The sequence below is a fragment of the Carcharodon carcharias genome, chromosome 5, assembly GCF_017639515.1.
Source record: "Carcharodon carcharias isolate sCarCar2 chromosome 5, sCarCar2.pri, whole genome shotgun sequence".
Taxonomy (NCBI): Eukaryota; Metazoa; Chordata; class Chondrichthyes; order Lamniformes; family Lamnidae; genus Carcharodon; species Carcharodon carcharias.
The window spans coordinates 119,285,853-119,518,691 of record NC_054471.1 but is presented as its reverse complement, the minus strand read 5'-3'; the positions used below and the strand labels follow the sequence as shown (position 1 = coordinate 119,518,691).

At 44.0% G+C, this 232,839-nt stretch overlaps 1 protein-coding gene across 2 annotated transcripts; it reads left to right on the top strand.

Moving 5' to 3' along the window:
- Nucleotides 1-13,803: 13,803 nt before the first annotated feature.
- LOC121277844 (venom phosphodiesterase 2-like) lies at nt 13,804-191,664 on the top strand. 2 transcript variants are annotated; one of them, XM_041187534.1, is made up of 25 exons: nt 13,804-14,159; nt 59,101-59,173; nt 81,539-81,664; nt 82,479-82,539; nt 87,138-87,235; nt 93,478-93,557; nt 98,138-98,257; nt 107,405-107,514; nt 109,804-109,869; nt 120,260-120,332; nt 128,435-128,543; nt 134,905-135,036; nt 137,613-137,690; nt 139,208-139,239; nt 139,700-139,827; nt 144,971-145,037; nt 145,191-145,278; nt 152,152-152,330; nt 152,430-152,481; nt 160,104-160,258; nt 173,631-173,763; nt 178,970-179,044; nt 184,814-184,946; nt 190,899-191,055; nt 191,451-191,664. In XM_041187534.1, exons 1-25 carry the CDS (start codon nt 14,016-14,018, stop codon nt 191,619-191,621), a joined length of 2,640 nt encoding a protein of 879 aa, XP_041043468.1. In that variant the 5' UTR covers nt 13,804-14,015; the 3' UTR covers nt 191,622-191,664. The 2 variants fall into 2 exon arrangements, with proteins under 2 accessions (XP_041043468.1, XP_041043469.1); XM_041187535.1 differs by lacking the exon at nt 137,613-137,690 and having other exon boundaries at nt 13,805-14,159.
- The last annotated feature ends 41,175 nt before the right edge of the window (nt 191,665-232,839 follow it).

Genomic DNA, 232,839 nt, shown 5'->3' with positions numbered 1-232,839 from the left:
ACAGGACAGCAGAGTCAGCAGGCTGGCTCTGATGCCACTCCCAGTGATGGGGCATCACCAAGGCATAGCACCCATAAGAGAAAGCATAAGGCACCTTAAGCACACCACCGGTTTTTCACTGGTTCTTTTGCGTTGGCCTAAGATGAGGCCCTTATGATTTTATATGATTTGTAATACTCTTGTCTTTTTTTCATAATAAGCTGCTTTGTTTCACACATTAAATTCAGATATGTCCCCATGGCAGAGGGTGCCTCTTTCTTCTGCATGTGTATGGTTTCCAAAACTAATGAGTGCTTTGTTGGACATTCAGCTTTATTAACTTAGTTACTATTGCTGACCTGGCAGATTTTGCACTTTGGTGTCGAGTGTTGAGCTGACAGCTCAGGCTTGTCCTGGTGATCCATCTGTGGTGTGCTAGCTGAAGGTTTGTTGGATTAAAGCCTCCCAGGTGTCCCTGCCTCCCTGGAGTATGCGTGGGTCACAAGTGTGGACAACTGATTGGAAGACACCGCAAAGATCACCCATTGACCCCTGGAAGGAGCTAGAGGCATAGAAGTTGAGGGCAGCTGTGACCTTCAGAGCCACTGGCATGGGGTGTCCACCCACACAGTTCACGGAGATCTCAGGCTCATTCATCTGACAGATAGTTGACTGTTTCCCTTGAGAGATGGAGCCTCCTTTGGCACTGCACCTCAGACATATTGAGGTAGCTCCTTCGCTGCCTGTATACCCTGGCAGCAAGATAGTGGTATCTTCTGTAACCCCTTCCGCATTGGACTTCCTGTTGACCCTGCGCCCCTTGTGCCTGCACCCAAAGGTGGCTCGCCTGGAGGCTGAACATGCACTCCTGGCCTCCTCTCCCTTCTAACCCTCCCTTCCTCCTCAAAGAAGCTGCCTCCAGGGGACAGTTCAGCTATCATTCCCAGGCTAAGGGAAGGCTTCCTGAAATCTGCAGGTCCAGAAAAGATTCATCACGGCAGAGTGCTGACCTGAAGGTTAGAAGTTCAGAAAAAGCAGCTGGGATGCGTTCTGAAGTACCGGAGATCACACAGGCAACTTTGTAAAACTTTCAAAAATAAATACTTGACAGTGCACATTCACAACCTCACTGAGACCTCTGATCCCACCCATGGATGAGGCTTATACAAATGTGTCCTACCTGCCTGCCTGTTGCACCCACACGCCAACCCAAAGATTGCAAGGGCCCCGAAAAATCTGGGTCAATTGAACACTTAAGGGCCTTAAATGGCCTGTTAATTAATGGCCGGTGCGCATTGGACATCATTGCGCACCCGCCCAGCAAAATATCGTTATTTTACGCGTGGATGTGCAGGGCCCATCCCCACACGACAACAAGAAAATTCTGGCCAAGGTTGCTGTTGCTTTTCTTCCTCCAACTGTTCATCCATTCAATCAAATGAAGCAAAAACAGCAGCCATGATAAACAGTGAGTGCTCAGTGAGGGTAGAAAAGGGGAAACAAATAAGAGCGACGCCAATTGGAAGCACAGGTCTGGTTTCACTACTCACAATAGCACACAGATCTGAGTGACCTGGATAGCTGCAGCTGAATGCTCCTTTAAACTCAGCTTCCAGGCATGTTAATCAGCTTATGAAGTTAATGTGGCTGTTTTTTTTCCAGCAGGTTTGCCACTGGGCAGGACATGTATTGTGCCCTCCCAACGCCACCCCAACCCCCAATTAAAATCACTTTGCTGTTCAAATGTGTAATTGGACTGGTATTTGAACCTTTTCATGAGGCTCTCATATTTCTGTTGATGTGTACATTCGTGATCCAAGTTGGCTCCAGTGTTAAAATTGCAATTGTTGGCCTGCTGGTGGCAATGGGACATTAAGTTAATTTTCATAACTTTAACTGTTTACCTGTACTCACTAGGAGTGTTAAAATTGGTGCCTCCATGCTCATACAGGATTATTGGTGTGGGACAAGGAAGGAAATTACACACTTCGCAGTGATGGTAGTTGAGGGCTGAAGCATATTGTTGAGCAGGGTAGACACACCCTTACTTTGCAACTTGCTGCATTATGGGCCGTAACTTTCGACGAGTGTCAGAAAGTGCTGGCCCAGGAATTACAAGAAATAAATACCTGTTGACCTGGTCTTGAAAATTATGCTGACACTTCTGTTCGCTGGAGCTGCTTGGGGCTGCATTGAAAGACTCCTCACAGGCCCCAGAGAAGTGTAGCTTCAGAGGATTCAAGGAGGCCATGCTCCCTTTTTTACAGCACTTGCTGCTGTAAAGCAGCTAAATTTAAAGGGCGAGGGATATTGACAGGCCAGGGAGAAGGTAAGTGTCTCAGGTAAGTGGATAGGATTTGGTGGGTTGGGGATGTCCAGGAGTGGTCCAGGGGGGTTGGTCGGAGGTCCAGGGTGTGTGAGGGTGGGTCGGAGGTCGAGGGTGTGTGAGGATGGGTCGGAAGTCCAGCGGTGTGTGAGGGTGGGTCGGAGGTCCTGGGGTGTGTGAGGGTGGGTCGGAGGTCCAGGGGTGTGTGGGCTTGGGTCAAAGATCCAGGGGGGTGGGGAGCTCAGTTGGAGGTCTGGGGTGTGGGGGAGTCAGTCAGAGGTACGGTGGTGCGGTGGGGGGTGGGGGGCGGGATCGGAAGTCTGTGGGGATGGGATCCAAGGTATGTGGGGTGGGGTGGGGTTCTGAGGCTGGGGCCAGAGGTTGGGAGGATAGTGGGGTGTTGGAGGTTGGGGTGCAGGGGAGTCCCTTGGGGTCGGACTGGGTCTTTACAATAGTTACTTAGAAGTTAGAAGAGGTTTCAATTCTTCTAACTTTTTCTAAGTAACTATTGGTATAACCCAAGTGGAACCATCTGAAGTTTGCAATTTAACCCGCATTTTAGAATGGTTCCCAGTGCAGCGCAGTTGTCCAGACGAAGTTAGCACTCTGGACAATTGCCCTGCAAAGCCTCATCTGGGAATTTCCCAAAGGGATTCCCCAGCGCATCTTTGGAGTGCCCCCCAACTCCGACAGTGGGTATCTCAGAAGTTACGGGCCTATATTTCTGGTGCGAGTGCTGATTCCCTGAAATGGGAAAAGCACTATCCCTTAGCTGTTCGCTTGGTGAGCACAGTACCAAAACAGGAAAATAGCCTAAATAGTGTAAATGTACTTGAAAACAGAATTATGTTGTTACTCACTCCAGGCATATCAAATTATAATATGTTGTATGTTTTACAGAAAGGAGGGTTCAAACGGCAAAAAGCTGAAGTTTGGCCATTAACTTAGGTTTGCATTTAGATGATTTTCTTGTTTAGATGTTGAGCACACTAAGTGAGGAGCTGAGGAATAGTGCTCTTCCTATTTTAGGAAACTAACACTCCCAGCAGAAGTTCTCCTTAGGTATTGTTCCTCTATCCTTTAAATCCGCCATGATCACCCCCTCCTCAAAACAACATGACCCCATCATGCTTGCAAACTACTGCCCCATCTCCAACCTCCCTTTCCCCTCCAAAGTGCTTGAATATATTTTTCCTCCCAAATCCATGTACATCTTTCCTGGAACTCCATGTTAGAATCTTTCGAAACAGGTTTCTGCCTCTGCCACAGTACCCAAACAGCTCTCATCAAAGTGACAAATGATATCCTATATGACTGTGACAAAAGTAAACTATCCCTCTCATCCTTCACAACCTTCTGCAGCCTTTGATATGGTTGACCACAGTGCCTGAGACTGAGATTGCAACCTTGGTGTTACACTTGATTCCGAATTGAGCTTCAGATCTCATACCCGCTCCATTAGTAAGACTTCCTATTGTCACCTCTGCACCATCACCAAACTTCACTCGACTTGACTATTCTAATGCATTTTTCAGTAGAATGCCCTTCCCCATTCTACTGAAGTATTTGCAATCAGCTTCAGTCAGAAGTGCCAGTGGATGATCCATCTTGGCCTCTTCCCAAGGTCTCCAGCATCATAGATGCCAGTCTTCAGCCAATTCTATTCACTCCGCATGAAATTAGGAAACAGCTGAAATCATTGGATACAGAAGAGGCTAGGAGCCTTGATAAAATCCCAGCTTAGTATGAAAGACTTGTGCTCAAGAACTAGCCAAGCCCCAAGCCAAACTGTTCCAGTACGGCTACAGCACTGGTATCTACCCAACAATGTGGAAAATTTCCCAGGTATGTCCTATTCACAAAAAGCAGGACAAATCCAATCCTGCCAATTACCACCCCATCAGTCTATTCTTAATCACCAGCAAAGTGATAGGAGCTATTGGAGAGACCAAACGCAGACTGGGTGACCGCTTTGCGGAATACCTTTGGCCTGTCTGCAAGCATGACCCAGACCTCCCTGTCCCTTGCCATTTCAACACACCACCGTGCTCTCAAGTTCACATGTCTGCCCTTGGCCTGCTGCAATGTTCCAGTGAAGCGCAACGCAAATTGGAGGAACAGCATCTCATGTTCCAATTAGGCACTTTTATTCTTCGTCTTATCCGACGCCGTAACAAGAAACTTTGTCTCTTTCTTTCAGATGCAAAGGAATGCAAGCTCCAACAACTCATCAACACCAACGCCCATCCAGGACCCTCCACCCCTGCCCGTCTCTCTGTCCCCATCCCGTCTTCCAATCCCAGTCCCAGACGTGTATTCACCATACACCCTGACCTTCCCCTCTCTGATGCTGAACATTCAGTGCTCAGCAAAGGACTTAGTTTCATACCCTTACGCCCTCATCTCAATGAATTTTGGGCTCACACGATGCTGAACTCTTCTTCCACCGCCTTCGTCTCCGTGCTCATTTCTTTGGGCAGGAGTCCTCCCCCGGTTCAACAGATCCTTTTACCCACCTCCAATATTCTCCCTCCACCTGGACCCCATCCTCTGGATTTTTACCTGCTCTTGATCTTTTCATTGAGAACTGTCGGCGTGACATCAGTCGTCTCAATTTCTCTGCTCCACTCACCCACTCTAACCTGTCTCTTTCTGAACTTGCCACACTCCGTTCTCTCAGGTCCAATCCTGACTTTGTCATCAAACCTGCTGACAAGGGTGGTGCTGTTGTTGTCTGGTGCACTGACCTCTACCTCGCAGAGGCTGAGCACCTGCTCGCAGACACTTCCTCTGACCTCCCCCTGGACCATGACCCCACCACTGAACATCAAGCCATTGTTTCCAGGATTGTCACTGACCTCATCTCCTCTGGAGATCTTCCCTCCACAGCTTCCAACCTCATAGTCTCCCAACCTCAGATGGCCCGCTTCTACCTCCTACCCAAAATCCACAAACAGGACTGTCCCGGCAGACCGATCGTGTCAGCCTGTTCCTGCCCCACGGAACTCATTTCTTGCTAGCTTGACTCCATTCTCTCTCCCCTTGTCCCGTGTCTTCTCAGCTACATCCACAATTCCTCTGACGCCCTACATCATATCAACAATTTCCAGTTCCCTGGCCCCAACTGCCTCCTCTTCACCATGGACGTCCAATCCCTCTATAACTCCATCCCCCATCGGGATGGTCTGAGGGCTCTCCGCTTCTTCCTTGAACAGAGGCCCGAACAATCCCCATCCACCACCACTCTCCTCCGTGTGGCTGCACTTGTTCTCTCACTGAACAATTTCTCCTTAAACTCCAAATGAAAGGTGTGGCTATGGGTACCCGCATGGGCCCCAGCTATGCCTGTCTCTTTATAGGTTATGTGGAACATTCCTTGTTCCAGTCTTAGTCAGGCCCCTTCCCACAACTCTTTCTCAGGTACATCGATGACTGCTTCAGTGCTGCTTCATGCTCTCACCTGGACCTGGAAAAATGTATTAATTTTGCTTCCAATTTCCACCCCTCCATCATTTTCACATGCTTCATCTCTGACACTTCCCTTCCCTTCCTCGACCTCTCTATCTCAATTTCTGGTGACAGACTTATCCACCAATATTCATTACAAGCCCATCGACTCCCACAGCTATCTCGACTACAGCTCCTCACACCCTGACTCCATCCCATTCTCTCAGTTCCTTTGCTTCTGTCACATCTGCACATCTGTTCTGATGGTGCCACTTTCCAAAACAGTTTACCTGACATGTCCTCCTTCTTCCTTAACCGAGGTTTTCCACCCATGGTGGTTGACAGGGCCCTCAACTGTGTCTGGCCTATCTCTTGCGCATCTGCCCTCACACCTTCCTCTCCCTCCCAGAACCATGATAGGGTCCCCCTTGTCCTCACTTATCACCCCACCAGCCTCCGCATTCAAAGGATCATCCTCTGCCATTTCTGCCAACTCCAGCATGATGCCACCACCAAACACATCTTCCCTTCACCCCTCCTGTCAGCATTCCATAGGGACCGCTCCCTCCAGGACACCCAGGTTCACTCCTCCATCACCCCCTACATCTCAACCCCCTCCCATAGCACCTTCCCATGAAAGAAAAATGAAACCTCCACACACATGAGGTCATTAAAAACTCTGCTGGACCTGTCATAACTCAGTACAAGTCCCTTTCACTTATTACCCTTGTGCTTGATGACCCATATTGGCTTCTGGTCAAACAAAGCTTTGATTTTAAGATTCTTGTCATTGTTTTCAAATCCCTCCATAGCCTCGTCCCTCCTTATCTCTGTAATCTCCTTCAACCCCATAACCCTCTGAGATATCCCCAGTCATCTAATTCCTGTCTTTTGACCATCCCCAATTTGAATTGTTCCACCATAGGTAGCTGTGCCTTCCATTACCTTACCGCTAACCTTTGGAATTCCCTCCCTAGATCTCTCCACCTCTCTATCTTTCTTTATTCGTTTAAGACACTCCTTAAAATCTATGTCTTTGATCAAACTTTTGGCCATCAACCCTAATATTGCCTCGTTTGGCTTATTTTCTAACTTTGCTCTACAATGCTTCTGTGAAGTGCCATTGGATGTTTTATTAAGTTCATGATACTATCTGAATATAAGTTGTTGTTATTGTAATTTACTATGTGCTAAGACACATGTTCAGGGGCTTCATTAATTCATCTTTGGTCAACAATTACCATTGAGAAGACAGCTCAAGCATACCTATTATCTTCACTTGAAACTGAATTGGCAATGTCTGACATCTCAGGGAATACCTGTTGATGAGTAAGCTCTAATATTTACACCACTGCACAGGAGTAGCTTTTTATTGCAGTTTTTCAATGTGCCCTTATCAAAGGCTTGATGTATATAGGCAATAAGATTTTGAACATGTTGATTACAGGTTCTGTGAATTTCAATCTCGGACACACTTTTCTGTTAAAGTTTTTGGTAATGTAATTAATGTAATGTAATACATACCATAAATGTAGAAGAATTTTTGAGAACTGGCAGGAATTCTGTAGGTGTAGGAAAAAAGCAAGTTGCATATGATGCAAAGATGAAGACTTAATTGGACAGCAATTATTTCTATATGATGGCTTCTACCCCATACAAGCAGTAATTTTTCTGTGGGTGCATGTACAGGTAAAACAACAGCAATATAGAGAGTAGGGGCATTGGCACTTCAGATAGTCCCTTAAAAGAGAATTTTGATATCATCTTTAGACTTGCACCCCGTAATGATGATGGTACAGAGATTGACCGAAGTTAAGTTTCTCCTTCCCTCATGCAGAATCGGAGCATCACATGATATGCCAGCACCATAATAACAGGGGCATCAAGACCGTCTATCACCCCGAGCTTACTGATCTGCATTGGCTCCGGGTCCAGCAATGCATTAATTTTAAAACGATCATCCTTATTTTCAAAACCCTCCATGGCCCCTCCCTTCCTTATCTCCATAAGAGCTCTTAAGAAGAGTCATGCGGACTCAAAACATTAACTCTGTTTCTCTCTCTACGGATGATGTCAGACCTGCTGAGCTTTTCTGGCATTTTCTGTTTTTATTTCTCTTTCAACTCCACTGACTTCCTCCAAATAAAAGGTTTTGCAATGAGTACCTGCATGGGTCCCAGTTATGCCTGCTTTTTTGTGGGAGATGTGGAACATTCATTATTCCAGACCTATTCAGGCCCTCTCCCTCATTTCTTTTTCTAGTACATTGATGACAATATTGGTGCCGTGTCCTACTCACACCCGAAACTAGAAAATTTCATTAACTTTTTTTCCAATTTCCACCCTTCCCTTACCTTCACCTTGCCCATTTGACTCTTCTCTTCCCTCCTTGACTTCTCTGTCTCCATTTCTGGAGATAGGCTATCTACTAATCTTCACTGCAAACCCAGGGACTCCCACAGCTACCTTGGCGACACTTCATCATACTTTCCTTCCTATAAGGACTCCATTCTATTCTCACAGTTTTTCCATCTCCATTGCATATGTTCCGAAGATGCAACCTTCCACTCCAGTGCTGTTTCTTCCTTTTTCCTCAACCTAGGATTTCCATGTAGCATGGTTGACAGGGTCCTCCATCATGTCCAATCCATTTCACGCCCTTCTGCTCTCATCTCTCCCCCTCCCTTCAGGAACGATGATAGGGTTCCCATGTTCTTATCTTTCACCCCACTAGCTTCTGTATTCAACCAATCATCCTTCACCATTTCCACCACTGCCAGCATGATGAACCATGAAAAATGTCCTCCCCTTTCAGCGTTCCAAAGGGACCATCCTCTCTACGTCACCCTAGTCTACTCCTCAATCACCCTTAACATCCTATCCCTTCACCTCCTCCCTTCTCACTGTCCAAGGTTCCAAACACTCTTTCCAAGTGAAATAGCAATTTGCTTGAACTTAATTTAATTTGCTGCTCATAATGTGGCCTCAAATACACTGGGGAGACCAAACGGAGACTGGGTACCTGCTTTGCAGGACAGCCCCACTCAGTCTGCAAGCACAACCCTGAACTTCTGGTTGTTTGTCCACCTTCCCATACTGACCTTTCTGTCCATGGCCTGCTATAGTGTTCCAGTGAAGCTCAACGTACGCCCAGGAGGGAAAAAACAGTTCGGCCCAGCTCAAGCCTGAACTGACACAAACTGGTGTGGAACAGGTCTCAGTTGGATTTTACTGGAAGTGACTGATGAACTGGACTCATCAGAACTCCAGTAGGGGCTCCCAGTTTCTGAGTAGGCACCAATACTTCTCAGTCCACTTGAGTCAGAACCATATAGCACCTGCTGTCAATTTTATTTAACCAAACATCAGTGAATGCATCTTTCTCATCCCTCTCTGATTATGTTATGATCTCAATCACTGACTTGGTTATTCATTTTAATTCCATTAATCTTCAGCTCTGGGCTTACCCTTGTGCACGCCAGTTGAATTTCCCTGGAGTTGCATGCAGCCATGCCAAACAGATGCAATGATTTCTCTGCTCCCCCATGCACAAATTGGAAACTAACCACAAACCCCCCCACCCAACAATGTAGCAACTGGCACTGTTTCTCCCTCTCTGTCACCTAGCTCCAGCTGTCTCTCCCCAACCTGCCCTCTCCCCACCCCCACTATGTCTCTCTCCCTCAGTTTCCCCCCTCCTCAGCTTTCACCCTCTCCACTCCCGTGACCCCAAGCTGTCTCTTGATTGGCATGCTGTCTTAATGAAGTTCCATCAGAGGGAAATGTTGTTTGCCCCTTTTTTTATTTTCGTTGCAGAAGGAAAATTGCAAAAAAGTACATAAGTGCCAATTTCAATGGAGGTTTTTGTGTGTGGAAATATATTTGTACATTCATACCTTGTACATTTATATGCAGACTTGGTACTTATGTGAAGTGATGTATTACTGTTTTATTGGCATGATTCTATGACAAAGACAATAACAGATTACTTCATGATATCAATCACAGCCTTTGTTTTTGTTCCACTAAAAATCCTTGGGATTGCAATCACCCTTGCACCCACCAGGTGTTTTGAGAATTTGGGGTTATATAACTTGGCCGTCCTAATTAACACATTTCTCTCCCGTGATTATAAATGTGAAATGCTGGCCCACCAATGGCAGAACAATGATGTCACAGTTCCAAGATGCTGAAATGAACAGAGGTCTGGTTAAGAGCCATGTAATTTGAAAAATATGCAATGTTGCATATATCACTGAATTCCATTTTAAGACAGGTGGCTACTGCTTCTTCAGCTGGCACAGCTTGGCTGTCAGGAGAAATGCCTGTGCAGATCCTCAGATGTGCAATGTATCCTGTTTCCGGATCCTGGAATGGGCCAGTGGATCAATTATCTTTGATAATCATAAAGCAATGGCCTTGAAGTGGCAAGATGATTTGTAGCTGTCCAGTTTGTTGGTTGCCAAATAAAACAAGAGAGTTATTTATTTGCATAGTTTCAACTCTGTACTGTGGTGTACAAAAGAACATCCCATCCTTATGCATTCTATGACATCCATGAGCCATTTCATCACCAGCAATGGTATAGCCCCTTCCAGATAAAGTTGTTACTTCTTGAGGATTGAAGGCCTGCATATTACCTTTGCCAAAAAGTCTACCCCTCTGAGGGTTTCATGGGCACTGTCTGCTTGCTCCTTTGAGGTTAGCATTGTACAACAGAATTTTCTAATCATGAGAGGCAGATTTTGCTTAAGGAGAAACTTAAGCACCACTTGTGAGATAACTCCCCTATACCCTTTGAACTGTTGCTTCACTTGCCAATTGCATGCTTCGAATGGGAAGCATGAATGAGTCTACAATGGGCCCCACAACTCTACAATTTTTGAAAGATATTATTTTTGTTCTTTCATGGGACATGGGCATCACTGGCTAGACCAGTATTTTTAATGCCTATTACTAATTTCCCTTAAGAAGGTGGTGGTGAACTGCCTTCTTCAACTGCTGCAGTCCATATAGGTACACCCACAGTGCTGTTAGGGAGGGAGTTCCAGGATTTTGACCCAGCGACACTGAAGGAATGGCAATATATTTCCAAAACAGGATGGTGAGTGGCTTGGAGGGGAACTTCCAGGTGGTGGTGTTCCCATTCATCTTCTGCCCTTGTCCTTCTAGATGGTAGTCATGTGTTTGGAAGGTGTTGTCGAAGGAGCCTTGGTGAGTTCCTGCAGTGCATCTGATAGATGGCACACACTGCTGCTACTGTGCGTTAGTGGTGCAGGGAGAGGATGTTGGTGAATGTGGTTAGGTTGCCAATGAAGCAGGCTGCTTTGTCCTGGATGCTATCAAGGTTCTTGAGTGTTTTTGGAGCTGCACTCATCCAGGCAATGGAAGAGTATTCCATCACACTCCTGACTTGTGTCTTGTCGATTGGTGGATAGGCTTTGGAGAGTCAGGAAGTGAGTTACTCATTGCAGAATTCCCAACCTCTCACCTGCTCTTGTAGCCACAGTATTTATGTGGCTAATCCAGTGCAGTTTCTGGTCAGTGGCAACACCCAGGATGTTGATAGCGGGGGATTCAGCAATGGTAGTGCCATTGAATGTCAAGGGGAGATCTCTTGTTGGAGATGGTCATTACCTGGCATCAACCACGCAGAATTTGCACTCTAACGATAAATGCTTAAATAGATACATTACATTTGCTAACCGCGTTGGGGGAAGTTGAATTTTGTAACAGGAGGAAAGCAACCTGCATGAGCACAACCCAGTGATTGAAATAATTTTTTAAGCATCCCACTTAAACATGGAAAGTTGTAGAACAATAGCCACATGTGCCATTTGGAGGCCTTCTAGTATTTCCTTCCAGCTAATGGTCTTGGGGACCTTACCACAAAACTTGGGGGACTAATGGAATGCAGTCCCTCGCCCAGCATGGTTATACTTTGGGGAGACCCAATGTAAAATTCCTCATTTGCTGGACAACTCTTGGTAAGCAAGGGGGTGATAGGTTATTGGGGGTAGGTGGGATGCAGATTTGAGGTTACTATCAGGTCAGCCATGATCTTATTAAATGGCCGAGCAGGCTCGAGGGGCCGAATGGCCCACTCCTGCTCCTTGTTCATATGTTAGAAGGCAGCGCATGAAGTCGGGGGGAAATCTCCAGGATAATTCAATATGTGGCAAGTTCACAAATGCACTAGGTCCCTTAACAACTCTAACTGTCTTTCCCTCTTCCAGTGCCTTGACACGTCGTAAAGTATTTCATTATCCATCCTGTCCTCAGACGCACAGATGTCTGTTGGGTATTTCACAATCCGGTCTACTGCCTTACCTGGATGGTAGCACAAGCCACATCCATAACATCTATTAAACTTGACTGTATTCTGCATTGCAGTACATGCAGGAGAATCCACACAGCAGCAAAATGGAAACAATCCGCTGGTTACCACCTCTCCCCCTCAATTCCATTCAACCCCTTCTTCCAACAGTCTCCTAGCTTCATTGACAACTTTATCCAGGAATAATTCCATTCTGGGCTCGCATTTTCCAAACCATAACACAGCTAAAATTAGATAAGTAGTTCTGAGTTTTGGAGCTTGCTAATCATTAAATACATAGGCCATAATGAGCCTTTGGAAGAGCTAAATATTGGAAGCCCATCCAAATTGATTATGTATGAGAAGTTATTTCTATCACAAAGTGGTTGGCCTTCCTCAGACATGTTTCTCTAATACACCCCACCATATATATCTGCAATATTTCCTTCTATCAGATTTCTACTGTTTTCTCTATATTTCAGATTCTTCCTTATTTCATCCCCTCCAGAAGACTGTCTGCACTTGGGGCTTGAAATCTGAAGTGACAAAAAAGTTGTCACTAGTTAGATTTTTAACAACACATGGCTGTTCAAAATTAGGACATGGTACTTCTTCTTCCAGAGCTCTGAAAGAGCCAACATAACTATAACAATACAGGCAATAGAAGTGGAATTGTGGGCTGACTGCATTGCTGGAAAAGGTACATTTGAGAATTAACTTTGTGGACATCAATATTAACCTCCCACATAATGTATTTACAAGTTCCAGGAGATGAATCATCACAGCCAACAGTGTCTCATGGTGAGTGTTAAAACCAACAGTCATTGCTTCTGCTTTTGTACATTGACATTCCTGGAAAGAACAGTTTGTTAAATGAATGCCCTGCTGGTCTCTGACCGTCCTTACCTTATTGGCTCTCTCGTGCACATTCAGCATCTTAAAGAACAGCTCTTGATGTGTCACTTCACAGCCTTCTGGACTCAACATTGAGTTCAATAACTTTAGATCATAACCCCTGCACCCAACTGGTTCAATGTGTTTTTTTTCTCCTGTTCTGTTTTGCTGATCTTGTCTTGTTTCTTTCTTTCCTTTCACGTTGCATTCAAGTGCTTTTTATGTAATCATTCACACCTCACTTGGACACAACCTTTGTTTCTTTACTTTTTCCATTACTACTCTTTTGGCTGTTCTGCCATGAAATCTTATGTCATTTAATCTCTCCTGCCCTCAACCCTATCAAGGACTTTCCCTCTTGTTCTTCCTGTCCTTTACCCCCTTTCACTGGTTTAAAAACGCGAACATTTTCACCTTTCTTCAGTTCTGATGAAAGGGTTTTCTCCACAGATGCTGAGTATTTATAGCATTTTTTTGTTATTATGGACAATTTATTGCAGTCGTTTTTAGGATTTTCTGAAAACGTATTATAAGAAACTAAAATAACTCTTTCTAAGCGTGATTTTTTAAAAAAAAAATCAACGCTATATCATTTCAGATCTTGACATTTCCAATTATTAAACCCTAACACTGCACATGCCCATTAGACAGGAAGGCTCAATTTAGTTGCAGTTATTTTTATATCACTTTCCATAAGTGTTTGAAATTCTTTCATTAAAAAAAAGTTGGGCAATTGCAGCCCAACAAAAGTAGAGCAAACTGTCGCAAACAACACCTTTGCAACAGTTTATCTTTGGCTCCTGGGTGTACAGTGGGACTGCGTGTTTCTCCTTGAACTGCTTGCCGGGAGCTGTGTGCTGCCCTAGTCTGGGGGGCAGCTTTGAGCCTGTCCCCTCCCTGAAGCAACCCTTCTGAGGGATTGGTTCATTCACAGCGAAGGGGGCGTGCTGACAGTAACTTTCACTCATTCACCCTAGCCTTCTGCCTCTTGTATTCTTATATTAGTGTGCAGTTGTTGCGTTTTGTGTTTACAAAGAGATAAAGGCGAGCGAGATGGATCTGGAGGAAGGCAGACAGGGGTACGAAGCGCATTACTCTAACAAGGAGCAGCGGGCGTCCATGCTGCCTCCAATCTCGGAGCCGCCAGTGAGGAACCGGACACAGCAGCGCTGCACCAAGTCCCGAACGATCATTGTGGTAAGCAGGGCGAGGGAGCGCTAGAGGATCAACCAGCAGAGAGCGAGAGAAGACAGTGGATCACTGGGGTGACGGTCACTCAGCATAAAGAGAGAGAAAGCCAAAGGCAAAATACTGCAGATGCTGGAAATCTGAAACAAAAACAAAGAATGCTGGAAAAACTCAACAGGCCTGACAGCATATGTGGAGAGAAAGACAGAGTTAACGTTTTGAGTCCGCATGACTTTCGTTAACTCTGTCTTTCTCTCCACAGACGTTGTCAGACCTGTTGAGTTTTCCCAGCACTTCTTGTTTGTGTTCGAGAGAGAGAGACACAGTGGATCACTAGGCTGAGGGTCACCCAGCATAGAGAGAGAGAGAGAGAATGGATCAATGGGGTGAGGGTCACCCAGCAAAGAGAGTGACAGAGAGAAACAGTGGATCACTGGAGTGAGGGTCACCCAGCATAGAGTGAGAGAGACAGTAGATCACTGGGGTGAGGGTCACCCAGCATAGAGAGACAGTGGATCACTGGGATGAGGGTCACCCAGCATAGAGTGGATCGTTGGGGTGAGTGTTCCTCACCCCAGTGATCCTTTGTCACCCTCTATCTCTCTATGCTGGGTGACCCTCACCTCAGTAATCCATTGTCTCATTTTCTCAATGCTGGTCCACCGTCATCCCAGGGATCCACTGCATATCGTGAAAGGGAGAGTGGATCACTGGGGTGTGGGTCGCCCAGCATAGAGAGAGAAACAGCGCATCGCTGGAGTGAGGGTCTCCCAGCATAGAGAGAGGGAGACAAAGGATCACTGGGGTGAGGGTCACCCAGCATAGAGAAAGAGACAGTGGATCACGAGAGAGAGGGGAGAGTGGATCACTGGGGTGAAGGTCACCTAGCAGAGAGAGAGGCAATGGATTACTGGGATGAGGGTCGCCGGTCATATAGCGTGAGAGTATGGATCACTGGGGTGAGAGTCTCCCAGCACAGAGAGAGACAGTGGATCCCTGGGATGAGGGTAGACCAACATTGAGAGAGGGAGAGACAGTGGATCACTGGGGTGAGGGTCACCCAGTGTAGAGATGAGAGAGATAGTGGATCACTGTGGTGGGGCCACCCAGCATATAGAGAGATGTGCAGTGGATCCCTGGAGTGAGGGTCATCCAGCATAGAGAGAGCAAGACAGTGGATCACTGGGGTGAGGGTCATCCAGCATGAACAGAGAGAGAGAGAGTGGATCATTGGGGTGAGTGTCCCTCACCCCAATGATCCTTTGTCACCCTCTCTCTCTATGCTGGGTGACCCTCCCCTCAATGATCCACTGTCTCTCTTTCTCAATGCTGGTCTACCCTCACCCCAGGGATCCATTGTCTCCCTCTGTGCTGGGTGACCCTCCACCCCATTGATCCACACTCTCTCAATGCTGGTCTACCGTCATCCCAGGGATCCACTGCATATTGTGAAAGGGAGAGTGGATCACTGGGGTGTGGGTCGCCCAGCATAGAGAGAGAAACAGAGCATCGCTGGAGTGAGGGTCACCCAGCATAGAGAGAGGGAGACAAAGGATCACTGGGGTGAGGGTCGCCGAGCATAAAGAGAGAGAGGGAGAGAGAGACAGTATAACACTTGGGATGATGGTCACCCAGCATGGAGAGACAGTGGATCACTGTGGTGAAGGCTGCCCTGCATAGAGAGAGAGAGACAATGGAACATTGGGGTGAGTGTTATCCAGCATAGTGAGAGAGACAGTGGATCACTGGGGTGAGGATCGCCCAGCATAGATAGAGACAGTGGATCACTGGGGTGAGGATCACCCAGCATAGAGAGAGAGAGAGAGAGAGTGGATCACTGGAGTGATGGTAACCCGGCATAGAGAGAGAGTGAGACAGTGGATCACTGGAGTGAGGATCACCCAGGATAGAGGGAGAGTGGATCACTGGAGTGAGGGTAACCCGGCATAGAGATGAGAGAGAGACAGTGGATCACTGGGGTGAGGGGTGAGGGTTGCCCAACATAGAGAGTGAGACTGTGGATCACTGGGGTGACAGTCACTCAGCATAGAGAGAGAATGGATCATTGCGGTGAGTGTCCCTCACCCCAGTGATCCACTGTCTCCCTCCCTCTCTCTTTGCTGGGTGACCCTCACCCCAGTGATCCATTGTCTCTATCTCTCAATGCTGGTCTACCCTCACCCCAGGGCTCCACTGTCTCTCTCTGTGCTGGCTGACCCCCAGCCCCCACCCCAGTGATCCACTCTCTCTCTCAATGCTGGTCTACCGTCATCCCAGGGATCCACTGCATATCGTGAAAGGGAGAGTGGATCACTGGGGTGTGGGTCGCCCAGCATAGAGAGAGAAACAGCGCATCGCTGGAGTGAGGGTCTCCCAGCATAGAGCGAGGGAGACAAAGGATCACTGGGGTGAGGGTCACCCAGCATAGAGAAAGAGACAGTGGATCACGAGAGAGAGGGGAGAGTGGATCACTGGGGTGAAGGTCACCTAGCAGAGAGAGAGGCAATGGATTACTGGGATGAGGGTCGCCGGTCATATAGCGAGAGAGTATGGATCACTGGGGTGAGAGTCTCCCAGCACAGAGAGAGACAGTGGATCCCTGGGATGAGGGTAGACCAACATTGAGAGAGGGAGAGACAGTGGATCACTGGGGTGAGGGTCACCCAGTGTAGAGATGAGAGAGAGAGACAATGGATCATTGGGGTGAGGGTCACCCAGCATAGATAGAGATAGTGGATCACTGTGGTGGGGCCACCCAGCATATAGAGAGATGTGCAGTGGATCCCTGGAGTGAGGGTCATCCAGCATAGAGAGAGCAAGACAGTGGATCACTGGGGTGAGGGTCATCCAGCATGAACAGAGAGAGAGAGAGTGGATCACTGGGGTGAGTGTCCCTCACCCCAATGATCCTTTGTCACCCTCTCTCTCTATGCTGGGTGACCCTCCCCTCAATGATCCACTGTCTCTCTTTCTCAATGCTGGTCTATCCTCACCCCAGGGATCCATTGTCTCCCTCTGTGCTGGGTGACCCTCCACCCCATTGATCCACACTCTCTCAATGCTGGTCTACCGTCATCCCAGGGATCCACTGCATATTGTGAAAGGGAGAGTGGATCACTGGGGTGTGGGTCGCCCAGCATAGAGAGAGAAACAGAGCATCGCTGGAGTGAGGGTCACCCAGCATAGAGAGAGGGAGACAAAGGATCACTGGGGTGAGGGTCGCCGAGCATAAAGAGAGAGAGGGAGAGAGAGACAGTATAACACTTGGGATGATGGTCACCCAGCATGGAGAGACAGTGGATCACTGTGGTGAAGGCTGCCCTGCATAGAGAGAGAGAGAGAGAGAGAGAGAGAGTGGATCACTGGAGTGAGTGTTATCCAGCATAGTGAGAGAGACAGTGGATCACTGGGGTGAGGATCGCCCAGCATAGATAGAGACAGTGGATCACTGGGGTGAGGATCACCCAGCATAGAGAGAGAGAGAGAGAGAGAGAGAGAGAGTGGATCACTGGAGTGATGGTAACCCGGCATAGAGAGAGAGTGAGACAGTGGATCACTGGAGTGAGGATCACCCAGGATAGAGGGAGAGTGGATCACTGGAGTGAGGGTAACCCGGCATAGAGATGAGAGAGAGACAGTGGATCACTGGGGTGAGGGGTGAGGGTTGCCCAACATAGAGAGTGAGACTGTGGATCACTGGGGTGACAGTCACTCAGCATAGAGAGAGAATGGATCATTGCGGTGAGTGTCCCTCACCCCAGTGATCCACTGTCTCCCTCCCTCTCTCTTTGCTGGGTGACCCTCACCCCAGTGATCCATTGTCTCTATCTCTCAATGCTGGTCTACCCTCACCCCAGGGCTCCACTGTCTCTCTCTGTGCTGGCTGACCCCCAGCCCCCACCCCAGTGATCCACTCTCTCTCTCAATGCTGGTTTACCTTCACCCTAAGGATCCACTGCATATAGCAAGAGGGAGTGGATCACTGGGTTGTGGGTCGCCCAACACAGAGAGAGAGACACAATGCATTGCTGGAGTGAGGGTCACCAGCATAGAGAAAGAGAGAGTGGATCACTCGGGTGAGGGTCACCCAGCATAGAGAGAGGGAGGGAGACAGTAGTGAGTGGGATGAGGGGCACTCAGCATAGAGAGAGAGGGAGAGAGACAGTATAACACTTGGGATGAGGGTCGCCCAGCATGGAGAGAGACAGTGGATCACTGCGATGAAGGCCAACCTGCATAGAGAGAGACAATGGATCACTGGGGTGAGTGTCATCCAGCATAGAGAGAGACAGTGAATCACTGGGGTGAGGATCGCCCAGTTTAGATAGAGAGACAGACAGTGGATCACTGGGCAAAAACAAAAACAGAATTACCTGGAAAAACTCAGCAGGTCTGGCAGCATCGGCGGAGAAGAAAAGCGTTGACGTTTCGAGTCCTCATGACCCTTCGACAGAACTTGAGTTCGAGTCCAAGAAAGAGTTGAAATATAAGCTGGTTTAAGGTGTGTGTGTGGGGGGCGGAGAGAGAGAGAGAGAGAGAGGTGGAGTGGGGGTGTGGTTGTAGGGACAAACAAGCAGTGAAAGAAGCAGATCATCAAAAGATGTCAACAACAATAATACAAAAGAACACATAGGTGTTAAAGTTAAAGTTGGTGATATTATCTAAACGAATGTGCTAATTAAGAATGGATGGTAGGGCACTGAAGGTATAGCTCTAGTGGGGGTGGGGAGAGCATAAAAGATGTAAAAAAAAATAAATATTTTTTTTTTCTTTTTCTCTTTTTATAATGGAAATAGGTGGGAAAAGGAAAGTCTATATAATTTATTGGAAAAAAAAGAAAAGGAAGGGGGAAACAGAAAGGGGGTGGGGATGGGGGAGGGAGCTCACGACCTAAAGTTGTTGAATTCAATATTCAGTCCGGATGGCTGTAAAGTGCCTAGTTGGAAGATGAGGTGTTGTTCCTCCAGTTTGCGTTGGGCTTCACTGGAACAATGCAGCAAGCCAAGGACAGACATGTGGGCAAGAGAGCAGGGTGGAGTGTTAAAATGGCAAGCGACAGGGAGGTTTGGGTCATTCTTGCGGACAGACCGCAGGTGTTCTGCAAAGCGGTCGCCCAGTTTACGTTTGGCCTCTCCAATGTAGAGGAGACCACATTGGGAGCAACGAATGCAGTAGACTAAGTGGGGTCAGGGTAACCCAGCATAGAGAGAGAGACAGTAGTTTCAGAGCCCACAGCAAACTCTCCATTGCATCCAACTCCTAACACAATGAGTGAAACCAAGTCTATCTTAACAGCAGTTAGCATGTGGTGAAAATGTTGAATTGCTACAGTGTATTTCTTAAGAAGCTTGCTTATCGATTCGTAATCAATACAATTAATTCAAATTAAGATTTGTTAGTGGATATTTATTTTACAACATATTTGTTTTTAATTATAATATTGTGTGAATGAGCGATACACATCCTCTCGTTTTCTCCGCATTCGCAGCAAAAACGCTGCAAGCTGGTTACAAGCCGATTGTGGTTTAAACAATGGAAGAAAAAACAGTGGTTTAAACAATTGCTGATTTATGAGCGAGAGTGAATTAGGCACGTGACTGCAATACAGCCAGGTCGCCTCGATCGTTATATCCTTTATAAAAACAAAAAAACTGCGGATGCTGGAAATCCAAAACAAAAACAGAATTACCTGGAAAAACTCAGCAGGTCTGGCAGCATCGGCGGAGAAGAAAAGAGTTGACGTTTCGAGTCCTCATGACCCTTCGACAGAAGACCTGCTGAGTTTTTCCAGGTAATTCTGTTTTTGTTTTGTGTTATCCTTTATGATCGGTACATCAAATCCTCTGGCCGAGTGAATGTACAGTTCAAAAAAGTCCCCGATCCAGAGACAAGTATTCTCCAGTTGTGCTTGTTCTTTGCGGCTCTCAATATTACGACCCGATTTTCAGGCACAACAGGAAAGTAAGTCATGTTTCGGGTATCTTACATTTTTGAGCATTTTTGTAAAAGTTACTTTTACTGGTACCTGCTCTGTAATTTCTGTTTTATGTTAATAGGTTTTTATGATCTAAGTTGCCACATTTGAAAGAATTTCCTGATTGAAGTCTCTTAACGTGCCAAGTGATGTACAGATATGCTTATATCAGCTGAATTTTAGACCTTGAAATTTATTAAAGAAATAGTGGATGGGTTCAGTGTTTCTTTGGGATCTGATTGCACTGATTTATGTCCATTTTAAATAAGGGTCTATTCTAATGAGATTAGCAAGATATTTAGGTTTAATTTGATATGGACTAAAAGGGTGCAGCTTTGGGCAAGATTCTGGGTGCAAGTTCTGAGTTGCTTTGGTCATTTGTCCAAGTAGCTCCTGTATGATGTCAAATTTTGTCTGATAACACTCCTGTAAATCACTTTGGGATATTTTACTGTGTTAAAGGTGCTACTTAAATGCAAGTTGCTGTTGTACCCCTTAACATCTTTTTCTGAAGTGTTTCTCTCTTCCCTTGCACCTTTCCTCTTGCAGGGATAAAGAGCAAGAAATTCTGATCCGTAGCGCAGCTGGAGACGGTGTTATGGAAGATTATTGCTCTCCTGGAGGGCACATGTTGCACTGCCAGCTGCTTCAGTGTGATCCATGCAGCACACACTTGCATGAAGAGTGCTTGTGTGGCCGTCCTTATCATGAGGTCACACAACCCACTGATCTGCTTATTTTCCAAATTTAACTGTGCAGGTCCATATCACAAATTCCTATGTCACTCTCTACAGATCAAGTGTTCAATTGCATGATGGGCTTGCACAATTATTATTTAAAGGGCCAGTACCCAACTTACAAGTAATGTGGTTTTAAAGAACTTCTGCTGTTGTAAAGTGTTGGAGAGTGTTCCTGGAGTGCTTTTGGACATGTGGTGAGTCCCTGGATTTGACAGGGAGTATTGCTGCATCCTCATGGGGAGGGCAGAGGTGGAGGTGACCTGTCCATACTGTTTCAAAAATATATAATTTCATGCTTCATATGTTTTAGGTGTGTAACAGTTAGTTTGGGAATTGACTTTTTAAATGTAAGATAAATGGAGGAAAAAAGGCTGAATTTGAAAAACTGGTAAACACTCCTAAGATAATGACAATTCAAAGGATAGTCCATGTTCACTTAAAGGAGTTAAGTGAGTTATAGATGCAAAACAATAGACCACAGGTGGTCCTCTTTTAGCTTAGGAATGGAGCCAGTAAATCTGGTAAGATTGCAGTTGTTCCCATTAGAGATATAAATTATTTGTGTTATTTCCCAGAGAAAGGTTGGAAAGCCACTGGTAAGTAAAGAATGGGTTTGCGAATTGTGCGTGATTAGTTTGCATTGCTGTCTGGGATGTCCCAGTTGTGCCACTTTGTCCCGGTAATAGATCGCAGAGAGATTTTTGTTTGGTTGGGTTTTATGTGTGTGTTTTCTCACAGAGACAAGCAGTTTATATCTGGAGTTGAAACTGCTTGGAAATAGGCAGAGAGAGAAAGCTGCCTGGAGCTGTAGACCATGAAGCAAGAAGACAGTGAACTCCCTGCTTGAGCTGAGACGTCCACACTTGTGAGGCTTTCAAAGAGAATTGAAGGGTTGCCTGGCCCCAACAATTCTCCTATCATGGAGAATAGCAGGAACACAGGAGAATTAAAGTAAATTCCTGTGAGCTGTGGCGCACCTTGGTTTGGTTCTTGGCGAAGTGAAGGAACCCTCAAGATCCTGGAAAGTATAGAAGAACTCTTAGGTGGAAATAAAAATAGAATGGGGAGTGACTCATTCAGATTTTTAGGCTTAAGGAATGTGTTTACAAAATATAAAGCGGGATTTTCCATTCCCACTGGGGGCAGGCAGGACCAGAAAATTTGGAGTGCAGCCAAAAGTCATGATGTGAAAATGGTTTGCAAATTTCCGCTCCCGAGTTTCAAGGTGGGTTGGGCTGCTCACCGTGCCATGTTGGGAATCACATTTGCATGCCTTTGCATCTCCTAGATGCTCATTTAAATCGTGCTCACTGGAATCACGCCCCTTCTCCAAATCAAATGGCCATGCCAACGGATAATTAGACCATCGTGAATCATAACTGGATGTAACAGGTGTGCACCTGGTGAACTGCACTACACTCGTAACTTAGCAATTTGAGTGCACAGCGGTCGCCTACCTTTCTCTGCCCTGCGCTTACAGCTGCTCCGACTCGGTGCCAAGGCGGCTCAGGCAAGACCAGTGTGAAGGCAAGGGAGAGTGGGGTTTGTAAGGCATATGCTTGACTGGGTGAAGAGTGGGGAGTTGAGTGAGACTACATTGAGATACAGAGGCAAAAAAAAGGGTCTGGAAGGCACACGCTTGACTTGGGGGTGTGATAAGACAACTCAGAGGCAAGGGAAAGGGTGGACAGAGACACATGACTGGGGGTGGTGGGGTGGGAGGTTGGGTATTAGGAAGATGGGGCATAACTCTAGGCAGCCCTGGGCTGTGTGCATCATATAGTCAGGGCCAGAAAGCAGAGAATTCAGGGGCTGTGTGCACCATGCTACAAGGCTGTTCCTGCCATGCATATTCTGGTCCCAGTTCAGGGAGGGTGAGGGCCTGCCTGTGCTGTGCTGCTCGTGCACAACATTGTGTGCAGGGAGTCGTCAGTCCCTCACATATCTCGATTCTGGGAGTTGGTGGCTTGGTATTGGGCCACAGATGGCACATTCACAGTCAGGAGAGGCATCTGCAGCCTCTAACTGGGGAACTGGTAACCCTAAGAAGGGGGAACTCGATGGTCTCATGGGGGTAAGGGGGTGGGGGGGGGGTCTTGGTAGGTCACTGTGCATAGGGCCAAAAATGGGGAGGGGTCAAGTCAACATGGGGCATTGAGACTTCCACAAAAAACGGTTCAGAGGGGAAGGAAGGGTATCCGTAACAATCGAGATGAGCTGCAGGATTAGAGTGGGAGGCAGGAGAGTGATCGAAGAGAGGGAAACTCGCACATCATGCTCTTCCAGGACGATAGGAGGGTCTCACAATAGAACTGGAGCAGCAGCATTTCACCAGCTGATGGAATAATGCATTGAAAAATAACCTAGGGAAAAATCACCAGTGGAGGGGCCTGGGGGGCTTGTGGGAGGAGTTGACAACTGCACTTTAGGGCGGATTGAAGGGGAACCCAAATAATTTCCGCTTCAGGACACGGAGAGCAAGGCTCAGCTGAGACATGTTAGTCAGACTCAAATGGATTTGGGCATCTTAACTCATGGTGCATATTCGTGTGAGAATCTATTAGGGCTTGAGGCCAAAGGTTGATTGGGTTTGAATGACCATTTGTCCCTCTCATAGGAATGTGCAAAGGTTGCAAGGACTCAACTGAACAGGGGCAATGGCTAAAGTGCACATGTAAAAAGCTCCGAAGACCTCTATACATCACAGACTTTACACATCTAAAGGATTACAGTCATTACATTAATGCAAGTTTGGGCTGTAGTCTACTCCAAAGGAGGCAGCAGCTTCCAGTGATCCTTAAGGCTGAGCGACAGCTGCAAGGGAGGATCTGGGAATGGAATGCCTGGAATGAGCACATCCCATGGGCTTCACAATGAGTCCCGAGCTTGGCGATGAAAGGTGATCATTGCAGGGCGACGACCAACCCTGTCTCTGTTCGCTTTTCCTGCAGGGACGAGGAGGAGTGCGTAATGGAGACAGCAGGCAATGCTGCCTTTCTCATGGCTCTTATAGAATTGAGGAGGAGAAGAAGGGCCCGTTGCAGTCAGGCAGGGTAAAGGGAAGAGCCTGACCCTGAGGAACATGGCCCCATGAAGACCCAGAAGCCGAGATGGAGAGATCAATTCCACGGAGGCATTTGGTGTGACCCAGGGTGTAGCGAAAACGCCTCTCATATTTGGATATGAGCGAGAGAGAGTGCTGTAAGATGCTTTCACTTGTGGAGGGATGTGGTGACTCACAACTGCCACATTCTTCAAGAGGATCTGATGCCACACGGCCTTGGGGGAGTGGCATCCATGGGTGGCCACCGCACTCAACCTTTTTGCTAGTGGCTCATTCCAGCGCTCCACTGGGGATCTCTGTGGAATATTGCAATCCTCCACTCATAAATGCATTTGGGAGGTTACCGACTCCCTATTCAACAAGGCTCATAATTATGCCCAGCTGTCCCTGAATGAAGCTAGCCGGGCTGCCAGAGCAGTAGGATTTGCAGCGAGCTCCACCTTCCCAGTGGGGCAAGGTGCCATTGACTGCACACATGTGGCTTTAAGAGCTCGCTGGCAGCAGCAGACACTATGGTTCATCAATAGAAAAGGCTTCCACTCTCTCAATGTACAGCTGATCTGTGATCAACAAAAACGGATTATGCAGCTCTGAACAAGGTACCCTGGGAGCTCACAGGACTCTTACATCTTGAGCCACTCATTGGCACCACAGATCTTCAGGGGCCCTCAGCACATCCAGACTTGGCTCATTGGTGACAAAGGCTACCCCCCAAATGACGTGGCTAACGACATCCGTTCGACGGCCACCGAGAGCTCCAGAGGCGAGGTACATTGCTGCTTATTCCACGATATGCTTCTTGATTGGCCAGACCATTGGCATCCTGAAGATGTATTTCAGGTGGCGCTGGACCGGTCAGGTGGCGCTCTCCAGTATTCTCCCCAGAGGATGCCCCACACATGGTGGGGTTCGCTACACTCTACACAACCTGGTGCTCCAAAGGGGGGATGAGTTGCCAGTTGGAAAGATGGAGGAGCTGCATGTCTCTTCCAATAAGAAGGATGTCTAGAGGGATGAGCTGGATGAGGGTGAGGATGTTGAGACCCCAGAAAGAGAGGCAGCAGCAGAGGCCAGATGTGACAGATGTGACCGTGACATCCTTTATAGTGACAAGGTTCCAGGACGATGAAGACGAACAGCTCACTTGAGCCTCTTTCACCTGTGTCCTCCATGCAGGCTTGATATTAACACCTTCTATGCCATCCTCATTATCTCAATGAGGGACATCAACCTCAGAATCACCAGTCACAATGTTCTGTGACGACGGCCTTATCCTTGGAAGGCCAGGCAGCCTCTGGAGCATGTGGCCATTCTGCTGTGGGATAAAAACTCCACCAGTGTGCACTGTGAAGAAGTTAGACATGATGCAATCTTCTGAAATATCATGGCAACATTTCACTGCCTATGGCAGCCTTCAAGAGGCAGGAGCAGCACTGCAAACCTCACTGCACTCATGGTAGTATGCCTAGAGCATTGCAAGCTGCCTCAAAGGGGGCAATCATCTACTGCTGGTTCTTGCATGAACGTCAGGTCTGATCTGAACCCAGACTGAGGCATGTCTCCATGGGCTATCCCTCATGCAAGAGTAATGTTCTGGCCTCATCCTCATAATGAGTCCCCAGCATGAGTTTGTCCTTTAGGACACTGTGATCTGTCACTCTCAGTCATGGATGTGAGTCTGAGAGTCTGGTTACCTTTGTGTGCACAGAGAGAGCTTCAGCAGCACTATCATCTAATCATTGACAAGTGCTTATGACCCAGCCTTCAAACGGAGCTTCCCAGGTTCCTGTCCAGGATTGCCTTGGTATTTGTGGCCAAGAAAATGTTGACACTGCATTTAGGCATCACTTAATAACTTCATTGATAACAAAGAGCATCCATCAGATGTAGTGGAGCTTCGCTATTGTCCCATTGGAGCTTCACAATGGTCCCATTTGAGGCCTCAACATTTTCATTCTGGCAGTTTCGGATAAACACACAAAGAAGCCTGGGACACGGACATTATTGTGATCAGGTAACCATGTCAATCGCCCATCGGAGAGCTGGCTCAGGGATTATGTCAAGCCATGCCAGCCAGACCTGCAAGTCTGGAGCAGCATCCTGTCATTTAACAGTCCAGCATCGGGGGCCAAGTCACTGACCTCTGATCTCACATAGTCATTGCCATCTGGCTGACATTTCAGAAGTCACCGAGTGCTAGCTAGGCGCGTAGGTCTGCATTATGCAGGTGGTGAATGGGAACTGATAGGGCTGATGTGTGGCTGTACACACGGTCATGACGTCATGCTACAGGCTGCTGTGAACGCCTAAGATCCCCGACTATTACTTGAAAATTTAATCCACACCCAAGCCTGGTTGACATTACATGACAATGGGGAGGCGATGGCATAAGGGAGAATTTTCTCCCCGTTAGGGGGGCTGAAGGGGAGTGGGCACGGGCGGGCACACAACGGATCACCGCCCGCAATCGGCTGCGTGCCGCTATTTTACGTGGGTGGGCCAATTAAGGCCCACCCAGCGTGACATGCACCCGGAAGCGCTGAGCACTCCCTGTGCGAGCGGGGGAGGGGGAGGCTGAGTCAGGGCACAGAGCTGCCTCAGGGAGATCAGTTTATCAAAAAGTGAATAAAATGTTTTTAAAAATTATTTGGACATGTCCCCTCACATGAGCTGGGACATGTCTATGAATTTTACTGAAAATTTTTATTAAATTTTAAAACACTTCATGAAACCTCATCCCACCCATGGATGAGGTTCCATGAAAAATGTGAAGGCCGCCTGGGCTCTTCGCTTGCCCGCCAACCTTAAGGTTGATCAGGCAGCCCTGTTAATTGTTTTAATTCCTATTTAAATGGCCTTAATAGGCCTTTGACAGTTTGGTGGGTGTGCAGCCGATTCCGGTGCGTGCCTGCCAAACTGTAAATTGGAATGGTGCACGATGATGTCAGGATGCACACCCAACGTCATCCTGTGTCATTTTACGCGTTGGCGATCAGGGCCCGCCCCCGCATGCTGACCAGAAACTTCAGGCCATAGTGGTATTGTCACTGGACTATTATTCCAGAGACCCAGGGTAATGCTCTGGGGACCCGGGTTCGAATCCCACCACAGCAGATGGTGAAATTTGAATTCTAATGATGACCACAAAACCATTGCTGATTGTCACTAAAGACCTGTTTCACTCACTAATGTCCTTTAGGGAAGGAAACCTGCTGTCCTTATCTGGCCTGGCCTAAATCTGACTCCACAACCATAGCCATATGATTGACTCTTAAAAGTCCTCTAAACACAGCAATAAGGGATGGGCAATAAATGCTGGCCTAGCCAGCGATGCTCACCCCCCCTTGAACGAATAAAAAAAAGAGGCCAATGAGAGATGCACTGAGTTAGAATGACTCCAATGCGGCTTGACATTAAAACCTGTAAGTTCCACATGGACTAGCCTTTGGTGCAGCAGCATCAGGAGAAGAAACCAAACTGCAAAATCTGTACTCGTGAGGCCACATGATATGATCCTCTAACGTAAGTCTACCAACCACCATGTTGATGGGGCAAGAAGCTTTGCTTGTTGCTGCTGTGGACAGAAAGGCAACTCACTGCGCTGGGTGTGAAACACCATAGACCTGAGGCACAAGCTGGGAGAGAAGTGAGGAGGTGGGTGTGGGGGTGGGGGGCACATGTTACACTTGTCTGGCCTCGGAGCATTGCATCAGATTGAACAGGTGAGTGGCTGAAGATTACTGGATCACTGCCTTGTTGGGAGATGCTAATCTCTCCTTTGGCAGGGCCGGTCCTTGTCCTCACCAGCCAGCCACCTGCTCCTCAAAGGAGATGGGTGGTCTGAGCTCTGGCACCCCCCTCCCTCTTGGGATCTCTCCCTATTGTTGTGGGGCGATCTTTTGCTGCATTATGTCAGATAGACAAACTATGAGCAGGATGGATGGCAAAGCAGGCAATAAGCTTACTGGGCTTTTATGTTTTGCTGGCTGGACCTACGTAATGGCTAAAGATGCGACTTGTGCAGGATGGTTTTTTTTATTATTCATTTACAGGATTTGGGCATCGCCGGCTAGGCCAGGATTTATTGCCAATCTCTAATTGCCCTTGAGGTGGTGGTGGTGGTGGTAAGCTGCCTTCTTGAACTGTTGCAGTCCATGTGGTGTGGGTACACCTACAGTGCTGTTAGAAAGGGAGTTTCAGGATTTTGACCCAGCGACAGTAAAGGAACAGCGATATATTTCCAAGTCAGGATAGTGAAAGGCTTCAATCATTCTTCTAAACTCTAGTGAATACAGGCCTAGTCGAACCAATCTCTCCTCGTATGACAATCCTGCCATACCTGGTATTAGCCTAGTGAACCTTCGCTGCTTCGCTTAGTGTTCCATCGCACTCCTGACTTGTACCTTTTAGATAGTGGAGTCTTTGGGGAATCAGGAGGTGAGTTACTCAATGCAGGATTCCTAGCACCTGACCTGCTCTTGTAGCCGCAGTACTTATATGGCTAGTCCAGTTCAGTTTCTGGTCAATGATAACACCCAGGATGTTTATAGTGGTGAATTCAGGAATGGTAATGTCATTGTATGTCAAGGGGCGATGGTTAGATTCTCTCTTGCTTGAGATGGTTGTTGCCTGGCACTTATGTGGCGCAAATGCTATTTGCCACTTGGTCAGCCCAAGCCTGGATATTGTCCAGGTCTTGCTGCATTTGGACATGGACTGCTTCAACATTTGAGGAGCCATGAATGTTGCTGAACATTGTGCACTCATCAGAGAACATCCCCACTTCATTGATGAAGCAGCTGAAGATGGTTGGGCCTAGGATACTACCTTGAGGAACTCCTGCAGTAATGTACTGGAACTGAGATGGTTGGCCCCCAACAATCACAAGCTTTGTTCTAGATATGACTTCAGCCAGTGGAGAGCTTTCCCCCTGATTCCCATTGACTCCAGTTTTGCTAGGGCTCCTTGATGCCACACTCGGTCAAATGCTGTCTTGATGTCAAGGGCAGTCACTCTCACCTCACCTCTGGAGTTCAGCTCTTACGTCCATGTTTTAATCAAGGCTGTAATGAGGTCAGGAGCTAAGTGGCCCAGGCTGAACCCAAACTGAGCGTCAATGAGCAGGTTATTGCTGAGCAAGTGCCGCTTGATAGCACTGTTGATGACCTCTTCCATTACTTTACTGATGATCGATAGTGGGCTGATGGGGTGGTAATTGGCCAGGTTCAATTTGTCCTGCTTTTTGTGTACAGGACGTATCTGGGCTATTTTCCACATTGCTGGGTAGATGCCTGTGTTGTAGCTGTGCTGGAACAGCTTGGCTAGGGACGTAGTAAGTCCTAGAGCACAAGTCTTCAGCTCTTATACCGGAATATTGTCAGGGCCCATAGTCTTTGCAGTACCCAGTGCCTTCAGCCGTTTCTTGACATCATGTGGAGTGACTCAAATTGGCTGAAAACTGGCATCTGTGATGCTGTGGACCTCTGGAGGAGGCCAAGATGGACCATGCACTTGGTACTTCTGACTGGAGATTGTTGCAAATGCTTCAGCCTTATCTTTTGCACTGATTTGCTGGGCTCCCCCATCATTGAGGATGGGGATGTTTGTGGAGCCTCCTCCTCCAGTGGGTTGTTTAATTGTCCACCACCATTCACAACTGGATGTGGCAGGACTGCAGAGCATAGATCTGATCCATTGGTTGTGCAATTACTTAGCTCTGTCTATCGCTTGCTGCTTATGCTGTTTGGCATGCAAGTAGTCCTGTGTTGTAACTTCACCAGGTTGACACCTAATTTTTAGGTATGCCTGGTGCTGCTCCTGGAATGCCCTTCTGTAACCTTCATTGAACCAGGGTGGATCTGCTGGCTTGATGGTAATGGTAGAGTGGGGGCTATGCCGGGCCATGAGGTTACAGATTGTGGTTGAGTACAGTGCTGCTGCTGATGGCCCACAGCACCTCATGGTTGGCCAGTCTTGAGTAGCTAGATCTGTTCGAAATCTATCCCATTTAGCATGGTGGTGGTGCCACTGATGGCGGGTACCCTCAATGTGAAGGCGGTACTTCACCTCCGCAATGACTGCAGCAGTCACTCCTATTGACACTGTCATGGACAAATGCAATTGCAGCAGGCAGGTTGGTGAGGATGAGGTCAAGTATGTTTTGCCCCTTTGGATCCCTCACCACTTGTTGCATACCCAGTCTAGCAGCTGTGTGTTTTAGGACTCGGCCAGCTCGGTCTGTAGTGGGCTACAGAGCCATTATTGGTGATGGACATTGAAGTCCCCCACCCAGAATGCATCAGGATGCAAGACCCATGTAACTCTCATTGCCATGGAGATGTGCTATGAGAGCGGGAGAGTCCTTTGGAAACTATTAGGATTAGGTTGCAGGCTTTCCTATAATACCACTGAATCTCACAGACTAGTCAGCCTGCTGGGATCTGGGGGAGGCTGAAAGTCTCTCTGCTTCACTGGTGCAGGAATTGGATTCACACTCGGATTGGAAAGACCAAATTTGTGAGGATTTAAAATGAGGCTGAAGTATTCAACTCACTTGTGCCAGAGGGAGAATCTCCAGGAAAAACCATCACCATGAAAAATCATTCTTGGGTTAAAGGGGAAAGGAAAAGAACAGAAGTAAACTCTGAGGAGTTAAGAATCACTTTGGACTGGTTCTGGGAGAATTGTATATCTGCCCAAGGGCCAGTGTAAAGTCTTAACTGTGAAATGGGATTTTTGATTACGTTAAAAGTAAAAGGGAAACGTTCTGTTCAGTAGCTTAAAGTATAAGTTGCTTACACAAGTAGTGTTTCGTCAACTGGTAACCCAATTTGCTTGTTACAGTAAAAAACTTAAAATGTGAAATCTGGAAGCAAAGTAGGTGTGGAGCCAACCCATCCCACTCCAGACTGCCCCTGCACAGAATGTGTTTCAGGCAGGCTGGACAATCTGTTTGGCCGGCTGCTCCATTAGTCCTGGCAGTGCCAAGAGTGCTTGGGTGCTGTTGGGACTGCAAGAGGAGGAGGAAGAAGGCTCATTGATCCCAAGAAACAAGTAAGTTAGGGGTTTTGGGCAGGGAGGGCTTGGGCAGTTCATATGGGTGGGTGAGGGTTTGGGTGAGGGTTTGGGTTTAAGGCTGCAGGCGAGAAGGCAGAATGCTGGTGGGGGGGTTGCGGTCGTTGGGGTGAGTGGGTGCCCCCGATTGACAAAGTGCAGCCCCTGAAGATAGGCTGCCCACTCCTGTTTGATTGCCAACGTCAAGCGTTTTATGGTGTAGGCAGCGTATTATCAAGGTGAATTGACTTGGTGACATACCTAATTGATCCTGCCAATTTTGCCCCCCCCCTCCTTATTATGGGGGTGAGGTTGGTGGTGGGTAGGAAAGCAGTGGGCACCCACCCTGATTTACGTGCCCTCCACCAAAAACATGCCTGGCAGGAGCACGTAAAATGCAGCACCTGTCTCCGCTATCAACCGGAAGTTTGAATTTCTTCTTAAAGTTACTGAACTCTACTTGGGTTGCAACGTACTTCATTGAGTGTAAAATGCTTTGGATTGTCCAAACAACCACTATGTTCCTTTTGCTTGTTCTACGACAGCTGGAGACTCAGCTCATTAATTCTCTGTTGCGTGATGCACATCTGGAATGCTTATTATCTCAAAAAGTGCTGGAAGAAAATGTTTAAATAAACGTTTCAGCATTTAAAAATGTGGTTTTAATATTTCAACAATTGAAAATGTTGGACCAAATTACTGTGCAAGCAATAATGGTCCTCAGCCACAGCCAATCAGAGACTCTAGGCTTTTAATTATTAAATAGTGTCCAGTCTCAAAATGAATTGTCCAGTACCAGAATTCCATGAGATAGTAGTGTTTAATTATATTTCAGCTTTTTAAAATCTTATTTGCCCAGTTATGCAAATATATTTTTCTCTTTCCCCCAATACCCTCTGTAATACTTATTGCATCTACTAATTTGAGACTTGCATAAAGTGGGCATGTTTGTACTGATGGCAGTATAACAAAGCCAGGTTAGTCCCAGGCTACTATACCAGTGCTTAAGCATGGCAATATAAGTTAATTTGCTGTATGTTGATTCAATTGTAAAATTAGATGCTGCTGCAATGTGGTCAAGCTGCTGGGTGACCCAGTAAGGTGTAAATCAGACAAAATTTGACACCCAAGTATAATGAAATATTAGGGCAGGGGACCCGAAGCTTGGCCAAAAAGGTAGGTGTTAAGGAGCTTCTTAAATGAAGCATGGGCATGGAGCTTGGAGACTGAGCTGGGGGAATAACGGTTAGGATGGATTGTGCACAGTGTGGAAACTGAGAATTTGGTGATAGTAGGAATTAAGTAGAGAGAAGGATGGCTGATTCTCAAGCCCAACTCAAAAGAAGGAGTGGAACTGCAAAAGCTGAGGATTCTAGGATCTAGGTTAAGAACCTGGGTATCTAATATTTAGGTTATTTTTGTTTAGTGAGCTTAATGATTCTTGTTAAACTTGAGTAAATAATTGCCTTGGGTTGGTTTGCTTTGAGGAGCGAATGGAAAAACAGGGGTGTAATCTAATACATTAAAATACTTTAGACCTAGTTAACAGCAATTAAACAAATCACCTTATAGCTAAGGAGTTTTCAAGTTTCTAATTAGAATGGAGGTTCAGCCTTAACCTGTAGCTGGCAAGCCATTGGTGCTCTGGGAACGTCAGGACATTCCATGTGTCCGGGAGGCCTGTGTTGGCAGGATGTGTCACCAGCTTTTTAAAACACTTGCTGAGGATGTCTGAGTTTGAGGGGTGGCTCAAAGCACACAGGTGGCTGAATGTTTTGTGGATCGTAGGCTTCAGGGGATGGTCATCCCACAGCCAGCCAGAATTCAGAATTACAGAAGGGTAGGAAGAGGCAGACAATGCAGAAGTCCTCTGGGATTGTGGTGTACTTGAACCAATATTCAGCGTTGAATTCCAGTGAGGATGATGACCTATTGAAAGAGCGCAGTCCTGAGCCTGGCACAATGAGGCAAAGGATGGCACGGGGGAAATAGCAAAATGTTGGAACATTGTTCTAACTGGGGATTTGATGGTCAGGGGAGGTAGTTCCATTACCATTGATGTGAGACCTATATGGTTTGTTGCCTCAAGGAAAGCAAAATACTGCAGATGCTGAAAATCTGAAATATAAACAAAAAATGCTGGAAAAACTCAGCAGGTCTGGTAATGTCTGTGGAGAGAGAAACAGAGTTAACGTTTCAAGTCTGTATGATTCTTCTTCAGAGCCTCCCTGTTTGTTGCCTCCCTGGTGTCAGGGTAAGGGACATTATGGAGAGAGTGTAGATTAAGTTGGGGGAAGGGTGGGTGAGGTGAACAGGAAGGGCCAGGAGTTGTGGCCTAGGTCAGAATCAACAACATGGAGGAAGAGAGTTGAGCTCCTGTAGACAGATGAAAGGAACTAGGGAGGGAGTTTAAAAAAACAGGACCTCAAATCTAATCATCTCTGAATTATTCCCAGTGCCACAGGTTAATGTGTGGCTTGAGGCATGTTACGCGGGGTGGTGGGGGAGGGGGGTGGGTGGGTGGATGAGGGTGGAAGGCTTCAGAATCCTGGGATATTGAGACAAGTTCTGTTGCAGATGGGACCTGCTCAACATAGAATAGTTTCACCTTATAGCTTATCAAAGCTGGGACCAATATCTTCATTGGCAGGTTAACTCAGACAAAATGTTTTTTTTGTTGTTATTTTTGGATGGTTGTTGCTGATAATTCTGCTTTTCCCATTTACATTTCTACAGGGTAGAAATTGTAGAGGTGTTGGCTCCAATCTTCCAATCTTTCTGATATACAGGAGTGGTGCCAAAGGACTGGAGAATGACAAATGCTCCACCCTTCCTCAAAAATATGAGAATGATAAACCCAGCAACTACAGGCCAGTCAGTTAAAGGATTGAAAGATAACCAGGAAAGACTGATAAAATGAGGTCAGTGCAATGTCAAGTCAGGTACAGAAAGGAACTTGGAGGTGAAAATAAAGATTGGATTAAGTGGTGGAAAAGATATAGAAACGAAAAGTAAGAAAGGAATGTTTAAAATCTACCATTTGACATTTTAAAATCTCCTGAAACAATTTTCAACAAAGAATGAAACTTCACCTTTTTATAATTGTTTATTTTCTGGATAAGTGAGTTATGATCAGCAGTCATTAGCAATTAAAGGTGTGGGTTAAATGGATACATATAATTTATTACTGCACTTTCAGAGCTGAGTTCAATGGGCAAATGCAACAACTTCATGAAACTGATAGGAACTTTTAAACATGAAATTCTGTTTTTATGAAACCTAGGGTGGAGCAGCATAAATCGACTGGTAACTTTTAGGGCAGAATTATCTGCCTGTCGGGCGTGGGCATGGGCGGGCGCGGATCCAATTGCTGCCTGTGATCTGCTGCGTGCCACCATTTTACGTGGATGAGCCAATTAAGGTAGTAACGCTACCTGTGCAGGCGGAGCGGAGGGAGAGTCGGGGCCTGTGCTGTTTTGCGCATGCATACGAAAGAGCGCAGAAATCTCCCTGAGGCACGGAGCTGCCTCATGGAGATTAAGTTCATATTGAAATATTTAAATAAAGATAAAAATTATTTAGACATGACTCCTGATGTGACAATGTCACATGAGCTGGGACATGTTTATGAATTGTGAAAAAAAATTTATTCATTTAATAAAACCTTTAGGAAACCTCATCCCACCTGTGGATGAGATTTCCTGAAAAACGCGAAGGCCGTTTGGGCTCTTCACCTGCGCGCCAACCTTAAGGTCGGACCGGCAGTGTTGATAATTACTTTAATTTTTTTTCTAATGGCCTTAACAGGCTTTTGACAGTTCGGCGAGTGCACAGCCGCCTCTGGTTGCATCCCCCGAGTGAAAGATCTGAATGACGCGCGGTAATGTCGGGACGCACGCCTGAAGTCACCGTGCGTCATTTTACGTGTGCTGGGCCCGCCCTGCATGCCAACGTGAAAATTCTGGCCTTGGTGTTTTGCAATTCACATGGTATCTCTTCCTTGACACAAGTTACTGTCCATTGTGTATTGGGGTGTTCAGGGGTGAAAATGTTAATGTGTGGGCCTGGAGAAATAGTACTGCCACATGATGATGTAAGAGAGTCACATTACTAGGAGTCTATCAGGAGAAAGCTCATGACTTAGACTGAGTGTAAACTGTAGTCTTGTATATCTGTAAATAGTTAGGTTCATAAACAACCAGTTATGGTTAATTCCTGTCTCACCATACAAAGATTCTGCAATGAATCCACCAGGGCCACATGGACATCACTAAATGCAGAGCATGAGCCCAGTCTGCAGTGTTGTGGTTCGGAATATCAAGAGCGATTGTAGAGATTATTTCATTAGTGCCAGCCAGATGTGTGTGATGCACAAACCAGACCAAAGAGAGCCACTTATCCCCTCTCAGTTCCCTATCAGACTGTGGGAACAGCTGGGAATGGATCTATTTATGATCGACGGGAAATCCTTTCTCATCATTGCTGAATACTTCTCCAGGTGGATCAAAGTGAAATGTTTACACACTATGACCACCAAGTCGGTCATTGAAAGAAGTCTTTGTAATACATGGCGTTCCGGAACAGGTGGTGTCCGACAACAGCCCACAATTTACTAATGATTCCTTCACCCATTTCACCGAGAACTACGCATTTCTAAACCTTACCAGTTCCCCGAGTTATCCACAATCTAATGGCAAGGCAGAAAGGGGTGCCTGCACTATTAAAAACCCTTTGGGGAAGAACGACAGTTTTCCAATGGCACTCCTAAGGTATACTCCACTGCAATGTGCACTGTGTGAACTGCTGATGGACAGGAATGTAGTATTTAGTTTCCCATGCTGCCCAAGAAATTCATCCCAGGATTAACAGTCTGGAACTATCGGAAGGTTCAGGACCGAGAACAGTCCTGTAGAAAACAACAAGCTTCTGCTTACAACAGGAGGTACCTGTGGTGATTGTTGCTTTAAGACCAACCTTAACGAGGAAGGGTAACCTGGTCAGAACAGCCAATCAAAACTGAGCACGGGGAATCTTCTGAAGGGTGGAGTTTTCCTAGTCTAGAGGATGTATTGTAGCCTTACTAGAGGCATGTTGCTAATCCAGCAGCTCTGTACATAAAGATTGTTGTTCAATTAAGGATGCGTCTTGGTAAGACATCTCTATATCTGGCGATGAGGATAAATGATCCTAGCACTACCTCTCACCCTACAACTGGGAGTATCTCATTTTAAAGAAGGAAAGAAAAGAAAAAAAAATGCTCACCAGAATGCCTCTTTCTGTGCAGATCGACCCGTTTGACTTCGAGCGCCTCAGGTTTTATTTCCAGGCTATCAAAATAAGGGAGGAGGCAAAGCGCAAAGCAATTCTCTTGAGCATCTGTGGGAGTTAAATCTACAACCTTATTTGCAGTCTTAGAGCCCCAAGCGACTCCAAATCGTTCAGTGAGCTTGTGGATTTAGTGAAAGGCCATTTTCAGCTCAAACTATAAGTCATTCTGCAAATATTCAAATTTAATACGAGAGTGAAGGCCCCAGGCGAATCAATCATGACTTATATTGCTAAGTTGAAGCAATTGTGAAAGCATTGTGATTTCCGAGCGACCTTGAACGACCTGCTACATGATCGGTTAGTTTATGGCTTGCGCACTGATGCCGTTCAGTATCGATTTCTGGCAGAAATTGATATAAATTTTAAACTAGCAATGGAGCTAGTGCTGGCCATAGAAAGTGCTGAAAAAGATTTGCAGCAGCTACAGAGCTTGCAAAATGGCACCGTTTACCAGCTAGGGTAGGAACCTGTAGTCAGGCACGACGCCAAAATCGCAGAAGCAGCTGCAAAGCGGGAATCATTCCCAATCACCCAGAAATCAAGAAAATGTACCAGAGGCAATCAGACAGTGATCCTGAAATTGAAATGTTACCGATATGGGAGTATCCACACTCCTGAAACATGTAGATTTAAGGAGGCCGAGTGCTATTACTGTCGCAAAAGACGACATTTGATAAAGCAGTGCAGAGCTAAATCCAGACTGCCAAGTAACCAGCCAGCAAAGATGTTAGAAGTGCATAATATGAAAGAGCCTGAAGTAACTGATTCTGACATTCACTCTCTTTTAGATATTAAAGCAGTCAAGGCAAACCCTATTACTGTCACGCTCCACGTGAATGCGAAGCCTCTAGTTATGGAGGTGGACACAGGGACTTCAACCACAGTGCTGGGTGAGCGCATATTTCAGTATCTGAGAGAAGGTTCCCAACCCTTAAGCCTGGAGAGAACTTCTGCCCAGTTGAAGACTTACATGGGAGAAGCCATGAAAGTAAAAGGCATCGCCATGGTACCTGTCAGCTATGGGCAGCAGTCAGCCCAAATCCCAGTAATAATAGTGACTGGGGAAGGACCAAACCTTCTGGGCCGTGACTGGCTGAGAGAAATCAAGTTACATTGGTCTGAGATTTTTCAATTGCTGGCTGGAAGACTGCTGGAATTGTTAAAAAAAGGACAGCATCTTTCACAACAAATTAAGAAAATCAAAGGCTTGCAAGCCAAGATTTATGTTGATCCAGAGGCAACTTGCCAGTTTTTTAAGGCAGGACCAGTACCATATGCCTTAAGAGAAAACGTGGATACTGAGTTAAACAGGTTGGGGGAACTAGGCGCCATGGAACCGTTCCATTTTTGGAATAGGCAGTACCTATCATCCCCGTACTGAATCCGGATAAGACTGCCTGCATTTGCGACGATTATAAGCCAACTGTTAATCGGGCTGCCAAGTTGGATAGATGTCCAATTCCAAGAATTGAAGACTTGCATACAAAGCTGGCAGGAGGTCAATCCTACACTAAGTTGGATATGAACCACGCATCCCAGCAACTTGAGTTAGCTAACATATCCCAGGGTATGTCACAATAAATACACACAAAGTTTTATTCTAGTATATGTGCTCCCCTGTTGATGTGTCCTCGGCTTGTGCAATATTTCAAAGGACGATGGAGAGTCTGCTACAGGGCCTACCATGGGTTGTGTTTTACCTTGATGATGTCCTCATAACTGGATCGACAGAGGCTGAGCGTTTAGCAAATTTAGAGGACGTATTAAAAAGATTTCTGGAAGCTGGAGCCTGCCTAAAAAAGGAGAAATGCACTTTCCAAGCCATCGAGGTTACCTATCTGAGGCACAGTGTAGACGCACAAGGATTACACCCCGTGGAAGAAAAGGTGATGGCGATAAGGAGGCACCTTACCCCACAAATATCACCGAACTCAAATCATTTTTAGGGATGGTAAACTACTATGGGCAATTTTTACCCAAATAATCGACTGTACTGTCTCCCTTGCACATACTGCTGAAGAAACACCATCATTGGTCCTGGAAGGCTCCACAGGAGGCAGCCTTCAAAAGAGTTAAACAACTGAAGCAATCCTCAACCTTAGTTAGTGCATTTCAACCCATCTAAAAGAATTGATATTGACCTGCAACACCTCTCCGTATGGCGTTGGTGCAGTGTTGTCCCGTGAAATGGACGACGGCTCTGAGAGACCAATAGGTTATGTATGAAGAGCCCTCTCAATGGCCGAGAAAGGTTATTCACAGATTGAGAAGGAAGGACTGTCAATCATCTTTGGAGTTAAAAGATTCCACCAGTACTTACATGACAGGCACTTCACTGTCATCTCCAATCATAAAACGCTTTTGGGCCTTTTCAATGAAGACAAGGCTATCCCGCCGATAGCCTCCAGCAAGAATTCAGCGATGAGCATTCATTCTGTCTGCCTATGAATACACTTTCAAGCACTGACCCGGGATACACATAGCAAACACAGATGCTCTTAGCCGCCTACCCTTGCGAGAAAGCATCTCATGGACTCATGTATCCCAAGAAATCATCCATGCATTGAATTTTTTTAGACACTTTGCCCGTTTGCACGAAGCAGATCAGGAACTGGACTAATCGAGATCTACTTCTGTCCAAAGTGAGAGACCAGATACTTACAGGATGGTTAATTGAACCAGTCTCTGAGGAAATGAAATCATTTTTTTTTTACCTGCAAATATGAATTGAGTTGTCAGGATGGCATCACATCTGGCCACCTGCTGCCCATTTCTGTGACCTCTCCCAATGAAACCTTCAGCTACTTATCACCCTGGACCTGCCACCCTACTGTAACCCACTCTCCTGCTCATTGTGACTGTTCTCTCCACTGCCGAGCACCCTCAGTTTAAGCCCCAGGGCCCCACCATAGACAACACGGACCCCGCCCTCTAGGACCATCTCTCTCCCACCACCCCTGCCCGAAAGCACTCTCCTCACCTAACTACACGACCCCCAGACCCAACAATCAAGGCTATTTCCTGCATCCCACATCCCTTTGCTGCTTCCCTCCCTACCCCGGACAATCCGTCTTTCTTCCCCAGACAGCCTCCCTCCCTCCCATCCTTAGCGTGCTTCCTGTTTCCAGCCTCTGCTCCACTCTTCCACGCTTTGCCTACATCCTGTTTCCAGCCTCTGCCCCACCCTTCCACCCTTCACCTGCCTCCTGTGTCCAGCCTTTTTGCAGCTAGGCCTATCGGCACCTAAGCTGAGTCAAGAGGCTGAGACTTATGAGTGGCATCCATGAAGGCTAATGCAGCATCTACTCACTTCAAAGTCCAGGAAGAAGAAAACCTTGCCAGGCCACTTGTATACAGTTGTAAATGTGAACATTCTGATTTCTGGCTGGCAGGGAGCTTGATTTGGAGAGAGAACTTAATTCTGGTGAGGTGGTGTTTTGATGAGCATGCACACAGACCCCTTAAATCCTATGCTCAAATCCCTCTTGCAGTCAAGGCTATTATGCCCTTTGCCTCCTTACTTGCAGCCGGTTAGCTCACAATGACAAATCAACAAGGCCAGTAACAATTGGACATGCTGACCACAGCTTCCTCCAGACATGTAGAGAAGCCTCTGGTTTTCTCTTGTTAAGAAGACAGTGTGGAGCTTCAGTCGTACAGCCCTGAAACCGCACCCACAGTGTTCCTTGCCACTCACATAGCCTGTTTAACACCCCCTGAGTATTCCTTACATCCACTCACATCTCGCATCAGGGAACAGCAGCAGAAGATGCTATGACCTTGTTGAACGCATTTTCAGAGCTCAGAACATGATGATCTGCAAGGAAAGACTTGCATGATGCGTGGCCTGGCAGCACACTCACAGCTGATGGCCAGTTCTTAACCCTGCACATGTGGGATTGAGTAATTACCATGTAGATAATGTGAAAGAACTGAACCATAAGAGTTCATTATTGGACTCTGATGGGGGCCCAAATTCCATACTCTTTCAATGCCCATGAGCATTGAAGCAACCAGCAGCAAGATGGAATCCAGGACACTTCCAAATGGTGCAAGTGAACATGTGTTTACAAGTATCAAAAGTATATACAATAGTTGTACACCTGTAGCACCTGTGTGCTTTAAAAACATATTTATTTTTCTTTTTCTATTATTACGCCTAGGTGCAGCTCTGACATGCACAGCCGAAGCGGAGGCAGCCTGTGGATTGCAATACAAAAACAGAATTACCTGGAAAAACTCAGCAGGTCTGGCAGCATTGGCGGAGAAGAAAAGAGTTGACGTTTTGAGTCCTCATGACCCTTCGACAGAACAATGCCTTGTGGACAGTGATGACCTTGGCGGGCGTCTACCGGTCGCCTGAGGCCTAGTCAGTCCTGACCTGCTAAGGGTCCCTTGCTTGGTTCATCTTCCTCGCCTGCTGGAGACAATGAGGTTACTGGCAGAGGGGAGGTGGAATGACAGGGCAACCTTGGAGTGTCCTGGTCTGGAGCCCCCAGGGTGCCTGGCTGGTGCTCCTCCTTGTGGGTGCCCAATGGCACCTCCCTGATTCTTTGAGGAGAAGGGGCACATGGAGGGAGGTCAGGAAGGTCCTTTCTTGCCTAGCCACTGCTACCCTGCACCCATGGCTAGAACGACAGAGTGCAGGTCTGAGTGCATATCCAGTAGCCACTGTGTGTTCTGCTGGAACTGGGTATCCAAGGCGGCTGCCACCCTTTCCATTGAGGCCGCCAAGTGCTCGCATATTGGAGGCATGACAGCAGACAGATGGACTCCTCCAGTCTTCGATCCAGTCTGCGCATGGCCTCTGGCAACTCTGCCTGATGTTCTCCTGCTGTCTCTGCATCTCCAACATGTCTTTTAGGGCTTAATCCAAAGGCTCGTCATCATCTGCATGGGGTTGAGCATGGGCCTGGTCTGCAGCGGTCCTCCGAGTGTCAGAGACCTCGACTGTCAGTTTGTTTGCCAGTTGAAGACCCATGTCTGTGATGTGCTGACCAGATTGTGACTTGGAGCCTACTCTAGGAGGTAAATGTATCTGCGCTGGCGGCGGGTGCAGGCATCCTCTTTTAGGCATCCTTCTAGGAGGTGGGGTTGGAGATGGAGCTGTGGCTGGTCTCTATTGTGGGCCTCCCCCTATTCTTGCTGGTATCTGGAATGGAGAATGAGATTTGGTGGATGCCTAAGCAGGCTCCTTAATTGAAGCACTGTGTTATTCTGACAACTGAGGGAGTCCTATCTTGCCTACAGAACAGGCACGATCCTGCTCCTCAAAATGGGTGAGGGCTTGAATGTCCGGAATGTTGCTTCCGGTCTTGGTCTGCTCCCTCTTATTGTGGGCGTTTTTGTCCTGCAGGCAGACAAAAGGATTGATTGTCATCCCAATGGGTGCAGAAGCAGTTTAGGAGCGTGCACACCTATGGCAGCTCCTGAGCTCTCCCCAATAAGTCATTAACAAGCAGGATGTCCTACAACTGATAGATTGAGAATATGAAGTGGCTGGCACACATTCAGTGCACATGTCCCATCTCTGCTGAATCCTGCAACCCAAACTTCTGTCTGACATTCTTGTGTACTCTTCTTCAGGGGACTGACTGTAGTGACCACTGCTCCTGATGGTCCTTCTAAGACAGGGCTTCTGGCCATTTGAATGTCTGGCAATCTTTAGAGGTGGGACTTTCTCTCAGAAGGGGCAGAAGTTCCAACTCAAGTCAATCAAAGACCTGATAGCTGTTAAATGGCTATAGGTTGAGCTGGCTAAGTGCAAATGGGCTCACCCACAACTTCCATCCCTGCCCCCCATGTAAAATTCAGCACATGTTGTGTAAGCCAGTCAAAAAAATGATATTATGTGTACGCAAGATGCAGACACAGTCCTTGCAATCACTAACAGTAGACTATTTTCGAAAAATGCAATTGCTTCCATTGCAAACTTTATTGTCAGCTGAGTATTTATCTTTGGTTTGTTTAACATGTGCTTCTTGTATGAATCTGACAAATCTGGTGCTTAAGGTGGCCAAATGTTCTAGTAGTAAAAGCATTGAGGTATATTTTGGAAATAAAATCATGTCCAATAAATGGAAAGATACACATGACAATAAAACCTTAAGAACATCACATGAAAATGAACTAAAGGAGCTTTCTTTATAAACAGTAGGTATCCTCCATGATAACAGTTAAGACCTGCATTCAGATATATTGTATGAATTTATGTTCTGCCTTGTTTATTTTTCACATTGAAAATTTACTTATTGCTACATGGATGATATTGCCTAGATCTATTTATAATGTATTAGTGGATTAATTTCAGGTATGATATTGTAAAAACCCATCTGGTTCACTAGTGTCCTTTAGGGAAGGAAATCTGCCATCCTTCCCTGGTTTGGCCTACATGTGACTCCAGACCCACAGCAATGTGGTTGACTCTTTAATGCCCTTTGAAATGGCCTAGCAAGCCACTTAGTTGTATCATATTGCTACAAAATCACAAAGAAGAATGAAACTGGACAGATCAGCCGGCATTAAAATTGGCACTGGAAACGACAACTGCAAACCAAAGCCTGTCAACCCTGCAAAGTCCTACTTACTAACACCTAGGGTCTAGTGCCAAAATTGGGAGACCTGACTCACAGACTAGTCAAGCAACAGCCTGACATAGTCATCCTCACAGAATTATACATTACAGAAGTTGTCTTGGACATCATCATCACCATCCCTGGGTATGTCCAGTCCCACCAGTGGACAGGCCTAGCAGAGGTGGTGGCACAGTGGTATACAGTTGGGAGGGAGTTGCCCTGGGAGTTTTCAACATTGATCCTGGGCCCCATGAAGTCTCATGGCATTAGATCAAACATGGGCAAGGAAACCTTCTGATGGTGACCACCTACCACCACCCCACCCCACTCCCCCACTCCTCAGCTGATGAATCATTATTTCATATTGAACATCACTTGGAAAAGCACTGAGGAGGACAATGACACAGAATGTACTCTGGGTGGGGCCTTCAATGTCCAACACCAAGAGCGGCTTGGAAGCACCACTGCTGACCAAGCTGGCCAAGTCCTAAAGGACATAGCTGCTAAACTGGGTCTGTGGCAGGTGATGAGGGAAGCAACAAGAGGGAAAATGCTACTTGACCTTATCCTCACCAGTCTACCTGTGGTAGATGCATCTGTCCATGACAGTATCGGTAGGGGTAGTCACCTCACAGTCCTTGTGTGGACCAAGTCCCGCCTTCACCCTCTCTCAAGTTGTGTGGCACTACCACTGTGCTATTTGGGCTAGATTTCAAACAGATTTAGCAACTCAAAACTGGGCAACCATGGGGCACCGTGGACCATCAGCAACATCAGAGTTGTATTCAACCACATTCTGCAATGTCATGGCCAGGCATATCCCCACTCTACCATTAACATCAAGCCAGGTTCAATGAAGGCATGTCAGGAGCATCACTGGGCATACTTAAAAATGAGGTCTCAACCTAGTGAAGGTTCAACACAGGACTACTTGCGTGCCAAACAGCGGAAGCAGCATGTGATAGATAAAACTAAGCAATTCCATAACCAATGGATCAGACCTAAGCTCTGCAGTCCTGCCACATCCAGAATGGTGGCAGATAATAAAGCAACTAATTGGAGGAGGAGGCTCCACAAATATCCCCATCCTCAGTGATGGGGGTGCCCAGCACATCTGTGCAAAAGATAAGACAGAAGCATTTGCAACAGTCTTCAGCCAGAAGTGCTGAGTGGATGATCCATCTCAGCCTCCTCTGACTGCTCTTGACTGAATATGGCATTAAGGATCTCTAGCTAAAATGAAGGCAATGGGAATTGGGGGAAATCTCTCCACTGGTACTAGCACAGAGGAAGATGGGCATGGTTGTTGGAGGTCAATCGCCTCAGTCCCAGGACATCACTGCAGGAGTTCCTCAGGCTAGTATCCCCGGCCCACCCATCCTCAGCTGCTTCATCAACAACCTTACCTCCATCCTGATGTCAGAAATGGGGATGTTCGCTTATGATTGCACAGTGTTCAGCATTTTGCGACTCCTCAGATACTGAAGCAGCCTATGCCCATATTCAGGCATGGGCTAATAAGTGACAAGTAACAAGTATGCCACACAAGTGCCAGGCAATGATCATCTCCAACAAGAGAGAATTTACCCATTTCTCCTTGATATTCAATGGCATTACTATTGCTGAATCCCCCACTATCATCATCCTGGGGGTTACCATTGACCAGAAATTGAACCGGACCAGCCATATGAATATTGTGGCTATAAGAGCAGATCAGAGGCTTAGAATCCTTTGGTGAGTAATTCGCCTCCTGACTCCCCAGAGCCTGTCCACCATCTACAAGGCACAAATCAGGAGCGTGATGGAATAATCTCCACTTGCCTGGATCAGTGCAGTTTCAAGAAGCTCAGCATCATCCTGGACAAAGCCCACTTGATTGGCATCCTATCCACCACTTTCAACATTCACTCGCTCCACCACCTACACACATTGGCAGCAGTGTGTACCATCTACAAGATGCACTGCAGCCACTTGGCAAGGCTCCTTCAACAATGCCTTCCAAACCCATGACCTCTACCACCTAGAAGACAAGGGCAGCAGATGCATGGGAATACCACCACCTGGAAGTTACCCCTGCAAGCCACGCACCATCCTGACTTGGAAATATATCACCGTTCCTTTACTGTCGGTGGGTGAAAATCCTGCACCTCCCTCCTGAACAGCACTATGGGTGTATCTATACCACATGGACTGCAGCAGTTCAAGAAGGTGGCTCATCACCACCATCTCAAGGGCAATGAGTGCTTGTCTAGCCAGAGAGACACCTGCCTTGTGTGAAAGAATGAAAAAAAATCAATTATGACCTTTTCAGATGTAAATATATTCAAAGAAAAAGTGCTGTGATAGAACAATGATTGTCATCAACAACTTGTATTTATATTGCACCTTTAATCTAGTAAACCATCTCAAGATGTTTCACAGCAGTGTTATCAAACTAAATTTGACATCAAGATACAAAAGGAGATATAAGGGCAGATGACCAAGAGCTTGCTGAAAAATTTAGGTTATAAAGAACATCATAAAGGAGGAAAGAAAGGCAGAGAGGTCAGGAGGCTGAGGGAGGGAAGCTAAATTAATTTAAGCGACATGATATGAAGTAACCCAGATTTATAAAATGAGGAAATGCCTATCATATATTTCGTGCCATACTGTTTAATAAGAACTCGGGAAATTGGAGCAGCATTAGGCCATTTGGCCCATTGAGCCTGCTCAGCCATTTTATAATTCATAGCTGATCTGATTATGGCTTTAATTCCATTTCTCTAGGCTCCCTTGTCAATGAAAAATCTGACTCGATTTAATTCAACGACCCAATCTCCATTGCTCTCTGGAGTAATGCATTCCAAATGCTAATGACTCTGAGAGAAGACATTCCTCCTCACCTCTATCTGGGGGTCCTTGCACATGACTCACATAAAGTCAGCATAAAGTCAGGAACACCAAGTAACTTGGAAGGCACATGGAATGCTGGCCTATATTGCAAGTGGGATGGGGTATAAAAGTAGGGAATTCTTGCTGCAAATGTACAGGACATTGGTGAAACTTTAAATAATGAGGTACACACTTGATTTGAGAAGTAGTTCAGAGAAGGTTCACTAGGCTGATTTCTGGGATGAGTTGATCATCTTATGAGGAAAAGTTCAGCAGATTGGGCCTTTACTTACTGAAGTTCAGAAGAATGAGAGCTTATTGAAACATATCAGATTCTGAGGGGTCTTGACAGAGTAGATGCTGAGAGGGCGGCTCCCATTTTGGGGAGTCTAGAACTCAGGGACATGGTTTCAATATAAGGGGTCGCCATGATAGAGGTGAGGAGGAATTTCTTCTCTCAGCGTTAGGACATTTGGCCCATTGAGCCTGCTCAACCATTTTATACTTCAGAGTCATTAGTGTTTGGAATGCATTACTCCAGAGAACAGTGGAGGCTGGGTCGTTGAATTAAATCTCTCTTCAAATAATATTTTGTTTTTCTATTCATGCCAAAATAGACAGCCTCATATTTTCCCACATCGAACTCCATCTGCCAGATTTTCTCGACTCAGTTAACCCATCTGTATGCCTTTGTAGACTCTGTGTTCTCCTGACAACTTGTTTTCTAACCTATCTGTGTATTGCCAGCAAATATGGCTAAAATACTGTCAGCCCTGTTATCTAAGTCATTAATATAGAATGTAAATATCAGAGGCCCCAGCACTGATCCCTGTGGCACTTCACTAGTTACTGTTTACCAGCCTGAAAATAATCCATTTATCCTGTCTGCCCTCTATCCAGGCTAATACATCACTCCAGCTCCATAGCTCGTGTCTTGTGTAGTGGTACCTTTAATGTGGCATCTTAATGCCATTTGGAAATCTAAATGCATTACATCTACTGGTTCCCCATTATCTGCCCTGCCTGTTACATCCTCAAAGAATCGTAATAAATTTGATAAACACATTTTCCCTTTCACCAACCCATGTTGACTCGACCTGATAACATGGGGCAGAAATTTTCATTCGGCGGGCAGGCGCGTGCCTGACCCGCTCGAGTGTGAAATGATGTGCGTTGACATTGGCCAAGCGCACAGTCGTGCGATAGTATGGTCGGTGGGCCGGAGCCGGCGGTGCACCTGCCGACAATTAAAAGGCATGTTAAGGCCATTAAATTATCAATTAAATTGAAATTTTCAATGCTTGGTGGGCAGGCAAAAAGGCCGAGTGGCCTTTGCATTTTTTTGGGAACCTCATCCACGGGCAGGGATCATCCAAAAGCAAATAAAAACTTTAATTTTTCATCAATAACATGTCTGCTCATGTGACATGTTTCATTACATTTTAATTTTTTTATATATCTCTGTACCTCAGAGAGATTATGAAGTACTCGTGTTCAGGCGAGAAGTTCGTGCTCAGCTCGTTCGCACTCCCTCCCCCCACTCACACAGGCAGTGCTCAGCACTGCCACTCCTGTTTTACACTGGGCAGGCCTTATTTGGCCCGCTAACATGACATTGCAGTGCAGTGCTGGTCACAGGCAGTGGTTGCCTTCCCAACCGTCCCGCCAAGCCCGCCTGCCAAGGGAAAAATTCTGCCCATGATGATTTTCTAAATCTCATGCTACTACCTCTTTAAAAATGGATTCTAGTGTTTTCCCAGTGACAGACATTGGGCTACCTTGCCTTTAGTTGCCAGCTTTCTGTTTCCCTCCTTTCTTGAATAGAGGTGTTACATTTATAGTTTTCCAACCTGCTGAGACCTTCCCAGAATCTAGGGAATATTGAAAGATTACAACCAATTATCTCTGCAGCCACTTCTTTTAAGACCCTTGGATGCAGGCCAACAAGTCCCAGGCATTTGTCAGCCTTTAGTCCCATTAGTTTTCCCATTATTTTTTCTCTAGTGATAATGATTGTTTTGAGTTCCTCCCTCCCTTTTGTCTCTTGATTTTCTGTGACATTCTGTGTCTTCTAGTCTGAAGACAGATGTAAAATACTTGTTCAAAACCTCTGCCAATTCTTTGTTTCCCATTGTTAATTCCCCAGTCTCATCCTCTAAGGGACTAATGCACACTTTAGCTAATCTTTTCCTTTTTATATGCTTGTAGAATCTTTTACTGTCTGTTTTTATGTTTCTTGCTAGTTTTCTCTCATACTCCAATTACTCCTATTTTTTTAAATTCATCCTTTTCTGGATGAAACCAAATTCAAAGTACTTGTAGCCTAAAGGGTGTGAGTGCCTCCTGGAACATAATGTCCAGGTAACTGTCTGTCTTCCTGATGCATTGTAGTGTCCATAACCCAGGCACAAGCTTGTCAGCCAAAGTTCCTCAAACTGCAGACCTTACTACAGATATGGTTACTGTGGATCACACAAGTGTCCACCTGCACCCATGTGGTACAGTTTTTAAAAAAATAATTAATGGGATGTGGGCATTGCTGGCTGGACCAACATTTATTGCCTATCCCTAATTGCCCTTGAAGAGGTACCTTCTTGAACAGCTGCAGTCCATGCGGTGTAGGTACACCTGCAGTGATGTTAGGAAGGGAGTTCCAGGATTTTGATCCCAGCGACAATGAAGGAACGGTGATATATTTCCAAGTCAGGATAGTGAGTGACTTGGGGGGGAACTTCCAGGTGGTGGTGTTCCCATCTATCTGCTGTCCTTGTCCTTCTAGATGATTGTGGTCGTGGGTTTGGGAGGTACTGTTGAAGGGGCCATGGTGAATTCCTGCAGCGCATCTTGTAGGTGGTACACACTGTTGCTACTGTGCGGTGATGGTGGAGGGAATGAATGTTTGTAGGTGTGGTGCCTATCAAGCTGGCTACTTTGTCCAGGATGGTGTCAAACTTATTAAGTGTTGTTGGAGCTGCACTCATCCAGGCAAGTGGGGAGTACTCCATCACACTCCTGACTTTTGCCTTGTAGATGGTGGACAGGCTTTGGGGAATCAGGAGGTGAGTTACTCGTCGCAAGATTCCTAGTCTCTGACCTGCTCTTGTAGCCACAGTATTTATATGGCTAGTCCAGTTCAGTTCCTGGTCAATGGTAACCCCCAGGATATTGATAGTGGGGGATTCAGTGATGGTAATGCCATTGAACATCAAGGGGTGATAGTTGGATTCTTTCTTGTTGGAGATGATCATTGCCTGACATTTGTGTGGCACAAATGTTACATGCCAAGCCTGGATATTGTCCAGGCCTTGCTGCATTTGGACATGGACCTCTTCAGTATCTGAGGAGTCGTGAATGGTGCTGAACATTGTGCAACCATCAGCGAGCATCCCCACTTCTGACCTCATAATGGAAGGAAGGCCATTGATGAAGCAGCTGAAGATGGTTGGGCCTAGGACACAACCCTGAGCAACTCTTGCAGTGATGTCCTCGAGCTGAGATGACTGACCTCCAACAACCACAGCCATCTTCATTTGTGCTAGTTATGACTCCAACCAGCGGAGAGTTTCCCCCCTGAATCCCATTGACTCCAGTTTTACTAGTGCTGCCTTGATGTCAAGGGCAGTGACTCTCACCTCATCTCCGGAGTTCAGCTCTTTTGTCCATGTTTGAATCAAGGTTGTAATGAGATCAGGAACTGAATGGCCCTGGTAGAACCCAAACTGGGTGTCAGCGAGCAGGTTATTGCTGCCTGATTGCACTGTTACTTTACTGATGGAGAGTAGACTTCATGGGGCAGTAATTGGCCAGGTTCAATTTGTCCTGCTTTTTGTGTATAGGACATACCTGGGCAATTTTCCACATAGTCGGGTAGATGCCAATGTTGTAGCTGTACTAGAACAGCTTGGTTAGGGGTGCGGCAAGTTCTGGAGCACAAGTCTTCAGTACTACTGCAGGAATGTTGTCAGGACCCATAGCCTTTGCATTATCCAGTGCCTTCAGCTGTTCCTTGATATCACATGGAGTGAATTAAATTGGCTGAAAACTGGCGTCTGTGATCCTCTGGAAGAGGCCGAGATGGATCATCCATTCAGCACTGAAGATTGTGGCAAATGCTTCGGCCTTATCTTCTTTCTATGCCAATCTCTTATCCTCTACACAATGAGCTTTTACCTGCAATAACCTTTGATGTGGCACTTTATCAAAAGCCTTCTGGAAATCTAAGTACAGTACATCCACTGGTTCCCCTCTACCCACAGCACATGTGACTCCTTCAAAAAACTCCAATAAATTGGTTACACATGATTTCCCATATCGAATCTGCCTGATTGCCTTAAACTTTTCTAAGTGCACTGCTGTAACATCTTTAATAGTAGCTTCTAATATTTTCCCTATGACAGATGTTAAGCTAACTGGCATGTCATTTCCTGCTTTCTGTCTCCCTCCCGTTTTGAATAAAGGAGTTTCATTTGCTATTTTTTCAATCTAACGGAGCTTTCCCTGCATCTAGTGAATCTTGGAAAATTAAAACCAATGCATCAACTATCTCACTTAGCCATTTCTTTCAAGACCTTCGGATGAAGTCTATCAGACCCCGGGGATTTGTCAGCCCTAAGCTCCAACAATTTGCTCAACAACACTTCTCTGGTGATTGTAATTTTCCTGAATTCCTCCCTCCCTTCTATTTCTTGATTTACAGCTCTTTCTGGGATGTTGCTTGTATCCTCTATCGTGAAAACTGAGGCAAAATACCTGTTCAATTCATCTCTCTCTTTTCCATTATTAATTCCCCAGCCTCACTTTCTACAGGACCAACACTTACTTTGTTAACTATTATGTAAATATCTATAGAAACTCTTACTATGCATCTTTATATTTCCAGCTAGCTTTCTCTCGTGTTCTAATATTTCCCTCCTTATTAATCTTTTTGTCATCCATTGCACTTCTTTATCTTCTATCTAATTTTCTGACCTGCCACCAATCTTTGCACAAACATATGCTTTTTACGTTTGATACTGTCTTCAACCTTTTTTGGTTAACCATGGACGATGGATTCTCCCCTTGGAATTTTCCTTGGAATGTATCTATTCTGCGTATGTATTCTGAAATATCTCTTTAAAAGTCTGCCACTGTATCCCTACGGACCTATCCTTTAACCTCATTTGCCAGTTCACTCTAGCTAGCTCTGCTTTTGTGCCCTCATAATTGCCCTTCTTTAAGTTTAAGTTTAAATATTAGTCCTGGACCCAGTCTTCTTGTTTGGTGAGTTTAGCAGAACTGTGCCATCTCAATATAGTTTCTTTGGTCTTCTATGTTCCTGACAACAATCAGAATTAAATCCTTGAGAATGTTTATTTAAAACAAAAATAATTCAAAATGACTAATGACTTGCCTTGTATAGACAGGCAACCCTAATCTGGTGTCTCATGCATTTTGACAATGAATTAAACTGCTCAAAAGTTAACTGTGCATATCTTTAGTGCAACAATTTTATATAAAAGAGACTAGCGATCAGATCTTCGGGGAGTGCTTTTTGTGACTTCATAGATAAGTTAATTATCTAGTAACAGCACATGTTGGAAACTTCCAGATAAAGAGACACTCAGTCTGGTACATACAGGTGGACCTCATTACATGGTTCCAGAAGAAATAAAAACTAAATTGTATTTTTTTAAAAAAAGCACTGAAGCTGAATATAAGAAAAAAAAACAAATGAAATACATGCTCCTAATGGAAAGCCCAGCATGGAACATTAAGGAAAGAAAATAAATGTTGGTACTTTATATGTTAGCTGTCACTCAAAGTTTCAACGCTCCTTATTTTGAGAATGAAACTTTCAACGTACAACACATTTACACAGAATACAGCAAGTGCTGAAAATGTAGCAAGTTACATTTTGAAAACTTCTGCCAACTAAAGAAGAATACTGCAACTGAAGCTATATATTTACTTTTAAAAGAATATTGAAGAGTCAATTGTTTGTTGTTTATGGACTGTCAGATACTTGAGGCTTGCGGTAAACTAAAGAGCCATTGATTTGTGATGGAGCGAACTCCGTGAATAAATTACTTGGTGGAAAACCTAAAGAAACAGAATCCTAAGCATTCAACAGATATGTTGCAAATATAGGGCAGAATTTTGCCCTTGGCGGGCTGGCTTCGCGGGGATGGGTGGGGGTGGGCGGCGGACAGCGGACGGCTTCCTGCCTGCAATCAGTACCGCACCGTGATTTCACGCTGGCAGGTCAATTAAGGCCCGTCCAGCGTGAAACACGAGCAGCAGCGCTGAGCATTGCCTGTGCAGGAGGGTGGGGAGAGTGGAGCTGGCCGAGTGCGAACTTGGCGCATGCACGTGAGTGAGCTCTGCGTAACCTCCTTGAGGCACAGAGCTGCCTCAGAGAGATGAAGAGAGATAATAAAGCTAAGAAAATAAAAAATGTAATAAAACATGTCCCCCAATGTGACTCTGTCACATGAGCAGGGACATGTTATTAATGAAAAGTTAAAGTTTTAATTTTATTTTTATTTGCTTTTGGAAACCTCATCCCGCATATTGTCTGCTCACGTCATCTAACACACCTAAAGCAAGCGGGCACAGATGATTTCGCCCTCAGAATAATTCCTATGTATACTATAATTTATTGTTCTTATTAAATGCTAGTAACACTTACAACTATATTATATATTTCTAAGTAAGTAACGTAAGCATGGTCAGAAGATCATGCCTGAGTGGGACAGAGACCAAGTGAGTAGCAAATTAGATTCACATAGGAATTTGGTGTATGGTGGAAAGAGGTGCTTTAAGTAAGGTTTATTGCAACTCATAAAGTGTGTTAAGTATTGGTTGGATTTATCAATACTGGTAAGGTTTATCAATAGTTGTAAGGTTTATTAAGTTAAGTCCAAGTAAAGTAAAGTTAAAATAAGTAAACCAAAGTAAAATAAAGTTAATGTAAGTGAAGTAAAGTTAAGACATGGCAGGGCAGCTCACTTGAGGTCCAGTTTCTGAGCTGGAGAAGTGGCTGGAGTCACATTGGCGAATCCGTGAGGTTGAGAGCTTCATGGATAGTGTGTTCAGAGAGGTGGTGTCACTGCACGCTAGGAGCATGCAGGCAGAAAGGGAATGGGTGACCGCCAGGCAGTCCAAGAGAGCCAGGCAGGTGGAGTCTCCTGAGGTTCAGCTCGTCAACTGGTTTGCCATTTTGGATGTTGGTGAGGGCATTCATTCCTCGAAGGAGTGCAGTCAGAGCCAAATTCATGGCACCACGGGAGACTCAGCTGTACAGGAGAGGAGGAAGAAGAGGGAAGAGCAGTAGTGATAAGGGATTCAGTAGCTAGCGGAACAGACAGAAATTGCTTTGGCTGTAGACATGACTCCAGAATGGCATGTTGCCTCCCTGGTGCGAGAGTCAAGGATGTCATGGAGCGGCTTCAGGGCATTCTTCTGTGGGACAGGGAACAGCCAGAAGTCATGATATCGGTACCAATAACTGAGGTAGGAAGGGGGATGAGGTCCTGAAAGCATACTTCAGGGAGCTAGGAACGAGATTGAAAAGTAGGACCTCTAAAGCAGTAATCTGAGGATTACTCCCAGTCTCACATGCTAGTGAGCATAGAAATAGGAGGATTGGGTGATTGAATACGTGGCTGGAGAACTGTTGTAGGAGTGAGGATATCAGATTTCTGAGGGATTGGGTCCAGTTCTGGGCAAATTGGACCTGTACAAGATGGACTGGCTGTATCGTAGGACCAGGACTAACATTCTTACAGGGAAATTTGCTAGTGCTGTTGGGGATGGTTTAAACTAGATTGGTTGGGGGGGAGGTGGGGGGGTTACTGGGGTTGGGAACTTAAGAGGGAGCTCAGATTTGAGGGAAGAAAAACTGGTAAAAGGAAGTAGAGAACTAGAAAGCAAAAATAGAAGATAGAGCATCGGCAAGCATCAAATAGAATCAGTATTTGAGTATTGAGGAATGATCAGAGTAGACAATAATGTTAAAAAAGAAGAATTAAAGGCACTCTATCTGAATACAGATAGCATTCGCCAAAAAGTTGATGATTTGAATGTGCAAATTAAGGTAAATGGCTATGATTTAATTGTCATTACAGAGACGTGGCTACAGGGTGACCAAATTGGGAACTAAATATCCAAAGGTATTTGGCATTTAGACGGTAAAAGCAAAAAACTGCGGATGCTGGAAATCCAAAACAAAAACAGAAATAGAAATACCTGGAAAACTCAGCAGGTCTGCCAGCATCGGCGGAGAACAGCACAGTTGATGTTTCGTGTCCTCATGACCCTTCAACAGAAACGTCAACTGTGCTCTTCTCCGCCGATGCTGCCAGACCTGCTGAGTTTTTCCAGGTATTTCTGTTTCTGTTTTTGTTTTGGCATTTAGGTGGGATAGCCGAAAAGGAGCAGGAAGTGAGGGAGCACTCTTAATAAAGGTTGAGATCAGTACATAGGCAAGAGAGGATCTTAGAGTGCAGCAGCAAGAAGTAGCATCAGTTCAAGTGGAGCTAAGACACAGCAAGGGGCAACAAACTAGATTGGCGGGAGAGTAGGAATTGTATATAGGCCAGCAAACTAGTGGTAAGGTTGGGCGCGTGGGTATAACCTAGGAAATTAGGGAGGCATGTAACATGGGTAATACAGTAATAACGGGCGACTTCAGTTCACACATTGACTGGGTTAACCAAATCAGCGCTAATGCTTGCAAGGCAGAATAATGTACAAGATGGGTTTCTGGAGCAGTATGTTGAGGAGCCAATTAGGGATCGGGCTATTTTGGATTTAGTGTTGCGTAATGAGAAAGGGCTAATTATTAACTTTGTTGTAAAGGAGCCTTTGGGAAACAGTGGCCATAATATGGTAGAATTTTGCATTAAGTTTGAATGCGATATAGTTCATTCTGAAACTAGGGTCTTAAATCTGAAGAAAGGAAATTATGAAGGTATGAGACTCAAGTTGGCTATGGTGAAGTGGGAAAATACACTAAAAAGTTTGACAGTAAACAGGTAATGGTTAGTATTTAAAGAAACACTACACAGTCTACATTCATGTATACAGATATACATTCCTCCAAGGCAGAAACACTCAAAGGGAAAGATAAATCAACCATGGTTAACAAAAGAAGTTAAAGATTGAATTACATTAAAGGAAATAGATTATAAGGATGCCAGAAAAAGTGGTAAGTCTGAGGATCCGGAGCAGTTTAGAACCCAGCAAAAGAGGAGCAAGAAACTGATTAAGAAAGGGAAAATAGAATAAGAATGTAAACTAGCATAACACCAGGAACATAAAGGCAGACTGTAAAAGCTTCTTTAGGTACGTGAAAAGGAAAAGATTAGCTTGGACAAGTGTGGGCCCATTACAGATGGGGGCAGGAGAATTTATAGTGGAGAACAGAGAAATGGGAGAGAACATGTTACAGTTACAGAGAACAGTTACTTTGTGTCTGTCTTCATGGAAAAAGATATAGAAAATCTTCCCGAAACGCTCAGCAACCAAGGGACTTGTGAAACTGAGGAATTAAAAGAAATCAGTGTTAGTAAAGAGGTAGTACCAGAAAAGTAAATTGGATTGAAGGTTGATCAATCCCCTGGACTAGATGAGCTTCATCCCAGAGTGAAGGAGGTGGCGAGAGAGATGGTAGATGCATCAGTAGCTATCTTCCAAATTCTATAGATTCTGGAAATGTTCCTGCGGACTAGAAAGTAGCAAATGTAACCTCATTGTTTAAGAAGGGAGTAAGAGAACTACAGATTTGTTAGTTTGACATCAGTAGTAGGGAAAATGTTAGAATCTATTATTAAGGATGTGATAATTGGACATTTAGAAAGGGATGATAAAATTGGCAGAGTCAACACGGATTTATGAAAGGGGAATCATGTTTGACAAACTTGTTGGAGTTTTTGAGGATGTTACTTGTAGCATAGATAAAGGAGAACTAATAAGGGTGGTGAATTTGGATTTTCAGAAGCTTTTGACAGGAGGTTAGTAAATAAAATTAGAGTGCATGGGATTGGGGGAATATACTAGTATGGATTGAGAATTGGTTAACAGACAGAAAGCAGAGAGTAGGGATAAACTAGTGGCATATTGGCCTTCATCGTGAGGGGTTTTGAGCACAGGAGTAAGGAAGTCTTGCTGCAGTTATACGGAGCTTTGGTGAGACCTCGCCTGGAGTATTGTGCACAGTTTTGGTTCTCTTATCTAAGGAAGGATATACATGTCATAGAAGGAGTACAACAGAGGTTCACCAGATTAATTCTTGGGATGGCAGGATTGTCTTATGAGGAGAGATGGAGGAAACTGGCTCTGTATTCTCTAGAGTTTCGAAGAATGAGGGGTGACCTCATTGAAATTTACAAAATTCTCACAGGGTGTGACAGAGTGGATGCAGATAAGAGTTACCCCTGGCCGATGGGTCTAAAACCAGGGGACATAATCTTAGGATAAGAGTTAAGCCATTTAAGACTGAGATGAGGAGGTATTTCTTCACACAGAGGGTGGTGAATTTTTGGCATTCTCTACTGTAGAGGGCTGTAGAAGCTTGATCATTGAGCATGTTCAAAACAGAAATTGATAGATTTCTAGAGACCAATGACATCGAGGGATATGGCGATAACGTGGGAAAGTGTAGTTGAGGTAGGTGATCAGCCATGAACTAATTGAATAGCGGAGAAGGTTCGACAGGCTGAATAGTGTACTCCTGCTCCTGTATTCTTATTTGTACAGGTCTGTGTTTTAGGTATTTATTTTAATTATTTTATTATTTACTATATTTTAAATTTTTAGTTCTTTTTTATTTGTAAATCTACCTTAATTCTGGTGTTCTAAGCTAGCTATTAAAACACTGTCCCTTACACCAAGCACTTTTATACATATGTAAAAAGCAAGATGGTAGCCAGGGAAAGGGTAGGCCCACTCAGGGACAGAGGTGGAAATCTGTGTGGAGCCAGAAGAAATGGGAGAGATACTAAAAGAATACTTCTCATCAGTATTCACCAAAGAGAAGGACTTAGCGGTCGATTCGTCTAGGGAAGAGTGTGTAGATAGCCTGGATCATGTTGAGATCAAAAAAGAGGAGGTGTTAGGCGTCTTGAAGAATATTAAGGTGGATAAGTCCCCAGGGCCAGATGGGATCTACCCCAGAGTACTGAGGGAGGCAAGGGAGGAGATTGCTGGGGCCTTGACAGAAATCTTTGTATCCTCACTGGCTACGGGTGAGGTCCCAGAGGACTGGAGAATGGCCAATGTTGTTCCATTGTTTAAGAAGGGTAGCAGGGATAATCCAGGACATTACAGGCCGGTGAGCCTTACATCAGTGGTACAGAAATTATTGGAGAAGATCCTTTGTGATAGGATTTACTACCATTTGGAAGCAAATGGGCGTATTAGTGAGAGGCAGCATGGTTTTGTGAAGGGGAGGTCATGTCTCACTAACTTGATCAAGTTTTTTGAGGAAGTGACAAAGATGATCGACGATGGAAGGGCAGTGGATGTTATATACATGGATTTTAGTAAGGCCTTTGACAAGGTCCCTCATGGCAGACTGGTACAGAAGGTAAAGTCGCACGGGATCAGAGGTGGGCTGGCAAGATGGATACAGAATTGGCTTGGTCATAGAAGACAGAGGGTAGCAGTGGAAGGGTGCTTTTCTGAATAGAGAGCTGTGACTAGTGGTGTTCTGCATGGATCAGTGCTAGGACCTTTGCTGTTTGTAGTATACATAAATGATTTGGAGGAAAATGTAACTGGGCTAATTAGTAAGTTTGCAGATACACTAAGGTTGGAGGAGTTGCAGATAGTGAAGAGGATTGTCAAAGGATACAACAGGATATAGATCAGTTGGAGACTTGGGCAGAGAAATGGCAGGTGGAGTTTAATCCAGACAAATGCGAGGAAATGCATTTTGGAAGGTCTAATACAGGTAGGAATTATACAATAAATGGCAGAACCCTTAAGTGCATTGATGGGCAGAGGGATCTGGGTGTACAGGTCCACAGGTCACTGAAAGTGGCAATGCAGGTGGATAAGGTAGTCAGGAAGGTATATGGCATGCTTGCCTTCATTGACAGGGGTATTGAGTATAAAAGCTGGGAAGTCTTGCTGCAGCTGTATAGAACCTTGATTAGGCCACACTTGGAATATTGTGTGTAATTCTGGTCACCACAATACCAGAAGGATATGAAGGCGTTGGAGAGGGTGCAGAGGAGGTTTACCAGGATGCTGCCTGGTCTGGAGGTTATTAGCTATGAAGAGAGTTTGGAGAAACTCGGATTGTTCTCACTAGAGTGACGAAGATTGAGGGGCGACTTGTTAGAAGTTTACAAAATTATGAGTGGCATGGACAGAGTAGATAGTCAGTAGCTTTTTCCCAGGGTGGAAGAGTCAATTACTAGGGGACATAGATTTAAGGTGAGAGGAGAAAACTATAGAGGAGATGTGTGGGGCAAGTTTTTTTACACGGAGGGTAGTGAGTGTCTGGAATTCGCTGCCAGAGGAGGTGGTGGAAGCAAGTATGATAGTGGTGTTTAAGAGGCAGCTTGATAAATCCATGAATAGGATGGGAATAGAGGGATATGGACCCCAGAAGTGCAAAATGTTTTAGCTAACTGGCAATATGATCAGCACAGGCTTGGAGGGCCGAAGGGCCTGTTCCTATGCTGTACTTTTCTTTGTTCTTTATTCACTTACCAGCCAATCATCTTAGTAGTTTTCTGTGATGTCACAGTTGTATTTTCACCCAGCAGTTGAAATAATGCACTCTTGACTCCCGACTGTCTCTGCACAGCTCCGATTCTACTCCCATGTAAGTAAGGCCATGCTCTGATCCCCGGGCCATTTTTAAGATGCTTCTGACTCCCGACTGTCTCCACTCCTCTCCAACTTCATTCCCAGGTAGGTAAGGCCACTCTCTGATACCCAAGCTGTATTTAAGGCGCTCCCAACTCCGCTCCGATTCCAGTCTCAGGCAGATTATGGACATCGCAGCCAATTCACCTAGTGGAACTATGAGCTGCGTATTCTTCTTGGAGTATAAAAATATTGTAGGAAATTCTGATGATCTCTTACCTTCAAAAAAGTAAAGTTAAGCAAATATTGGGTATAATATTCATCTTCAGTGATTGGGCAGTGAATTAGCTGGGGCAATTTCCCACACAATATAGAACCTGACACATTTTCATCCTATTGAAGTACTGAAGGTGAAATTTATCCCCACTGTATATTGGGTCATGATCCATACAGTGAACAAGTGGTTCTCTATAATAAAGTATTATAAAAATAAAATGACAGCATATGGATATGTGCAAGCTTATGACATCTATTTTCTTCTGCATAGGTGCTGCTTTTGTCTTTGTTAATTTTACTTCTTGGACTAGGACTTGGCCTAAGATCATGTAGAAGTGTAGTAGGTACGTGATACAACTTTTTCAACATTAAAGTTAGCAAAAATGTTATTTTTCCATTATTGATAACGTTCTATTTATTTTTTAAATTGTGATTTCCTTTGGAACTTATGATAAAAGATAGTGACTTGTGCTATATTTATAACTTAATTACCTTTGAAATTAATTTTTATATTCTTTATAGACTTAAAGATTAAGGTTTTCTTTACATGTATGGAAGTATTGATTCTGTTCTAAAATGATCTCTATCACATTTATATAAGTTTCTCTTACCCCAAAACTAATTCAGCAAAACTCCTGCGTCAAGAGTTTCTGCTTTGGGCAGAATTGGAGATACAGGTCCAAATTCCTCTTGGTTTAAGAAGAGTTTTTGTTTGCTCAAGTTTCTGCTCAAGCTCATTTGCATATCACAAACTAAAATCTTCTATGAACCAGTGCAATTGGGCAGCATGCAAGAACATAGTAGCGCTTACTAGTTACATTGGTGTACCGTAGTCAGTTTCTTAGTCAATTAAAAAGATATGTATTTAAAAGATTTAAAAGTATGCATATTAATGTCTTTGTGCCTAAATCACATTAACAGTTTAATTTAAGGAGCCTCCTGCAACCAGGGTTAATTATTGGAAACTCACTCACAATGGTGGTTATTCAATTTGGGCATGTAGTTAGTATTTGTGGGCATTGCAGCCACTAGTGTGTTTTGCTCTTAAGCTAGTGCAAAAGATCACAGAAACTGGATTTGTGATGGAGTGGAATTTGTGCTTGAAATTCCCCCATGTTTTGTGGTAGTTTGACTGATTTGGGATGAATCGGGCTGTAGGACCAGTGAACACCATATCCTGGGTATCTGCTGATCATTACAGAGCTGTCACTGATTCCTGAAAATGTTTCAGTGATCAAAGCAACTCCGGCAATATCTTCTTCCAAAGATCATGTGATCTCTTTATATTTAGGATTACATATGAAGGCCAAGCTCTTTTTTGAGAGAATTAACGCAACATTAACTTTTTAGGAGCTGCCTTCAAGTACTGTAAGTGTAGGGGAAAACAGAAAAGAGGGTGTCAAGAAGATATAATAATGTCTATAATGTTATTGGAAATTATTTTATAATAGTTCTAGTAGCATCTGTGTCCATTGGCAGAATTTTATGTCTGTCAGGTCAGGAGTGAGTGTGGGCGGGCGCGGAGCCAATTGCCGCCCGCGAGCGGCTGAGTAATGTCATTTTACGTAGGCAGGCCAATTAAGGCCCACCCAGCATGATGCATGTCCGATAGCGCTCAGTGCCACTTGTGCGGGTGGGGAGGAGGGTCAGTCGGGGCCTGCACTCTTGTGCACACGTGCGCGAAAGAGCGCAGAAATCTCCCTGAGGCACGGAGCTGCCGTAGGGAGATTAAGTTCATACTGAGAATTTTTAATAAAGAAAGTTAAAAATCATTTACACATGTCCCCTCATGTGACAGTGTCACATGAGCTGGGACATGCTTATGAAATGAGTAAAATTTATTTATTTATTTAATAAACCCTTCATGAAAATTCATCCCGCCCGTGGATGAGGTTTCATGAAAAATGTGAAGGCCGCTTGGGCTCTTCGCCAATGTTAGGGTTGGACGGGCAGCGTTGAGAATTAGTTTAGTTGGTTTATTAATGGCCTTAACAGGCCTTTGACAGTTAGGCGGGTGCACAGCCGCCTCTGGTGTGTGCTCGCTGAACGGAAGATCTGAATGACGCACGGTGACGTCGGGACGCACGCCTGACATCAACGCACATCAATTTATGTATCGGCATGTGGGGCCTGCCCCTGCACGCAGATGTGAAAATTCTCTCCTACGTGTATTTATGTGTGTCTTAATTGGATTAAAGCCAGCTGGTCTAGAGGCTGTTATGTATGGAAGAGAAGTAGGTTTAAAATGTTAATTAGGTAAACATAGGGAAGTTACAAGGTAAAGTGTAAAGGGGGGAGTTTGCATTTTTAAATAAACCATTCAAAAGAATGGGTGAAATATTACACCTAGCCAGAAGAAGCCAGACAATGCGTTGATTTTCTTTCAAAGCTTACTAATAAAATTGGTGCTATTAAAGGGTTTTATTGTTAGAAGAGGTAAAGTTTAAAAAAACCTAGCAATACAATGAGAATTTGTATTCAAAGAGGAAAAAATGTATAAGGAAGAGAAACTGGTGGTGAAAAAGGGGGGATTCTAAGATCCAAAGCCTCCAGCCTCAAGGCCTCAAGCTACTGTCTGCAAGGATCCAGTGCTGAAAGAAACTCATTTTGAATGTGATTGTCCAGAGTGTGCTTTGCCAGAGGTCTATTTAATACTATGGCCAGGATTTTCCAGTCGGCGAGTGGGGACTGGGGCCTGTTCGCCAACGTGTAAAATGACGCGGGATGTCGGGCAGAACTCCCGACGTCATCCCGCCCCATTTAAATTTTTAGTTAGGCGGGAGCTTAGCAGAATCAGCTGTGCGCTCACCGACCAGTCAATGGCCAATTGAGGCCATTGACAGAGTCATTAAACTAATTAATGGACTTGCCCGTCCAACCTTAATGTTGGTGGGCAGGCCAGGAGCCCTAGCAGGCATTAGAAAAAGCATGAAACCTCATTCGCGGGTGGGATGAGGTTTCATGTAGGTTTTAAAAAAAATAATTAAAGCTTATTTAAAAGTTATGGACATGTCCCAACTCATGTGACAGTGTCACACGAGGGGACATGTCAGAGAATTTTTTTTTCTATTTTTCTGACTGTTTAATGTACAGCCGATCTCCCTGAGGTGCATGAAAGAGCACACTCTCGGCTCAGAGAGTCCCCCCCGCCTGCACAAGGAGCGCATAGCACTTCTGTGCGCACGTAATGCTGGATGGGCCTTAATTGGCCCGCCCACGTAAAATGGCAGCATGCCCCCAATCGGGGGCGCTGATTGGAGACACACCTCCACGCGCCCACTCTGCAAACCCCCCCCCCCCCCCCCACCCCCGATGGGGGAAAATTCTGCCCTATGTGTTTTACTATTGCCTTAACGGAGGTGTAACTGGGAGTCAGATTAATTAGGGAATTTTTAGAAGTTATTGTAGTCGTAACTTATAGACATATGTATGTGCTTACAACCTTTTAATTAACAAATGTTTAATATTAGTGTTACAAAAACCACTTGAGACTCAGTGGTCTTATTATAGCTGAATTCAAAGCCTGCGTCTTGAAACATACAAATTGCAAAATTGGTTATGACAGTTGTTTCAAGTTTTCCGCTGGGATTTGAACAGCTCAGCATTTACCATCAGTTGTGTCATAATAAGGGAAATCCTTAATTTCTGAACTTCCTATGATTGTAAGTAGGGTGACAAATGAAAGCAAACTAGCAATAAAGGGGCAGGAAAATTGATAGGAAAGTTGCCTCAGCTCTTTATGTGCACCAATTTGTGATAAATTACAAAACAGCATTGGCAGAAGCCTGGAAATGTGGGATTTAGCTGCCCTTTCCATGAAGGAATACTGAAGATGGGAGACTTAAAAGAACTCTGCAAGTTACTTGCAGTAGTCTTTGTCATTTATAATGTTACATTGAGCACTCAGTTGAAATGGGTCATTTGGCCCAATGTCATGAAGGGATATTAATGTATCTAAAGTTATTGGAAATTATTTAAAAAATGGAATTGTAATAGGGTCTGTGTCTATGTGTGTGGCTTAATTGAATTTAAGCCAGCTAGTCTGGGTGCTTTGATGTATAGTAGTTTTGAGATGTTAATTAGATAAATGTAAAGAGTTAGAAAGTAAAGAGCACATTTGCATTTATTGAATAAACTATTCAAAAGAATGGGTAAAATCTTGCACCTAGCTAGGAGATGCCAAGCAATGTGTTTATATTACTAACAAAATTGGTGGAATGAAATGATTATCGTTAAGAGAGGTAAAATTAAAAAACTTAGTAATCAATGGAAAATTCACATTCAAAGGAGAGCTAGGTATAAAGCGAAAGGAGTTTGTGTTTGTGGGGCAGAGGCATTTAAGATCTAACCAGCCTGTAAGCCTACAACTGTGTCTGTGAAGGAACCTCATTTTGAATTTGTAAGGTCAAATGTGCTTTGCCTGGTGTCTGTTTAAAGTCTATGGGTTATTGTTGCCTTGGTGAAGATTTACCTGGGAGTGATTAATTTGGGGATTTGTTTAAAAGTTAATATGGTAGTAATTTTTAGGCATGTATATGTGTTTAATTCATTGTTAAATTAATAAATGTTTAACTTAGCTTTATATAAAAATCCTCTTAAGGCTTGGTGGTTTTACTCCTGAATTCAGGGCTCATGTCAAACATGTTAAACTAATTGACAACATAGATTATGACAGTTGTTCAAGTTTCCCTCTGGAGTTAAATAACTCAGCCTTTACCAGCTGCTGTGTCACAACATCCAACTAGCCTGTGCTTTATTTTTTATTCATTGATGGGATGTGGGGATCGCTGGCTATGCATTTATTGCCCATTACTTATTGCCCTTGAGAACATGTGGTGATCTACCTTCTTAAACTACTGCAGTCCATGTGGTATAGGCACACCCACAGTGATGTTAGGGAGGGAGTTCCAGGATTTTGAACAGTGACGGTGAAGGAATGGGCGATACATTTCCAAGTCAGCATGGTGAGTGGCTTGGAGCTGGTGGTGTCCTATGTGTCTGCTGCACTTGCCCTCCTAGATGGTATTGGCCGTGGGCTTGGAAGGCGCTGTCCAAGGAGGCTTGGTGAGTTCCTACAGTGCATTTGTAGATGGTACACACCAATGGTTCTGTGTGTTGGCACTGGAGGGAGTGAGTGTTTGTGGATGGGGTGCCAATCAAGTGGATTGCTTTGTCCTGGATGGTGTCAAGCTTCTTGAGTGTTATTGGAGCTGCACTCATCCAGGCAAGTGGGGAGAATTCCATCAAGCTCCTGATTGGTGCCTTGTAGATGGTGGACAGGCTTTGGGGAGTCAGGAGGTGAGTTATTCCTAGCCTCTGACCTGCTCTTGCAGCCACAGTATTTATATGTTAGTCCAGTTCAGTTTCTGGTCAATGGTAACCCCCAGGATGTTCATAATGGGGGATGGTAATGCCATTGAGTGTCATTAGATGGTTAGATTCTTTCTTGTTGGAGATGGTCATTGCCTGGCACTTGTGAAGTGCAAATATTACTTGCCACTTGTCAGCCCAAGCCTGGATATTGTCCAGGTCTCGCTGCATTGGACATGACTACTCAGATATGGAAGCAGTCCATGAATGGTGCTGACCATTATGCAATCATCAGTGAATATCCTCACTTCTGACCTAATGATAGAGGGAAGGTCATCGATGAAGCCACTTAAGGACACTACCCTGAGGAACTCCTGCAGTGATGTCCTGGAACTGAGTTGATTGAGCTCCAACAGCCACAACCATCTTCCTTTGTGCTAGGTATGATTATGACCAGTGGAGAGTTTTCCCCCTGATTCCCATTGACTCCAGTTTTGCTAGGCTCCTTGATGCCACACTTGGTCAAATGCTGCCTCAAGTGCAGTCACTCTCACCTCACCTCGGGATTTCAGCTCTTTTGTCCATGTTTGAACCAAGGCTGTGATTAGGTCAGGAGCTGAGTGGCCCTGATGGAACCCACAGTGGGCGTTAGTGAGCAGGTTATTGCTAAGCAAGTGCTACTTGATAGCACTTTTGATGACCCCTTCCATCACATTGCTGATGATAGAGTGTAGATTGATGGGGTGGTAATTGGCCCAGTTGGATTTGTGCTGCTTTTTGTGTACAGGACATACCTGGGCAATTTCCCACATAGCCAGGTAGATGCCAGTGTTGTAGCTTGGCTAGGGGCGCAGCAAGTCTTCAGCACTATTGCCGGTATATTGTCAAGGCCCATAGCCTTTGCAGTGTCCAGTGCCTTCAGCTGTTTCTTGATAACACGTGGAATGAATTGAATTGGCTGGAGACTGGCAGCTGTGATGCTGCAGACCTCCAGGAGGAGGCCGAGATGGATCATCCACTCGGCACTTCTGGCTGAAGATTGTTGTAAATGCTTCAGCCTTATCTTTTGCATTGATGTGCTGGGCTCCCCCATCATTGAGGATGGGGATGTTTGTGGAGCCTCTTCCTCCAGTAAGTTGTTGAATTGTCCACCACCATTCAAGACTGGATGTGGCAGGACTTCAGAGCTTAGATCTGATCCGTTGGTTGTGGAATTGTTTAGCCCTGTTTATCACTTGCTGCTTATGCTAGTAGTCCTGTGTTGTCGCTTCACCAGGTTGACACCTCATTTTTAGGTGTGCCTGGTGCTGCTCCTGGAATGCCTCCTGCACTCTTCATTGAACCAAGGCTGATCCCCTGGCTTGATGGTAATGGTAGGGTGGGAGATATGCTGGACCATGAGGCTACAGATTATGTTTGAATACAATTATGCTGCTGACGGCCCACGGCGCCTCATGGTTGCCCAGACTTGCATTGCTAGATTTGTTTGAAATTTCTCCCTTTTAGCATGGTGGTAGTGCCATATAACATGTGGCATACAAAATGCTGGTGTTTATGCGCCACATAAGCCTTTTCCTGACCTACTTTATCTAACCCTACTGCCATACCCTTCTGCTCCTTTCTTCTTCATTTTCCTATTTTGCTTCCTTTTAAATGCATCCATGCTGTTTGCCTCAACTACTACTTGTGATAGTGAGTTACACGTTTTAATCGCTCTCTGGGTAAAGAAGTTTCTCCTGAGTTCCCTATTAAATTGATTCATGCCTTTCTTCTATTTCTGACCTCTAGTTTTGGACTGCCCCACAAGTGACACATTTTCTTTGCATTTACCCTTTCATTAACATAAAAACCCCTATCAGGTTACCCCTCAGCCTTCTCTTTTCCAGAAAAAAGATCCAGGTGTTCAACTTCTGTTGCAAAGCATATCTTCTCATTTTGGTATTGCAAGTTGGAGGAAAAAAAATTGTCTTCAGAGAATAATTTTGATAGCAATTTTAAAAAATGTTGCTTTTTATTTATGCCGGGACAGATCTGTGATTTACCAGAGAGAATCTTGAAGTCAGCGTACGTGCAATTTCATTTTGGCCTAAGAAATGCTCTTGAATTACTTGGTACTGGGAAATCAGACCACTAGCTGGAAATACAGTCACACTTTTTAAACCCTTGAATTTGACCATCAAAGTTTGATTGCCTTATCAATGCTTATAAGATGTGAGTGAAAACTTCATTTCGTTGTGAACTGCTTCAGTCTAAACTCTGAAGCCCACTTTAGATTTTTGATTCTTGGATATCATCCTGGCCATATGTTCTAAAAGTTTTTTTAAGAACAGACTGTCAGAGCAAAGGGATTTGAATTATACTTGAGGAAATCCAGACTGTTGAGTATGCAAAATAAAAGCAAGATAGTGCAAATGCTGGTAAACTGAAATAAAAATAAACTGTTGGAAATACACAGGTCTGGCAGCATCAGTGGTGAGACAAGACATTTGAAGAAGTCATATTTGACTTGAAATGTCAGTTCTGTTTATCTTTCCACAGATGCTGCCAGATCTGCTGAGCATTTCCAGCATTTTGTTTTTATTTCTGTTTATATATGTTGCTAGAGAACTTAACAAGGCTTCCACGGTGCAGTCACATTTTTTGGGATCTCTTTAGATTACAGTTGGGCAAATTGCCCTATTCAAACACTTCTCTGCAGTACCTCCCATCGGCTGTACACACTACAGCCTCATTATGCTGTATGTTTTAAGTACATTGTATAAGGGATCAGTGAATATCAGTGAAATCAGAGTGGTCCAATTAGCATTATGGTTTGATAATCAGAGAGATTCTAGTGCCTCCTGTGTCACTGCTGAAACACAGAAGGAAGCACAATTACATACTCATTTTTGCAAATAGTACAAAGCAAATATTATTGTAACATTTATACCGTTGAATCAGCCTTGACTAGTGGTCGTGTTTCAGCCTTTGAGTCACGGGGTGTGGACTTGAGGCCATCTCCATAGATTTGAACATACAATCCAGACTGGCATTTCAGCAGGAGTGCTGCTGCTGTATTTTGGATGAGATGTGGCGGAAAAGGTCCCATGGCACAATTAAAAGAAGAGCAAGAGAATCTCTCAGTTTCCTAGAAAATGTATACCCCTCAACAACATCATGAACAAAGACTATTTTGCTATTTCATTGCCATTTATGGGAAATTTTGTACCCTGTGGTGTGAATGAGTTTGGGATATTGATACTCAGATAGAAATATGAGAAATATAAGGATTGTGCCCAATTAGAATGAAGGGTATTTGCATTGATTAGGTGCAATTAGCAAGTTGCCCTTTGGTGACACAGTACAGAAACACACATCAATTTCCACGCCTACACTGATAACATGCAGCAACATTATCACTACATCTCTTGATCCCTCCACCGTCTGTAAATCATCAGACATCTTGTCTGACATCCACAATTAGATGATTAGAAATACCCTTCATCTAAATATTGGGAAGATCAAATCTATCGGGCAGAATTTAATTCCGCCCCCTCCCCACCACCACCAGCCCTGCGCCACCATTGCCCCCCCCCCCTCCAAAGCAGGGAGGGGCCATTTGATTGGGTGGGAACTCGCTGCCTTCCCGCCTCCCACTAATTAAGTCTGGGGCAGGGAGGCTTGCAGGGAGCCTTCCTGCCTGGAGGCCAATTGAGACTCTTAAGTAGCCTACTCCCACCACTGCTGTTATTCAACCAATGGCAGGTGGGAGATTTGCCATCCAGGGAGGTCGCCCAGCAAGCTCTGTCATGTTGCCGGCAGCCTCCCAGGAGTCTAACTCAATCACGGGCGCACTATGCCTGATCTACTGACCCAGCACCGGGAAGGGGGCCCTTACAGGAAGCCAATGCATGCCCTTGCTGCAACTCCCTGTGACCCCCATCCCACCCACTCTCATCATTATCTGGGGATCTGCGGCTGACCCCTCCTGCAGGCCTGATTGTAATATTGGCAGTAGCTGCTGGTACGGGGGATTCGCCATCAGTCAGAGTGCTCCCTGAGGCAAAGTCCTGTCTCAGGGAGTTTAGCGAAAGGTAGGTAAAGTCAATAAATAGAGACATTTTAAAATTACTAACATGTCCCCCTCATGTGACAATGTCAGATGAGATGGGACATGTTGATAACGAGCTCTTAAAATTTATTACATTTTTACAAAATGGTAATGAAACTTCATCCCACCAGTGGATAAAGTTTCATTAAAAATCTACAGGCCACTGGGGCTCTTGGCTTGCCCACCAACCTTAAGATTGGCCGGGCAGGGCATTTAACTATCTTAATCAGCCTGTCAATGGCCTTAATTGGCCAATGACAGGTCCGCCGGGGGACAGCTGATTTTGCTGTCCGCCCACCTTCCTTAAGATTTAAGTGGCCCGGGATGACGTCGGGAATTCCTCCCGATGTCATCCCATGTCATTTTCCCCTCGGCGAGTGGGCCCCACCCCCAAATCGCCGAGGGGAAAACCCTGGCCCATATCTCTCTATGTGGTTCAGCATCAGGTTTTGTTTTCTAATGCTCTTGTGAAGCACCTTAGGGTATTTTACTATGCTAATGATGCTATACAAATACAAGTTATTGTTATCACAGCTCTCAAAAACATTCCTAAAGCACTTCACCTACATTGAATTATGAAGGAAATTGTGACTGCTGTTTCGCAAACAGCATCAATAGTAATGAGAGAAATAACAAGTTTAATTCTTCTTTAATGTTGGTTAAGTGGAGAATGATTGTCTGGGCAGCACAAGCACCCCCCTGCTTGTTCACAGGATGTTTCATATCAACCAGAACAACCAAAAGTGGCCTTTGTTTTAAGAACTAATGCAAGAGGTAGCACATCCGATGTCACCTTCAAATGCCAACCACGTTATGAACTCAACCTCTGAAATGGGCTTGAAGCCATCAACGTATATTTGGTGAAAGCTAACTTGTTCAAGGTAGATTTCAGGCACTTTCTTAAGCATAAAATAGCTGCTCAAAAAGGCCATGTCTGCCTTACAGCCACTGGTGTGACATTTTAGATTAATGAATCGGTTAGGGAGTTTGTCAATATGTATTACAATTCTTTGGAGGGTTAAGCCAAATAAGATGCCAGATGATGTGTATGTATACCCGCAGCAGCATTGCCTTGGATCCTTATCAGGGCACTGTAGTCTCATCTTGGAGAAATATTAATTGATTTATGCTATCTTGTGTTAAACTTCCAAAGAAATTAATGGTTTAAAGCAATATGATCTTTCTTTTGTGTTTTAAGCTTTCTTTCTAAAGGACATGTAGCCTGAACAGTTCTGTGAATGGAGTTTCAAATAACAAGTCTTTTATCCACATATTCTTTAAGCAACAGAATCGAGTTTTTTCTAGAGTCTAGTTGTAACTGATCTACTTGTGATTATTGATAAAATTCTGCATCTTGTAATTATGCTGTTTACTCAGTTTCAAATGCACCTACATGAGCTGAGGAATTAATTGCATTTGTTCTCCATCTTAAACTTTGCAACCTCCAGGATTCCTACTGATCTTCCTTTGAAGTGAGGAGCTCTTGAAGAAATGACCAGTGTACCTCCCTAGTTGTAATAAACCACTTCTCCCAATTTCCAGTATTGAAATAACCAAATTGATAGCCAGAGCAACAAAAGTAATTCTAGAGATATTGGTTAGACAACAGATCTGCATTTCACAACTCAGGATCCTAGTAGCTTGCAGAACACTGTTTAGATCTTGCCAACTTTGAATTGCCGCACAAGGGCACAGAATGCATTCTGGGTGAAGGACTCACCAAGACTAGCTCGGTATCACCACAACTAACCGAGCTGGCCATGTCTTGAATAACATAAATGTCAGACTGGGCCTGCGGCAGGTGGTGAAGGAACCAGCAAGAGGGAAACTTGATCTCGCCTTCACCAGTCTACCTATCACAGATGTATCTGACCATGACATTACCGAAAGGAGTGACCACAGCACAGTTCTTGTGGAGATGAAGTCGCATCTTCACACTGAAGACACCAATCGCCATGTTGTGTGTCACTTTCACCATGCTAAATAGGATAGATTTTGAACTGATTGAGCAACTCAAACTTGGGCATGCATGAGGTGGTGTGGACCATCAGTAGCAGCACAATTGTATTCAACCACCATATGTAATTTCCTGGCCCAGCGTTTTCCTTCACTCTATCATTACCATCAAGCCATGGGATCAACCCTGGTTTAATGAGGAGTGCAGGGGAGCATGTCATGAGCAACAATAGGCATACCTAAAAATGAGCGCCAACCTGGTGAAGTTACAATACAGGACTACTTGCGTGTCAAGCAGCAGAAAGAGCACATGATAGAGCTAAGCGATCCCACAACCAAAACTTCTGAAGATGTGTGCCTCAGAATTAGCCCTACCCCTAGCCACATTGTTCCAGTACAGCTACAAAACTGACAACGTAGAAAATTGCCCAGGGATGTCGCATATACAAAAAGCAGGCCAAATCCAATCCGACTAATATTGCCCTATCAATCAGCTCTTGATCATCAGCAATGTGATGGAAGTTGTCATTGACAGTGTTATTAAGTGGTACTTACACAGCAATAACCCGCTCACTGATGCTCAATTTGGGTTCTGGAAGGCTTCTAACCTCATTACAACCTTGGCCCAAACGTAGCAAAAGAGCTGAATTCCAGAGCTGATGTGAGAATGATTTACCTTGACATCAAGGAAGCATTTGAGGGGGGAATCTTCCACTGGTTGGAGTCATTGCTAGCACAGAGAAAGATGGCTGTGGATGTTGGTGACCAATCATCTCAGTCCCAAGACATCTTTCTTCAAGATAGTGTCCTTGGCCCAACTATCTTCAGCTGCTTCATCATTGACTTTCCTTCTGTATAGGTCTGAAATGGGGATGTTTGCTGATGATTGCACAATGTTCAGCACCATTCATAACTCAGATACTGAAGCAGTCTGTTTCCACATACAGCAAGACTGGGTCAATATTCAGGTTTGAATTGAGTAGTAGCAACATAACATCTGTGGCAGACAAGTACCAAGCAATGACCATCTCCAACAGGTCAGAATCTAAACATTGCCCCATCAACCCCCCCCCCACCCCATGTTCAATGGCATTACCATTGCTGAATCTCCAATTATCAACATCCTGGTGGCTGCCATTGACCAGAAATTGAACTGGACCAGCCATATTAATACTGTGGCTACAAGAGCAGGTCAGAGGCTGGGATTCTGCAGGGAGTAACTCAACTCCTCACTCCCTGATCACTGTCCAACATTTACAAGGCACAAGTTAGGAATATTAGGGTATGCTTTCCGCTTCCGGGATGAATGCAGCCCCAACAACAATAGAAGCCCGATACCATTCAGGAACAAGCAGCCTGCTTGCTTCTACCAAAGCGCGCTCAACATGAAAGACTACTGATTCATCAGCTGAAGGAAGTCAGGGTTACTGGGAGAAGGTGGAGGAGTGGCACTAGGTGAATTGCTCAATCAGAGAACCAGTGCAGATACAACAGGCCAAATGGCCTCCTCCAGTGCTGTAACAATTCTGTCACTAGGTGATCATCAGCAGAAGTTTTCCTTGCCTGTGGTTGACCTGATGGCATGAGACTTCAGGATCAAGGGCCATCTCTCCGCAATCTATAGCTGGGATTTTCCAGCCTGCCCGCGGCCAGGATTTCCTGGTGCTGCCAAAAGTTAATGGCCTTTTGGCTGGCTCTCCAAATTTTCTGTTCTCGCCTGCGACAAGTCTTGCCTGGAAAATCCCAGACTACGCCTTTGCGCAGTCATGTCTGTGTGTCTTTCTTGCCAGTGGGGCATGACATACCCAGGGCTGGTTGAGAAGAGTCTGGGTCCTAGGCTGGTAGTCATACTTATAGGACCACACGTATATAAGGTTGTTGCTTAGAGTAGCTCACACAACTTCAGTACATACAAAACAAAAACAGAATTACCTGGAAAAACTCAGCAGGTCTGGCAGCATCGGCGGAGAAGAAAAGAGTTGACGTTTCAAGTCCTCATGACCCTTCGACAGAACTTGAGTTTGAGTCCAAGAAAGAGTTGAAATATAAGCTGGTTTAAGGTGTGGCGGGGGGGGGGGTGGGGGGGGGGCCGGAGAGAGAGAGAGAGAAGTGGAGTGGGGGTGTGGTTGTAGGGACAACCACAGTGATAGAAGCAGATCATCAAAAGATGTCAACAACAATAGAACAAAAGAACACATAGGTGTTAAAGTTGGTGATATTATCTAAACGAATGTGCTAATTAAGAATGGATGATAGGGCACTCAAGGTATAGCTCTAGTGGGGGTGGGGAGAGCATAAAAGATTTTAAGATATTTAAAAATAATGGAAATAGGTGGGAAAAGAAAAATCTATATAATTTATTGGAAAAAAAAGGAAGGGGGAAACAGAAAGAGAGTGGGGATGGGGGAGGGAGCTCATGACCTAAAGTTGTTGAATTCAATATTCAGTCAGGAAGGCTGTAAAGTGCCCAGTCGGAAGATGAGGTGTTGTTCCTCCAGTTTGCGTTGGGCTTCACTGGAACAATGCAGCAAGCCAAGGACAGAAATGTGGGCAAGAGAGCAGGGTGGAGTGTTAAAATGGCAAGCGACAGGGAGGTTTGGGTCATTCTTGTGGACAGACCGCAGGTGTTCTGCAAAGCGGTCGCCCAGTTTACGTTTGGCCTCTCCAATGTAGAGGAGACCACATTGGGAGCAACGAATGCAGTAGACTAAGTTGGGGGAAATGCAAGTGAAATGCTGCTTCACTTGAAAGGAGTGTTTGGGCCCTTGGACGGTGAGGAGAGAGGAAGTGAAGGGGCAGGTGTTGCATCTTTTGCGTGGGCATGGGGTGGTGCCATAGGAGGGGGTTGAGGAGTAGGGGGTGATGGAGGAGTGGACCAGGGTGTCCCGGAGGGAGCGATCCCTATGGGATGCCGATAGGGGGGGTGAAGGGAAGATGTGTTTGGTGGTGGCATCATGCTGGAGTTGGCGGAAATGGCGGAGGATGATCCTTTGAATGCGGAGGCTGGTGGGGTGATAAGTGAGGACAAGGGGAACACTATCATGTTTCCGGGAGGGAGGAGAAGGCGTGAGGGCGGATGCGTGGGAGATGGGCCGGACACGGTTGAGGGCCCTGTCAATGACGGTGGGTGGAAAACCTCGGTTAAGGAAGAAGGAGGACATGTCAGAGGAACTGTTTTTGAAGGTGGCATCATCGGAACAGATGCGACGGAGGCGAAGGAACTGAGAGAATGGGATGGAGTCCTTACAGGAAGCGGGGTGTGAGGAGCTGTAGTCGAGGTAGCTGTGGGAGTTGGTGGGTTTGTAATGGATATTGGTGGACAGTCTATCACCAGAGATTGAGACAGAGAGGTCAAGGAAGGGAAGGGAAGTGTCAGAGATGGACCACGTGAAAATGATGGAGGGGTGGAGATTGGAAGCAAAATTAATAAATTTTTCCAAGTCCCGACGAGAGCATGAAGCGGCACCGAAGTAATCATCGATGTACCGGAGAAAGAGTTGTGGAAGGGGGCTGGAGTAGGACTGCAACAAGGAATGTTCCACATACCCCATAAAGAGACAGGCATAGCTGGGGCCCATGCGGGTACCCATAGCCACATCTTTTATTTGGAGGAAGTGAGAGGAGTTGACGGAGAAATTGTTCAGCGTGAGAACAAGTTCAGCCAGACGGAGGAGAGTAGTGGTGGATGGGGATTGTTTGGGCCTCTGTTCGAGGAAGAAGCTAAGGACCCTCAGACCATCCTGGTGGGGGATGGAGGTGTAGAGGGATTGGACTTCCATGGCGAAGAGGAAGTGGTTGGGGCCAGGGAACTGGAAATTGTTGATGTGACGTAAGGTGTCAGAGGAATCACGGATGTAGGTGGGAAGGGACTGGACAAGGGGAGAAAGAAGGGAGTCAAGATAACGAGAAATGAGTTCTGTGGGGCAGGAGCAAGCTGAGACGATCGGTCTACTGGGGCAGTTCTGTTTGTGGATTTTGGGTAGGAGATAGAAGCGGGCCATCCGAGGTTGGGCGACTATCAGGTTGGAAGCTGTGGGAGGGAGATCCCCAGAGGAGATGAGGTCAATGACAGTCCTGGAAACAACGGCTTGGTGTTCAGTGGTGGGGTCATGGTCCAGGGAGAGGTAGGAGGAAGTGTCTGCGAGTTGACGCTCAGCCTCCGTGAGGTCAGTACATCCAATTTCAGCACAAGCGCCCAGATATTAGGGGCCCAGTGCAAAGTCGACCAGCCTGGGAGCGCCTTTGTCATTATCAGAAACCAGTGCCCAGGTTGAAGCCAAGTGGTCTGTCGGTTTTTTATTATTCTTTTTCATAGTAGTTTGGTATGACTGAGGGGCTTTCTAGGGCATTTCAAAGGGCAGCTAAGAGTCAACTACTGTGCTGTGGGCTTGGAGCACATAATGTGTGGAGCACATTAGGCCAGACTGGGGAACAACACGTTTCTTTTCCCAGTGAACCAGTTGGGTTTTGATGATAATTATGATAGCTTCATAGCCTCCATTACTGATATCTTCTTAATTCCAAATTTATTCAACTTTTTAAAATTGAATTCAAATTTACAAGTTATCATGGTGAACTTTCAGCTTGCATCTCTGGGTTACTCGCTAAGTAAAATCACTACTACTTCATATTAGTTGAGCTGAAGACTAGAAACTGGTGGCCCCAAAGAGACACTCATTTCTCCAGATCTCGCAGTCATCCTAAATGTTTATGTTGCTACATTTTAACCTTTTATTTGAGTAATGGAAGAGAACATTTGTACAGATAAATATTATGAAATTAAACCATGCTGCCTGTCACTGTGACAATCTTTGTGGCAGTTGTTGAAACTTTTTATAGCCAGATCTTACATGTCTAATTATACAGCAACATCTTTAAGATATAGTTGAATTGCCAATGGTTCATTCAACATCCACTAATAAAGGGAAAGCAATCTTTTTACAAAGAATAATTTACAAAGAAGAATAACTTCGATGGGATTTGCAGGTTGAACATGCATGTTATTGTTGCGGTACTCATATATGGGGCAGGATTTTCCCCCCGTCGGGGGCGAAGTTGAAGTGCGGACATGCGGAGGCGCACCTCTGATCAGTGCCCCCAGATTGGGGGCATTACATCATTTTACGTGAGCAGGCCAATTAAGGCCCACCCAGCGTGACGTCCGCGTGGAAGCGCTTCCTGTGCGGGGCGGGGGGGGGGGATCCCTAAACCCAAGAGAATCCCTAAACACGAAAGAGCGCACTCATCTCCCTGAGGCTAAGTGCTGCCTCAGGAAGATCAGCTGTACATTAAACAATCAGAAAAATAGAAAAAACAAATTCCCTGACATGTCCATATTTTTTTAAACAACTTTAATTAAGTTTTTTAAAGCCTACGTGAAACCTCATCCCGCCCGTAGATGAGGTTTCATGCTTTTTCAAATTCCTGCCAGGACTCCTGGCCTGCTCGCCAGCCTGAATTAGTTTAATGACTCTGTCAATGGCCTCAATTGGCCATTGACAGGTCGGCGGGCACACAGCTGATTTTCCTGAGCCCCTGCTTACCTGAAAATTTAAATGGAGCGGGGTGATGTCGGGTGTTCCGCCCAACGTCATTGTGCGTCATTTTATGCATCGATGAGCGGGGGGGGTCTGCTCGCCGACGGGAAAATCCTGCCCATGGTTTTCTTTTTCTTTACAACCCATATTTTTGTTGTACAATACTGGGTGACTGTGGCACTGCGCTATAGAATGCTAAAATGTGGGCTATGACTATAGTTGCCCATATAACGGCTGGTTCAGAACCGTGGCCGCAACCTTCTCTGGAAGGCAAGGGAAGCTGGAAGAAGATTTACTTTGGGTCAGTCTGCCATATAGGCCACAGCCTGTTTGTGGTAATGGAGAGCCGTTGGAAAAAATCTGGGAACCGCTCAACTGCCTGTCCTTTTCTAGAAATGAAAGGGAATGGAGAGAAAAAATAAGAATGGTTTAAAAAAAAATTTGTATGTGTTCAGGCGGTGACACTTAAAACTGCCTCTAGTCATTAAAACTGGTTTGTTATGTTTGAAGCCCATAGTCCTAAACTGGGGTAAGTTGCATCACTGCAATTGTGATTGGGCTGCTTTTTGGTTCCAGAGGATGCAAAATTCTGAAACTTGTTTCCTGCTATTCAGAGTGGGGACCTTGGAATGTCTTATCTGCTGAGAGGGCTGTGTTGGTATAATGCCAGATAGTATCATAACACATGCAATTAGTATGCTATATGAAACAAGAATCGAGTGTTGGAATAAATTAATTTGGACTTGAACTAGGTTTGTTTTGTCATTTCTAAGTATTGCCACCATGTTACAATCTGCCATTGCCCAAGTTCTCTGTATGTTTGTAGTCTCTCATGAAATTATATACTGTTCTCTCATAAGTTAACTCGTTGCTTACAGTTTTTGTCTGGGTCGAACTAACCATTTGTCTACATGCTAAGCTCTGGACTTCCCTCCCAAAACTTCTCTGCACCGCCTTCCTCCTTCAAAGACACTCCTTAAAGCACACCTCTTTTTAGTAAGTCTTTAGCCACCTGTTCTTTGTCCCAGTATCAGTTTGTTTTCTTATTATACTGCCATGATGCACCTTGGGCCATTGTTCTGTTAAAGACACTATACAAATGCAAGTTGTTATTGTATTGGTGTTCAGTCCTTTATAGAGTTCTGAATGCTAAAGGGAAAACCATAGGCTGAAACTTAAAACTAAAATTAGGAACATTGTAATAGAATACCTTTAATTTGGTAAAAAGGCAAATATTCTGAAACCTTCAGCCACATCCTTGTTTGAATACCACAGAAAATCTTCCGCAAAATGCAGTCTTTTAGCTGTGTATAAAAATAAGTCTTGTGGTTTCAAGATAAATAAGAAATAGAACTGTATATTCTCTTATGCAAGTACAAATCCAGTTTTGGAAAGTAGATTCTGTGGAAAAGAAATTTCCTGTTTTGTGGACTTAATTGACTTTTAGAAAACTGAAAAACAATCTGGCTTGAATCGTTTTTGCCTTGTGGAAGCTGTTAGTTAATTTTATAGTGAATTTGCTATAGCAATAATTTGAAACCTATAATGTTGATGGTAGGAGTATTTACTTGAGTGCTACCACAAATTAAAAATATGCCTAACCCATAGCTGTTTCTAGCCAGTTGCAAATCAGAGGCAGTTTGAGCCGGTTTATTCTGCACTAGTCAAATAAAAGCAGAGTAAGTGGGAATATAGTTCACAGAGGCCATATTACATGTGGGGAAACTAGGGCCAGGATTTCCTGGTCGGTGAGTGGGGGGCGGGGCTCGCTCACCGACGCGTAAAATGATGCAGGATGATGTCAGGCGTAACTCCCGATGTCACCCTGCTCCATTTAAATTTTCAGGTAGGCGGGGGCTCAGCAAACCTGTCAATGGCCAATTGAGGCCATTGACAGAGTCATTAAAGTAATTAATAGACCTGCTCGCCCAACCTTAAAGTTAGCGGGCAGGCCGGGAGCCCTGGTGGGCATTAGAAAAAGCATGAAAACTCATCCACGGATGGGATGAGGTTTCATGTAAGTTTTAAAAAATGTAATTAAACCGTATTTGAAAGTATAGGCCGAATGGCCTGATTTCTGTTCCTATGTCTTATGGTCTTATCTTGATTGGTAAGGGGATCAAAGTTTACGAGAAGAAGGCGGGAGAATGGGGTTGAGAAACTTATCAGCCATGATTGAATGGCGGAGCAGACTCAATGGGCCGAATGGCCTAATTTCTGCTCCTATGTCTTATGGTCTTATATGGACATGTCCCAACTCATATGACAGTGTCACATGAGGGGAGATGTCAGGGAATTTTTTTTTTCTATTTTTCACATTTTTTACTGTAGAGCCGATCTCCCTGAGGCAGCATTAGTACTCGGTGGCCCTGCCTCTGCTGCTCTCTGGGGAGGAGAGTTCCACAGACTGGTGACCCTCTGAGAGAGGAAAGGTTCTCCTCTTCTCCGGCTTGAAGGAGAGACCTCTTTTATGCTTACACTTTGTCCTCTGGCTCTGGTGTCCCCCGCGGGGGGAATCATTCTCCCGATATCGGCCCTGTCGGACCCCCTCAGTGTCTTGAGTGTTTCAGTGGGATCGCTCCTCATTCTTAGCCTCAGGGAGATTGCGTGTGCTCTTTTGTATGCTTGCGTGAAAGAACGCACTCTTGGCTCAGGGAATCCACCCCTCCCCTTTTGCATAGGGAGCGCATAGTGCTTCCATGCAGATATCACACTGGACGGGCCTTAACTGCTTAACTGACCTGCCCACTTAAAATGGCGGCATGCCATTGATTGGGGTGCTGATCGGAAGCGCACTTCTGCGTGCCAACCCTTAAACTTTCCCCCCAGATGGGGGGGGGGGGGCTATTCTGCCTTTGGAAAAGTATACTGAATATAGCGATCAACGAGCAATTTCATAGTTCCCAGCTCATAACAGGTATTTTACCAAGTGTCCATCTGTGGCTTTAAGAATCTTCAAGTAGGCAATTTAAAATTAAGCATGGTCTGCTGGGGAATCAGGGGTAAGGGGGCTAAGGGCAGAGAGCAATCTGTAAAAAGTAGAAAACGGCAAGGGTTGAGATATGGCATGAATGGATATTCTGGATTTCTGTTTGCTTACATCTGATGATCTGGGAATATGTGTCAGTGTGGCTCAGTTGGTAGCGCACTCACCTCTGACTCATCAGGTTCCGTGTTCAAATCTTAGTCCAGGGATTGAGCACAAACATCCTGTGCAAAATTGAGAGAGTTATAGGTGCCGTCATTCAGGTGAAATGTTAAAACCCATCTGCCTGCTTAGGTGAATGTAAATGATCACATGACACTATTTTGAAGGAGAGCAAGGGAGTTATCCCAGGTGTCCTAGTGAATATTTATCCCTCAATTATCATTTCATTGCAGTTTGTAAAAGTTTGCTGTGCACAAATTGGCTGTTGCGTTCTAAAATAACAGTGACTATACTTCAAAATTCTTAATTGGTTATGAAAAGTGCTATATAACTGTAAGTTATTATATGGACAATATTCCTAAATGAAATTAAATGATTGCATGTAGTATCTTGTGCTGTCATGATTTTACAATTAGAAAAAAAGGCTCATGTGCTGTCAAAAATTATATGCATTCTTAAAATGGATGGAAACCTTGTAATTGTGGTGCTATTTTTCAAAGTATTAATGTTCTCCATCCCATTTATTCTGAAGAATATCACTTTTCTGACCAATGTACTGCACATTCCCCCTTAATTGGAGTGCTGATCTCTATGAAGAGAGGATTGATTTGGATTAATAACAAGGAGAAATGAGGGAAGTAGAAAACAGCCCTGTGCACGTCACATTTTAATCTAGATTTTCCTGCAATGTCTGAGAATCCCACAGTTATATCATTGTTCATTTGGTTCAACTGATTGATTGATTGTATTGTTGGAAGACTTTCCGCCCCTCCCCACCACCCAACCCATGAAGGAGCCTTGGTGCGTTTCTGCAGTGCATCTTGTAGACGGTACACACTGCTGCCACTGTGCACCAGTGGTGGAGGGAATGAATGTTTAAGGTTGGGGTGCAGATCAAGAAGATTGCTTTGTTCTGGGTGGCGTTGAGCTTCTTGAATGTTGTTGGAGCTGCACTCATCCTGGCAAGTGCAGAGTGTCCCCATTGTGTACAGATATCATGGGGGATGGGGGCAGGATGGGGTTATCTCGCTAGAGGTGATGAAGGCAATAGTGAGGGAGAGCACCTTTATTGCAAGCAGTGAGTGCATATATTGTTTCAGGCAAAACAATAGGTGTTCAGTGCCAGCACCTGAAATGGGCACAATAGGTCCTTTGTGCACGCAAATAAGGGATTTAGTACCTTTTTGAGGTCTGCTCTTCAGTATTGCATTCCCCTGAGGCAGCAAATGCCTACTAAATGCAGGAAAGCTGAGGCTACATGCGGCCTAACTGACAGTTCTTGAAGGAACCAACTACCACAGGCGCCAACAAAGCAGTAAAGTTTGTAAAATTGGAGTCATGGGGAGGTCATTCTCCTTGGTCCCCTTAAAGACATACCTGGGGGCCATTGCTGGTAAATGCTGTGGCCCAGTTTTTGAGGCTTCTTCTCTGGTGATCTGCCTGGGGCCATCTAATGAAGTATCTTCAACTCACCTCCTTGTTGATAATGAGGTCTGAGACCCAATACTGAATGTGTTTCTGTCTTATTCGCGGGATTACTCCTTGCATGCCTGTTTTTAGATACAGATGAATTTTCCTCCTCCAGTGTCTATATGAAGAATGACCAAAACAAAAACAGAATTACCTGGAAAAACTCAGCAGGTCTGGCAGCTTGACCTAAACAGGTATAGCATTGAAAGGCGTGGATGAAATCTCTCTCTACTATAACATTAGAACACAACAATCCCTACTCTACCAATACAAATGATTCTATTTCCTTTAGCACTCATCCTGTGGCCTCTGTAAAAGCACCAATTTTTTTTGTATCCTCTGGCACTTGGGTTGTATAAATGCATTTAGGTGTAGGAGCCTTAGTGTTCAGTGTGATATTTATCCTGCTACTCCCAACTTATTCTGTCCTCTGCCAAAGCCCACACATATTTACTTTTTACTTTTTTTTCAGCAGCAGTCATTGGATGTTTATACAGCTCACTTCAATAAGCAGAAAAAATCACTGGTTGTATTGGGTAAACCTTATTTGCCTCTTCTTTCGAGGCACAGAGGCAAATTACAGTGGCATCCACAATCCTCTTCCACATCTGAGCATGACTCTTCCTGGCCTCAGGGAGCTGGGCAAAGACTGCCAAAAGAGGAGAATTTCTTCCATCAATCTGGCTGGATTCAAATCCATTCACCTGGGCTAAAATGTCATCATTGTTTTCAAATCCCTCAATGACCTCGCCCCGCCTCACTACTTCTTTTAATTCTTCCAAACCCACGACTCTCTGTGCTCCTCTAATTCAGGCCTCTTGTTCCATTCCCAATGTTTCCACTATTGGTGGCTGTGCCTTCAGTTGTCTAGACCCCAAGCTCTGGAATTCCCTCCCAACACTTTTCTGCCTCTCTACCTTGCTTTCCTTCTTGATGATACATCTTAAAACCACCTTTTTGACCAAGCTTTCAGTCATCTGACCTAATATCTCCTTGTGTGGCTCAGTGTCATACTGTGAAGAGCCTTGTGACATTTCATTATGTTTAAAGGTGCTATATAAGTATAGGCTGTCGTTGTGTCACAACTCGCTCCATCACGAGAACTTTCGTCCATGAATTGTACTGACCAAAATTTGATTAAGTTGTGGAGTAGGCTCAGATTAAATTATGTTCTAAATTTGTTGACGATTTGTTTTAGATGAGTCCTGGGCATGCAGTAAATTGCGTTGTGGTGAGAAGCGCTTGACAGGAAACCATTGTTCATGTTCTGATGACTGCATTCAGAATAAAGATTGCTGCACCAATTACAACAGTATCTGTCAAGGTAACGTCCTTGCTCATATCATAACTTTAGAAAGAAAGTAAAACTAAATTAAAGGAAATGAAGTCAACTCACCCTTGCAATTTCAACTCATGTTATTGTGGAGTGTCTACTTGCTGTGTTTAAGATTCTCAAATATTAAACTTATTGTTTGAGCTGTACCTTCCTCAAGAAATTACTGGTCACATATCAGTCCTTATTGAAATATATTGCAATTTTGAATGATTCTAATCAAATTCACTACATTTTAAGACATTGTGGTCATATCTGAAATTATAAAGTGTTTTCAGAACTCCATCTTAAGTAGTTCCATGGAATAATTATTTCCGAAAGTTTGCACAGAAATTATTGTGTCTTGTAAATATGCTGATGCTATCATCCTCTTTAAAACAGTGTTACAGTGTCCTTCCTGCTTCAGCAGTAGTAGGGAATTAATCAACAGTGGATTAGATGAGAAGGAGAGAGGTCAGATATAACTGGTATCAGTGCTCTGGATGGAAGGATGTGTTGTGATATTTGATGGCAGGAGTAAAACATTTTACAAATTTAGAGTGTTCTTTCTAATCTTAATCTGAAACATCGTGCCATGTATTGGTGGTTACATATACTTTAATTTTTATCAGAATGATTGAATTTAAGTGATTCTATTTCAATAATGAACAGGAATTGTTTAGTGCAGATCGGGCTGACCTTAATGGACAGATATATGATTGTCTGCTAGTAATCTAGTAATCAGAAATGTATTTATGGCAATTGTATTTTTCCAAATTGTTTACTATTAAAATAATGCCAGTAAAGTTGACATATTTTTCCATAGATGAGAAAAGCTGGCTGCAGGATGACTGTGAAGATGTTGACATACCCCAGTGTCCAGAAGGGTAGGACTGCTATAGCTCTTTCAGGTTAAATATTGTAGGTCACTTTACGGGGAGCTCATGAAGCTTGGTTATGAGCAATCTGATGAACAAAACTGTATAATGCTTGGTTATCCCTTCCTTTTATGGCAGTATGTGCACATTTTGATGACCTGTTTCATAGGCTTAGATGCTGAGCTCAAGATCTTGGCTCAGCCATTAGGGAAGGCACTGTGGAGAAATTAACTGCTTTTATATGGAGAGAGGGGGATAAGAAGATCAATGGTTCTTGGGCTGCTCTTATTGTGACCTTTGACTGCTGAACTGGACAGAATTTTAAGGTCCCCTGCTGGTGGGTTTGCATGTGCCAAAGGGCCTGTAAAATTCTGTTGCTTCCTTTCTCGCCACCTACCTGACTGTGATTTAATGGGCAGCACACAAAAGCTCAGGTGGCCTGCCTGTCCTTGTGCCAATTGAGGCTCACAATGGCCACTTAAGGCCCACCCCCTGCCTGGCTGCAATTTTTCAGCTAGCAGGATAGGTTGGCGATGGGTGAAAAGACTGACAGGTAAGCCTGCTTTGGCCTTGGGCAGGAAAGGAGGAGTGCATGCTTCATGGGCCTCCTTTTCCGATTGAAGGTCTGCCCCTAACCTCTCCCCCGCGCCCACCCCTGGGCCTCCTATCCTGGCCCTGCTGAGAACGCCCCCAACTTATCTGTCCTGTGGCTCCTGGTTCTTCTTTGGGGACTGGATGCAGCCCCTGAAGTGGCCACAGTTCCTGCTGGCACTGCTGGGACCAGAGAGCCAACTGCTGATTAGATTGACTGGCTGCACTCAGAGGCAGGACCTTCTCCCCAGATGGGAGCAGAAGGCCTATCTCAAGTCAATTAATGCTTCTCAGTGTTGAATAGCTGGGGGGTCAACTGCCAGAGTGGGGACAAGTTTTTTGGCAACTTTTTTGGTGGGACAGGAAAGTCCGCCATCCATAGAATCAGAAGAAGAGTCATACGGACTCGAAACGTTAACTCTGTCTTTCTCTCCACAGATGCTGTCAGACCTGCTGAGTTTTTCCAGCAATTTTTGTTTTTGTTTCAGATTTCCAGCATCTGCAGTATTTTGCTTTTACCCTTAGAATCCTGCCCTGTGGATCACCCAGAAATAATTGAAAGGGAAGAGGAAATTGTTCAAAGCCTAGGTCATAACTCTCAGGTCACAGTTTGGATAGAAGATTTTCATTTTGCCTCAATGTTGCTTGGTTAGTGAAAGGAAACATCACCCAGGACCCCCATTACTGATGGAGGTTGGGAGGACTGTTTGGGAGGTCTATTAGAAGGGTTTTTTGAGGAGTGTTAGTTGAACCCCTTGAAGCATCTTTTGAAGGGTTTTTTGCACTGAGGCTTTCCACTGATAGCTGAACTTTTTCTTTTTCCTGTTCTCTATGGAGCTCCTTGTAGCAGTTGACTGTACTGTTAATATTTCTGTTTACTCTTGAACTATTCCCTATCAGAGTTTTCTTCAGCAAAGATGGCCATTGTAGCTTCAAGCTTTTTTAAGGCATCAGCAAGTGATTTTGAGCTAAATGTCTTGGCTGGTTGTTCTTCTTGCTCATCATCCCACCCCTCTACAGCCCTCTATTATTCCATTTGTTTCAGTTCCTCGGTAGGCATGCCTCTGCATCAGAGACAAAAAACTCTGCAATATCCTCAGTGTTTAGCTCATCCAGTCCAATTTGCTTGCCTATTTGTACAATCGTCTCTTGGATTTTTCTCAATAAGCTCCATGTAGCCTTTGGTTTTAAGACATTCTGGCCACAACTTCCTCCACGCACCGTTCATATTGGATGAGGTAACCTCGTTGCATGCCACACAGATGTTTTCAATGGCTTTAAAGATGTTATAATTCTTCCAAAATTCCTATAGGGTAGGGGCATTGTCACCTTCCATTTCCCTGATGGCCTTCAAAAAGTTCTTCTTTGGCAATAGTCCTTGATGCTTGCAATCACCCCTTCATCCATGGGTTGAAAAATGTTGACCCTGCTTATTATGCATTACCTCCTCTATAATGGATGCTAACATTTTCCCAATGATGAAAGTTAAGCTAACTGCCCTGTAGTTATCTGTTTTTGTCTCCCTTTTTTAATAAGGCAGTTGCAAAAACATTGCAAAACATTGGCAGTTTTCCAATCAAAGGATTCTTGGAAGATTACTACCAATGCATCCACTATCTCTGTAGCTACTTCCTTTAATATTCTAGGATGCGACCTATCAGGTTCAGGGGGCTTATCGTCCTTTAGCTCCATTAGTTTCCCTAGCATGTTTTCTCTAGTGATAGTTTTTGTATTTATTCCCTCCCTCCTTTTGCCCCTTGATTATTTAGTTTTGGAATGCTATTAGTGTCTTCTACTGAAGACTGAGGCAAAATATTTATTCAACTCCTCTGCCTTTTCCTGGTTCCCTATTATTATCTCCCCGCCCTCGTTCTCTAAGGGGCCTATGTTCACGTTGGCCTCTCTCTTCCTTTTTATATATTTAAAGAAGCTCTTACTGAATGTTTTTATATTACTTGCTAGTTTACTCTCAAAGTTTATTTTCTCTTTTTTTTCGGTCATCTTCTGTTTGTTTTTCAAACTTGCCCAACACTCTGGCTTACCACTAATTTTGCCACATTGTATGTTTTTTTTCAATCTGATACTATCCTTAATTTCTTAGGTTAACCATGGATGGTTTATCCCCTTCCTTGAATCCTTCTCCCTCATTGGGATATATCTTTGTAGTGAGTCATGAACTATTTTCTTAAACGTCTGCCATTGTTCATCAACCGTCTTTTCTGCAAAACTCCTTTCCCAGTCCACTCCAGCCAACTCTGCCCTCATTCATCTGTGATTACCCTTATTTAAGTTTAGCACAGTTGTTTCCTACCCAAGTTTCTCACTCTCAAACTGAATGATAAATTCCACCTTATTCTGTCACTGTTTTCTAGGGAATCTTTTACTTTGAGGTCATTTATTAAACCTGCCTCATTTCGCATTACCAGATCCAACGTAGCCTGACCCTTGTTGGATCCACAACATTTTGTTCTAGGAAACTGTCTAAATACACTCTATGAATTCTTGCTTGTGGTTACCTCTGCCAGTTTGATTTTCCATGATTAATGTATTGCCTTTTTTACATGCCCTCATTATGTCCTGATTTATTCTCTGTCCCATAGCATATCTACTGTTAAGGCCTATAGACTCCTCCCACCAGTATCTTCTTCCCCTTGTTATTCCTTATCTCCACTCATCTGGACTCTACATCCTCCGATCCAAGATCATTTTTTGCTATCGTACTTATTCCATCTTGTACTAACGAGGCTGCCCCACCACCCTTTCCTTCCTGCCTGTCCTATCAAAAAGTCACACACCCCTGAATATTTAGTTCCCAACTTTGATCTCCTTGTAACCATGGGCAGGATCATTAGGTTGGCGAGCAGGAGGCGAGGCCTGCTCACCGACGCGTAAAATGACGTGGGATGACATCGTGCGGAACTCCCGACGTCACCCCGCATCATTTCCATTTTCAGGTTGGCAGGAGCACAGCCAAGTTAGCTGTGCGCTCGCTGACCCTGGCCAATTGAAGCCATTAATAAACTAATTTAAGTAATTGACAGGGTTGTCCGTTCAACCTTTAGGGCTGGTGGGCAAGTCGGGAGCCCCGCAGGCTTAAGAAAAAGCATGAAATCTTATCCACGGGCGGGATGAGGTTTCATGAGGGCTTTTAAATACTTAATAAAGGTTTGAGTTAAAGTAATGGGCATGTCCCAATTTATGTGACAGTGTTACATGAGGGTACATGTCAGGGAAATTTTTTAAACATTTACCTTAAAAGTTTTAATTTGAGCTAATCTCCCTGAGGCAGCACTTAGCTTCAGGGAGAGCAGTGTGCTCATTCGCGCACTCCCGGCTGAGGGAATTCCCCCCACCCCCCCACTGCCCGCACAGAGAACGAATAACGCTTCCTGGCGGTCGTCACACTGGGCGGCCCTTAATTGGCCTGCCTATTTAAAATGGCAGCGCACCCCCAATTGGGGATGTGTGTGCCCGTGCCTACTCCTGCACTCTCCCCCCCATCCTATGTCTCCACAATGGTTATAAGATCATACTCATTATCCTCTATTTGTTGCGTTTATTCATTTATTTTGTTCCGAATACGATGTACATTTAAGTAAAGAGCCTTTAATTTTGCCTTTTTTTTCATTTTTTCCCCCCTTTAACCCTATTTGCTGCTGTTTATATTTTGCTTTTATGTTTGGACACTCTGTCTCTTCCTGTCATGCTCTGGGTATCATTGCCTAGATAACAGCCCTGGTTATTTGATTCGCCAGAACACTGGTCCCAGCATGGTTCAAGTGAAGCTCATCCCACCGGAACAGCTCTCTTCTACCCCAGTATTGATGCCAGTGCCCCGGGATGATGTTAAGCAAGGAATTCCTGAATGAGATATGAAAATGTTGGTTATTTCATACATAAATAAAAACATCAGAGAAAAATGTATTTGAATTTCTGAATTCATTTAGTATTTGTTTTTCTGAAAATATTGTAAAACTTTAAATCTGAATTTCAATCCAATATTCTCATTTTTACAGGTATTCTCGGCCTCCTGTCATCTTGTTTTCATTAGATGGATTCAGATTTGATTATTTGCAGAAGTGGAAGAGTTCTGTGCCTGTCATAGACAAACTGAGTAAGTAGCAATAAAAGGGAGAAGAACAAATATATTCTATTCTCTTGTTTATGTAAATGTATTTTGATAATTATTGCTTAAACTCCTTCTCCCTTCCCACAAATCCACTTCAATTTGTTCTCATGATGCAAGTCTCTTGCATCGTGCAAGATGTTCAAAGCCATTCCACGTATCGGCTATTTTATTGGTCATGCATTAGACCATAGATTTTCCTGGCAGCCTACAAGTTATGTCTTAAAAATTAATTGTGATGGTGATGATGTTTCATTTTAATCTTTAAGTTGATGGATGTTGTGTATCAGAGCCAATTGGAATAGGAACAAATATGGATTATTTAAAAGAAAAATGTCCTTACAAAATGTTCAGAATGTTCCAAAGGTTGGTGTGGCTCAAACTTCCAACTTGACCAGCAGTGTTTACAATGAAGCCAAATAATGGCCAAGAAAATTGAATCATTTATCTTGTATACACATATATATAAATCTATTAGAGAGGAGGATAAAATCTTGGATATTATAATGTTTATAGACCTCAGCTGCTCTTTTCTCCTAATTTACAATGTTACTTGAATAGCTTGAGAACTAAGCTTATAAATAAGAGACATAACAAAAGTAAGGGAGTTATGGTTTGGCCACAACTGGAGTTTTGTATTTAATTCTGGGCACCACACTATAGGAGGATGTGAATACATTGGAGAGGGTGCAGAAAAGATTTACAAGTGTGGCTCTGAGAATGAGAAACTTCAGTTATAGAGATAGATTGGCGAAGTTGGGGTTGTTCTCCTTAGAGAAGAGAGGTTAAGAGGAGATTTGACAGAGATGTTCAAAATCATGAAGCATCTGGGAAGAGTGGGTAGAGAGAAACTATTCTCATTGGTGGAAGGGTTCAGAATCAGAGGACACTGATTTAAGGTGATTGGCAAAAGGACCAGATGTTAGCTGAGGAAAAACTTATTTATACACTGAGTGGTTAGATCTGGAATACACTGTCTGAGAGCGTAGGCAGATTCCTTTGCAATTTTTGAAAGTGAATTGGATAAGTAGCCAAGAGAAACAGTTTGCAGAGCTACAGAGAAAGGGTGGGGAGTGGGACTAGCTGAGTAGTTATTAAAGAGAGTCGGCATGGATACAACAGAGCAAATGTCCTCCTCTTGTGGTGTAACTTTGCTATGATTTTAAATCTATTAATGTTTCATGTTTAACCATCAAATCTTGAGCCTGTGACTCATACATTTCCACAGTTTATCTAAGTAAATTTTCAGTGGAGTAAATGTTGTGGTTGCATTCACAAATGTGTGAACAGAATTGGCCATAAGTTTCGTGTTGGAAAGAATGGACTTGAAGTGCTGCTCAAAATACTGTGCCGAGTTGGTGTTGGACTCATCCATTTTCGTTGCCATTTAATGCACGCTTTCTAACAGGTTTGCCAAAACAGTGAGCATTTAATTGTGTACGCCCACTAGCTTTCTTCTGTAGCCTGTCTCATTGAAGTCCTCATCTGAGTCCTCTGCAGCAGAACTCATTGCGAATGTACCCTCTGGTGACCTGGCGACTGCAATATTTTTGCCCCTTGCCTTGGCTACAGGCCATTCATGCCCAGTCTCTCACCTTGCACAGATCCTGCCTTTATTCCAATCCTCTAATTCTGCTGGTGGTACCTGTGAGTGTGAAATCAAATGACAATGTGTCTATATCACTCTTGCTATTCCTCTATTGCCTGGCCAGGTTGCAGCTCTTGAGTATCTAGAAGGAGAAAGGAACAAGGGTAAGGTTATGGTGAAGGCGGAAGGTGGGTGGGGGTTGGTGGAAGTAAGAGATGTATGCTTCCTACATCATTTGCAGCTACCGAGTTGGAAGAGATTGTGGGCTGAGGAGGGAGTTGGATGCGAGAAGGAGTTATTAAGTATGATGTTATCATCATTTTCTGTGGTTTTAGCTCCACTGCTGGCCATGGCCTTAGCAATAATTACCAACACCGTTTTCTCCATGGGCATGCCAAGGTGCCTGTCCCTCTTTGGTTAGATCCTGCTGCCATTGGTCGTGCTCCACATTGTCCTGCAAGTGAGAGGGAATGTGTCATTGAGTGTGGTCCAATATATTCGGGGAATGTGCCATTCATGGTTGAATTGCTGACAGTATACATCAGCTGTGAGATGCGGGTGTGAGACTTGCAGCAGTGTTGTGTGTGAATGTGCGGTGGAGCATATAAATGTAATGTCTGAGTCCTGAGTGAGGTTTGTTAGTGGGTGAGTGATGAGTGTGTGATGCATTGAGCAGTGTGTAAAGCTAATGGTGTAGCTGATGGGATATGACATTTGAAGATGTGTTCACTGACCTTCGTCACTCATGCGAGGTTGTTGTGCTGCATCCAGGTCCTCAGGGCTAGACTCTTGACATTGACTTCCATGGTTATCTGTTTCCACTGCTTATGGGCTATGTGTCAGGAGGGTCCCCTGGTTCCCTATGGTACCTCCTTCCCACCTCCACCAAGACCTTCAGTGCAGCATTGGAAGCCCTTCTCTTCCATGTTAATTTTCACTGTTTTCTAGGTGAGAATCACTTCCTGCATGACTCCCAGCACCAAACATACTGCAGCTTTCCTTTAAGAGGTGTGGGCTAACTGTAAGCAATGCAGGCTAGCTTTAAGAAATGCTAAACTGTTACAATTTTGAGGCCCCGTGCCGAGGTGTGCAACAATGAAGTGCATAGCTAATGCTGGCTGCATGCTGAGATGATTTTAATAAGCAGGCAGCACGAAGCTGGCATGCTGCCTGCATTTCAACCAATGGGGGTGGGATAATCATGCATCACGATCCCCATACCGGTCTTTGGGGCTGTTCAATTTAGCCCTCAGAGTTTCTTGATTTTCAGAACTTCCTCGAATACTTGAAAAAAAAATTGTCATCTCTTATACAAAGATGTCATTGTAGTGATTGGAATACCGAAGATAAAATGTCTAACTAAAGTGCTTTTAATTTTAAAAACTTAAATTTAAATGGCTTACATTTCAAATCTGTTCCTTCTTCAATTTTTCTTTTCATGGTGTCCCTATTTGTAATTGGGTTACTGTCGATCAATGCTTTGTCCCCCTAACTGTTTTTGCTGTGATCGACTGGAGCAGGCAATGACTGGTGGATCACAACACATTTAGGAAAAAAAATATACAGACTTTCATGTAATCAGGCACATTCAAATAAAACATGAGCTATTTACGTGGGACATTCAGCAAGTCAACCAACTTTCTGTTTTACATTCAGAGTAGCCTTATTCCATATGATTTTCTTAGAATTAAATGAATTCACACTGTACCATTTGTTATATTGGCCCCGTTCTTCAGAGGAGCGGCAATCATCATCGGATTGCTGCTCTGCTCCAACTTTGCTGTGCCTAAGGAATGCTCCACATTTCTGGCCGGGTCTTCCGAGCCTGGCTCCTCCAGAAATGATGAGTGTGCAATCCTTTGAAGAGCTGGAGTGTCGGGGAAAGACCCCTTTATATGGCACTAGCTGTGGTATTGTGGTAAGTGTGTAAATGTTCTCAGTGTGTCAGTGAATAAGTGGGTAAATATGTATAAATGTGTAAGTGGGCAGGTAGATGACGTAAGGTAGCAGGTGGGTTGGGGTTTACTCGGGTCGGGTTGGGAAAGGCTGTCAGGTTGGGGCTAGTCAGGTTTGGTTTGTTGGGGGTGGGGGCGGTTGTTGGGGGTCAGGGGTGAAATCGGGTGTTGGGGGCTGGGTCAAGGAGTTAGTGGGGGTGGGGTGTCAGGGTGCGAGGGTTGTTAGGATTGGGAGAGGGCCGCAATCAAGGGGTGACAGTTGCATAGTTCCTCAGGAGTTAGACGAGGGGCTGAATCATCCCAGATTTCTGCTAAGTGCGGTAGCGGGTGGAGAAAAAAGACGTTTTACCCGCTGGCCGCAATGCCGGCTTTTCATATCATATCATCCCAATCCTGCCTCATTAATCATGCATTCCTGGGAAACACGCCATTTTGATGCCAGGTGGGCTCTCATTCGTCCGCCATGCCATCACCTCACCACTTCATCACACTGGGCGCCATATTTGAAGTGCTGTGTGCACACCTCTGACTGCTTCCAGCCCAGCACCACATCAAAGGAGACGTGGCCCCAAAAGGCAAGAAGACTACAGACTCTGGTTTAATGATGCGTCCCTTGAGCGCCCTTGGATGCTGTGGAGGCCTGCTGTGATGTCCTCCACCCCTGTTCTGCCAGCACGAGGGGGAGCAACATCACTAATCCAGCTTAGGAGGCTGTGATAGCTGTGGCCAGCGCCAGTACCCTATAAAAGAGGGCAGCCACCAAGTGCTGAAAAAGGACAAGCCTCTGTTCTCAGTCATACCTCAGTTGTTGGAGCTGCAAAGGCAAGCTCAGGAACATCAGGAACAGATGTCCGCCGCAATCCTCAGATTGCAAGTCACATCTGAATTCCCTCTTCCTGTGACTCCAGCAGCTCCAGCTCCACAGGCCACACAGCAGTACCCCGAAAGTAGGCCGGTGCTCTCCAGGTCCTAGCTCTCCAGAGGACGCCAAGATGCAGCAGTAGCGTTAGGAAGGCTAAGAAGATGTAGTTGCACAGCCTGGGCACGGTGTTAATCACTTGTATATAATATTCACTATTGTAAATAAACTCCCAAGAATGCCTCTTTGCCTATGGTCCTTGTTCTGATGAGCAGGGCTTGTGTCACAAGATAAAGACAGGTGTCTCAGTCCAGGGCCTCTTCCCTTTCCTTTGTGCATCCTTCAGATCAAAGCGATGGTCCAGCCTCACACCCCCTGGAAACGTTATTGATGTCTGCACCTCGATGGTGCTTGGCATTGCTACCAGAATGTAGTGGGCAGGCATCACAGAGTTCCATCATTCTCTCTGTGTGCTCTCAGCATCTTTAAGGTGGGGCTGGCCCCCATCACACCAGCATCTGTGACCAGTGACACTCTGCTCCTGAAGGGTTCAGGTGCTGAAGGTCGACAAAGGATCAGGTGCATTTAAAGTTTCACAGCTGCGTCTCCATGATATGAGCCTGATCACGGAGCACAAGCCAGCTGCCCTCGGCCAGACAGGAGTCAGAAATTCTCAAGTGTCTATGTGAAGATCTATGGAATGTCCTCACTGCATATTGTCATCACCCTGGAATCAATTGACTATTAGGGCCTCCATAGCAGGAGCCTTTTCATAGAGGGTATGCATGCTGCTATCAGCCAGACTGGAGTCAAACGTTCACAGATGCAATGTAAGGATCTATGGTGTCTCCTCCACAAATTTAGCAGCTATGAGGGCCTCCAGAGCTCATGCCCTATCTGGCCAGTGCAATGGCCTCATCACCCATCATCCTCACCTTCAGGGACGTCCTCACGCTCATCCCCGTTGATGTTGTCTTCATTGGAGGAGGCGTAGAGCTCCTCCATCTCTTCCTCAGTCAGCTGCTCTCCCTGTTGCAGTGCCAAGTTGTAAAGTCTGCAGCAGGCGACAATGATGCTTGACACCCTCTGTGGACTATATTGCAGGGCTTCACCAGACAGGTTCAGGCACCGGAACCTCATTTTCAGCATCCCAATGGTTTCCTCCACCAAGTTGCAAATTGCAGCATGAGCCTCGTTATACTTTCGCTCTGCTGCAGTCTGAGGCCACCGCACGGGTGTCATCAGCCACATCCTCTGCATGTAGCCCATTTCCCCGAGGAGCCATCCCTGCAGCTTCTGTGGACCCTGGAATAAGTTAGGGATCTGAGACCGACTGAGAACGCAGGAGTTGTACACTCCCTGGGGACTGTGCGTAGACCTGCAGGATGCGTTTGTAGTGGTCGCACACCAGCTGAACAGGTTACTAAAACCAGATAAATGAATTACTAAGATAGGTTACCTTTTTTTGCAAGTAAAGAAGCAAAATTGCTGTACTTTACAAATTATTTTCCTAACTTTAAAAGTGATTTCACCTTCCACATCAGTTTGTAAAAATTATAAACAATAGCAATCCCAACACCGAGCTTTGTGTTGCAGCACTGACAGCAGGATATCTCCGCACACGCTCAAACACAATGTTGTCCAGCAACTGGCTAATTGCTGATCCAATCTAGTACACCAGTATCTATTCCATCAACCCAAGTCTTGCATGAGAGTGTTAAATGCCTTTCCAAACTCCAGGTTTATGTTGACAAATGAACTTACTTGCAGTGAAATATAAAAGACGGAATAAAAAAATGTTTATTCTGTTTATCATGATTCTTGGCAGATACCTGTGGCGTGCATGCTCCATATATGATACCAGTGTACCCGACCAAAACCTTCCCTAACCACTACACGATTGTCACAGTAAGTAAGCTTGTGCTGTTTCATGATATTGGATGTATGCTAATGAAGCTGTTTTTGAAGTTGACAGATCTTCGTGGTACATTATATCTCAACCGCAAGAGGTTTCATTTAGTTTAAAGAGTTGTCATTGGCATTGTTATTCTAAGTAATCTAAATATAAAGTGTAATTACATTTATCTTGTTTCACTTACATTTTTACACAAGAGAATCACAATTTTAAAATTCAAGAATAATTCATACTGAATTATGAATTCACCTCATCCATCATACTTAATTGAGACACAAACCTGAAAAAGGTTTGCATTTCAAGTGACGTGGTCAACCCAATAAGGTGCCACCTGTCTTGTATAGAAGGAAATCCTTTAGCCCATTGAACTGTGAGAGTTTATTCTCATTTCCCTGCCCAATAGTTAGTTGCTTTAAATTCTGCTTGTGTCACTGTTTCTGTTAGCTTATTCCATAGTCCTAATGAACTTTGTGCATAGTTGCAAAGAGCCAAATACATTTAAAAAATCCATTTAGGCACAGAACATCCATTTTTTTTTTGTTGATCTTCTTGAGGTCCTGCTGAATGAGATGAGATTTAGAATTAGATGAGATTTAGGAGGTGCAGACTACTTGTAGTCAGGGGAAAAGGTTGCTGAAAAATGCCACCTCGACTCCTTGGGTAATTACTCATACCACATATTGATAAAGACTGGTAAGAAAAGTTAATGCACTTTGTATCACTTATAATGAACTTATCCTACTGTGCTCAATGGTTTTCAACAAGTGACTATTAAGGTGCAGATTCTAACCAAAAGACGAACGGTTATCATAGTGTTTCTTTGAATGTAGTGAGTTTTTGAGCTGAATGGATTATGTGTTCCTAGGGCTTAAGTAGCTAGGAGATGATCTGCTCTTCTATTTATATGACATTGTTGTAGAGATGCCCAGTGCCCACACATGTCAGACTTTGCTTAAGGAGCACACTCTGCCCTGTACTTCTATTCCACAACCACCTGTACTCCACTTCTGGGGCTATCTATGTTTCACTTTCAGGCTTGATTTTACTTTTATTTAATTTTCTTTCTTTAGCAAACCAGTCTAGTACAGCCCCGCTACCTGCATCGCTAACCCTAGTCCTTATTCTCCCTTTAAGCTTTACCACTGATCTTCACATTCCACCTGTGCCTAGTTCCAAAGAATTGTTCCTACCAAACAGGTACCATGATCATCTCCTTAGCCGACAAACAACATAATGTGCGATTGGCAAACATATTGTCTTTTTGGAAAAAAGGCATCAAATAGTTTGGGCAAAATAGAAGTTTCAATAAAATAATTAAACAATCCTTTTAAAACCTACATAAGTTCTCCAATATACTCAGCTTATTTATAGCTGAGAGTTATTCTGCTCGCTGCATGCCTCCAGGCTTAATGGGACAAAATTTCAACCAGCATAAAAATTTAGCTCATACTAGCCACAAATATATAGAGCAAGATTTTCTTTCATTAGAGGTTCTCATTCCCTCAGTGAAGTTTAGTTTAGTGTGCAGTATCGGTATAGGAGAGCAACAGTTTCCTCAGTGTCAACGTGGAAGTCCAGTACAGCACGAGTGGGTTTGTTCCAGTCAATGATAAACTTGCATGCTCTCCACACTGATAATAAATGTTTTGTTCCTTCAAATGCCGCATTCAAGTATTAGTCACTGAACTGCTGAAAGTCAGTTCTCTCAAGTTGTTATGAAAATTGCTCAGAATTTATTCAGTATTTTCTTTTATCTAAAAAACGTGGTTTTACACAAGTTCCAGTATTTCCCAAACAACTGTGTGTACAAAGTAATGCCATGTTTCTAAGTCAGAGTGTGAACAGTGTGCCAGGAAAGCAGACGTGTGAGAAATAAGCAGATACATTAAATTTCCAGCGCTCTGGACAGAAGACCTACCAGTCATTCATTATCTTTTAAAACTTGTTTTTAATTTTCTGATCTCTTTCAAGCATTCACTGCACTTCATGTGTAATTAATTGTATATGAAGCACTTGGAAATGTATAAGAAATATTTGTGGTTATAGAAATGCCAGTCCATTCTTTGCTCTTTTTCCATGTCATAGCCATTTGTAGCACTGGTGTTTTTATTTTCAATTGCTGGTTTATTTGAGTAGTTCTGTGATTGCAGTGCTGTCTGCCCCTGTGGAATTGATGTAGCTCTATGTAATGCTGCTTCTATGCTTTTCATGAGCAGAAAATGTCATCATAACTGGTGTTCACAGGAAAAACTAAAAGAGCAGCAGTGAGGAACAGGATTTGTGTGAAAGAGGAAACCATGAAGTAGGTAGAAAGAGAATATGATTCAAAAAAATGGTATCTGTAGTGGACTTCACTTTGGACTCAATGGCTGCATAAAGAATGTCGATGTCTGCACGAACAAATTTCTCTCCTGTGTGTTGACACACAGCTATTGATTAATATGGATAGAGCATATAAAAACCATTGTACCTCAACATAGGTGGCGCTGCTAGCTTGTTTGAAATCTTTTATTTAAGAAAACATTTAAAATAAAATATTTTATGAAATTCATCAGTTTAAGAAATTGAAAATATTTTTAAATGCTAAAATAAGGGAAAATCAATATTGTGCCTCAACTTAGCATTACGGTATTACACAGGAGTCCAACTGACTTGAACATTTTTTGTGCACCCACTGTATGAAATCTTAACTTTAGAAATAATGGAGGGGTGGGACTAATTCCAGGTCCTTACCCAGCCAATGGGATCCTTTTGGCCGTCTCTGGGAGTGGTCTCCAATTAAGGATGGCGGGTAGTTTTCCTGAGGCTGCAGGCCCAATCAGAGCATCTGCAAACTTGGAAGAATGTCACTGGCACCAGGTGAAGTGGGCAGTGCCACTTCAGGAGGGGAACTTTGAAGGCACTTCCATTTTGATACACCCTCTGAAGAGGCCTCAATTTAAAAAAAAAACTGTGGCAACAGCTGCCAGGCCACCCTGGTGGTGGTGAAACTCATCCAGAGGAAGGTCTGTGGCCTGCTGACCCCTGCCGCACTGGTGTGGGGAGGAGATTGAGTGTCAGAGGCTTTGCGGTCCCACTGGCTGACCACCAATAAGCTTCCTCCAGGTACCTGCTGGTCTTTGCCCTCAGTGGGGGTGGGGGAGGTCCATCCCCAATCTGCCAACAAATGGGTACTTAATTACTCTGCTCCTAGGTGAGTACGTGTCGCTGGTGACAACTTGTCTTTGGCAACTTTGGCTGGCGTTGGGAATATGTTGGTACACTGGCCTGCTGACCTCATATCAAAATTTTCTTCAGACCTGCCCCAGTGGGATGGGTAGATTCTGCCCACTGAGTACAAAGTGAAAACCAATCTTTTACATGATATTCCCTTCCTACCTACTTCACTGTTTGCTCTTCCACTTACATCTTATTCTTCAGTGCTGAAGAATAGTTTTTTAGTTTTTCCTGTAAACACCAGTTATAGTGTATAGACTGACCTTTTCTATTCTTGTAATGCTAATTAGGATGTTAATATTTTTATTGTAAAAGCTATCTGTATTGTGGTGCCTTTGTCAATTTTGTTACTTAAGAAGTATCTGCAGTCTTTAGGATTGTAGTATTCTGCTGCCACAGTATTTATAACTTAACTGAGTTCCACTTGAAATTGCCAAGAATTGTGAGTGATATATAACAATAACGTGATCTATAATGTCACCTTATCAGCAATGCATCCATTTTATAGCAATTAGACACCTTGTTCTGGAAATTGAATTGTGCTTGAATTGGGATGTGATATCGTGCTGTGTATGTTGCATTTGCCTGAAGGGGCGAGTACATGGGATATTAGTCTGCTGGCCCAATTTGTTAGCTGTAGGCAATTGAGGCAACTCACTGGCCTAAGAAGTCATCAAGATGGTTGAGGTCATAATGGGAGTCTAGGAAGGGAATTGGGGCAGTGGGAGTTGTTGAGGGGAAAAATGAGTTGTAGCTGGCAGAAATCTGCCAATTTCCTCCTCCTAGCTATGGGAAGAAAAATAACTTTTTACCAGGCTGTGGTCAGTCGCAAAAGAATTTTGGATAGAGGACCACAAACAAGCAAAGAGATTGATGTCAGTTCAGGACTGGGCTGTGAATGCCTATGCAGCTGTTTTCCCAGTATGGCAAGTGGAACACTTGTGGTGAAGAAAGAATGTGTTCATGGCACTCACCATAACCCTTGGGATCCTGTAAAGTGAGCAAAGTGCACGCCAATTTCTTGTCTGATTGTTATGTTAATTGTAACTATCCACATGTGCTCTTTCAAAGAGCAGTCCAGTTGGTCTAATTTCCCAATACCCTTGCAATTTTTTTCAACCTGCAATTCAAAACCTAACCACTTGTTTAACTACTATGTTTTTAAAAAAGTTTTGTCTCATATTGCTCCTGGTCTTTTTGCCAACCATTTTAACTTTATATCCTCTGGTCATCAACCTATCGGCCACTGAAAACAATTTCTCTTAATTTACTCTAAATTTGATTTGAACCAGTTCTCTTGAACCCCATTTGCAAATACAAATGCAGAATAGTCATATGCCATTAATTTCAATTTCAGGGTCTATATCCAGAATCTCATGGTGTGGTTGGAAATCGCATGTATGATGTGGACATGGATGCCTCTTTCAGCCTTCGAAATGAGGAAAAATTCAATTCCCTCTGGTACAAAGGACAACCTGTGAGTATTGGAATTAATAACATTTGAGTGTTAGAACAGGAACACTGTTTTAGAGTATCTAGGTGGATTTAATTCTCTCACTTGCAGCAAGTTTGGTGGTGAGGGAGCATTTAATCAGGTTTTTTTTATTTGTTCATGGGATGTGGGTGTTGCTGGCTAGGCCAACCCCTAATTGAGGGTATTTAAGAGTCAGCCACATTGCTGTTGGTCTGGAGCCACATGTAAGCTAGAGCAGGTAAGGGCAGTAGATTTCCTTCTGTAAAGGATATTAGTGAACCAGAGGGGTTTTTACAATTGGCAATGGTTTCTTGGTCATCATCAGAGTTTTAATTCCAGATTTTTATTGAATTCAAAATTGGGATTCGAACCCAGGTCCCCAGAGCATTACCCTGGGTTGCTGGAATACCAACCCATTGATAATACCACTATACCACCCCAAAGAGTGCTATCACAGAGAATGGTTTAAACCAAAGATATAGATGTGTTTACCAGAAAATCAGTCAAGCATATGAGGAAAAAAGGAATAGTGGTTTACAATGGTAGATTTAGATGAGGAATGATGGGAGGTGACTTGAGTGGAGCATAAATGCTGGTATGGACTATTTGGTCTGAATGGCTTATTTTTGTGCTGTATATCCTATATAATTTGATCTAAAGAAGAATTGAACATTCAGTTTACATCTAGCATGGAATTGAATGTTCGAGGCTGGCACAGGTCCACTGGCTGGAACCCAGTGTCGAATATTTTCCGGATACTCAACAGAACCTTGTAAGGACCTGGGTGGGGTTGTGCCTCCTGTTGAATTACAATTGGTGCAGAGCAGAAATTCTGCTCCCGAGAGCTGCCGGCAAGTCAGAGACCAGCAGCTCTCCACTGGGAGTGGTAGCTGCTGCCAGTCTAGCACTTGGCCTTTCATCAAGGATCGCCCATGGGTCCCTAGAGAGAGCTAAGTGTGGTTGGATGGGGGTATGAGGGAGTGGGGTGCGGTTCGACAGCAAAGGCAGAGTAGGGGATACCTTCCTATAGGGCCCCCCTTCCTGATGCTGGGTCCCTCAATTGGGCACAGTGTGCCTGTATATGAGGCTCTCACTCCTAGTATGCCACAGACAAACTTGACAGATTTTGATGTGCGGTGGTCTTACATGGCAATTACTGGCCAGTGTAGAATTCCACCAGAGGTGGCAGGATGAGACCCTTAAGTGGCTACTTAAGGGCCTCAGCTGGCCTTGGGGCCAGAAGTCTGGCCTCCACCCTACCCACCCAGAGCAGTGGAGTCTCCAACCCCCACCATGATCACTTCCCTCTGTGGGGGGGCATAACATTCTGTCCCTAACATCAGGGACAATTCATTTGTTTCTGTAGGATTAAGAGAATTATTGTATTTGAATCCAAACCTTTCAAATGTTATTAATTGCTCTATATTACTGCTGGAAATTTTACTTTGCCCCATATCAAAATATTTCACCTTTTTTCTAGTCAATTGCTTATCTTAATGTACAGTGGTACAGTGTGGATTCAGAGTTAAATTTTGTTACTACTTGTTCTAAGAATATTCATACCACATTCTTTTACTTCCCACACCCATAAGCTCTGCATCTGCTCCAGATAAGTGGGAAGGTAAACGTAGCCTAGATTTCTTGGTATCTGCTAATACGAGTATAATTATGTGCATAAGTGACCAAACAGAGTGGTCTTCTGTCTGTAAGGATCCCTGCTTTTTTTTTGTGTGGGTAAGATCCATCTAAGTTAAAAACAGAAACATTGACAATAGTGGTGCTTTAGGAAATTGTTTCTTATTCAAATTCAAGATAATTGTCTCATGGCTCCTGAATCTAAGATGATTCTGTGCTAGCTCACACTGTACTGGCCTGGTTAATTGCTGGGGACACACAGAATGGATTCACTTCAGTTTACTTGCATAGCAATAAAGCTGCACCCAGAATGAGAAATCCAGCCCTGTAGTTCTTTGTTAACCATCACAATAGTTCCATTGTTGCCATGCTTCAAGCATTTTCAGTGATGGCGGATTCAAAAACTGTGTTACAGGAAAAGTATTTGCTTTTCTAACAAGAGATCAGTTGGTCAAACTGAGAATTATCCAAATATTTCATGCTTACACTTACAAGTCAACTGATGGGGAGGTGGAGGCAGTGGCATAGTGGTAATGTCACTGGACTAGCAATCAAGAAGTCTATGCTAAAGCTCTGGGGTCATGGGTTCAAATCCCACAGTGGAATTTAAATTCAATCATATTTTAAAAAAAGTCTGGAATTAAAATCTAGTCTTGATAATAAAAACCCATCTGGTTCACTAATTCCCTTTAGGAAAGGAAATCTGCTGTTCTAGCAGCAATGTGGTTGACTGTTAAATGGCCTAGCAAGTCACTAAGAGTTGTATCAAACTGGTACAAAGTCTAGAATGAATGAAACCAGATGGACCACTCAGTGTCAACCTAGACATCGGAAATGATAATGGTAAACTCAGCCCTGTCAACACTGCAAATTCCTCCTACTAACATCTGGGGGATTGTTCCAAAATTGGGAGAGCTGTCTCACAGACTATTCAAGCAACAGCCTGACATAGTCATACTCGTGGAATCATACCTTAAGATAATGTCCTCGACACCACCATCACCACCCCAGAGGTGGCAACACAGTGGTATAATGTCAGGAGGGAGTTGCCCTGGGAGTCCTCAACATCAACTCTGGACCCCAGGAAGTCTTATGGAATCAGGCCATATATGGACTAGGGAAGTTCCTGCAGGTTACTGCCTATTCCCCCCTCTCTCCCACCCCTCAACTGATGAATCAGTACTCTTCCATGTTGAACACCACTTGAAGAAATACTGAGGGTGGCAAGGGCACAGAATGTACTTGGGTGGAGGACTTTAATGTCCATCACCAAGACTGGCTCGGTAGTACCACTACTGACTGAGCTGGCCGAGTCCTAAAGGACATAGCTGTTAGACTGGGTCTGCGTCAGGTGGTGAACGAATCAACAAGAGAGAAAAACCTACTTGACCTCGTCCTCACTAACTTACCTGTCATCGATGCATCTGTCCATGACAGTATCGGTAGGAGTGACCACCGCACAGTCCTTGTGGAGACCAAGTCACATCTTTACATTGAGGATACCCTCCATCATGTTGTGTGGTACGACCACCATGCTAAGTGGGATTTCAAACAGATTTAGTGACTCACAACTGGGTATCCATGAGGCACTGTGGGCCATCAGCAGCAGCAGAATTGCATACAGCCACAATCTTTAACCTCATGGACTGGCATATCCCCCGCTCTAACATTACCATCAAGCCAGGGGATCAACCCTGGTTCAAAGGAGCAGAACCAGGCATATCAAAAAAACAGATGTCAACCTGGTGAAGCTACACCACAAGGACCATTTGCAGTCCAAACATATAAGCAGCATACAATAGACAGAGATAAGTGATCCCACAACCAACAGAATAGATCTAAGCTCTGCAGTCCTGGCACATCCAGTCATGAATGGTGGTGGACAATTAAACAGCTGTCTGGAGGAGCAGGCTCCACAAGTATCCCCAACCTCAAAGATGGTGGAGTCTAGCACATCAGTACTGAAAACAAGGCTGAAGCGTTTGCACCATCTTCAGCCAGAAGTACCAAGAGGATTATCCATCTCGGCCTCCTCCTGAGGCCCCCAGTCTTCAGCCAATTCGATTCACTCCACATAATATCAAGAAATGGCTGTGTCACTGGATACTGCAAAGGCTATGGACCTTACAGCATTCTAGCAATAGGACTGAGGACTTTCCTAGCCAAGCTGTTCTACTACTGCTACAATGTGGAATCTACTCGACAATGTGGAAAATTGCCCAGGTATGTCCGTTTCACAAAAAACAGGACAGATCTAGCTCTGGCTCATCAATCTACCCTTGATCACCAAGTGGTGGATGACGTCGTTGACAGTGCTTTCAAGGGGCACTTGCTCAGCAATAACCTGCTCACTGATGCTCAATTTGGGTTCCTCCAGGGCCACTCAGCTCCTGACCTCATTACAGCTTTGGTCCAAACAAGGACAAAAAGGCTGAACTCCAGAGGTGGGATGACAGTGACTGCCCTTGACATCAAAGCAGCATTTGACTGAGTGTGGCATCAAGGAGCCCGAGCAAAACTGGAGTCAATGGGAATCAGGAGGAAAACTCTCCACTGGTTGGAGTCATACCCAGCACAAATAAGATGGTTGTGGTTGTTATAGGTCAATCATGTCAGTCCCCTTATCTAAGGAGGGATATACTTACCATAAAGGGAGTGCAACAGCGGTTCACGAGATTAATCCCTGGGATGGCAGGATTGTATTATGAGGAGAGATTGGAGAGGACTGGTTCTATATTTCCTTGAGTTTTGAAGAATGAGGGGGTGACCTCATTGAAACATACAGAATTCTTACAGGGCGTGGCAGGTGGATGTAGATAAGATGTTTCTCCTGGTTGGTGTGTCTAATCTCTGGATAAGGGGTAGGCCATTTAAGACAGAAATGAGGAGGAATTTCATCATTCAGAGAGTGGTGAATCTTTGGAATTTTCTATCCCAAAGGGCTGTGGAAGTTCAATCATTGACCACGTTCATCTAATGACATCAAGGGATATGGAGATGGTACAGGAAAGTGTTGTTGAGATAGATGGTCAGCCACAATCTAATTGAATGGAGGAGCAGGCTCAACAGGCTGATTGGCACACTCCTGTTCCTATGTTCTTATTCCTGGGACATTGGTGCCTGGAATTCTTCAGGGTACTGCTCTAGGCCCAATCATCTTCAGTTGCTTCCTCAATGACCTTCCTTCCATCATAAGGTCAGTAGTGGGGGTGTTCACTGATGATTGCATAATGTTCAGCACCATTCACGACTCCTCAGATACTGAAGCAGTTCATGCCCAAATGCACAAAGACTTGGAGAACATTCGGGCTTGGGCTGATAAGTGGCAAGCAACGTTCATGCCACACAAGTGCCAGGTAATGGCCATGTCCAACAAGAGAGAATCCAGCCATTTCCCTTTAACATTCAATGGCATTACCATTTCTGAATCCCTCACTATCAACATCCTGGTGGTTACCATTGACCAGAAACTGAACTGGACTAGCCATTTAAATACAGTAGCTACAAGAGCAGGTCAGAGACTAGGAATTCTGCAATGAGTAACTCACCTCCTGACTCCCCAAAGCCTGTCCACCATCTACACGGATAAGTCAGGAGTGTGATGGAATTCTCTCCATTTGCCTGGATGAATGCAGCTCCAACAATACTCAAGAAGCTCGACACCATTCAGGACAAAGCAGCCCACTTGATTGGCACCCCATCCACCATCTGAAACATTCACTCCCTCCACCACTGACATACAGTGGCAGCAGTGTGTACCATATACAAGGTGCACTGCAGCAACTCAGCAAGTCTCTTTTGATAGCACCTTCCAAACCCATGAACACTATCATTTAGTAGGACAAGGGCAGAAAATGCATGACAATACCACCACCTTCAAGTTCCCCTCCAAGCCACTCACCATCCTAATTTGCAACTATATTGCCATTCCTTCACTTTTGCTGGGTCAAACTCCTGGAACTCCCTCCCTAACAATACTGTGGATGTACCTACACCACATGGTCGGCAGCAGTTCAAGAAGGCAGATCACCACCGCCTTCTCAATGGCAATTAAGGATGGGCAATAAATGCCTAGCCAGTGATGTCCATATCCTGTGCAATGATTTTTAAAAAGTCAGACCTTATTTAACCTGAGAATTAAAAGTTATTTATACTAAATGTGTTCCAGAAATGTAAAATATTGCACTGCAACAATCATTCTATAATACACTTTCCTTGTAAATTATTTATTCTGGTAGAATAGTTAATCATCTCAATTCATGAAAATGCTGGAAAACATTTGTCTCCTTTTTACTGGACAATGTGTTTTCTAATTGAAATAAAAATAGGGCATACTGGAAATGCACAACTTGTTGCCAACATCTGCAAAGAGAAAATCCAACTTAATGGCCCGTTACTTCTGAGCTCCCACAGGGACAGATTTGGGGAGGCACCCCAAAGATGCGCTAGGAAATCCCTCTGGGAAGTTCCCAGGTAAGGGTTTACATGATAATTGCCCAGAAGTGCACACTTCCTCTGGACAATTGCACTGCGCTGGGAACCATCCGAAAATGTAGTTTAAATCACTAAATTCAGATGACTCTGCAGGGGTTATAACAATAATTACTTAAAAAGAATTAGAAGAACTAAAACCTCTTCTAACTTCTGAGTAACTATTGTAAAAACCTAGACCCCACGGGAATCCCGCAACCCGCCCCCCATCAAATACCCCTCTCAACCTCTGATACATCCTCGACCTCCAACAACTCCCACCCCTGACCTCCGACAACCCCCACCCCCCGACCTCCGACAACCCCCACCCCCAACCTCCAACACCCTGCACCCCTCCCCAGACCTCCAACTCCCCCCAGCCCTCCATTGTTTGATGCACTCATTGAAACATATACAATTCTGACAGGGCTTGACAGGCTGGATGCAGGGATGATGTTTCCTCTGGCTGGGGATCTGTAACAAGGGGTCACAATCTCAGCATATGGGGTAGGCCATTTAGAACTGAGATGAGGAGAAACTTCTTCACTCAGAGGGTGTTGAACCTGTGGAATTCTCTACCACAAAAGGCTGTGGAGGCCAAGTCACTGAATATATTTAAGAAGGGAATAAATAGATTTCTGGACTCTAAAGGCATCAAAGGGTAGGGGGACAGAGCGGGAGTATGGTGTTAAAGTAGTGGATCAGCCATGATCATTTTGATTGGCAGAGCAGGCTTGAAGGGCCGAATGCCTTACTCCTATTCCTATTTTTCTATGTTCTACGTCTCTATGTGAGATGCTTTAAAAATTTTAATAAGCTAAAGATGCTGGATCAAAGCATCTTTTTATCGCTTTGGAACTGTTCATGGAATCACAGGATGATACAATGCAGAAGGTAGCCATTTGGTAGAACTATCCAATTAATCCCATTCTTCCCTTTTTCCTAAGGCCCTGCAATTACTTTTCTTTCAAAAATGTATCCAATTCTGTTTTGAATGTTACTATTAAATCTGCTTCCAACAGCTTTTCAAGCAGTGCATTGCAGAACATAGCAACACAACGCATATGGAAAATAAATATTTCCTCATTTTGCCAAACTTTTTGAAACTACTGAAAGCCATTTCTTCTAATTTACTCTATCAAAACCATTCATGATTCTGAATACTGCTATCAAATCTCCCCTTAATTTTTCCAGCTCCAAGAAGAACAACTCTGGTTTCTCTGTTCCCTCCATGTAACTAAAATCCCTCATCCCAAGTACAGTCTCTTCTCCCCACTCTCTAAGGCCTTGACATCCATTCTAAAGTGTGGTGCCCAGAATTGAATACAGTATTCTAGTTCAGGCCTATGCAATGTTTACAAAGCTTTAGTACAACTTCCTTGCTTTTGTAGTCTATTCCTCTATTAATAAAGCCAAGAATTTCATATACTTTTTAACACTCTGCCACCTTCAAGAATTTGTGTGGAGTCTCCTGGAGTCTCTGTTCCGGCATCCTCTTTAAAATTGTCCCATTTAGTTCATATTGTCTCTCCTCATTCTTACTGTGAAAATCTATCAGTTCACATTTTCCTCTGTGTTCAATGGTCATCTGCCTTGTGTCTGCCCATTTCACCAAATGATCTCTATCCTCCTGAAGTTTGTTACTGTCCTCCTCACTGTCTACTACATTTCAACATGTTGTGTCATCTGGAAACTTTTAAGATCATGCTCCATGTATCCAAGTCCCAGCTATTGATATATATCAAAAATATATATATTAAGGGCAGTTGTTCTAATACTTATCCCTGGGGAGCACCACTATATGCGTCCTTCCAGTCTGAGGAACCACTATTCACTACTTGTTCCTTGAGGGACCTTTAATTGTCAGTGAAGCAAGAACAGACCTGAGTGGGAGACTTCTGTGTGGTGAGAAAATCAAGACTGTAAATTACAATGGCTCTTGTAATCTAGAAGAATTTTAAACCTTTTTTTTAATCTCCTTGTTATTTCCTTTTTGAATGCATTACGTCCTTAATTATGCATTAAGGATAGGCTCTATGGTGCTGTTCTTTTCTTGTGAATTTTATTCTTCTCTGAACTTGGATAATTTATTTGTTTGCTGGGATTAGGAGCATCATGAATGAATTTAGCCCTTTCCTCATCTGATGTGCACAGATTTGAGTTCCAGTGGAATAGAAATAATAAGTGGGAATCTTGTCTGATTTCTCACCCCCACCCCCACCCACTCACTCCCGCTCCCATCCCCGCCCCCCACCTTGCTCTAGTATGTTACATTGCCCCTTTGCTCGGGTTGAATTCCCCATTGTCCCAAGATATACCTTCGATACCATTTTTTTCCAGTGATGTACCATGCTGATTCACTGAGCTGTACCTCAACACGATGTGCACACACACACAACAATCTTTCAAACCGCTCAAATGTCCTCAAAGTCAACTTTAGGAGTTCCAAAGATGTGTCACAATGTTCTTCAGTCCTTATTTTCTCAAATTAAATCTAAAAAGGAGTTCCATCCCACCCCTGTCTTCATCTTTCTGTTGTGTACTGCACTGAGAAAAGACAATGTGCATTCAGTGTAAGCAGTCATTCTCCAACTAAATTTATTTACACTTCCCCAACAGAGTGGGTAGCAGAGAGGTAGCTGTAATATACTACACCCACAGCCAGTGATGCTGAGGCTAAATGAAGTGCTTTTTGTTGCCTGGGGTACCAGAGACCTTGCTTGTCCGTGCTCACTGGATACCCTTACTGAGCTACCATGGGAACCATTCAAACATTGGCTTTCAATGGTATGTATTTTGACACGATGGCATGGGCTGGTTTTATGCTACTTTTATGATTTATAATCACTTCTGTTAATATTTGTAACCTGACACAATGCTGTGTGTCTTGCTGCTGTAGTGCAATCATCATTTGATAATAGTATTCCACAAGCAATGGCAAATAATAGGGTTTTCTTTCAAGGTACACAGGAAAAGTTTGGTGAAATCTGTCAAAGAGTGTTCAGAGGTTTGATTAGTTAATAACTTTCTTTGTTCATCTTACAGGTGTGGCTGACAGCAATGTATCAGGGTCTGAAGACAGGTACCTTTTTCTGGCCTGGATCTGAAGTCAAGATAAATGGAACATATCCAAACATTTACAAAATATATGACCAGTAGGTGGAACAATGGCTGGTATATTTTCTTAGTTAAACAGAAATTGAGGTGATATTTTGATTAGTTAATGGAATCATTGGTATATCCTCTGGGAAATAATTCAGGCATGGCAAGGTGCTGATGGGAGGGCACGTATGTCCTAATGTCCAGAGAGAGTAGCTTTACGTGTCTATTCCTGTTGTGTCACTAATACTGACTAAATCTTCAAATGACCAAATGGCATCAACATGGAACACTTGAGCCACTGGAGATAGTTGGTGGCAACCCGATCCCAAATGTTTTCAGATCAGAAGAAGCACCCTGTCCGGTCAGATGCCACAGGCCTCCAGAAGAACCACAGATGACTCTTAGGCACCTATTGTCAGAGCCTCTGCTGCAGATATTTATGGAGTCACCACATGTGTTTGCAAAGCCATCAGAGTACATGTGATAGTAGAGTCTCCATTTGACCTGTTATCTGCAGCCCACTCTGTCCCCAGAGCCTGCACATATTTTTGATGCCTTGCAAATATCCTTTTAAAAGAAGCTTAGGAAATCAGGATCCCTTGGCTGTTCAGCCAAGGAGCAATGTCTCTTCAACCTTTGATCAGCTATGTTTTCCTTCTCATTTTGCACCCTACCTGTTCTTAATTACTCATGCCTGATGTTTAACCCAATTCCTTACACTAATTTCTTGTGTGTGTCTCTGAACTGAAGCACCAGAGGAATAGAGTGAGTGATAATCTGCATTATGAGGTGCTGGAAAGGCAGGATGCAGTGGGGACTCCCTAGCCCTCTGATAAGTGAGTAGTTGGGAGATGTCTTTCATTGTCACTGTGTCCTCCTGAACTTTATTTTGATCACCTTTGTAGTCAGAAAGCAATTTCCCATTTTCTTCTCTCTCACTGGATTTCCCTAGGTTTTCTCTAAATCTGTGTTTTTGATTTTCTCAGGTGATTATGTAGCTGTCAGTAGATGGGGGCAACGATAACATGATGCTTAATTACAACATTACTATATGGGACAAGTTTGATATTCACATCTTTTCCCTTTTTTGACTGTCATGTATTCATAACCTGTATTGACCCTTGAGTTACATTACTTCCATACTTCATCCAAATTGAGCAGCACCCATTAACTCTAGCTCTTTGTTTTTTGCCTGTCCATTGTAGTATCAGGGTAGTTTGCGTATAGCATAGGTTAATGCAGGACTGGCAAACAGCACTGTCCACAGTGTGATGTAAGTAGGCACATGACTTGAGACTAAGGTCAGTTGTGGACTGGACAGAGACCTGTGTAGAAGCAAGCCTGGAGTTAGCTCATAACTTGGGCTATACCCTTTATTTATGTACATGGTTATGTGTAATCAATAAACAATTAATGTTCAACGATACAAGACCCAGGACCTCTTTGTGAGATCTACTGAACATGTAACATACAACATCTACCAACTTTTTATTTGAGTTGCAACAATTTTTCTCCAGTACTATGGTAAATTTTTGTAAAAGGTTTCCTGTGAAACACTTCAGATGCCTTATGAAAATCTACATACACTACATCTACAGCTATTATCCAGTGAGTTGAGTTACAGAAACATTGTCAAACATGAATTACATTTAACAGGTTGCAGTGAAGTCCACCCTAAGGGTGAGTAAATAGTTAAGAACTTGAGAAGCCTGGGAAATCCAAGAAAATGGAGAATACTCTGATTTAGTATGAAATTAACAATAGATTTGGAAATGAAGGTAATAGCTAAAGTTTCAAGGTACTAAAATCAATGTTTATACTCAAAATGTTGCAGTGTAACTAGGCCAAAATTTGCAGTCAAGCTTGCGTGGGTCTTTCTTAGAATAGAGCACAAGACCAATGGAGAAGCAAAAGAACAGAGCATGGAGTCTTTAAAGGATGTTTCAGCCTACTTCGTGACTCTGTAGGTTTGTGATTGTCAGTGAAGGGCAGATCACCATGGAAATGAAAATTGGGGGTTCTGAAAATATGTAGACAGTAAATTCCTTGGCTTATCACCCAGGCGGTGAAAATAAAAATGACCTCTCACCTATTTGGGAATCTTAGGAATTGCAGAATAGCTCATAGCTTTGTGGCCATGTACAAAAGCCAGGATTTTACAGCCTCTCCCTCCCGGTGGAATATTACGGTCCCGCTGAACTGAATGGAGATTTAAATGGCTCGCCGCATCCACTGGGACAGTAAAATCCTGGCCATTGTCTTCTCTCTTTTAGTACTTAAACTGAAACCTGTGAATAATTAAAGTTTTTCAAACTTGTGTATTTTTTTCTCTTTCTTTCAAGCTCCATTTCGTATGAAGAAAGAGTTTTCACTATTCTTAAGTGGCTTGATTTGCCAAAGGAACACAGGTAATCATTTATATTTATAAATTACACGGACAGAATGATTAAGCAGGATGTACTAACTAAACCATTAACATTGCTGTTTAGTCCATTAAAACCTGTCAAAGATTTATGTGGTTAAATTTATGTAAACCTTTCTGGGTCTTCTGCAATAACTTTGGCAGTCAATTCCTGAAAACCCCAGAGAAAACATTTAAATGACTTTTCATATGTGAGTTTGCAGAGAGAGTGTCAGCAGCTTTTCTGAGACAAGACACAGTTGTCCCCAGTCTTGTTCCCACTCATGGATCATGCTTACATGCAGGAACCTGTGGATGCTGATGGGTTGAGAAACTTCACTTGTATCCTCAGCTTGAGCTAACTCAGCAGAGACCAGCATGCAAAACTGGAACCTGCCTCGTCTCCTATCTTTCAGTACCATATGAGACAGTGGCCGGGATTTTTTTGTGCCCGTCGGCATCGGATGTGTTCAGTGGCATGAGCGGACGATATAGCGCCATTAGTTTCATGATGATGTGAAACCAGTTTGCGATCATCTGCTCAGCCCGCCGGTGGTAGGCCGTGTTTCCCACCATCGGACATCGGAAACATCATTGTAATACATTTGCATATTGTTATTTGGCCAGCCTGCCGGAATCGTCCTCCCCCGCCCCAATGGATCGTCCACGAACGTTGGCAGGAAAGCAGGCTGACATGTTTCACAACAGCATTAAAAAGCGTGTACTTGACAGGCTGCACTTTGTGGGGAACTCAGAGGTGAGTGCACAGCAACGTTGTGCAGTGCTCGCCAGGGTCGCCTGTTGGACTTCAAGCTTGAGACGTGTCGGGCAGGAAGGGGGGGGCAAGGGCAGCTCTGTGGTTGAGGTGACTTGGGTTGGGGGTGGGGGGGGTGTGATGGTGGTGGCTAGGGCTGCCCTGAGATTGAATGTAGTGCACAAGCATTCCGGTTGGGGGTAGGGTGGGCGAGGGAAGTGATTATACATTAGGGTCGCTTTATTTAAAGTGACCATTCCTTTGCAACTGAGACAGTTCAGGAGCAGCCACATTGACATGTTTGGAGTCAGGCCTCTAGCTTAACTGCCCACTAAAGCAATGCAGAGGCATCAAAGTGCCACCAAGTGCTCCAGAGCTTTTCATCCCTCGGGCACAGACTACAAAGTTATGATCATTTTAGTGGACTGTAGAACAGCTGCATGATTGGGCAAGTTGTACTATCTCCTTGTTAAAGCTAGCCATGGAGCAGTCACTGGTGGAGGCGCTCACAGCCCCTTGCAATGTCAACATCCTGGGTTTGGGCCAGTCTCTCCCATGGTTCAAGCTAACACACAGCCTTGCAGTGCGGGTTAGGAAAATGCCTGAGCCTGAGCTGAGAGCACAGCATGTAGTCCAATGGGCAAAGCTGCTGCCAATCGGTCAGGTGGGGTGGAGCGGAGGTAGGTGGGGTTTCGGACAGCCATGCAGCGCACTAATCTCTGGCCACACAAGTGATAGCCAGCGCTCTCTGCGATGTGTTAAGGGGCCTACACACTTAATGAGGCCAGGCTCTTAGTACACCCATGCTAACTATGTGTCTCTCTCTTTCATCCTGCAGGAGGAATACATCAGGATCATGAAGCCTGGTAAACCAGCTGTATGCCTCGTGGCTTACAGAGAGAAAAAACAACAGAGAAACGAGCGACTGAAGCATCTGGCTGCAGAGGGAGGAGCAGCACCCTCAGGAAGAAAGGGCAGCTCCCACACACGTCGCCAAAGATCCACAGTGAGCCATTGCTGGTCGGCGCTTAGCGACACCCAGGGTCTATATACGCTGCCTTTCGTTCCTGCAGATGAGCAATAACCAGTGTTGTCGAAGACTGCGCATATCTAGGGAATAGGTTGGTCACATCTCAATTGGTCACAGATCCCTGATGTGTTCCAGGGTCCACAGAAGCTGCAGGGTTGGCTCCTTGGGGACAAGGGCTACCTACAGAGGATGTGGCTGATGACACCTGTGCGGCAGCCTCAGACTGTAGCAGAGCGATGCTATAATGAGCCTCATGTGGCTACTCGCAACTTGGTGGAGCAGACCATCGGGATGCTGAAAATGAGGTTCCGGTGCCTGGACCGGTCTGGTGGAGCCCTGCATTATAGAGGATATCACGCATCGTCGTCATCTGCTGCGCCCTTTACAACTTGGCACTGTATAGGGGAGAGGAGCTGGCTGAGCAGGAGATGGAGGAGCTGGAGGTCTCCTTGGATGAGGAGGATGCCAATGGGGATGAGGGTGAAGAGGTCATCAAAGGTGGCAATGATAGGGATGAGGCCCCCGCACTGGCCAGATGACGCAAGCGTGCTTGGGAGGCCCCCATAGCTGCTAGATTTGTGGAAGATGATGACGGCATGCGGTGAGGTGACCCCATCGATCCCCACATTGAATCTGTGAACATTTGACTCCAGTCTGGCTTATGGCTGCGTGCATACACCTTGTGATAATGCTCCTGTTGTGGAGATGCAGTGGAGGCTCTAATAATCACTTGATCGCAGGAGGATGATGACAACATGCAGGGAGGAGACTCCATAGGTCTTCACATAGTCTCTGAGAATGTCTGACACCTGTCTGGCCGAGGGCAGCTTTCTTGCGCTCTGTGATCAGGGTCATGTCATAGAAATGCAGCCGTGAAACTTTAAAAAGATCTGATCCTTTGTCCGCCTTCAACACCTGAGCCCTTCAGGAGCACAGCATTACCGGTCACAGATACTGAAGAGATGTGGGCCAGCCCCACCTTAAAGGTGCTGAGAAAACTCAGAGAGAATGAAGGAACTCTGTGATGCCTGCCCACAACATTCTACAGCAATAACCAGCATCGAGGAGGTGCAGGCATCAGTAATGTGTCCAGGGAGTGTGAAGCTGGACCATCATTTTGGTCTGAAAGCTGCACAAAGGACAGGGATGACTGTATTTTGCGCAGGAAGGTTGCGCATCTGAATGATACGAACACTGCTCATCAGAACAAGGAGCCACAGGCAGGGAGACATACTCAGGAATTTATTGACAATTGTAAACAGTATGTTCAAGTGATTAACATCTGTGCCCAGGCGTGCAACTACATCTTAACTTTCCTAACTCTGCTTGGTGGTCCCCGAACATCCACAAAAGAGTTGGAGGCAGCCTGCTGACTGTGATGCCCTGCCCGTCATGACCTTGGTGGGCATCCTCTGGAGGGACGAAAGTTGGAGGGCCCCAGCCTGTTTTCAGGGTCCTGCTGTGTGGCAGTGGCACCCTCCTCTGCCTGCGGAGCTGTAGTTGCTGAGGTCACAGGGAGAGGGGATTTGGATGGGCCGAGCACTCCCAGAGTAACCTGGATGGATGGCCCCAGGGAGAGGGGAAGGGGAGGGGGTGTAACCTGCTGATCCTCCTCCCTGTGGGGGTGCGAGACCCCTGGCTGACTATTTGAAGAGAAGGTGTAGCTGGAGTGAGATTGAGATGTCTGGCACCTCTCTCTGGTACATGCTGTTGGAGGCCAACTGTGACATCAGCAATGGAGTTGAGCATGCGCAGCAGTGCAGGAGCGACACTCCATGGTGGCCGCCACCCTACCAGTGTTGACCTTGATGCATTGCGATGCCTGTGCTATCACCTCAGCCTGAAGACCGATGGACTCTTCTATCGTACCTTGCAACCTGAGGAGTGCAGCGGACATCCCTTCCCGATGTTCTCAAACTTGCAGCTCCAACAACTGTAACTTGACCAAGTTCGGATGTTCGTCATCTGACTCAGACTCAGCAAATTTCTGGCCTCCAGCCAGAGCCTTGGGAAGTCCATGTCTCCAGAAATACCTGGAAAAACTCAGCAGGTCTGGCAACATCGGTGGAGAAGAGCAAAGTCGACCTTGGTTCTGTTGAAGGGTCATGAGGACTCGAAACGTTGACTTTGTTCTTCTCTGCCAATGCTGCCAGACGTGCTGAGTTTTTCCAGGTATTTCTGTTATTGTTTTGGATTTCCAGCATCCACAGTTTTTTGTTTTTATTTAAGTCCCTGTCTCCGCCTGCTGTAGATCAGACAGTGCAATGTGCTCACCAGATTGTGATCCCGAGGCTACTCTAAAGCTAGGTCCCACCGAGGTGTGTGTCTCTGCGCTGGTGGAGAGTGTGAATGAGCGCTGTGACCGGACTTCAGGGAGGGTCTCTTCAGATTTCTCTGCAGAGGTTTCTTCGGGGACTGATTGGAGGCTCTGGGTTGTGGACTCCATCGTCTGTTTCTCAGATCTGCCAGTGAAAGCAAGGGGAGATCATTAGTGCATGGCAGTGGCCTGTGAAAGAGGAAATATCACTCACAGTATGGCTGTCTGATGGATGTTGCACTGCTGGATCTTCACTTGGTGGAGCAGTGCTGACCTCACCATCAGCACAGGACCGGTCCAGATCCTTGCCGACCAGCTGGATGGCTCTGTTTACAAAGTTTGTGAGGAGCTTGATTTGAGGCATTCCTCCACCAGTCAGCGACTTTTCCCTCTTGTGAGACAGCTTGTCCTGCATGAATAGAGATGGAGAGAGTGTAAGCAGGATGCCTGCCAGGCTAGATGATAAGTATGTCTGGCATGTGTGGGTGGTGAGTGGTCCCATGGACGGGTTGAGGACAATGAAGGTGTGTGTGAGAGAGTGAATGGTGATATGCCTTGCACTGGCAGTGAGTGAGGGCCCTGTGGATGTGTGATGGGTTTGCGAATTGAGTGTGTGAGAAGAGTGATTTACTCTGGTAGAATGGAGAAGATCATTCATCCTCTTGTGGCACTGGATGGCTGTGCTCTTTTGAAGGGCATTGGCCCGGACCGCAGTTGCCATCACCACCCAAGCCTGGTTGGTCACGCCGCTCTCCATCCTGTGGCCAGGGCGGGGAGTAGATGACATCGTGGTGGGTCTCCAGGGCTTCCAAAAGGCGTTCCAGCAATATGTTGCTAAAACTGGGGGCTGCAGTCTTTTTGCCTTACATAGGCATATTCGCTGCAGCTTGAAGCACTGAGAAGTGTGCACGTGACTGGACTTTAAATTTGGCACCCGGCCTGAAGTGGCGAGGTGATGGCATGGTGGGCGAATAAGAGCCCGCCCGCCATGGTTATGGCATGTTTCCTGGGAATGTATAATTAATGCGGCGGGCTTGGAATGATACGGCGTGAAAACATCGTTTTACCCATCCACCACCACATTTAGTACAAATCTGGGACAATTCCACCCAATTTTTTTATATGTTGATCGAATTGTAATTAACCCCTTCTTCTCCTTTTAAAATTCTGAAAACAGAATACTTCAAGTCAAAGATCTGAGCATATTGATGAACTGAGGCTGGTTTAATGACTGTGTGTAGCCCTGTGTTTATTCAGCTACCTTGCACTGTAAATGTATCCTCATTCCCCTTGACACCTGTTTGAACAGAAATAAACTTCCACATTCTTGCCTCTAGAGTGCCATTTAGCAGTTTACAGTTTCATATTTAAAATTATATTTGGGGATTCAGTTGGAGATGGCTCTCCCTAAAGAGAACGAAACAGTGAAAGTAATCTATTGTTATTTTTAAATGGGCAGCTTCCTTCTGAAGAGCGAGAGAAAAATTGCTGTACCTCCTCCCCCATATTGTACTTCTTGCCCCACCCAAAATAATAGCCACTTTGTTGAATAATGGGGAAAAAAAATTGAAAAACAATGGAGGCATTTTAATTTTCAATTATTTGTCCAATTTCCTACTTGCATGATGTTGTAAGTGTAGTTCATGCTCCTACTATTTCCCAATGGTATTGAATCACTAAGATAAAAGCAAAAACACTGCAGATGCTGGAAATCTGGAACAAAAACAAAAATAGCTGGAAAAACTCAGCAGGTCTGACAGCATCTGCGGAGAGAAAGACAGTTAGCGTTTCGAGTCCGTATGACTCTCTGATGAAGAGTTTTTCCAGCTATTTTTGTTTTTGTATTGAATCACATGTTTGTATCCAGGGGTAAATTCAGCAGTAACACCATTGCAATAGCACCTTATATTTAAAATGCTTTCTGTGGTGAATTGTTTTGGTGTTCAGTGCCTGGTGCACATGAAGCATCACTGCACAATAAGATCCAAAAGACATGAGTTGCTAAATCCATGCTTACTGAGCATGGAAATTTGCAATACTAAAAAGGCCGAGAACAGATCATGGAGTGTGTGAGCATTCTAGCAGAAAGAAACGTGCTTCAGGATTTATTCAGTGATGTCTCGGATCTACGTTCCTCTCATTTCTGGAAGTAAGTTCCATTCATCCTGAATGGCAAAGGCCCAGAGAGGAATCTCCCAAACATGTCACATCTGATCATCAACTCTGAAATGGCACCTGGCCATCAAATGATTTCCAACCTGTAATAGTTTAGGCTTTAGATGTAGTGCCAATTTCACATTGTTATGGGAGAGTCCTGAGTGCACATTAATATACAAAGTAGCTGACTGTGTTACTCAGCTGTCAACATGCTAAAATCATGGGCAGATTGACATTGGCCGAGTGTGTCGACGTCAACACACAGTCGTGCAATAGTTTGGTCGGCAGTGCGCCTGTCAACAATTAAAAGGCTTATTAAAACCATTAAGTTATCAATTAACGTAATTTTTTTCCCTGCCTGCCCAACCTATTGGTTGACGGGCAGGCGGAAAGGCCAAGCGGCCTTTGCATTTTTTTGGAAACCTCATCCATGGGTGAGGTCAGGTTTCCAAAAGCGAATAAAATAAAAACTTTAGTTTTTCACTAATAATATGTGTACATGACAGAGTCACAGGAAGAGACATGTTTTATTACATTTTTATTTTCTTTATTTTTTTTAATATCTCTTATAGCTCACTTGCGTGCATGTGTGAAGTTCACACTCAGCTGCCTCGCACTTCCACCTCCCCCCTCAAATGCCCTCGCATTTCATGCTGGGTGGGCCTTAATTAGCCCACCAGCGTGAAATCGCAGTGCGGTCCCGATAGCGGGCAGCTTCCCGACTGTTTTTGCCCACTCCCACTGAGCCTGCCTGCCAAGGGAAAAATTCTGCCCCATGTTAAGACGAAACGTTTGTACACTTGTGCTCTTCTGGACATTGCAAACTAACTGTTGGGGGAGTTAAGCTCTTCCCATGATTGTCAGCAGGTATTGTTCTCAGATTAATATTTCCTGCCAAACAGCGAACACATTGAACAATCTTTTTTCTAAGAGATTTCATCAGGCCCTTCCTTTCAATTCATCTTTAAGCTCTTAGCTGCCTGTAAACATAGACATACATACATTATGTCATATGAGCATACGAATTAGAAACAGGAGTAGGCCACTCGGCTCCTCAAGCCTGCTCTGCCATTCAATAAGATCATGGCGGATCTGAACTAGAGTACTAAGGGAGGCAAGGGAGGAGATTGCTGGGGCCTTGACAGAAATCTTTGTATCCTCACTCACTACGGGTGAGATCCCAGAGGACTGGAGAATGGCCAATCTTGTTCCATTGTTTAAGAAGGGTAGCAGGAATAATCCAGGACATTACAGGCCGGTGAGCCTTACATCAGTGGTACAGAAATTATTGGAGAAGATCCTTTGTGATAGGAGTTACTACCATTTGGAAGCAAATGGGCGTATTAGTGAGAGGCAGCATGGTTTTGTGAAGGGGAGGTCATGTCTCACTAACTTGATCAAGTTTTTTGAGGAAGTGACAAAGATGATCGACGATGGAAGGGCAGTGGATGTTATATACATGGATTTTAGTAAGGCCTTTGACAAGGTCCCTCATGGCAGACTGGTACAGAAGGTAAAGTCGCACGGGATCAGAGGTGGGCTGGCAAGATGGATACAGAATTGGCTTGGTCATAGAAGACAGAGGGTAGCAGTGGAAGGGTGCTTTTCTGAATAGAGAGCTGTGACTAGTGGTGTTCTGCATGGATCAGTGCTAGGACCTTTGCTGTTTGTAGTATACATAAATGATTTGGAGGAAAATGTAACTGGGCTAATTAGTAAGTTTGCAGATACACTAAGGTTGGAGGAGTTGCAGATAGTGAAGAGGATTGTCAAAGGATACAACAGGATATAGATCAGTTGGAGACTTGGGCAGAGAAATGGCAGGTGGAGTTTAATCCAGACAAATGCGAGGAAATGCATTTTGGAAGGTCTAATACAGGTAGGAATTATACAATAAATGGCAGAACCCTTAAGTGCATTGATGGGCAGAGGGATCTGGGTGTACAGGTTCACAGGTCACTGAAAGTGGCAATGCAGGTGGATAAGGTAGTCAGGAAAGCATATGGCATACTTGCCTTCATTGGCAGGGATATTGAGTATAAAAGCTGGGAAGTCTTGCTGCAGCTGTATAGAACCTTGGTTAGGCCACACTTGGAATATTTCATGCAATTCTGGTTGCCACATTACCAGAAGGATATGGAGGCATTGGAGAGGGTGCAGAGGAGGTTTACCAGGATGCTGCCTGAACTGGAGGTTATTAGCTATGAAGAGAGTTGGAGAAACTCGGATTGTTCTCACTAAAGCGATGGAGATTGAGGGGCGACTTGTTAGAAGTTTACAAAATTATGAGTGGCATGGTCAGAGTAGATAGTCAGAAGCTTTTTCCCAGGGTGGAAGAATCAATTACTAGGGGACATAGATTTAAGGTGAAAGGAGAAAACTTTAGAGGAGATGTGCAAGGCAAGTTTTTTTATGCAGAGAGTAGTGAGTGTCAGGAATTCACTGCCAGTGGAGGTGGTGGAAGCAGGTATGATAGTGGTGTTTAAGAGGCAGCTTGACAAATACATGAATAGGATGGGAATAGAGGGATACGGACCCCAGAAGTACAAAATGTTTTAGTTTGACAGGCAATATGATCACCGCAGTCTTGGAGGGCCAAAGGGCCTGTTCCTGTGCTGTACTTTTCTTTGTTCTTTGTAACTCAACTACACATTTCCTCCTACCCCCGATAACCTTTCACCCCCTTGTTAATCAAGTTAATCTGTCTACCTCTGCCTTAAAAATATTCAAAGACTCTGCTGTTTGAGGAAGAGAATTGCAAAATCTCACTATCTGATCTCTGTCTTAAATGGGCGACCCCTTATATTTAAACTGTGACCCCTAGCTCTAGATTCCCCCACAAGAGGAAACATTCTCTCCACATCCATCCTTTCAAGACCCCTCAGGATCTTATATGTTTCAATCAAGTCACCTCTTACTCTTCTACACTCCAGCGGACACAAGCCCAGCCTGTCCATCACCAATGCCCTGTATAACCTCCCTACTTTTTCATTCAAGTTTATTTTGTATTGTGTATTTTGAATTGGAGGTTTCTACTTTTCCCTGAATCCTTTAAAATCTTATTCAAAAATTGATACATTTGCTGCCTTCTAAGTGATATTATTGAAAGAATATTTTATCATTTCATGTACCTGATATGGAGCTTCACTCACTAGCAGCACATTTGGGAAATTTAGGGACAGAGAATAGAGACCCCAAATATCTTTTCTGTCCATAAAATGATTGCACTGTTTCTGCCTCAATTGTCACTTGTTGAAAAGCATTTCACTTTTGAATAAACCATGGTATGAAAGCATTTCTACTAACCTTCTCCCTTATTCTTCTAGTGATAATATGGAACCTCTGTCCTCTTGTAATCAATTGACCAACCCATGGAAACAGTTGTTCACTATTTACCTTCATAAAGCCTATTACAATTTTGTAAATCTCTGATCGAGTCTTTCAGACTGCTCCAATGCAGTGGGTGTGGTGGAGGGTTGGGGGATGGGTGGGGGAATGGGGAGAGGTGATGGGGGTACTTTTTTGCACATCCTCCTTCACATTTGTAACTTTATATTCCTGGTGTAATTCTAGTGCATCTCTGAAAACTTTCCCTAGCATGAAAATCCTGCTAAAATATGGTGCACAGATCTGCACATAATACCACACAAGTACATTTGTCTTCTTTTCATTCCTTGCCCCAGTGTATATGAAAACCAGAATCTGATTTGTCCTTTTTGTTGTCTTTGCAATCTACACGCCTGCTTTTAAAGACATTTGTTATCTAGGTCAAAAATGAAGCTATCAATTTGTTATATGCAAGCTCTGAGGCTTCATCCAAGTATCAGAATGGTTAGCTGTTATGTACCCTGTACTTGCAAGCTTTCTGCAATGTTTTTGATTCATCAAATTGTGATGGGAACTGTTAAGAGCACAGATGATGCCTTAACCATACATTTGTATTCAATAGATGTTGATTTTCATTTTGTGAGCAGTCAGCAATGGAGAGATCTGTGAACAACTGTCCGTAACACTCCATTGACCAGTACTTGCGATTGCACATGCTTTCCAGTGTCAATATATTATAATATTATTCATTATAAGTGTAAGAATTAGTGTATATGTGTTCTTACAAAATAGATTTGTTGCTGTTGTTTTAGGCCTGATTTCTACAGCCTGTATTTGGATGAACCGGATAAATCAGGGCATGAATATGGGCCTAATAGCAATAAAGTAAGTTAATTTTGGTTCTGCCTTTAAAAAGATTGTAGGTTAATTTATTAATGTTATAACATATAATAGTGCCCAGATGCTTCTAGCGCATCAAAATGAGATTGTGATTACTGTTAACGCCCAATGTACTTGTTATGGGAATATTATGCACAGTTCCCTCAGGTAAGCTGAACGACTTGATTTCTTCCAGATCGGCAGTGAATGCTACTGTGTTCCTGGGTTAGGGAAGGGAATTAAAAACCCAGTCCAGGTTGCCACTTACTGCTATCCATTGACCTCAGAGAAAGTACATTTGTGTAAATGTTAGGTAATGGCAGGATTGGGCTTGGTTAATACGCAGCCTCAAAACACATGAATGTGCACACATACAACACACATGCACATGCACATACACACTCAACACATGCATAATGCGCACGCAGACATAATGCTTATGCACCCACACAACGCGCACACAGACAAACTTGTACGCACACAAATGCACGCAAGCACACTAAAGCACGTGCAAAAGCACGCAAGCAGAAGGTAAAAAGTCACTTGAGGGAATAGTTTATAGGTCCCCTAGCAGTAACTACACTGCAGGACAGAGTATATGGGAAGGAATAAGGGGAGCTTGTAAGAAAGTACTGCAATAGTCATGGGTGATTTTAATCTACTTATAGATTGGATGAATCAGATTGGCAAAGGTAGCATGGAAGATGAGTTAATAGAGTGTTTTCAGGACAGTTTCTTAGAGCAGCATGTTCTAGAGCCAAACAAAGAGCAGGTTATTCTAGACCTGGGGATGTGCAATGAGGCAGAATTAATTAATGACCTCATAATGGAGGAGCCTCAAAGCAGCAATGATCATAATATGATCAAAATTTGCATTCAGTTTGAGGGTGAGAAGAGAGTCTAACAATAGTGTTTTAAACTTAAATAAAGGCAATTATAAGGGTGTGAAGATAGTTGGCTAAAGTGCACTGGGGAATTAGGTTAAAGGGTAGGACCGTAGAGATGCAGTGGCAGACATTTAAGGAGATACTTCATAATGGAATATATCTTTGCTGAGTGTTATGAAAGTAAGACTCTGAGAAGAATGCATCATCCGTGGCTAACTAAAGAAGTTAAAGATAGTATCAAATTGAAAGAATAAGTGCACAATTCTGCTAAGATTAGTGGTAGGTCAGAAGATTAGACAGAATACAAAAAAGCAAAGAATGACTGAAAACAAATGAGGGAGTAATTAAAGCATGAGAGAAAGTTAGCTGGAAATCTAAAAAAACATAGTAAGAGATTTTACAAGTATTTAAAAAGTATAAGAGTAATTAAAGTGAGCTCTAGGGAGTGAGAATAGAGAGTTGATAATGGGAAGTAAGGAAATGGTGGGTGCCCTTAGCACTAGCGACCTGTACAGCCTACTGCCACAGACAGATATCATGTATTTTAGAATCATAGAAAAGTTGCAGCGCAGAAAGAGGCCATTCAGCCCACTGTGGCTGTGTCAGCCAAAAAAAAGAGAAAAAAAGAAACTAGCCGCTCATTTTTAATCCCACTTTCCAGCACCTGGTCCGTAGCCTTGCAGGTTACAGCACTTCAAGTGCAGATCCAGTTACCTTTTAAATGAGTTGATCATTTCAGCCTCAACCACCAGTTTATGTGGTGAATTCCAGACACCCGCCACCCTCTGGGTGAAAATGTTTTTCCTCATGTCCCCTCTAATCCTTCCACCAAACACTTTAAGTCTATGCCACCTGGTAATTGACCACTCAACTAGTGGAAACAGATCTTTTCTATTTACCCTATCTAGGCCCCTCATAATTTTGTATACCTCAATTAGATCATCCCGCACCCTCCTCTGTCCTAGCCTATCCAATCTTTCTTCATAGCTGCAATTTTCAAGCCCTGGCAACATTCTTGTAAACCTCCTCTGTACTCTCTCCAGAGCAATTATGTCCTTCTTGTAACATGGCAACCAGAACTGTACACAAAATTCCATTCGTGGCCTAACCAGCTTTTTATACATTTCATTAAATCTCTCTGACACCCTACATCATAACAATTTCCAGTTCCCTGGCCCCAACCGCCTCCTCTTCACCATGGACTTCCAATCCCCCTACATCTCCATCCCCCACCGGGATGGTTTGAGGGCTCTCAGCTTCTTCCTCAAACAGAGGCCTGAACAATCCCCATCCACCTCTACTCTCCTCCGTCTGGCTGATCATGTTCTCTCACTGAACAATTTCTCCTTAAACTCCTCTCAGTTCCTCCAAATAAAAGATGTGGCTATGGGTACCCGCATGGGCCCGTTATGCCTGTCTCTTTATGGGGTATGTGGAATATTCCTTGTTCTAGTTCTACTCTGGCCCCCTCCCACAACTCTTTCTTTGGTACATCGATGATTGCTTCGGTGCTGCTTCATGCTCTCGTCTGAACCTGGAAAAATTTATTAATTTTGCTTCCAATTTCCACCCCTCCATCTTTTTCACATGGTCCATCTCTGACACTTCCCTTCCTTGACCTCTCTGTCTTAATTTCTGATGACAGACTGTCCACCAATATTCATTACAAGCCTACCGACTCCCATAGCTACCTTGACCATAGCTCCTCACACCCTGCTTCCTGTAAGGACTCCATCCCATTCTCTCAGTTCCTTCGCCTCCGTTGCATCTGTTCTGATGATGCCACTTTCAAAAACAGTTCCTCTGACATGTTTTCCTTCTTCTTTAATCGAGGTTTTCCACCCACAGTGGTTGACAGGGCTCTCAACCGTGTCCGGCCAATCTCCCGCTCATCCGCCCTCACACCTTTCTCTCCCTCCCAGAACCATGATAGGGTCCCCCTTGTCCTCCACATTCAAAGGATCATTATCCGCCATTTCTGCCAACTCCAGCATGATGCCACCACCAAACACATCTTCCCTTCACCCCCCCCTTGGCAGCATTCCGCAGGGATGGTTCCCTCCAGGACACCCTGGTCCACTCCTCCATCACCCCCTACACCTCAACCCCCTCCCACGGCACCTTCCCATGCAACCGCAGAAGGTGCAATACCTGCCCCTTTACTTCCCTTCTCCTCTCCTCACCGTCCAAGGGCCCAAACACTCCTTTCAAGTGAAGCAGCACTTCACTTGCACTTCCCTCAATTTAGTCTATGCATTTGTTGCTCCCAATGCGGTTCCCTCTACACTGGAGAGACCAAACACAGACTGGGTGACCGCTTTGCAGAACACCTTCAGTCTGTCCGCAAGCATGACCCAGACCTCCCTGTTGCTTACCATTTCAATACTCCACCCTGCTCTAATGCCCACATGTCCGTCCTTGGCCTGCTGCATTGTTCCAGTGAAGCTCAATGCAAACTGGAGGAACAGCACCTCATCTTCCAACTAGGTACTTTACGGCCCTCCGGACTGAATATTGAGTTCAACAATTTTAGATCATGAACTCTCTCCACCATCCCCACCCTCTTTCCGATCCCCCTTTTTTCCAATAATTTATATAGATTTTTCTTTTCCCACCTATTTCCATTATTTTTAAATGTGTTTCCATGCATTGTTTTATCTCTACCTTTTAGCCTATTTCGATCCCTTTCCCCCACTCCATCCCCACCAGGGCTATCTGTACCTTGCTCATCCTGCTTTCTACCCTTAATGTCACCTATTAGCACATTTCTTAGATAATATTACCACCGTCAACATCTCTTTGTCCTTTTGTCTATGACATCTTTTGGGAATCTCCACCTATCACTGGCCCTCTATCCAGCTCTACTTGTCCCACCCCCCCTTAAACCAGCTTATATTTCACTTCTATTTTTCCATAGTTCTGTTGAAAAGTCATACGGTGTCGAAACGTTAACTGTGTTCCTTTCTGCAGATGCTGTCAGACCTGCTGAGTTTTTCCAGGTATTTTTATTTTTGTTTTTGTCATTAAATCCCTGCTTTTATATTCTGTATCTCATCCAGTAAAGAAAAACATTCCATATGCTTTCTTTACCACCTTATCTACCTGTCCTGCCACCTTTAGGGACCTATGAACATGCACACTAAGGTCTCTCACTTCCTTAACCTCTCTCAATATCCTGCAATTGATTGAGCATTCCCTTGCTTTGTTTGCCCTCCCCAAATGCAGTACCTCACACTTCTCTGGATTGAATTCCATTTGGCAATTTACTGCCCATTCAACCAAACCATTGATATCTTTCTGAAGACAACAGCTACACCCTTCACTATCAACTACACTGCCAATTTTTGTGTCATCTGCAAATTTCCCAGTCATTTCCCAATCCCATCACATTTAAATCTAAATCATTAATGTATACAACAAATAGCAAGGGCCCCAACACTGAGCCTTGTGAAATGCCACTGGAAACTGCTTTCCATTTGCAAAAACATCCATCGACCATTACCCTTTGATCCCTTTGTTTCCTGTCGCTGAGCCAATTTTGGATCTAACTCACCACTTTCCCCTGTATCCCACAGGAACTCAATTTTCTGACAGCCTGCCATGTGAGATCTTGTCAAATGCCCTAAAATCCATGTAGACAAGGCTACCCTCAACAATCCTCCTTGTTAATTTCCTCAAAAAATTCTAAGTTAGTAAGATATGATCTTCCCCTAACAAAACCAAGTTGACCATCCTTGATCAATCCTTGCCTTTCTAAATGACAGTTTGTCCTGTCTCAGAATTGGTTCCTATAATTTGCCCACCACCGAAGTCAGACTGACCAACCTATAATGTTCTGGCCTATCCATTGCACCCTTTTTAAGTATTGGTACAATGTGCCCAGACCGCCAATTCTCTGGTACCTGGCCTGTATCCAGTGAGGATTGGAAAATGATCCTCAGAGCATCCATTATTTCCTAAACAAAAACAGAATTACCTGGAAAAACTCAGCAGGTCTGGCAGCATCGGCGGAGAAGAAAAGAGTTGACGTTTCGAGTCCTCATGACCCTTCGACAGAACTTGAGTTCGAGTCCAGGAAAGAGCTGAAATATAAGCTGGTTTAAGGTGTGTGTGTGGGGGGCGGAGAGATAGAGAGACAGAGAGGTGGAGGGGGGGGGGGTGTGGTTGTAGGGACAAACAAGCAGTGATAGAAGCAGATCATCAAAAGATGTCAACGACAATAGTACAATAGAACACATAGGTGTTAAAGTTAAAGTTGGTGATATTATCTAAACGAATGTGCTAATTAAGAATGGATGGTAGGGCACTCAAGGTATAGCTCTAGTGGGGTTTTTTTTTAATAATGGAAATAGGTGGGAAAAGGAAAATAACCAGCTTATATCTACCTGTCCTGCCACCTTTAGGGACCTATGAACATGCACACTAAGGTCTCTCACTTCCTTAACCTCTCTCAATATCCTGCAATTGATTGAGCATTCCCTTGCTTTGTTTGCCCTCCCCAAATGCAGTACCTCACACTTCTCTGGATTGAATTCCATTTGGCAATTTACTGCCCATTCAACCAAACCATTGATATCTTTCTGAAGACAACAGCTACACCCTTCACTATCAACTACACTGCCAATTTTTGTGTCATCTGCAAATTTCCCAGTCATTTCCCAATCCCATCACATTTAAATCTAAATCATTAATGTATATAACAAATAGCAAGGGCCCCAACACTGAGCCCTGTGAAATGCCACTGGAAACTGCTTTCCATTTGCAAAAACATCCATCGACCATTACCCTTTGATCCACCAGCTTATATTTCAGCTCTTTCCTGGACTCGAACTCAAGTTCTGTCGAAGGGTCATGAGGACTCGAAACGTCAACTCTTTTCTTCTCCGCCGATGCTGCCAGACCTGCTGAGTTTTTCCAGGTAATTCTGTTTTTGTTTTGGATTTCCAGCATCCGCAGTTTTTTTGTTTTTATCCATTATTTCCTCCCTGGCTTCCATTAACAACCTGGGATACAATCCATCCGGCCCTTCATGGATGCCAGTCCCTCCATTACTTCCTCTCTCACTATGCTTATTGTATCCAATATTTCACACTCCTCCTCCTTAACTCAAATGTCTGCATAATCCCTCGCCTTGGTGATGACAGAGATAAAGGGCTCATTGAGAACATTGCTCACACCTTCAGCATCAATGCGCAAGTTACCATGTACATTTCTGATAGGTCCTACCCTTTCCTTAGTTATTCTCTTGCTCTTAATGTACTGGTAAAACATCTTTGGGTTTTCTTTGATTTTACCTGTCAATATTTTTTGTACCCTCTCTTTGCTTTCCTAATTTCCTTTTTTACTTCACCCCTGTGCTTTCTATGCACCTCTAGGCTTTCTTCAGTATTAAGCTTTTTGTGACTGTCATAGGCTTTCTTTTATTGCTTTATCTTAGCTGTATGCTTCTGGATAACCAGGAGGCTGTAGATAACCAGGGGGCTGTAGATTTGGTAATACCACCCTTTGTCTTTGTGGGGACATGTCTGCACTGTGCCTTTAGAATCTTGCTTTTGAATGCCTCCCACTGATTTGACACTTCTAGTAGCTGTTTTCCCTTCTAGTAGCTGTATCCAGTCCACTTCACCTCCCAGCTTCATAAAATTTGTCTTCCCCCAATTTAGAATTTTTACTCCTGTTCTATCTTTGTCCTTTTCCATAATGATGCTAAATCTAACTGTATTATGGTCACTATCTCCAAAATGGACCACGGCTACTTCATCCACTTGCCCAGCTTCACCTCCTAAGACTAAATCTAGAATTGCATCCCTCTTATTGGACTTGTTACGTCTGGCTAAAAAAATTCTCTTGAACACAGTTCAAGAATTTTGTACCTTCTGTGCCCTTCACTGTTTGTATCCTGCTTGATATTAGGGCAGTTGAAGTCTCCAACAACCCTATTGTTTTTGCACTCAGTAATCTGTCTACATATTTGCCCTTCTAACTGCTTTCCATTATTTGAGGGTCTGTAATACACTCTTAGCAACGTGGTTGCCCCTTTTTTTATTTCTGAGGTCAACCCATATGGCCTAATTTGACCTCTGTTCCTATACCATTGTCCCCTCACCAATTAAACTGCTGCCTTGGCCAAAATTGGGATCATTCCCAGGTTCCCATTGGGGGCCGATTTCATGACCCAGAAATGAACCTGCCTCCCATTCCTGCCTCCCCCACAAAAATCCAGCCCTAAGGTATCTGTTACAAGCCATTTTTGAAGTTCTGCAATACCAAGCATGGTTACAAATTTCAATAAAATATACAACATATGCAAGCATCTCAGACACATTGGCCAGAAATTCCCCTCCCCCCTGTTGAGGGGGTTGTGCGGGGGCAGGCGGGGGCGGGCGCAAGCCTGAACCTGATCAGTGGCCCCAATCGGGGGAAGTGGCTAATTAAGGCCCGCCCAGCGTGACGTCTGCCTGGAAGCGCTGAGTGCTCCCTGTGTGGGCAGGGTGGGGGGGGGCGGTGGTGGGTTCCCTGAGTCGGGGCCTGCGCTCCTTTGCGCATGCATGGGAAAGAGCACAGAAATCTCCTTGAGGCACAGAGGTGCCTCAGGGAGATTAGTTTAAATTTAAAACCTTGAAATTAAGGAATTTGAAACTTTTAAAACCTGTCCCCTCATGTGACAGTGTCACATGAGCTGGGACATGTCACTGAATTTTTATTAAAACTTTTATTGAATTTTTAAGAATGTTCATGAAACTTCATCCCATCCATGAATGAGGTTCCATGAAATATGCGAAGGCCACCTGGGCTCTTCACCTGCCCGCCAACCTTAAGGTTGGACGGGTAGCTCAACTAATTGCGTTATTGGCTTTTTAAATGGCCTTAATAGGCCTTTGACAGTTCAGTGGGTGCGCAGCCGACTCGGCTGTGCGCCCGCCAAGCTGAAAATCTAAATGATGCTTGGTGACGTTGGGACGCCCGCCCTACGTCACTGCGCGTCATTTTACATGTCGGTGAGCAGGCCCCACTCCCGCTTGCCGAAGGGAGAATGCTGCCCATTAGCTCATTCATGATTCCTTATTATTGTGGCGTTAATTGACTGTTGTTTGCTTAGCTAAAATAAAGATCATCCTGGGGCCTAGAAATTAAGATTGTAATAAAATGCTATAGTGAAAGCCATTTTGGCTTTGTTATGTATCATGCACTCCAGACTCTATTTTTCCTCTTAATATATAGGTGAAAGAAGCACTAGAGAGAGTGGACATGATAGTGGGAATGTTGATGGATGGGCTCAAGCAAAGAAACCTGCAGCAATGTGTCAACCTGATACTGGTATCTGACCATGGTATGATACTAGAGTTGCACACACAACTCCTCCAGTCCTTCACATTGCTTCTCAAAATTACTGCATTTTCATAAGCAACTTTCAATATATTTCCTCAGTTCCTACGTGAAGAGCTATAGTAAATATGAGCAGTCCAAATGAAGGCTTGTGTGCAAAGCTTTTTTATTATGTCTCTCAACTTGGTTACTATTACTACCCTTTTTACTTCTCACTTTTTCTTTCTTCTTTCCAGCCAGATCTCTGTCCATGTAGTAACCATTACAATTTGTCCTAAGATTCTTCTGTGGTACCTTAACAGATGCTGTTGAAAGCCCATGTAAATCATATCCACTGCATTTCCTTTATAAGTTCCTTTTTTCTGCAAAGGATTCCATAAAGTCAGTCACATACATTTTGCTTTGAAGTGGATTATAATCCTAGCCCTCTTTTGAACTATCCTGGATCAGGTGTACTACTCGGATGATCACTCTCACTTAAGGTTGAGAAAGACCGACCTCACAGACACTTAAATGGGTCTGAAGAACTGGTCCAACTCTTTCTGAAGCAAAGGAATCACCAGAGAATATTACCATCCCCTGATAGCCTTTTTAGCCAGATTATAACAACCCACATATTATAAGGGCCTGGGCACCTCTCCAATGAAGAGTGTACCGAGATGGGTTCTCAATTTTGTATACAGAAGACTATATGAAGCAATACATTTTCTAAATTATATGGAAGTTTATTAAAGAGCCAAATATGCAATTCATAATTAATGGCAAGTCAAAATTGATAGCTCTAGGGAAAGAAAGTACAATCTTGTTTCTACTAGAGAATCCAGATTTAAATAATGTTACAGAGAAACATGTAAACTATCCATCAACATTTAAAGTAGTATTTACCTTAAATCCCCAAGTAGAAGGTTACAGAATTAGCGAGATACCTCTCTCCCAATTAAGGAAAGAACTAGCGTTGCTACATTGCAGTAGCTAAACCTTGACCATAAGAGACATGTTATATTAGAGTTTATCAATGCCTTGCTGAGGTGATGTAGAGGTCAGTTCCTGATTTTCAGGAACCACTTTGTGTTAGAGGGTATAACATATCTTGTGCCATAGGATATTAGTGTCTTTGAGAACACAATTATACCACAGGTATGTTTATGAGCTTCTGAACTGAATCCTTGTCCAGCAGATGAACTCAGCTTTTAATTTTTAACTCCTACTTTATAGGAGAATCACTCTTTTTCATCTTATAACTCTCCATTTATAGCCGAATTCCTTTCATACCTTGTTGACTACTACTGGCTAACTCCTATTTCACCAATTCCTTAGCAACTTAATCCTGTGTTATAGACTCAAAGGCCCTGCAAATGTATGGGCTTCTGGCAAAATTCTACAGAACTTAAGTGAAAGATCCAGAAAATGTTAATCCTTGTACTTGGCTCCTCAGTCTTGGCCTCGGGAGTCATTGAGACAAAATTCGTCTCCTTCCCAAACATGATTTCTGCCTCAGCTGGGGGGCAAGGCTGGAGGCAAGAATTGCAATCCTGAGTTCTTGATTCCCCTGGCTTCCTCAGGCCCGGTGATTACTTGCATTAATATAGTATCTCTCCCTATCTTTTTCTATGTTAATCAGGAACTTGCTCCCCTGAAAAGCTGTTGAGGCTAAATTAATTGAAGATGTCAAAACTGGGATTTCAAATTATTGATTTTTTTTTTAATTAAGGGATATGGAATGAGAGTGGTTAAATGACCTTAGGATACAGATCAGCCATGATCTAGCTGAATGGCAGCACAGGCTTGAGGGATTGAATGTTCTACTCCGGCTTCTAAAATCATTCCAAGGTGAGATGTATGAGCCTCCAAGAATCGAAGTGACCCTCATGGTTTGTCCAGGCTAGGAAAGCAGCCTGCATCTCTGAAGATAAGAGCATTAAAAAATGCAGATATGTTATCAGCCCCTTTTGTAAAAGGGCAGCAAGTTAATTTTCCAGTTCTTTGCCGCCCTCCACACCCCCGGCTGGATGGCACCAGGATGTCGAAGCTGGCAAGTGCCCTAAATGTGCCTTTAGTGCTGCTGGTACCTCTGGATCTATGCAAATGAGTTGCTCTCCCCTAGCCTGCTCTGCTGGGGCCAGCACTAAAGGCGTGAAAGAAGAAACACTACTTGTCGTGGTTCTGGGCAATGAGTGGAGCAAGGCCTTAGAACACTTGACGGTAAATCCAAGGATTTTGATGTCAACCTGTAGGTGAATTGTTGCCAGTGGAGGTCAGTGAGAACAGATATTGGGATGAGAAACAGGTTGCAGATTGATTTGGGGCAGAAATTTCTGCTCAGCGGGTGGGTGTGCACCTGACCCACTCGAGCGTGAAATGACACGTGTTGATGTCGGCTGAGTGTGCCGGCATCATTGTGCAGTCGCACAATAGTTCGGTCGATGGGCGCATGCTGGAGCTGGCAGCACGCCCACCGACAGCTAAAAGGCCTGTTAAGGCCATTAAGTAATCAATTAACATAGGTTGGACAGGCAGCAAAAAACTTATCGGTTGATGGGCAGACGAAAAGGCCAAGCGGCCTTTGCATTTTTTTTGGAAAACCTCATCCACGGGCAGATTGAGGATTCCAAAAGCAAATAAAAATAAAATAAAAACTAATTTTTCATTAATAACATGTCCCTGCTCATGGGCAGGGTTTTTCAGATGGCGGACGGGCTCAGCCGGGAGCAGGTGGGGGCGGTCGCAGAGCCACCTGATATTGGCTCCACTTCGTCATTTTGCACAGATGGGCCAATTAAGGACTGCTCCGCGTAATATGTGGCTGGTGGCACTCAGCGCTACCTATGTGGGCAGCGGGAGGAGGGAGGGTTGGGGCATGCGCGAAAGAGCACAGCAATCTCCCTGAGACATGAAGCTGCCTCAGGGAGACTGCATCGATGTTCAAAAAGTTAAATAAAAGGTTTATAATTTAGTTTAAACATGTCTCCTCATGTGACTGTGTCACATGGAGATGCGACATGTTTTTACATTTATGAACATTTTTATTTACTTAATAAACGCTTTAGGAAACCTTGTCCTGCTCGCGAAGGCCGCTTGGCCTTTTCGCCTGCCCGCCAGCCTTAATGTTGGACAGGCAGCGTTTAGAATAACCTTAATGGCCTTAACAAGCTATTTACATATCGGCGGGCATGCAGTCGGCTCTGGCGTGTGCCCGCCGAATGAAACCGCTACTCAGCGTGATGATGTTGGGACACCGCTCGACATCATCGCGCGTCATTTTACACGTTGGATTGTTGGGCCTGCTCCCGCATGCCGACCGAAAAATTCAGCCCTGTGTGACAGAGGGGACATGTTTTATTACATTTTTATTTTCTTTTTTTATATCTCTTCATCTCCCTGAGGCAGTTCCATGCCTCGGAGATTATGCAATGCTCACTCACATGCACATGTGAAGTTTGTGCTAGGCTCGGTCACACTTCCACTGTCCCCAACCCCCACACAGGCAGCGGTGAGCGCTGCTGCTTGCGTTTCACGCTAGGCAGGCCTTAGTTTGCCTGCTAGTGTGAAATCATGATGCGGTGCCGATCGCAGGCAGCAGTCGGCTTCCCAAATGAGCTGAGTGCGTCCGCCAAGGGCCAAATTTTGCCCTTGGATTTGTGTAGGGTGGAGTGAGGAACTTTAAAGAAAAGTTCAATAAATTGTCTTAAAATGATGAAAGCACAGATGAGGATTTTAGTGGCTCTGGGGGCTGAAGGGTATAAAAGAGTTATATTCTAGAGCTGTAGGATATGAGATAAACCAGATTGACATTTCAAACTCAACTTGGGATTGAACAGAAAAACAAGGTCGTGCATTTGGCACTGGATTTTCACATTGGAGATGCAGAAAAAGGATTCAGGTCTGGTTTTGCGTCAGGAGCCCTTCGCGAGTGGTAACCTGATTGAGTTTCAGATTTGGTTGAGGGTGAGCCCTTCATTGACATGGAGACAGGTTTCCTGTCCAATTAAAGATAGTGGGGGCAGGAATAGAGACAGATTTTAGATACCCACAGCAGAAATCACTGAGGCTGCTGCTTGCCCTAAGGGAGGGAGTTTGTACCAAATCCTGCCACTGAACCACAGGACCTGAGATGACACAGTAGGGGTCGGAGGGAGGTACTCATCCTAGAGGGTGGCTGGAGGAGGTGCTTAGTCGGGGCAGCTGTCTGTTCAATGCCATCTCCCTCTGCCTGAGAGTATTTCAGGGCACCACCTGACTGCTCCAGGCACTGGACCCAGTGCCCGCTGAGTCCATGATGCCCCATCAGTTGTGATTCTGATTCTGATGTATTGACCAGTTCGGTGAAAAAAGCATCCAGTACCCGGGTGATGCACCAGCGTGCAGCTGCCTGTCGTTGCCTCAGAGGTCTGGATTGACATGGGCACAGATCTTTGTGACCAGCTGCCTAGAGAGCTGCAGTCTCCTTTACCACTGAACCTCAGTTAGCCACAGGTCTCTGCCTGTGCGTCCTGTGCTCAGGGTAGTGTCTTCTTCTCTCTTGTGCCTCTCATTCCTCTCCTCTAGCTTCCCGATACCTGGTGCAGTGCCCTTTCCTGTGCAGGCTGCTGCTCATCTCCAATGAGCTTGATTTCCAAATGTGCAGTATCCATTTCCAGCTGCTGCCTTCCTGGTGCTTCGGTGGAGTCCAAGCTGCTGTTCTGATGCCAGGCAACGCTAGGAGGGTGATGACCCCATGAACTGGTGAAGTTCTTAATTCTGGCTACTCCCCCCCACCCCCCCAACACACACACAAATCCTCCACCCCTCACCCTTTACTGGAGCTTTAACTAGAAAGGGGTAAGCCCTTTAAACTTTAAATATCATCTTTACTTATTTTTTAAAACTCCTCTTGCCTCCAAGGCATGCCCTCGCCTCTATGCAGCTGGTCTGACTCCAGACAACTGCTGAGTTTTGGCCACCTCTCTGAAAATGGGAATGCTTGCTGGAGAATGGCTTTTTAACAGCCCACAATGGCTTTAATTAGCTCCTTTGTAGGAGTGGATAGGTTCCAAGGCCTCCTCCCTCCGCTGCCCTCAGGCACATGGTGAAGGGTGGAAATGGAGCGGGACTTTGGCCCAGGCAACATTGTGGCCATTTTTTGTTTTACTGCTCACCTCTGTTCCTGCACAATTGTGGTCAGGAAAATCCAGCCCTTGGATTTATCCTGACATCAAACAGAAATATGATTAGATTTGGCTCTGATGCCTCTTACGGTCAAATATCCTGCCATATTCAGCATTGTTACTTCACACATAAAGGATGGCATCATAGGGCAGGTACTGGAAATCTGCTCATGTCTGTCCAGCTGTACCCTGGTATGAGTCACTGTCTTCAGAAGAAAAATATATCAAAGCAAAAGAAAAGTGAGGAACAAAAAAAGTCGTTGAGCCATTGAAGTTCATCTTTGTACTATTTTGCACCATTCTTTTGCCTCTAGTATCTTGCCTGGCAGACTATTGCAAACATTTATCACCTGTAAGAATTGTTCCTGAAATATCTGTTTTAATTTTATTTTTCACTAATTTCAATTCATGTCTTCTGATCAATTGGCCCTGGTTTATTTTAAAGCAATATTTTTAAAGCAATCCACTTGATTGGCACCCCTTACACCACCTTAAGCATTCACTCACTCCATCACTGACACACAGTAGCAGCTGTGTGTACCATCTACAAGATGCAATAACAACTCACCAAAACTCTTTGACAGCACCTTCCAAACCCACCACCTCTACCATCTAGAAGGACAAGAGCAGCAGATGCATGAGAACACCATCTTCCCCGCTCCTTCACTGTCGCTGAGTCAAAATCCTGGAACTCCCTTCCTAACAGCACTGTGGGTGTACCTACAAATTAGAGCACCTTCTCAAAGGGAGTTAGGAATAGGCAACCAATGCTGGCCTTGCCAACAATGCTCACATCCTAAGGATAAACAAAAACATTAAATAATTTAAGTTTACCCATTTGACCAAGTGCCATCTAATATTTCATGTATTTAAAGTCTGCTGTCTTTCCTTTTCACTGCTGAAACCTTTCCAGTGTTTTACTGGTAGTTTTCCATGGAATGCTTTAATGTTTGCCTCTGTACCCTTTCCAAAGCATTAATATCTATTTTAACTACTCTGAAGTATGGTCCAAACAACAGAGCTGTGGAGTATAATGGGAGGAAAATAGAGAACTTGGTCATAAAAAATTCAAAACTTTTACTGCCTGTTCAAAGAAATGGCCTATTTTAGTTGCTTGCATGAAGAGAACGCTAGCCAGTTTATACTAAAGCTTAATCTTTTAGAGAAATGTTATAGTCACTGAAAATTTGTTGACTTTCCTTGACTTTTAATATCTTGCAGGAATGGAAGAAGTTAACTGTAAAAAGGTTGCCTATCTGAATAGGTATTTAGATAATATCCAGAACATCTACATGCGTTATGGACCAGCTGGTCGGATAAGAGCTAAAGATGTCCCTAAGGAGTTTTTCACATGTAGGTAATCAGGTATTATTGGAGCAGCCAATTCATAAGCAATGTTTACATTTTTCTTTTATGAAGCTATGTAGGCTGCCTAACATTTTGAGAGGAAGAGAAATACAAGTGTGAACTTTGTGCTGTTGCCTTCCCACAATCTCAAAAGTATTGTAACTACTGCAGCAGCATTCCATCAGCAAAAAAAAAATGACAGGTGATGTTGATACAACTAAGGGGAACATAGAGCAGGTGCTGAGAATATTTGAAGTGCAGCCATTTATTTTTCTGACAACCACTATCACGATCGAAGTGATCCTGAGGCTGCTGGTGATGTTGAAGACTATTACCTAGTGCTTGTGCGGAGATTCTTAAGACTCTCGCTCTGTTCTCAGGCCACACCTTGTATATACAATTAATGAGGATTGGTTGCGTAAATGTGGCTTGTATTTCCTTGAGTATAGAATATTGAGAGGTGACCCAAATGAGCTACTTAAAATGTCATAAGGAATCGATAGGGTAGATAAAAAGAAACTATTTCCTTTGGTGGGGGAATCAAGAGCAAGGGGTTCTATTTTAAAACTATAGCTGGGCAATTTAGGAGCAAAACCAGAAACTGCGTGTGTAAACAAGCTAACAGAAATCTTGAAATCTCTCCTCAGGATGCTGTGGATGCCTGCAGGGCCACTTGGGGCTTTCGAGATTGAGATTAACATTATTAGGTTAAGGCATCAAGGAATATGGAGCAAAGGTGGAGATACACAGTTGAGCTACAGATCAGCTGAACCGATTGAATGGTGAAACAGATTTGAGGGGCTGAATGGCCTACTCCTGCTCTTATATCCAATTATTCCCCCGCCAGGTGACCATAACCATAACATTACCATCCTACAGGGCTCTGCCCCAGGGTCGGTCCTTTATTCATTGCTCTTTCTTGTTTCAAATTCCAATAGATCAATGGCAAAGTTGGTGGACATGTTCATGCAATAAGATACTGTAATGAGGTCTTTCATATGGAATGGGTACACACTCTGCAGATACCAGATGTTTATAAGGAAAATACAAAGGCAGATATAAGGAGGTAGCATTTTGAAATGGAAACTGCATTTTTTAAGTTAACTGCAGGATTTAAAAAACAGTCTATTGTGGGATATGAACATCGCTGGCAAGGCCAGCATTTATTACCCATTCCTTTGAGAAGATATTGAGCTGCATTCTTGAACTGCTGTAGCCAATCCAGTGTACGCATGCCCACAGTGCTTTTGGAAAGGGAGTTCCAGGTTTATGACCCAATGACGTTGAAGGAACAGCAATATAGATCCAAGTCAGGATGGTGTGTGACTTGGAGGGAACTTACAGGTTGTGATGTTCCCATACATTTTCTTCCCTTGTCCTTCTAGGTAGTAGAGGTTGTAGGTTTGGAAAGTGCTGTCGAAGGATCCTTGGTCAGTTGTTGCAATGCATTATGATACACATTGCTGCCATTGTCTGTCGATGGTGGAGAGAGTGAATGTTTAAGGTGATGGATGCGGTGCCAATCAAGCAGGCTTCTTTGTGCTGGGTTATGTTGAGCTTCTTGAGTGTTGGAGCTGCACTCACCAAGTCAAGTGGGGAGTATTCCATTGCACTCCTGGCTTGATCCTTGTAGATGGTGAATAGGCCTTGGGGAGTCAGGAGGCAACTTACTTGCCACAGAATTCCCAGCCTCTGACTAGCAGCTGCAGGCTCCCTATTGCTTCTGCAGCCTGCTTTGAAGTGCTGCTCACCCAACTGAAGCCAAGACTGTCAATCAGGCTGGCTTCTGGGCAAGGATTCAGAGAAATACACATGTTTGCTTTACAGTATCTCATGTGGTGCCTGACTGAAACTGTGTGCCCACCCCCCTTCCCCAACCCCACAGGGTTTCAAAATCTTGCCCTTTTAGTATTGGGCCCTGAATTATTTCCTCCCATTTTGCGCAGCCTATGGTTTTTATTTAAATTCTAGCAGATCTCCCTTAATATTTCACATCGAGTCAGAGAGTTTGCTGTTTGATAACCAAATGGGTATCTTTGCCATGTAGGCGATAATGTATAGGGCTCTGATTTACAATGATTAAATGATATTCTGCGAGTTGTCCTGGTGCTTTGGGGATTGAATTCCAAAATCCTGTCCAATATTCTGTGAAGTCTGCAGCTGTGCTCTTCATTTCAGTCATCTATTCATTTAACTGTTGCTGGTTCTAAATCCTGGAACTCCCTTCCTAACAGCACAGTGGATGTTTCGAGTCATTATGAATCTTCTTCAGAGGAGGAGTCATACGGACTTGAAACGTTAACTCTGTTTCTGTCTCCACAGATGCTGCCAGACCTGCTGAGTTTTTCCAGTGGTTTTTGTTTTCATTTCAGATTTCCAGCATCTGCAGTATTTTGCTTTCAGCACAGTGGATGTACCTACAACATATGGACTGCAGCGGTTCAACAAGATGGTTCACCACTACTTTCTCAAGGGCAATGAAGATTGGGCAGTAAATGCTGGCCTAGCCAGAGATGCCCACACTTCATGAAGGAATGTATTTATAAATGCATATTAATACTTACCCCTTATTGTTTTTAAAGCTGAGAATACACATCAAAATGAAGTATTAGTTAGAGGTAGATACCTGGCTAGGAGGAACGCATTTGTCTGCACTCGAGGTACTTGAGCACTACTGATGTAAGTGACTGGTAGTTTGTTAGCGTAAGATGGGCATCCTTTAACCCGACACTATTGTGTAAGGGGAACCTGAGGTTTGATAAAATTGAGGGTGAACGGAGACGGTGGTGTGGGTTACAGGGGGTGGATGAGGGATTGGAATGCATAATTTAGCTCACTAATGGATTCCTGGGGCTGAGTTTAATGGTCACAGTGCTGAGCCCATCCACCAGCTAGAGAGCCAGTGGCTAACCCACTGAGGTCACTGCTGGGAGCCCTAAAATGATTTTAATCAAATTAGGTTCACTACTTGGTTCACTAATGTCCTTTAGGGAAGGAAATCTCCTGTCCTTACCTGGTCTGGCCTACATGTGACTCCAGACCCACAGCAATGTGGTTGACTCTTAAATGCCCTCTGAACTAGGGCAACTCAGGATGGGTAATAAATACTGGCCTGGCCAGTGATGCCCACATCCCATGAACAAATAAAAAAGAAGGCACTTGCTAACTTGCTGCTGGGACTCCAGGAAGGATATCCCACCTCCAGGAGCTGCTGGCCAATCAGAAGGCCGGCGGATCTTCAGTACCAGCAATGCTAAAGGGAGAAGTGGCCACTGCTGGGACTGCACGAGACCCAGGAGGAGATACAGTGCTGGAGGTCGCAGAACATAAGTAAGTCGTGGGTTGGGCCTTGATGCGGCAGTTCGGCAAGCTCCGGCAAGGGAAGTTGGGGATGTAGGGTTCAGACTGAAAGGCAAGGAGGCTCTTCCTGTAGGGGGTAGCCCTTGCCTCTGGCAGGTGCCCCTGTTGGGGACAGGGTGCCCAAGCAGGAGGCTACCCCAACCCCACCTCCCCCAGGAGCTGCAGGCATGCTCACCAGGACATACCTAGCAGCCTGGCAATGTGGCATGGCAGTTCCTGCATCGCCCATGGCAGCAGACTGAGGCCTTTAAATGGCCATTAATTGACTGCTTAAGGACTTCGACTGGCCAAGGGGTGGGAAGGATGACCTTGACCTTCCCTGCCCCAGACTTAGTTGGAGCTCTTCCTGGTGTGCCTGCCTGTCCCATTACACAGCACCACATGCCTCCCAACCTACTGCAGAGGGAGGTGGGTGGAATGTTAAATTTCACCTTGGTGTCTATCAGCAAAAAATGTGGGAATAATAAAATGTGAACTTGCCGAGTTAAATTTCCACTCAACTCTATTGTCACTTTCTCGAGGGAGTTAGAGATGGCATTAAATGCTGGCTTAGCCAGTGATGCTCCCATCATCTAAATGGTGATAGATGCTTATCATGGTAGAGGAAGGAAAGAAAAGTGAAGAAATCAGCTCTTGTCTTCTCCTAGCTGTCTATAGTGCATCATTGACAGAGGTTGTTAAGACTTTGGCTGACATCTGGGACCTGAGTTTGTCCTTAAAGATGGGTAGGTGTGAGGTGCTGGAGGGCATCAGAAAGCGAAAAGTATTATTTTAACCAACATTCCCATGCGACTAATTCTATTGTTTTTTTTTCCAGTTGATTCAGAAGGCCTTGTAAAAAATCTTACTGTAAGTACTTTTCACAACCTTCTCAAGAGTGATGCATTTCATATTTTCCTTGAATAACCACTATTTTAATTGAATAATGTAAAGTGGTAGTTATGTTCTAAGGGAGGTCTTGTGGCACAGCTTCTGGGACGACAGGACTTGACGGCCACAGAAGATGCATCCGTAATCAACCTGTGTGACTATGTTATCAACTTGCAAATCCTTCCAATACACAAATAAGAGTGGGAGAGTCTCCTGGTCAGCCATGCTTAATGTGAAGTGGTTTCCTTCAAGTGGGAACCTCTGGCTTCAGACTAGAGACCTGTTCAAAAATAAATTAGCTACGGAAAACAGACATAAGCATGTGCTTAATTGTCTGCCTCGTGTCTCCAGACACAGGAAGTCTTCTAAGTTAAGCTCCAATACAGTAATTTTGAAATATAATACAAGCAGTAAATATGTAATTGTTTTGTTGCATTAGTGCAGATCACCAAATCAACACTTCAAGCCCTATCTGAAACGTTTCTTGCCAAAACGTTTCCACTTTGCCAGCAGTAGAAGAATTGAAGATGTTCACTTGTATATGGACCCACAATGGCAGACTGCGCTGTAAGTTAAACAGAAGGCAAATGCTACAAATGCTGGAAATATGAAAAAAATAGAAAACACTGGAAACACTCAGCAAACTAGGCAGCACTATTGAGATACTGCAAGCTGACATGACGGACATTGAACTCTTCCGCAGAACTGGAGCAAGGGTTTTACCTACAATAACAATCTGTTTGGTTTCCACAAATTCTGCCTGACTATCTGACTATAGGCCAATGTTTTCTGTTTTTCATCTGGAAGTTAGTTTTAGTTGTTAATCCTGAATTATTTACAGATGGATAATTGTAATTCTTTATAAATAGACATTTCTAATAGGCACAAAAGCATTAAAAAGCTTCAAAGTTGATTGCTCCTATAACAACCTAATTACAACCCTCTGTTCGGTGAGGGGTTCTGTATGATCATCAGATTACCTTTTAGAGGAATCATTGGATGAGGTTACATTTCACAAATCACTAATTGGTTTGGTGCATTTCCAGCATTTATTGTCCATCCCGTTGCCCTTGAGGTGGTGGTGAGCTGTCTTCTTGAACCGCTGCTGTCCATATGATGTAGATACACCCACAGTGCTGTTAGGGAGGGAGTTTCAGGAATTGACCCAGCGACAGTGAAGGAAAGGCAATATATTTCCAATTCAGTTGATGAGTGACTTGGAGGAGAACTTCCAGGTGATGGTGTTTCCATGCGTCTGCTGCCCTTGTCCTTCTAGGTGGTAGTGATCATGGGTTTGGAAGGTGTTGTCTAAGGAGCCTTGGTGAATTCCTGCAATGCATCATGTAGATGGTACATATTGCTGCTACTACGCATCAGTGGTGGAGGGAGTGAATGTATGTGGATGTGGTGCCAATCAAGTGGGCTGCTTTGTCCAGGACGGTGTCAAGCTTCTTGAGTGCTGTTAGAGCTGCACTCATCCAGGCAAGTGGGGAGTATTCCATCACACTCCTGACTTTTGCCTTGTAGATTGTGGATAGGCTTTGGGGAGTCAGGAGGTGAGTTACTTGTCGCACGATTCCTAGCCTCTGACCTGCTCTTGTAGCCATAGTATTTACATAGCAAATCCAGTTCAGTTTCTGGTCAATGGTAACCCCAAGGATGTTGATAGTGGGGGATTCAGCGATGGTAATGCCATTCAATGTCAAGGGGCTATGGTTGGATTCTCTCTTGTTGGTGATGGTCATTGCCTGACACTTGTGTGGCATGAATGTTACTTGCCACTTATCAGCCCAAGCCTTGATATTGTCCAGGTCTTGCTGCTTTTGGACATGGACTGCGTCAGTATCTGAAGAGTTGTGAATGGTGCTGAACATTGTGCAATCATCAGCGAACATCCCCATTTCTGACCTTATGATGGAAGGAAGGTTATTGATGAAGCAGTGAAGATGGTTGGGCCTAGGACACTATCCTGAGGAACTCCTGCACTGATGTCCTGGAGTTGAGATGACTGACCTCCACAACCTTCTTCCTTTGTGCTAGGAATGACTCCAACCAGTGAAGAATTTTCCCCCTGATTCCTACTGACCCCAGTTTTGCTAGGGCTCCTTGATGCTATACTAGGTCAAATGCGGCCTTGATGTCATGGGCAGTCACTCTCACCTCACCTATGAATCTAATATCTCTTAGAGAGTTTGGTGTTGCTTTTTTAAAGGACAGCTCCTCCTGTTTCCCTTTCCTTTATCGGTAAACTCAAGGCAATAAATACTGTGTATATTCGTGTCAAAGTCGATCTTATGTAAAAATTGACCCCATGACTTCTGGCCTAAAGGAAACGTAATTTTTCATATATCCCATGTAAATGTTGGGCCCTTGTTTTTCAGGGTTCTAACAATGTTGTGATTTTTAATTAGTTACAGGTATTTGTTCATTGACTTAAAGGCATGCACAGGAACCTTTAAATTTTCCCTCTGTCAATTCTAGCTGCAATCTCCCAGCCAATCAACAAGATTAATGTGTACCTCATGATCTATCCTGATGCCTTCACAAAAGGAAAGCAAGCACGTTTCTCAATTTAAACTGCAGACTCAATGGTCCTAATGGGCTACTTCTGCTCCTACATCTTCAGGTCTTACAGACAAAAAAGTGGCAGAATAGGCTAACAAGCATCGGCATAATGGCTATATTATCACCCATAGAGCCATCCGTCTCTATGCTCTCAGAGAAGCGAAGAAAGATGATATTTCAGAATTCAATGCCAGTGCCAAATGGTGCACAAGATTCCTGAAAAGGCGTGATATTGTTTTCTGTCAGAAAGCAAAAATTTCACAGCGCCTGCCAGCTGCTCTCAACAACAAAATTATTAAATTCTATCGTTTTGTCCTCTAACATCGAGAGAAGAATGTGGGTTAATTGGCCTGCATTAGAAATATGGATGAAACACCGATGAGCTTTGACATGACAGCAAACAAGACTGTCACCAAATTGATGTAAAAAACATCCTCGTAAAGACAATTGGCCATGAAACAATGCAGTTCACGATGGCTCTGTCTTGTATGGTGGGTGGCACAAAATTAAAACCATTGATGATATTCAAGTGGAAAGCTCTCCCGAAAGAGAAATTTCAAAAAAGGGTTGTCATTCATGTTCACAAGAAAGGCTGGACGGATGAAAGCAGTTGCAAGAAATGGATGGAATTTGAGTGTAGAACTTGAGACAAGGAAGACTATGTAAAGAAAATTGTTTACACATCTGGGACATGTTCAATCACACTTCATCAACAATGTAGCCCTTGATGTGAAATCAATCAACACACACATGGCAGTTATTTCTAGCAGTCTTGAGTGTTGTGCAGCCCTTGGATGTGTATATAAATAAACCTTTCAAGGACAGTATCTAAAAAAAAATGTGGAACAATTGGATATTGGAATGTGAAGAAATATGTGAGTACCTTCACTACCAACATTGTTTCAGTGGGTCATAGATGCATGGTATTAACTTGATCCCGATATTCTCAAAAAAATCACGCAAATCCATGTCCAAATGCAGCAAGACCTGGACAATATCCAGGCTTGGGCTGACAAGTGGTAAGTAACATTCATGCCACACAAGTGCCAGGCAATGACCATCTCCAACAAGAGAGAATCTAACCGTCTCCCCATGTCATTCAATGGCATTACCATCACTGAATCCCCCACTATCAACATCCTGGGGGTTAACATTGACCAGAAGCTGAACTGGACTAGCCACATAAATACTGTGGCTACAGGAGCAGGTCAGATGCTCGGAATTCTGCGGCGGGTAACTCACCTCCTCACTCCCCAAAGCCTGTCCACCATCTACAAGGCACAAGTCGGGAGTGTGATGGAATACTCTCCACTTGCCTGGATGAGTGCAGCTCCTACAACACCCAAGAAGCTTGACACCATTCAGGGCAAAGCAGCCCATTTGATCGGCACCACATCCACAAACATTCACTCCCTTCACCACCGACGCACAGTAGCAGCAGTGTGTACCATCTACAAGATGCACTGCAGGAACTCACCAAGGGTCCTTAGACAGCACCTTCCAAACCCACTATTACTACCATCTAGAAGGACAAGGACAGCAGACACATGGAAACACTACCACCTGGAGGTTCCCCTCTAATGGTTGCCACATTATAGGAAGGATGTGATTGCACAGGAGGGGGTGCAGAGGAGATTCACCAGGATGTTGCCTGGGATGAAACACTTAAGTTATGAAGAGATGTTGGATAGACTTGGGATTTTTCGTTGGAGCAGAGAAGCCTGAGGGGCGACCTGATCGAGTTGTACAAGATTATGAGGGGCATGGACAGGGTGGATAGGGAGGAGCTGTTCCCCTTAGTTGAAGGGTCAGTCACGAGGAGACATAAGCTCAAGGTGAGGGGCAGGAGGTTTGCGGGCGATATGAGGAAAAACCTTTTTACCCAGAGGGTGGTGACGGTCTGGAATGCGCTGCCTGGGAGGGTGGTGGAGGGGAGTTGCCTCACATCCTTTAAAAAGTACCTGGATGAGCACTTGGCACGTCATAACATTCAAGGCTATGGGCCAACTGCTGATAAATGGGATTAGGTAGGTAGGTCAGGTGTTTCTCACGTGCCGGTGCAGACTGATGGGCCGAAGGGCCTCTTCTGCACTTGGTGATTCTGTGCTTCTGTGATTCTGTGAAGTCACTTGCTACCCTGACTTGGAAATATATCGCTGTTCTTCCACTGTTGCTGGGTCAAAGTCCTGGAACTTCCTAACAGCATTGTGGGTGTACCTACACCATATGGACTGCTGCATTTCAAGAAGGCAGCTCACCACCACCTTCTCAAGGGCAATTAGAGATGGACAATAAATTCTGGCCTAGCAGCAATCATAAATGAATAAAAAAGGTAATGGTTATATTAGTTTCCTATTCCACCCAGTGTTTCTTCCCAATAATGAAGACTTTGGATAACAAAGGCATCACAACAGCTTTGTCTACATTAAGATAATAAGAAATAGGAGAAGGGGTGGGCTGTTCAGCCCACTGAGCCTGCACTGCCATTCGATAAGATCATGGCTAATTTGATTGTGACCTTAACTCCACTTTCCTGCCTTTACCTAGCATTATGGCTTGATTGCCTTGTAGATCAAAACTCTGTTTTACTCACCCTCCACTGTTCACTGGGGAAGAGAATTCCAAAGACTAATGACCCTCTGAGAGAAGAAATTCCTCCTCATCTCCGTCTTAAATGGAAGACCCCTCATTTTTAAACTTCAACCCAGTATTCTAGATTCCCCATGAGGGGACCCATTCTTTCAGCATCTACTCTGTCAAGCCCACTCCGAATCTTATACTTTTCAATAAGATCAACTCTCGTTCCTTTACACTCAACGAGTACAGGCCCTACCTGCTCAACCATTCCTCCATTCGCTCCATGTACCTCTGCAACTGACAGACCCTTGCTATCTAAAGAAAGCTCTGTGTCTCTTACAGATGATTCTTTCTTCCCATAGGACAAGTGATGAAGGTGTGCACACTTTCACTTCATTGCATTCTACCCCATTGTGGTCACTCCATGTTGTCTTTGACAGGATTTGTTCACTTGTTTTCAGGAATGCATTTTGGTTTTACTAACTCTTGCACAAAATGAATGCAGAATTTGATGTACTTGACATTTTGATGAGAGCTTACATGTCAGTCATTTGTACTCCTTTCTCAGGAAGCCACCAATGAAATATTGCACAGGGGGATTTCATGGCTCTGATAATCAGTACAAGAGCATGCAGGTGAGGTGCAGATGTTAACTGGAGGATTTGAATCCTACTGTGTCTTGCATTACACTCACTAGCCTAGAAAACAATTTAAATATTGAAGTATTTTTTGCAACACAGCTTATTACTAAGAAAAGGAATTGCATTTCTATTTTCTTTCAATGGCAGGCCATCTTTCTAGGCCATGGACCTGGTTTTAAAACCAGGACTGAGGTTCAACCCTTTTCAAATATTGAAGTCTACAATCTGATATGCGGTAAGAACATTAAGATTTTTATGGCGGCATTTGCTCAATTATGTAAGGATTTTTAGGTTTTTTTTATCATCGGATGCTTTACAGCCAACACAAACCCCAAACTCAGCAATGATTATCAGATCATTGAAATGGCCGTTAGTGCAATACACAGAATAAATGCATAGGAAAAAAAATTGATGGTAATTTCATGAAATTAGGCAACATTTTTGTACTTAAGTTAAAAATGCCATGGAAACCAGTGGTAGAATGCAACCTGTAATTGAAGTTATATTCCATCGAGTCCATGTAGTGGGTATTTTATTGGCCAGATCTAAAATGAGTACACTTATCTGATGCGATAAAAGACTGTTTACTGCAGAATTACATGAAATGGTGCTGAATATACTGACTGATAACCCTTTGAAATGTACTGTTGTCTACTTGTGATGTTGTACAAATTTATAAGAAAATGTGAATTTTTTTATTTGTTCTTGGGATTTTGGTGTCACTGGCTATACCAACATTTGCTGCCCATCCGTAACCACCCTTGAGAAGATGGCTGTGGCAGATTTTTCTCCATGATGATCTTGAGATTTCAGGAGTTGAAACTGATGTATAACTGCAGTTGCCAGGGAGAATTTCTTTTTAATCCACAATTCATCTCTTCCAGTAGTCGATGAGTTTTGCACCTGAGGTTTCTCTTGATGGAAAATTCACTATTTCTGTGCTGGATTTTTAAACTGTAGGAGATTGGATCTTAACTTGGGAGATAAAAGAAGAGAGTTCCTTTCTGCTTTATTGGCAGTTTTTCAAGATGTTTGAAAACTGTTTGCAGCTTGCATGCTGTATTAAAGAGATTTCAAAATGGTTACTCCAGTCACAAGGCCTCTCTCTTCCCATAATGATTTCAGAAGGGGCTTGTTTATCTGATGTCTGAACTGACAGTTGCTTTTGTTTTGTGGCCAGGGTTGGGAGGAGGTGAGTGGATTCTGTAATCTGTCAGCCATTAACCCCCTGAATGAGCCATTATCCATCTTGATGAGATAGGAAAACATCTTTCATCTAACTATTGCTCTAGCAGACTTTCTAACTCTGCTGGAGAGGTAATGTTAGAGAAATATAAATGCCGTGCCCAGTACATTTCAGTAGATCCCTTTAAGTGGTTCTTTTCATCCTTAGGTATGATATTCCAGAGAAGGATGTCATGGCATGTCTGAATTGTATTCCACATTGGAACTTTCCAGAAACTGGTCACTGGCAATACCAGACATCAGGTTGCAGCCATCTTTAGTCAGTGTTCTTTCTTGTCTTTAAAAACAGTCCAGTTCAGTTTCTGCCCAATGGTAACCATCAGGATGTTGATAGTGGGGGATTTGGTGATGGGAATGCCATTGGATGTCAAGAAGCAATGGTTAGATTATCTCTTGTTGGAGATGGTCATTGACTGGCACTTGTGTGGTGTGAATGTTACTTGCTACTTGTCAGCCAAGCCTGGATATTGTTCACATCTAGATGCATTTGGACATGGACTGCAGTATGTGAGGGTCACAAATGGTGCTGAACATTGTGCAATCTTCAGCGAACATCCCACTTCTGACTTTATGATGGAAGGAAGGTCATTGTTGAAGCAGCTGAAGATGGCTGGCTCTAGGACACCCAAAACACCCAAATTAAAACTCTCATCAGTCTCCTACGTTCCAAAGAAAACAATGCTAGCCTACCCATTCCTTCCTCACAACTAAAATTCTCAGCCCTGGCAGCATCCTCCTAAACATTTTCTGTATCTTCTTTAGTGCGCTCATAAGCTTCTTACAAAACCAAACCGTATGCAGTATTCTGGCTGTGGCCTAACTAATGTTTGTACAGTTTTAGCCTTCTCATATACTCTCTGCCTCAGCCAATATAGGCAAGTATCCCCTATGATGCCTTAACCACCTTTATCTATCTCTTCTGATACCTTCAATAATCTATGGACATGCACTTCAAGGTCCCTCTGTGCCATAACACTTCTCAGTACCCTGTCATTAATTGTGTATTCCCATCCTTTGTTTGCCCTTCCCAAATGCACTATCTTATTTCCGTACTTCAGATTGAATTTTATTTATCACTTTTCTGCCCACCTGACCCATCCCATCAGTATATTGCTGCAGTCTACTGCTTTCTTTTTCACTATCAACAACATGGCCAATTTTTATGTCCTCCACAAACCTATTATCCATTCCACCTACATTTAAATCTAAATTATTGATATATACTACAAACAGCAAGTCACTCAATACTGAGGCCTACAGAACCCCAAGTGGAGCAACCTTTTAATCATAAAAGCATCCATTGACCATTATCCTTTTCTTCCTGCCTTTGAGCCAATTCTGGATCCAACATGTTACTTTTCCCAGGATCCCAGGAGCTTTTACTTTTCTGGCCAGTCTGCCATGTTGAAGCTTGTCAAAAGCCTTGCTAAAATCCTTATATATTATCTCAAACACACTACCCTCATTTAACTTGCTTGTTAGTTTCTCAAAAAATTAAATCAAGTTCATTAGACATACAAACAAGTAGCAGGAGCAGGCCATTCGGCCCCTCAAGCCGGCTCCACAGTTTAATAAGATCTTGACTGATCTGATAGTAACCTCATGTCTACATCCCGCCGACTCCCGATAACCTTTCACCCCCTTGCTTAGCAAGAATCTATCTACCTCTGCCTTAAAAATATTCAAAGACTCTGCTTCCACCACCTTTTCAGGAGGAGAGTTCCAAAGACTCACGACCCTTTGAGAGAAAGACTTTTGTCACATCTCTGTTTTAAATAGGCGACCCCTTATTTTTAAATAGTGACCCCTGATTCTAGATTGTCCCACAGGAGAAAGCATCCTCTCCACATCCAAGCTGTCAAGTCCCCTCAGGATCTTATATGTTTCGATCAAGTCACCTGTTATTCTTCTAAACTCTAGCGGATATACAAGCCTAGTGTGTCCAACCTTTCCTCATATGACAACCTGCCCATTCAAGCTATTAGTCTGTTAACCTTCTCTGAACTGCTTCCAATGCATTTACTTAAATAAGGTCCTTCCTTAAATAAGGTGACCAATACTGTACACAATACTCCAGACGTGGTCTCACTAGTGCTCTGTATAACTGAAGCATAACCTCCCTACTTTTGTATTCAATTCCCCTCGCCATAAATGATAGTATTCTATTAGCTTTCCTAATTACTTGCTGTTCCTGCATACGAGCCTTTTAAGACTTGGAGCAGAAGTAGGCCATTCGGCCCATCGAGTCTGCTCTGCCATTCAGTGAGACCATGGCTGATCTGATAATCCTCAACTCCACTTTCCTGCCGTTTCCCCATAACACTTGATTCCCTTACTGATTAAAAATCCGTCTATCTCAGCCTTGAATATACTTAATGACCCAGCCTCTAGAGCCCTCTGTGGTAAAGAATTCCACTGATTCACTACCCCCCGAGAGAAGAAATTCCTCCACATCTCTGTCTTAAATGGGCGACCCCTTACTTTGAGATTATGCCCTCTGGTCCTAGACTATCCCACAAGCAGTAACACCCTCGCAGCACCTACCCTGTCAAGCCTCCTAAAAATCTTATATGTTTCAATAAGATTGCCTCTCATTCTTCTAAACTCCAATGAGTACAGGCCCAACCTACTCAACCTCTTCTTATAAGAAAATCCCTCCATACCCGGGATCAACCCAGCGAACCTTCTCTGGACTGCCTCCAATGCCACTATATCTTTCCTTAGGATAAGGGACCTAAAACTGTTCACAGTATTTGAGGTGTGGTCTGACTAATGCCTTGTATAGTTTTAGCAAGACTTCCCTATTTTTATACTCCATTCCCCTTGAAATGAAGTCCAAGATTCTATTTGACTTCCCTATTACCTGCTGAACATGTATGTTAGATTTTTGTGATTCATGCACGAGGACCCCCAAATCCCTCTGTGCTGCAGCTTTCTGCAGTATTTCTCCATTTAAATAATATTTAGCTTCTCTATTCTTCCTGCCAAAGTGCATAAGCTCACATTTTCCAACATTATATTCCATCTGCCAAGTTTGTGCCCACTCACTTAACCTGTCTATATCACTCTGTAGATTCTTTGTATCACCCTCACCACTTGCCTTCCCACGTAATTTTGTGTCATCCGCAAACTTGGTGATCGTACATTCACTTCCCTCATCCAAGTCATTAATATATATTGTAAATAATTGTGGCCCCAGCACTGATCCCTATGGCAATCCACTAGTTACAGGTTGCCATGATGAAAATGCCCCCCCTTATCCCAACTCTCTGACTTCTATTAGTTAGCCAAACCTCTGTCCATGCTAATATACTACTCCCAACACCGTGGGCTCTTACCTTATTAATAGCCTTATGTGTGGTACCTTATCAACAGCATTTTGAAAATCCAAATATATTATATCTACTGGTTCCCCTTTATTTATCCTGCTTGTTACCTCCTCAAAGAATTCTAATAAATTTGTCGGATATCATTTACCCTTCATTAAGCCATGCTTGATTATATTATGCATTTCTAAATGCCCTGCTATTACACACTTTATAATACTCTAACATTTTCCCAGTGACTGATGTTAAGCTAACTGGCCTATAGTTACCTGTTTTTAGTCTCCTCCCTTTTTGAATACAGGTGTTACATTGGCAGACATCCAGATCGCTCTGCATCTCAGCGCTCTGCAATCTCTCACCTTTTAGATAATATGCTTCTTTTTTATTCTTCCTGCCAAAATGGACAATTTCACATTTTCCCATACTATACTCCATTTGCCGGATGTCTTTAACTAGTCCATGCCGACTGCTCCGTAATTACACGGGTTATCCTTCCGCCATTTTTAAACAATGGTACAATGTTAGCAGTGCTTGGGCACTGCGATTATAACCAGATAGAATTCAAACACGATGGTCAGAACCTCTGCTATTTCTTCCCTTGTCTCTTTCAGCAGCCTGAGTCACATTTCATCTGGACCTGGTGATTTATCTACTTTCAAGGATGCTTAAACTCTTTCTGTTTCTGATCTTAACTATGTTTACCCCATCAAATAGTTTACACTCCTTCTTAACTATAGTGCCTGCATTGTTCCCCTTTTTTGTGCAGAAAGAGGCAAAGAATTGATTAAGAACCATTCCCAAGTCTTCCCTTCCAGGTTACCTTTTTGGTCTCTAATTGGCTCTACTCTTCTTCTTTATCTTCTTAATCTTTATATATTTATTAAACATTTTTGGGTTTTCATTAATTTTACTTACTGATATTTTTTCATGCCCTCGCTTTGCTTTCCTGATTCCCTTTTTAATTTCATCCCTGTACTTTCTATGTTCCTATAGGCTTTTTGCACTATTGAGCTCTAGGCATCTGACATAATCTTCCCTTTTTGCCCTGGATTGCTCTGTATGCTCTTTAATATCCAGATGGATCTAGTTTTGGGAATCCCACCCTTTTTTTGTGGAAACATATTTTTCTGAACTCTCTTGATCTCCTCCTTGAATGCCTCTCTCTCCTTTGATTTGTCTTCAAATAAACTGTTCCAAATCACATCTCAGCTTCATAAATTTGGCCTTTCCCCAATTTAAAACTTTCATTCTTGGCCCATCTTTGTCCTTTTCCATTACTACAACAAGAGCACAAAATAATATCCAGGATTGGGCTGGAAAAGCCAGCTAATGAGCATCTCAAGCAAGGAAAAGGACAGCCATCTCCTGTAGCCTACCATCAACATCTTGTAGTCACCCTTGACCAGAAGATTAACTGGATCAGCTGTGGTTACAAGGGCTGGATAGAGGCTGGGTGCTCTGTGCCAAGTAGCTCACCTCCTGACCCCTCCAAGCCATCTACAATATTCAAGCAAGGAGTGAGGTGTCATAATCACCACTTTAAGATTGATTCAGTGGCAACAACACACAAGCTTTAACATCATCAAGGGAGAACCAATTTGTTTGATTGGCCCTGTTCCACTGGATTCAATATCCATCTCCACCATCACCATCCATAATTATGTAACAATGCATTATGGGAAATGCATAATTAGAAACAACTAGCTGAGTGGTTTTGGCTAATCTGCTGCTGTGGCTAACAGTTATGATTGGCATTTTCTGGTAGTGAGGTCTGAATCCTGCTAAACTATGGTAATGAAACAGCTCAAGCCAGCCTACAGCAGACACTTGACAACGTTCAGGCTTGGGCTGATGAGGTCCAGCTAAAGACCAGCTTAAGCAAGAGAAAAGCCAGGGGATGAGTGTGCTTCAAAAAAAGGAGAGAGCACTCCATCTACAGATATATTTTCCAACAATAATAAAAACTGGCATTTCTATTAGTATCCTCCAGTGTAGAAAGATGTGAAATAAAGCAACTGCTGGGAATTTAACTGGTTGAAAAGCTTACATATGGCTAAAGTTGTCTCCCATTGGACTGTTGATTAGTTCTTCAATTATACATAAAGATTATTTTATGTCTGTATGCTAATTTCTATCCTGTAGTATCATCTTCCAAATTAAGGAGCCCTGTTAGCTTAAATGTTCCACTTTTATCTGGCATTATTGCCTGTTCAATTATCCTTATTTGGTACAATCCTTTATTAACACACAAAGAAATCCAGCTATTAATGTATCTCTGATTTCATGATTGCCTGTAATGATGTACAGTTGTAAGCCATATGCATCTTTTATCACACATTGAAAATCAAGAAAATTGCAGGTAAAGATATTCTAAAAACTGTAAAACTGAAATAACAGCACATGTTGGAAGTACACAGCAGGTGTCCCAGCATTTTAAAAGAGAATATGACAGATTAATATTTCAGTAAAAGACCCTTCATTAGAATTGGTTTCTTTATCGTTTTTTTAAAAAAAGCTTAATTAATTCCTCACTTTAGATTTGTTGCAGATCACGCCTGCACCCAACAATGGAACTCATGGAAGTCTAAATCATCTTTTAAAGAAACCTGTCTACACCCCTACCCATTTCAAGGAGCTATCTTCAACATCATCTTGCTCTTCGACAAAAATTAGACCAACAATTGTTCCTCAAACAGAATGTTTATGCAGTTCTCTGGTAATTATGACAATATTTAATAGCAATTATTTTAGAATTGACTAGCTACTTTCAAAGTCTCTTGTGTTAGTTTCTTACCCAAATATTTTAATATTTTAGGAATCATTGCCAGAAAATGCATGCAAGGAATTAAACTTCTCCTTAACGGAAGGTAGGAACTACCAGACATGAGATAACTGTATAATAGTTATCAAATGTTGCTTATTTGGACTTAAGAGAACTGGGATAGATTTTCATCTTCACTGCCTGGGTGGTGTTGGGCATATCAGCTCACTTGTCCTTTACAAAAGCCAGTTGCTTTTTATTCAAAAATCAGTTGGGTTCTACAAGAAGTGTGAGATTCACCCTGTCAAATTACTGCCAAACAGTGAAGGTGAACATCTGTCTTCTATGTTCAAATAGGTTTTGTGGTTTTAATTGTAATATGAACTTTTCTTTGCCTTGTCCACTTGTTATGTTTCCACCAAGAAAATAATCAAGACACTTTTAAGTGATTTCAAACTCAAGCTACAGATTCTTTTTCTGTACGACTTAGAGGAAGCATTGAGGGTTGCAAGGGCATAGAATGTACTTTGGGTGGGAGGACTTCAATGTCCACCACCAAGAGTGGCTCAATAGCACCATAACAGATCAAGCTGGCCAGGTCCTAATGAACATAGCTGCTAGACAGGGTCTGCAGCAGGTTGTGAGGGAACCAACAAGAAGGAAAAACATAACTGACCTCATCCTCACCAATCTGACTGCCACAGATGCATTTGTCCATGACAGTATTGGTAAGAGTGACCACCACATAGTCCTTGTGGAGACTAAGTCCCACCTTCACATTGAGGATACCCTCCATCCTGCTGTTGTATGACACTATCACCATGCTAAATGGGATACATTTCAAACAGGTCTAGCAACTCAAGACTGGGCATCCAAGACATGCTATGGGCTATCAGCAGCAGCAGAATTTTACTTAATTGCAATCTGTAAACTCATGGCCCGCCATATCCCCCACTCCACAATTACCACCAACCCACGGGATCAACACTGGTTCAATGAAGAGTGCAGGAGGGCATGCCAGAAGCAATACCAGGCATGCCTAAAATGAGTTGTCAACCTGGTGAAGTGACAACACAGGACTACTTGCATGCCAAACAGCAAGTGATAGACAGAGCTAAGTGATTCCACAACAGTGGATCAGATCTAAGCTCTGCAGTCCTGCCGCATCCAGTCGTGAATGGTGGTGGACAATCAAACAGCTGACTGGAGGAGGAGGCTCCACAAATATCCCCATCCTCAATGATGGGGGAGCCCAGCACATCAGTGTGAAAGGTAAGGCATTTACTACAACCTTCAGCCAAAAGCTCCGAGTGGATGATCCATCTCGGCCTCCTCCGGAGGTCCCCAGCATCACGGATGCCTGTCTTCAGCCAATTCGGTTAACTCCACATGATATCAAGAAATGGCTGAAGGCACTGGATACTGCAGAGGCTATGGGTATTGACAATATTAGGGCAATAATGCTGAACACTTATGCTCCAGAATTTGCTGCACCCCTAGCCAAGCTGGTCCAGTACAGCTAAAACATTGGCAAATACCCGGCTATGTGGAAAATTGCCCAGGTATGTCCTGTACACAAAAAGCAGGACAAATCCAACCCGGCCAATTACCGCCCCATCAATCTATTCTTGATTATCAGTAAAGTGAGGGAAGGTGTCAACAACAGTGCTATCATGCGGCACTTGCTTAGCAATAACCTGCTCACTGACTCCCAGTTTGGGTTCTGCCAGAGCCATTCTGCTCCTGACCTCATTACAGCCTTGGTTCAAACATGGACAAAAGAATTGAGCTCCAGAGGTGAGGTGAGAGTGACTGCCCTTGACATAAAGACAGCATTTACCTAGTGTGGTATCAACGAGCCATTGAAACCCTGGAGTCAGTGGGAATCAGGGAAAACTCTCCACTGGTTGGAATCATACCTAGCACAAAGGAAGATGGTTGTGGTTGTTGGAGGTCCATCGTCTCAGCTCCCTGACATCACTGCAGGCATTCCTCAGGATAGTGTCCTAGACCCAACCATCTTCAGCTGCTTCATCAATGACCTTCCATCATAAGTTCAGAAGTGGGGATGTTCGCTGATGATTGGATAATGTTCAACACTATTCACGACTCCTCAGATGCTGAAGCAGTCCATGTCCAAATGCAGCAAGATCTGGACAATACCCAATATATACTTGGGCTGACAAGTAACATTTGTGCCACACAAGTGCCAGGTAATGACCATTGCCCCCAGACATTCAATGGCATTACCATCACTGAATCCCCCACTATCAACATCCTGGGGAGGTTACCATTGATCAGAAACTGAACTGGACTAGTCACATAAATACTGTGGCTACAAGAGCAGGTCAGAGGCTAGGAATCCTGCAGCGAGTAACTCACCTCCTGACTCCCCAAAGCCTGTCCACCATCTACTCCCCCCTCCATCCCCACCCCCTTTCCGTTTCTTCCCCCTCCTTTTTGTTTTTTCCAATAATTTATATAGATTTTTCTTTTCCCACCTATTTCCATTATTTTTAAATGGATTTCCACCCATTGTTTATCTCTACCTTTTAGCCTTTGTAGTATTCCTTCACCCCACCCCACCCCCACTAGAGCTATCTGTACCTTGTTTGTCCTGCTGTTTACCCTTAATTAGCACATTCCTTTAGATAATATCACCACCTTCAACACCTTTGTCCTTTTGTCTGTGACATATTTTGGTTATCTCCACCTATTAGTAGCTTCTTGTCCCAACAACACCAGCACCGCCCCCCCCGCCGCCAAAACCAGCTTATATTTCACCCCTTTCCTATTTTTACTTAGTTCTGTTGAAGGGTCATGAGGACTTGAAACGTCAACTGTGCTCTTCTCCGCCGATGCCGCCAGACCTGCTGAGTTTTTCCAGGTATTTCTGTTCCTGTCCACCATCTACAAGGCACAAGTCAGGAGTGTGATGGAATACTCTTCACTTGTCTGGATGAGCGCAGTTCCAACAACACTCAAGAAGCTTGACACCATCCAGGACAAAATCCCGCTTGATTGGCACCACATCCACAAACATGCGCTCCCTGCACCACCGATGCACAATGGCACCCATGTGTACCATGTACTAGATGCCCTGCAGGAACTCACTAAGGCTCCTTAGGCAGCACCTTCCAAACCCACAACCGCTACCATCTAGAAGGACTTGCTGTTCCTTCACTGTCGCTGGGTTAAAATCCTGGAACTCCTTCCCTAGCAGCACTGTGGATGTACCTACATCGCAGGGATTGCTGCATTTGAAGAAGGCAGCTCACCACCACCTTCTCAAGCACAATTAGGTATGAACAATAAATGCTGGCCTAGCCAGCGATGGCCACATTCCATGAGCGAATAAAACAAATACTTAAGGGGCTCTTTCTCCTCTCATCCCCAACCCCAAGAGCCACCTTTAATAACTTCTCTTCCAACATGGAGGTGGCAGTCCTGTTTTTTCACCATTCAGAAAAATTCAGGAGTATGATGTCATCAAATGAGATGACACTCCTGCTGTTTGAAGTTTTTACAAACGTGCGGTGGAGATGCATTTTTCTTCAGCATTATTTTCCATCAATAGCCCCTATTTAATGGAAGCTTCCTTTGTCAACGTGTTATGCTGTATTTACACCCTCCCCACAGTTGAGGCACTGCAGGGCTATTACTGGCAGGAGGGTGTAATAACAATGTCATACATTTGCATAGGCAGATTCCATTATAAATTGGATGTATGAATTTATTATGAAATATAAAAGTAACGACAGTATGACTTTAAAAGGGGAGTTCTGCTCATCCAGGTTTAAATGTTGTCTATCCTCTACCACTACTTTGTCTGAGGACTATAGTTGGTCTTGATTCCCACAGGAACCATAAGATCAAGACGTGAGAGCAGAAGTAGGCCATTTGGCCCATCGAGTCTGCCCTACCATTCAATGAAATCATGTCTGATCTGAAAATCCTTAACCTCACTTTCCTGCCTTCTCCTTATAACCCTTGATTCCCTGACTGATCAAAAATATGTCTATCTCAGCCTTGAATATGCTTAACGACTCAGCCTTTACAGCCTTGTGTGGCAAAGAATTCCACAGATTCACCACCCTGTGCGAGAAGAAATTCCTTCTCATCTCTGACTTAAGTGGGTGACCCCTTACTCTGAGATCATGCCCTCTGGTCCTAGACTCTCCCACAAGGGGAAACAGCCTCTCAGCATCTACTCTGTCAAGCCCCCTAAGAATCTTTTATGTTATGATAAGGCCACCTCTCATTCTTCTAAACTCCAATGAATACAGGCCCCACCTACTCAACCTGTGCTCATTAGGAAATCCCTCCATACCCAGGATCAACCGAGTGAACCTTCTCTGGACTGCCTCCAATGCTAGTATATCTTTTCTTAGATAAGGGGACCAAAACTGTTAATAGGAAATCAGTTAGAGTATTGAAAAATAGAAAGAAAGCCAAATATTTCATCATTGAAATTTGCCATTAACTTAATGACCTCCAACTGACTTGAGGAATTTACAAGCCTGACACAATGTATATTTCTTAGTGAATAATTGAGTGAATAATTGAGCAGTGCCTTTGAAGGCAGAAGCCGAGCATCACAACTATGTTCCAGACCCCAGACAACCCATATACCAATACTGTTTGTGTGGTGGTGCGCTTCAGGTTGCTTCTGCTTGTGGATGGGATGGTGATGCTGACATGATGGGCTGGATTTTCAATGTATGATTGGGAAACTGACATCCTGAAAGAATCCAGGCCCCAACCCCACATCTGAGCTCTGTCACTCTCTCATGACATGATTTTTAAATAAAAAGAGCTGAACTGGGCAGGAGGCAAGCTCAGTGTCTAATTAGAGGTGCCAAACGCCTGCAGGAGGTGGGAACTGCTTGATTGGCATCAGTGGCAAAGACAGATGGCCACCATGATGGAGGTTGAGGGAGTTCCTTCGAGGGATGGCAGCTTTTACGCAATACACAAGGCGAGATTAGAGTCCAGCACTGGAATTGGCACGAGGATATGGAGAGAAATTTTCTGATGGCCCCATGCCCCGGACTGTTCAGGTTCATTGAATTGAGCATTCAAAATTCTAATCCTGAGCTCCCGTAAAATTCAGCCCACTAAATGATATGCACTGCAGCTTTATAAAACTGCTAACCTACCAAGCACACCCCGATGAATGGGGAATCATTAGAAACGCATTTTCTAATTTGTGGTTTCAGGAAGAGAGCTTCAGAAACCAAGCACCATATCAAACCTCTTACACTAGCAGGGCCTCACCTCTGTATTTCATAAGCTCATGTAATCTAATTTGACTGAATACAGTGACCTGGGGCAGGATTTTTAAATCGCCGGGAGAGTGCAGTCAGCAGGCCCAGGAACAGCTGGGGGATGGACCGCTGCCCACAATTGGCCCCTGAACGCGATTTCACGCTGGCTGGCCAATTAACAGCCAGCCAGTGTGAAGTGCGCGCTGAAATACTCAGCGCTACCAGGTTGGGGGCTGGCGCTGACTTAAGTGCGGTCGTGGGTGAGAGCTGAATGAAAGCTCCCTGAAGGCAGAGGGCTGTCTCAGGGAACTGAAGTATTTAAAACCAATAAGTAAAGATTTTAAAATCCAGAAAAAAATGTCCAAGCATCAGAAGCAGTCATCTGAACATATCAGGACATGACGAAAATCCTGTCCATAAATTTTAATTTTTAAAAATTTAATAACAGAAACCTCATCCCACCCTTAGATGAGGTTTCATCAAAATGCAAAGCTCGCCTGGTCGATTCGCCCGCCCGCCAACCGTAAGGTTGGATGGACCACAAAAAATCAGAGACAATTACAACTTTAATGGGCTTAAATGCTCTCTTAATTGTCAGCGGGCGCGCTTCCGACTTTTGCATGCACCTGCCGATCGAAATATTGTGCGAGCACAGGATGTCGTCAGGGCACTTGCCTGATGTCATCATGCGCTATTTTATGCACGAGCAGGTCTGGTGCGCGCCCACACTCCAACCTAAAATTTCTGCCCCTGGAGTCGATAAGCTATTGCTGTTTCCGGCCTCAGTTGAAGGAGTTTGCATTAGCAATAAGTAGAATTACAAGAGTGCACTGGGCTTCATTGTTTCTCTAAATTATTTCTTGGATAAGTAACTTGTCCTTGATCCTTTGATTAAAAAGCAAATAAGATCTGGACTGCTTCATTATTAATGCCTCCAAAAATGAAAGGAGTTGAAAAATATTAGTTTGATGAGATGGTCGGAAATGTTTGAAAAGAACCTGTGTAATATTATTTTGGTTAGATTTGTCACCTTACTCCTGTTACGTAGGTCATTTGTTTTTCATTTGCATTTGGGCATAAATAATTACCAGTGTGAAGTACATAGAGGAACTTTGAGTGAGCGTGCTATAGACATGTGATCCTCTTTGCCCGACTTTCCTTCTAGACAATTATTTACCCCCAAGCACCAATGGGAAAAATTTCCCCTGTGAAGTGTAAGGCTGGATTTTCATCCCAGATAAGGGTAGCGTGAGTAGGGAAATTTCCTGGCTTGATGTACCTGTCTCGGAAGAAAGTGCTGCAAGAGCAGGGTTTTAGGGAGATGGTGGGTACTAACTGGAGTTGAGCCCGCTGCTGTGGAAAGAGTTTGGAGGAGCTGCTGAATGTTGAGGCAGGCTGGTTAAAAAGCTTGCCTCAGTGCTCTGGGACCTTGTCCCAGTTGTTTTGTTTAATATTAGGCCCTCTAGCCCTTACAGCCACTCAACCCCCACACACTCCCCATGCCTCATCCATGCCAACTCATGCACCTTCACCCACCCCCAATGACACCTCATACCCTCTATGCAAATCTCTCCATGCCAACCTATGGCACTTCCATGCCCACTTATCCAATATACACTGTGTACGGAACCAATTAACATTATAGTAACTGTGTATACTGGGTGAATGGGCATGGGAGTGCTGTAGGTTGGCAAGGAGGGTATGGGGGGCCATTGGGGGTAGATGGAGGGACACAGGTTGGCATTGGGGGGCATGGGTAAGACCTTATGAACTGGCCTTTCAAAAGTTTCCCTCATCCAGACTATTGTTCATGACACCTCAGAGGGGCCGCGAACCATGAGTTCTCAAAAAACTGGCCCGACTCCATGAAAGTTGCGGGGAGGCTACGAGATGCCTATCTTGGCAATGGAGCTGGCTAGGTTAGGAGTACAGCATGTGCTCTCACGACACACACCAACCCACATCTCTATCTGTCTCCCTGGCTCCATGAAAATCCCGTCCTTTATCTTTTTTTTTTAAAATGAAAATCACTATACCTAAAGGCAAATTGTCTCACTTGACCATTTTTGGTGGGTTTAGAACATCAATAAGAGAGACATTTCTGCAGTTTGAAACTTTTAAATGTGAATATTAATGTTAGCTCTTACAGTTTACAACATGTTCTGTTTTTTGATAAAGTTCTTTAAATGCCCCCCACCCCTCAAGGATATCCCTCAAGGAGATGGTCCTTGCATATTGCAGGCAATTTGAATAACAATTATAAGCTAGTGTTTATGGTCCATTTGCCACCATTTTATGCCTAGATAAATGCAATCCTATTTATCTAGATGGTATGGCATGTCTTGGTAGACTATAAAAAGTGGCTATTTTATAGGTCAGTGGTTTCTGGATTTGTGACTGCATTGTAAGTGGTAGAAAGTATGAATCAAATGTTGCTGACCTTGTATGTTATATTTTGTAGCTAAAAATGCTGATGCTCTTAACTTGCCATATGGACGACCGAGAGTTGTGCAGGAGAACAGCAAGTGGTGTCTCCTGCATCAGCATTGGTATGTAAGTGGCTACAGCCATGACATTCTAATGCCATTGTGGAGTGCATATACTGTCAACAAAACTGTAAGTTTCCAATTCATATTACTTTTGTATTATTTAAATATATCATGCTTGTTTATCAGGTATTAGCTTTTTGAAAATCCAGATACATTGCATTTACTGCACTAACGCTATGTACTCTCTCTGTTATTGCCTTAAAAAAATTAATTAAGTAAGATATTCCCTTTTGAAATCCATGCTGGCTATTCATTATTATATTTCTTATTTCTAATGTTCTTCCATTCTCTCCTTTTGCAAGGATTCCATTATTTTTTTTCCTCCTGATGTTAAGCTGTTGCCTGGTCTATAATTCCCTGGATATGCTCTAACCCCTTCTTAAAATAGGGGTTACATTAGCTATCTTTCAGTCCTCATCAGAAGATGTAGAATTCGTATGGGTGGATGTAAGAAATAACAAGAGGAAGAAGATACTGTTGGGAGTATTCTATAGGCCCCCTAGCAGTAGCTATATTGTAGGACAGAGAATAAATCAGGAGGTAATGAGGGCATGTAAAAAAGGCAGTATATTCATCATGGGTGACTTTAATCTTCAAGTAGATTGGGAAAATCAAATTTGCAGAGGTAGCCACGAGCAAGAGTTCATAGAGTGTATTTGGGGCAGTTTCCTAGAACAATATGTTGTAAATCCAATCAGGTATCAGGCTGTTTTGGATCTGGTAATGTGTAATGAGGCAGGTTTAATAAATGATTTCAGAGTAAAAGATCCCCTAGGAAACAGTGACCATAACATGGTAGAATTTAGCATTCAGTTTGAGAGTGAGAAACTTGGGTCAGAAACAACTGTGCTAAACTTAAAATAAGGGCAATTACAGAGGAATGAGGGCAGAGTTGGCTGGAGTGGACTGGGAAAGGAGCTTAGCAGAAAAGATGGTTGATGAGCAATGGGAGACGTTTAAGAAAATAGTTCATGACTCACAAAAGAGATATATCCCAATGAGGAAGAAGGATTCTAGGAAGGGGTAAACAAAAATAAAAATATCTGGAAAAACTCAGCAGGTCTGACAGCATCTGCGGAGAGGAATACAGTTAACGTGTCGAATCCGTATGACTCTTCAACAGAACTAAGGAAAAATAGAAGAGAGGTGAAATATAAGCTGGTTTAAGGGGTGGGGGGGGGGAGGGTGGGCAGGATGAGGGGGTGGGACAGGTAGAGCTGGATAAAGGGCCAGTGATAGGTGGAGATTGCCAAAAGATGTCATAAACAAAAGGACAAAGAGGTATTGACGGTGTGATATTAGCTAAGAAATGTGCTAATAGGTGACATTAAGGGTGGAAAGCAGGACGAGAAAGGTACAGATAGCCCTAGTTGGGGTGGGGGGAAGGGATCGAAATAGGCTAAACAATGGATGGAAATACATTTAAAAAGAATGGAAACAGGTGGGAAAAGAAAAATATATATAAGTTATTGGAAAAAAGGTGGATCGGAAAGGGGGTGGGGATGGAGGAGAGAATTCATGATCTAAAATTGTTGAACTCAATATTCAGTCCGGAAGGCTGTAAAGTGCCTAGTCGGAAGATGAGGTGCTGTTCCTCCTGTTAAACCAACCATGGTTAACTAAGGAAGTTAATGAGTGTATCAAATTGAAAGAAAAAATATGCAATGTGGCAAAGATTAGTGGTAAGCCAGAGGATTGGGAAAGTTTTAAAAACCAACAAAAGATGACCAAAACAATAATAAAGAGGGAGAAAATAAACTTTGAAGGTAAACTAGCAATTAATATAAAAATGGACAGTAAGAGCTTCTTTAAATATATAAAAAGGAAGAGAGAGGCCAAAGTGAACATAGACCCCTAGGAGAATGAGGCTGGGGAAATAAAAGCCGAGTATGACTTAAATGGAGAACGGCTGCATAATTCTGAGGTGCAAAGGTGTTGTGGAGAATTTTAAACCAACTCAACACAGGGTCATTTGTTCAAATGTCAAGCAGCCTTTATTTTTTACACCGGTGGGATGACAATCTCTACTTTTAAACCAGGAGACTCCTCAAACGATACAGAGTTTCAAGCAGTTTGTGTACTGTTCTAATTGTGTTACAATCTCAGTGCCGCCTACAACAGAAACTGATACCATTAAGAAGGAAAGAGTTGACGTTTCGAGTCCTCATGACCCTTCGACAGAAGGGTCATGAGGACTCGAAACGTCAACTCTTTTCTTCTCCGCCGATGCTGCCAGACCTGCTGAGTTTTTCCAGGTAATTCTGTTTTTGTTTTGGATTTCCAGCATCCGCAGTCTTTTTGTTTTTTTTTTTACCATTAAGAAGGACTGGAATTTAGGCTATCACAGCAATGGCGCAGGATAACCGCCATCATGTAATCTAATTAAGAAATGAAGAAGGCAATTGTCACAACCAAATGGCCCCAGGCAACATCCATTCATCCCTGTCATGGAAGGCGAGAAATCTTTTACATAAAGATCAATTTTGGAGCCAGAGACAGCTCATCTTGGTAGGATCCATTGTTTTCAGTTGTAGAAATAACATCAGCTCTGAGCAGGCCGGTCCAGAACAGACTTGCATGATCAAAGTGGGTGCTAAGCACCAATCATCCAGCATGATGTTCTCAGGGGATGTGGTTGAGATATTGTTTACTGAAACAAACTGTGTGACTTACACGTCTGCAATAAAGTTGCTTTTTGTTGCTTTTGCACCTAATAAGCTTAGCATTCAAGAATCATTTTAACCCCATAATTGCTGTTCTTCAGAGGGATCTAGGTGTTCTACGACATGAGTCACAAAAGGTTAGTATGCAGGTACAGCAAGTAATTAAGAAGTCTAATGGAATGCTATCCTTTAGGCACTAATAGCAATCCAAAAATACGAAATAATCAAGGGGCAAAAGGAGGGTAGGAAATAAATACAATAACTATCACCAGCAAAAAAGTACTAGGGAAACTAATGGAGCTAGAGGCTGTTAAGTCTGCTGGATCTTTTAGGTTGCATTCTAGGATGTTAAAGGAAATAACTACAGAGATAGATGGTGGATGCACTGGTAGTAATCTTCCAATAATCCTTAGATTCTAGAAAAGCCTCAGATGATTGGAAAATTGCCAATGTAACACTCTTATTCAAAAAGGGGGAGAGACAAAAAAAACAGGCAACAATAGGCCAGTTAGCTTAATCACAGAGTGCAGAAGAGGTCCTCCATCGAGTCTGCACCTAAACGTGAGAAACGCCTGACCTACCTACCTAATCCCATTTACCAGCACTTGGCCCATAGCCTTGAATGTTATGATGTGCCAAGTGCTCATCCAGGTACATTTTAAAGAATGTGAGGCAACCCGCCTCCACCACCCTCCCAGGCAGCGCATTCTAGACTGTCACCACCCTCTGGGTAAAAAAGTTTTTCCTCACATCCCCCTAAACCTCATGCCCCTCACCTAGAACTTGTGCCCCTCGTGACCGACCCTTCAAGTAAGGGAACAGCTGTTCCCTATCCACCCTGTCCAAGCCCCTCTTAATCTTGTACACCTCGATCAGGTCACCCCTCAGTCTTCTCTGCTCCAACAAAAACAACACAAGTCTATCCAACCTCTCTTCGTAAGTTAACAGGCAACATCCTGGTGAATCTCCTCTGCACCCCCTCCAGTGCAATCACATCCTTCCTATAATATGGCGATGAGAACTGCACACAGTACTCCAGCTGTGGCCTCACCAAGGTTCTATACAACTCCAACATGACCGCCCTACTTTTGTAATCTATGCCTCGATTGATAAAGGCAAGTATCCAATATGCCTTTTTCACCACCCCACTAACATGCCCCTCCGCCTTCAGAGATCTATGGACACACACGCCAAGTCCCTTTGTTGCTCAGAACTTCCTAGTGTCATGCTGTTCATTGAATACTTCCTTGTCAAATTACTCCTTCCAAAGTGTATCACCTCACACTTTTCAGGGTTAAATTCCATCTGCCACTTATCTGCCCATTTGACCATCCCGTCTATATCTTCCTGTAGCCCAAGACACTCAACCTCACTGTTAACCACCGGACCAATCTTTGTGTCATCTGCAAATTTACTTATCCTACTCCCCACATAGTCATCTATGTCATTTATATAAATGACTAATAATAGGGGACCCAGCACAGATCCCTGTGGTACGCCACTGGGCACTGGATTCCAGTCACTAAAGCATCCTTCTATCATCACCCTCTGTCGCTTACAACTAAGCCAATTTTGAATCCACCTTATCAAATTACCCTGTATCCCATGTGCATTTGCCTTCTTTATAAGTCTCCCATGTGGGACTTTGTCAAAGGCTTTGCTGAAATCCATATAAACTACATAAACTACACTACCCTCATCTACACACCTGGTCACCTCCTCAAAAAATTCAAATTTGTTAGGCATGACCTCCCTCTGACAAAGCCATGCTGACTATCCCTGATCAACCCTTGCCTCTCCAAGTGGAGATAGATTCTCTCCTTCAGAATTTTCTCCAATAGTTTTCCTACTACTGACATGAGACTCACTGGCCTGTAGTTCCCTGGCTTATCTCTACAACCCTTCTTAAATAGCAGAACCACATTAGCTGTTGTCCAGTTCTCTGGCACCTCCCCTGTGGCCAGAGAGGAATTAAAAATTTGGGTCAGAGTCCCTGCAATCTCCTCCCTTGCCTCCCTCATCAATCTGGAACAGAAATCACCCAGACCTGGAGATTTGTCCACTTTTAAGCCTGCCAACACCTCCAATACCTTCTCACTCCCTACATCAATTTGCTCAAGAACCTCACAGTCTCTCTGCCCGAGTTCGATACCTTCACCCTCATTCTCTTGGGTGAAGATGGATGTGAAGTATCTGTTCAACACTCTACCGATGTCCTCTGGCTCCACCCATAGATTGCCCTCTTGGTCCCTAATGGGCCCTATACTTTCTCTGGTTATCCTCTTCCCATTGATATACTTATAGAATATCTTGGGATTTTCCGTACTTTTACCAGCCAGAGCTTTCTCATATCCCTTCTTTGCTCTCCTGATTGCTATCTTAAGCTCCACCCTGCTCTTTCTGTACTCCACTAATGCCTCCGCTGATTTGTTCCCCTTGTACCTGCTAAAAGCCTCTCTTTTCCTTCTCATCATATCCTGAATATCTCTGGTGATCCATGGTTCTCCGGACTTGTTACTTCTTCCTATCACCCTAGAGGGAACGCATTGAGCCTGTACGCTCCCCGTTTCCTTTTTGAATGCCTGCCACTACTCCTCTGTAGATTTCCCCACAAGTAGCTGTTCCCAGTCTACCTTAGCCAGATCCTGCCCTATTTTACTAAAATCCGCTCTCCCCCAATCCAAAACATTTTTTTTTGCAACTTGTCTATTTCTTTGTCCATAACAACTTTAATTATAACATGTTGTGGTCACTATCACTAAAATGCTCCCCCACCACCTGTCCAGCTTCATTCCCCAGAATTAGGTCCAGCACTGCACAGTCCCTTGTTGGACCTTCTACATATTGACCTAAAAGGTTCTCCTGTACACAGTTCAAGAAATCCACTCCATCCAAGCCCTTAGCATTATGTCTATCCCAGTTAATGTTGGAAAAGTTGAAATCACCTAATATAATTACCTTATTCTTGTTTTTACACACTTCTGCAAATTGTGCACATATTTGCACCTTAATTTCCCGCTGACTATCTGGGGGTCTATAATAAACACCTAACAATGTGGCTGCCCCTTTTTTATTCCTAAGCTCTACCCACAAAGCTTCATTTGATGCCCCCTCCAAGATATCATCTCTCCTTACTGCAGTAACTGACTACTTAACTAATAATGCAATGCTTCCTCCTCTTTTATCCCCTCCTGTTTCGCCTGAAGATCCAATATCCCGGAATGTTGAGCTGCCAATCCTGCCCCTCCCTTAACCACATCTCAGTGATGACTACTATATCACAATTCCATGTGCCAATCCTCACCATTAACTCATCCGTTTTACGTGTAATACTCCTGGCATTAAAGTAGAGGCCATTCAGCCTTGCCTTACTCCCTTGAAACTTAATGCCGCTGTACTCTCTCTGACTTGATTTTTTTACTGTATTGTGATGTGTCCCTATTCTGCTAACATTTTGTGTCCCCTCCCCCTGCCAACATCTGTCATTGGAAAAATGTTAGAGTCTATTATTAAAGGATGTAAAAGCAGAGCATTTAGAAATGCATAATATAATCAAACAGAGTCAGCATGGCTTCATGAAGGGGAAATCATGCCTGGCAAATTTATTAGAATCCTTTGAGGAGGTAACAAGCAGGATAGATAATGGGGATCCAGTAGATGTAACATATTTGGATTTCCAAAAGGCGTTCGATAAGGTACCGCACATAAGGTATTTAGTAAGATAGGAGCTCTTGTGCTGGGGGTAGTATATTAGCATGGATAGAGGATTGGATAACTAATAAAAGACAGAGTTGGGATAAGGGGGGCATTTTCAGGATGGCTACCTGTAACTAGTGAATTGCCACAGGGATCAGTGCTGGGGCCACAATTATTTATAATATATGTTAATGATTTGGATGAGGGAAGTGAACGTACAATCACCAGGTTTGTGGATGACACAAAATTACGTGGGAAGGCAAGTGGTGAGGGTGATACAAAGAACCTACAGAAAGATATAGACAGGTTAAGTGAGTGGGCACAAACTTGGCAGATGGAATATAATGTTGGAAAATGTGAGGTTATGCACTTTGGCAGGAAGAATAGAGAAGCTAAATATTATTTAAATGGAGAAATACTGCAGAAAGCTGCAGCACAGAGGGATTTGGGGGTCCTCGTGCATGAATCACAAAAATCTAACATACATGTTCAGCAGGTAATAGGGAAGGCAAATAGAATCTTGGCCTTCATTTCAAAGGAAATGGAGTACAAAAATAGGGAAGTCTTGCTAAAACTATACAAGGCATTAGTCAGACCACACCTCAAATACTGTGAACAGTTTTAGTTCCCTTATCCTAAGGAAAGATATAGTAGCATTGGAGGCAGTCCAGAGAAGGTTCACTGGGTTGATCCCGGGTATGGAGGGATTTTCTTATAAGAAGAGGTTGATTAGGTTGGGCCTGTACTCATTGGAGTTTAGAAGATTGAGAGGCGATCTTATTGAAACATATAAGATTTTTAGGAGGCTTGACAGGGTAGATGCTGAGAGGGTGTTACCGCTTGTGGGACAGTCTAGGACCAGAGGGCATAATCTCAGAGTAAGGGGTCGCCCATTTAAGACAGAGATGTGGAGGAATTTCTTCTCTCGGGGGGTAGTGAATCAGTGGAATTCTTTACCACAGAGGGCTCTAGAGGCTGGGTCATTAATATATTCAAGGCTGAGATAGACCGATTTTTAATCAGTAAAGGAATCAAGCGTTATGGGGAAACGGCAGGAAAGTGGAGTTGAGGATTATCAGATCAGCCATGGTCTCATTGAATGGCAGAGCAGACTTCTGCTCCAAGTCTTATGGTCTTAAAATGCAGGTACAGCAAGTAATTAGGAAAGCTAATAGAATGCTATCATTTATGGCGAGGGGAATTGAATACAAAAGTAGGGAGGTTATGCTTCAATTATACAGAGCACTAGTGAGACCACGTCTGGAGTATTGTGTACAGTATTGGTCACCTTATTTAAGGAAGGACGTAAATGCATTGGAAGCAGTTCAAAGAAGGTTTAACAGACTAATAGCTTGAATGGGCAGGTTGTCATAAGAGGAAAGGTTGGACACACTAGGCTTGTATCCGCTAGAGTTTAGAAGAGTAAGAGGTGACTTGATCTAATGCAAAAATAAAAATACCTGGAAAAACTCAGCAGGTGTGACAGCATCTGCGGAGAGGAACACAGTTAATGTTTCGAGCCCATATGACTCTTCAACAGAACTAAGAAAAAATAGAAAAGAGGTGAACTATAAGCTGGTTTGTGGAGGGGGGATAGGTAGAGCTGGATAGAGGGCCAGTGATAGGTGGAGATAACCAAAAGATGTCACAGACAAAAGGACAAAGAGGTGTTGAGGGTGGTGATATTATCTAAGGGATTTGATAATAGGTGACATTAAGGGTAGAAAGCAGGACAGGCAAGGTACAGATAGCCCTAGTGGAGGTGGGGTGGGGGAAGGGTTTGAAATAGGCTAAAAGGTAAAGATAAAACAATGGATGGAAATACATTTAAAAATAATGGAAATAGGTGGGAAAAGAAAAATATATATAAATTATTGGAAAAAAGGGGGATTGGAAAGGGGGTGGGGGATGGAGGAAAGAATTCATAATCTAAAATTGTTGAACTCAACATTCAGTCTGGAAGGCTGTAAAGTGCCTAGTCGGAAGATGAGGTGCTGATCCTCCAGTTTGCATTGAGCTTCACTGGAACATTGCAGCAGACCAAGGACGGGCATGTGGGCATGAGGGCAGTGTGGAGTGTTGAAATGGCAAGCGACAGGGAGGTCTGGGTCATGCTTGCAGACAAACCAAAGGTGTTCCACAAAGTGGTCACCCAGTCTGCGTTTGATCTCTCCAATGTAGAGGAAACCGCATTGGGAGCAGCCAATGCAATAGACTAAATTGACGGAAGTGCAAGTGAAATGCCGCTGCACTTGAAAGGAGTGTTTAGGCCCTTGGACGGTGAGGAGAGGGGAAGTAAAGGGGCAGATGTTGCACTTTCTGTGGTTGCATGGGAAGGTGCCGTGGGAGGGGTTGAGCTGTAGGGAGTGATGGAGGAGTGGACGAGGGTGTCCCGGAGGGAACAATCCCTGCGGAATGCTGCCAAGCGGGGGTGAAGGGAATATATGTTTGGTGGTGTCATCATGCTGGAGTTGGCGGAAATGGCGGAGGATGATCCTTTGAATGCGGAGGCTAGTGGGGTGGTAAGTGAGGACGAGGGGGACCATATCATGTTTCTGGGAGGGAGAGGAAGGTGTGAGGGCGGATGCGCGGGAGATAGGCCGGACATGGTTGAGGACCCTGTCAACGACCGTGGGTGGAAAATGTCGGTTAAGGAAGAAGGAAGACATGTCAGAGAAACTGTTTTTGAAAGTGGCATCATCAGAACAGAACAGCGACGGAGGCGAAGGAACTGAGAGAATGGGATAGAGTCCTTACAGGAAGCGGGGTGTGAGGAGCTGTGGTTGAGGTAGCTGTGTGAGTCGATAGGCTTTTAATGAATATTGTTGGACAGTCTATCACCAGAAATTGAGACAGAGAGGTCAAGGAAGGGAAGGGAAGTGTCAAAGATGGACCATGTGAAAATGATGGAGGGGTGGAAATTGGAAGCAAAATTAATAAATTTTTCCAGGTCCAGACGAGAGCATGAAGCAGCACTGAAGCAATCATCGATGTACTGGAGAAAGAGTTGTGGGAGGGGGTCAGAGTAGTACTGGAACAAGGAATGTTCCACATACCCCATAAAGAGACAGGCATAACTGGGACCCATGCAGGTACCCATAGCCAGACCTTTTATTTGAAGGAAATGAGAGGAGTTTAAGGAGAAATTTTTCAGTGAGAGAACAAGTTCAGCCAGACGGAGGAGAGTAGTGGTGGATGAGAACAAGAACAAGAGCAAAGAACAAAGATAAGTACAGCACAGGAACAGGCCCTTCAGCCCTCCAAGCCTGCGCCGATCATTATGCCCATGAACTAAAACATTTTGCACTTCCAGAGTCTGTATCCCTCTATTCCCATCCTATTCATATATTTGTCAAGCTGCTTCTTAAACAGCACTATCGTACCTGCTTCCACCACCTCCTCTGGCAGCGAATTCCAGACACTCACTACCCTCTGTGTGAAACACTTGCCCCGCACATCTCCTCTATAGTTTTCTCCTCTCACTTTAAATCTATGTCCCCTAGTAATTGACTCTTCCATCCTGGGAAAAAGCTTCTGACTATCTACTCTGCCCATGTCACTCGTAATTTTGTAAACTTCTGTCAAATCGCCCCTCAATCTCCATCACTCTAGTGAGAACAATCCGAGTTTCTCCAACCTCTCTTCATAGCTAATAACCTCCAGACCAGGCAGCATCCTGGTAAACCTCCTCTGCACCCTCTCCAACACCTCCATATCCTTCTGGTAATGTGGCGACCAGAATTGCATGAAATATTCCAAGTGCGGCCTAACCAAGGTCCTATACAGCTGCAGCATGACTTCCCAACTTTTATACTCAATACCCCCTGCCAATGAAGGCAAGCATACCATATGCCTTCCTGACTACCTTATCTACCTGCATTGCCACTTTCAGTGACCTGTGGACCTGTACACCCAGAACCCTCTGCCCATCGTTGCACTTAAGGGTTCTGCCATTTATTGTATAATTCCTACCTGTATTAGACCTTCCAAAATGCATTTCCTCGCATTTGTCTGGATTAAACTCCATCTGCCATTTCTCTGCCCAAATCTCCAACCGAGCTATATCCCGATGTATCCTTTGACAATCCTCTTCACTATCTGCAACTCCTCCAACCTTAGTGTCATCTGCAAACTTACTAATTAGCCCAGTTACATTTTCCTCCAAATCATTTATGTATACTACAAACAGCAAAGGTCCCAGCACTGATCCCTGCGGAACTCCACTAGTCACAGCCCTCCATTCAGAAAAGCACCCTTCCACTGCTACCCTCTGTCTTCTATGACCAAGCCAATTCTGTATGCATCTTGCCAGCTCACCTCATGTGACTTTACCTTCTGTACCAGTCTGCCATGATGGACCTTATCAAAGGTCTTACTGAAATCCATGTAGAAAGCATCCACTGCCCTTCCATCGTCGATCATCTTTGTCACTGGTTCCCAGTCATTTATTTCACCAGCTGACCTGCTCTGGTTCCCACCCCCTTGCCATACTAGTTTAAACTGTCCCGAGTGACACTAGCAAACCTTGCAGCCAGAATATTGGTGCCCCTCCAGTTTAGATGCAACCCGTCCTTCTTGTACAGTTCCCACCTGTCCCAGAAGAGATCCCACTGATCCAGATATCAGAAACCCTCTTTCCTACACCATCTGTTCAGCCACGTGTTCAGCTGCACTATCTTCCTATTTCTAGCCTCATTGGCACGTGGCACAGGGAGTAATCCTGAGATTACAACCCTCGAGGTCCTGTTTTTTAACTTTCTGCCTAACTCCTTGAACTCCCACTGCAGGACCTCATCACTTCCTGCCTATGTCGTTAGTGCCAATGTGTACCACGACCTCTGGCTGTTTTCCCTCCCCCTTCAGAATGACCCATACCCAATCAGAGACATCCTGGACCCTGGCACCAGGGAGGCAACATACCATCCTGTTGTCTCTTTCACCATCACAGAAGCACCTATCTGAGCTCCTGACCATAGAGTCCCCTATGACAATTGCTCTTCTGTGCTTTGACCCCCCTGCTGAACAACAGAGACAGCTGTGGTGCCACTGCTCTGGCTGCTGCTGTTGTTTTCCCCGATAGGATGGGGATTGTTCGGGCCTCTGTTTGAGGAAGAAGTGGAGAGCCATCAGACCATCCCGGGGATGGAGGTGTAGAGGGATTGGACGTCCATGGTGAAGAGGAGGCGGTTGGGGCCAGGGAACTGGAAATTGTTGATATGATGTAGGGTGTCAGAGGAATCATGGATGTAGGTGGGAAGGGACTGGACAAGGGGAGAGAGAATGGAGTCAAGATAGCAAGAAATGAGTTCCGTGGGGCAGGAACAGGCTGACACGATCGGTTTGCCGGGACAGCGGATCTAATGTCTCCTCAAAGACAAAAACAAATACTGTGAATGCTTGAGGTGTGAAATAAGATAAAATTACCTGATGGATCAGTCAGCCAATTGTAACTTCTCTCACATGCTGTTACCACCTGGAAGGGTGGGTGTTAAAAATCAAATCATATTATGAAATTCCTGTTTCAAAGTATTTTTTTTGTTCTGGTAAATTCACATCTGAACGTAGCTATATGACAGCCCTTTCAATCTTGGCGACATTTGCTAAGGCGGCAGGATGCCTTTTAAGACTCTTAAATGGCTATCAAAAGTGGTTTTTCCTTTTTTTGAAAAGTTATCCTTTAAAGGGCTGGAAACAATTAAGTTTCACTTGCACACTAGTTTGAATCTATAAATAAATAAGAATAAACTGTTTCCAGTGGCAGTTGTTTGATAACCAGAAGAAGCAGATTTAAGGTGATCGGCAAAAGAACCAGAGGCAACATGAGGAAACGTTTTTCCCACACAGCAAGTTGTTATTATCTAGAATGCACAGCTTGAAAGGGTGATGGAAGCAAATACAATAGGAACTTTCGGAAGGGAATTGGATAAATACTTGAAAGAAAAATAATTTGCAGGGCTAGGGGAAGGGCAGGGGAGTGAAACTAATTGGATAGCTCAACAAAGAACCAGCACACACACAATGGGCTGAATGGCTGTCTCCTGTGCCATTCTATGGTTCCATGCCACCACTGCTTTTGTATAAAAACAGGAAAGTGAAAATAACAAACTTAATTGCTTCTTGTAATGCTTGTCAACAGCCTTGCAAAAATGTTGCTGATAAAAGCAAAATGCTGCAAACGCTCAGCGGGTTGGTGGAGAGAAAAGCAGAATTTAATGTTTCAGGTCAATGACCTTGAATCAGAAGTTCTGAAGGGCTCGATCATGATGGCTTCACAGGCAGGCTCCAGGACTCAGGCGGGAGGTATAAAGGCAGTCACCACCTGAATCTGCTATGTCCTTGCCTTGATGAAGCTCCCAATGCTCGGGAAACCCAGTTGACTACAATTAAAGTTGAAAAATAGTGGTAAGAAGCCTGATATCCTCATTATCATATGTAAAGTTCCAACTCTCCTCCCTGGACTGGGTTGTTTGCCTGCTGATATTGTGGTCTCAGTTAAAACTGAAAATGTGTGGGTTGGAGGAAGTTTGGTTTGGGAAATGTGTTTTGAGGCGTTTCCAATGTTGCAATGTGAGAATGGTGAAACTTCTTCCTTGTACAGCTGCAAACTGTATTTTAAAATTATTTTTATACTAGAATAGGCTATCAACGAGCTTACACTTGTGATCAAAGAGCTGTTTATTGCTATTGTTATTTAGTCAAATATAAATTGGTGTCTTTTTAATTTACTGCCACACCCCAATATGGATCTTCTAACAGTCAGCTGTATTTCCCAATTTTCTGATATGGCTGAAAAATGAAAAACATGGTTATACCAGACATCAGCCAGAATTATAAAGGTGTTGGGTGATTCTTCTGCGCATCTCATTTTTAAAATAGAATATAAAATGAATAATTTTTGGTAACTATTTTAAAATGCATTTGCCCATGTCACCAATAGAAAAGTACAGAGCAAGAGCTAAAAGAGTTTGTCCCTCTATGGCATATTTGCTAATGTTGACCTGTTGAATACTAACCAGTTTATGATTGATTGAGAGCCTTATTGCAGAAACTTCATTGCATACTCTTTTGTTTTGTTAACAGGAAAATCTGGTTGCTCCTCTGCCAAACATTTCAGATTGTGTATTTGTTGATGTTCGAATTCCTTTTACTGTAAACCCAATTTCATACAATAATGAAGATAAGGACATAACTTACAGGTTCCTTTATCCACCTAGTAAGTATAGCACCAACTTGTATCCAAACTACACTGAACGCCTTAATTACCTCAGATTTTCAGTAATATCTACCGAGCGGTTCATTGCAACTCTGATACTTGTACAAGCTGTTGTTTCACTTTCTATAACAAGATGAGCCGTAAGCATTGAGAAGAACTGCCATTGTCACTTCCTAGCTGAAGTATGTGGATGGATTGCTGTTGTTTACATTTATTGTTGTTATAATTTTGGCTGTCTTAATTTGAGACTTGAGATCATGGGCAGAATTTTATGTCGGCGGGCAAGCACACTCCGGACCCGATCAGGAGTGAAATAGTGCGCGATGATGTCAGACTGGTGTCCCAACGTCATCACGCACTTGCGCAATATTTCGCTTGGTGGACGCGCACGTGTGCCGGGGCGGCTCCCGCCATTAATTAAGCGGCCACTTAAGCTCTTAAGAATCCAATTGAATGTGCAATTTTTCCTTGCCTGTGCGATTTCCAGTGCGTCGCACCGACAAAATGGGCAAGCGGCCAGCTGACATTTTCACAAACCTCATCCAAGGGCAGGATAAAAAGGGTCAGCAGCATTGCCAGCGTGAGTAGTGAGCAGTTTTGGAGATAGTTGATTGCTTATTGGTATTGGCAGCTTCATATCTGTTCGGGGCTTCATTCTTAGCATTTTCGGGACTCATTGCTGTCTGCCAGGACTTGGAGGATTCAGACCGTGTGGATCCTTCTAAGTTTCAGACAGTGCCCCCCTTAACCTGGGAATGGGGATTGTGGTCTCCGCTGGAGACACCTCCTCTGAAGAGGGAGAGAGGGGCAGAAGGGAGAGGAGGCCACGTGTCCCAATGCAGCTTCTAGGGGAGTGACCTGTAGGAGAAGAGGCGCAGGCACAAAAGGCACAGGGCCAGCAGGAAGTCCCAAGGCGTAAGGGGCCACAGAAGACACAAATATCCCGCTGCCAGGGTTTAAGGCGGCAATGCAGCTACCTCAATATGTCCGAGGTGCAATGCTGAAGGAGGCTCCGCCACTCAAGGGAGAGCATGACCTCCATTTGCCAGATGATCGGACCTGAGATCAGCTCCAACTGTGTGGGTGGACACCCCATGCCAGTGGCTCTGAAGGCCACAGTGGCTCCCAACTTCTATACCTCCGGCTCTTTCCAGGGGTCAGTGGGGGATCTGTGTGGAGTGTCCCAATCAGCTGTCCACAGCTGGTGACAGAAGCTCTATTCAGGTGGGTACTGACCTTTATTCTTTACCATATGGACAGCCAGGCTGAGCGAGTCAGAGGGTTTGCAGTGATTGCTGGGCTCCCCCAGGTCCAAGGTGCCATCGACTGCACACATGTGGCCATCAAGGTGGCAGCGGGTCAGCCAGGTGCCTTTGTCAACAGGAAGGGATTCCACTCCATGAATGTCCAGATAGTTTATGACTACAGGATGCAGATTCTGCAAGTCTGTGCAAGGTACCCTGGCAACTCTGAAGATGCATACATCCTGAGACACTCCCAGGTGTTGAGGCTTTTCAGTGCTCCAACCCGACTGGATGGATGGCTGCTGGTTAATAAGGGCTATCCCTTGAAGGGGTGGCTCATGACTTTTCTCCACCACCCAAGAACAGAGGCAGAGCAGCGTTACAATAGGAGTCATGCCTCCACAAGGGCGGTGGTAAAGAGGACCATAGGTCTTCTCAAGATGTGCTTCCGATGACGGGACCGTTCAGGGGGCGCACTACAATAGCCCCCAGAGTGGGTGTCACTGATCATGGTTGCATGCTGCGCACTCCACAATCTGGCACAGGCAAGGGGGACCCACTGGAGGAAGAGGATCTTGGCACAGCTCCACAGGCCACAGAGGATGTGTCCAGTAGTGAATCAGAAGAGGAGCACAGTGAGGAGAAGGCTGAGGGTGTGAAGCCAGACCTCTGTAACCTCCAGGGAGGCAGGAACACCAGGGACACCTTGATCCAACGCTCCTTCAGCTGGGCTACCAAAGATCAGCTTCAACTGCATGCAGGGCTGCCACCTCCATCCTGGATGTCTGAAATGACCCTTTCATTTGAACACAAAGAACACTCAGTGCCTGTGCAATATAGTTCAGAGCCACTAACATCCAGCATTATATACTGGCATATCTTGCACCAATTAAATAAAATGATGAAGCATACTCAGGCCAAGACGACAAAAACACAATTTATCTCATTTTTACAATTCCAAACTATTTACATAAACTTTTCTGATCTTCATTCCCAGACCAGTGTAGATAAAGTAAACATAAAATCACCCGTGTCCTGTCCCTCTCGTGCTCATAGTGCCTTTAACTCATGTTTACAAGTGCTACATCTAGGTGATTCCCTCTCGCTGGCATCGGCATTGGAGACAGCCTGCTGACTCTGCTGTCTTGGCCTTGATGACCTTGGCAGTCCTCTGGCCATTGGAGCCTGTGCTGGCCCCGCCTGGGAGGGAGTGGCCAGTGCCACGCCTGGCATCTCCCCAGTCATCGCAGCCTCAACGGATGTCACAGCGGCAAAGGAGCAGAGGAGCTGCAGCCATCATCCAGAGCGTCCTGAAAGGAGCCCGCAGAGACGACAAGTAGCTCCTGTGCCAACATGAGGTCACTCTGGATCTCCCCGCTCAGCATTGATGGACGGGCACCTAGCTGGGATACTGGGTGCTTCATCCATCTCCCACACTGACGCTGACCAACTACGTTAGATCCTGTGAGGGTTTGCAGGTCCAAGCACAACCCCAGGCACCCCTATATATATAATAACAAAAAAATGCGGATGCTGGAAGTCCAAAACAAAAACTATTTCACCCCTTTCCTAATTTTACTTAGTTCTGTTGAAGGGTCATGAGGACTCGAAATGTTACCTGTACTTTTCTCCGCTGATGCTGCCAGACCTGCTGAGTTTTTTCAGGTATTTCTGTTTCTGTTTTTGCCCAGGAACCCCTAATTCTGTTCCTGGAAATGCCTCTCCATGAGAGCCGCCACACTCTCAATGGAGGAGGCAGTGCACTCGGCCATGAGGGTCAACGCAGTGCTCATGATCCGCATGGACTCCTCCACAACAGAGACCATGGTACACAGACCCTCATGGATCTCCGCCAGTTCCTCCCGCACATCTCACTGGACATCCAGCATCTGCTGCCTTATGGACGACTCCAAGGCTCATCATCTGCTTTCGACTGAGCATCGTCCTGGTCTCTAGCAGTTCCCTGACTGCTGGTGCCCTGGGCACTCTCTGCCTCTGCCTGCACCTCAAATAAGTGTGAAGTGCCCTCACCAATGTGCACCGAGATCCTAGCTGTCAAACTAATGCCCACTGAGATGCTGGTATCTGTACTGGTGCCTGCTTCAGAGAGCGGATGTGGCACAGGTGCAACAGAAGCTCGGTGGTCCTCTGGCATCAGGGGTGGCCCTTTGGGGTCCACAGAGCGAACACCTGCTGACGAATGTAAAAGGAAGAAGGACATGTCATTAGTTAAGGTCATCACACTGTCACTGTGTATGCCAGGTATCTTGGTGAGACAGTGGAAATCATGGTGCCAATGTCTTTCAATGATCAATGGGGAATCCAGGTTCGAGGCTCACATCAATGAAGAGGCTACACTTGAATGGTTGGACAAGCTGGAAGCGTCACCTCTGTGCACTGCACTTTTACCTTCATCTGGCACCCCCCACCTCTCCACGCCCGGTTGCACATGGATTGTGCCAGCTCTCGAGCTTTAGGGCAACTTGCTTGAACCTGCTGAGCAGCAGCAGATTGGGTGGGCCTCCGCCTGTACATGCCCTCTCTGCTTTTTTATGACTCACCTTCTCCTGAAAGAACAGAGGAGCATTGATTAGTCGGCTCTCTACCTGCAGCGCCATTGCAGCCTGGCCAACCCCAGCTGAGGAGCACCTCACAGGGCACATCCAAGTCGTTGCCCTCGAGCTGCAAGGCACTCAGTCCAAGCACCCAGGGCTCATCCCCTGGGCCAGCTCCAGTGTCATTGACAGTTGGAACTCAGACTCTAGCACCCCTGAGGTCCACGGAGAGCGGGGATGCCCAGACCTTAAAACTTCTGCACATTGACCCATGGCAACATGGTACTCACCCTTTCTGAGTGCAGCAGGTCATTGAAGCGCTTCCAGCACACCACCCATGTGCACCGCACCACGTCATGGCTACTCACCATTGCTGCATCCTCCTCCCATGCCCTATTTATGAGATGCGGTGGCCTCCTCCTCCTATCTCTGGGGACAGGGGTATCCCTCCTGGCAGCCACTGCCTCCAGGTGGAAGGTGGAGCACTCATCAGAGAAGCTGGGGGGCCAAGTGTCCACCTGACGTGTCCTACCACCTGCCATGTCCAGCCGCACCCAACTTCGTTGGGAACACTGAACACACGTCCTTCCGTGGCAGCCTTCCAGGGGCTGCCCGGGCTGTTTCTAAACCGGCCACCGGGTCGCCATTGGACCTGGCGACCGACAGGCCCCTGCCCCAGCTGGGCTCTTCCCAGCCAGTGCGGCTGCTCCCGGGCCCACCCATCGCCCCCGCCCGATGATCTCAAAGTCCTGCCCCATAGGCTTTCCCTCTTCAGCAGCAGTAATGTAGCTGTTCCTGAAAAGATTTTGCTGCACTGTAATAAAATTAAAGTATTTATTGTAGTTTCACATTGTACTGGTTTAAATTTCAATTTACATTTCTAAGGCAACATGAAGGCATGGATTTTTCTTGGTAAAAATGCCCATTTTCAGTCACTTGGACAGTGGCAAACAACAAAAGTTAAAGTGAGGTAGGTATTCAAAAACTCCCATCAAAACTTACCACTGGATCCGCCTCATCTTATATACATGGGGATGGATGTCTGTAATTTTTGGTTACTGCCCGTCTGCCACGTGTAAAAAGAAAGTCACTGCCACTTGCCCAGTCCCTGCCTGCCTCCTAGTAAAATTGGTCCATATGATTTGGTGGTCAGATTGTACCAGAACTGCTCATTCAGAAGAAGATTATAATTCTTTACTTTTAGAAGTGAAGGTAACTTTAACTGAAATAATAGTACAAGATAACTTGTGTTTTAGCCATTGTAAATTGCACTATCAATCTTAGTCTGTATTATCTAGTCTGTTCAATTTTGACATTGAATAAAGCAAACACAACCAGGCAATTGTGCTTTTAATTGCAACAAGCTACATTTCAGTTTTTTTTTAAACATGCCCACTTTTCATCTAGACTTGCAGTCAGGACAATATCAATTTGAAGGTGTATTTACCAGCAACCTTGTACCCATGTACAAAGCCTTTCAAAGTAAGTATAGAATATTTCCTATTATTTGATGCAAACACTGTCAGAATGGAATATTTATTTGCACATTGTGTTTCTATAGTAATAATGATTTTGTGACCATTTGATGATTTCATTGTGCACCAGTTTTAAATTTAAGTTGAATGTGGTAATTACCTGCACTGAATCATCACTTAAAATACTCACTGGCTGTGCTCAGAAGTAACTTTAATTCTAACTGAAGGAGGTTATGATGATTGCTGAAAAAGGAAACAAACTTTTCATCTTCCGCTCATCAGGACACTTGCAAGAATACCAATATAAGGGGCAAAACAACAGTTTATACTGTATATGAAGAGAGTGCTGATTGGTTGGCAAGTTTCATTGTCATGGAGAATACACCACAGATGGTGACTGACAGTTAACTGCCAAACATTGTTTGAAATTTAAACCAGATAGCTTGGCCCTGATTGATCAAGGCATTGTCCTGAAGAATGGGTCAGCACATGGTTGTCACTTATTTTGTTTAGCTGAAACAGGTGCAGTGTGTGTACATGTTCTTTCTGACTGCAAAGAACAGGGCTGTGTATTAATATATGCAGCTTCCAGCTCATGCAAATGCACCACCACACCTTGAGCCCAACTGACAATCTTAAATTGATTGTCAGCATAATTCTTAGTACATTGGGGATTATTTAGTATATGTTGTCCAATCACAGATTCAAATCTAATGTTGAACACTGTGTTTTGAGTTTTGCAACCATGGGCTGGTTGAGTATGGTCTGTACCCTGCCCGTTGCGAACAGTGGCTGGGACATCATGTTTTTTTCTATAACCTGCCAGTCTTTGGGATGTACAGCTTACATACCTAGCATCACATTGACACTGAAATTTATACACCACATTATGCATATGTGTGGTAGGCAGAATGTCTTTTTGGCTTGATGGCAGCATCCTGTTAGTAGAGAACACCACTTGTATTGATACAGCATAGCAGCAGCATGAAACAGCTAGCTTCACCTGTTGTTCAAAATTTTTTAGATACCTTGCACTTCCAGGGTAATCTGTGGTAGACTGGGCACTTCTCAGGGCTGAAAGTGATGCCCTTAAGCCTATTCATTAGTTTGTTTGATACACACAAATGATTTGATCAAGGTAGCCATTATCCTGCAGGATGCCTTTAATGTGCCCTATTTCAGCATCAGGCTTGCATGATGAGCAAATGGCTTGGGGCCCTATTTATAACTTTGCCGATAAGACCAACCTTATAGTGTGTGGAACTGTAGGAATCCCAACGCGTATGTTGACCAGTCAAGGTAGGCTTGCAGTAGACTGTGGTAGACAATCCCCTGGCAGATTGCCCAACTAATATATCAAGGAAAGGGAGTTCATTTGACTGCTTCATTTCAAAGGTGAATTTGAGCACAGGATGGAGCCCGTTAATACATGTAAGGAAATTATTACATGCTGCTGCAGATTTAAATACAGCAAGCGTATCATCCACATATCGGAAATTTGCGAGGGTGGAAGGTTAGGTGTCATTCATCGAAGACACGTTTCTCATGGAACCCAACAAAGATATTTTTGAGACCTGTGCCTAGAGGGGATCCCATGGCAACACCATCTATTTGGGCATACATGTTGTCATTAAAACTGAACTCAACTGCGCAAATTGCTGAGTTCATAATTCAATGAATACTGATTCATGCAATGGTGGCAGGTCTAGATCACTATGATATAATGCTGCAGCATAAATATCTATGGCTTCCTTAAACGAAGCATCAGTGAATAGGCTAGCCATGTCAAATGAGCACATAGACACAACATTGCTATAGATATGCAAACCCTTTATGGCCTTCACAAATGTGAAGGAATCCTTCACCGGATATGTGACAAAACAAAAACAGAATTACCTGGAAAAACTCAGCAGGTCTGGCAGCGTCGGCGGAGAAGAAAAGAGTTGACATTTCGAGTCCTCATGACACTTCGACAGAACTTGAGTTCGAGTCCAGGAAAGAGCTGAAATATAAGCTGGTTTAAGGTGTGTGTGTGGGGGGCGGAGAGATAGAGACAGAGAGGTGGAGGGGGGGGTGTGGTTGTAGGGACAAACAAGCAGTGATAGAAGCAGATCATCAAAAGATGTCAACTACAATAGTACAATAGAACACATAGGTGTTAAAGTTAAAGTTGGTGATATTATCTAAACGAATGTGCTAATTAAGAATGGATGGTAGGGCACTCAAGGTATAGCTCTAGTGGGGTTTTTTTTATAATGGAAATAGGTGGGAAAAGGAAAATCTTTATAATTTATTGGAAAAAAAAAGGAAGGGGGAAACAGAAAGGGGGTGGGGATGGGGGAGGGAGCTCACGACCTAAAGTTGTTGAATTCAATATTCAGTCCGGAATTTAATTCCAATAAATTATAAAGATTTTCCTTTTCCCACCTATTTCCATTATAAAAAAAACCCCACTAGAGCTATACCTTGAGTGCCCTACCATCCATTCTTAATTAGCACATTCGTTTAGATAATATCACCAACTTTAACTTTAACACCTATGTGTTCTATTGTACTATTGTCGTTGACATCTTTTGATGATCTGCTTCTATCACTGCTTGTTTGTCCCTACAACCACACCCCCCCCCCTCCACCTCTCTGTCTCTCTATCTCTCCGCCCCCCACACACACACCTTAAACCAGCTTATATTTCAGCTCTTTCCTGGACTCGAACTCAAGTTCTGTCGAAGGGTCATGAGGACTCGAAACGTCAACTCTTTTCTTCTCCGCCGATGCTGCCAGACCTGCTGAGTTTTTCCAGGTAATTCTGTTTTTGTTTTGGATTTCCAGCATCCGCAGTTTTTTTGTTTTTATCTCGGATATGTGACAAACTTGGTAAAAACTGGTTGTAACAATTCGCCCAACCATTTGGTCAATTGATATTGTGCAGAACTGGTCATAGATAAGATGTAGCCTGGAGGGACATCACTTTGTGTCTTGGGAAGCCCATACATATGCGGACATAGCAAACCATGAGGGCGAACCCTGTCACATGTATTGTGCAGTTGCTCATCGCTCTCACACAAGTTCAGCAAGTTTTAGCTTACTTTCGAGCAAGGCTATCTGGTCATGTTGTGCAGCAGGTCCAATGGATACAAATTTAGACCTGCCATTAAGAATGATGTGCATTTTGTTGACATAGTCATAATTGTTAAGGATGACTATTCCCGTCCCTTTGTCAGGTTTACTGATATGTATGTCCGGGTTGGTCTTAAGGCCTCGCAACACTCTAAGACATTCAATTTGCATGTGAAAATCAGACAGGCCATTTGGAATCTCGCAATATGCGTGCGCTAGATCAGCTAAGCATGCTTTCAAGGATTCAGCATCTTCAGTGGATGCTGGTTTGTGGTGGGATAGTTGGAAGTAGAGGAGTTCAAACTCATGTAATACCTCATTAATTGCGGTTTGGCAAAGCAATTAACGATGCCACGTTACAAATCTCTCTGACCATGTATTCTCAGAAAGTGGGGAGTTTGTTCTTGCGCATGGTTTCAATTTTGGTGTGCCTTCATCTCAAATCAAATTGGAAGAGGTATTAGCTGAGTTTGAACTCCACTGCTAGTTGAGAAATGTGCCAGGGGATTCTCTACCACAAGCCCACTTTCACTGGTCATTATATCTGTTGGGATTCTTACGGTTCTGCATGCTATAAGATTGGTCTTATTGGCAACATTGTAAATAGGGCCCAAGCCATTTGCTCACCATGCAAGCTTGATGCTGAAATAGGGCACATTAAAGGCATCCTGCAGGATAATGGCTCCCCTGATCAGATCATTTCATACTATGTATCACGCAAACTCACTTTTGGCTCTGAAAAGCGCCCAGCCCATCTCAGATTACCCTGGAAGGGCAAGGTATCTCAAAAATTTGAGCAACAGGTGAGCCAACTGTTTCACACTGCTACTGTGCAGTAACAACACGAGTGGTATTCGCCACTAACAGGATGCTGCCATCAAGCCAAAAAGAGATTCTGCCTATCACACAAATGCATAATGTAGGCCATACATCCCAAAGTCTGGCGGATTGTATCAAACAACATGTCCCAGCCGCTGTTTGCAATGGGCAGGTTACAGATCGTACCCAACCAGCCCATGCTTGCAAAACTCAACCCACACTGTCCAACATTAGATGTGATTCCGCGATTGGACAACATTTTCTAAGTAATACTCGATGTGCTAAGAATTATGCTGACAACTAATTTAAGATCATCAGTCGGACTTGCAGGGTACTGGAAGCCACATATATTAATATATATTAATACATGGGGCCCTGTTCTTTGCAGACAGAAAGAGCATGTACATACACTGTGCCTGTTTCAGCTAAACAAAATAAGTGACAACCATTCACTGCCTCATTCCTCAGGGCAATGCATTGACAAATCAGGGTCAAGCTGCCTGCTTTAAATTTCAAACAATGCTTGGCAGTTAACTGTCAGTCACCATCAGTGGTGCATTCTCCATGGCAACGCCACTTGCCAACCAATCAACACACTCTTCACATACAGTATAATTTGTTGTTTCCCCGCTGTTGCGAGTGTCCAGATGAGTGCAAGACGAAAAGCTTAGACATGTTCTTTTTTGCAGCAATACTCAAGTTCTGTACTACCAAATGACTATAGGTTATGATGAGTTCATAGAGCAGAGCAAGGAGAGATTATAATTTTGGGTGTTTTTATTCCAACCCTGATAATTTATAGACCATTGACTCTCTTACTGCCGTTATGACTCATTCATATACTTGATTAGAAACAATTTAAAACCACTTAAATGTTTATAATTCACACAAATGATTAAACGTTCTTGCTTGACGATTATATAAACATACTTAAGCACTGAATTTTCTGAAATAATACTGCCCAAGTCAAAGTCTTTAAAATACTAGATCAAATGATAACAATGCACAACCATAAGAAAGCCAACAGCTGCTGTAGCATTACCTGGGGTCCTATTTAATATTTAAAGTTCACTGTCTAAAGTTTCTATAAATGGTTTGCAGTTACCATTTGTTACATTATGTACCTGCAGTTGAATTTGTAGTTTGAAATCATCCAGTATCATGCATGTGGTAATAGTTCCCATTCACAACAGTTCATATCTGTCCTATTAGGTTTTTCACCAAACTGGTTACTTGGGACCTACTTGTAAGCTATTCACACATCCTACCAAAACAAAATACTCACTGTACCTTTAAAGAAAGGAATTACACATAAACCGAGAAGTGTGGTTAAACACAAATGTGGGTCACAATTTTTTTAATGAGAAGTTTAATTTAAGGTTTGGAAGCATATCAGCTACCATAAATGAACTGCATATTAAACCCAGGACATCTTATTAACAGCTGCAGCTATTAGTCTCAATATCGGAAGAGTATGGTGTGTTGCTGGCTGACTGGAATTGTATAGTTGTGGCTATGTTGAAGCTAGACATACGATTTCAAAGCATTTCACTTTTTGTGATGGAAAATCGTCAGTAATGAATGAATTGGGCACCTGCACGTTTTCTGTTTATTCTTTTCATTCTTGAGTATTTCTGACAGGCAGAAACCCGGTAATTACATAAACTGCAAGTTGCTGCTCCTGATCGGTACAGAGGGCGTAAAAACATTACATTAGGTTTATTGGCTCCTAGAAAAGTGGAGTTCTTTTACAGCTATTTTGTGTATTTTGGTATTTAAATTTAGCACAACAAAGCTGCAGAATGAAAGACAGTGAATTCATTTTTTTATTACTTGACAGGGATATGGAATTACTTTCACAATGTTTTGCTGCTGAAGTATGCTATACAGAGAAATGGCATCAATGTGATTAGTGGACCAGTGTTTGATTTTGATTACGATGGACGGTTTGATACTTCTGACATAATCCAAAAGTAAGGAGCTTCTATCACTTTTCAGCGGTACTGTGTTTAATTTATTCCCTGCACCTGTGTATAAGTGGCTGAAATATGTACTGGGCTTTCAATTAATCCATAGTAGACACTAATAAATTTGCTGTCATCTGTTAATCTCCAAAGTTTGTATTTCCTTTGGAATCATTGCTGAAACATGAATATTTTTAAAATATCTGTTAGTGATTTTGCGTTTAATAAATCATAGGATCCTAGAACACAGAAGAAGGCCATTTGGCCCATCAAACCTTTGATGACTCTTTGAAAGATCAGTTGTGCTTAGTCTAGTACCCTTGCTTTTGTCCTTAGCCCTGTGATTTCCTTATCATCAAATATCTATCCAACTCCCTTTTAAAATCGTGCATGAAATTAACTTTCATCACCTTTTTCAGGAAGATCATTCCAGATCCCAACAACTTTGAGTGAAAAAAATTCTGCCTATCTACCCTCTGAATGTTTTGCCAATGATTTTAAATCTGTGATCTCTGGTTATTGATCCACTGGTCAGAGGAAATAATTTATCTCTCTCTACTTGATAAAAACTTCCCGTCATCTTGTGAACCTCTATTAGGTCGTCTCTGTTCTAAGGAGAACAATCCTAACTTTTTCAACCCATTCCTCATCTTTGAAGTCCCTCATTCCTGATAAATTTCCTCTGTATCCTTCCTAATGCCTTTACATCTTTCCTGAAGTGGGGTGCCCAGAATTGTCCAGAGTATTCCAGCTTTAACAGTGATTTATAAAATTCCATCTTGTTCTCTTTGCTTTAATACTCTATGCCCCTATTTATAAACTTCGATTAGCCATTGGTTACCTGAGAGTTGGAGATGGATAACTGCGAAATACATTTACAATAGTGAAGAGAATATAAGTGATTGAATACCTGTGCCACCATTGTGCATACAAAGCTTAATTGTTTTATAACCCTACTGCTACGCCTAGGTGCAGCCCTGACATCCATAGCAGAGGTGGCAGCAGTTTGCTGACTGCTATGCCCTCTTGTCAGAGATGACTTTGGTGGGTGTCCTCTGGTAGCCTGAGGGCTGGAGAGCCCTAGCCTGCTAAGGGTCTCCTGCCCTGGGGCAGGGGTACCCTCCTCGGCCTGACCTGCTGAAGCTGATAGGATTAGAGGCAAAGGGGATTTGGAGCAGCAGGACAGCCTTGAAGTGTCTGGGGTGTCTGACTGGCACTCCTCCTCCTTTAGGTGACCTAAGACCTCCCCACTCCTCGATTCCTTGAGAATGAGGGGCTTCTGGAGGGGGGGTCAAGCTGCCATGTCCCCTTCTCACCCAGCCACTGCTGTCACACACCTATGGCTAAAGCAATGGTGTGCCAGCCCCAGTGCAAATCCGGCAGAAACTGCAGGACCTGGGTCTCCAAGGTGGCTGGCACTCTTCCTATGGAGATTTTAATGTGCTTGCATGCCGGAGCCACAACATCACAACGGAGACAGAACATAGACAGATTCTTCCATCCTTTGTTCCAGTCTGCTGACGACCTCTGACAACTCTGCCTGATTTTCCCCTGCCTGCCTTTGCAGCTCCAATATTTTTTTCAAGGACAATTTCAGAGGCCCATATCGGACTCTGTCTCAGCAGGGGCCTGGTCTCCAGCTGTCCTCCAAGTGTCAGAGATCTTGGTTGTCACTGCCTCTGCCTGCTATGACCCATGTCTGTGAGGTATGAACCCGAGCCTACTCTAGGCCTATGTCACACCGAGGTGTGTGTATTTGCACTGGTGGAGCATGTGGGTAAACACAGTGACGGGTTGTCATCAGGTAGGTGTTCTGCATCCTCATCTGAGTTGGTCAGGGGGGCTGAGGCGCTTGCTTGAGAACATCCTTCACCTTTTCCTGCTGGTAGCTGTAATAGAGAGAAGAGAGAATTAGTGGTTGATTAGGCAGGTTCCAACATTATAGGTCACTCAGTCATTTTCCACAGGTGGGTCAATGTATATTGAATGGACCCTTACTGGTCCCCCAAGCTCACCTTCTGCACAGGAATGATTTCTATTCTCTCCAGTGAGCTCGACTACATGTTCATCGTGGGTGGAGAGTGTCCTCAGCTCTAGGGCTCCCCCTTCGGTCTATGCTGTCTCCTGTTTGTTGCGGGAGGTCTTGTCCTGTAGAAAGACAGATGGATTGACTGTGAGCACGATGGATGAAAGAGCAGTTCAGGAGCATGCATGCCTGTTGTGTGTGCTGAGCCTTCCACTTTGAGGGATTAAGGCACTGGACATAATTGTCCCAGATTTTCACTAAGTGCAGTAGTGGGCAGGGAAAACAACGTTTTACCCGCTGGCTGCACTGGCAGCTTCTCATGAAGCATCATCCCAAATCCATCAGATTAATTAAGCGTTCCCGGGAAACATGCCATTACGATGGTGATCGGGCTCTCATTTGTTCACCACCCCATCACTTCGCTGCTTCATCATGCCAGCTGCCATCTTTAAAGTGCAGCCGCACGCACATCTCTCAGTGCTTCTAGCCCAGGACAGTGACATGTCCCTCAAGCGTCTTTTGGATATCATGGAGGCCCGCTATGATGTCCTCTATCCCCGCTCTGACCGCAGGATGGCAGCAGCATCACCAGTCCAGCATGGCAGGTGGTGGCTGCTGTGTTAAGCCAACACCTTGCAAAAGAGGACAGCCACCCAGTGCCACAAGAGGATGAATGATCTTCTCTGTTCTGCCAGGGTAAATCACTCTTCTCATCAATCTCAACTCACACACTCACAAACCCATCACACATCCACAGGGCCGTCACTCACTGCTAGCTCAAGGGACATCATCATTCGCTCTCTCACACACAACTTCCATAATAAGAGCATAAGAAGGCCATTCAGCCCATCGAATAAATTCTGCCATTCAATGAGATTTTGGCTGATCTGATAATCCTCAACTCCACTTTGCTGCCTTTCCCCCAAAACCCTTGATTCCCTTACTGATTAAAAATCTGTCTATCTCAGCATTGAATATACTTAACGACCCAGCCTCTACAGCCCTCTGTGGTAAAGAATTGCACAGATTTACCACCCTCAGAAAGAAGAAATTCCTCCTCATCTCTGTTTTAAATGGGTGACCCCTCACTCTGAGATTATGCCCTCTGGTCCTAGACTCTCCCACAAGGGAAAACAACCTCTCAGCATCCACCTGTGAAGCCCTCTAAGAATCTTATATGTTTCAATAAGGTCGCCCCTCATTTTTCTAAACTCCAATGAGTACAGGCCCAACCTACTCAACCTCTCCTCATAAGAAAATCCCTCCATCTCCGGGATCAACTTAGTAAACGTTTTCTGGACTGCCCCCAATGTCAGTATATCTTTCCATAGATAAGGGGACCAAAATTGTTCACAGTGTTCTAGGTGTGGTCTAACTAGTGCCTTGTATAGTTTTAGCAAGACTTCCCTGTTTTTATACTCCATTCCCTTTGAAATAAAGGCTAATATTCCATTTGCCTTCCCTGTTACCTGTTGAACTTGTATGTTAGCTTTTTGGGATTCATGCACAAGGAGTCCCAAATCCCTCTATGCTGCAGCCTTCTGCAGTCTTTCTACATCTAAATAATATTCAGCTCCTCTATTCTTCTTGCCAAAGTGCATAACCTCACATTTTCCAAATTTTTGCCCACTCACTTAACCTGCCTATATCTGTCTGTAGATTCTTTGTGTCATCCTCACCACTTGCCTTCCCACCTATTTTTGTGTCATTCGCAAACTTGGTGATAGTACATTCACTTGCCTCATCTAAGTCATTAATATATATTGTAAATAATTGAGGCCACAACACTGATCCCTGTGGCACTCCACTAGCTACAGGTTGCCATCCCGAAAATGTCCCCCTTATTTCCACCTTCTGTCTTCTATTAGTTAGTCAATCTTCTATCCATGCTAATATACTACCCCTAACACCATAGGCTCTTATCTTTTTAAGTAGCCTTATTTGCAGTACCTTATCAAACGCATTTTGGCAGTCCAAATATATTACGTCTACTGATTCTCCTTTATCTATCCTGCTAGTTACCTCCTCAAAGAATTCTAATAAATTTGTTAAGCATGAGTTCCCCTTCAAGAAGCCATGCTGACTCTGCTTGATTAGATTATGTATTTCTAAATGCTTTGCTATTACATCCTTCATAATACCATTGTCCACATCCCATCCATGGGACCACTCACCACCCACACATGCCAGGCAGGCTTATCATTTGGCCTGGCAAGCATCCCATTTACACTTTCTCCATCTCTATTCATGCTGGACAAGCTGTCACACAACAAGCGGGAGAGGTCACTTACCAGCGGAGGAATGACTGACATCAAGGTCCTTACAGACTTCAAATAGGGAGCCATCCAGCTAGCCAGTTAGGACTGGACTATTCCTGTGCAGGCCATGAGAGGTGCGGTGGTTGTTGGGATTGGGAGGGGTGACAGTTGCATAGTCCCTCAGGAGTTAGACGAGGAGCTGAATCATCCCAGATTTCCACTAAGTGCGGTAGCGGGTGGAGAAAAAAGACGTTTTACCCACTGGCTGCATTGCCGGCTTTTCACATCGTATCATCCCAATCCTGCCTCATTAAACATGCATCCCCAGGAAACACGCCTTTTGATGCTAGGTGGGCTCTCATTCGTCCGCCATGCCATCACCTCACCACTTCATCATGCCGGGCGCCATATTTAAAGTGCTGTGTGCACACCTTTGAGTGCTTCCAGCCCAGAACCACTGCAAAGGAGACATGGCCCCAAAAGGCAAGAAGACTACAGAGTCCGGTTTAATGATGCGTCCCTTGAACACCTTTGGATGCTGTGGAGGCCCGCTGTGATGTCCTCTACCCCTGTTCTGCCAGTACGAGGGGGAGCAACATCACTAATCCAGCTTGGGAGGTCGTGACAGCTGTGGCCAGCGCCAGTACCCTACAAAAGAGGGCAGCCACCGAGTGCTGAAAAAGGACAAGCCTCTGGACTCAGTCATACCTCATTTGTTGGAGCTGCAAAGGCAAGCTCGGGAACATCAGGAACAGTTGTCCGCTGCACTTCTCAGATTGCAAGGCACATCTGAATCCCCTCTTCCTGTGACTCCAGCAGCTCCAGCTCCACAGGCCGAAGAGTGTTCCATTGCCACACAGCAGGACCCCGAAAGTAGGCCGAGGCCCTCCAGGCCCTACCTCTCCAGAGGACGCCAAGATGCAGCAGTAGGGTTAGGAAGACTAAGAAGATGTAGTTGCACAGCCTAGGCACGGTGTTAATCACTTGTACATAATATTCACCATTGTAAGTAAACTCCCAAGAATGTCTCCCTGCCTATGGTCCCTTGTTCTGATGAGCAGTGTTTGTGTCACAAGATAAAGACAGGTGCCTCAGTCCAGGGCCTCTTCCCTGTCCTTTGATCCTTCAGACCAAAGTGATGGTCCAGCTTCATACCCCCTGAACACATTACTGATGCCTGCACCCCAATGGTGCTTGTCATTGCTGCCAGAATGTAGTGGGCAGGCATCACAGAGTTCCGTTATTCTCTCTGTGTGCTCTCAGCACCTTTGAGGTGGGCTGGCCCCCATCACACCAGCATCTGTGACCAGTGATGCTGTGCTCCTGAAAGGGTCAGGTGCTGAAGGCAGACAAAGGATCAGGCACTTTCAAAGTTTCATGGTTGCGTCTACATGACCCTGATCACAGAAGCAAGTGAGCTGCCCTGGGCCAGACAGGAGTCAGACATTCACTGAGGCTATGTGAAGATCTATGGAGTGTCCTCACTGCATGTTGTCATTCTCCTCATGGATTCAATTGACTATTAGGGCCTGTCCGATGAGGAGAAAATTCTCCCCAATATAGGGCTTTTTGAGTCTGGGGAAATTGGAGTAGAATGAACATATGGACAATTACTGATAATGTATTAACTAAATAAACTATTTTTGTAAAAATTAACTATTTACTTTGTTTTCAAAGGAATGTTAAGGATGCACAAATTCCTATCCCAACTCACTACTACATTGTCCTTACCAACTGCAAGGACACCATGAAAAGCCCTCTACAATGCGACACCTTGCTGGATGTATTGGCTTTCATTCTGCCTCATAGACCTGACAACAGTGAGAGCTGTGCAGTAAGTAAACCTGAAGCACTGATAGAGTTAGGAATCACTATTAGAATTTAAGTGATTGGTATCAGTAAATGTAAATGCAGGTTTTTTGATAGTAATTTTGGGAAATGATTTTCGTGAAATTTTTAATAAAATTATTGAAATTGCATCACTTTTAAATATGTTAAAATATTTAAGAACTAGAGTACATGGAACTAAATTGCTACATAAAATTAAATGAAAACAAATTATCTATTCAGCCTTCCCAGCATGGGTCTTTGGTTGGCTCTAAAGGCCACCAGTTTTGCCTTTCAAGGCTTTAATTCTTTTTCTGTAGTTATCTGCATTGATAGCATATTCTTAGCAGACTTTGATTTAGATATTTTTTTAAAAGTGTAACTTATTGAGTCCTTTGACAGGATGGCAAAGAGGAATCCCAGTGGGTTGAAGAGCGAATCTGGGCTCACACAGCACGAGTGAGGGATGTGGAGCTGATCACAGGACTTGATTTTTATCAGGAAAGAAAGCAGCCGCTCACTGAGATTTTACAGCTGAAAACATTTCTACCAACAGCTGAAGATCAAATATGATTTTTATTTCACTGAATTGTAATAAAGTATACAGTGACATTTTCACGTTCGTAATGTATTTATTTTGTTTATGCATAAATGTAATTATGGAATTTGGCGAGCAGTGCATTTTGGACGTGCTTCAAAAGAAATTCTGGTAAAAACCAAGAGATTCAGGATACACAAAAAGTAATGAAAGTGTAACACAATAAAATGTTACCATTTTCATTGGGCATATTCACCTAATATGTTTTAATTTTTAGATTAATTTTAAACTTTTTTCAAGCACAACAGTTTTGTAGCTGGGGTTGGGTTGGAAAATGTACAGGGAGAATTGGTTTGGGATTTACCATGCATGTCTAGGGTCATGTATGTATTGCCATTTGGCTTGAGGATTCATCGAATCATAGAATTCACCGCACAAAGATCAGCAATTCTTGCCACATTTGGCAGACATCAGGGACCTGACATGAAATTGAATGTAAAACAAAAAAAAAACAGAATTACCTGGAAAAACTCAGCAGGTCTGGCAGCATCGGCGGAGAAGAAAAGAGTTGACGTTTCGAGTCCTCATGGCCCTCCGACAGAACTTGAGTTCGAGTCCAAGAAAGAGTTCTGTCGAAGGGTCATGAGGACTCGAAACGTCAACTCTTTTCTTCTCCGCCGATGCTGCCAGACCTGCTGAGTTTTTCCAGGTAATTCTGTTTTTGTTTTTGTTTTGGATTTCCAGCATCCGCAGTTTTTTTGTTTTTATGAAATTGAATGTATTGCTTTATTTAACTACATCTGCAGTATTATATTATCAATTTTGTAATTTGCACTAGCATTATCACCATAAAAGTATAATTGGCAGAATATAAGTTATACGGTAATATATTATCCAACACTAGTAACAAAATACAATTTTCAAGGTTACAGTATTTACTTGGCATTAATAACAAATGTAGCTTTCCATTAAATCTCTAGCTTTGATTTTTAAATACAGTTTTGTATAGTAACAAATTAATAGTTTTCAACAGTTCAGCTGTTGCACTGATTCAGGTTTTGTTAGTTTGTCTTTTACTGTCTGCCTTCTTAGCAATCTTCTTAATTTTCCTTTTTGTTTTGCAAGTAAACTTCCGTAACATCAGCACCTCCAAAAATGTTCCAAATTAGGCATATTTGACATTAATCAAATATCATTTCACATAGTTGGACCAATAGTAGAAATAAATGATAAAAACAAAAATACTGTGCATGCTGGAAATCTGAAACAAAAACAGAAGATGCTGAAAAAACTCAGCAGATCTAGCAGCATCTGTGGAGAGAGAAAAAATAGTTAATGTTTCGAGTCCTTATGACTTCTTCATTTAGAAATAAATGCATTGTCTACAATTATTTAAAAAGGGCTGATTCAACTAGTAAAGGTGTGGATGTGAAATTGATTAGTATAATAGCATTTACTAATTGTTTTAATGAATTTAATAGATGTTACAGCACTGTTGTTGATCGTAATAGCAGACAGGATGACTTGCTTTGAGCTAGCCCAATTAATTTTTCTTACATGAACTTATTGTTACTGGCTCCAAGATCAAAGAAGATAAATCACATCATCTTTTCTGGAGCCAGTTAGACACATGCTTGGAAAACTCAGCAATCATGGTCAGGAATTTCCTCAATTAGCTTCGGTTGATATGTATTGAATGGGGTTTCCTGCTGAACTTCCAACAGGCGCGAGGAACATCCAAGTCTATGTTTGCTTCATCCATCCATACAACATTAACTCACTAGACACAAAATTAGAAAAAGAAAAACTTTTTTGCAGCTATATTGTTTGCTTATCATTCTTGATAGTAATGTCTGTACTTTATTATGAATTCAGGTAATACAACAGGATCGACCTTACAATGTAGCCTATAATTTGAGTACCTAATTTTATGCATTTGTTATTGTTTCTTCATTTCTCAGATTACAGAACTGTTATGCTTTGCTGCCTTTTATTCTGCTTTTGTGGTGTCATTGCAGTGTCATTACTACCTGTAGTTATACTGCTCGCTCATAACACCATGTATTTGATGGTGCACATATTTGAGTGAAATTCCAATATCAGTGTGATTTGTACTCTTTGAAAAGGACTGATTATGTAATTACCCTTTTAAATCATTAGAATGGAAAGCTCAAATTATAGGCTAAACCGTCACATTCATGTACTGGTGTGAAAATACTGAGGCAGAGTTTCCACTCGGTAGGTTACAGTTCATTTCTGATCAAAATCATTTGTATGATCATAAACATAATATTTCCTGTGAACCTGCACAACTGAGTGACATAGAAAGTAATTGTTTATTTCTTCTTATGAAGTATTCATTGGTATTTAGGAGTAGTAACTTGTTTCAGTTTAATTAACACATCTGAGAATGGGTTTACCAGCTTAAAAATAGGCATTTTTAGTGAGTGTCCAGTCCTCTACCTGTGTACAACTAAATTTAAAATCCATTGAAAATTTCATATTAAAAACTATATTGGCCCATTTATTATTTTTATTGATATACACTAGTCAGTACCTTTGTGAATTATTTTTTGATGTGGAAGAAGCTCTAAGATGTGGCTACTAGGGCATATGTATGTAAGAACATTAATACAATTTGAAAAGCCTTCCCTAATTAGCTGAATTTCATAATGTTGACCTTGGGGCATAGCTGGTTTTGTGGGCGGGCCTGACCCAGCAAATTGAATCTGAAAGCAACACAGAAGATAATGGAAAACGAGAGAACAAGTGGTTCGGGGTGCAACTCACATGTTTAAAATCCCCTAATCTTTTGCACTGGTTGAGTCGACTCAACACGATTGCACAAATATTACTGATGTTAGCAGGCGGAAATTTTGGGAAACCCCATTGTACTTTAATTAGCTCTCAAGCTGGCCTTAACATTCAAACTTTACATTTTTTCAAAGGATCAAAATTAAAATGGAGCTAACCTTTTAATAATTTCTTATTCCATAAAAGGGACAAAAAAGTGGGTGGACTGAAAAGCTCGGAGGGACAGTTATGTTGACTAAGTTACTAACCTTAAAATGTACGCTGTGCTCACCTTAGTCCATTCTGTCTAATGTACTGCAGTTCAAGAACTGCTGCAAGAAGTTTTCTTGTAATTATACTTCTATGCACCCTTACACATGACTGGCTGTGACTGATGTCTCTTTAATTGTATATGGAATGCACAATTCAAGCAGAATACCTGACGTGAGAATTGTTTTAAAATTTCAACTAATTCACTGTTTATAGAGCACATAGGCATATTTACATTTAATTAGCTGCAAAAATATTACCGCTAAAATAATTGAGTGTATGAAGAGGGCATCTTGATAGCTATGATCATGCTTTTGTGGCTTTTTTTCATAAAGGCTGTTCTGGATTGGCAAAGAAGACATAGAATGAAAGGGCGACATTATAGAGCAACATCAATTTGGTCATGTTCTAACTCAGGGACATACAAAGACAACTCAATCACATTACTCATTAATGTATCAACATAACAATGACCTACTTGTATGTTTTTTTTAAATCAGGAATAAAAAGTGAAATTTTAGACGGTGTTTTTGATTTTCGATGTGTGTTTAATGGAAACTTGTAATAAATATATTTTTCATCTCTGTACAACATAGAAATTATTATTTATGAAAAATTTTTAAATAGATCCATAGTAGAAGAAAAATGCACTGTTGCATATTGAAGAGGTTTATTATAATGCTTGCGGAGTCATCAACAGCTAATTCAACTGTACGTCCAGGGTTTGTTGCATTCTGGCATCTCAAAATCCCCAGTAAAATGTATGGTGAGACTGAAATGCTGCCTCAGTTATTTTTTAAATGACATGTGGACTAAATTCTGTGATAAGCTGCTTGCCTGTATTCCAGAGTTCAATCCAGGCCATTCATTGTGACATGAGTTGGGCACTTTATATCATAACAGAAAGATTTTGGGGCTCTTGATGGTGATTTCCCAGGACATTCGAATCTGGATTTTATGAACCCAGTCAGACATGGCAATAGTTTGTCAACCTGGGTTGTGCTTGAGCAATTACTTCCTGAAGGAAAGGCAGTTAATCCTTCTCTGCACATACAACAGAAATTAAATTTCTAACTTGGGGTGGGTTGGGATTGAGGGGAAGCATGGCATTATTGGGAGAAAGATAGTATTCAATGCTTTTGCAGTAAACTCTTAGGGATTTGCTACTGAGCTATTATTCAGGTAATAAAGCAACTTTAGTCGGAGGGAAGCTATGATAGCACCATTGCTCCCATTTCCACCCAAATATTTCTCTGGATTTCAATGAGGCTGGGAGCAGGATGGAATAGAATAGGTCGGCAATACTTGAGATTTTGAAGAAACATGGACAAGGACCGAAAGGAATTAAAGGCATGAAAAACTAGGCACAGAGGACATCGCAGGAATGGGCTGAAGAGGAGGTAATGTATCCTTTCCATGACCACCAATAGATTTTGTACTATTTCGGAAATTTATATACATATTTCACATGGGTGTGATTAAATGTGGCATATCTCCCTTTCAAAACCAGCAGCATCATCCCTCTCCTCAGATTAATTCATCTATTTTCTATTCTTGCAAACTACTACCTATCTCCAACATTTTTCAAAGTCATCCGATATTTTTGCATCCCAAATCTCTGTTCGTCTTTTCCACAACTCCACGTTTGAATCTGTCAAATCAATCTTTAGTCTGACCACTGTACCAAAAAAGCTATTATTAAAGTCAGAAATGACAATATCTGATTGTTGCACTATTCCTCAATCTCCGGTTCAACTTTGCTGCAGCCTTTGTCTTGATCAACCATATTATCCTCCTTAAACCCCTCTTATACACTCACTTAACCAATACAATTGTAACCAGGCATCTTTAACAATGACTTTGCTTTTAATATGCATGCTGTTACCTCTGAACTCACCAAATGGTCTGTCTTGGCTCCCTGTTCCTCTTCATCTGCTGTGGCTCAGTTGCTAGCACATTTGCCTCTGAATTATAGGGTTCTGGGTTCAAATCCCCCTCCTGGGCTTGAGTACAAAAATCCAGGCTGACACTCCAGTGCAATACTGAGGGAGCATTGCATTGCTGTGTCTTCATTGGCTGTAAAGTGCTTTATGACATCTGATGGTTATGAAAAGTGCTATATAAATGCAAGTATTTATATCTTTCTTTATACTGGAAAAAGGTTTTGCTGACCAAACCTGTAGGTAACAAGTTGGTCAGAAAGTTGTGAGGGTGGGAGGGAATTCAGGATTCCACCATATGCTGTGGAGTTTTAACCCTGTGTCCTATTTGGCCCTGAGCTTAATTTCTGACCCTATACCCTTTCCGTTAAAGAAAAATACACCTACTTCAATCTCCAAAACACTGCCCATCTCTGTTCATGCCACACCTGTTTGATACTAAAATCCTTATCCATGCTTTTCTCATCTTCACACTTCCAATGCTCTACTGGCAAACCTGTATAAACATCAATCCAATGGAAACTCTTCTGCTTGTATCTCATCCTCCATTCAGTGACCCCCCCCCACCCCTCCCCGTTCCTGACCCTCTCCTATATCCAACTTAGAAACCTTATCTGTGTTAAAATCACTTTGTGATTCTACCCTCCCTACTTCCTACATATAGCCCTACAAAACTCTTTGCCTCTATCCCCATCTCTTCCACCATAAAAACCTTCTAAACCGATCCATTTGACCAAGCTTTTAGTTAAGCCTGATATAGCTTTGCCTGGTATCGGCTTTGTCTGATTATATATTTGTGAACTGTTATATAAATGCAAGGTTTGTTTCAGTAATCTAAGTTATTTTGGCTATTTTTCACAGTTTTGTATTATTTAGATTTTATTCCCACTAGCATTTATTTTCTCATGAGCCTCTTTGCTAGTTGTTCTAAATTAGTGTAAAATTTCAGTGATGACCTTCTTAATGAAGTGTAGATGCCTCAAACATTGGTCATCACTGAGATTTGGCTCCCTTGTAACCATGGGTTGATATTGCCTCCCACAGAGAGCCGCCGTCTTCCGCCTCTTCCTCCACCTCCTCCTCCGAGCAGCTTGTTCAGCTTGGCCTGGCCTTTGCTCCCTCTCCTCATTATGCTTGATTCCAAGAGGAAGGCTCACTAGCGTTTCAGTTTGTCTGAGCACAACTGGTTTGTGCAGAAGCCTTGAAGTTGGCAAATGTACTTCAGCGCCTGCCACATCACTCCCTTTCGAAAATAGAAACAACGATAGAAAACACCAAAAACATGTGGAATTGTGACAACAGCCAAAGAAACAAACAAGCAACTGAACTGAAAATAGATGGTGATCCCTTTAAATAGCATTGGTTCCTTTAAGTTACTCACCCTATGTGTGGTTGTGCAAAGTTAAGAGTGGTCTCTTTTGGAGGGTTGAGCTCCAAAATGACAGCACTCATGTCAAATCAGCACTGGCCACTGATTGATATCATGGCAGCATTAGGTGTATATACACTAACCGCTTTACCAAGGTGTTCAGTATGCTTCTTTTCAGAAGTGCGTGCATGGGTTTCATATGACATCTGGAACCCTAAGGGCACTCAATGCCCAAAATACAGGTGCTTCTGAACCCAATTTTGTCCCCTGATGTCACATCCAAGCAAAAAGCATAATACTGTAGATGCTGTAAATGCAGATAAGCTTAACTGAAGAAATGGACTTGGTTGATTGTAAAATTGAACCAAATTATGATATTTCTATTTGAAAAATAAATCTTTTGAAGTAATTTTGTTTGGTCTGGAAAGCTTATATCCAAACACCCTGAAAAATAATCATGCTATTGTTATGACAGTGGATCACAGCCCAAATTACTTACAGGCATATTGATCTTTTTTGAGGAAGATGTGGTTTTCAAAAAGGACATAAAAGCAAAAGCTGGCTGAGACTAAAATGAAACCACTTTCTGGGCAATTCCTATCTGGATTACACTTGACCGACTAGTTAGAGAGGCTCTGGAATGTCACACCAAAAAAGATGTCAAGGCCTACTTCAGACAGAGACATTTGAAAGTGAGCGATGCAATGCAAAAGCCTGAGCTGTAATCTCCTGTGGTTGTGGGAACAATGGAGACTGATTACCACCTCAGCAGAAATCATTTCCTGTTGAGTTCTGTCTCAGAATGTGGAAATGGTCTAAATTGAAAGAAAGCAGATTCTGGGTGAAAGACATGGTTGTTTTTCCCTTCCTGGAATACGTAAGAGAAAGGGTTAAAAAGCTAGCTGCAAACCTAATCAGTGTGTGCTAGTTCTGGTGTGCTGTAAAGGTCACAGCGGAAGAACAGCAACTAGGCATTCCTGTGGCTTATAGGTAAAAGTCTCCCTCTGGCTGGAGGCAAGTCAGCAAAGCCACAGTCAGAAAGGAAACAGGACAACTCCTTCAGCTAACCTGCAGAACCAAGTATCTCCACATCAACTGCCAAAGTCAGCTCAGTTGGAATCACCCAACTTAACGGCCATAACATTTCACCATCTATTCCTCATGGACAAGCCAAAGATGATTTATTTTTTTAAACTTTTATCTTTGGACTCAACTTCATATTTCTGACCTGTGTTTATGTGTGCTACATTTTTATTATTTTATTCTCGGGTTTCAGTAACTAATAAACTAGCTCTTTCTTTGACTCAAGAAAGCCTGGTTAAATTGCCTTCATCTAAAACATAAATACATTTGGACAGGGAAAGGAATCTTTTATAAATTAACCTTGTTGCAACCAGCCAAGGGGGTCAAATTAAGAAGGGGAGCCAGCTCATCCCTCCTCACCCTGGAGCATCACAATTTGGGGTATCTCCTCCGGGATTATAAATTGGGGGACCTCGCCAGGGGTCGGCCGTAACATTATATGACTGCCCAACAGCCGTGGCAAAAATTTGTTAAGGTGACAGGATGTCTTTTGTGACTCTCAAATGGCTTTCAAAAATGTTCATCCCTTATTGGGAACATCTCCTTTAATTTTTTCCAGCCCTTTAAGTTTCAGTTACATATAGTTTTTCCATTCCGATATTTGAAAATCAACAATTGAAAATCATGAACTGTTTTGACAAAGGAAATAAGGGGCAGAGTTTTCGGGATGGTGAATGGGGGCAGGGTAAAATGAAGCGCGGTGAGTTGGGTGTGCTTTCGACATCACCACGCGTCATTTAGATTTTCAGTTTGGCGAGTGCACACCCAAGTTGGCTGCGTGCCCGCCGAACTGTCAAAGGTCTATTAAGGCCTGTTAAAAACTAATTAACAAACCTAAATGAGCTGCTCCTCCAACCTTAAGGTTGGCAGACAGGTGAAGAGCCCAGGCGGTCTTCGCATTTTTCATGGAACCTCATTCACAGGCGGGATGAGGTTTCATGAAGTTTTCATAAATTAAATAAAGTTTATTATTAACGTTAAAAAACAAAAACAGAATTACCTGGAAAAACTCAGCAGGTCTGGCAGCATCGGCGGAGAAGAAGAGTTGACGTTTCGAGTCCTCATGACCCTTCGACAGAACTAGGTGAATCCCAGGAAGGGTTGAAATATAAGCTGGTTTAAGGTGGTGGGTGGGGTTTGGGGGGGGGGGTGGTGTTAGTTGGGGGGAGAGAAGTGGAGGGGGTGGTGTGGTTGTAGGCAAAAGCACCCTACTCCCCAACCCCCACCTATGGCACCACCCCATGCCCACTCAAAAGATGTAACACCTGCCCCTTCACTTCCTCTCTCCTCACTGTCCAAGGGCCCAAACACTCCTTTCAAGTGAAGCAACATTTCACTTGCATTTCCCCCAACTTAGTCTACTGCATTCGTTGCTCCCAATGCGGTCTCCTCTACATTGGAGAGACCAAACTTAAACTGGGCGACCGCTTTGCAGAACACCTGTGGTCTGTCCGCAAGAATGACCCAAACCTCCCTGTTGCTTGCCATTTCAACACTCCACCCTGCTCTCTTGCCCACATGTCTGTCCTTGGCTTGCTGCATTGTTCCAGTGAAGCCCAACACAAACTGGAGGAACAACACCTCATCTTCCGACTAGGCACTTTACAGCCTTCCGGATTGAATATTGAATTCAACAACTTTAGTTCTTGACCTCCCTCCTCCACCTTCAGCCCCCTTCTGTTTCTTCCCCCTTCCTTTTGTTTTTTTCCAATAAATTATATAGATTTTTCTTTTTCCCTCCTATTTCCATTATTTTTAAATATTTTTAAATCTTTTATGCTCCCCCCACCCCCACTAGAACTATACCTTGAGTGCCCTACCATCCATTCTTAATTAGCACATTCGTTTAGATAATATCACCAACTTTGACACCTATGTGTTCTTTTGTTCTGCCGTATGTGACATCTTTTGATGATCTGCTTCTATCACTGCTTTTGCCTACAACCACACCACCCCCTCCACTTCTCCCCACCACCAACCCCCCCCCCTCCCCCCCACCACCCCCCACCCCCCACCACCCACCACCTTAAACCAGCTTATATTTCAACCCTTCCTGGGATTCACCTAGTTCTGTCGAAGGGTCATGAGGACTCGAAATGTCAACTCTTTTCTTCTCTGCCGATGCTGCCAGACCTGCTGAGTTTTTCCAGGTAATTCTGTTTTTGTTTTGGATTTCCAGCATCCGCAGTTTTTTGTTTTTATTATTATTAACGTTCCTTGACATGTCTCAGCTCATGTGACTCTATTTTCTTTCCTTTAGTTAAAGTTTTTAAAAGCTAAATAATCTCCCTGAGGTACCTCTGTGCCTCAGGGGGACTTCTGCGCTCAATCACGTGCATGCACGTGAAAAAGCGCAGGACCCGACTCAGGGAATCCCCTCCTGCCCGCACAGGGAGTGCTCAGCGCTTCCAGGTGTGCGTCACGTTGGGTGGGCCAATGTAAAGTGGTGCCGATCGGTCGCGCCCACCCCTGCACAACCCCTCCGACCAGGGGGAAAATTCTGCCCAAGGAAAAAATATTTTCAATGGCAGAAAGGGCTTAAGATGATAGGCAAAAGAACCAGAGGTAGCATGAGGAAGGCTTTTTTGCTGCATTGTGTTTTTATGATCTGGAATGCAGTGTCTGAAAGGATGGTGGAAAATTCAATAATAACCCTGAGAACAGAACTGAATAAATACTTGAAGCAAAAATATTACACTGCTGTGGATAGCTCCAGACAAAGAGCTACCATTGGTATAATGGGCCAAATGGCCTCCTTCTTTGTTGTGGCCATTAATTGCCTATTTCCACATTTAGCCTAGGGGCAGGAAGGCTGACTTCAACCTCCTCCACCCCGGACTTAATTGAGAGGAGTCAGATGGCCATAGGCTCTCTATCCTGTGCCTTCTTGCCCAATTAAATGCCACTCTCCCACCTCCCAGCCAATGGGGGGAGGGCATTAAATTCCTTCCTATGATTCTAGTGCACTCCCCACATTTATTTTAATTCGTACTTGAAACTTTCTAATGAGCTGACCTCAGAAAATTGGATACATCCATATATTTGTTTCAATAAACAATGGAAAAATCTATCCTATCACCTGTTTGCCATTCAGGCCAGGAACATCCCAAATTGATCCCCAGCACATGCTGGTTTAGTTGAACAGAACCAAGGCAGTAGAAGGCCTGTTAAAACTCCACATGCTCATTATGTTGTTCAGCAACCTATGAATATATCAACCAGCAGCTCCAGCAAGCCTGGCCCCATGATGACCAGAGCATCGTGACTAAACACTCCTTTTGTTATTGCCCTATCCTGCCCACTCCTGAAGCCATGTAATTTTCTGGTAGGGACAAAGGAAAACTGCTGTAAGTTACGTGTGTAAACATCTGATTAAGGGCAGAATCAGCCTCAGGTGTGAAAGAGAAAATTCATTCAGATGTTTATTGTTTGTGATGTGCTACATTACATGATGCCAAGGTGGAGGCGAAGTGAAATTTATCAAGGGCAGTTGGCTCATAGATTTGACTCCCTGCTACTGACAGCACAGAACAACTTTGAGAACTAGTGCAACAATTTAAGCTCATCAATTTGCTGATGAAGTTACATTGTTTCATAGTTTGCCATTGTGAGATTTGAACTCTTGATACTCTTTTGAGTAAACCTGTTTCCATCTGTTTCAGATGAAGTTACATTGTTTCATAGTTTGCCTTTGTGAGATTTGAACTCTTGATCTGGGGGTTACAAACCCAGTACCATAACCACTTGGCTATTTAGGCCAAGCCTATAATTAACGTATCTTTGTAACTCTTTCGAGTACAAACACGTTTCCATCTGTTTCAGATGAAGTTACATTGTTTCATAGTTTGCCATTGTGAGATTTGAACTCTTGATCTTGGGATTGCAAACCTAGTACCATAACCACTTGGCTATTTAGGCCAAGCTCATCAATTTGCTGATATTGTAATTATGCAGTATTGTTGTTTGTAATCAATCAATCAAGATCAACTACAGCCAATATGGTATGTTCAGTTTAATCAGAGTTAAAATGCCACACTAGCTGCACAGCAAAAACATGCAACCGTGACAAGTAGTGAATATTGGACTGGTCAGTCAGAGCAGCTGGCATGCACAAACACGTCTTCTCTTCTTTTTCCTTTCCTCTTCTCATTACCTCATGTCTTCATCACTGCTGAAACTACCCAAGAGTATTAGACTGTGGTCAACAAGAATTCACCCTTAGGAGTTTCTGTCCATTTTCTAATGTAATTGAAGCCCTTCCAAGCTTTAACCTTTATACCCTTTTTCAGGGGTTGAATGGGGTGTTATGTTGACTTGTAATAATCCTGTAAGAGTTCTTAACATAAAGTATCCAATGGTGCATCAAGTTCTTTGTTTAAACCATGGAGTAAAAGACCACCCTTACATTACCATCCACCTTCCACAGCCTGCTATAGCCATTATACATACTTTCTGTCCTTAATAGCCAGGTCTTTACTTCATCCACCCTCACCTGATTCCATGTTGTTCCCCATGGTCAATTCCATAACTCCCTTGAATACCATATTCAGCTTTCAAACTACTTTCAGGGGCATCATTGCTCATATTTGCCTGTTATTGGTTGTTTAGACCTAAAGCTGTTTTTGTGGCCTGTTCATTATGCGAACTAATCTAACTGTTCTAATTCCTTATCAGACTATTGAACCATTGAGCAATTCACTAAAACAAAAAAAAACAAAAACAAAAAACAAAAAAAACAAAAAACAAAAACAAAAAAACAAAAACAAAAACAAAAAACAAAAACCAAAAACAAAAAACAAAAACAAAAGCAAAAACAAAACAAAAACAGAATTACCTGGAAAAACTCAGCAGGTCTGGCAGCATCGGCGGAGAAGAAAAGAGTTGACGTTTCGAGACCTCATGACCCTTCGACAGAATTAGGCGAATCCCAGGAAGGGGTGAAATTTAAAATAGTTTGTATTCTCCTTCCACACACTAATTAACTTTTGCATTCCAGCAGCATCTTAATTAAGCCAGGTTAAATGAAAATCCTAAAACAACTTTCAAGTACAGTTATTTGTTTTAAATGCCTATTCAGCTGATCTCCCACTATTGCAGAGGCCTCTTTCCAGACTGGCTACCATTATCTAAGAAAGATCGTTCCACTAGCTTTGTTTCTGGAGAAACTTAAGCAATTTTCAGTAAAACAAAACTTACAATACTAACCTAACCTTCTACCTGTTTCAAGCTGATTATATATCAGAAGGGAAAAGTCCTCAAATGATAACACAATCCAGGTTAGATTTCCACAGGCAAGATATGTAAGGTGTGTGAGACATTGTAATATTTTCCTGTAACACTCACATTCTGCCCCTTTAAGTGATGTTGCTCTTTAATAACCTTTGCTAATTCTGCATGAACTTTGCTCGAGTAAGATGTGCGTAAAGCTCCATCTAGTGGCAAGTTAAAGTAGCTAAATATTTGAACCTTGGCTTATCGATACTTTCCACTGTAGAAGTCTGTTGTAGAAATAAAATATATTCCTTTAATGTTTAAATAAATAAAATAAACTTCCTTTGTTATCTATCTTCTTCTCTCCTTATCCATGAAGATATTGACTCCTTGCTGGGCTACAGTTCCAGAGGCAGCAACACCATTGGGCAAATGCCCATTCTTCGGTGAATTTGGTGGGCTGTGAAGGGAGTGATTTCACAGTCCTTACTCATATCCACAGATATACTTTGGTGCAGCCAACACTCTCTCACCAGCCCCTGTCTCAGTGTAATAGTTGTCAATTTCAGTGGCCCCACTGCAACTCAGATCAACTAACTTTCTCAAATTAACCATTTGTGGAACATTTTGATTATGACTATTACAAAACCTGCATATATAATGCCTTTATTATACTATAATGTTCAAGATGTTTCAAATTGGCCAAAAAAAAGCAGAATCAAGAAATTGAAGAGGAAGGATTAAAGTCCGTAAACTAAAACAACATCTATTCTGTGTTCTTTGTTTGTGGGATGTGGGCATCACTGGCTAGGCCAGCATTTATTGTCCATCCCTAATTGTCCTTGAGAAGATGGTAGTGAGCCGCATCTTGAACCGCTACCATCTATCTGATGTGGGTACATCCACAGTGCTGTTAGGAAGCAAAATCCATGTTTTTGACCCCGTGACGATGAGGGAGCTATGAAATATTTCCAAGACAGGGCAGTGTATGAGTTTGAGGGGAACTTGCAGATGATTATGTTCCCACGCTTCTGCTGCCCTTGTCCTTCTAGGTGGTAGATGTCATGGGTTTAGGTGATGTTGTCAAAGCAATTTGAAAAAGGGAAGGGGGATAGCAAGATGGAAGGATGTGTGGGGAATGTTTCACAGTGTGGGACAGTAATGATTGAAGGCTCTGAACTCAGAGAAGGATGCAAAAGAGGTCATAGTCAGAAGAGAATGGAGCATTTATGGGCTATATCAGTTTCCCGAGGTGTAACCTATACATAGGAGGGATAAAAAGATGGTGAAAGTTGGAAAGCACCGTGTTAGTATGGCCATGGACTTAGTGCAGGATGGAGTGTAGGCAGAAGAATTTCAGATGAGTTGCAATTTGTGAAGGGTGAAACACAAAGGCCTGGCTCAGAAAGAATTTGAGTAATTAAATTTGGAGATGACAACATGTAACTAAGAATTTTAGTGACAGAGAATAAGGCAGAGTTGCGATGTTACAGAGATGAAAAAACAGTTTGGGTATTGAGTACAGCATATGGTTTGAAGCTCAGCTTAGAATCAGACAGGACATTCAGGTTGCGCATCACTCGGCTCAGTGTAAGGGAGCACCTAGAGACACAGGTAGCTGGATGCTAATTATGTGGAATTTTAGGCAGAAGTTGAACATGATGTCTTCAATTTTTCCAATGTTGTGTTGAGGGAAGTCCTGGTTCATCTAAAACTTGAATGTTGACTAATATGTGCATAAGCACAATGATGGTTAGGAATCCGGGACTGGTAGCAGAGCTGGGTATTGTCAGCATATATGTGAAAGTCGAATGCATGACTCACGTGATTTAGCCACACAAACAAGTAAAAGAAAGGGGGTGGTGTTGCCTTCGATATTGTTAAAGCTTTTATACTTTGCATCTGGTATTTCTAATTGAAGATCTGAGGCAGCCTAGACTGGCGAAGGATGACAAAATTGTGACAGCTGTCAAGAAAGTGAGCACATACATTCAGGAAGCTCTTGTTGTGGCCGCAAACCAGTTGGACATTGAGGGAGTGGAAGTTTTTCCTGTTGATGTGTCTCACTGGTTGGTCACTGGGTGCCTTGATGGTAATATAGGTGCAGTCAACAATAACTTGCACTTGGTTGCAAGTGAAACCCAGTGCCCTCTGAGCTGTGATGCCCCATCAGTTGTGTATCTGATGTACTGTCTAGTCTTGGCAAAGAGGGCATTTGTCATCTGGGTGATGCAGCAGTGAGCAGCTGCCTGTGAAATGCCACAGAGGTCACCCTTGTAAGGATTCAGCAGTGAAGAAATTTAAGGCCACAGTTACCTTGACTGCTACTGGGAGGGCATGGCCATCAGCGGAATGATGTGTGAGCTCCTTCCCCAGTGCGAGAACGCAGATGTCACTGACCATTTGCCTAGAGGGTCGCAGTTTCCTTCAATACTGGTTCCTAGTCCTGTCCAGGTATCTTCAGCTCTGCCTGTAGATCCTGTGCTCATGGTGTTGTTTCCTTTTCCTTGATGCCCCTGGTGTGTCTCCTCTAAACTCCTGATGGAGGTGCTCTGCCCCTCTTGTACAGGCTGCAGTTCCTTACCTCCAATGGCTCAATTTTAGGGTGCAGCACCCATTTCCAGAGACAGCTTTTCTGGTTCTAAGGTGGAGTCCAAACAGCTGTGTCTACTGTTCCAATGCCCATGCAATGCTCCTGAACTGGCAAAGTTCTTCATGCTGACTCCTTCCCCAATCTACAATGGGCTGACTTTTCTTTCCTTTCAGCTCTGATCAGCTTTTAGACTTTTAATTCTAAAATGTTTTCTGGACTCCTTGATTGTCCTTAATTTGGTCCATGCCTGCCTCCTTCAGCTATTCTGAGGCAGAAAACTCCTGAGCTCCAGCCACATTCATGAAATTTTGAGACAGGTTAAAACATCAAGCTATTAACAAATCCCTTAATGACCTCAATTGGCCTTAAGACAAGTGTGGGTGAGTTTTCAGGCCTGCCTTTCCCCCACCCCACCTCCTCCCCCGACCCAGCCCCCCAGCCCTCGCAAAAATGTCTGACGGCCGGAGGTGAAAATTGTCACCACCTCCACCTTTACCTTCAAATTTCTCAGTTTCAATCACATCTGCATTGAAAGTTTTATGTTCTGGTTCAAAGCTTCTGAAGTGTCAATGCTCTGTGTTCTTTTTGACTTTTGGTTCCCAGATGTTGTTAATAATTGAACTTTATGTCTGTAAAGATCAGAAACTCTTTATGTTTAATTTTGCCATGCTGCCTAGCTCAAAAGAAAAACCAGATCGAACTGGTTATGTACACAGGTGTGAAATGTGGCCCCCGGCACACTTACAGATAACACGTTAGTTCCTAGCCAAGTACTTCCTAGCTATTTACAGATAATTCGACAATATATAACAGTTGTTACAGCAACATGAGGAGGGGTAAAAATTGACTGCCATAATTTACCACTCCAGGTCTGTCTGTAGCAGTTTTATTTGTGAATTTAGGAGGATGAAGGAATTCTCTCAATGCTTGTGTTTAACCATTTACGCACTGATTGCAAAGAAGCTGATCTGACAGTTTTCAAAAAGGGTTTACTCTTTATTGAATTAAAAACGTACCCAGGTAAAGATAGCAAAATATTTTTAATTAAGTAGATCTGTACTTTTTGAGCTTTGGCGACTCACATTCGCACGTACACAAGCATGCATAATATATAGGTTATTCTGGGGGTAGCTGCTTTCTTAGCCAAATTAAATACTTTTCAGTTTGATACTGAAAAGGTAAAAAAAGAGTTCATGGTTTATGAATTCTTTGCTGGACACCATGGCAGTGATTTTTCCAGGTTCCTTTAAATTCCAGGGGTTGAATTGAAGACCATGTAACTGCAATTGCCCGAGACAATTTCATTTTTAATCCATAATCCATATTTTCTAGCAATCGATGAATTTTGCTCCTGAGGTTCCTTTCGATGGAAATTCGCTATTTCTTTGCTAGATTTTTAAATTGTAAGAAATAGGGTTTTAACTTGAGAAGTAAGCAAGAAGGGAACTCCTTTACTGCTCCATTGGCAGTTTCTGAATTCAGCAGCTGTATTAAAGAGATTCCAAAATGGTTACAATGACCTTCGTTCCCCACAATGATTTCAGAAGGGGTTTGTTTATCTGATGTCAGAATCTGGCTTTTATCCAATGGCTTATAATGCCCCGGGTACTAACTTCTGAAGGAGTCATTATCCATTTTGAGGACTGCCTTCCAGGTAGTTATTGTCCTGGTAGACATTCGGTCTCTTATGGGGAGGTAACCTTATAAAGATGCAAATGCTATGTCCCATTCCTTTCAATAGTTCCTTTTTGAAGTGGACCTTGACACCCTCAGGTGTGAAATGAGCAACATGTCAATGCATGTCTGAAGTGCAATCATACAGAAACTTTCCAGAAAAGTGATAAACTTTTAATACCAGACATCAGGTGACTTGTAGCAGCCATCATTGGTCTGTGTCTTTTCTTGTCTTTAAAAGGCCCTTTTTAAACAGTTCAGTATATGTTTGGTTAGCTGGTGAAATTACTCAGTCACAATCCCCGTCATTGTAACACAGTCAATGTTTTCCCTCTGAAGTTGTCCATAGGACACTGGGCTGCAGCTCTGTCTCATCATAATGCATGTCTACACAGGACCTGGGTAATATCTGGACTTGGACCATTCATGTCAGATAATCAAGACTTCAGGCAACAACAAAATAATAACTAAAGCAAAAAAATGCAGATTCTGGAATGGAGGCAATGGTGTAGTGGTATTATTGCTGGACTAGTAATCCAGAGACCCAGGGTAATGCTTTGGAGACCTGGGTTTGAATCCTGCCATGGCAGATGGTGGAATTTGAATTCAATAAAAATCTGGGATTAAAGTCTAATGATAGCCACAAAACCATTCTTGGTTGTTGTAAAAGCCCATCTGGTTCACTAATGTCCTTTGGGAAAGGAAATCTGTCGTCCTTACCTGGTCTAGCCTACATGTTACTCCAGACCCACAATGTGACTGACTCTGAAATGCTTTCTGAAATGGCCTAGCAAGCCACTCAGGTGTAACAAACAGCTACAAAGGCACAGCAAAGGAATGAAACCGGACAGACCACCCTGCATCGACTTAGGCACAGGAAATGACAACGGCAATCTCAGCCCTGTCGACCCTGCAGACTCCCCCTTACTAACAGCTGGAGGCTAGTACCAAACTTGGGAGAGCTGTCTCACAGACCAATCAAGCAACAAACTGACAAAGTCATCCTTATGGAATCATACCTTACAAGTAATGTCCCAGGCACAACCATCACCATCCCTGGGTATGTCCAGCAGAGGTGGAAGCACAGTGGTATACAGTCGGGAGGTAGGTGCCCTGGGAGTCTTAAACATCTACTCTGGATCCCATGAAGATTCATCGCATCAGGTCAAACATGGACAAGGAAACCTTTTTCTGATTACCCACCCTCAGCTGACGAATCAGTGTTCCTCCATGTTCAACATCACATGGAGGATGGCAAGGGTGCAGTATGTACTCTGGATGGGGTACTTCAATGTCCGTCACCAAGAGTTTTAGATGAATCCAAGTTGATGTTGGATGCAAGATGAAGGCTGACCAGGAAAGAATTCAGATAGTTTAGTCCAGAAGCAACAAAGACATGAATAAGGGTTTTTGCAGCAAATAAGCTTAGATGGGGTAAGGTGTTCTTAGCAATGGAAAAAATATGGGGTTGGAAGCTCAGCTCAGGGTCAAATAGGAGGCCAAAGTTGCGAACAGTCTGGTTCAGTCTCACACTGTGGCTAGGGAGAGGAACAGAATTGATATGCAGAGAAGCAGAGGAAACCCAATTATCTCCACTTGACCACCAAATGCATACTCATTACTGAGTCACTTAACATCAACATCGTGGAGGTTCATTACTAATCAGAAAATGGACTAGACCAGCCTCTTCAGCACTTTGGCTACATTAGCAGGACAAGCACTCTGTGATGAGTGAATCTCCGCCTGATCCCTTAAAGCCACTTCTTTAAAGACTCGGGTAAGGAATATGCTGGAATACACACCACTGACATTCATGGGTGCAACCATAACAAAAGTCAAGAAGCTCAACACCATTCAGGGCGTTGCAGTTTACTTGATCTAAGGCAGGACATATCTCAGGATGGTGTGCAGTGTTGGCTGATCAATATGATTCTGTGGGTACGGCTGTAGCAGAATATTTCTTGATTACTAACAGCTCCACCAACTTGGCAGCAGCTATTGATGTTAGTGAGGAGGACCTTGCAAGTTTGAATAGGTTGGGATTGCTTAATATGCAATCTATCACAATGCATTTGAGGGAGAAGGATAGTCAGGATGGTAGATTTAGATGGGAAAGGATATGAGGAGGTTCAAGTGGCGTATAAATGCTAGCACTGACTGGTTGGGGGCAAATGGTTGTTTGTGTGCTATACATCCCATGTAATCCTATTGTTATGCCTGGTGAAGGCATAATCTATTCATAATTTAACCATGGACTGCATTAAATATATAATTTCCTGGAACTGTCTTAAATTTAAAAATGGACATTAACAAGGTGGCTAAGATGACTGTCATGGGTCAGGTGACTTTTGCAATTTTTGCAGAGACTCAGAAATATCTCAGGCCTCCAGAAAGTTCCTAATCGGATAATGCTGGGTGGGGGCCTCCCCTTTGAATGGATGTACCCAGACAGAACCTATTAATGGAATTTTTGCCTGCTTTTGTTTGTGGTTTACCCAAAACTCAAAATCAATAGACTTTCAGACTTCATGCCTCCAAATCTGAAACTTAACACAGAGAGCTGCAGAAGTCAGATTATCATAAGTAGGTGTGAACAGACGTCCTATCCTTACCCCATTCCAGAGCAATGGTTTCTAGCTTTAAACTATTCTGAATGGAAAATAGAATTATTGGTCATGTGACTGAAACTGGCTGCAGGTAATGAATGAATCTATTAATCTAAGAACTAGAGAGAAATTGGTCATTCTACACAGAATACCAACTGCAGGACATCATCAGCAGAAGAAGGCAGTACACACGTGCCTTTTTAAACCTTGAGAGTGTTACATCTTATAAGTCTTACCAACTGTTCCTTTTCAAAAGGACTAGTATAGAAACTTGACCTCTTAGTAAGATAGCCACAAGTAACCGATTTCATGATCTGCTGAAAAAGCCATCTCTTTGAGGGACTGCTGCAACAATGTTCATATACAACCCCAGCTATTCAACCACCTAGATTACCTTTTCAGAGTGAACTGCCTTCTTCAACAGAACCACAACAACTGTTTTTCTTATGATGAGCCGAACTCATGAACCATGAACTATTCATTTGTTTACAACTTGTAAAAATACACTATCCTCGCTAACTGTATTGTTTTCCTCGAGCACATGTGTACTTGAGTGCTGAGTGATTGACAAAGCGTTTAGACTTTCAGGGTCAATGTGTGCATAAATAATCCTCTTTATTTAAATTCATGAAAGCTAGCTGCTGAGTAGTTAAAAATTGACCACACACCCAGGAGCTAAGAAACATACCCACCTTCCTTTCCAAGAACACACTGACATCAGACAGTAAGGGAAAGGGGACAAGGGTTTCAGTTCTCTCCTGCCTCTGCCTGCTACAATACGTAAAGATAGAGGCTATGCAGAAGAATAAGGAGGTGGATGACGCTAGTTCATTTTCTGGGAACAAGGTTGTAGAAGTTTGAGGTGACAAGTGAAAGGCCAAGTAAAGGAATAACAGTGGAGATGTTTTGATGAATAGGTGGTTAAAGGTAAGGCTGCTTGGTATTTCAAAATGATATTGTAAAGGACTTGAAGTTATAAGTGCCTCAGGAACAGTTTTTTCCATGACTGGAAAGTGAGAATAGAGTGATTGAAAAAGATTTGGATGGTGTAGATAATGGGCGGAATTTTCCCAGAACTGCACTAAATGGAGTCCTACCCACCCAGAAAAATGATGGGTTTTCATGCCGTATTGTCCCGAACCCGCCTCATTATTTATTCACTCCTGTGAAAACGCCGTTTCCACGGTGAGCGGGCTCTCATTCGCCTTCCCGCCATCACCCCTCTGTTGCATCATGCCGGCCATCTCTAAAAGGCAGTCATCAGCACACCGCTCATTGCCACCAGCTCACTACTACTGAGCGGGAGACATGGCCAGCAAAGGGAAAAAGACTGCAGCACCCGCTTGAACGACGGTTCTCTTGAACGACTGCTGGATGCCATGGAGGCCAACCAGGATATGTTCTACCCCCACTCTGGCTGCAGGATGGGTAGCAAAGTCACCAATCTAACTTGGGAGGCCGTGGCAGCCCTGCAGAGGAAGACAGCTACCCAGTGCCACAAAAGGATGAATGATCTCCTCCATTCCACCAGGGTAAGTCACTCTTTTCATCACTCCCAACTTACACACTCAAACCCATCACACACCCACAGGGCCCTCACTCACTGCCAGCGCAAAGGACATCACCATTCACACTTTCACACACTGTCATTGTCCTCATAGCATCCATGGGACCACTCATCCCTCACATAGGCCAGGCATCCTTATCAACTAGCCCGGCAGGCACGATACACTCTCTCCGTCTCTATCCATGCAGGACAAAGTGGCTCACAACAGGCGGGAAAAGTCACAGACAAGTGGAGGGATGCTGGAGATCAAAATTCTCACAGAATTCGAAAACAGAGCCATCCAGCTGGCCGGCGATGACTGGGACTGGTCTTGTGCTGACGTTGAGGTCGCTGCTGCTCTACCAAGTGAGGATTCAGCAGTGCAACATTCATCAGACAACCATGCCATGAGTGATGTGTCCTCTTTCACAGGCCACTATCATGCACTAATTATCTCTCCTTGTTTTCGCAGGCACATCTGCCAAACAGCCAACAGAGTCCATGACCCAGAGCCTCCAAACAAGCCCCAAAGAAACCTCTGAAGCAGAATCTGAAAGCACCCTCCCTGAAGACCCGTCATTGTGCTCACCCACACCCTCCACCAGTGCAGAGACACACTCTTTGGTGGGACTTTTCTTCAGAGTTACCTCGGGATCACAATCTGGTGAGCGCACAGCCCTTTCTGATCCACAGCAGGCAGAGGCAGGGACTTCCCAGGTCTCCGGCACTCAGAAGACTGCTGGATGTCAGAACGTTGCTGAGTCCGAGTCAGATAATGAGCCTCTGGACTTGGTCATGTCACAGTTGCTGGAGCAGCAAAGGCAAACATGGGAACATCAAGAAGGGATGTCCATTGCACTCTTCTGATCACAAGGCACCACAGAAGAGCCCGACCGTTTTCAGTCTGAGGTGATAGCGCCGGCATTGCAATGCACTAAGGTCAACACTGGCAGGATGGCGGACACCATGGAGATCTTGGCCCAGGACATCACTCCTGCACTGCTGTGCAGGCTTAACTCCATCACTGATGCCATAGTTGGCCTCCAACAGTGTGTATGCAAAAGGGTGCTGGGCAGCTCGATCTCACTCCAGTTACCCCTTCCACTCACAGAGTCAGCCAGGGGCCCTCAGGCACCCATAGAGAGATGGATCAGCAGGTGCATCCTGCGGGGCCATCCACTGGGAGTGACCAGCCCACCCGAATCCCCTCTTCCTGTGACCTCCACAGCTCCAGCTTCACAGGCCAAGGAGGGTGACACTGCCACACAGCAGGACCTTGTGCCCTTCCAAGTCTCAGCCCTCCAGAAAACGCCTGCCAAAGTCATCACAGACAAGGTGTCACAATCAGCAGGCTGCCTCCACCTCCTCTGTGGATGTCCGGGGAGCACCAAGACATAGCGGCAGGGTTAGGAAAGTTAGATAAAAGTATTGCACAGCCTGGCCATGGGTGTTGATCGCTTGTGCATACTGTACACTATTATCAATAAACTTCTAAGAATGTCTCCCTGCCTGTGGCTCCTTGTTTTGATGAGCGGTGTTCATTAATGCTACCTGCACCTCGGCAGGCACCACAGAGTTCTTTCACTTGTGAAGAACAGAATATCAAGGAAGTATGTGCTCAAACGATTTGGGCTTTTACCGGGATGAAAGTTTATTATAATAAAATTTTACTTTATATTTCAGCTCTTGATCCTAACCAGTATCTCATTTGCCTTATCGGTGGAGGCCCTAATAGTCGCTCGATCACAGGAGGATGATGACAACATGCAGCGAGGACACTCCATAGATCTTCACATAGACTCTGAGACCTGTCTGACTCCTGTCTGGCCGAGGGCAGCTCGTTTGTGCTGCATGATCAGGGTCATCTCAGAGACGCAGCCATGAAACTTTAGACGCATCTGATGCTGTGTCCGCTTTCAGCACCTCAGCCCTTCAGGAGCTGGTGCACAGCATCACTGGTCACAGATGCTGGTGTGATGGGGGCCAGCCCCACCTTAAAGGTGCTGAGAGCACACAGAAAGTATGAGAGAACTCTCTGGTGCCTGCCCACTACATTCTGGCAGCAATAACCAATACTGCCGACATGCAGGCATCAGCAATGTTTCCAGGGAGTTTGAGGCTGGATGTGGTCTGAAGCCCACAGAGAGCACAGGGAAGAGGTTCTAGACTTAGACACCTGTCTTTTATCTTGTGCAGAAAATTTTCACATCTGAGTGACAAGAACACTGCTCATCAGAACAAGGAGCCACAGGCAGGGAGACATTCTTAGGATTTATTGACAATAGTCAACAGTATATACAAGTGATCAACACCAGTGGCCAGACTATGCAACTACTTTTACCTAAATTTCCTAACCCTGCTGCTACATCTTGGTGTTCCCTGGACATCCACAGCAGAGGTGGAAGCAGCCTGCTGACTGTGACACCCTGTCTGTGATGGGTTTTGTGGGTGTCATCTGGAAGGCCGAGACTTGGTGGGCCCCGGCCTAGTTTTAGGGTCCTGCTGTGTGGCAGTGTCACCCTCCTTGGCCTGTGAAGCTGGGGTTGTGGAGGTCACAGGAAGAGGGGATTCGGGTGGGCCAGTCACTCCCAGAGTCACCTGGGTGCATGGCCCGCAGCATGCACCTGCTGATCCACCTCTCTATGGGTGCCAAGGGCCCCTGGCTGACTCCATGAACAGAAGGGGTAACTGGAGTGAGATTGAGCTGCCCAGCACCCTTCTTGTGTACACGCTGTTGGAGGCTATATATGGCATCAGCAACAGAGTTCAGTCCACACAATAGTTCAGGAGTGACTTTCTGGACCAAGGTCTCCATGGCGGCCACCATCCAGTCAGTGTTGCCCTCGATGCATTGCAATGCTGGTGCTATCATCTCAGCCTGAAGACGGATGGACTCCTCCATTGTGCCTTGCAATCTGAGGAGCTCAGCGGACATCCCTTCCTGATCTTCCCGAGCTTGCCTTTGCAGCTCCAGCAACTGTGACATGACCGAGTCCAGAGGCTCATCATCTGACTTGGATTCAGCAACATCCTGGCCTCCAGCAGCCCTCCGAGTGCTGGGTACCTGGGAAGTCCCTGCCTCCATCAGCTGTGGATCAGAAAATGCAATATGCTCACCAGATTGTGATCCTGAGGCTACTCTAAAGCTAGGTCCCACCGAGGTGTGTGTCTCTGTGCTGGTGGAGGGTGTGGGTGAGCTCTGTGATGGGACTTCTGAGAGGATGCCTTCAGATTCCTCTTTGGAGGTTTCTTCGGAGCTTGATTGGAGGCCCTGGGTCATAGACTCTGTCGGCTGTTTGGCAGATGTGCCTGCGAAAGCAAGGGGAGATAATTAGTGCATGGCAGTGGCCTGTGAAAGAGGACACATCACTCACGGCATGGTTGTCTGATGGATGTTGCTCTGCTGGATCCTCACTTGGTAGAGCAGCGCCAACCTCACCACTAGCCCAGGACCGGTCCCAGTCATCGACGGACAGTTGGAAGGCTGTTTTCAAATACTGTTAGAACTTTGATCTCCAGCATCCCTCCAGTTGTCTGCGACTTTCCCTTCTGTAGTGTGCCATTTTGGCCTGCATGGATAGAGATGGGGAGAGCGTATCAGGATGCCTGCCAGGGCAGATGGTAAGTATGCCTGGCCTGTGTGGGTGGTGAGTGGTCCCATGGACGGGATGAGGACAATGACACTGTGTGAAAGAGTGAGTGTTGATGTCCCTTGAACTAGCTGTGAGTGAGGGCCCTGTGGGTGTGTGATGGGTTTGTGAGTGAGTGAATTGGGAGTGATGAGAAGAGTGACTTGCCCTGGCAGAACGGAAGAGATCATTCATCCTTTTGTGACACTGGGTGGCTGTCCTCCTCTGCAGGGTGGTTGCGCTGACCACCACTGTCACCGCCTCCCAAGCTGGGTTGGTGACTTTGCTGCCCATCCTGCAGCCAGAGCGGGGGTGGAGCACATCCTGGCAGCCTCCACAGCATCCAGCAGTCACTCAAAGGACCCGTCATTGAAGCGGGTGCTGCAGTCTTTTTTCCTTTGCTGGCCATGTCTCCCGCGCAGCAGTGGTGAGCTGGTGGCAATGAGCGGTGTGCAGGTGGCTGCCTTTTAGAGATGGCCGGCATGATGCAAAAGTGGGGTGATGGCGGGAGGGCGAATGAGAGCTCGCTCACCATGGAAACGCCGTGTTTCGCAGGTGTGAATAAATAATGAGGTGGGTTCAGGACAATACGGCGTGAAAACCTGCCATTTTCGTGGGCGGGTAGGACTCTATTTTACCAGCCCGCTACTGCACTTAGTTCAATTCAGGGAAAAATTCCGACCATTATTTGAATTCTGAGTACAAACTAGTTTAAAAGAAAATGTCTTCTTCCCCTGCAATTCCACTTTTCTTCACTAAGTGACAGTGTTGGTTAGACAGAAACTAAGCTAAAGCTTAACACGTACAAACCTTGTTAGAAGCAAATAATAAAAAAAAGCACTTGATATGGTACAACACATTGTAAGTTCCAAGAATAAGTGAAATAGATTTTAAGTCATTAGAGTTCAAAATGAAAAAAATTAGGAATATAAATCTCAGTAGAGACCGATCACTTAAATTTAATAGGCTATAAATTGCATGAATATAGTAATCACATTCAGCATTTTACCAATGAGGCCAGGGTGTGGTTGTATTTTAGGGTGGAACCTCAATGTGCTGAGTTTCAGCCACATTGATAAATTGCACAATGTTGCGTTCTGAGGGATAGGTATCGGGCAGATCTTCTTTCACCCCTGTAATGTATCGGAAGAACTTTGCACACTTGTCTGTGGGCGTTCCAGGGCTATTCTAGGAGTCCCACCCAGCGGGACCAACATCCGACTTAACCTGTTATTAATGTGTAATCTTGCCAGCATGTGAGTGGTTGGCATTATTTTCATTAAACTGGTTAACTTTCCTTCCAGTAAGACAGCTCTTTTCCAGAAGCCAAACCAATATTTGATGTTGCATTGCTGGGCCCTGAAGGTGGGCTACTCTTTCTGATATGCTGAGCGCTGTTCTGCAAGATTTTTGTATGTAGTGAAGTTATTGTTTTGTATTAAAAACAGCAAATGTTGGAAATACTCAGCAGGTATGGCAGTATCTGTGGAGAGAGGAACAGTGTTAACATTTCAGGTCAGAAACTGGGAAAAGATTCATAAGAATTGGGAAACAAGTTTCAAGCAAGTAAGTGGGCTTGGGGGAGAAAGAACAAAAGGGAAGGTCAGTGATAGGGTGGAAAGAAGGAAAGATTAAGGGCTCAACTTTCTGGGCCCTTTGGGACTTGCTGGGAGGGCTGGCACTATGGGGAGGGGAAGGTGGAGGTATGGTAACACAATAACGTCTTCCTGCTGCCACAGAATATTGCTAGTGGCTGGAAAGTTAGCAGCTTAGAGACCCACCTGGAGGCCAAGTGAACTCCTAATTGGACAATTAAAGGTCTCTTCCTACCTCCCCATGCACTTTGCATGAGTCAGAAGGGTGTAACTGAGTGGAAAGACCACTGGGTGAAATTTGGCTGTCTCCCAGCAATTTCGGGGGGTGGGCTCCTTTATGCGCACTACACAGTCCATGGAGGGATCCCCTGGTGACAATCTCTGCCCTCAAAGCAACGATAGCGTCTCCACCAGTATCCAACGTCCACCTCCCATCCACCCCCACATAACATTGAGTTCAACAGCTTCATCCCCAGCCCTTTTTGATCCCCCTCTATTCCATATTCATTTTTGTTTTTTAATTTTTATTTATTTATTCCCCACTTATTTTCATTATTATTTTTAAAATTTATTTCCATTTTCATTCATTGTTTTAACCCCAGCTTTCAGACTATTTTCGATCTTTTTTCCCACTATCGTCCCCTCGCCACCAGACCCCCCCCCCCCCCCCCCCCCCGGCGCCCCCACTGCCCCCCCTCTAGGGCTATCTGTTACTTTCCAGAGTGCTTACCCTGGTCCTGCCATTATCACATTCTGCTTTCCACTCTTAATGTCATCATTAGCACCTCCTTTAGCCAGTACCACCACTATTAACAACCCTTTGACCTTTTGTCTATGACATCTTTTGCAATCTCTTCTTTGCCTCCGCCTATCACTTCTATCCAGCTTCACCTGTTCCACCTCCCTTAAACAGTATATACTTCACCACAATTCTACTTCTCTTTAGCTCTGAAGAAGAGTCAAAAGGACTCAAAATGTTAACTCTGTCTTTCTCTCCACAGGTGCTGGCAGGCTTGCTGAGTTTTCCCAGCAATTTTTGTTTTGTTGTGAAGGGGAAAGATATGTATGGTGACTGCATCAGTCTGGAGGTAGCAAAAATGGCGGAGGCTGATCCATTGAATACAGATGCTGGTGGGGTGGAAAGTGAGGACAAGGGGAACCCTATCCTCGTTCTGTGAGGGAGGGGAAGGGGTGAATGAAAAAATGTGGGACTGGGAACAGGCTCCAGTCAAGGACCCTGTGAGGGGGATCCATTGTTGAGAGAAAAGGATGCACTAATATGGAAGTTTGGATTGTCGGAACAGATATGATGGTGATGGAAGAAACTGGGAGAATAGAATAGAGCCCTTACAGGAAGCACTGTGTGAAGAAATGTAGTCAAGCTAGCTTTGGGAGTCAGTGGGCTTATGGCAAATATTGGTTGACAGCCTATCCCCAGAAATGGGAACAAAATTGAATAAGGGAGGAGGAGAGTCTGAAATTGATCATGTTAAGAGTGGAAAGTTGATGAAATTCGCAGTTTGGGGCAACAGTAGAAAATAGCATCAATAAATTCATCAATGCACCGGAAAAAAGAGGTGAGGGAGGAGGCCTGAGAAGGAGTAGAATAAGAAATGTTTCACATATTCCACAAAAAGACAGGTGTTATTTTCTACTATGGGGTCGCTTTGTTTGCAAACCGGTTACATGATTATCTATCGGCGGGTGAGTTGATTACAAAATACAGCAGACGCTGAGACCAGCATAAAATGAAGCACATGTTACTTATTTAACAAACTACAGAGCATTAACATGATGTGTGCTTCCCCAACCAGACTCTACTCTACACTAACATTAACATGGTAGCCAGCGCTACACAGCTATTGGGTCTTACAGTCACCTGGTCAATCTGCTCACATTCTCTTAAAGGTGTATTACACCTCAGATTACCACATCCCTCCCCCTATACTCAAAAGTACAATTTACAACATATTAACTATTTACATAAATAAACTATTTACAAATTCAGTCACTCTGGAGGCTTTTTCAAATGTGCCGACCGTCGTAGTTCCATGACTTCTGATGATTTATCTGAGGCTTCCCTCTCCTGAGATGTCCTGAGACACCTTTTCATTAATAAATCTGCTGGGGCAATACCAGTGGTCATATATGGTGTTGCCCTATAGCTGAGCAGGAAATGTGATAACTTCGTTGCTATAGAATCCTCCTCTAGTTTTCTCATTCCGGCCTTGAAGGTCTGGACTGACCTCTCAGCCAACCTATTGGATGCAGGGTGGTCTGGCGAGGTCTTGACATATGTTATGCCATTGAGACTTGTAAATCTTTGAAATTCCCCACTGGTGAATGCCATTCCATTACCAGACTCTATTCTCTCTGCTAAACTGTGTATCATGAAACTCTGACACAATCTGTCCATAGTGGCAGCAGATGTGGGTGGTCTGATCTTGTATACGTCCATCCATTTGGAATGAGCATTGATAAGTAAGAGGAACATTGTGCCCAAAAAATGTCCCACTTGGTCAATATGGAGGCGGACCCATGGCCTTTCTAGCCATTCCCAAGGATGCAACGGAGCCGAAGGAGGCAATTTCTGCATCTGCTGGCACTGCATGCAGCTCTTGGCCATGTTTTCGATTTCAATGTCCATTCCTGGCCACCATAAGTGGCTGCATGTCGACATTTTCATTCTAGAAATTCTGGGGTGAGTACTATGCAATTCTGTCAATAATGGTTGTCATCCTCTGGGAGGCACAATGACTCTCGCTCCCCAGAGTAAGATGCCATCCTGGCAGGTGAGCTCGTATCTCCTGTTAAAATAGGGCTTCATTTTGTCTGACTTTGGCTTGTTAGACCATCCCTACAAGAATTGTTCGCTGACATGAGGCAAAACTGGGTCACGATTTGTCTATTCTCTGATCTGTTTGGCATTCACTGGTGACGAATCTAGAAAGTTTAATAACAAGACAAGTTCTTGAGGGATGGGCACGTACACATTGCTGACCTTTAGAGCTAATCACCTCAGTGCGTCGGTATTGGCAATCTGGCTTCCCGGCTGATGGATAAAAGTTTACTTGTTAGCAGCTAGAATCAGTGCCCACCTTTGGATGCGTGCCAAGGCAATTGGTGGTATTGCCTTATCTTCCCCAAACAAGCCAAGTAGTGGCTTGTGATTGGATATGATGGTGAAGTGGCGACCATGGATGTATTGGTGGAACTTCTTAAAGCCAAATACAATGGATAAGCTTTCTTTCTCTATTAGTGTTTTGTTCTGCCTCACTGAATGTTCTTGAAATGCAGCCAATGGGCTGTTTGGAGCTATCCACCATCAAGTGGGAGAGTTCTGCCCCTACTCCGTAAGGTTGAAATAAATTCTTTCTTTGGGTTGAAATGTACCAACAGGGCCGAAGAATGTAGTAAAAGCCTATGGTTGTGGGGCTTGCCAAGTCCATTTGTGGTTTTTCTTGAGTAACCCGTATAATGGAGCCAGTACTAGCGACAAGTTTGGGAAAAAACGAATGTAGTAGTTAACCATTCCCAAGAAGGACTTGAGTTCTGTGGCATTTTTCAGGGTTGGCACCTCATGAATAGCTCTCACCTTGTCTTCTAACGGCTGAAGGCCCTGTGAGTCGACACTATGACCCAGGTAAATCACTTCTTTTGCTTGGGAGATACATTTTTCCCTTTTCAGTTGTAATCCAGCTTGTGAGAAATGTTCAATACCTTTTCCAAGTTAGCCAGATGTTCTTCATCAGTTAGTCCTTTTACAAGGGCATCATTGATATAAACCATCACATGGGGTAGAGATTGGAGCAAATTTTCCAATGTCCTTTGGAAAATGGCACAAGCCAATGAGACTCCGAAGGGTAACCTGGTATACAGGTATAACCCCCTAGGTGTGTTGATAGTCACAAAATCCTGAGAGGCCTTTTCTAGCTTGACTTGCTGGTAAGCGTGGCTCATTTTGAGTTTTGTATACATGGTTCCCCATGCCAGCTTGCAGTACAATTCATCAATTTTCAGTATAGGATGCCTGTCTAGTCTGGCCACTTTGTTAATGATCAACTTGTAGTCCCCGCATATTCACACACTCTGCTCAGGCTTTAGTACTGGAACTATGGGCGCTGTCCATTCGGAAAATTGTACAGGTGGTAAGACTCCCAACCTTTCCAGCCTGTCCAATTCAATATCCACTTTTTCTCGTAATGCAGAGGGGGCTGACCTCACCTTCAAATATCTGGGGTTGCTCCAGGATTCATGTGGACTTTAGCTTGCAGCCCCTGAATCTTCCTGAGCTCTTCTCTGGACACAGAGGCATATTTCTGTAATAATTCTTGCAGATCTTTCATTCTGAGTTGAAAGATCTTGTTCTACTCCAACTTTATTTCCTTAAGCCGGTTCTGACCAAGTAGAGTTAGACCTTCCCCTGCCACCACTATCAGGCGTAGGTTAGCAGACTGGCTTCTATATTGTACTGGAACCTTGTATATACCTTTCACTCTTATGTTTTTGCAAGTATATGTCTTTAGTCTGGCATCTGAGTTTTCCAACTTTAGTGAGTGGTGCCCTCCATTCAGATACTTAAATGTGTGTTCCCCTATGACTGTCGTGGATGTGCCTGTATCACTTCTATTCGAAGGGGTTTTCTGTTGACTTCTACTGTCACATAGATTGGCTCTTTTTAATTTGTGTAGTGAGTAAATATCTGACTTTTTTCTGGTTCCTCCATTATATAAATTTCACGACTTCTGCCTTTCTGTTTGAAAATTTGCCTCAATCTTTCTTTTCAAACGGATGAGGTCAGTCCCCCTTTGCATAATGTGCCCATTGCGATGACAATAGAAACACTCAGTTCTTTTAAATTGTCATTTGTTTGTAGGCTGTCTGGTTCCAATTCTGCTATTATGAATGTGGTTTTTATCCATTAAACCAGTGCTTTTTGCTGTTCTGTTAATGGTGGCTGTTTCCCACCTTTCCGCAGAGCCCAGCGTTTTCTTGCCATTTCTAGCTGGTGCATCCCTCACAATGTGAAGAACGACACCATTTTGTGCACCCTTGATTTCTTCTGAATCCCTGACTGCGCTCTCCATTGCAAGTGCCAACTCCAGCACCTCGCTGAAGTTTAGATTTGTTTCTGACAACCACCTTTTTGAATGGCGTCTTCGTTAATCCCACACACTAATCGCTCTCTTAACATGTCATTAATCGACATCCCGAACTCACAATATTCTGTCAGTTGTTTTACATAGCAAGCGACTGTCTCTCCATGGGTGCGACACCGCGAATTGAATTTAAAACATTGCGTGTTACCGAGGGTTTCGGCTGAAAGTGGCTTTTCACAAGATTCACCAACTCATCAAAGCTCTTGGGTGCCATTAGACTACGATTAGGCCATATGTTTTACTGCCACGTGTCAATAAGAGATCGCCCGTCTCTTCTCCTCCCCCGATATGCCGTTGGGAGGAGGAGAAAAATGCTAAACATTCAATATAATGTGACCAGTCATCGGTGGTCTGATGAAATGGTTCGACGTGGCCAAATTGTGGCATACTGGAGGGAGGTGCTGCACTTACAATCGGCCTGCAAAACACAGCTGATTCAGAAGAGTTTTCGCGGCTTTCCTTGGTGTCATCAAATGGCTGTGTTTTGCCTCATCGCCAGTTGTTATGTTCTACTACAGGGTCACTTTGCTCATGATCCAGTTGCATGCTTATCTTTCGTTCGGTGAGTCAATTACAATATACTGCAGGAACAGAGACCAATATGAAATGAAGCACACACTATTTACTTACATAGACAACAGAGCAATAACATGATGTGTGCTTCTCTAACCAGTCCCTACTCTAGACTAACATTAATATGGTAGCCCGCGCTACACAGCTTTTGGGTCTTACAGTCACGTGTTCAATCTGCTCACATTCTCTTAAAGGTGTATTACACCTCAGATTACCACAGTAGGCACATTTAGGATCCAAACGGGTACCATAGCAACACCTTTTTTTATGGAGGAAGTGAGTATTATTAAAGGAAAAGTTGCTCAATGTGAGTACAATAAGCACATTGAAACATGTAGAAAAAATGGTCATACATACTAAAAAGGAAAGGAAAAGACCAATTAGTCTATCAAACCTGTCCAATTTGACCTGGTCCAACCTACATGCACTGACAACCCCACTCCCTGTGATCACACAAACTCCTAGATGAGGCAAGAAAAAAACCCTTTGGCCAGAGACAACCAGGCAAAGCCCTGGAGATCATTTTGATTCACATCACTAACCTCACTTGCGCTCTATAACTCACAATGTCTTGCATAATAAATAAACAAGAATCCATTCCAGCATCCACAGTTTTTTGTTTTTATCTATTCCAATTCTGTTTTATCTGCTTTGGAGCCTTCATCGTTTTCTCCATTTTCCACTTATAGCATATCATCTCCCTCGCATTTCAAATACTGAATGGGGAGTGTCAATTCCAGTCACCAGATATGTTTTTAAGTAAGAACTGTGTTGAGTAGTTGTGACCAGGGAAATTTTGAAATGACTTTCCTTGATGAAGTTACAATCATAAAGACACAGAACTGTGCATTTGGACAATACATGGACTGCAGAGGTTCAAGAAGGCAGCTCACCACCATCTTCTCAAGGGCAGTTAGGCAATAAATGCTGGCCCAGCCAGCAGCACCTACATTCCATGAACAAATATAGAAATAAATATTTGAGAAGACCCAACTGTATGTATTCTACAAGAACTATTTGATAACTCTTAAAGTAACAATGTCAAGTTACTTATTGCAACATGTGATGTTTTGACATGATCATCATATTAGCAACTTACGAAAGCTTGTTTTCTTTCACTATTCATCCAAGCCAAAATATCGAAGCAGAAGCCATTATGAAAAAGTAACAGAGAATATAATTTATATTGTGGAAAATTTCTTGTCTCTTCGGAGTACTGTATACTTAGAGCAAAGATTGAAGATTTGCTGTGTTTCCTACGTGTTGTTAAACCATGAACTCATGTTGTATATATTCATGTAGTATGCATTTAGATCTTGCTACAAACACCAAAGAGAAGAAAGATTCCACCTTCTTCTATCGCTTCATTAAGTTTATTACATGTTTGATGAAGATTACTCAGTTTGCTTAATGGTTGAAGATATTTTGTGAGTTTTAATATATTAGTCATCAAAGTTTTTACAGTTTTTTGACACATTGAATAAAATGTTTTCAAATATCTTCTGAATTTCTGCCTATGAAATTATCTGTTTTTCTCCTTCCAGAAATGCAACCTAACCAAACTTTGAAACTGTAAACCACAGAGATACTTGTGTGCTGACTTTATTGGAACTTTTGCTCTTGTTTCTTCGGTTTATAGGCTTAGATTCCTATTAGTTTCAATGATAGTCTGCTAAATTCAATACTTAGAGGTTGCACACATTTTGACCTTTGGTTTCCTGTATCTTTATAACTTCTCACCATAGTTCAGATAAGATGGCTTAGTCAGTTTACAGTGCTGATATGCAGACCAACTCACTGATGCAATGAAATGTGCCTTGCTCTTTATAGAGTTACTATCGACAGTAGAACAGTGATGTCATCTGGTTTACCTCCTCGTACATTCAGTCCATTATCACAAGCAAATTGTACAAATGGTGACATATAGTTTGGATCATATGCTAGTTCATGCGCCTGTTCTGCAATTCTCCTTGCTATTTGCTGAATGCTCTCGTAATTGGTCTTCTTTAGTTTCTTCAACTTCTGTAAGATCATGTAGTCAGGCATGCTATCAAATAAACCATTAGTTGCTAGAAAGCTAATGAAATTTACAGTCTCTGCAGCTTGTAACCTAGGATATACCATTTTATTTGTTGCTTTACATTTAAGTTTGGAAAGATATTTTGGCATTCGATTTATTTCTAAGCTGGTTTCCACCTCCTGGAAGCTTCTCATATGTTTATCTATGCTGTCCTCTCTCAAATGAGAAACAATTATAAAGGTGCGCAACAGAGTGCAGGAAGACTATATTCCACTTAAAGGAAAGAATAAATGTTTCAAAAATGCACGCTTTCATGGGATGTGGGTATCGCTGGCAAGGCCAGCATTTTTGCCCACCTCTAATTGCCCTTCAATTGAATGGCTTACTAGGCCATTTCGGAGGGCATTTAAGAGTCAACCACATTGCTGTGGGTCTGGAGTCACACGTAGGTAAGGGTGGCAGATGGTAAACCAGATGAGTTTTCAGAGAGAATGTTTCCTCTTCTGAGGAAGAGCCATCAATAAAGGCCATCAATATAAGATGGTCACCAAGAAAGCCAATGGGGATTTTCGAAGAAACTTCTGCACCCAAGATGGTGAGAATGTGGAACTCATTACCACAGAGAGTGGTTGAAGCAAATGGTATGGATGCATTTAAGGGAACACTATCCAAGCATCTGAAGGAGAAGGGAATAGAATGTTATGAAAATAGATTTAGATGAGGAAAGATGGGAGGAGGGCTGATTGGAGCATAGACACTGGCTGGACTGGTTGTGGCAAATAGTCTGTTTCTATGCCTTATATCCTATGTCATCCTATGTAAAGTAATAGTTTGCAAAATTTGTTCTTCAACCTGTGGTATGGTGACCTTCAATTTCATTTTAAATCATGCATTCTTTTAAATCATTTCATTCAGTTAATTTTGCATTACACTTTAACTAAAATCCCACATAGAAGCAAGGAAACATCTTCTTGGATGGGTGATGTCTTGTGGAATCTTGTACAAGTAAATTAAAGGCAAAGGATGAATTTCATTGAAGTTTCTTTTTAAATTTCAATGGAAGATAATTTGCTGAACCTGAATTCACTTATTCCATTTGTATGTTCAATTCCTATCAAGACAGAGTCTGCTGCAGTGGATTTGGGGAGTGGCCCCTCACCTCTAAACTAGGAAGGTGGACCTCAGCATGATCAGTGCTGAGCTCCTGATTCTGGCTTCAATGCACCCCTTGCTGAACTTACTGTGCAGGGGAAAATGAGAATCAAGTATAGGAACACTTTGCTACATGTCAGTGACGACTCTGTGATGCAAATGTAGTGTACTCTTTGCTTCAACTTGATCAAGGACCACCTCTGGCCTAATGTCAGCACCTCAGCATCTGCTATGGTTGGCTACTGCTTTCCTTTGTAACTTCTACTTTTGCAATCCTTTCAATCGGCCAGCTGAGAGGAACAGAATAGTTTTCATCTTGAGCTATTAAGTCCTCATCCTTTCTCCTATTGCTGCTGCCACAGTCGCTGACCATGTCTTGTGGAAAATCAAAGGAATATGAGTGTACAACCATTGCCTGCCACTGAACATGAAGGCTGCCATCAGAGTCCTCTCAAACCAGTCCCCTAACCTCTAAAGATCACAAATAGGAACCTCTTGTGTTGGAGACAGTGGTCTCAATCTGTGTTAGTGAGCAAATGCCAGAATCTGAACTGGGTCTCTCTATGGGCTCTTCTGCACAGCACTGTAGAGTTGTCACTCAATCCATGATACTCAAATCCTCTTGCCTACCTAAAAGATGTTGGCAAAGCATCGCTGTATGTTCAGCATTACATGCAGGGAGGGTGAGGATTTCTAAAGGACTGTGGGAAGAGCTTCTGCTTATTAATGAATGTAGCCCAGTATGCAACTCCTGTAAGCTACAAATCCATGGATCCTGCAGCAACTGATCATCTGGTTCCCACCCCTCCTCCTCCTTGCTGCTCATCTGCTGTCATCTCCACTTCTTCATCCTCAGTGGCACTTCAGCTGGTGCTCCCTCTTATCTACCCATATCTAATTCCCTGGCAGTGGATGCATGCTGTAACAATGCTGTATCAGTGCCTTACCGAAGAGAGCAGATCTGGCTGCCAGTTAGCCATTCACCAAGTGTGAAATGCTAGTAGGAAGAGGATTTTTAAGCACCTACTTATCTTATTAGATTGAACCATGAAATGATTACAGCACATAAGGAGGCCATTCAGTCTGTTGTGCCTGCACTGGCTCTCTGCAAGAGCAACTCAACTAGTCTCACTCCTGGTCCTTTCCCCATAGAGAATAACCCCAGCTTCTCCAAACTATCCCTCATCCTTGGAACCATATTCATAAATCTTTTCTGCACCCTATCTAAAGCATTCACATCCTTCCTAGAGTACACCAGTATTGGGCACAATATTCCAGTTAAGGCCAAACCAGTGTTTTATAAAAGTTCATCATAACTTCCTTGCTTTGGCACTCCATGGGCTGCAATTTATGCACAGCCACCAGCGGGTCCAAAGGCGGGGGCTACTTAAAATCTAGCGTGTGCCCTTCCCACTGCCTACCCACTTGTCCTTGACCTGTTTGAAATTTTACAGGGGTGGAAAGGCTTTGGGCAGCCCACCTGCCTTTGGGATTATTGAGACCCTTAAGTGGCCAATTAATTGCTACTTAAGGGCCTCATCCTGCCCCTGCTGGTATTTTACCCACAGCAGGGGGAGGCCCCCACCATTTGGGAAGCCTGGCAGCTTAAGCTGCACAGGCTGATATCGGGCAAGTGGGAAGGGTTCCTCCTTTGCATGTCCCCTGGGCCCATCGGAGGTACCCACCCGTCCAAGTCATTCCCCTCTTTAACCCACCCCATGTCCTTTTGAACCAGACGCCCCCACTGATTCACAACCTTCACTGAGAGCCCTAATTCTAAATTTACTTTGGCTTTTTGGTGTGGTGGGACCACCTGAATCCCCAGCAGTGGCCACCACTCACATCTTGCTGCCAGGACTACAGAGCTTCTGGCAGCAGCTCTTTAAGGTGGGACTTCCTCAGATGGGGCAGAAGTCTTGCCTTAAAACAATTAACATTGCTCCTTGCGTTAAGTTGTTGCGGGGCAGCTGCTTGGATCATTGGTGGGCTCCTTCCTGATCTTTTGACAGGGTGGGGGGGAGAAGAGGGACCACAATGCCCCTTAAAATACAGCCCAATGTCTCTATTTATGAAGCCCAAAATTCCACATGTCTTTTAAACCAATTTTTCAACCTGCTCTTCCATCTCCAATGATTTGTGCACATATAACCCGCTATGGAGTTGTGGCTGAGTGGTTAAGGCAGTGGATTAGAAATCCATTGGGGCCTCTTCACATTGGTTTAAATCCTGACAGTGCTCATTATCCCTGATTTCAACCAGATGCCAAAGAATTAATTACCGAATAAATGAAAGTAAAACCATAGGAAAATTCCTGTGTTTTCCCCTTTACTATCAGGAATTTGGAGGGAAGGGTGTTGCACACAGCAGCCCCACGCAATAAAAGGTTAGGATGGTTCACAGACGCCCAGGACATCTGTCTTTTCTGCGGCCTTGAGGAGTCCATGTTCCACCCGTACGTAGACTGTGCAAGGTTGCAGCCCCTTTTTGATTATTTGAAAGGATTGCTCCTCAGACTTTGTTTGCACTTCAGCCCGATGCTCCTGATCTTTGGCCACCTGGTGTGGAGTGAGGGGGATGGGCAGGGCAGAGGATCTCATTGTAAGCCTGCTCCTGGGCCTGGCCAAACTGGCCTTTAACAGGCCCAGGCAGTGGGCGGTCAAAGGAGTTGTCCAGCCCAACTGTCTGCCCCTCTTCCGTGGCTACGTTCACGACTGGGTGTCTCTGGAGAGCAAACATGCAGTGCCTGCCAGCATGATTGAGGCCTTCCATGACTGGTGGGCACTGTGGGGCCTGGGGTGCATCGTTGACCTCCCAAAGCCACATATGGATTTGAGCTTGATAAGTTTCCTTTGAGATTTTGTTTTTTTTGTTGTAGTGTCCTCTTAAGAGACTACCCCCTTATTGGATTTGTTAATTTGTTTTATTTGTTATTTATTAATTTGATTACTCCAAAACAGGATAACCCCCCCAGGCCTCTGTTCCTGCACTCCCTTGCATGTTATATTTTACATTGTTCTTCATACCAAAATATATCATTTCAGACTTCTCCACATTAAATTTCATTTGCCATGTGTCCACCCATTCCATCAGCCTGTGTACAACTGGCATGAAGTTTCATGCTTTCCACTCCTTTGATGTCCTCAGATGACTGAGCTGAAAGGTCCATTCTTGGCAGTGAGTAAGATATCACAATTTGGCTGTTTCAGCATCAATGTGGGTTTTCTCCTGATGGCTTCGCCCTGCCTTCTCCTTTAAAGAGTGAACCCTTAAGCATTATAACAGAGAACTGCCCCAAGAAATATTGAGCAGAGAGTGTGTAAGGAGTTCTAAGAGCCACACAGTGGGTTCATGAAGAATCAGGACAGTGGTGTATGAGTGAAAGGTCACTCATCCCTTGGCAGCCAACAAGTTGTAGATGAATATTCATATATTTTTTTCTCAGACTAGCTGTAAGCCTTGTTATAGGAAAACAACTAGCGTACACAAAATGTTTGATTCTGCCCCACTTTATATCTCCCATTTCAAAATATACAGAGGGCAGCCATTCATATTGGTTTCTCCTGACTTAAAGTTGTAAATTTATAGATCGCTTCTGATCTTCAAATTTCTCAACTACATTCAGCCTCCAATTTATCTCAAAGCCTCATTCTTACAGCAGTATAACTTTGGGCCTTAAAGAGAAAGATCTTTAAAGAGTTTTGAAAGAATTTTAATGCTGACACAGATGTTGTCTATTGTGAAGCATTTTATGCAATGTTTATGTCATTTCTGATATTGATAACACTACCCACAATGATTTAGAAGCATAAGAGTAATGCTAGTCTTACCTTAAGAGTAGAAGAAAACAATTTAACATGTAAGTCTGGAAGTTATAATGCAAGGTATTGTAGTATGAATGTTTAAGATGTTTGTATCAAATTCCTTAAACATGGATTAATGCTTTAATTAGCAGGGAGATAGCAACCTTCACATGATCCTCCTGTTAAAGTAAATTGTTAACCTGAAAACCTGCAAACGAATGCTGTCAAGAAGGTGACCAAGCTCCAGCCATTGGGCTCATGGTCCAAACAGTAAAAACCCACTGGGGAATGGAATATCTCAGGGAGAACAATGCCAAGAAACGGGACCAGCAACAAGAATATAGCAGCTCAATAATGAAGATCTATCCTGGGCAAAATATGAGCTACTCATAAAAAACTCTCAGACAGGAATGTGGACATATTCACCCTGCAAAAAACCCACCTCGCGGAACACTCCACCCTTTCAGCCCACATTCCTGGACATTATCTCATTGCAAGCAGGGATAACAAGACATAAGGCCTAGCTACCTTCATCAAGGAAAGCTGCACCAAAGGCACAGAAGACCTAAGATCAAATGTCCCTCACTCCATCTCCATCAAAGTAATTAAGCTGACCAACACAAATGTCTACAAGCCACCAATGTGGCCCAGCATTGTAATACAGCCTGCAATCATCTACACTGGCACCATCAACACCCAACATCACAACCACCAACCTCAACACCAGCACCTCGGGAGAACACTGGATCCCAAACCTGCCCAAAAACTACAACCGCTTTACTCCACTTCACAAACTTGGCAGTCATCAAATTTGTTCCTTGGGGCTTCAGATAAACTTTCATTCCTGGAAAGTGAACAGCTCCTGGAAGAATACAGGGAAATGAAGATCTGGATGTGGCAACAACACTTCAAGTCCCTTGATGAAGGATGCCTCATAATATGGCCAGAAACAGTTTCTTGGCCAGGAACTGAACTAGCCATATAAACACTGGCTACAAGAGCAGGTCAGAGGCTAGGAATCCTGCAGTGAGTAACTCACCTCCTGACTCCCCGAAGCATGAAGTCAGGTGTGTGATGGAATTCTCCCTACTTGCCTGGATGAGTGCAGCTCCCACAACACTCAAGAAGCTTGACACTATCCAGGAAAAAGCAGTCCGCTTGATTGGCACCACATCCACAAACATTCACTCCCTCCACCAACACACAGTAGCAGCAGTATGAATCATCTACAAGATGCACTGCAGGGATTCACCAAGGCTCCTTACACAGCACCTTAAAAGCCCACGACCACTACCAGCTAGAAGGACAAGAGCAGCAGATAGAAGGGAACACCACCAACTGGAAGTTTCCCTCCAAGCCACTCACCATCCTGACTTGGAAATATATCGCTGCTCCTTCACTGTCACTTGGTCAAAATCCTGGAACTCCCTTCTTAACAGCACTGTGGGTGTACCTACACCACATGGACTGCAGCGGTTCAAGAAGGCAGCTCACCACTGCATTGTCAAGGGCAAATAGGGGTGGGTAATAAATGCTGGCCCAGCCAGTGAAGCCCACACCCCATGAATGAATTTTTTAAAATGGCTGGAAACAGTGGAAAAAATTGGCTTCACACACTTAGCCAAAAGACGCAGAAACTCCTATGCCACCTCGGAGCAGCCAAGCAGCAACCACACCAGCAGCCCAGAATCAACGCCTTCACAGCTCAACTCTAGACTCAAAGGTACCTGCCAGCAGGGAAGATAAACAGACAGTAAAAACAGCCCTAATACTGTCTCATGAGACTGCCCCAGAGCAGACAAACTACTCAAGCCCTTATGCCCAAGAGGAAGTGGACAGCAGCCTCATGGCAACCAAGTCAGGCAAGGCAGCAGTAGTTGGTGGGGTTTATGCAGAATTCCTGAAGAATATCGTATCACAGGGAAGGAAATGGCTAGCAAAGCTGTTTACCAACATCCACAGCACAGACACATTTCCAAAGATCTGCCACCATTTGAAGACAATGGCCATGCTGAGCCAGGGAAGCCACTCAACAACCCATGCAGCTACTGCCCCATCGCCCTGCTCTCAATAACATATATGTTCATGAAACACCTCCTGCTAAACAGACTAGAAGCAGCAATGCCACCTCAACAAGTAGGCTTTCACACACAGGCCCCCACATCTCCGAACAGGTCCTGACACTGACATCACATACTCAGGCCAGTTTCCAGAAAGGCCTGAAGACCAGAACTGCTTTT

Excerpts from the sequence above, each read along its gene's own strand:
- LOC121277844 (XM_041187534.1), top strand. The coding sequence starts at position 14,016 with ATGGATCTGGAGGAAGGCAGACAGGGGTACGAAGCGCATTACTCTAAC. Across the intron at positions 145,038-145,190 it reads ATCAGTACAAGAGCATGCAG|GCCATCTTTCTAGGCCATGG; the intron begins GTGAGGTGCAGA and ends TTTCAATGGCAG. Across the intron at positions 179,045-184,813 it reads CATGTACAAAGCCTTTCAAA|GGATATGGAATTACTTTCAC; the intron begins GTAAGTATAGAA and ends ATTACTTGACAG.